Source organism: Pyrgilauda ruficollis, unplaced genomic scaffold, assembly GCF_017590135.1.
Source record: "Pyrgilauda ruficollis isolate IOZ18807 unplaced genomic scaffold, ASM1759013v1 scaffold92, whole genome shotgun sequence".
Lineage (NCBI taxonomy): Eukaryota > Metazoa > Chordata > Aves > Passeriformes > Passeridae > Pyrgilauda > Pyrgilauda ruficollis.
Genome location: NW_024531266.1, coordinates 987,993 through 1,276,350, shown reverse-complemented (window position 1 = coordinate 1,276,350; position 288,358 = coordinate 987,993). Strand labels below are relative to the sequence as shown.

Genomic DNA, 288,358 nt, shown 5'->3' with positions numbered 1-288,358 from the left:
GCCTTTCTTTCGTACTACTGCAAACTGCACCTAAGGGGTCATATTGAAGCACACTACAGATATTTTGCATTTCTATATTAAGATAGCAATTTAAATTTATTTTATTTAGGAAGAAAGCTGACATTTGATCCAGAGGACTATTAATCAAATCAGATGGTGTCTTAGCAAGCTATTCAAGTGGGATGCTTATGCTCTCTTTCAATTTAAACTACAGAATAGATTAAAACAAATTAATTACATCCTCAGAAAGTATTTTCTTTTTGCTAGTAGATTTGTACATCAATATAAATAGCTCATAAAGAAGCTTAGAGTTAATTCAATCTTATAAAAAGAACTGCTTCTTAAACCCAATCTATTTTCTGAAACAATAGCTGAAACAATATCCAGTTACAGCCTAATTTTCAGAGACACCAATTAACCTACTGCACCCCAGAAACCCTTGTGCTTATTTTCTCTTTCCTTCAGGAATGTCATCTTTTCCAGGATTAATCTTTGGGTTTCCTCTGGAGAGTGATTTGATACCACATATCTGACACTGCAGAACTGCTGAGGTGGAAGCACCACAATAAACTAGAGGAAATAAAGAAGGATTTAAGGAAAAACAATTTGTATAGTTCTCATGATCAAGGTGAGTGGTTAGATAGTAGTTACAGTACAACCTAAGTTGCAGAGGCAATACATAACCTATGCTTATATTTCTTGGGACATGGTCTCCATAAAACCTTTCAGAACTAAAATATTGAAAAAATCGGTAAAGATGTCATAATACTTTATAATAAACTTGATTTTCTTAAAAGCGTGAAAAAATAAAACCACAAAAAAAATTTTTACATTTTTATTTGAAATTAAATGTTTGAAAATTATTATTTTACACTGGTCACATGTATTAATGTGATATATAATAATATAAAATATATGATATGTATTAATTGTACAATATATATTAATTATATAATAATAGATAATAATATATAATGGAATATACCTTGCACACTTATGTTATCTTTTTTAGCTGGAGATATGTATTCAAATAAGTATACTTTTTTAAAAAAAAGAAAAGCATCTTCTCTTTTAATTTCTTTCTAAAAATAAATTTTCCAAAATGAAAAGACCATAATCACTATCTGAAATATACACAAGTTTACCTATGTGCTTTGATCAGCAAAAGTCAGACCTCCACTGTAATTTTGATAAGTGTAGATCAACTTTACAGAACAGGAGAAAAGCAGGAAGAGTGATCAGAGACCAATGCAGATCCTGTATCAAAGATTAGTCCCTTCTTCAGATGAGTTATCCTGGGCTATTCAAAGCTTACATAAGCCTCTTTTACAATGTTTTTATGTATCTGAAGACAGGAAGCAATCAGTTCATGGTCGCAGAAGGACAAAAAGTAATAATGGATTTTAGTTAAAAATATTCAGGCTAGATATTAGAAATGCTTCTTTCAAGATGGACTTCAGGCACAGACTGCCTGTGGATGTCATAGAATATCCATAATTTCTTAAATACCACAGATAATTTGCAGGTATTGAGAGAGAATTATAAATTAGTGCTGGTGTTGGGTATGGGACTATAAGACAATTTTCTAGGATCTCTTTTAGTCAATAATTGAAAATTAGGTTTACTTTATATTCTGATGGCATATTATGTTTGAGGTCATATTATGTTCAAAATTTGTTTAAGGGACAAATTCTAAGGTCTAAATAGTAAATTTTTGATAGCATTTTGTTTAACATATCTGTCCCCTGTTAGTGTCTGATTATATAATTAGCTAAATAAATAATGTTATAAACAACAATTAATATATAATAATGCAGTTTAATAAGTTATGCTAATCAGATATGAGACTAAATGCACTTTAAAAGCTTATGGGCCATTTTGATAGAAATTCTGCTTTAAACTGGATTATAAAAGATGCAATATCACCAAAGCCCTCAACCAATGGCATTAATCCCAGATTACACTATATTATTTAGCAACACATTTTATTCAGAAGAAGTAAAGAACCACATTTTCTGTTTGCTTTTTGGTGCACAGAGTAAGTTTAAGATGCAAAGTTAACTTGCCAAGACCTTCTGAAGAAATTTGAAAGGTCACACGAAACCTGTTAGAAAAAAAATCCGTCTTTGAAGTTAGATTCATTTTATCATTCAGTGTCAATTGAAAAATCTCCTTCTGGGAAGGCTGCTTTCTATAATTGATGAAGTTCTTAATGTGACAGATGTTGACACATAATCACAACCATGAGTGATTACGTGCCATTTAATATACCACAATATATTGGTGTCAATGATTGAATAAATCAGATTGCTAATCCAAGACACAATATGCAAATTTCCTTTACAAGGACACCACTGCTAAAACTATTGAGAAGGCTCTGTCCAGTGTCTAGCATTTTGTATTTATGGTAGGTAACGAGAAAAATGTTTTATGTCTTCTCTCTCCGGCAACAAAAGAAGCCACTTCACTGTTGCAGAAGTCCTTCTTTACCTTGGATCCTTCTGGAAAACTGTATTTTGATTGAAATTCCATATTTATTTCCTACATTCTTTTTTACTTGAAAGCTTATAATGCAGTAATTTGCTGTAGCTCCTTTAATTTAGTGGAAACATTGATATAATTATTTTAAGCCCTTCCAACACTCTCTGTATTGGACACCTGTTTATTCAGCTTTCAAAGTTTCCTTTTTGTGTTTTAAGCTATGTCATGCAAGAAACAGAGAACATGAAAATCAAGACCTTACAACAAGGGACCTCCTCATTAAAAGAGCTGTGCAACTGCTGTTTATTCTGCAGACCTCAGTGAAGCCACAACATCTATTAGCAGGCAGACCCATAGACCTTTATCCTGGGGCAAAGCTGCTTCTGGAATAAGAGGGAAAACCCTGGTTGCAATATTGAGCAACACTACAGGAGGTCTGTTATCTTCTGGGAACATGGAGCCAGGTCTTGAGAGAGTAGCTTGGATTGGGCTGCCCATCCCAGAACACTTACTCTCACCACCTTCTTGAATAAGGAGTGGGAACAGGTCTGTGTAACAATTGAAGCTGTTTGTGCCAGCTGAACCCTTAAAAAAGTATGACCACACAGCTGCACTAAGTAATTGAGCTCTTTTGCTTCTGATGGTTTTGTTATGATTGTTTTGTTACGATTTATATCTGCTAAGACTCTCCAAAATCGTTCGAATCACAGAGTTGCATAGCTGTACAGAGAAGATTGAGTAGGCAGTGATGATTATGCTTATGGTTATTGTTTTGTCACATGAAACTGCAAAAGCATTTCATGAATAAGTCATGGTGAATTATGTTTAAATTATAGGCTGTGACTCACTGATTTTCACATTGTTTTATCCTTCCAGCATTCTATAAGAACCTAAGAGATAAGAAAAAGCCTGCTCTGTCAGGCCTGGAAAATTAGAAAAGAGCTATTCATGTACAACCAGCCCATCAGAAAGGCTAAGAATAAGGAGCAGATCACCCTAACCAAGGAAAGAAATTTTTTTGCATCTTTGATGTGTCACAACTTGGGGGAGCTACATGCTGGAAAATCTACACAAAGCCTTCTTGAGTAAGTGATAGAACAATTCTATAAATGGCATCCCAACATCTGAAGCTGTATTTTTTTTGGTTGGTCTTGACTTTTTTTCCATCAGTAGAATAAGCCAAGCTAAATCAATCATCTCTCTGAAGGAAGAAACAAGAGTTTTGTTTAAATAAAATAAAGTCTTCCTAGCCACAGTATTTAACCCTTTATAAATTCCTGGCCTGGCTTTTTTTTTTTTTTTTTTTTTTTTTTTTTTTTTCTGTCTGAAGTAAATAGTCTTCAGCATTGCTCTTTGCACAACACAACTCGTGCCAGTATTAGCTGGTGTCCCTGTAGCTCCACATTAGCTTGCAGCACTAAGACACTGAGAACATGCAGAAAGTGGCCCTGCTGTGGAAAGCCCCAGTTAGAACTAACACAGGTTTGGGCAGTGACTTCTCCCACTGCCTCTGGCTGTCTGGTGATAAATGTAGCTCATATGGCAGCATGTGTTTCTGTGTGACACACTGCTAACTGAAAGATCAATTTCATGGGGTGAAAAAAAATGTGCATAGAAAACTATCTATATACCTATTCATGTTAGATAGTATTTTTATCTCTATATAGGTAAATATAAACAGAAAATACATAGATATATTGATACATAAATATAGTGGTATCCACATATAAAGTAGATTATCAGTAGATATGTAGTAGAATAAACAAATGAATCTATTAGATATTTATTTTTCTATATAGATATCTATAATTATATCTAGACATATATATTTAAATATACATGTGTATTCTATAGATATATACACACATCTATGTAAAATATTTAAAAATCTAGAACTAAACATATGCAGAGAATATATATCTATACCTACAAAAACATAGGTATACTATAGATTTAGAAAAATATATTTGAGATACATAATACTGATTTTGGCAAACAAAGGCTTCATTATGAACTGTGACAATTCAAAACACCTATATTCAATAAAGAAAAACACAACATACTTTGGATTTTAATAGACTATTTCATCTCAATGGGAAGCTTGTTCCTAATATTTAACAAGACATTAAGACTTTTAATTTAAAAATACAGCAAGTTCCAAATTACTAGATAATATATTGTATTACTCTTCCAAGATCTGGCTTCACTGAGCATTCTAAAATCAACAGAATCATCCTGGATTTATGCTAGTGTTTTTTGCTAGGTTTTATTAATCTAGTGATAGTTACTACACATTGCTGAAAAAATCTAAGATATTTGGTAAGCCAGAGGAATGTTTCAACAGTAGATTTCAGACACAGAACAATTCAACAACCACTAAAAATCTTAAGGGATACAATACTTCAGTACCAGAAAACTGGTAGAAATTCTCAGTGTGATAATCTGTTGCATCAGCCTAGAATCTCAGCCTACTGCTCACTGTGAACTTACAGAGATACTAAAAGCCTTTGTTTTAAAGAAGATCTGTAATTTTCTCACTTCTTTTCCTCAACTTCAATTCTCACTGTTTAAACAGCTAAAGGCTAGTAGCAGGCCACCACGGTATGAGGTAGTTTTGTTTACTGAGCTCCAAACCATCACATGACCTTGTGGTCTGAAAGGGATGACCAGGCTCCAGGAACCAGGAAGAAGAAATAGCTCACTGAAGGGCACACACATAACCATGGTCAGTCTCCTGGGAGGACAAGAGGTTTGGCTTACAGGGACTACCCTGTCTGCACAGGGCTTAAATCTGTTTTGCAGAATGCTAAGTAATCTTCCTACCTGTTATGCCCCTGCAGGCAGAGCTTTCCTTTCAAGCTTTTCCAAGACTAAGTAAGCATCTATCCTTCTCTATCCTTTTCAGACCTGGAGTGTTCCTCTTACTACTTTGCCTCTGAAGCCTGACTGTTTGCTCCCTGCAGTCTCCCACCTCTGCACTGCAGTTACCTGCCAAGCTCCCTTACTCCATGAGTAAGCTCAGCTGCTCTCCAGACAGGAACAGTGTCTCCTACACACATTTTTTTGGGAAGACTTTTTTGCGGAAGGTGGAGATGAGAGACGACACACATTGGGGTTTCCCACAGCAGAGAGAGTTTACTGTTGTGCACAGCTCTTTACATAGGCTACTCAAAAGACTCTGCATTAGAACCTGATTGGCAATAATTGGTTACCACTCAGCTCATTGATCAATAACTACCTGCTTACGTTCATTTTAGGTATTGGCTCTCTGTAGCCAAACCCCTCCTCCTCTTATGAAGCATGCAGTCCATCTGCATCCTGTCTTAAGACTTCAGTTTATGACTCAACATGCATAAACATCACTTAAACAATAAAAATAAAGTACTATTATTCTATAAGAACAGAAAGGAAAAAAACCCAACCAAACACATGGGCTTTACAACATTAAAGACCTGACTGTGCCTTCACTATCCATGGAGAAGACTGTAAGCAGTGAATGGGCAGAGGGATAAACATATTGGGCAAATATGCAATGCTTTTATCAAAACAAAAATGTGTGTGGATGTAAGTCCTTAAATGGCTTTCACTTAAGGCAATTAAGTCAAATTACTGACTTCTTGAGTCTTTCAAGATTTGAGGACTTTCTGAAAGGGTTTTTGCAATCCAGGAATTCACAGGCATAAGGTAGCATTTCACTACCTAGAAACTGATATCATGTCAGAGATGCTCTGCCAGGATTATCTGCTCATTTCAAAATAGCATTAAAAAAATACAAAAGATAAAGCAAATCCTGTTGAGATAACAAATAAAAGGCTTATCAAAAGTCTTAGAAGTGTATGAAGAGGAAATACTTACATGATCTTTTCGGAAGCACCCCCAGTCCGTGTAAGACTGCTGCTGTGGGCTAGGACCTTAGGCTGAACAAAAATAGAACACACTTTTTTCAAAAGAATACTGGAATGTAAGTTATATATCTCTATATCCAAGCATCCTGGATCAATTCCCATATTTTCAGTGGCTGTGTTGCCATCTTCAGCAGCTAAGGTTCAGAGGGATTTAGGACATACTTTAATGTATTCAATAATCCTGCTCTAGAATTTTTTCTTTCTGAGGCTAAGTAGTCTAGAGAAATTGATGAATACATAAGTAAAAATACAAAGTATTTCATGTTACTCCTCAACAAGATCTATAATTTGCCCTGGACATTCCAAGACCTGTACTGTAATTAATGTATCAAGTTTTTCTGAAGTACTGCAGTTAAATTACCTCTTCTTTATGATGAGTGGCTATCATCCCTAATTAGAACAAAATAAGAGCACAGAAAATAAAAGAAACTTAGTAGAAAAATATTTAAGTTCTCCAGCTTCATAATAAAAACCTCCAGATAAAAAAATGTCTGAAATGGAGAATTATGTTTTATTACAGATACATTTAGCAAAGAAAGTAATTATGCAAAAAAACAAACAAAAGAGAAAAAAATATTTCTTGTTCTGTATATGCATGTAGAAGGTTAGCAAGATAAGAGCACAAGACCTCCTCAGAAAGAAAAAATGTCTCAAGATGCATTATATGACTGTGAAAAAACAGATGGCATTGTAAATGTCAGTTAGAGTCAGGTGTCCTAATTATCTGTATGGTTTATACTTGAAATTTGTGAGTAAAGTCACATCATTGTGCCCATGCTTCAAATTCCATATATTAAGCCAGCCTTTCCAGGATCAAATTATTTCCACAGAAAACATTTTTCTTTCAGAAAATGTATGAATCTAGAGTAGGACATGGTTTATGGGCTTTAGGCTGCCAGTCAAAGATGATTTTGGCTATTATCATATACCATCTTGATAGTCAGTGACTTAAAACAAATAAAAACCCCAACAACAAATCCACAAATGAAACAGCCTGACAGAATAAGAAAAAATTCAAACAACAATAAATATTTTTCACAGCTATGAAGGTGCAATACTTCCAAGTCTCATCAAAAGAAGGAGGAAGCATAAGCATAAGCATAAACCATCATCAGAGAATGGCTTCAAGAGTAAAGAATGTGTTTCGTACAAAGAGAGAACAGGGCTTTTCATTTTGCAGGAAGCTATCAAGAAGGACAATGCTAAAACTCCATATGATCATGAAGAACTAGAAGGCACCAAACTGATTAGCTAGGAGGCCAAGATACCCTGAAACATTCCCTTTCACACAGATTTTATGTTATGAAATCATTTAGTGCGGTGTGGTTAGTACAACAGACTCAATCCTAGGTCATATTATTTGCTTGAAAATGTTTGAATTTGTGTTTGGATAATCTACACAGCTGTTTTAACTTCAGTCAAGAGAACAACTTGACTTTTTGCAAAACTGGATAATAACACAAATAGCAGCATTGTAGAAAACTGTGTCAAAACCCCCGTTTCATCCTTTGGGTCTTGATACCTGGAATCGAGATATACATATAACAGTTTATGGAAATATTTTTTAATAAAATTTCATCAGAAGAAAAGCTCCATGAATCTAGATATATTTAAATTCTTCCCTGTCAAATTTTTAAATTGACAAGGAAGGGTTTGCAACTATTCTAAGTAAACAATTTGACATTAGGAAGCACAAGCTTTATGGATTAACAAGGTGTCAATTTCTTTGGTTTTTTCTTATATTTGAATAGGCTTTTATATACATCTTGAAAACACTAGTCCATTTTATCACACTCAACACACCTCAAATACAACAAAAATCATTGGCAATAGATCAAATTAAATAATTTCTCAAGCCACATAACTCCTAGGAACAATTTTCTCTGATCCTACTGACTAATGAAAAATGACCATTAGATCAATATAAAGCCTCTTTATCTGAGATAGGACAAGCTAAAAACTGAGTTTACCAGAATTCAGAACAAAAAAAATAGATTTTTTTTCTCAAATAATTTAAAATGTGAGAATAATGCTTCGATAACATCTACATAGAGCAACTCCTATTTCAAAACAAGAACTTAAAAGCTGATCAGCTGGCCCGCAAATGTTTCACCCATCCTATTGTGGATACTCTTCTAATCATGTAATGATTCTCATAACTGGAGCACTATGTGACAAGTAGTAATCTGAATTGATTATGGACTGGATCTCAAGAGTATTTTGAATGTTTCCAGCCTGAATATTATAAAAGTATAGGGAGAAACATAACATTTAATGTTATAGACTTAGAGGAGCCTACCTTACTCTAGTATTAATTTCACGTATTTCCTTCAGACCAAAATATTTCTCTTAAATACCCTTAAAGTATAATACATGAGCAAACAGAAGTATCATGGATGCAATGAACTTTTTTCTTGAGATCTTGGTTACCACTTAGTTTATTCAAAATTACAATTAAGTTTACTACTTTACAGCTAAAGACTGTTTTTTGTACATACGCAAAATCCTTGCAGTGGTATTAGTTTTTATGATAAGTGAGAGTTTTAAATGAGAAGTGGGAGCTATTAAGAAACATTAAATGCTGATGGCAGTGCAAAGAGTCTGAGAAGATTTTCTCATCAAGTATTTTTCTCAGGTCTTATCTGTGACCTCTTGCAGTGCAGAGGCTGCAAGAGGACTGAACACACTGTTTAGGGAATTAACAGACAAAATCTGACTTTCAGAGATCTTAAATGCAAGATCATATCTGCAAACATCTATTCATAAAGGCAAAAAAGCTTCAGTGAGGTTTCACCACAATCAGCAAATGCAAATGTGAAGCAGGCATTACTGAGATTTACTCTGACAAGCAATAGAATATGGCCTCAAATCAACTTTGTAGGACAACTCCAGGAAACTGCAGTGGTCTTCTCTGAATCCACTGCAAAATCAAGTGTGACAGGAAACAACTGAGAAGGAAGCTTAAAAAGCAATTACATGATCTGATTTGACTCTGAAAAATGCAGAGAAGTTCAATTCAGATAATTCTGCTATTTTTGTGGCTACAAATATTTTCTGCTACTACAGCAATCAATACAAGAATGAGAAAGACCAACAAGGTGAATCTTAGGAAAAAAAATACGAGGTTGAAAAAATGCCTTCTCACAGTTACTCATCTATATCTGTGTTTTCCAATTTAAAATATTATTTAGATGGGCTTTGCAAGGAACTACAATATTATCTGTAGCCAATAACATATATATAAAAACACATATAAGTTAATGTTACTATGCTGACAAATGTGAAATTCAGACCTCACTTTTAATGCAGTCTCTAGTTGCAAATGATATTTAATTTTAGGAGCCCAATTTCAATGTATTACTTTCTTCTACAAAGTCTGTGTGTGTACTGAGATTTGTTAGACTGTTAGGGGAAAAAAGTCTGTCAAAAGCATTTTGAAAAAAAAGTAGTTTCTTGTACTGACTGAAAATAATTTCACTGAGAACTGCTAGAAAGTATTATGAGTCAGGGATTTAAAGTTTGCTAGTCTAAAACTTTAAGTAACATTTTTTGAAGATATACAAAGCAGGAAATGTCAAAATTATGAAAAACATAAAGGTGAACATTAATGTGAACACAAGTTAAGAATTTAAAAATTCAAACTCCTGCTTTAGTTTACAAGAGTTGTGGCCAGGAAGTCTCTAAAAATGAAGGTCAATACTTCTAGTCAAGAATAGAGTATGAGTAGTGCATTGTTATGGCCTCAGAAATCAAAATATTCCTGATTTGTTGACCATTCCATATAAGTTTCAGGCTGGGGAGAGTCTGAGCCGATTATTCATACAGGAGTGTTAAACCATTCATCTCTTATAATCTAGCTTTTAGCATTTGACTGTATTGAATCACATAACTAAAGACTGTGTAATAAGCAAAATTCTCCAAATGACCAGAGAACTGAGTAATTCCAGACTTGCTTACATCCAAAGCCCCGTGTATCTTACGAACTTTTGTGCTTACCCAGTTATAATATATAATTTATAAAACTAGGAACCAACACACATTGGAGAATCATTTAAAATCATTACTCAAGTAATGCAGACAAGTCAGAACCTCTAAAATTTACTTAAGTAAAATATTGTGGGTTAAAATCTATTTTTACTGCTACAGCTAATATTGAACCATTAAGCATCTGAAAGCTTCATAATCATGCTACATACTCTATATTTCATTTATGTAGCTTTAATAGTTAAGTTTCCATTTCATATATCACATACTCAATGAAAACTGTGGAGAAAGTTTGGTCTAACTGGAAGCATGAATATTCTGGATCATGACAAAGGAAGGCTCTCTCACATGTAGGACATGAAGGACCTCAAATACCAATCAAATTATCTATTATGAGAAGAATACCCAAGCTACTAGAAAATGGTATGTTTTCATCTTATAAATTACTGACATCCATAATTTGAATTACTCATTTTTAAAGCATTTCTTCTCAGAATTAAAATTATACACTTCATTCTGCATGAAATAAATTTTGTTTTGGAGGGTTTGTTTTAAATCATTATGTTCAAGATTTGTGAAAAAAATTTCACAGGTGTCAAATTAAATTGACTTCACAGCTCTCTTCTGTCCTGTCAGCAAGCATTCCTCATGACTCAGGCTGAATCTGTAAAGCTGATCAAACTGCTTTAATTTCTAAGAATCTTATTACATGGAAATGGACTATCCCTTTTTCATAAAAAAGTTACCCCAACTCACAACTTTCTTCCTTTTAGATAGCATTGCAAAGAGCCTGCACTATATTGAGCAAATATCGGCAAGAATCAGGGGACTTGTTGACCACAGGCCCATGGAAGCCAACATATGATTCCCTTTCGAGAATATTTAAACCTGAAATTAATATAGATTACAGACTGATGACTGTTTCGAGCCTACAGCTGATCTCAGAGATCCACTAGAGACACATAATCATTTAACTGGGAATATATCCATCCTGAAACATGCTGTACTGAGCTCTCAATATAAAACACTCTAATTATTTTTAAAAAAACTGGAATGGGCAAAGATGTGTTCTGGAGTCTTGCTCTAGAGACACCAATCAGGAATGCACTGGTACGGCATTTTAAGACTATCCTGTAATTTTAGGAGAAAACTAACAAAACTCCCAAGCCACGGTGACATCTGGCAACTCCAGGGAATACAGGAAAACCTGGATCTTCAAAGCTAATGGATTTCTTTCTGTAACTGCCACCTTTTGGAGCATGCTCACTCATGGTTTCAATAGCAGCTCTAATGAACCCTTGCTTTTAATTTCTGCCACTTTTGCACTCTGATCATATCCAGCATGCCCCATGCCCTCAGTCATAGCCCAGACAGACCTGCTGCCTACAGAGGTTGCAAGTGTCATAAGCTACCCCCCATCAGCAAGTCTGAGATGTTGTCACATATAGCAGGATATCCAGCCTTCACAGAAAAGGAATTACAGCCAGGAACAGTTGTTGCTGAAGGAAACACAGCTTTTACTGTCTTTCCTTCTCCCCATCTTTGTGTTCTGCATCAGACATGACAAGTAATAAAGCCCATCTTGTTTTACAGATTACAGATCCTGAAGTGTTACATTTTCCAGCAGGATTTCTCAACATTACCAAAGCCACATGAAGCGGGCTATGAATCTATGTAATCTATGGCAATATTTTAAAAGTCTGAAATTCACTGCTTTTGAAGAAGAGACTTCAAAGCCCAGGCAAATTGAATACATCCAAATACCCACTGTGCTGAGTTTGAATATATACTGAAAAGCACCACGTTTTTAAAGTGATCAAATGTGAGATGCCTTTCCCTTTTCTAGTCAGCTATAGTAGACACTTGCAATAGTCCAGAGGGAAATGACAAGATATTCTTATCCAACTTGGCATTTTTACCTTCCTGTTCCTTAAGCCTAGTCATTTGTTGCTGCTTCATCTTTACCTTCTTTACAGTACAAGACTCCAATTGTTTTAGCAGTACCAGTAAAGAGGGTCTCGGTGGGATTCAGAACTCCTTGTCCTTTTACAACAAGTTGCAAATGCATAGAGCACTTCTATTCAGAAATCAGAGAACAGAATAAAATTATAACAGTGTTGTAATGACATTTGCTTATGTTTATAACTCTCCAAACAATATCTAACAAATAAAGCTGAACTTATTTTTGCTACAGTAGTAACACTCTTAAGCTCACCCTTTGATCCCTCTTTTGCAATTCATTGTTCTTTCTCACAGACCAGAAGTCTGACTATGTTTCCTCATCCACTCCATTCTGGGATTTGCACAGGAATTGGCCTATATTACTCTTCTCAGATAATTCACGAAGTTCATGATTTGATTTGATTTAACAATTTCTCTCTTAGCGAGAGAAATATTTTAATTTAAATTTTAAAAATCTTGTATGTTTTACTGATAAAAGGAAAAGATATCAGGAAAAAACCTCATACAGGTTTATCAGGAAAAAACCTGTAGAATACATCTTTTTTCAGATTGCAGATCTGGTAGTAACCACTGCTGATTTACTTTGGAAATTTGTCTTCAGGATAATTTAAGAGATTAAACCATTAAAGTAAATAAAACCACCACCATCACCACCAACCACCACCCAAAAACCCCAACCAATGAGCCAGACAAAAAACTCTCAACCAACATGGAAGAACATAGATGCAAGCCAACCCAATGCATTCGAGTTATGGCAAGCTTGCTGCCTAGACAGACAAATCTGTTCATGAGCAATGCCTATGATTAAAAGTCCTTTATTTGCTCTGCATCAAAATTTTTCTAACACCCAGAACCTGCTAAAGTAATTGGAAACTATGCAGATTACACACTAAAACAACAACTGAGTTTTGAGATAACAAGATACTGCTTCAGTTTGTACAGCAGCAATATTTTGGCTTTGTTTTATCAGTACCCATGCTACTATGGGCAGGAGCCTAGAGGACCTTCCAGGGTTACATGTTCTAGAAAATGAGCAGTGTCTTCTCATAAAGACCATTAAGATTTTCAATACATTATTTCAACCAGTTAGGACTACCTTGATTTCCTCCACTTCATCCCAAATCTCCAAGTTAATATTTCTTATCATACATAACCAAACAGGTCTTTATTAAAAACCAAACCACCTACTGTTCATCTCAGATGGACTTAGGCAGGTTCTACTTCACTAAGATTGTTCTCCAGCCCCAAATTACAGTTCATCCTCTCACAGGCATTTACTCATCCTGAGTGCAAGATAATACACTATGATTCTGTCTTGTTTTGTTTTATCGGTGTTTGTGCAATGTGTGGTATACGCAGTGAGAGTGTCAGTTCTTTCCAGAAGGATCAGATTCCCTCTTGGTGCACTATAAGGGTCCGCAGTGAGTCTGCAGCTGACAGGATTTTGAAATTAAATGCTTATTGCAGGAGAAAGCAATAAGCCAGCAGTGTTGACTTCATTATAGTTTTCACATATTTGGAAAGATCTTAAAGATGTGGCCTCATGTGCAGCCAGATAGCTCATTGCTTTGAGGTCGCATTTTCATCCTATACTGCACTTACACACATTTAATTCCCCAAAATACTCTTGAAAATCAGTCAGTGCAAAATGAACAAAGTATAAACATTTTCAGTGGGAAATTTTGCTCTGATTTTCAGCTGTGCTTTCTTGTAACTGGAAATGTAAGCTCTAGGCACCCAGTGCATCCTTTTCAAGTTTTCCTCTTGTTTAAGCATTCTTTGCCTGAATGAGAGAGTTCTTGGATCTTATGAGACCCAGTTTAAACTATGCACAGATTTCATATTGTGATTTTATAATAAATCATTGTCGTGAAAGGAAACTGTAATCATAGCTGATCATTACTTTCATTATTGTAGCTGCAGAAGTTACAGGCTTTTAGAAAAACATGGCATCTTAATTTCACTTTTAGGACTTTCACCAGAGTACAAACATAAATTCTAACTAAAATTTAAATAATTCCATTTGGGGTCTTTGAATACATGAAAATTTCACTCTACTAGCACTTTGTTGAAGTATGTGCCAAAGGTAATACACAAAAAAATCCCAATCAAAACCTGATAAAACAAACAATAACATTTTAGAGTTCATTCAAGCAAAACCTATAAAAGAAACCTATTTTAGAAAAATCAAGTAAAGGTCTTAGAGCTGGATGTATGTTCAAATGGCTAAATGCCATAATAGTTTGTGGTTTTGTAGTCTGCAAATAGCAACAACCATTTCTTCAATCACTGATTTCTACGCTGTTATATATATTTAACTCACTGAGGTCATTCATCTGCCTTCCAAGGACTGAGTATTTTTATGCTTCATGAACAGCATTTACTTCATACTTTCCCTGAGGTGATTCTTCTCTACACATTCAGACAGTGAGTTGCATACACAGCTGTACCCCACACCACTTTACAAGTATCTTTTCATTACAATTAGTATCAGCTGCCATGGGTTTCACACCAATTCACCAGAGCACACTAAAAATAGCACCCTCAGCACTCAGCAATATGAAATGTTGAGTTGCCTTCATTTCTCTAAATTTCTTTAAATAGCATTCAGAGCAGTCACTTTCTTTTAACTTTGGCCTCAATTTTACACCTTAATCCCCTTTGCTCAGGAACATACCATTAGCTACAGTACACTCTGAAAATATTCCTCATCATATGTTAGCTTACCTAATACATGATTGCTGTGAATAAAACAAATACAATACCAACCTGTAATGAAAGCCAAAATTTAAGAAATAATATTTCTCTATTTTTAGCTGTAGTTACATAAGTCTAATTAGTTTTAGTTCTATGAGACAAAGGAATCTCTATATGGTGTTGCAGATATCCCTTTGAACAACAATCTTGTCAATGCAGTCAACTTTAAAAGTAACAATGCATCTTTCCACACTTATAATGTCTCTTTTTTTCTTTCTGCAATTCTCATTGGATGTGAAATTATATACAACTCCTTAGGATTTTGGTTTATTGTAAATTATACATTTTCCTGAAACTATTTTAAAGAAACTTGCAAAGATGTCAATGTCTTCCTTGATAATGCCAGATGAGGTAAAAGAGGATGATGGGCACAAACTGTTGCTTGGAAGGCTCAGCTTGGGTACCAGAAAAACAAGTTTTTCATGAGGATGGTAGCCTAGAAGTTAGAAAAGTGTACTCCCGAGATTTCTGTAATTTCTGTCCCTTGGAGATTGTCAAATCTCCCATGGGCAAGGCTTTGAGCAAGGTGATCCAGCTCTGAAGATAGTCCTGCTTGGACACCTAAGGTTCAATATCCCCACATGTCATTTTCAACCAAATTTTATGTTATTTTACGAATCTCTATATAGACAAAAATGCTGCATTTTTGATTTCCATTAGCAAGTGTCAAACAGATACTGTGGTCTGGTTAACACCTCAAACCAATCCTTTTGGCTTAAATTGCAAGTGCTTCTCAGTGCATGGACCAGAAGGTTCAAAAAGTTGTGAAGAACATATTACTTCTATAATGCAAAAGAAATGGAGATTTGCAATTCAATGTGAAGAGTATGAAGGCCATGTCTGGAGGCCTGCAACCAAGACGGACAACCTGTTGAGAGTTGTATGGGAGGTATAGGGGGTGCTTTTTGTATAGATTATCTGCCTTGGTTAGCATGATTGACTGTTTCTCTGCCTGAAATCCAGGTCACAAGACGTTTCATTGACTAGATATGCTGGGGATAATACTGATTTTACTTTGGACCATGAGCAGCACTCATCTGTATAGTAGCAAAAGAAGAATTTCTCTTGCTTTCTACAAGATGTAAATGGACTTCCTTGAAACTACTTTAAAAAGCCTGTTGTCATAGTGTAAGGGGGAGAGATATGCAAAAGCTCTGCCAAGTTTTGGTACTCAGTTTGATGCTGTTGCTCATTTGAAAACAGCATCAAAAAGAAGTTGCACTAAATAATGTGTTTTGCCAGAAGCCATCGAACTGTCACTTTAAGCCACTGTTACTTTAAACCACTGAATCCAGAAACAAATTTAGCAAGATTATTACTTCTGTCTCTTGCCTTTACAGGCAAGGTTGATGCTCCTTTAGTAACACCTCTGTGGAGGCTCATCCAGGATTTTCCTTCAAATACAGTTCTTATGCTAAAAAAAGTGAAAAGGAGATTTTTTAAATGTTTCCCCCCCTCACCATGATATTTAAGTAATCTGAGGAGCTTTTAAACTCCTTCATTACAGCAAGAATTGTCTACATCCACATGTTCACTTTGGAAAGAGAGGGAGGTTTTACCTTTTTTTCTCCTCACTGTTTCTCTAAGCCAAACACTGCATACATCACAAGAATAAAACATTCTCTCCCTCATTTCTTATGTGCTGTTTAGAAGTTATCTTATACAGGAATCCAATAGGTTGATTTTATTTATACAGTATTTCTATAGCAGCTGATTTAAAGAACTATACTGTGAAGCAGTTCCTTATCTACTGTTTGTCTCTTTAAAATTTTTTTCTATGAAAAAGTTATAATTAGTATATTGAACTCTATTAAGAATTTAAATTCTGCTTTCCATGGATTTATGAGTTTACAATCTGGGCAGAGTTTGTACTCTGTACTGGTCACCAGCTTGATGTAGTTCTAAATATAATTTTGAAGCAGGCCAGCATTTTGGAAAAAGGAAAACCACCAGAGGCTAAGCTATTCTCTCCCACAGTAGTTGTGGGACTCCACCACATGTCATTCTGTAGGTCGTATTTACTAAGCATAGGATTAGGTGATAACTATATATTGTGATTTTAACTTAAGTGGTTTTTTTATTCACATGGTAACAGGTTTACATTATAACTTATCTTCTTAGTAGAGGTGGACCATTACAGTCTCACAGCAGAGCAAAAGCTGTTAAACTGTATTGGGGTACTTCCAACTGTCTCACTTACCTCACTCACATTGCAACAAGGTCTGCAAGCCTTAGAAAAAGCCTTCAGAAAAAGGTGGATTTGGAAGGAAGCTTTCATGTGGATTCTGAGTAATCACCATGCAAAACAGACTACTATACCTCCTTGATATAAAAATCCAGAAAAGTAACACTCTGAGCCAGCAGAGAGAAATGTTCAAAATCAAAGTATTTATCCATTGAAAAGGATACTTAGCTATAAATTTGAAGTGGGGACTTTGCCTCTCCTTTCCTTTGCTGTCTACACAATAGAGATGTAGTGTAAGCTGGTTACCTAGAACCTCTTCAGTCACTGGAAAAGTGCATACAGAGAGTAATTCTACCTGCTTGGAATGTGAACCAGAACATCTCTAAGAGAGCCTACACAAACCAGAGATCCATTTCAAGGGTAAAAGAAGTGAAGAAAATTCCATGAAGTGAAAATGAAAAAGAAAATGAGGAAGATTGGAGATGATGGTAAAGATCAGAGTTGTGCTTTGCAGGTGCTCTCTTAAGAGGAGATTTCACAGGCACATTGATTTGTTAAGCTGTATAGACAGCTGGCAAGTACAACCCCATGAATAATTATGAATACAATAATTTGCAAGTGCAACATGTGATCCATGGAAAGAATTAGTTTTTCAAAGTCAGATGTCTTAAGATAGCCTTGTACAACCTGCTGCAAGCAAGTAGAAGTGAACCAACCTCAAAGCAGTCATGGAAGGGCAGTTAATGTGGTGCCAAGCTGGCTTGGCAGAAGGCATAACTTGAAAGGTAAAATGAGCCAAATACAAGTTGAATTAAGGGCATTCTGACCACAGCCTTGCTGACCTACATCCCAACTACAGCAAAACATAAAACTCTGGGGCAAGAATTGCCAAGAGAACAGGTGAAAAAAACCCCACCAAATCAGAGTTGAAGAGTTGGTTCAAGCTATCTTGACTCAGGACCTGGAGGAGGAGTATTTCAGCATATGCTTTTATTTTTCTCCAAAGATGTAAAGATAATTCTAGAAGCATCAAACTAGACTTCCCATTTGTATTTATCCTTTTACCAATATATAGTTTCCATGTACATGCAATAATTATGTGACTTTTCCTTTTGGAATTTTTAAAATCTGTTCATTAACTTTTGTTCATGTCTTTTGTAGTGAGGTTTTAAGTACACAATTACTTTTCTAACAAAGCAAAAAAGATACTTTTCTACCAACAATACAGGCACCTCAAGGAATTAAGTACACAAAATAATCTGTCCATTTTGTTATTAATAAGAAACACCTTCAGTAAGCAAACAAACAAAAAGTGCTAAATTAGCCCTCAAGTTCACACTAGGTTGTTTTTTTCCTTTTTTTTTTTTTGTTAGACATTAAGATATTATATTTGAGTCACTAATAAATATTTGTGACTTGGTACGATTTTCTAAATTCACAGAAAAATTAAGATTTTCTTACAAGTCAGTTAAGAAGTAGGAGTCTAATTCAGCTGCCTTGAAATAAAATGCAAAGATTTACTATTAAGAAATTTAATTGCACTCCCAAGAATCAGTATAAAAACATAGTAACATTACTTTGGAAAGTGTCTAGCAGCTGCCTTCAATATCCTTGGGTTTGCCAGAATTTTTAATGATATTGCAAACAGCTGCTCCTCTGGTACATAGCATGCCTGTCATCTGTCTATCAAATTGTTTCATTTAACCATAAACAAGGAACAGTTTGGTTTCAAAAATGGGATATCCAGCAGTCAGTAAAAGAGGACTCATGAAGACTCTTCTCTGTAAAGAATTCATTATTTCTGGCTCCTTTGTTTGTAAATTTCTTTCCTGCAACAAATGTGTTTTGTGTTTACATCTGAAGTTACCTGTTCTCCATTGCAATTTGCAGCTGAAAATCATTGAGACCAAGCATTACTTAAAGGTGGGGCTTTGGGCTGGTGTAGGAGGAAATCTCTCTCAAATCACGACTGATAGTCAGTTACTTGCTAAGGTATCATCAGAGGGCAGTGCTGATTAAGGAAAGGGTTCTGAGCTTCACTGATCAATACCCAATTTACCATGATGGTACTATTTTCCTTGCCATTACTCTTTTAAGGGGTGGGGCTCTAACAGTCTCCCTGTTGACAGCATGGCAAGGTAATACATCTGCTAAATAAGTGTATCACCAGGGACATAGTTTTTAAAAGGTTATGTGTGTGCCATGGCAATGGCAAGCTAGAGTATGACCCAGTGATAGGTTTATTAGATAGCTAAAACCACTCAGAAAATAATTTTTTGAATAATTAAAGGCTTACTAAAGAAAGTAATTTTATGAAAAGTTAATAAAGAAATCAGCTCAGTGTGCAGCAGAAGCATAAAAGCAAACAAAATGTAATCAAGGAAGGAATAAAAAATAGAACAGAAAACATTGTTATGGTATATATATATATGATATAAATCTGCATAGCACCCGCAAACAGTGCCTGTGGATTGGTTCTTCTGTCTGAAGAATATTACAATAGAACAGAAAAACTAAGACAGAGAGGAAAAAAGGATGATCAAAAAAAAGAAAAATTTTCTTAAAAGGACTGACTAAACTAAATAGGTCTCCATGACCTATACTAACAAGAAGAAGGAAAGATAACATGAGAGGTCTACCAACTCATCACTGGCAAAAGTAGAGAACAAAACAAGATCATTAGGGGAGTGAGTATCTCAAAAGGAAAGGCTGAGAGAGCTCAGCCTGTTCAGCCTTGAGAACAGACAGCTGAGAGGGGACCTCATCAGTGTCTATAAATAGGTAGTGCTGAGCAATAGGACAAGAGGCAACAGGCAGAAAGTGATGGACAGGAAGTTCCACTTGAATGTAAGGAAGAACTTTATTGTGCAGTGACTGAGCACTGGAACAGTTTGTCCAGTAAGGTTTGGAGTTTTCCTCATGGTAGATATTCAAGAACTGTCTGGACACAATCCTGTGCCGTGTGCTTTGGGATGAGCATTGAGGTTGGACAAGATGACCAGTGTGGTCCCTTCCAACCTTACCCATTCTGTGACTCTGTGAATTCAGCTTGACTCAGTGAGAGCACTGCACAGACATCCCACCTGGCCACCATCATCACAGTGCTTGATTGGAGACTCTGAACAAGAATCCCAGTGGTCACCTAAGTGTAGAAATACAACACACCAGAAAGGAAAATACCATAAAATATAAAACAAGGATTGTACTGGGGGCATGATCTTATGGTAGGCTGTATCTCTATGCATGGTATAAATGGTTTACATCTTCTGCCAATTTCTGCCTCAGCAAAAAATAATCCCATCAGGCTTAACACCTTTCATCTTCATTAAGATGGTGTACTTCAGGAAAAGGTTGCCTCCAACTATAATTTAATGCATTTCTTAAGAGATGTCTGCTATTTGATACTATTCACTTTTACTTTTTGGCATTTCAATATATATATCAGGTTCAAACAAAAATGTTTTAATTATTTAAAGATATGATCATAAATGTGATGGGAAGACATTGATCTGAAACTCAAAAATTAAATACAACATATTACTTCAGGTAATTAATGTGCCTTTGCCAATTTTATGAGTTGTATTTTCAGGTTTTTTCATTTATATTGTTGTAACAGTCAGCATGGTAGGTACACTGAAACAGAGATGAGGGTCTAATAAATATAAAATAAATCTCTGTAGATCATTACTGATGTAAGAACAGGATGATAACAATCAATCACTTGCACCTGTTTCCTCCACTCAAAAAGAAAAAATCAGGTAGAAAAGATTTGTATTTTAACTTCACTTATTTTAACTAGTTTCATTAGGCAAGAATGTCTGGGACAATTACACCAGAGTATGAGGAATTTCTAGCCTTATGTTTCAAGGCAGAATAGAAATGAGGAGATGTACTTGAGGAAATAGAAATGGCTTGAAAGTTATAGACGTACTGAAGATACAAACATCTTGCTCTACTTTCACAAAGTACAAGAACTTAAAACTTACAATAATTTTACATAATTAGTAATTCAATTGAATGGCAAAATATACTACTAATAGTAAATGATGCATGTTTAAATGCATGAATCCCAGATGCATATCTATACTATGATTTAGATTTACAGATCAAGATATCAATATCAATACATTTAAATTAAGTTCCCAGCATCTAGAAGACAAAATAAATAGTCTTAAACTTTATCAAATATCCCCATTTGGACACTGACTTCTAAGTCATATTTGCAACTTTGAATTTTTTTGTATTTCACTGATTTATACTTATTCCCATGAGGTCCTCGTAAGGTCCACAGTCAACAACTTCATACTGACAGCACAATGAAATTGTGCTAGTATTAAAGGCAGAACTTGTTGGTATTTTCAGAGGATAATGCACTCCCACAGACTGCCCCATGACTACAGAGGAAAGGATCGTGGGAACTACTGACTGTCACAAACCTCTCAGTTTCCTTTTCCAGCTGCAAAAATGTGTTCCCACAATTTGGTTTCCTATCAAATGGACTGACATATAGATCAATCAGATTGATATCTCTATTTGTGCACATCAAGAGTACATAAAAATAGAGAAGACAGTTTTCAACTGCATGAGCTTCCCTCTCAGGGGAAAAAAATGAAAGGATAAGCATGTAAGAGATGGTAATCAATTTCCTTAATGCATTACTTGAAGGCACTCAAGTTTAAGTGGTAAGAATAGCAAGAGTGCATGAAGTCTGGATTAGCAGAGCAGGGTATCAAAGCTAAAAATTTGTAGGGATATTACTGTCTCACTAACACCTTCCCATAAGAATATTAATTTCTCTGAAGTTGCCATTTTGTGCTAAAGTAGTAAAAAAGTCTCTGTTGGTTTGTTCTTCCATAAGTTAATTTGGTTTTTCATGCATTATTTCATTAATAGCATTTGCTTGATTCAGTGAAGTTTTGGGTAACTTCTATACAAACAATCAAACATTCTCCTCAGTTCTAATGTTCAATGCTCAAGACCTTAATTTGCTTATTATCTTAGTGTACCATAATAGTTCCTGTGATTTGGATATGTTTTTATCCACAAATTGTGAAATGTTGACTTGTCAGATGCTATTCCTGCATGTGTTTCAAGATATTTTTCACTGTTAATTAACGATCTTTTAAGAATAATAATGTCACGCACAATACGTTCCAAGCACAGAAGGCAGACAAGATTTTCCCTTTAGAAATTAGTATAAGCAAGTTCACAAATTATAAAAATCTGTGTGGTAGAAAGGGAAGAGACATTATAACATAAATACTCAGCTCATGATATTATGCTGCATTTGAAGACTAATTATTCAATTAAAATAGGCTGGCATTTACATATCTCACATACAGCTTCTAGTACAGAGAAAAGTGGCAGAAGGTGAACATACAGATTAATTCTCTAGTGTTTTCAAGATTGGAGCCTGGTCCTGAAAAAAAAATCAGGAAATATTATGTTCTTTTCTCATTTATGTAATGTTGTACTTCTCATGTTTTTTTTTTTTTTTAATTATTTTTTGAGTATCAGAAAGAGATCCACCACGAAATTATTTACTGCAAGCACTGTAACTGCAATAGTCAGTACAAGCAGAAATACTTTGGTTTTTATTAGTTTTTAAGTTACTTTTTAAAATTTATTATTTATTGAGCCTGAAAAACTACATTCAGTTTTCTTGCTTTTATAGAGGTACCAAACTGAACCTGCCTATGACAGTTTTAAATTGTATCTTTTAATCTGCATTTATAGCTTTCTGGACAAAAATCTTCGGACAAAAAAAAAAAAAAAAAAACCAAAAAAACCGCCCCAAAAGCACAAAAAGAGGAAAAGAAAACAGAACAAACTGGGGTGGGGGGTGGGAATGGGCCCTAAACAAACCCAAGTTGAGCTGAAACAGAATTTAGCTAACCATAGCTAAATAGGCCCAAACCTTAACTCAAAGACACACTGAAAGTTGTCATGTAATCACTTTCTCATGCCAAAGGTGGAAATTAAAGGGACATTCAGAAGGAAGCACGGTACTAGAAGTAGTGCACAATAGAAGTAATTTATTGCTTTATCTCAAAGACTCATTTCAACTAAGCTAAATCCTGTATGTTTAGTATTCATAAAGTTGACAACAAAAGCAAAGTGGAATTTTGTGTATCCACAGTAACAATTGAGGCATTATTCCTGTGCTAAAATGATCAGTTGTGTGAGACAGGCCTGTTTATGCAACATTACATATTAATACTAGGAATTTACTTGATGCTAGGAAAACTTCTTGAACATCTAGCCATTGCATATCAAGACTACTGAACACCTAAGTTTCAAGCATATAATGAAAATGTTATTATGCCCACATCTGGATCTTTATGATCTAAAATAATTTTACATTGAACAAGGACATTTCTGTTTATTTATAAATCACTAGCACTTTTTCCTGCTGCATCTGGATACTCAGTTTCCACTGTAACAATGTAAATGGCAAGCACACTTCGATAAAACATCCCAGTCCTTCTCCTGACATATTCTTTGTTTTCAACATGAATGATGGAACAAGGAGGTCTCAGTGCCCTGAGGTGGAGGATCATTGCTGTGAGAATGATCAACTCCCAACTGACACTGAAATTATGCAGAATCAGCTGCTGCAGCTGAATCCCTACAAATCTATGGGACTTGATGGGATGCATCCAAGAAGCCTCAAAGAACTGGCTGATGTCATTGCAAAACTTCTCTCATCTGATTTTTGAAAGTAACTGTTGACTCCCCCAAGGGTAGAGAGGCCCTGCAGAGAAACCTCAACAAATTAGAGGAGTGGGGAATCACCAACTTATGAAATTCAACAAAGGTAATGGCTGGATTCTGCGCTGCGGATGGGGCAGCCCTGGATGTACAGACAGACTGGGGAATGAGAGGCTGGACAGCAGTGCCATGGAAAGGGCCCTGGGTTTCTGGTCCATGGCAAGCTGAACATGAGCCAGCAGTGCCCTGGCAGCCAGGAGGGCCAAGCGTGTCCTGGGGGCATCAGGGACAGCATGGCCAGCCAGGCAAGGGAGGGGATTGTCCTGCTCTGCTCTGCACTGGGGCGGCCTCACCTCGAGTGCTGGGGGCACTTCTGGGTGCCACAGTATAAAAAAGGTATAAAGCTGTTAAGAGAGTGTACAAAGGAGGGCAACAAAGATGGTAAAGGGCCTTGAGAGGAAGCTGTATGAGAGCAGCTGAAGTAATTTGATCTTTTTAGCCTGGAGGAGATTAAGGGGAGACTTCGAGGAAGTTACAACTTCCTTGGGAGGGGAAGAGGAGGGACAGCACCGATCTCTTCTCTGTGGTGACCACTGACAGGACCCAAGGGAATGGCCTGGAGTTGTGTCAGGGGAGATTTACTTTAGGTATCAGGAAAAGTTTCTTCCCCCAGAGGGTGGCTGGGCACTAGAACAGGTCCTCCAGGGCAGTGGTCATAGCACCAGTCTGACAGAGCTCAATAAGTGTTTGTACAACACTCAGGCACAGGGTGTGACTCTTGGGGATGGTTCTTTGAAGGACTAGGAGTTGGATTTGATGATCCTCGTGGGTCCCCAGCAACTCAGCTTATTCTGTGATTCTTTGAGTCAGTGAATACCTGCCAAGCATTTCTGAGAAGAAAAAAAGAAAGGTGGGTGATCAAGCAGCTCCAAGCAATTAAAAGTGTCACTGATTTCAATACTTCTAATTGCTTTCATGACCCTGGAGTCATTTGCGCATCAAACTCTTCCAGTTTCCATGAGCGGTTGAAGGGCAGGTGAGGACTGGAGATGGAGGGCAAAATATAATTGCTATATTTGAAGGCAATTTCCATTAAGCAAGTGGAAACAGACAGATTGCCTATAGTTATTTGCATTTAAACAGACCAATATATTAAATTTTTTGTGATATATCTTGCAATAAAGAAGCATTCCCACCTCCTTATCTTCAAGTCCTATCAACTACAGTAAAAATAAAAGTAGTGCTTTTGTAAATATTATCAAATTCAAATGATTTGTTAGCCCTTGATTTTGAAGCATACCTTCGTGTCAATGCTCATAAGTGAGACACTTCCCATTCCTAACCACTGGGAGGTAGCAGCTGTACTATGCATTCATTATTTAGTGGTCTCTAGAAATGTACTTGGTACATCATCTAGTGTTCTAATATATCCCTGTTGATTCATGCTGCTTAGGAATGTTTCTGTTCCCTTTAGATTTACTTAGTTTTGTTAAAAATGGTACATCAGATGCAGTACAATTACAAAAAGACCTGCAAAAAAAAAAATAAATTCTTAGATGTGGTGGTCAATATTCCTACAAGAAAGCTTTGAATAGGTACTCTGAAAATGTTAGTAAACAGTTGCTTTTGAAATTTATTTACAACTTTTTTTTTTTTTTTTTGCAAAACGATTCAGTGGTTTAGATTCAACATAATTTTATTTCTGCAATGTAGTAGCTGCTTTCTTTTCTTGCTCTTGTTTTGTATGAACATCATTTTTCAGATGGGAAAGAATTCCTGGACAATGCAGATCTTGTAATTTTCCCTGGTGAAATGTATAAAAACAATTAAAAATATTCCCCAATTCAAATGGTATCCTGATAAAATATTTTTATTCCTATTTTGGTTTTCTAGACAATAAAAAAAAAACCTGAGACTGCTGTAACATTAAATAATTGTGTCTACTGGATGACTAAACACCTTAATCAGAGAAATCAGCCTAAACATATCACAAGAAAGGGCTACTGTACACATTTCAACACTTCTTTGTTGTTGTGCAAATGCCATGAGAATAGCTCTTTCTTTCATGTTGTTTATTAGAATGTAAAAAAAGCCCACTTGCACAAATGAATTATGGATAAGAATGGAAAAAATGTGTCATACCAAAAATGTAGCTGGATTTTGTTGTTCCTTCAATAAAATCCTGTGAGCAGCTCCATTAACTTAATTTACTCTATTTGGTAAGCATGGCAAGATGAACAAAAGATGCTACAACCAGACAGTATTTTAGGGTTATACCTGAGCTGGTAATGCCCAAGACTTGAATTACACTTTAATGTATGGGAGGAAGGGGGAGTTACAAAAAATGAAAGTGCAAATGTCCTTCAATATGCTAATTTTTAATAACTTAAAACAGCAACATAGTCTGTTTTTATAAATTCTCCCTTCCCTTTACATCTGTAATTAGTTTCCATAATCAGTGTGTTTATTAAATAAATCTAAAGTTAATCACATGGTATATGTTACTATCCCTAACTCATTCACAGTATCTATTGCTTCCTAAACAAAACAAGGCTAGGGTAAAGTGAAAGAAGGAGAATTTTCGAAGGACATTTCCTCTAGCTCAATTTTTATTAATATTCTATGATTTCAAACTGAGCTTAAACCAAAGCGGGTTCTACTTTAAAAAAGAACTTTGAAGATCTGTTGTCCTCATTCTTCTAAGCCTTTAGTGTGCTTCACATTAGACTCTGAAATACCACTCACACTGTCAATAGTATAAGTGATACCATGATATGAAACTATAATTTTATTGTCTATAATTTTGACTTAAAATAATGATTCTTAGTTAAAATCTCTCTAGGTGTATGTTAATATTCAGTAATAAAGACCACAGTTCTCTGGACTCTCTCCAGCACCTCAATGTCACCTCACTGTCTGCAGTGAGAGGCCCTTGAGCTGTGGCCTCACCAGTGCCCAGCACAGGGGACAATCCCTGCCCTGGCCCTGCTGGCCACACCATTGCTGATCCAGGCCAGGATGCCATTGGCCTTCTTGGCCACCTGGGCACAGCCTGGCTCGTGTTCAGCTGCTGTCACCAGCACCCCCTTCCCAGCCACTCTGTCCCAGCCTGTGGCACTGCCTGTGGCTGTTGTGACCCAAGGGCAGGACCCAGCACTTGGCCTTGTAGAACCTCACCCCACTGGGCTCAGTCCATCGATGCAGCCTGTGCAGATCCCTCTGCAGAGCCTTCCTGCCCTCCAGCAGATCAACAATGATGCCCAACTTGGAGGTGATTCATGGATTTGCTAATAGTAAATTCAATACCCATATCTACATCATTGATAAAGATATTAAACAGAACTGGCCCCAGCACAGACCCCTGAGGGACACCACTGGTGACTGGACCCACCTGGATGCAGCACTGTTCACCACCACCCTCTGGGCCTGGCCATGCAGCCAGCTCTGAACCCAGCAAAGAGTGCTCCGTCCAAGCCGTGGGCTGCCAGCTTTTCCAGGAGTGTGCTGTGGGAGACAGTGTCAAAGGCCTTGCTGAAGTCCAGATAGACTGCATCCACAGGCTTTCCTGCATCCACCAGCTGGGTCACCTGATCCCCCAGCTGCCCTGCATGTGCTGTGTGATTGCACTCAAGATGATCTGTTTCATAACCTTTCCCAGCACTGAGGTCAAGTGGTTCCCTGGATCCTAATTCTGGCCCTTTTTGTGGATGGATGTCACATTGGCCAACCTTCAGTCACTTGGGACCTCCTAGGTTAGCCAGGACTCATGACAAATTACAGACAGTGGCTTGGCAAGTTATTGTGCCAGCTCCCTCATTACCCTAGGATAAATCCTGTCTGGTCCCATAGGCTTGTGAGCATCTAAGGAGTACAGAAGGTCACTAGCTTCCTTCTGGATTATAGGGGGTCCATTCTGTTCCCTGTCCTGTCTACCAGCTCAAGAGGCCAATTGTCCTAAGGATCATTACAGTTGAAGACTGATGAAAAGAAGGATTTAAGTATCTCAGCCTTTTTCTTCATCTTTAGTATATATTTCTCCCCACATCCAACAAAAAATGAAGAGTTTCCTTGCCCCTCCTTTTGTTATTAATGTATTTACAAAAACACGTATAATCTTTTACAGAAGTGGCCAGATTAAGTTCTAAGCTTTTACCTCTCTAAATTTCTTTCTGCATGGCCAAGTGGCATCCTGAAACACTTTCTGTATTGGCTGCCTCTTTTTCCAAAGGTGATACACCCTTGTTTTTTACCTGTGTTCCTGTGCAGGGTCCATGCTCAGCCAGGCTGGTCTTCCTCACTGGCTCATTTTTCGGCACTTAGGAACAGCCTGCTCCTGCATCATCAAGATTTTATTCTTGAAATATATCCAGCTTTCATGGGCCCGTTTGTTTTTAAAGGCTTCTTCCCAAGGTAGTTTCTGAGTGAGTGTCCTGAATAGGCCTCTAACCCAGGTATCTGCCACACTGGCCCTCTCCCTGATCCTCCCCCAGAAGGCCACAACCATATCATCACTATCCTCAAGCTCTATACTGTCAAAAGTCTCCCCAATATATCGAATCCCCAGCACCTCTCCTCCCTTGCCTGCCCCTTCTGAAGAGCAAGTAGCCACCCATTGCAGCACTCCAGTCATGCGAGTTACCCCACCATGTTCCAGTGATGGTGACCATGTCATAATTCTCCTGTTGCACAATGGCTTCCAGCTCCTCCTGTTTGTTTCCCACACTTTGTGCATTAATGTACATGCACTTCAGCTGGGCTGATGATTTCACCCCGACTCTGGCATGCTATCCCTGGGACTGGTCTCATCTGCTTCCCCCTTCAAACACAATTTAAATTGCTCTCAAGCAGCCCTGCCAACTCATGGGCTAGAATCCTTTTTCCTTTGTTAGATAAGTGACCCCATCTTCTCTCCAGCAGGCCTCGTGCCATATACACTGCCCCATGATCAAAACCCTTAAAATTCATCTTGTGGCACCAGCCTTTAAGCCACTTATTGGTCATGTGAGTTTTCCTGTTCCCTTCGGGGTTCATCCCTGCTATTGAAGGAATTGAGGAGAATACCACCTGTGCTCCTGTCCCTTCTAACAGATGACCCAGTGCCTTGAAGTCCTTTTTGATTACCCTGGTGCTTCACTTATTAACCTCTTCACTGCTGCTCTAGACAACCAGCACTGAGTAATAATCAGTGGGCCAGATTGGTCCGGAGAATCTCCTGGTAATATCCCTTACCCAGGCCCCAGGAAGGCAGCAGACATCCCTGTGGGATTGGTCTAGTTGGCATGCAGGGACCTTTGTGCCCCTCAGAAGTAAGTCATCCACTACAACTACCTTTCTTTCTATTTTAATAGAAATAGAATTTCTTTTTGAAATTGTGTTCTGTCTGGTTGACTGTGTTGATCTGGTGGACTCTACAGATACACCTCCTTCTTCACTGTCAACTGCCTGATCCTCAAGATACAGGGCTTCATACCTGTTCTGTAAGGGCACCTGGGAAGGAGAGAGAGGCTGGGAGGGGATTCTTCTACCTCCCTTAGCAGGGACCCATTTCCATTCTCTGCCATCTTTTAGGTCTCCTTTTTCCTTTGTGATGTTCCTCCAATACCTGCTGATATTCCATCCAATAAGCTTGTCTCAGGGATGGAAGAGTTTGACTCCAGCATTCTACTTCCCTTTTGCATTCCATGGTACTCCTCAGCCTGTCCACCTCCTCTTTAAGCTCTGACAACAGAAAGAGCAGATCATCAATCTACTCACACTGCCCGCAGCTGTCTTTTCCTCTGTCCTCTAACAGTTCCTGGTACTAACACCAGGCTCAGGCACACCCTACAGACAGAGACCAGAAAGCTACGTCCTTCTTGGGGAGCTTTGTCTGGGTTGCCACGCTCCTACGAGAATGGCTTTCAAGTGTGGGCAGTTCAAGCTGGGATTTAGAAAAAAACCAAACACCCCACTCAGGACCTGGGAGAGTGGTTGTGCTTTTCCTGCTTCTCCTGCCTGTGTGAACAGCCATGCACACTGCCATGTCACATTCTTCTGACACACCAAGTCCTACTTGCCAGCTCCTGCTCCTTATGCTCCTGGGAGCCATTTAAATCTCCCATACTGCTCCAGGAAATGTCACTTCCGCGCCTGATTGGCTGCAGAGTCTGGTCAGATCTTAAAAATACAGATTTGTCAAATAGATTTTAGAAGTTCTTCTTGAATTCTACTCAGCTCAAGAGCTTCAACAGAGTGTATTCATTCTTGGAAAACAATTGCGTTTCATCTTCCATCAATGAATTTTGTTTCTAGGTATGACTGGTCAGCAAATGAGGTCGTGACCACTTTTTATAATAACATGAAATCTGAGTCAAATTATTTTTTTAGTCTGATGAGGTGTTTAACTCTACTAGATCTACTCCCTGCCTGCAAAGGAGGATAGCAGCTCCTATTTTCCAAAAAAGTTATTTAAGATTTATTAAGCCGGAAATGAGGAAGCTGGAAGTCTCTGATTTGAGTAATTCCTAAGGGAGAAAAAGACATCTGTGTTCCATTATCATTCACAGAATTAGGTTCTTATTTCATCCACTGACCTTCTAGTATTATACTTCAAGAAGACCAGGCTAATTTTCCATTGAAGTGAAGAAACTAGAGTGGAAGCTCAAGCCTTTCTTTTAATTAATTTCATCTCCATATTCTCAACTGTTTTATTACTAGCTTTCCTGTGGATTTTTACAACTCAATTGATTTCATACCTAGGAAATTCAAAAAGCTTTCTGGACAGTAGTCCAAAATCTGCACAGAAATCACTTCCTCATCAAAGATCTCATCACAGTCATCCTCAGCGAGGTAGTTATGAGGAAAAAAACTTTACTTAGGGAATGAAAAAGGAAGAGACCTTAATTTGGGAAAAAGGAAAATCTGTTGGTGAACATCCGTGATGGTGAATTCAACCCCTTCTCAAGAGGCATTTCTGGTGAAATGCAGATGACACTGCAATTTTCTAATGTTTTAAATATTGCAATTTTTAAAATTGTGCAATCAATCTTGAATATCTCTGAGGTAAGAAGAGTGCACACTTCATTCAAAAATAGTATAGCTATAAATTATCTTTTTTTGTCCTAAGATTTTAGAAAGGTGCTGCTGTTCATTTCCTGTGAATTTTACAATTTGCTTAGATTTAGAAAGTAGTTACGACAAAAAGCCTTTGAAAACAACCATCAGCATTATTTCTTGATGGTGTAATCTTCAAATAGGAAATACTGGCAAGAGAAGACAAAGCAAGTAAATGAGTAATCACTGTTATGTGGTGGACATTTCTCACAGAGTTTTAGTGCTTAATTTGATTTATAATGTACTTTTTGTTTGGATCTGTGAGACACCAAACCCACTTACTTTGATCTATTGATTTTTCAAACAATATGTTACATTATTTAGCCTAATACACTGTGTTTGAGAGAATGTGTCTCTCAGTTGTCTATAGAATGTGACATGCTAATTTGAAATGTTTTCTGGCAGTTGATAAAACAGACTAGAAGATGTTAAAGAACACCAGGTAGTGTTTTATTCATTTTAGAATCGCAATGCCAACTGGCACATCAGCTTCCATTTATCCTCCAGGAAATGCTTTGCCAGAGAGGCCTGGAAAAAGCTAAATGATTTATTCAGGCTATGAGAGACCTCAGCCACACAGCCCCGGTCAGTCCCTTTAGGAGTTCATTCTCGAGGCAATGCCCTCAGCTACATCCAGTTTCATTATACCAAAGAACACGCAAAAAGCTGTGAACATACATAAGGCTATGGACCCTGTACAACGAGGCCTTCACTGTTCCTATAATAATCATTCATATTCTGCTATCACTGATGTGAGGACAAGGCACCCACTGAACTGTGATTTGAGACATTGGATAGGACAGAAGAAAGATTTTAGGGGATTTTCTTCATATTTTGGCACAGTTCCACTCAAGCAGAATTGAAAGTTGTAGGACAGAAAGTTGTTTTTTCATCGCAGAAGACTTCTATGTGGCAGCCTTAAAAGGAAGACCTATTAATGCTATTACAACTGAATGATGCAAATGTTATTATTATCCACACCCCAAAAAATTCAGCAACCCTTAAATTATCTCCTGTAAAACAAAGAAATGAAAACACTCCTTTCAATTTTATTAGTAAAGACTGAAACTTAAAGATTTCAGTGCTTCTCTACAGAGTTTTTGAGGGGATTATTCTGCCTAGATTGAATTTAATTTGCATGGAAGATTACTAGCTCAAATATTTTCATCTTCATTGTTTATTTATAGAATTTAGCACATAGAATTTACTAGCCATTTGAGTTTGACTCTCTACTTTTCAAAATTTAAGTGAGACACTTCCCTCAGAGAAGAAATTGAAAATATAGAATTGAAATGACATGAAAGTGTCAGAATTAGATTCTGCGGCTATATGTATTAAAATAGACCATTAATTCTATTCATTTTTAAATTTTAGAAAAAAAAGAACATTGCATGTTTAATATTACAAGCAGTGAAAGAGAAACTCTGGATTTGTGGTTGATACACTTATCATAATATTAAAATCGTGCTCCTTAGTACATAATCATATGAAGTTTTCAGATTAGCCAGTGAGGTGTGCCAAGTTAGTTGAGAATAGTGAAAATTTAAAATCTCAGCAGTGAATTGATTGCTATAAACAGCTTTGGCAGATTATTAGCTGCTGTTGATAAGGTTACCTGAATACCTGTTGATAAGGTAAACTCCATGAGTAGCCCTGTTCTGAAAAGGAAAAGAGCAGTCCTCATTTTCAATATTTCCTCATATTTCTATCAATGCTCTTAAAAGTTAAGTATTAATTTATATTAAAACCACGATTTAGCACACTCTGAATGAAATTATGGAATTTTGGAAGGAATTTTGGAAGGAATTTTAGAAAGCAGAAGACTGAAGAAAAGTCTATACAATGGGGTATAGAGAGATGGGCTACTATGATAAACAGGCAAAGCACTGTGTATTTATCTGAAATAAAACTCAGACTAAACTCAGAAAACTAGCTCTTTTGTACTGGAAAACAGTTCTGTGGAAATTGGAATATTTTTCTGCCCATCATTGCACCTCCGAGGCTTTAGAAAACACTAATTTGTAGAACAGGAATGGCAAGATGAATCTTCTGATAAAGAATTCCCTGGCATTGAATGTCCTGCTTAGATTTCAGTGTATCCTAATGTGATTGTAATTTTCTGAAAAAGGGTTCCTGGTTTGATTTTTTTTTTGGTTGAATAAAAATTCTTACAATGCAACTTTTTAATATAAAGTCACCCTAGGACATCTTTCTAAGATTGATCCTGTGGGGAAAGCTACACCAAAGTGCCTGTACTCAGAAGGCTGACTCAAATCCAAGATACATAGGGATGAGTGCAAACCTTTAAGACTAATATTTGGATCTCAGCTCCCCAGTTAATATCAAATCCTGAAAATGTGCATGATCTCTGTGAAATCTACACAACTACATAAGCATAATTATTTTGCTGAATCACACAGAAATATTGTACGTAGGCAAATTAAGTATGGGATAGTCACCTAAAAGTTTCAGGAAAGTGCCTACCAGTGCAGACAGATTAGGCTTTAATCATTTATTATGTTGCAAAAATTAGTTTTAAAATAACATGGTTAAAATGGGCTCTATTGCTTATTCTAAATGTTACAGAAATAATCCTGCAAGCTCTGCAGTGTTACATGCTCCTGCTAGACGCCAGTATAGTATCTTTAAAAGTATGACCACAGGCAGTGACCTCCCTGTGAGGTTGGAATTGATTATCTTGTACAAGCAGGGTAAATAATCTTGAGCAGTATGAGATTTTTAAAAATTTTTTGTCACAGAATGCTTTGTTTGATTTATGACTGAAAGTGAGGTGACCTGCATGACTGCACTCTCTTTCAATGCCTCAAAAAAAAATAGCTTTTTATCTCAATGACCATGGATCAAGGCATCATATGATAAAAGCTGAAGAACATTTACAGTATAAAAAGCACTATCAAACAGGTCAGCGGTCAAACAGCTGCCTTGATGCCCACTGCACCCCACAAAGGTGATTTACTTCTGGTGTCTTTGTTCTGTTAGACACTCAGGGTCAGGGAACCACACAGATTTTCTTAGGAAAGATTATCAGACCTATGTAGAATTTAGATCTAGTCTATCTGACATAACTGAAGTAGTGGGATCTCACTTAAACAGCTGAAATAAATGAAATTGATCAAAACAGAATTCTTAAAGATGGGCAAAAATGTTGCCAGGTTATTTTCTGTCCTTAGATGACATGCAGACCTGCTCCAACTTTTAAAGTCATCCATGTCTTTGCTTTTTTTCCAGGGATCACAGGATCATGTGAGTAATACAGAACAATGTCATCTCTCAGTGCTCACAGTACACAGTCTGCATGACTTCTACATTAATAACATGCATCCTTAAGGATTATCAACTGCCTGTTTATCCATATTCACAACTTAAAATGATGAGTTTCTGCTGTTTTTTGAGATACTATCAGTTCACTCAGCATTTCTATATATGTAGTCCTAAATCTCTATCATATTTCAAAGTAAAAGCAGCATACATGACTCCCTGTAACCATCAATATCCAAGTCTCTATGCAAAGTGAATGGACCTACATTTTTTAAGACAGTCTATTTTAAAGGCACAATTATAGAAATCCTTCAGTAATTAAAAGCAGAATTTCTAATCTGTTAGATTGTTTCCATAAAGTAAATTTCAAACAGTGTCTATATCATGTGAGCTCTAAAAGTCAGAGGAAAAGTGTAATGATACTTTTTTTCCCTTTGAAAGACTTTTTCCACAGTTCTGTGGGTATTACTAGAATTCCACCATTGCTTTTATATATTCTCTTAGAGCCTCCTTATAAAAGCATATGTTGCATGTTTTTCCTCCTGTTTCCATGTGGTAGGCAAAGATATTCCATGACTCAAACAGCATTAGCAACTGAATAACTCTTTGAGTGTACTGAGAAAAATGGAGAGATGTTAACAGCCACATTTCACAACAGCAGGAAAAATGCTTGTGTAGCATTCACTGTCATAGCTGAGCATATGCTCTCCATGGTTCTTTAGTCATCTGCTTGGAGTGGGCTGCACTGCTGAGGAAAAGACAATCTGTCTCTCTGCTAATGAAAAAGTATCTCTACAAAGTAGAGTTGATTAGTATAAGGGTAAACTCTTCAGTGACTGAGAAACATGGGGAAAAAATGCATGATCATTGTAAATAAGTATTACCTTTTCTGCTCGTACAGCTCAGATATTTATAGCATATGAAACACAAATACTGTGAAGATTTTAGTCCTTGAATGTTTGAACACAGAAAACAAGAAATTTAAGGTATTTTAACTAAACACATCTGGAAAATTTAGTAAATTGTAAATTTAATTTGTCAAGTATAATAGCATCTCCTTTCAAAGTATGCCTGTAGATCAGTACAGGAGTGCACAAACCCCTTTTAAAAGAGATAGCAGAAGCATTGAAAGAGGTCTAAAACCACTAGTGCATAAGCTAATCAGCTCTCATTTCTCACCCGATTACCTTGACTCACATAGGGCTTCATGCTGCTGCTACCAGATTGCTTGATATAAACAAGCCCAACTGTGTGGATAGCTTGACTCTCTCTGTACTTCTCTGCTGGCTGCAGGGCAGGCATATTCCTTATATAGATCTGAAGCAGCAGGTGGCTGAGAAAATAAAAGTGAAGGTCCAACTTAGCACTGCTATCGTGTTCTTTCTTACTTTTTCTCTCACCAGAAAGCACACTGCTGGCCTTTTACCAGACAACAGTAGTGACAACATAATCATGTTACTAATGCTAACACCTCTTTCTTTTAATAAGATAGTCTAACAGTGAAATCCATTTGAATTTCTGAAAAAAGGGGGAAGAAATTTTGCCAGTTGCACAAACCCACAGATTTAAAATTTTATATTTTGCCTGTGCCAGGAATTTGCCTTAGGCTGAATTTTAACAGATGGACAAAACAGGAGAGTTGGTTTTTTATTTTTAAAGGGTTAGACAAAACAAAATATATTTCTCTTATATCAAGTAAGGGTAGTTTTTTTAATATCCAGACTATTTAATATCACAATATCCAAGATTTTAAGAAAAAAAAATCACATTTGCTGAAGTGCTCCTTGGCAAGAAAGAAGCCCAGGTCTTTCTTCCAAGTGCCCATGCAAAATCTTTTAGTTAAAGAGTCCAGTGTCAGGAATGGAACCCACTAGTTCTGATGCCAGGAAATATTTTTTAAGTCCATTAGCAAAATGCCTGTCCTCTTTGTCTAGCACCAGTTCTAAAGATGACAATGAGTAGGTGGGGTTGGGCTCTTCTCCCAGGAAACCAGTGACAGAATAAGAGAACATAGCCTAAAGCTGTGCCATGAGTAGGCTTAGATTGGACATTAGGAAATATTTCTAGACAGAAATTGTTGTCATGCATGGAAACAGGCTGCCAAGGGAAGTGGTAGAGTCACCATCTCTGGAGGTATTTAACAAATGTGTAGACATAGCAGTCAGGAACGTGGCCTAGTGGGACTTGCCAATGTAAGTCCCACTAACAATTGGAGTAAATGATCTTAAATGCTTTTCCAGCCTAAATGATTCTATGATTCCAAGTCTATGTTAGAGTTCCCTCCCCTCTGTTCACTGAAGAGATTTGATGATATACTATCTCTTAGACATACACATGAAGGTAAGTAGAGGAAAAGATACAGATGAGAGGCATAGAAAGGAAAAGATATTTTATGGGAAATAGTAGTAAAGAATATGCATGACTACAAAATAAATTACTTTGTCAGTCTTGATTTTTAAAATTAGGAAAGCCTGATGCCTCCCATTGTCCTGTGGTTTTTCTTAGCAGGATGTGTGCCATAGTTTTCAAAATACAGAGAAAAAGTCCAGAGAACATAACTCCATCACTCCTTAACAAATCCTCACTGACAAATTCCTAGTAGAAAATTTACACGGTTTTAAGATATTATCTCATGTGTACTTTGATCATAGGCAATTTTGGAAACATACACGTATACATACACCATACAAAACTCATGTCTACACTAACCACATCTCACAATGCACAATAAACAAAGATTATAAATCATGGAATAGCATATTTTAAAGCATTTTAAACTGTTTATTGTGACTTTCAGAAACCACAGTTCTGGCAACTTGAAAGCCTCTTTTTCATGCAAGCATGGATAAGTACTTCAGTGATACATGGATTAAAAACTTCTATTAAGTTTATCAAACTTAGAAGAATCACACTCAAACCATAAAATATAAATTATCTCATGGTATTCACTTGAGTGTTTCAATGCATAGAAGGATGCATTTCAAACATCTAATAATTTTTAGATGGAGAATTTTTAGACAGGGGGATGCACATTTTCATGTTAAATAGAAAGTGCTCCAATACAGCAATATTAGCAGTAAAGAACTAGAAGAATATTCCACAGTAAGAGTGAAGTTAGTGAATAGCCCGTATGAATGAAGATAGGTTACAAAGCTATCCAGGCTGGAAATACAGAATTCAAGAATAAAATCTATGAAAACACTAACTTACTGAACATTAACTGGTAAGTGATTCTTCACACAAGTGACATTCAGAGAATTTACTAAAAGATCACTTGAAAAATGGCAAAAGTGGTTGGATTATCATCTGATCAGAAATATTTAACATCATCAGTTTTGTAATTACACCAGAGTAAAATCCTCTTCTTTTGATGTACACAAAATAAGAATGGCATTAGAAGAATCTATCATGGTCGCTGATAGAGAGGCTGTACTTCTCAAAGGCAAGAAAAAAAGGTGAGACAAAATCTTCCCAAGTTTAGGACATTACAGGTCGTCACAAGTCATTAATTCCCTTTGCAACTTGCCATCTATTGTATAAAAACAATATTCAAGTGTTTCAGAAAAGTTTTAGATACAGAGCTTTCCTGATCTCTTTTTTATTGCTACCACTACCTGTTTCCGGTTGTATTACAGTCTTCTGCTTAACAGATTTGACTTTTCAGCTTGCCATATTACAAATTCTGAAATTCCAAGCTTTCTTACAAAAGGAATCGAGATAACTTTCTAACATCTAATATCAACATCATCTACTACCTGTTGAGCATTACTGTCAGAGAAGCTGTTGTGCTTTTGAATGCCATTACAAACAAGTGAGATAGGAGAACTCCATCAATAAAGCACCAGTTTTCTCTGGTTATCTGTGATTGGTCCACATGACATGTACTTTCAAACAAGCTTTGAAAGTTTGAGGATATTCTTTGCCTCAAATTTATGCTCCTTTTATATCAAGTAGTATCTTGCTGTTACAACCACTTTGAAAGATTGTATTTTTTCCAGACTGCTATTATTTCTCTGAAGACATTTACAACTTTCAGCCTTTCTATAATATCTTGCTTCCATTGATGCTTAAATTTATCTGATTTTTAAGATCCAGAATTCTTCACGTTTCAAGTTTTGAAGACAAATATGGATACTTTCTTATTTTCTTTCTCTTGCATCACATTATTTTCAAATAGATATTGTCTGCCCTCTCATTTCGCTACAACCACAAAAAAAAAAAAAAAAAACCCAAAAAACAACTGTGTCTTCTGAGTTTTGCTAAAATTACATGCTTTACAAAGACTGACCATATGCTGTTTTTTTTTTTTCTGGTTAACCTTTTGAGTCCAGTTCTTCCATCAGTCACAAAACTGAAAAATAACTCTTAGAAACATAAAATAATCTCCACTGTTCTATGTGTCAAACCCCTTCTCCTGTCTCTGTGAATGCGTAGGTACAAAGCTGAATGGTTGCATGGCAATTCCATCTGTAAGTGTTTGTGTTTATCCAGCTTTGATGCAAAGTAGTTTTTAGCAGTAATTGTAACAAAACTGAAAGTCACATGGAAGAATACAGTCATTTTAAAATATGAATTATTAGAGAAAAAAAATATATTAAAAGGCGATAGGAAATAAATATTGAAAGTGCCTTTGTTAACTGAGGTTTTAGGTATGCTTACCTTATATTACTGCTGAGGACACCTACTATGGATATACTTTCAAAAAAGTTAAAGCTTGTATGCATAGTCCCCCATTTTATTTTAAAATAAAGTCTTCATATCTTTTTCTGATACCACTTAGAGGGAATGTTTGCAATCCCTTAATTCTCTCCAGTTCTCACTGCTGGTTCAGCAATACTTTAGTTTCAAGAACATTGATAATTACTGCCAGCATTAAAGTTGAAAGTCCTCTGAGATGGCTTGGATGTTACTGGTTAAGGCCTCCTTATGTTTCATGTTCCTAATGCTTCCATTGTCACAGCCCTAGGGAGTGAACAACTTCAGTCGATGAAAGTTGGGTTTTTTCCTAGTCAGTCTTTTTCAGAAGACATGAACTTGCCACAGACACACAAGATCCCTTACTTGTAAGGCTGCCACAGGCATGGAACAGACATCTGACAATTCATTTACAGATCACCACAATGACTATCCATGTCCCCTCTCCACTACATCTACCAGGCACACAGGCATCTCTCAGCACCTGCCATAGTCCCATTTCCCATCAGAAATCTAAATATCTAATTTAAGGAAGTGTATCTAAGGTCATGTGTATTTTCACCCAGCAGCGGCCTAGAGAGAAACCCCACTTTTTATTTTCCATTCTTTTTGCTAATGATTTGTTATTGTATTCATATGTCTTTAATAAAAGGACACTAAGCTTATAACAGGAATGTCTCCATTATGGCAGTTACTATTTCCTCATGTATTGGTATCACAACTTGAAAGGGGAAAAATAATCTGAGAGGTGGAACTTCTTTATAATCACAAATTAATCTACATTCTAAGTAGAAGAAGGCAGACTATGGCAACCTTATGCTTTCAAACTTAAGCAGCTAGTGTCTCGTCTTCTGTAGCAGCTTTTGCCTCCAAGTATTTATGGCAATTCAGGATGTTACATTTGTTCAGCTGTGCATGCTGTACTGTTTGCCTCTGCCAGCTGTGACAGCTTATTCCCCTCCCCTGCAACAGAGATTTCTTTAGCTGCAAGAAAGCTGCCCATGTGAACTGAGGAACGAAAGTCTGACAGCAAAAACTGGGGCAGTCCTTCCGGAGTCGTGTGTTCAATGTCACCATCTAGACATTATCTCTGAGGCAGTGCAATCCACAGGGAATAGTGCTGTGTGTTCTTCTCATTATACATGCTAGTAATTGAAATGTGCCTACTGCCAGCACAGCTAGCTAGAAGTGATAAAAAGTACCTCTGAACAATCAGAACATTTGTAGGTACCTTAAAGACAGTGAGATACAGCTCTGGATTACTGATTGTACAATCTCTGGACTCCTCTGGACCTCTTTTTATTCAGTGGTAAAACTGAATGTTTAGATCGACAGATCGACAGAGTTATACCTTCACACTGCTCTTCCAAAAGCATTTATTAAAATACAAACAATTTTCCATAGTTAGAATTTAAAAAAAAAATCCTGGCAAGTTGCAAAAAACAGTGTAGTTTTAAAGAATTGTTTCAAAAGTCTTCAGCTGCAGTTCTTTATCATTGCTGGTTTAATAGGTGAAATTCCTTGGTAATAACTTGAGAGCTACCTATAATTTAGAAACAACTGGAACACTGAAGCAGTACGCTCAACATAATGAATATCAAAGACAGGTATTAGTCCTGCAAGACATGGCTCTGTGTAAGGAACTGAATAGATGATGCAACTCAGGCATGCTGCTTGTTGATAGTATCCATATTCATTAAAATATGATTGTGAGGGGAGGGATCTTAAGTACTTAAACTAAGTCAAGGAACACAGGACAGCAACTTGCAGGATTTAATCTGACAACTATTCAAACTTTAACTAATGAACTAAATCACCAAGATGGCACTTTCCAGCTATCTCTAAAAGCATCCTATCAGTATTGATGATGTGAGCAAAGTTAGGATGAAAAGATGAAAAAGATGGTTGAGTTCTGAAAAATCAGGGCCATGGGAGGACAATAGTTTAAAAGGTAGTGTATGATCTGTCACAGAATCATACAATAGTTTGGTTTGAAAGGGACCTTAAGGATCAGCTGGTTCCAGTCCCCCTGCCATAGGCAGGAATACCTTTCACTGGATCAGGTTGTTCAGAGCCCCATCCAGCCTGGCCTTGAGAAATTCCCAGGGATGGGGCATCCACAGCTTCTCTGGAAGCTGTGGAATCTGTTCCAGTGCCTCACAACTCTCAAAGTAAAGGCTTTTTTCCTAATGTCTAATCTAAACTTATTTTCTTCCAGCTTGAAGCCATTTTCCCTCATCCTGTCACTACTGATGGGGAGGGTGTGGTGGAGCCCTCTGCCCTCAGCAGAGAAGGATCTCTGTTCCTGAGCCCCAGGCCCCAGGAGAGTAAATACGGGGGGGACAGGCGTCCCAATGGTGAGAGGCGGCCACTTCTTGGAACTGCACAAGGCATTCTTAAAAGGACCTGAGAAGCAGTTTGGATCCATGGACAGTGGTGACAGCACTCAACATGGAAGGACGATGGTCACCATGGCAGATTCTCTTTGGGCGGCTGCCACGTGTGACACGGAAGCACAGGAGGTTCCACTGTGTTTCCTGGGGCGGCCCATGGTGCAAGAGGGACACTCCTCTCTCCTGTAAAACTCCCTTACATGCTCCTGTAAAAACTCCCTTTCCATCTTTCTTGTAAACTCCCTTTAGTTACTGGAAGGTGGCAATTAGGTCATTCTGTTTAATGCTGACATTCACACGTTATTGAAATATACAAGTTTTAAAAAGCACTTTATTTGTCTCTAGAAGTTCCAGAAGGAAGACATTTTTAAATCACAGGGACTTGCTTTTGTGGATTGATTATGCAATTATGTAGGAACACTGTGTGCAACAGGAGAAAAAAGCTATTGTTAATGTCAAGTTACACTCCAGACCAATTAATGGTATTTACATTTTTATAGAAACTATATTTCTCTCGTATTACAGAGAAGGGATAAAAGCCTGCAAATACTTGAGCCTAGTGTAGTATATAGCACTCTGAATAGTAACATGTGACCTTTCACACCTGTAAGCACTAATTTTAGAAATGTTCACAAGATTAGGCATTGTATGAAACAAGTACTGTGATTTATAAAAAAAACTACTTAGAAATGTCTACCTGTTTGTAGTGTCAAATCATAGTTCTTCAAACCAATACAGTCATAAGGTAGTTATTGTTAAGAATATGATTTTAAATAAAATTTATTTGGGGTGCATTTGCATTCAAACTACAAGAAAAAGTATTTTTAACATTGCAAAAATTTGAAGTGCCTTATCATAGCCACTTACTCAGACAGCTGAACATTTGTCAGGGAAAGCAATTTCTTAATAATTTCTAAAGCACTTCAGGTACCCAACAATTCAGACATTAGCAAAGACTAATAAACAATAATACACCCACAACTAAAAAAAAAATCAAATTTGAATTTGTTTTTCACTTTTTACTTTTCTTTTGTGGCAATGATATCTCCATAGGGTTGAATAAAGATCTGGCAGCTTATTAAACAGATAATAAACACTGACATTAAAATATTTTTCTTCAAAAAAGATAAGGCACTCAAAGCACACAAATATTCTATTAAATTTAGAAAGTGATTAGCATAAATAAAAGACACTTCAGAGAGCTGGTAAAAACCAGTAGGAATATTTTGTGATTTAATTTTACCCTCCTGTTCCAGAACTGTATCAGTTCTGAAGCACTGAGATGCTGCAGCAGGACTTCCAACACTCAGCACCCGGCCAGAACAGAAATCACCAAGATCATATTTACATATTTATCAGTACTCACTGGGGACATTCAAACTGTACGACAGAGTTAAAAAAAAAAAAAAACAAAAAACAAACAAACAAAACAAAACCAACTCAAGTAACTGTATGGACAGCTGCCATGTAACATTCATGGTTGAAGTTCCAATTGCTTTGTGCTATGTTTTCTTCAAAGGATGCTAATGGTTGAAAAAGTAAGATTCTTCTTGCTTCATAAACACTAGCTAATATTAATATAAAATCTATTGGAAAGCATTTATTGCCAATAAGTATGTGTGAGTAAATAGGCATGGAAAGTAACGTAAGTAGGGTAGGATCAAATCAAAATAATTTAATTGCAAACCTCAAGCAAACAGGCATGGAAAACAGCACATATTATGAATCTGGATCAATCCTCAATTAAGCTAGCAGACATGGTTATATAACTGTAAATATAACTATTATTTTCCTTTCTTGCTAACCCTGGTTTGCCATTTGACTTGACAGTGACCTTCTGTTGAGAAACAATCTTAAAAATATCTCACAGGGCACAAAATCTTAACTTGAGAGACAACAGCTTTGTTCTGCATCTTACTGGGTCGTCTCATAGAAGTCTTGTTTCTTGTCTGTGCCCCAGTTTCTTCACTGAACAAATACATATGCCTCTGTACACAGGCTGCTATTTTATTTTTTTTTATTCCTACAGACAAACTGTTCAGTGTATGTTCAAGTTATATCAAAATGAAAAAATAAGGTGAAGGAGGAATGTATTTACTACAGGTATAAAAAAATTATTATATTTGGCAGAAGAGAAGAAAATTAGTTTTCTTTATATTAATCTTAGTATACATTAGTATTAGAGTTATATAAGGCACTGAAACTAATGATGTTACAGTACTTTGATGAAGTAGAGTAAGTAATACAAATAATTTAATATACACAAGTAAAACAGCTTACTAAATTTTTAGTAGTGATCGATTAATCTAGGACATAGTGAAGAGATGCAAAATCAATTTTTTGCCCCTATTGTTCTGCTAGCACTGATTTCTTGTAAATTTCATGTATAAATTTCATTTTTCTGTGTATTTCTCCTGGCATGGCCACAAAATCAGAATAAAACTTGACAGAGAACAAGCTATGCCTTCAGCTAAAATGACCTTTCAACCATTTTCATCCCTGGTGCAGTCTTCAGGACTATTCCCACACACCATGCTCTGTTATTTCTTCTCATGTGAACCAAAATTCTCTCATCTAAGCTAACATGATGGGCCTCAGGAGATTTCAATTTTTGGGCTGAAAACAACATTCAATTATTTGGAAGAATCCATTCTCCCAAAGAAAAACTACAAATTATGAAAATGTTTTCTCATCCTATCAACTCAGGATTGCTATTAAAAATTGCAAGATGTTGAGGTCAATTATTAAGGTCAATTAGGCCATACTTAGGTCAAATATCACTCAGACATGTACAAATAAGTATACATTTCTTCTATACAGAAAAAAAAAATTATAAAAATCTGAAGTTTGATCATGAGAAGCAGAAAATATCAAAATCTCAATTTTACCAAGAGACATATACCTCTGTGGTTTATACATACGCTGTGTTTGAAAAGCATGCATAAAATCCTATGTTACATGTAATGCAGGTTATTTTCTTTCTTTAAGAACTTCTCCCAAGTTGTAGGGCATTTTGATGGAACAAACCCCTCTCATATCTATATAATGCCACCAAGGGAAATAGAACATTTCCAGATTCTTCTGTTGTAAAAAGAGGGGAAGGTAGGCAGGGTTGGTCATTTTGGTAGGTCTGCGGTCCATACCAAGTAAGGATAAACACTGGCAAATGAGACACAAAATACAAGTGAAAGCAAGTTTCATGAAAGAAGAAATTGAATGTTCTTGCAGTGCACAATTTTCCCCATCCATAAATTAAGGACCATCACCATTAATCCAGTGCTCATTTCTTCTCCAATTAAAAAACGTACATCAGAATCTGCTTACTGCAGCTGTAAATGTCTCCATTTCACTGTTCTGATTTACTCCCCTACAGGTCTATTTTTGTCCTGTACATGACTAGCTGTTGCTGTCCTAGGTTATGCTGGGAGAGACCATTCAGGTCAAGGACTGAATGCAAAAGTCCTGTGGATTAAGTAGTGAAGAAGTAGCAGAAATCCTAAGGTTGCACTGCCCATGATGTGGTACACTGTCTGAATTTGTGGAAAAGCACTTTGTGAATTAGACTTTTCATCCCTTGCCTTTTCGGGTTCTGTCAAATATGATGTGAGTTAATTCTTTAAGAAAGCTGCCAAACAGTAGTAGTTTCTTACTTTCAAATTATCGTATAGTGACAGACATTGGATGAGGGAAGAAGGAGGACATAATTTGGGGATAATTTGTCTATCAGCAGCTGTGTATGAGCCACTAGCAGCTGTGCACACACTCTTCACTGTTTCAGGATAAAATCCTACAGAAAAGTGTCACTTCAGATGGGGAAGATTTATGTGTGTCAGTCCTCAACCAATTACTCTACAAGCATATTCATTCCTATCCTGGTCACAGCCCAACCTTCAGCAATCCATCCTAGCACATCTGTATTTGCCATCTTCTTCCACACTGGCATGATGTTAACATCTTCCACACTAAAGTCATTAACATCAATGGAACCTTGTGAGTTTGAGTTCCCTAGGCATAAACATTCTGCTAGAGCTGCAATTGTTGAGGAAAACCCTCAGATCCCACTTTGAAATACAGCCCCTCAATGCACCAGATTGACACTGTGCAAATGGTGGAGTGCAGATTTGCACATCTGTTTTTCTCCTAAATTTAAGCATCTGTTGTGTAAAGGACAAAGGAAAATGCTATTGAAAATACCAGAGTCAAGCTTGTGAGGCTTTACTAATGCTTTCCTACTCTACTTTTCATGTGCAAAATGAAAAATGTGTTGAGAATGGGTGAAAAACCTATGTCAAACCTATTCTAAATGGAAGACCAGGACCTACATGTACATGCTGTAATATATGTTTTTGCAGGAGGACATAATGCTAGAGCTCCTCTAGTAATACCTACAGATATGATTTTCCATCATTCTGTAACTCAGAAAACCTCACATCTTTTAGGGTAAGTATCAGCATCTTTCATTTATCACAACAGAGACCAAGCTCCTCCTCGTTCATGGTTTATAAACAGCTTCTTATTATTTGCTCTCTCAGCTCCTGCCTCACTGCACAGCTCCCGAATTACAACCTGCAATCATTAGGACAATGTCTGTAGAGATACTGAAGGCAATATATACCCTATTTCCTTTGAGTGTATGTAGAGTACTGGAAGCTAGAAATACCCACTGTTTCCTTTATGTCTGACAGCTTTTTCCGGCTTTTTAGGGGCTTCTAAATTGTAATTTATGTACTTAAATGTCAAGTGGAGCAAACTAAATGTGGACTCCAGTTTCCTACTGACATGCAAACAAAGGCCAAATCACCTCTTGGAATACGTGAAAAGGTTGTCTCCGCACTCGGGAGCACCTGCCATTTTACGCCTTTCAGGGAGAAAAGGCAGGTGCCCACGGCAGCACAGCCCTCCCGAAGGGAACGGCATCCCTGGGTGATCCAGCCGTGCTCGCAGCATCTCTAACGTCGCGTGGCCCGTTTTCAGTCCGCTCAAGGCTAAAGGACAAGGAAGAGCCGCTTGGCGGGAGTGCCTAAGCGGACCGATGTGCTTCGTCAGTGAAAAAGAATGCCGCTCAGCAGCCGGCCTTCCCGGCTCGCTCACACTCCACCGATGTTCCCCTATGCCGGACACGCACTGCACTCTGAGCAGGACGAACCCACAACGCCTCCGCCACTTCCAGTGCCGCCCCTCGACCCCATGGCCAGGCAGACCCCGGCCTCTTGCCCTCTCCACGAGGAGCAACATAGGCTTCCCAAGGGACAGGCGAGCCCGTGAAAACGCCTCACTGCATCACTTTCCAGCCACTGTTTCTCGCTCGGGTTGCACAGGCACGCTACCACCCCACGCCTTGCCCCTTGCTCTGCCCAGGGTGAAACATCCACCTACGCGTGTTCCTGTGCTGCTGCGGAGGCGCGGGCCCGGCGCTCGGCGGGCCCCGTCCCCTGTCCCCGGCCCGCGCTCGGCCCCGGCCCCTCCCTCAGGCGCTGCCCGCTGGCCGCGCGCCCCTCCAGGACTCCGGGCTCAATGTCAGGCGGAGCGGGGCGGCCGGCAGGGGGCGGGCGAGGGGCGGCGGTGCCCGCCCTGCGCGGAGCGCGCTCCGAGCCAGCGGCGCTGGTGATGCCGGGCGGCACGGCGGCGCGGAGCTCAGCCCAGCCCAGCCCAGCCCAGCCCAGCCCAGCCCAGCCCTGCCCAGCCTTGCCCAGCCCAGGGCGGCACAGCCCAGCCGCGCCGCTGAAGGGCACCGGCGGCGGCGAGGCTTCCCTGCGCTCTACCTTGGCTGGGGTGCGCCCGCCCCGCAGCATGGAGGCTGGGAAGCGCAGCTCCTCCGCCGGCAGCCGGGACGATGGCAGCGCTAACTCCTTCCCAGCCAAGCCGGCGGCCTCGGCGGAGAAAGCCCAGAGCAGCCCCGGCAGCGGCGGCGTGAAGGAGCATGGCAACTCGGTGTGCTTCAAAGTGGACGGCGGCGGGGGCGAGGAGCCCGTGGTGGGCTTCGAGGATGCCGAGGGACCCCGGCGGCAGTACGGCTTCATGCAGCGGCAGTTCACCTCCATGCTGCAGCCGGGGGTCAACAAATTCTCCCTCCGCATGTTCGGCAGCCAGAAGGCGGTGGAGAAGGAGCAGGAAAGGGTTAAAACTGCGGGGTTCTGGATCATCCACCCCTACAGCGACTTCAGGTTAGCGCGGGGCTCACGGTGGGCGGGAGAGGGGTGGCCCCGGCGCCTCGCACCTCGCCCGGCGCAAACTTCGGCGGGCGCCGGACCGGGCGGCGGGGCCGGGGCTGCCGCGGGCTCGGGCCGGCGCTCTCCAGCGTGCTGCACCCGGGACGGCCCCGCAGGCCCCACGCCGGCCGGGGCGCCGGCCGCAGCCCCCGAGGCAGGATGCTGGGCTCTGTGGCTCTCCATCCCGCCGTCCCGGTCTGTCTGCGCCGCGGGGTCGCGGGCCGTCGGGCACGACTCTGCCCCGGGGGGATGAGAGCTCACCCGGGGGGTTCCTCAGCTGCATCAGCATCGCTAAAAGCGCGGTGTCTGCACACGCCTGCCTTCCCTGAGCACCCGGTGTGTAAACACTTGTTCCAGAGGTTGCGAGAATGAAGTCCGTCTCTGTCAGAGTTACAGTAAAATAAGTTTATCCAGGTGATGTGTGGAAAACTGTTTTCATAGGGAGACAGGTAAATGTGGTGGCAGGTTAGCATTGCTTTCGCAGTGAGATGCATGGATGCAGGACTGGAATATTCATACAGAAAGCAGTACAAATAAATGCCCCAGAAGTTATAGTTCCCTTAAGAATATATATTTAAAGTGTAAGATTATTTCATTTTGTACTCTATGCCAGCTGGCTGTATGCCTTTATAAATGTAACACTCTCTGTGATATTTTCTGAGGAACTATCAATGTCATTAAGTGTATTTAATCAACAGCTTGAATTGAACAACCTGCGTCTATATGATAAGTGAATTGCACCGGAGACTGCATTTAAAAAAAGAAAATTCAGAATGTTCAATAGTTACATGGATCTTCTAAGAAAAAACTGGGTTAAACAGAACATTCTTTCAGTGAGAACAGGAAGAAATGCTTTCAAAGTCCAAGTTTCTGTGGGACTGTTTGAGTGAGGTGTTTCACAATGAGCTGTGCTAGCACCTTGCAGCTAAGCCCGAGAGCAGTACAGCTACAGGAGTGGAGGAGCACAGCACAGTCAGTTATGACTTGAAATCTTGCTTCAAATCCCTACTGGTTTTCCTGGTTCCCTGAACTCAATAAACTGCACTTGTTCTTTTCCTGGGGTACCTTTTCCAGCTCAGCTGCATTAACAGGTGCATTAAGCGGGGAAAGAGAGCCAAGCACCTACCCACTCCCTTTCTACCAGCTAGAGAGGGAGCTAGCAGGTCACATCTGGTGCTGTGGTAGCACGCATAGGGGATTGGGGGGGGCTGTCTGATAGCCTCTTCCTTCTCTGTGTGTGTGCATTGAGTAACTTTATTCACGTGAGGATTCTGTTGAAATGAATGAGGTTATTCTAGCGAATAATTTTCCTTGTTCTGTTGTAGGCTTGGTTTCTGGGTGAGGTGCACACCCGAACAGTGCATTGGGCAATAGGAGCTTATTTGTCATATTTTGCAGCTTGTAACTTTTTAAGCTGTTCTTTGAAATAGGTGATAAGCATGTTCATTCTGTTTCGTTACCGAAATATCTTCTAATTCTGTCCTAATTCTTTGAGTGGGAAGGTTTAGAGATTGTAGCGTATGTTTCCCATTTTTTTTCAGTCGGAGTAAACAACACTGCATCCTTTTCAGGCCTGTTGTTTGCATATTCTTAAATTAACTGGTATTTTCAGGTGTTTTTATAAAAGTTTTTATTTTGTTAGAGTAAGTGTTTGGTTTTTAAATAAAGTTCATAGTCTTTCATTAGTATTGGGATGGTGTGGCAGGCTCCAGACCCAATTTTTTAGTCCGTAGGACTGTTTCAGTGAGAAATATGAGATGTGCGTGTTTTTTCTCCTGAAACAATTGCAGCTGTGTAGTGGTACCACTCTTTTTGGGTGGCAGTGCAAAATGTGTGAAGAAGTTGTACTATACTGTATATTCACCTTATTTGGAAATTACAACAGCACTTTTAAGTGCCATCTAACAGTGGCTCTGTACCAGAAGGAAGTCAGGTGTAAGGATGGAGTTGCTTTGATTTATTTTTGCATGTTATTTGTAGCAATGTATTGCTTGTTTGTAGACAAGCCTTAATGCATTCAAAGAGACACAGGTATTCCTGTGCCGCTGTGTAGATGTTCTTTCCATCAGAGGAAAGAATGAAATTTTCTACCAAAATAACAAGAAAAAAGTAAAAAGCTGAGTATTTTATGGTATCCAAATGAGGAGATGTATTAGGCATTTGTAAATGCAGCTCTTATTAGGGTATTTGTGGCGCCTATGAAAATAGACATCTCAGTAAACTTTAAATGTAGACACACTTAGGAAAATACTGGGTTAACCATGTAAAATGTGGGAAAATTCTGGTATAGGCTTCTGCCCACTCTTTTATTTTTTTTCCTGGTTCTGCATGCTTGTATGCATTTCTTGGGATAGTTTGATGTATTTGATTTTATTTCTTGATTTAATTCTCATTTTTTTTGTAAAACAGTATATTCATCTACAGCAAATGGTATTTTGTTATGATGTTTGGAGGAGTGGGAAGCATCTTGGTGCCTTCATGCCCCTTTTTTTGGTATGAACAGAACATGGAAGCTGTCTCTAAACTCCATGCTCTGTAAATTGGTTACTTGCAGCCTTGTGGGGCTTTTTCTCTAGTTTTATGGCTCTCCATCTTGCATGTGTTTCAGGAAGAATTGTCTCTTCTTTGGGCAGATACACCCTTGGAGGATTAAATTCAATAAGTGTTACATAATTTTTCCACAAGGGGACCATTTTGATTCTGGTTGTCTTCTCCCAGACTTCTGAGGTTAATGTATAATTTGAAAACTGTTATATAAACCCTGCACCTAATGCACATCAAACCCAGCACAAGGCCTGTGTTTATCACTTTGCAGCTGTGACTACTGTATCTCTAAAGCTGGATAACAATTCTGTCTAATTTTGTAAGTAACAAAAGTGAATTTATCAGTCAGAGTTTGCTGAAGTCCTGTGTGTGTTCTGTGACATACTGAGTGCCTCCAGCTGTCCATTCTCATATGTGGAAGAATGAGCCTTCAGGAGAGCTTCACTGGTCCAGCCCTGTGGCCTTGCAGCCACTGGATGAGAGCAGGACAAAGCTGACAGGAGATGGGATGAACTGCACATGGTTCTGCTGCTGCCACACACGTCATTTATTTCCTAGGAGATTAGTGGTGGACATGGGCTTTGGATGACTTTTATTTGTTACAGTCTTTTGGTATTAATTGAATTGTACGTGACTGATTTTTAGATGATTAATTACTCCATGTCTTTGGCATGTAAGGAGTTTCTTTAATGTTCAGAGGGCTGGCTTGCACTTGCCTCGGCTGCTCATCCAGCCCTGTAGCATCTCCCTCCCTCCCTCCCTCCCTCCCCACAGAGAAACTCACACTGTCAAGGAAATCTTGGGTTTATTACCACATTGGCTAGGGCATCTGCAGTCAGCAATCTATAAAGAAAACAGAGTTGCTACTGAGTTGCAGAAATAGCAATGTATGAGACAGACTGAGTGGAAATAATGCGTGTTTGCGTACATGTAGCCTTCACACTCTGGTGGTTACAGTCAGCTTGATGCTTGGGAGCAGCCTTTGTCTGGAAGTGAGGACAAAAAATTTAACTGGCTTCAAGATGAAGTAAGACTGTGATGTGGCATTGTCTGTCAGAGCAGCAGGTAAAGAGGTGCAGTGCAGGCAGTGCTGAAGGTCTTTTTCCCCTGTGTAAATAATGCAAAGTATAAATTAATTTACAACACTAGGCAAAAAAACCCTAAAACATTGGCATTTTATTTCTCTGGATAAGTTTTTATTTAGCCATTTATTTTAATGGTAACAGTAAAGTAAACACAGAATTATTTCTAAAACTTGAACAGAAAATGTAAGAGTGTAGTGAATAGTAAAGGTTTGCCAGATTTTTTTTTTAGCTTGTGTGCTTTTCCGGTTTCAAAACCTTCTTGTATACACATTTAAGGCATCATGTGAATGTTTGAGGTTTATCATGGAATTCTTTATAAATATTGAAGGCCTTATTGGTAATACCTTGTAAGTAATTTAATGCCAGGTTTCAACGGGTTTTAATCAGGGTGAAAGACACAATATTTGCATGTGTATGTCTGGGTAGTTACAGAAGAATTTGTTTCTGTTGCTGTTAAAAAACGTTCTGTTATATTATGCATTTTTATGCTACCCATCCATGTTGTCATACACATGTACCACTTCAATTTTCAAGGAAGTGTGTGCCAAACTCAGTCACAATTGCCATGGTTTAGTGTGCCTCATGGTTTTTTAAATTATACTTTTTAAAAAAAATTGAACTTATATTTGCATTATGAATTGATTTTCTTTTTCATTTTCACCTATCTTTTGGACATGTCTTTGACCACCAGCAGTCACCCTAACATGATAGACTGTACATGTTATATGTGCAGCTCACAATCAGGTCTCTAAAATTCATGCATGCATTGTTTTAAAACCTGCCTTTTGGGACCGGTCTTCACTCTACGTGTTATACCTATCTTAAGTTGTGTTTTAAGAAGCTTAGGATAAGCACTTTGTGCTTCTCTTTTGTCACATGTTTTTAATGTCTCTCTTGAAGCTAATGAGATTTATGTTTTTGTGAGCTGTTACATACTTAGGTTTAAATAGAGCAGTAGAGTTGGAAGGTAATGCTATATGCAATGAAAACAAAATGTATTGTATAAGTCTTAAATGTAATTGATAGAGGTATATGTATTCAAAATTAAAGAATAAATCATGTCAATATTGGTCTATATTAAATAGTTCAGATACAAATTTGCATAGGTTTTAATGGATGCATTATGTCACTGGTAGTGTAAGAACATGAAATGGCCATAGTTTTGTATTCTCAACGTAGTAATTTCTTGTTGCTCAGGATTTTTCATGAAATTGCAGAATTGACACTTCTGAATTCACTAATAAAATCATAATCATGGATTTATAATTGTACTATATATGGTACATTCTTTGTGCAAACAATTAAAAAAAATTATGTTTTTGTGAATGAAGCACAGATTTAGCTGGGGCTATCTTTCTTGTGTCATTTTCAAATACTATTGTTGTGACCATAATTTTTAATTCTACTAAAGAAAAGCTTTGTACAGACAAACTATTTGTATTGCTAGATGTTCAGTCCTTACATTTGACTAAACATGGAGAACCATTAGTATTAAAAAGATTACTAATAGTACTTGGGTTTTATTTGCTGCATTCCAACAATTTTTGCCCTTTACTTCTGTAAATGTCCTGAAAAATAAAGTGACAGAATTGTAGCATTAACCTAAATAATGCATTTATTATGTTTGAAAATTCTCTCTGACATCAAGTTATGTATTGCCTTCATAATAGTTCCCCAGGTAGAATGCAGCTCTCATAAAGGCAGGCTGAAGAGAAATACAGTAATGGCTCTCAAATGCATAAATGGATGTTACAGAGAGGAAGGAAATTACATCGAAGTAATGGAGTGAAATTGCAGCAACAAGTATCTAAATTGGATGTTTAGGAGGTAGGACCAAAACTAAGCAACAAAATATTCTATTGGAAATGTGAAATAAAGGCCAGAAATGCATTATGCTGTTTTTCATCTCTAGTTCCTATTATTCTGTGTTTGAATAATTTTTCATCAGTGGTTATCATGGATTTATCTGTTATGAACTCTAGTTGACTAAAGCTATCTACTGGCTTTTCCTTTTGTACCACTTGTAAGAAGGGATGTGTGAGAGAAAACAGGGATGGAGAGGTGCATTTCGTGCTTTTGGACTCATGAGGGCCATGTACTCTTGTCTGCTTTGAGATTTTCTTCAAGAGCTACTAAAGCTGGGCAGTGGAGTCCACCCAAGGTTGGTGCAGCAGCCACCCACCTTCCAGACCTCTAGGGCATGTGAGGAGCCGTATGCCCTTGTTTGTTCAAGCAAAGTGATTAATTGTATTAATAAGACATCCTTCTGTCTCTGGATATGTAGAATACTATGGCATAGTTTGAGCTCACTTATATGTTGAACATTTGCCAGTTTTCATTATGTTCATTTTAGTCCTGGAATAACAGTCCATTCACTGCATTTTCTTTCACACTCTTACTGTGTTACTTACTTGAACATTGAATAAAGTTTAGGGGAGAGAAAGAACTGAACAAGTTTAGGGGAGAGAAAGAACTGAACAAGTGTAACTCAATTCCTCTGAGTTACTTTTAATTTAACTTGGGACATTTTGAAGATCACTGGCAGCACCTATGAATTGCACAAAAGTACATTTTTTTCTGCAAGATGCTTACTTTTACAATGTTCACTTTCTACACAATCTATGTAAAGGCAAGTATGTTCATCATGATTTTGAGATAAGTTTAGAAAGGAACCACAACAAAATAAAATAAACCCAAATGTTACAGAATTCTCGTAAATAATTCTGTAACATGTAAGTCAAAGATGATGTTTTGGGAATGTTATATGTATGTCTTTAAAATTTAACCCAGGACGGTATATGTATTCAAAATTAAAGAATAAATCATGTCAATATTGGTCTATATTAAATAGTTCAGATACAAATTTGCATAGGTTTTAATGGATGCATTATGTCACTGGTAGTGTAAGAACATGAAATGGCCATAGTTTTGTATTCTCAACGTAGTAATTTCTTGTTGCTCAGGATTTTTCATGAAATTGCAGAATTGACACTTCTGAATTCACTAATAAAATCATAATCATGGATTTATAATTGTACTATATATGGTACATTCTTTGTGCAAACAATTAAAAAAAATTATGTTTTTGTGAATGAAGCACAGATTTAGCTGGGGCTATCTTTCTTGTGTCATTTTCAAATACTATTGTTGTGACCATAATTTTTAATTCTACTAAAGAAAAGCTTTGTACAGACAAACTATTTGTATTGCTAGATGTTCAGTCCTTACATTTGACTAAACATGGAGAACCATTAGTATTAAAAAGATTACTAATAGTACTTGGGTTTTATTTGCTGCATTCCAACAATTTTTGCCCTTTACTTCTGTAAATGTCCTGAAAAATAAAGTGACAGAATTGTAGCATTAACCTAAATAATGCATTTATTATGTTTGAAAATTCTCTCTGACATCAAGTTATGTATTGCCTTCATAATAGTTCCCCAGGTAGAATGCAGCTCTCATAAAGGCAGGCTGAAGAGAAATACAGTAATGGCTCTCAAATGCATAAATGGATGTTACAGAGAGGAAGGAAATTACATCGAAGTAATGGAGTGAAATTGCAGCAACAAGTATCTAAATTGGATGTTTAGGAGGTAGGACCAAAACTAAGCAACAAAATATTCTATTGGAAATGTGAAATAAAGGCCAGAAATGCATTATGCTGTTTTTCATCTCTAGTTCCTATTATTCTGTGTTTGAATAATTTTTCATCAGTGGTTATCATGGATTTATCTGTTATGAACTCTAGTTGACTAAAGCTATCTACTGGCTTTTCCTTTTGTACCACTTGTAAGAAGGGATGTGTGAGAGAAAACAGGGATGGAGAGGTGCATTTCGTGCTTTTGGACTCATGAGGGCCATGTACTCTTGTCTGCTTTGAGATTTTCTTCAAGAGCTACTAAAGCTGGGCAGTGGAGTCCACCCAAGGTTGGTGCAGCAGCCACCCACCTTCCAGACCTCTAGGGCATGTGAGGAGCCGTATGCCCTTGTTTGTTCAAGCAAAGTGATTAATTGTATTAATAAGACATCCTTCTGTCTCTGGATATGTAGAATACTATGGCATAGTTTGAGCTCACTTATATGTTGAACATTTGCCAGTTTTCATTATGTTCATTTTAGTCCTGGAATAACAGTCCATTCACTGCATTTTCTTTCACACTCTTACTGTGTTACTTACTTGAACATTGAATAAAGTTTAGGGGAGAGAAAGAACTGAACAAGTTTAGGGGAGAGAAAGAACTGAACAAGTGTAACTCAATTCCTCTGAGTTACTTTTAATTTAACTTGGGACATTTTGAAGATCACTGGCAGCACCTATGAATTGCACAAAAGTACATTTTTTTCTGCAAGATGCTTACTTTTACAATGTTCACTTTCTACACAATCTATGTAAAGGCAAGTATGTTCATCATGATTTTGAGATAAGTTTAGAAAGGAACCACAACAAAATAAAATAAACCCAAATGTTACAGAATTCTCGTAAATAATTCTGTAACATGTAAGTCAAAGATGATGTTTTGGGAATGTTATATGTATGTCTTTAAAATTTAACCCAGGACAGTCAATAACATGAGACTTCCTCTTCAGTTTTCTGTTTTTTTTTTTTTTTTTCTTTTTTTGCTTTGCTTTGACTGCAATGAGAAAAAAGTGCTTGATAAATGTGATCTATACCCATATCTCTGTATACACATATCCAAAATTAGGTCTCATTGTCGTGCTTGGGCCTGTGGGGAAAATGCACTGATTCTGGTATTCCAATTGATTGTTTTAGCACATTAACAAATTTTTAAATGTGTCCTCTGACTCCGTTTGGTAGCACATCAAAATAAGTGATGCTTGTAATTGAGTCAGTAAAAGTTTTTTCTTCATCCTAGGTTTCTCATACTTGGATATATGAAGGGAACTGTGAATTGGAATGCTGTGTAAAAGCATTGATACAAAGGTCTAGATTTATGATTTGATTGGGTGTTTGGTGACTACAACAGCTAATTGAAAGGTGCATAGGATTTGATAATTTGCTTTAGGTTTTCTTGTGTGTGTGTGTGTGTGTGTGTGTGTGTGTGGTTTATATAATGAAGTCAGAATTTGAGTGGCTCAGTTTCTGATTGTTCAGCCCGAAGTAGAAGAAATAGAGATGTATGAATGCAGAGGTCACCTAAAAAGTACGAATATTTAGTGCTGCATTTTTGCCTACCTGTCTAAGATCTGTGGCACTGTAATATTTAAGTAAACTTTGTCAGATTTTTTGAGAATTTCAACTTGAAGCTATGAGAAGCAAAAAACTATTTTTAGAGATGAGTGTGTGTAGAATATGAAAAATTGAAAAGAAATTTACTTAATTTGGTGATAAACAAGAAGTATCCATTCTCACCTTTGCTTTCACTCAACAGCATGAAGAACTGTTTTCTATGTCAATATGCATTTTTTTTGAGAGGAAACTTTTAACCTACTTTGCAATGTTTAATTTTTAACCTGACAGTACAGTTCTCGTTAATTGCTTGATAGTCCTTTAGCTGTCTATTTCCTGATTCTTTCCCAGAGGCATGATTTAATTTTAAAAATCATAGTGTATTCAGCTCTAATTATTGGAGAGCTTGTTCTAGACACACAGTAAGGTATGTTAATAACCAAAAACTATATCAGCTGGAGTCAATGTCAGTACTACCTCAAGGACATTGTCATTTAGCTTCTATAAAATCTGTACTAATATCTTTTAATCTGATGACAGATTCAGGCAAACTGCACGGTATTTTTCAATAATCTTATTGCCTTGTAGTGCAATGCAATTGGAATAAATCTGGAATAAACTTATGTTCGGAAAATGTTCATTTAATTACAAAAGAGATGCATACTGTTTCCATTTCATATTTGAAAAAACCCAAAGCTAACCCAAAGCCATTTTCATTTTTGCCAGGGAAGTACCCAAAATTTAAGTTACATTATATAGCTAAGAATAGGATTTTCTTTTTATGTGATTATCTTTGATGTTTTTTATGTGTATATATTATCTAATTAAGCATGTCATTTAATAAATATTTTGATATACTATTGGAATTTAGTATGCTACTGTTATTAAGTTGCTGTCTTTAAAAATGTCATATTTATTAAAAATTCATATTAAGATATTCTGTTTTCAGCTGAAAAAGCAGGGATTGCTTTATGTTCACAGTCGCAGCTGTGTTGGTTCTGGTGTTTTTAATTTTTAAAATTTTTTTGAATGAGTTTATTTTTTAAAATGACTTCAAAATAAGCAATATACATACTTTTTTTTTTTTTTTTTAAATTTGGGGAGATTTTAAAAAGTTTTTAATATTGGGGAGGGGTTTAAGTGATAGTACTCTTTTTCATCCAATTTTGCCTGAAAATCACTGAATCTTACTAAAGCTCCAGTATATAAAGATCCCCATAGAAATAAATTGTGCTCTCACAGTATCAAAATTCTATACATGTTGTACCGTGGTTGCCTCCATTTTTTTTGCCCTCTTATATCAGCAGACTAAGGTGTGGAAATACTGATATTTCCTCAGCTGGTTGCATTGCATCTTACACTAATTTACCAGATCCTCCACGAAGCACCTCTCTTCATGGCATGAACTGCAGCAATAGACAGTGTGGTGATTAAATGATTTGACCTTAATGCAGATATGTGGATTGCAGTAAATTTATAGTAATACATGATGAGACCCCAATAATAAATAATTGATCTGTCTTTTCCTAGGGAAAAGATATGGATTTTCTGTGGAAAATACACAGAATTTTATAGGATATGTAGTGCTCTCCAGCTCTACCCAGGAGATGGAATAAAAGCATGGCTGCAAAGCCATAGAGATGCAATCAGGCTTTCACACGGTTAGTTAGAGGTTTTCCATCAGGCTCTTAAGTGATTTACGTCTAGTTGTTCATTCCAGGAGGACTTATTATTTAGGTCTGGCAGAGAAATTGCTATGAAACCTGTGGCAGGTGCTACTACTCCCTAAGCATCTTGTTACTGTCAGGCAGTAGATGCTTGCAAGCCTCTGGGTTCCCCAAACACATCCAGGGCTACAGGATCTTTGGAATAGCTGCATATGGGCTTGTTTGCACTTGATTTTTCAGTGAAGGTAAGAGCCAAGCTTGTCTGTCACTCTGGTTCCTTGCCTTTAGTGCCAGACAAGCCCAGTGGTAACAAAAAGAATTGCTTTTCCAGCTTGGGATTAGTCTTGTAGATTGAAACTTGGAAACAAAACAAAAGAAGCAAAATAAATCAAGTATACACCTCAAACTTCAGTCGTTAGTTGGGTACCTGTCTCACGTACCCACTTTACCAAGTGCTCCTAAGAGCTGTTTTTCAGAGCTGTGCATGCAGTGTTCATGGAAGCTCTTATCTAGATGGCTGCCTAAGTACGGAATCCTGCCTTTTCTTTTATTTATAATGTTTCTCGTGATCTAATTTTCAGTCAGTGAAATCATGCTATAGGGAACTTGCATTCAAAAGTTCCTAGGAGCACATGGATTAGTCCCTGAAAGAGTATTTTTTGGAAACAACTTCCTTTTTCCCCTCATTCTGTCTTCTCTTTGTCCTCCTACATCTCTTTCTGAAGATATAATGCATTCCTTTAAATAAATGGAAACATTGCGCTGATTTTATATTTTTTAAATTTGTTTGTTCTGCTGTGTAGTTTTCCATTCTTACTCAGTCTGTTAGCTAGAAGATACTGAGCTGTTTGTTCAAACTAGCAGGGAGGAGTTAGTTTAGGTATTTTCACAGCCTCTTGCAGTTTGTAAAATGCCTTGTAGTAATTAAAAAAAAATTCATGTATATTTTGCATTTCCTTTGACTTGGACAGGTTGGCAGCTTTCTGTTGAGAATTGCAGCGTGATGCAGTTGAACATACTGTTACCATACACTGTTACACAGGCACTTCGCCGAAATTGTCCCTTCAGCTTGTATATTGCCAGCATGGGAATTGAAGTCTTGCATACATCTACCACATTAAAGATATAATTATCAGAAGCACAGTTTTGTAATGCAAAGGGAGTGTGGTACCAAGAGTAAGCACTGCCAGATGGTAGGCAATTTATCAGAGTGTTTAAAAAGGGTCAGAATTGAAAATGTCTGAAATCCAATGGTTTATTAAGCAGTAGACGTTGAATGTGTGGGAAAAGTGAGAGATGAGTAACCTAAGCATGAGGTGCCCACATGACCAAACAGACTTTTAATTGCATGCATTCTGCCAGTACTTGTTTTTGCTAAATTAAATGGGGTTTTGAAATTTGGAACAGAATATTAAATCCAGTGATACACTGCTGAGTGTTGAAAAGTTCAGTAGGATTTGTACATGTTCTTACTGTTTATTATTGGAGTAATGAATTTATTATGATGGTTCGTCTTTCTGTAATGGAAAAAGAAGTACAAAAACAATTTCAAGGTTTTTGTGTTGAAAATCATTAAATCCAGTACGTAATAATTTTATTATTTCATATAAATATTATTTAGATAGATGTGAACTAAGTACAACATAAATTGTGACTGAATCCAATTAAATGTCTCTGGTTTTACATTGCTATTTAAAGGCACTAACTATGAGTTTAAAATTTCTTGTTTAACCTTAAACTATTCTCTATTCTTGTTTCCTAAAGTTAGATTTTCTGCAGTGTGCCCTTGTGTTGTGCTCTATTGTTCACAAGCACGCTAATTTTCTTTTGTCAAGAGATGATTCTCATTAAGACAGGTCTGAGGAATACTCCGTCAGTATTATACAAGCAGTCAGTGTTATTCAGCAATTTCCACCACCATCCCCCTCATTCCCCAGGACTGTGTGAGCACTGCTTGATGTGACTATGGCTGTTTCTGTAATTTCTAAGCTGCAGCCAACTTCTACATTCTCCACAAGCTAGACCAAATTTATCTTTCTGTGGAATGGATGGGAGAGCTGCAGTGAACTTCCACTCCCACACTCGTTCCTCATAGCATGACAGAGTTCAGATTTGCTTCAGGGAAGGAGAGCTAGCTGTGTAGCCTGGGAATGCAGGTACCATGAATCTGCCTAAAATGGTGGCAGATGTTCCTGCTGGGGCTGCTGACTCGTGATTCCGTGAAGTGTCACTGAATAGCAATTCGTCTGTGTTGAATGTGCATGCTGATTTTGTGCCACTGGCAAAATGAGCAAATGGAATATGGTATTTAACTTGGTTTCGTCTTTCCAGTACAAATTTTTCCATTTCTGGAATGGCTTTGAAAGTGTCAGTTTTACCCAGTGCTCTGCACAATGTGCAAATCTATAGGATGTTAGATGAAGGTCTGAAATGGAAGTCAGGAGCACATCTATCTTTGAATTTCAGGAGCTAGATACTTGTAAGCATCTGGACTCCATGCCTGAGCATCTTTCAGAATTCCTGTCATAAGGAGCCCAAAATGGTAAACCTGGTTTTTAAAAAACATTGCTCATGGGTGCCGTGTGTTTTGCAGATCTAGCGTGTCAGAATAATGCAAATATGTTTCAGCTTCCATTTTTGCTGTGTTATATATTTTTATTTGCAATTTACAGATCAATGTATATTCTAAGATTATGAGGAAAAGCTCTGTTAATTTTTCACTCTCAAATGCTTGCTGTTCTCCACCAATAAATTATTAATATCTATTTGGCAGTTCTAATTATTACACATTTTTAGTTTAAACACATTTGAGTAGTTCATAACTCACTGTCCTCAGAAAAATGAAACATAAATATTTGGCTAAATTAGATTTTGTCTTTCTGAGGAATATTGGCTTGTGGCTAAAACCTCTTAGGAGATCTCCAAAGTAAAATGTTTTCATTTGCTGAAAAGGAGAAACCTATTTATTATATTTAGGCAACTGCATTTTGAGTGAATAGGGATGAAAGATAAGGATGGACATCTGGTGTTTTATTCACCACAGAAAGGGCAACTCATTCTGTTTTGCTGTGTCAAAACAAGAGTCATCTATCAGTGTGGAAGTAAAGAGCTTCCTTGGTATTCTTGTGGTTGTTTATAGTTCAGGTCATGGGTCCCTGACCAAAGTTTCTTTGAGTGCTTATTTTAGGGCTGCTTATCAGTGGCTACAATTATAGGCAACTTTACTTGGGCGCAAACACTTCCCCCTGCAACCCCTAACCTGCAGTGGGTGTCTAATGTCAAGACCAGCCCATTGTTAAGGAATACAGACTGTTTTGTTAGAACCCAAAGACTGGAGAAAGAATTTTTGCATGAAGAGACTTCAAAGTCATCTGTCAAAGTCACTCTACCAAAATATAAAGTGGAGAAGCAGATTATTAAATAATTCCCTTTTATATTTTTTCTGATAAATATTTATAGGTGAGGCATATAACAAAGCCTGTAGTTAAGTTTGAATAAATTTTCAAATCTTAATATCTTTAGCAATCTTTCATTTTTCAGTCTGCAAACTGACATGTTATTCTGATGCCTAAAGTGACTTGCTCTCTTACAAAAATGAATAATGGCAGCGTGGAGGAAAAACTTTTATCTAGTGTATGTATTTTGTATAACAACTCCACTTTAGATGATTCTGTCTCAATGAAGATAGAACAGAATTTTAAATTAATCTAGGTATTGGTAAAATGTATCTTCCAGTGGCTTAATAACCATTTCATAGGACTAATTTAAAGCAAAACACTTAACAAATGTATTTCAAGTGAATAATCTGCTGTAATTCAATAAACACTTTCTACACATAGTTTGTAAATTTTAAACATACTGGTTTTAGGATCTCAATCATGTGTGCCATTATTGCATATATCTGTGATAAAATGTAATAAACCCTTACGTTTGTTTGCAAGCAAGCAATGGAAATTATCTTCTGTACTGCTGGCAAAGGTGTGCTGGAAGGAGAAAAAGCATCAGTTCACGTAAAGGCATCTCCTGGTGCTTGATATTGTGGGCTGTCTCCTGTTTTGCAAATCACAAAACCATTCAAATACTAAGTTCACATATGCTGGTTTGGGATTTTTGGAAGGAATTTGGTTGTTTCATTTTATAAGGATAGCTGAAGTAATGTCATTGAAAAAAACCCCTCTTTGTTTCCTTATATTGAATTAAACTGCAAAAGGGCCATTCAGCAGTTGCATTCTATTACACTGACCAATGTTCATAAACGTCAGAGACGGATTTTACATCCCCAGAAATTTGGTTTGTATAGCAGACCTCCACCCTTGGCTGAGCTGCTTGCAGCAGCAGCACATGAGGCTGTGCTCAGCCCAGCTTGCATGGAGCTTTCTGGGGCGTTGGAGGGTGAACAGCACCAAAAGTCAGGGAGGGAGCAGAGGCAGAGCTGACAAGGTCTTGGTTACTTAGGCTGGTATCTAGAGCATCTCTGAGCGTAATGTATGCTCTTTCTTGTTTACTTTGCTTGCTCTTCTGGATTTTCCTTTTTGTTTTACACAAGTGAATATCAGGTCTATCTGATCACTGCTCTGTCTAGCTGCGTAATGCGCTGATTTGTTTTGGCAATGCAGGCAGAGCGCTATGCTGTCAAAAGGATGGTAACACTGGGATGTGCAGTATGCAAATTGGGAAGTCTTAAAAAAATGGTAAAATTAACATTGTATCTGCTTAAATACTGTGGAGGTCAAATGGTTAGCAGAGAGATTGCATACAAGCTGAGTAATTAGAAAAGTGGAGTGCATCCCCCTGTAAAAAAGTGTTAATCAGCATACATGGGGAAAGGTATAATCAAGCTTGTGAAAGATTACTCCTTTCATTTCTTACCTGTTGTGCACACTGTATTTTCAGTTAGTTGATGTTTTAGATAAATCGATATTAGTTCAGTTAATAAAATTATTAAAATAACAATTCCATAATCTTAAAATTTTCAGTGTATTTGAGTGCGTACCTAAATGTTTCCTTTATCTGCTTAGGAATTAAAATTGTTCAGCATGGATGTTGAAACTGCAGAATAATTTTCTTCCTCTGCTAGAGAGGATTTGAACCTGTGCATTGACTTTGCATAGCTCCTCTGGTATGGACACTTCCAATAACAATATCACCTCTCAGATTTGTTCTGCTTTGGTGGAATGAGGAACTGAGAACGCCTCTCCTGTCTCGTCATTGCCTTCCTTGGGAACAAGATTTTGTTCCTGCTCTAGTTTATATTTGTTTAGGGAGAGAGAACATGTCAGCAGCATACCTCACTTCAGGAGGCGCCGTATGGCTTGGGGAAAGTGAACTCCCTGAGGTGTGGGAGATCCTGAGCTCAGCTGCCTACAGATGAGGAAATCCAAAGGTTGTTCACAGGTGTTGATGAAAGCTCTAGGTATTCACTTGTTTTTCGAAAGGAGGATGCATGTGACATGACCCTAATTACTTACCATGTTACTCTGCCATGAATCTGATTTTTCTCCTTCCTTTGCTTCTCTAAAAATTGTCTGAAATACATTTGAATATTTTTCATCAAAGTATAAGTTAATAAATGATAATATAAATTTGATTTGAACATGCATACATCATTTTCTGATGGTATTTTCAGAAGAAACAAGTTATTATTATATTTTTAACAGATATAAATTAGATTTATTACCATTTGAAGCAAATTTTTTACTGCAGTGTGATACTCATGGATTATAATAAAAGAACTTACTGATTCTTAAGTGTACTGTCATTGATTTTAAAGGGTTGAAATTTCAGTACTTATTTTTATATTCAAGGAAACATAGGCTTTGTAGCCAAAAGTCAGCTATAAATAGTTGTAAAGGGGAATAATAATTAAACTTGATATATATGTCTTGATTACCCAGTCTTGCATTAGAGTCTTGCACATCTGTGTAGATACATAAGATGACTGTAAATATTCAGTCATTTATAATTGTTTTCATTTATGATGTGGGAGTACATCAGCTTGTTTCATGTCTATCTATAGTTCTTCCACACTTTTTCACATCTCTAATTTTTCCCTTCATGAAATTTGAAGACTGGCTCTTTTTTTTCCGTCGGTTTGAAAATAGTGCCCATTCTTGCCTTCAATGCACTTTGTCAAGAAATGATACACCAAGTCCTGCTTTGAAGCTGCTCTTGCAAATGCACTGTATCATTTTACAGCTACACAAAAAGCCAGTTTTACCTCTGATTACTAGAATAAAATTGTGATATGTGTATATGTGTCAAATCTAAGTTCATGGTTCTAGCCTTATTTTTTTTTGTTTTGTTTTTGTTGTGTTGGGGTTTTTTTTGTTTTGTTTTTGTGTTTGTTTTTTAAAATTAGATGTATTTATGTAAAAAAATTGACTTATCCCACCTCATTTGGTGGTCATGGCCAGTGTCCTCAACAAACCCTGTGCCTGAGATCTATCAATAGCTACTGAATTACGTTTTCCCTGCCATCTCTTTCTCTGAAGTAGAGAAAATAGAATTTTCCCTGTCAGCAGAAACTTAAAGATTATACATGATTATCGTATATGTCTGATAATTGAGATATTTAATTGTTTAAAGAAAAATCTATTAAAGGATAATATTAGTTGATACTGATTAGCTTTCTAATTTTTGGAAGGTCATTAGGAAGTTACCTTCCTTTTCACTTGATTCTTTGTTGAGAAGAATTACAGAAGGCTTCTTCCAATTTAAGCCTCTGAATTTTTAGTATGGAGGCATCCTAAATGTCATATTTCTAAATGGCACTCTTAAAATTACTGTCACTACAAAATTCTTAATTAATGCAAGTGTTCCAACATGAGATAGATACAAGATTATTTTGCAGCTGAAATATTTTTAGATCTGTCTCTTTCAAACCTTTTTTCATGCCTTTAAAGTGGTCATTTCTAATTTGAGAATGTGAATGCGTATTTTTCAGTGATCCACTACAGAAATTTGCTGACAGTTAGATAACCAGTATGTGGCACTTTTCAGTTGGTTTAAGGGCTGATAATATCAAACAAATCTGTTAACAGCCCCTACACAAAATGTTGCCTGATTCTAAGAGCAGTGGTCTAATAGCTTGTGTGAGGGGGTGGATTGGAGGAAGCTGTAGTGCTTGTGCTGTGACATGTTGGTGCAGAGGCAATCTTGATGATGTGATATATATCCATTCGATCAGATAAGCAAAGACAGACTCAACACTTGCTATGAAAAAACATATTTGTGAGCCCTGACTCTTCATCAGCGCCTTTTTCCAGCATGGTAGCTACCTGGACAGGGGCAGTACCCACATTTTTTTAGTGAGGAGTAGGGCTGAAGAATCTTAGAATCATAGAATGGCCGGGCTTGGAAGGGACCTTGAAGCTCATGTTGTTGCAACCACCCTGCCATGGGTGGGGATGCAACCCACTAGATCACATTGCTCAGAAAGGAGGAGTTGCGTGAAAACGAGGGAGTGAAAGCATTATCAGTGATCCACTGTTCTTGCCCAAGGTTAAGTGGAAGTCAGGCTTTAATTCTTTCTACTGTAGTTCAGTAAGTTTCTGTGGAGGAAAAGCAACTGCAAATATCAGTGATATTCAAGCAGTTGTGTTAGAAGATTATTGGCTAAAAACTAAGAGTCTAATTTTTAAATAATATTGCTATATTATATAAATTTCTCTTTGTCCTCTCTGTCCTCTCCTCTTGTATGCAGTAAGTGCAGTTACTTCTCCTTACTGTACCTTTATTTCTCAGAAGTCTGAGACTGAATTTGTTAATGCATGTAAAATATTATGAAAACTTCAGGTGGAAGCTGCTGAATGCATAGCAAGAAGCAATTATCTTTTGATGAAATCTCCACTGGTTAAATTGAAAATATACTGAAAAGGTACATACATACATACCTACTTATATATATATATATATATAAATAAATATATGTAAGTGTAAGTTAACTAGTTTTGTAGTATCCTTCCATGGTCAGTACTGTGATTTTGTTTTCTAGTATTCAAAGCACTCAAGCTTTAAACCTAGCCAAACTATGCAGCCAAAGACTTTTCAAAGCAGTAAATTGCTGTTCATTGGCTTCCTTGGGCTCTGATCAGGTCCCCTGAGAACTGCATTTATCTAATCATCTGCCTTGTGCATAGAATCACAACTGAGCAACAAATTGCAAATTGCCACTGCTAAGTGTGTTTAAAGAGATAAAAATAATGAAATCTTTTTGAAATTGTGGAAGTTTGTAATTTTAGATACATTCTGTATTATATAGAAAGGAAGACTCAGTATCACTTTAGTAATATCTTTTTGAAGTAGGAAATTGTATCAAAATTAAAAAAAAAAAGCCATCAGGGGACATACATTGGATATCTAAGTATATATGGCTAACCTTCAAGTAATGGACTCCAGTATTATTCTGAAATCAAATTAAGATTTTTGGTGGTCTGAAAACTTCATTATTAGGTTATTTTTTAAATTACTTTTAGTCTCCATCAGAATGAAACCATTAAGCTGGAATATTCCCAAGTCCAGCACTGCTTGTATTTCAGCCAGGGAAACACAGTTTTCAGAACATCAGTCTGTGCCTCGTCCCAGACTGACCAGTGTGAGACAGGTAGAGAAAGCCTTTCTGCTGCTCTAGCAGGTTACCTTGCTAAGACAATGAATGGGCATTAAGGTAGTGATATTAATTGAAAAAGAACAGCAAACACTGATGCAATTTTCATCTGAGAAAGTGTTACTTAATCATATTTCTGCCCTTCAGCATCACCACTGGGTGTGTAGGACACACTGTTAGAATTCTACTATAGTGTGTGCTTTGCAATCAAGAGAGATGAGCCATAAAAGAGATTTTATTTCAGCCTTGCAACATTTCCTTGTTTGTGTTTACTTAATATAAGCTTAAAATTGTCAAGGTGGAAATAGAGTAGCCTAAAAATCTAAACTGACAATTTCAGGAAAACAGTTTATTCTTTAAAAGAAAAACAAAATACCAACCCTGGAGTTTTGTCTTCCTAAAGCTTTGCAAAATGAGTTACATGCAGATGAGGAAAGTTTTATCCACGCAGAAGGATGACACAACTGTAGAAGTGACCTGTTTGCTCATGCAAAACAGGCCATCAAAAAATAGTGGCACTCCACTAGTAATTGTAATGCCTTTGTATTAATATAGTCAGGGAGATAGATTACAGTAAATTCTAGGTTTGGAAATATTAAAAAAAAAATGCTGCTGACCCAAAATCACTGTAGCAATCAAGTATGGATTGGCAACATTTAAACAGAGTTTTCTCTATGGAGGATGTTGAATGCGGTATTTCTTCCTAAAATAGACTGAATTTAGTATTTAATTTGTATGCCTTTTTCCCAGAAGCAGCTTGTTTTCCTCTAGGTGTGTGTATTTGTAAGAGAGAAACAGATGGGCAGAATGAAAATGGATACCTGGGCGGAAGGGGATATCCTCATTTTAACGTTGTAAAAAAAAAATAGTGAAATCTTTTCAGAATTATCTGTGTTTGGCAGATGTTTTCAGGCATCCAGCTTTGTTCCCTCTTAGTAGAATAATAGAGTTGCACAACCAGAGAAAGATAACATGTCCAATGAGAATGAAATTCTGATATGAATAATACCAAGTTTAGTGTTTGCTACCATACAGTGCAACAAAATTAAAAATTACTGTTATTTCTGCTAAGATTGTTTTGTTTTATACAGGACATTGATTTCTCTGTTAGGTGAATCAGTGATCTATGAAAGCAAAGGAAATAAAGCTGTGTTTGAAGGTGAAATTAAAAAACAATAATACAAAACAAAGCAAAAATGAAAGTCAGTGTTCATTTCACTGAGCATCTGCTAGTCAATCATAATGTTTAGCTAAAGAAGAAGCAAGTTTGCTAGGAAAGCTTGTGAAATTTTTTTACAGTTCCTGATTCTCTGAATGTGTATAGTGAAATTGTGTTGCATCTGAGATCAGAAAACCTAATCTGTGATGCATCAGGTTTTCCTTCAGAGGTATTTTACAAGCAGTCTGAGTTAGTATCTTTTTCAGTGGCCTTCCAGTTTGTAATGTGGATGAGTATTTATTTTCAGTGTTTGTACTGAATTTCCTGAAGTTTTACTGATACAATTTACTCCTTTTTAATAAAAGATTAGAATTTTTGCAGTCTTTCTTGAAACTGAGAAAATGTAAACTAAAGCAAAGCCCTGACTGCCCTGCAGCCTGCATTCACACCCCTCAATGCCTGAGAGGCGCCGCTCGCTCTGCTGTGCGGTTTGTGAGACCACTGACAACTTCTGCTGGTGCAGTCTGGGTGTGCCGTAAGGATAATCATACCTCCAACTACGCTCATTCAAGGAAATTGAGGCTCTGCTGTTGATGGGCAGAAAAAGGAAATAATAAGGCAAGCAAATCTGAATTTGTATGTACAGCAAATTATGCAGCGAATTAATTTGGAGATGAAATTTCCTTCCTTAAGACTCTGTTTTCTCTGTGTTAGGGATATGAGGTGGAAAATAAAATGCCTGTTAGAATTCATAGCGTCTTACATTATTAAGCCTAGTACAAACAGTGATTAATTATTACTAAGTAACTCTTTCTTGCTGCTTGGGTAGGCACTCATTTTGAACAGGCTGTTCATCCTATCCAGGACAGCCTGTGGGAGTGAAGAGAACACCAACACTTAAGCACCATATTCCAGAGTTGAAAAAACACTGCTATTACTGTAATTAAAAAAAATATAGTAAATAAATTATAAGTGAAAAGATCACCAAAAGAGATCTATTAATTAATTTTGAGAATTCCAAAGTAGCAATTACTATGTTGTTGGGTTTTTTTTATAATATTTCTCTATAAAATAAATTTTTAAAATTTTGTAAAAATGTGCCTAAGGATTGGGGTTTATATTTTAATACTTGAAGATTTTATTTTTTTGCCTAGAGGTATTGTACCTCTGAGACATTTAGAAGCATTTAAATGCTTCAGGAATAGTTCAGTGCACCCTCTGTTAATGGCATCTGGTAGTAGCTTCACTGAGTTAGCTTCAGCTGAGCAATAAGCTCTTTGCTTTGGGGCCAAGATCAGTTTTGCTTCTCATTTTGAGCTTTGGAAGATCTCATTACCCCCAAACTCCTGCTTTTTTTCCTGATTCTCAAAAATTTTGAGTCATAAGTCTACCTTTTCCTTGCTCTTCACCAACATTTTATAATAACCTTACATAAATGTGGAACTCGAGATTGTAAATTGTAGATTCAAAACCATCCTCACTGGGGGAGGGGAAGTAGGAAAAAAAATTTGAAAGTAGTTTGAAACAAAGGACTATCTCAGTGTGTCAGTGGCAGCTCCTTGCACTGTCTTGTGAGGCTTTACAGCTTCCTCTTTGTTACATGAATAGTAGGATGTTCTGAACCGTAGGCGAGGAGCTCATTGTATTACTTTCTCTGCACAGGTCAAGGAAGGGCAATACAGGCAGTTGCATCTAGTTTTTCTCACCTGAAATAAAACATGGCCAACAGAATAGCATTTGGAAACATATTCCTTAAAGAAAATGTCCGAGTCATTTCTAAATGAAAAATTATGAGGGTTGTTCCTACTAACTAATCAGTTTGTATTATATTGTGGGCTAAAATACAAAAATCCTTAGCAGTCAGTAATATTTTAGCCCTGATGCTACCACTTTTGCTGACATTCAGCATCAGCAGATCCAGTGTGTTTTGCATAATCTCAGTATGCGATGATCCTTTAAACTGCGGATTACCATAGGTTAAAAACACCTGGTCCTGTCTTATCTGCTGTGTTGGCTGGGTGGCTGGTTGTTGTGTGGCTTTGGTTAGCCTTTGTTGCATAACTGTGCTAGAGATATGTAAAGGTCAATCTGAAGTTAGCAATGCCTTACTTGGGAGCGAGCCACAGATACAAGGACACCTCTCGTAATTATTTCCTGTTTGTTTTCCACTAGTTTTAAGGATTCCTCAAAGATGTTTATTCTCCCGGAGCGCTTTTGTGAAGTACTTCGGTTGATAGCATTTTAAAGGTGTTTGTGGTAATTTTACTTGTAGATCACAGTGGCAGTGATGTACTGAATTTAGTGATTCCTTGTGGTAATTCCAGATTGCTGAAAAGGAATACTTTTCACACTGTGAAAAATATTACAGGAATTAAAAAAAACAGGAGAAATTGGGAAATTTTTACCAGATATTGTGAATACTATCATATGCTGAACAAAAATACATACGGCCTGAATAAAACTGAACATTTTTAGCAGTTAGTGTTCACATTTATTGCAAGACTGAAAATGTGTAAGACACAAATCACATCGTGGTACACAGGGAATAATTTTCATAATCTGTTTCATAGAGTTTCTGAGTACCAGTTAGAGGTACATTGCCAACTGCTCTCTTCTCTCAAATGATAGTTAAATCTAGTCTCTCCTGGTGTCTCTCAGAATAAATAATTTTGAAACTGGGAATTCTCATGCTGTTCTCAATCCTATGCTGCTTTTCCTTTACTGTGTTTTACAATTACAGATAATAATTGATATTCTCTGATGAGCACTCTGTAAACTTAAGAGTATTTGCTTCCAAGGCAGACATGAAAAAAAGGGAATTTATAAAAGCTAGATCTTTGTGATTGCTCAGCCTGGAGAAAGAAAGGTTTCGGTGTGATGTAAGTGTGTCCTTTTGGTACCTGAAGGGAGTCTACAAGAAAGATGGATAGAGACTATTTTTAAGGGCATGTAGTGACAGGACAAAGTGGAATGGCTTCAGACTGAAAGAGGTTTAGATTAGATGTTCAAAAAAGATTTTTATTGTGAAGTTGGTGAGGCTCTTGCACAGTTTGCCCAGAGAAGCTGTGTGGATGCCCCATCCCTGGAAATGGATCCTCAGGCAGGGTGGAGCTCTGAGGAGCCTGGTCTAGTGGAAGATGTCCCTGCCTATAGCACAGGAGTTGGAAGTGGATGATCTTTAATGTCCCTTTGACCCCAAACCAATCTATGATTTTATGATCATTTGGTAATACAAGAAGCAATCTCTGAAATCTAACCTACTCTATATTCTCTGTGCAAGTGTAGCAAAAACTAGGCTTGTGATTCTGAAATATTTTGTGGCCAGTTAAACTATTAGTTTTGCTGGTTGCCATGAACCTTTACCAGGATGAGGGTGTGTTGCATGTCAGGAGGCTGGTATTAGTGTGATGGAAGTGTCCTGGAAGTCAGTGTTGAAGTGTTGTGCTGGTGGTGTGTCCCCTGCCCCAGGCCCCATTGTGACAGAGGGACAGAGCAGAGGGATAGTTGTGGAGCTACTGCTGCCTCTAGTCTAGAAACTATGATGAGTCCATGGGTACCTGTTGTTGGTTGGTTTCTGTACTTCTCCAAATCAATTTTAGTTGGCCAGATCATGTTCTTGAACAGAGTAAGAGATTATGCATTGGTTTCAGGCTTTTTTTGAGTATCTGTTTCAGTTCTTTTACTGCTTAAGAATAGCTTTCTTTAACTATTTAACATTTAGGATTTATCATAATTTGCTTAAAATCTGCTATATATGGCTATCCCCTGGAAATCTTCCATCAGGATAGATATTCTATGTAATGAGTGCATTTGCTCAGCATTTCCATCACAGATACTAGAGTTAGGAGTCCGTCCTTCTACCATACTGTATCAAACATGGTTAGTATTCTAACAGTGTTAGAGGGGAGCCTTTAGATCCTTCCACAGCAGAAATGGTGAAATGCAGTACCCCTTTCTATTACTATGCAAATTGCAGCTATTTTTTCTAACATGTCTTAGCTAGCTCTGAAAGAATATAGACTGTGAGGTTGTAAAAATGCATGAAAATTCAACTAAGTGGATGAAGGTTTTTATGTTATCTAATTATTGTTTCTATTTTTTTCTTTGGTCCTTTTTTCCTCTTCCTGTAATTTTATTCCAGCACTGTAATGGTATCAGTACATTTGAAAAGAGATACTGACATTTAATATATCTATTAAGTATTTGGCTTTCTATTTGGACATAAATTTTAGGAAAACTGTTGCATTGATAAAGCACTTCTGGTTGGCACAAGGCATGGCTTTTATCTATATAAAAGCTCAAAGAGGTTTTGACAGAAGTCTGAATAAGTCTGCTCAGTGCCACACATGCCTGCCTTTCAGTGTGTGGTACACCATGGACTGATAGGCCATAGTACTGCCTATATATTTTTGAGAAGGAAGGCACATAATGAAGTGTGTTAATTATGGTCTCTTTACTGACTATGAATATGCTGAATGAGTTAAAGCAACAAGAATTTATTTAGTAATAACAAAATCTGGTGGTGAAGTCCGTGGCATGATGGAGACCATTTTGTAATATTTTACCACATTACATCAACCATTCATCAACCATTCTCTTTCTTCCTTTTTTCCTAGGTTTTACTGGGACTTAATAATGCTCATAATGATGGTTGGAAACCTTGTCATTATACCAGTGGGAATCACATTCTTCACAGAACAAACAACAACACCATGGATTATTTTCAATGTGGCATCAGACACTGTTTTTCTATTGGACTTGATAATGAATTTTAGAACTGGGACTGTAAATGAAGACAGCTCTGAAATAATACTGGACCCTAAAATCATTAAGATGAATTACTTAAAAAGCTGGTTTGTGGTTGACTTCATCTCATCAATACCAGTGGATTATATCTTTCTCATTGTAGAAAAAGGAATGGATTCTGAGGTTTACAAGACAGCAAGAGCGCTTCGTATTGTGAGATTTACAAAAATCCTCAGCCTGTTACGTTTATTGCGCCTTTCAAGACTGATTAGATACATACACCAGTGGGAAGAGGTAAGATTTACGTGGTTATAACACTATTCACTAAGATCTTATTGCTACCCAACACTAGTCAATCTCTGTGAAGAGCTGCACCAGAACAAGAATGTAATACAGGATTACTTTTCCTGACTACCTGGTGTAATTGCAAACACATGCTAGAGGCAAGGCCTTTTTGGGCAAAATCAGCACAGAGTAACCATCTTCTCTCTGCTAATGGCAGAGATCATAATGTGTTTGATGTTGGTACAATTCGCATGGATGGACTCCTCATGATCTTACAAAATGTCCAAAATACCAGATTAAGGCACTAGAAAGGAATGCTATACATTTTGACAAGCTCCTAAACCTGCACTAGAGTTTGATGACTATCACTTAAATTTAATGCTCTTGTAGTCACAGAGAACTTAAACTTGTTTATTTTTTCTATTTTGGAAGAAATTAAAACCATCTACCATTGAGTAGATTTCCCCAGCATGTTCATTGTTTGAAGGCTGTATGTAGGCTGAATATCATAAATACTGGCCTTCTTTACAAAAAAAGGACAGTTCAAATTTTGAGTCACTGCCTTCTAAACTGTCAACTCCATTGTTTCCAGGGATGATGTTATGCAGCCTTTCAGTTTGGCATAGTGACTTTTCCAAGAAATTACGGCATTCCCCACTTTGGCATACTCATGGCCAGGAAATGTTCAATGCATTGGCATGTACCACCATTTTGTTTCTTGCCTGTTCTCATTTCTGTAGTTCTGAATATCATCATGTGTTTTAGACAAAAGTGCTAAAGCCATAGGAAAAAATAACTGCTGTTTTCTAAACCTTTCTTGCAGTAAGCATAAGGAGAATTATTTTGTAGAGCATTATCGTGGAAGTAGTATTAAAATTGATTTCCATAAATTCCTTTACCAATGTGATAAAGACTTATTTAATTAAATGAATATTGAAGGATGATTTGATACTATTTTTGGTGTTTTTTCTGCTGGTTATCTCTAGTATAATATGCACTTTCTGGTTGAAGAGGAACCTAAAAGCAGAGCCATCTCAAATAAAGTCAGATTATAATTTAAAATGGCATGATGCTTTATGATGCTAAATATCAAAAGTCTAAAAAATTTATAGTAGTTTCTCAAAAAGCCCCTAAAATAGGTCATTATTTTTTATTACTCTGGTAAAGCTACTTCTTTTTTCCTCTCTGTAAAGCACTGAAAAGATGTTTTTGCACAGAAATAGAACACTGTAGTTTTTGTACTCAATTCAACTAAGGCAAATGATTAAGCATATTTTGCAGTTCTACCATAAAGCTGTGCTTTTGTCTCCTCTGTACTTCACAGAGAGACAACCTTCTGAAATGAATTCAATGACATTACTTTCTGCCAGCTTGAGTTAGTGACTTGTCACTGTAAAGGCCTACTAGGCAGAGAAATAAATTCCTTTCCCCCCCTGTTTCTGTCAGTTGTCAAACAGAAATCAGGTAATCTAAATGAAAATAGTTGAATTGGCCACTAAGTGGGATTAAAAGTGACCAGAGTATGTGGTCTAAATCAGTAGTAGCTGCTGTTTGGTCTGTTTAGCTAATGGCTTCTTGATTGCAATTTCACCTTTAATTCCACTAGTAAAATTTGTGAAATACGTTCACAGGAAGGTAAAAGAGGATCTAAATGTAGAGATTTTTGTTGGTTTTTTTTTTTCCTTCTTTTTTGGGGTTACTAATGAAGCAGCAAAAAGTTCATTGGCTGATTTTGAAAAAAAATTATCACATGCAAGAACAGAGGGAAATATATAGTCTGAATCAAGCTTTGATAAATTCCAAAATGAAATGTGTGAAAGAAAAAAGGTAGGGTATTTTTTTTTGGTTTGTTTGTTTGTTTGTTTGTTTGTTTGTTTTTTGTTTAGCATTTTAAAGGGAGCAGAAATGCAAAAGGTCATGGATTTTCATATATGGCTTTCTGGAAAATGTGTGTTTCAATATCTTAATGTTTTAAAAGAAAGAGACAAAACAACTGGTTAGGGATGACATTTGCTGAATTGCTGGGAAGCAATAACTGGATCATCCCATGGGATAGTCAGCGAGACTGCTGCTGGTTTTAATGTCCTCTGTATGTGTGTGTTTGCACATGGACAACAAGGAGCAACTGTTAACTAATTTTTATGGCACAGAACTGGAGCCCGTTTGTGTGTGGTTGAAAGGATTTAATAGTTTTTGTGTGTGAGCTGACATGTTGGTTTTAAATGTGGTGCAGATAAATCTGAAATATATGTATTTGGTTCCAGAATAATAACCATTATGTCAAAAATATTGAGAGGACAGCCAGAAAACTCAATCTTCATAATGTGCCAAGAAAATACTTGGATAACTGTTATTCATGGATAACTGATGTACGAACAACCCAAGTTGTATGATAAGGCAGTTTTCCCTGTATTTCTACATCCTCAAATAAAAAAGGCAGGCTGACATTGTTTGAGCTTTTCTTCACATATGTGAAGATCTTTTCTTCATATCACATGCATGGAATTCAGGTGTCCTGCACCTTAAGATGAGCAAAAATTTAAATGATTCTTACATGAAACTGGTGAAACATCGTTACTTTTCTTTATTTATTTCCACATCATTTAAGTCAATTAAATTAAGATCAAGCTGCCAGACGCCACCTAAAGTAATATTGATGTGAATAATGTATGCATTGCAGAAGCTTTCTCCTCATTAAGTGTTATGGAACAGCTATAGCCTGTGGTGGAATATATATGAAAACTGATTGATATATTCATATCGGTCTGATGTTAATTACTTACCCAAATGAATGGCTCAGTGGAAATGGGAAGAAACACTTCAAGAAAGGGACAGGAGATGTGTGGGCAGGAAATAATTTACTGAATATGCAAATTCACACTTCCCTGAAACTGCTTTTTAGCTACAAATTCTAATATATTACAGTCCTTAAGACTCAGATATTGACAACAGATCATGTATTTACTTAAATAAATTACATGCAAGAAAAAAAATGATATTTAAATTGGTGACTACAGAAATTATAATTTTGCAGTAATTTCTGACAGGGGGCTTGTTTTGGATTTTTTTTTTTAAATTTACATTGCTAAAAGTACTGAACAGGAGGACCTGGACCTAATTCTTATTTCCTTAAAGTTTTATGAGACTACTATACTTCTGACTTTTTAATGTTTTTTTACATAGGCTTACATGAAACTAGTAGATTGTTCTTAGTTAAAAATGCTCATAGATCAGTGAACAATTAAAATAAAAGATACAAACAATTAAAATAGATACATTGTTCCATGACAAATGATATGCCACTTTGCTTTACATTTGCCTATGATACTAGTTTACAGGTTCTTTGAAATAACAATATTTTTCAAAAGCTACATAAACCCCAGACTTCAATAGCTTTGCTTACAGCTATTCTAAGCACAGACAAGACCTAGTAAATCTACGAGTAAGTAGAAGTGATTCTTCCAAAAATGTCCCCTAAGTCTTTTTTGTTCTGGGATGTCTGATTATGTAGAACTAGAACCATTTTTAAAGAGAATCAATGCTTTTTGCAAGTTATATAATGAAGGTTATCTTCTGAAAAAAATCACATGGCAAAATGTGCAAAAATTGTGAATTGCAGCCATGTCTTATTTGGTTTAACTTGTACTGAAATCTGGTTTTCAATTTGCCAGACCTTTTTGTGTTTCATGAACCTACGTAAATATTGATGTCCACTATAGTTGTTGACAAAGCTCTGGTATTTAACGAAACACACTCCTGAGCATATTGCAGATTTGCTGGTTTATTTATGATAATCACAGTCATGCAGGTTCAGAAGAGTGCATAAATAAAAGCTTGCTGGAATGCTAAGACTTACTAAAGTGATCAAAAATTAAGCGTGTGAGGGCTTTGCTGAATCCTGTGTTGAAGATTTCATCAGCTGCTCCCATGCTACCACCCTGATTCTCAGAGACCACCACTAGGTGTCCTCTCCTTGTTGTTGCCAATGGTACAAAAACACACATTATGCATCCCTGTGATGAGCCATTATTTCCTAAATAAAATTATTATAAAAGAAGACTTGCCCAGACTACAGAAGAAAGCTCCTACTCCAGTAGCCTGCTGTTTCTATGGTGGGTACACAAATGACTTTTTTCCCTTACAAGAAAACCTGGCAACTTTTTCTTTCACCTCAAGCCAGATGAGAATTCAAGGCTTTTTCCTCTCCTCTTGATCACTGACTTTTTGTGTGTGGTAGGAGAGATGATGAGTTAGGTGGATACTTGGTAGTGTTGATTAAGAACACTTATCTTTACTGACTGGATTATTAATTTATTTTTGTTTTATTTTAACAGGACTCTCTCTATGAGGCATGGGGTTTTCCTATCTGTGATGATGTTTTACAGTTTAACTTTTTTTTAATTAATAGCCTTGTGGAAATGGAAGGTGATATATTTTGCTTTCTTTTTATTCTGTTTTAATGCCTGTTGTCCAAGGAGATATTTTAAAGTACATTTTCTAGGCCCTACATTGTAGTGTCAGTTAGTTACTGCAAATAAGCACACCAGTGCAGGTTGAGTGGCAATTTTGAAGTAGATTAGCTGAAAGTAGGACACTTTTTTATTGCCTTTTGGAGATACATGAACCAGATACTTGGTTCATGGTTGTCTGTCTTTTAAGCAGTGAGGGGAGGATATTTGTTAAGTAACTTGAGGGGAAAGAAGACAAAGGAATGTTCACCTTCTTTGACTGGCACAAAGTCTGTGAATCTGCAATGAAGCCTCTGTATTGATGTCTTCTGCCTTCCTACCATCAAGAAGATGAAAGTAGGAGGTAGAAGAAATCCCCAGTTCTGGAGGAAGGGAAACGGAAGCACAAGCATTTCTGGTTTTCTTTGTTTTGTTTTTCCTTTTTGGAATGTTATGCTTGGAAAATGCGTCATGTATAAATTAGTGAATTTGTGTCCTTCCACATGAAGCCCATGACTGGGGCCATGTCCAGGTTTGCTTGAGGGTTCCTCTTTGCTCTGCAGTCTTCCCTATGAGATCATGATGACCAGCTGTGGTCAGTAAGTCCTTGGCATGTGCTGACCAGCTCCATCTCTATTTAATCTACAGGGGGAAAAGAACCCAAACATGCTGTTTGGTTGCATTTTGAATGGAAAAATCTAGGAGTGCTGCTTGCTCGGCATCGCTGTAGTAGACAAGCTCTCCAGCTTTATCAAAGCAGAGGGCTGCTCAGCCCTGTTCCACTGAGGGAATGTGTTGTGCTAGCTGTCAGTTCATTCCTGGTATTCCTCCATAATTCGATTGGGATATTGGCTTGTGGATATTCTGTCTCTGTGACAGCAAGGTCTTTTAGACCTTGAAGAGACAGAACCTGGACTACTAGCCCTTTTTTTTCCACTTCAAAATTAGAGAGTGTAAAGGCTTTTCTTTTTTTGAGACTGTTGAGGCTATGTCTTGATAATGTAGGTCTGATTTGCTAAATAGAGTTTGCATATGTGGATAGAACTGAAGGTAAGTTACATAAATAAGGAGATAAGATACCTAAATTCTAACATAAAGTGTTATACATCACTCTCATGAATATATGTAAGCCACAGTGCTTTTAATTTTTTTCTTCTTTGACATGTAACTTACAAGGCTATTGTCTGTGTTTTGCTGAACAGAGAACCTAATACAATCTTTACAAAACAGGTAGTGTTCCAATTGGGAAATTATGATGGATCTCATTTCATGTAAACCTTTTTGTTTGCGTGAAATTATGCATATTTTAACATTAAGTGGATAAAATGTGTTCATTTGTGTAATATTTTGTAAGGAAAAAATCAAGTTAAATTATTTGTTTGAGAAATATATGTACCACTGCAGATAAAGCATACATCCATAAGCATTGCTGACAAAAACTTAAGGGTTTTTTTTTTTTCACTCTTTTGAATTCTGTGCAACTGTAGGGAAATACAAATAATGGATAGAGAAAATTAAAAGGCATTATTATCCATGGTGTCCTAATAATAGAATACTAACTGTTGTAAAAGAACAGCACATTTGTAGAGAAGGCAATTACTGAAATGCAAGCAAGACACTGAGTATTCTGGTTTTTAATTTCCTACTTTATGGTCTAGGCATAATCACTTTCGTAGAAAGAATAATCCATTCCCCTAGATAGTAAATAGGAAGTGTAATGAGTGTAAAGTTTCTTGCTTCATCGTTCTACCCCCTTTTTAAGACTGTGCAAACTGAGCTGCCTTTCTTCTGTGCTTACGCCAGGAGAGTAATTGTGTGGTGGTGATGCTTTCCCTGGGAGATAAACCAGGGAAATGTAGAACATAGCCCGAGATAAATTTCCCTGAACTGGATGATAATGTTTTCTTCTTTGTGTAAGTGTTTGCCTGGCTTCTATGGTAATGTTCTTGAGGGACTTGGCTGTAGACCCAAGAAGGTGGCTTCACCCTTGCAGTAACATTTATAGATAATGCCAGTCAATCAGTTTTGAAAATTATCAGAGCAATGTCAGCATGTCTTTGACACTTAAGTATAGCACAGGTTTTTAGCAGATTATTTTTTTTTAAGTCTAACTCATTGTTCACTATTTTAAAGCCATTCTGGCAATAATGCTGGTTTTTTTTGCACTTGCTAGAGTTTGCACACACTATCTGTGGCTGCAGATTTATTAATAAAAAAGCCTTGTTCTTCCATCTTCAGCTTTTAGCTGAAGCAGAAAACCCACTTAGCTTTACAGGGTAATGGCCTGCTGGATACACCCCGTTTCAGGCAAGGGGGGAGGTCAGGAATGTTCAGTCCTCTTGCAAGACAGAGCTGCTGGCTGCTCCCCACGGCATCCTGCTCCCTCCCTGAAGCTGAAGAGCTGTCAGAGGAGGTGACGACAGCCAAAGAGCTTTTTGGGCAGCGCACGGTCTGGATCACGGTTCACCATTCGGACACTGTGATACTGCAGGGTGCTTCCCACAGTGACTGCATGGATTACAAGCTCCCTCGATTCCTACAGTGGTGAGACAGAAAGGGAACACGTGAATGGGATTTTTCAGTTCTTTTTCAATTTATTTTTAAAAAGTCAAAAATTGTACAAATTTCACAAGAATGACAATTATAGTTTTGTTCCTTGCAGGCTAAACACAATTCATTCAGGTACCTCTGCATTTTCAATTTGTATTAATAGTGACCAGTACAGAATTGCTGTTTAACTTAAATTATTTAGCAGCAGTAATTGAACTAAAAGATATTCCCACCTTGTCACTAATGCCATGTAGAATCCTTTCATTCTTTTCATAATACCTATGGATCTTTGCGAGTAAAGAAGTCAGTCATTCTCTTTATGCAGCTGCTATGGAAGAAATAGTTAGGGATATTTTATGGTCATTTTATCCTGCCGTAAAAATAACTGGTTTTAAAATAAATTTTTGTAACACACATTTGAAGGCAGGATGCTAGTCCATTTGGTAAAATATGGCCAGCTAACAGCTGAAATGGGAGACATATGTCCCACTGTAATAATTCTTAATACCGTATATATTGATATGTCTATTAAAGAAAGCCATAAGATGTCCTTACAGTGCATCATTACTATCTGAAAGCTGAAAAATAAATTACACAGCAAAAAATTAATTAGAAAACTGTATTTGTAGAAAGTGGATATAAAAAATTTTAACATTTTCCTAACATTTGCCTACAAAGAGGCATTTTAATTTTTAAATTAAGTAATCATTTATTAAAGAGCAAAAAGATAATTCATTAGATTTCAATTTAATATAATTCTATGTATATATTCTATTTAATATATTCTACTTTGAGAAGAAGATTGTTAGTTGAAATGAACAGCTTTTTAAAAAAAATTCACAAGCCCACCACTGTATTCTCTTGGTCTACTATGTGCAGAACATTGTGCAGGTGAAATTTGTGGTATTTTGTAGGAGAGGTCTGGTTATCTCTGAAAGGTCTGAGAGGTAGAAAATGGAGATATATGTAGAACTTGTGTTGGACTGTGCTGATCAGACCATCCATACACTGTTGCTTTTATTTGTTTATTCTCCGAGTGAGTCATGTCCCTGAGCTCATATGGACATTCTGTTGAACAAATCAGGACTGAAATGATACAGAATTCTCTCCATGTCAATAGGTCAAGGATCACGTGCATGTTGACCAAATTTGACAACCTTCTAATACAGTAAAATACCTGTGACATTACTCTTTTAAGTAGGTGTCTGTTGTCCATCAAGGACAATGGAATGTATTTTAAGAGGTAACTAGGAAGAAGGGTCTGTTTTGAAAGGGTAAAATGGCCTGAATTTACTATTTAGAGAGTAAGATGCAAGTGCATAAACCTATTTAGAGAAGGTTAAGGAGCTGAGATGGCAATGTAGAGCCATTTGGCTCTACCATTTGCCTATTATATTAAATTAGTTATTTCTAACCTGAATCTCATGGAATTTATTCCAAATAACAGGTATTATCCCGTATGTGTATGACTAAAATGTAGTTGTGACCTGGAAAAAACAGGGAGATCACCTAATTCAGAGATTGTCAGAGCTCCTTGCTTCCCAGCAGAAATGAAGTTTGTGGTTGAGCTGTTAATCTCTCCTCACTCGACTGCACTGGAAAGATGCTCTATTTCTCACCATTTTCTCCTTTCTTAAACCAGGCAGGTGTTTTGCTGTGATCTTTCCATGTATTTAAGCTCATAGCATTTTGTTTGTTACTTTTTTAACTTCTTAAAACACATTCTTTTTCCCCATCCTCTCAGAACCAATGGGCTTAACTTTACATCTGCTTAACTTAGTACAGTGTCTTCTAGTTGCACTTCCTTTCTTTCCAGAGAATGTTCCAACTTGTTATTGACCTGGCAGAAGCTGCTGCCATGTGGTGTATTTGGTGTCATTTCTGTCTTGGGGTTTGTGACAAAATGGTATGCAATACCTGCAATCCTGCTTTGAATCCAAGTGGATCGTTGCAGGTGAGCAGCTGTGGAAGTGGAGCCCTGTGTACGCATGAGGGGAACCCATCTCTAAAAAAATGGAAAGTGTCTGAAGGCTGATTATGGTATAACTGCTGTAATCTTTGCCAGAACCATGGACCTTGTTCAATTGAATTGCTTGTAGAACAGAGGAAAGATGTGACTATTAACCCTCCCCCACTCCAACAACAACAAAAAAAACCAACCAAAAACCAACCAAACCCCTCACACCAAACAAAAACAAAATAGAGAAAACCCTAAGAAACAGCACAAATCCAGAGCAGGAGAGAGCAATGGTAGTTCAGATAAATGTGTATGTACATATTTCTGTGAAAATATCTCCAAGGATGAAGGTTCCTAGCCTTCACTGCACCTTTCAATAGGAACAATTCACTCTGTACCTCTGAAAAGAAAATGAATCTATCTAAAATTTTTATCTCTCTGGATTAATTCTCCATGTATCATGTACTCAGTTTACCTTAAGTGACTGCCAGTATTCAAAGATTCATGACAAACAGGCAGTCCTTTATCTCAACTAAAAACTGTAAGTTTCACTGTTGAGTTGATACATCTGTTCATACTGTAAAGATAGTGGCATACAAAATTTATGGCCAAAACTTGAACTTGGGAAGCAAATATTGCTGTGCATAATTTAAAATGGATGTCTTTTCAAGAGTACCTTCCTGCGGGATTTCCAAAGGAAATTATTGAAAACCATATAGTAGTTTTCATCGAAATGATCGATTTTTCCTTTAACTAAAGACATGAATTATGTCTTCATCTGCCTGAAAAATAGCTAGGCGTTCCACATGAGAATTGTTTCCTAGCTGGGGAAATATAATGTCAGATATGTTTTAAAAAGGAAATGGAAAAAAAAGTGAATCTGAAATGTAGTTTCAACAGGCAAGAGGTAACTCCTAGAACTCTGCCTTGTTTTGATTACTCAGAAGTTTTAAAATACTGAACGCAAACAAGTAAGTTGAATTTTTCTTGGAAGGACTTTCAGATTAATTAAACAAAGCACTGTTTTATCTCCAGTGTCAGTCACATGAACACTTTTTTCCCGATCACTTACTCATTTTGCCCAGAGCAAAATCAGCCTCTACTGCAAAGGTGATTTTTTTCCTTTTCCCTATGTGTCAATTTTGATAACTTAAAACACAGCTTAGCCCGCTTTGAATATCTCTTTATGTTTCTAATAACACTTGCATATCACAAATATGTATATTTTATAGTCTATTACAAATAATTTGTAAAACTCAGTCTTTTTCGGGGCATTTTAGATGGGTGTAGTATTTGCAGGGCACAAGAAATGAGGGTGTCAGAGGTTTGTGTGATTAGAATGAATATCAACACTGTAACCTTTTTCATTGAAGTAAATAATTGAAGAGGTATCTTATTTTAAAAATAATTGCAATACAAATTCCAGTAGACCTTCATGTGCTTTCTTTCTTTTCATTTTGCTTTCCCATTGTTACTCCTAAGGGAGATGTCTATGGGTACCATTACACTTTCTGTAAAGTGAACATGGTTCCAAAAAAACAGCTGAAGACCTGAAGTCTGTGACTAAATTGTAATTTTAAAACTACACAAGTCTGTATTAACCTAGTTAGAGCAAAGAATTTAAAACTGTTGTAACAGTATATCAGGGCCTTATTTATTATAGACACAATATTTTTATTTAAGCTCTCAGCCTCAAATAGTGAATCGGTTTCTTTCTCATAGATTTGAACAGACAGTGAAAGGAATATGGTCAGTTCAATATTTAGTTTGTGAATTCAGCATTGAAATATGAAAGAAAGCATATATAATTAAAGTTTTGATTTCTTTGTGAATTATTTGAGTACAGAACTCTTTCTCTCCTCATTTAAAAAGGTCACATGAGTCATGATCATGTTCCCATGGATTTCTTTTCTCTTCCTTTAAACATTTGGGTTTTTTTGTTGTTGTTTTCCTCGTTGTTGTTTTTTTTCCTGATGTGATAAATATCATAATGGTCTCTAGAAGTAGTGATTATCAGCTTATTTAGAATTAGAAAATTTAGCCCAATGGTGGATTTTCATCTGAGTAGTGCAAAAAAATTCCCCACCAATTAAAAACCAGTAAATTCTTGCTGAGTCATAACAGAGGTATGGCTTGGGATATTTAAAGTTGGAGTTGCAGGGCTATTATATCTACTTAAGGAGTCTTCCTTTATTTCATCTTTTTTGATCTTTTGACCTAAGGTTCTTGAAGCAGCAATGCACTTCTATCTTTGTACTCCAGTGCTAAATATACATCAAAATTTTAATACTGTATTAACCCTTATGCATCTTACATTTGGGAAGATGAGAGGAAGGGAAAAGAAAAAAATCTGGTAAGAGAGAGCAAACCTTCTCATGCCCATTTTTCCTTTATAACTGGTCCTTCTTTTTACCTGCTGCTGTCTAGAAAACCAGTATCAAAACACTCACCTGTCATACCTTCTGTGAATATCATCTTTTATTTTAAGCTGTGTGAAAATTTGCAAGTGATATGATTGGTGGTATCACAGACCTGATCGAATTTCTTCAGTGCTCTGATACCCACTTTGTCACTGGGAACTGAATACTCCATTTGTTTCTTTCCTGACTCTTTTTTTGTCATTGCAAGTACTCAGCAGAATCAGTGTGGTGAGAAAAAAACAAGACTGGTGGCATCTCATAAGAAAATATCTGAGTGTCTAAAAGAGAAAGTATATTCAGTGTAATTTCTACTCAGTCTGTTGAATAGTGCTTTTATTAATTTTATGTGTAAATATTTTTGTTTGACTATATTTTTATATTTGTTATTATGGAAGAAATGGCAGATTTGTACAGAAATCTTATTTATGTCTGGGCAGTTTGGGCAGTTTAGTACGTAGTGTTATTATCATGCAATAATTTAATAATTAGTAGTGATTAGTAAAAATGAATATTCTTGCTGCTTATGAAGTCTGGTCAATTGCCTTGTTCTAGTTCTTGAGTGTTCATGAGTCTTTAGTTGTCTGGACTCCTCAGGGCAGTTTGGGACATTTATAGGAGCAGGTTTCCAGCTACCTAGAGGACATCAGTAGGGTCAGATACACACAGACCCCATCAGGCAGGAGTAAGCAGCAGCAGAGGTGGGCTGCTCTGTCAGTACACTTGGGACCAAAGTGTTTCAAGGGCATTTGCATGTATTTAACTTTTGGCATGTGTAGTATTCAGCAGGGTAGGGAGATAAAATTTCAGGGCCTGACATTTTTCTTTTCACTGAATGACTTATACTTCAAAATATGATTATGAATGCTGATATATAAACCTATTAAATATTTTTCGGCATTTTCACATTTCAATTCTTTTACATGGATGAAGTTTATCCAACTGTATTTTTAAATTGAGCTACAGATGTACTTGAGTGACCTCCAGCTGAAAAATTTGCTCTCAGACATTTGCCCCACAATATCTTTTCAGTCCCACACCTCTTTCTTTATGTTGTTGTCTTGGGAAGACACAGGCAGTGGGTCTGAGTGTTAGAGCCTGCTACTGGATTAGTAGCTCTGTGTCCCTCAAGTCTAACTGAAGATGGAAAACATGAGATGTTTTAGTGACAGTTTTTACTTAGGCTAGTACAAATAAGCATACCAAGAAGACTTATGCTTCAGGTTTTTTCTTACACTTGGAAATGAGAGAAAACTGGTTTTCTAATCTAGACTTGTATTTGCTGAGTTAAATGAGGGGTTTTGCAAGCCATTCAAGATGAAATTCTACAGGATGTAGAATTTTTCCACTCATGAAGTTTTTTCCTTATTACAAATTTTCCTCTGTCATAGCAGTGCTTTAATTTTTGAAAGGAAACACACCCAAGGACGTCCCCTGTATCATCTGCTAATGTCTTGAAGAAGATAATCCCTTCCTTCCTTGATCTGAAGAGCTTCAGGCAAGGTTGGCGTGGGATGAAGTTGGCACTGGCACACTGCCCTACCTGACCTGATTTGATTCCTTGTGCCAGACTAAGCACCTAATGGAGCGGGTGGGAGCACTCATACTGATGGAGAAGCAGCAGGGCTGCATGTGGGCTGTGTGGAATGACTTTTCCATGACATGGAGAAAGGGCAGCCCTGACATTTCCCATTGACTAGCTTTCAGCAGATATGCATTCCCTGTTATGTCTCTTAGCAGCACCATCTGAAGTGTCCATGTCTTTCCAAAGATTGGGCAGACAGCGCAAACACCCATTAATCACTGGAAAGCAAACACTTCAAAATCAGGACTTTATTAGGCTTGGCTATTAGAGCTACTCTCAAGCTCCTGGCTAGTGATAGCATTGAATTTACTTGTCTACAAGAGAAATAAGGTGCATAACCTGGTGAGAATGGAAAGGTGGAGCTCCTTTAGTTTTGCCTTTTAATATTTTGAATTCAGTGATCCCACCTCTGAGTTCAGCTGAGCTGAATTCAGTGAGGTGGCACCAGTGAAAATGTGAAAATTTTCTGTTTTACTGGTGGAAGCTCTGGAGTCTCCTTAAGACTAGGTTTGGTGACCCATTTAATTCACTTGAAGGTGGAAAAATAGATAGGTCTGCTGAAAAGATCTTTTAAATGTGGAACAGGAGAATAGTTCTGACCTTTTAAAGATGTTATTTTAAAACTGCTGTTCATTTTAGGTGTAGAAACATGTTTTATGACTGTGCAAGAGCTTTGCAGGAATACTGCTAGCATTCAGTTACCTTAAATGGTATTCTCAGACTATTTCTAGAGTAGCAGGGAAAGACTGATTCTAACTCTTCACAATGTATCCCATTGCAGATCAAGTATTTATACATGAAAAACAGTTATGCATTCTGTGTTATGCTTTTTGAAAGAATTCTCATAGATTTGTTGAGTACTGGGAGAAGTGTTCAGCTCACAAGTGTGGATAAAAACCACTATGTTGGTAGAACAAAATCAATTATAGTTACTTGTAAAGGGATAGAGGTAATTCAGAAGCATCAGATGCTTTGACCCATTACTAGAGTCTCAATATTCTACTTACTATGACTATTTTAGAAAAAAATATTCAAATGAAAAAAGGGAATTTTATGAGCTTTTTATCCTTAACTGCTCATTGTGAAGTTTTACTACAATGCATAAAAAAGGCATGTTTCTGTAGCAGCTTGGTGACTTAATCTACTCACTGGTTGAAAGTGTGGTGAGATAAACTGTTGGTAGCTGAAAAGGTGATAAAAGGTGGTCTAACACTGGCATAGATCTGCTGCACTTTTATCTAATCAGTATAAGAAGAAACAGTTAGCCAAAATGGCTCAGGAAAATGGAGCATGGCATTAAAAAGGCTAGAGCAAAAAATATCTGCATGCCATTCAGAAAAATGCCTGACATGACATTTCTTTTATTTTATACTATTCTACAAAATGTGTTTCTACCCTGAATAACATCTTTGTAATTCACAGTACTGTCTTTGCTGCATGTAACGATATTGTACTCTAGCTTTTTGTCATGCTAAGTGCACCAGCATCAATAAAGACTGCTATTCTACCTGTTGTAAGTTAATACTTCTTTAAAAATTTACAATTTCTTCAACTGAAATCCAGTTTCAAAACCAGCATTGTGATTGTGCACATCTCCTGTCACGTGGGGTGTTTTTGCCTGTTCCATGAACCATCAACAACTTCTAACGATTTTTTTCCCCAAATAACATCTATTCAGAGTTCTTAATTTGCCACATTTTTCCATCATTCCTTGAAGGAGTAGAGTATGAGTTATGTGTGGAATTCCAAATCTGAGATTTCTAAAATTAGTAGGCAGCTGAAGATTCCCCTTTTGCTTGTTTGCTATGGTGTCCTTGGCATATAAAAATGCAATGTGGGGTACAAGGTTATATTGTCCTGTCTCAGCTAATTTCTAGACAGTAGCACTTTTTAAATTGGGAACCAGTTGGACTTTGGCATTCTCAGGGTAATACAGATTGGTTTATAACGTAGGTGTAGATGACAGCAATTCAGAATGATATTAAATATATGCTAGTGCTTACATTTTATTGTTGTCAGTGATTTCCCTGATGCTATAGCACCATTCTTAACAAAGTGTTACAAATTCACTTTGTTCTATGCCTTTTTAGGTGTGCCATTGATAAGAGGTTGTGAGACTCAGCAGTCGCCAAAAAGGATCACTAAAATGTTCTTTCTCTTTGTAGTGCAGATTCGCTATCACAGGTCCTGATCCACCAGTATTCAGATGTCTTTATCCTTTTATCCTGTTTATTTCTGTAAGATCAATGGGGTTACAGCAACCTCTGTACCTACCAGGGTGCAGACATTTTAAGAACTTGAATAGGCTCTTAGAGACAAACTCTTCTTGATGCTCTGCTGCTCTTGCTCCCTTGTGCCCGCATCAAGCCCAGTGTTAAATGTACCCCACATTTATATTGCTTTGAGACTGCTGCAGTTCTTAGGCAAGTAGATTTGTCCCCTGTTGCCTTTGTTTGCAGATGTTAGGGAGCTGCTGTGTGCCTCATATCATCTTTCTATTCTGTTTCTGTGGCACTATCTAATGCCAGCCAAGTCAATATTGTTTCATAAGTCTTAGTTCTGAAGCTCCTTAAAACTGTTTTGATTTTTTTTTTCTTTCAAAGAAGGTGGGATGTAGCATGAATTCTTTTATTCATAGATGAGGTTTCTTATTATTTGTTAAAGACTTTTAAAGAAATGCAAGTTTTAACGAAGTTGTGAAACGTTCAGTTCTGCTGGGGAACATCACTGCTTTCTACAGTCTTCCTTTCGGAGAGTTTTACAGACTTCAAGGTTTCAAAGCTGAAACATGGCATACTTTGAAGATGGTTGGAAGGCTTGAATCTGAATAAATCAAACTCTAAATAGAAGACAGGCTTCAAGTACTTTTAACAATCTGTATTTCTGGAGTGACATATCACCTGCCATGTACTATTTCATAAAGAGCTATCTCAGAGTTTCAAAAAGCTAAACTTTTATTGGACTGAGTAATTCTTCTTTTTTCATAATTTCTCAAATTAATTGATCCTCTGTATTCAATATACAATTATGGGGAATCTCATGAATAAGTGTCTAGGGAGGGAGGGGATGCTGGGAAACTCCCAGAGGGTCTGTATACTGGAAATTTCCTTGGAGATGCTACATGATTAGAGTTTTTCTTTTCAATTCTGTGATTGATATAAAAATATCAAAAATAATGATATCAACTCAACAATGGTTACAAGGCCAGCAAGCTTCAGTTCTTGGAAAAACTTACTTAAAATTAATAATATTTTTTTTTGTCTGTTGTCAATTTTTTGTTCCATGTATGTAACTTGCTTAGGCTTGGATGTTATTGTGTCCACACATTTATTTTCTTTGTGAGAAGGTGGTAGTGAGGCAACCAATGAAGGGAAAATTCCACTGTTAGATGATTAAATATGCCTTATCCATTAGTAGGGATTTTCTTTTCTGGTTCTGCTATTTTTATGCACTGTAGATAATTCCAGTAACAGCAGTAGCAATGTCTGACCTTGTGTTATAACACACCCAAGTGGCATGCCAATCTTGCCTTCATTTTGGCAGTGATAAATTAAGGCTCTAGGATAATTAGAGCTGGCATTTTCTGCAAATTGTGAGCTTTCACAGCCAATGCCAATTCATGTTGCCAAAAATAATAATAATAATTTTTAAAAATGAAAGAGTGATGCTACCAATGACAGCTCTTTAGCACCGAAAAAACGCAGATCTGAATATTTTTCATCGATGTGAGGGGGAAAAGGGAAAGAGAGAGAAAGAGATGCCAAAAAGAATAATGTTCAGTAAATGAGATAACTCATCTTGAGCACAGAAAAATCAGATAAAGTCCTGGATACAGTGCTGTACCCCCTACTGAGTGGTCCAAATTATCAGATGACTATGTACTCCCTTTTTGATCTATTGAAGTGGTTTCAATTTTGTTCTTAGGAAATAATTAATCTATTTCTTATCTCAGATAAGTGGTTTCTCCTCGAGGCTCCAGAGGAGAAATGCCTCCATATTTGTTTTTTATTACATTGCAGAAATGTCTTGGACCTGTTAACAGTGCACATGGAAATGTTTGTGTTTTGTTTGAAGCTGTAGAGGCTTTCAGGATGAGGACAACTTTCTGGCTCATTACTAAAGATAGGCAGATGCTATGTCTGCATATAAAATTTTCCAAAATTTCAGTATCAAATTGAAAGTAATATGTTTATTAATTCTTCTGCCTTTCTTTTTTTTAATTTTATAGACATTGAAAATTAACTTTCCTCTATTTGCCTTCCTAAGCCTTGACAGTTGTCACATTGCTCTAAGGTGTTTATAGCCACTGGTGACAGAATTGCTTTTAAAATGTCAGTGATGGCAGCTCATGGAAAAGTTATTATTAACAGCTGCTCTTTGCTGAGAAAATGGTCAATGCCAATACACTGTAGTAATTCTATTTCTGTCTATTATTACTGGGCTCTGTAAAGTGCTCATGATTGTTGATATGTGTTGTATGGAATGTTTGATTATCCCACACTCCTCATCCCGTATAAGAAGCAATGTTATTTTGTTAGCTCAAAGCTAATTTTTTCTCATTTACATGCTCAAAGGTGAATTTCTTAGTTTGGAAAAATAAAATAGTGAAATCTATTTATGCATCCATACATGTAAAAGACATGTATGCATGTTAGATTCAGAGTGCAATCTAATAATGAGGAAAGATGATTTAGGAAGAAGTTATGACATTTTATAGTGATTGTTTCCTTAATGCAGATTTATGATTATTTATTATTTCAGTACACTCTAAATGAAGGTTTTAGGGTTTTTTAATCATTTAGAGGATGATGACAGACATCTCAGAGAGGGAAGGAGCACAATTCAGGATGCGACTTTAAGAAATAACAGCTATGGTTGTGTGACAGTCTCTTCTTGAGCATTTCTCTTTCGTGAATGATTTTGTGATTTTGAAATCTTTCTTGCTTCAATAAAGAACGAAACACAATAATGTCAAGTTTTCAAAAGGGAAGAAACAAAACCAATATTCTTTAATTAAGGTAAACTATTTTAGTGTGGCAAAATCAAAACATTTGATTTCACCTTTATTTTTCGTTTACAGTATTATATATACAGTTGTTACAATTTTGGTTTTAATTGAGAGATGAGATATTTCAATATTGTCAAATCCTTAACTTCTTCCTTGCTCCTCCTTCTCCAAAAAATGTCGGAAGTGGTGTTCTTTCATTTTGAAAGAAATGTATTTCCCAATCTGAAATAGATATATTTTTAAAATCAGATATACTACTGAGTTACATAAAATCGTGGCAGATTTTTGTGCAAACTAAGAGTGGCGACCATGCATTTGCTGAAATAGAATGACTCATTTTCAGGAACAGATAAAGCCATTACACTGCCTGGAACACTCTTGATGCTGTCTGGCTTTTACTTTTCAATTACAGCATACATTATTTAGCAGTTTTGCTCTTCTTAAGGTCTTCATGCCTTCTCTGCTTTTTCAAGTCTAAAAAGCTATCATATAAAAATTATCATGCAGATAATATTTGAGGAAAACTTGTGATATGTAATATTTATGCTGTTAATTGTGCCAAGGATTTTTTTTTTCAAAACTGGATTCAAAGTCATTCCAAATGCTGTGCCCCCAAGTGTATACATTTGCCTTGAGCCAGATGTGGTTGGGTAAACAATATAAAACATAGAGGCCAGAGAAGTGTAGGGTTTTGCTATTCAACATGGTCCGTACCATGGTTACTCATATGTCCTGTGGGACAGTCTGAAACAGGGTCCTCCTCTGTCATCATGGAGCATCTAATTTCATAAACAATTATATAGAAGCTAGTGATATTGTTGTCAAAGCTAGTACCACTAATAGTCACTTCTTAAATCGTGGTGTGATTTTTTTTGGGGGTTGTCCTGTGCAGAGCCAGGAGTTGGGACTGATGGTCATTTCCAGCTCTTGGTATTCTATGATCTGTAATTCTAAATCTGTGAGACATTCATTCCTGGTGGCATTAGGCTACTTTGAGAAGACCTACCAGAGTAGTTTTCAGAGAATCAGCAGAAGAGGTATATAGCATTTAAAAAAAATACTGTTTCAAGTAGAAAGTCAGAATAAAACTGTATGGGCTGTCACAAAACCTTACATACCTTGATGTTTTATTATTACTTTCAAAGAACCTAAGGAAAAGGCAGCAGCCTTTATAAATTAATTCAGCAGTTTAAACTTTATATGATCTTCATAACCATACTGAATTTTATTTCATGTGAAGTGACAATGTCACTTCCACCAGGGGATGATTGTGTGGTATTTCTGGAGCATGTTGGAGCATGTTCTTTAGTCAGTTTTTAGTTTTGACTTGATGGCAAATAACTGAAAATAACATAAAGTTGAAAAACTAAATAGAGTAATTTAGTTAAGGCTAAATAATGTATTTAGTAATACACCATGCTTCAAATTCAGTCGATTTCTGCTTTCTTGTGTTTTGCTTGACATTGGCTGTCATCATCTTGGTATTATTTTACTTTGTCCTTCAGCATTTGAGTATGCTTTGTTTGCATGGGGGTCACACTACTGTGTAGGTGAAGTATGGTAGTATGGGAATTGAATGGTCTGGGAAAAGAAAAAACAAAAACTTTAGGAAATAAATAGTGCTTCAGACATAAATAATCAGAGGTGTTCCACAAGATCCAGGTCAGGTAAATGCTGTAGGTGTAGGTAATCCTACCTTCAGACAGTCTGATCTCTTGGAGTGCTTCCAGACCATGCTTCCAGGGACATACTGAGAATTATGTCCTCAACCAGAGTTTTCCTTTTATCTCTTTTAACTCACTTTGCTTGTTTGCTTTTAATGCAAGGCTGGTTTTGAGTCTTCATGCTCTTATTGTTTTAATTTCTTTGTTTCAATATTATTGCAGGAATAAGAGTTTTAGTGGTTTTATGCATTTCTGGTTTTTCCTCCTATTTTCTTCTCTCCTCTCTACTACCTCATTCATTTTCACTGTGATGTCCATTGCAGTGGAAGATAAGAGCTACTGCTGGCTCATTCCTTGGCTGCCTTTTACAATGAGGCTGTGGGTGGAAGTATATGATCTTTTGCTTAAGACTGCTAAGAGTCAGTAAGAGAGGATAAGCCTATTGGACTGCATCTAGAAAGAATTTTTTGTAAATGCACCAGTTTGTTTCTGGTTGTAAGATTTTATTTTTAAGTTCCATCTTCATTTAACTTTGAGATCCATTCACTTCTCTGTTAAGCTACAAAACTAGTCCTGAACACAGTAAAAAAAATAAAATCTCTTCATGAAGATAGCAGTATGATAAGTTTGGGTAAAATATGCTATCATGATTTCTTCACAGTAAGCAGTTTTTTAGGCACCTAATATTACAAGTTGAAATTTTGCCACATCTGTTACTTGAGTTGTGAGCTTCATCATTCATCAGTTTTCCAATAAATGAAGTAAATCAATCTTGTGGAGGAGCAAGTGAAATGGATATGAATAAACTGAACATACTCATCAGTATTTTCATAGAAGTAACAAAAAAAGTTACTTTAGCTCAATAAGAGACACTGGAGAAAATAAAATCTAGATTTAGTATTGTCTATTTCTAATAGTTGAACAAAATCTAAGACCCTGATGATGAATTCTAGTCTAATAATGGTTTTAAACACAGTATCACAAGACTGCAAGATGAAAAAAGCCAATATCCCAAGCAGGACATTAAAGTTGCTAGTGCAGGCAAAAAATACTTGCTTTTTGTATTATAGACAATAATGCAATCTCTGCCCTTGTCTCCACTAGGCAGGACAAAGACATTCACTTCTTGCACAATCTATTAGACAGGTTCTTAAGAAATCTTGCATCAAGTGGTCTTCTGTATTCATTAATTGCACTATAGTCCTGCCTGAAAGTAGTTTATTTGATGTTGAAGTGATCCCTCTCCCCCCTTCTCTTTCCTTTCTATTTCTTTCTCTCTCTCTACCTACCTCACAATTGCAGTTAAATAAAATCCGTATAGTTTATTCCAGCATGTGGCCTTGTTTGCACCTTAATTCCTGTGGAGGCATGTCTCGCTAATCGGATAACACGGAGTCACGTTGCTCCAGGTGCAGCAGCAGCCTGCCCAGGGTTGTTACCTGCTAGAGAGGCAAGTCAAGGGTAGCCCTATTCATCTGTCCAGTTCACTCTAAAGAGGTTCTTCAGTACACTCAAAGTATTTCCCTAATACACTTCTATTTTTAAATAGTATTACAAGCTAGACTGAATTAACTGGCCTAATAAAAATTACTAATTACAAGCAAGTCTAAGTAAACCAAGCATAATTATAAAGCAGTACAGAACAATTAGCAGAAAACATATCCCAGTGTCCCCGCAGCTGAAATACATGCTTCCTAATAATTTTACTTGTAGAGGCAATGGAATGGCACTGATAAGGTTTACAGTCTCAGAGAAAATAGGGAAATGATGTACTAATTGTATGCACATTTGTAATAAGTTAAAAGAAAAGCAAGGTTAGGTTCTGGCAACAGCTTTGAAAGAGTAGTGCCAATAATTTACCCTGTGTCAGAGTTACTTTTTTTACCAATATTTCTGACACTATCATGTCATAAAAATGTAGACTTCTGTTTTTCTTGACTAACAGCAAAAGAAACATAAGGAGTAGGACTGCAACTGTTCATTTATTTTTAAGCCAGGAACTGCTGTGATTTTCTTAGAAGGCAGAGGAAAAGAAGAACGTAGGTTTCGCTCTGTAGGCAAAAGTTTTGTTAAATAACCATGTCTAACACATATCTAATCTATGGAACATCTGAATGTACAAAATTAAGCTTTTGTTGTTTTGTGTAACTGTTCAAATAGTATAGGCTCCATCCAGAATGCATAAGTACCTAAATTTTATCTTAGAATACAGCTTAACACTTTCAATTTTTGTAATGTGTGCACTTTTATGTATGCTTTTATTAATAAAAATTTCAAAATACATGTGAACTCACATTATTTTTTTTAATTTTGCACTTACCGCATGAGCAACAAATACATGACTGAAATGTATACTGTTCTATGCTGAGAAAGGAAACACAGTTTTATGCTTTTGAGAGTAGGCATAGGTAATTTTCTAAACAATGCTGACTTTGTAATTAAAAAAGATCCAGAATAAGCTTCGTCATATCAAGGGAGAAAGCTGCACAAGATGTAGAGAGAACCCTGTGGGGTGTCCATCTGCTTTCCTCTGTTTGAGACACGCCAAAACTCCTCTTCCAGCCATACTTAGGGATTTACTCTGTCTTAGTAGTAAGAGGATAGATTTTGAAGCTATAAAACTCTGCAATAGTTTTCGTGCCTACTGTTGTGTTGTTACAGCGTAGACTGTTATTACCTCAGATGCATTTTATTAGAAGCCCTCTCTTCATGTGGAATAATTCATGGGTTCTTTATTGCTTCCTCAACTAAATATAGCTTTTTCTAGAAATACTAATTTCCCCATCTATAAATGAGTCCAGAAATGCTAGGTTCCTTATTTAATGGCTGACTGGGCTTGGTTGCACTGCAGTGCAAATTTGGAGTTAGCGAGATCCACAACTAGACAAAATGGGACCTGCTGCTATTTGGTCTTGTTACAGTGTAAGCATGTCTGCTTGCTTAAAGATTCTGACACACAGATTAGTCAATTTTTCCTCTAGATTAGCTTTAAACAGTCAAAATTAGTCAAAACTAATTTTCCACGTTCACTATTTATGTGGCATTTTTCCAAATTTATTGACTAGAAACTGTTTTCTGGATTATATTGGAAAAAAAAATCATCTGCTGGAAAAGAAAGTAGAGCTGTTATTCAAATTTCAGCTGATTTTTACTGAATAAATGTGTCACGTGCTCTTGTGTTTCCTGGCCAGAAAAAAATCAGTCATATTTCTGGTACAAGTACTCCCAGCTATAAATAACAATTCTGTTTTCTAGTGTTCTCTAGTATGAATTTAAAATGCCCTGTTCTGGCAAATTATTCCTGCAATGCAAAGAGATGGCTGTGAATAGAAGTGCAATGCATTTGGCAGAAAAGCAAGGTTAATACTCCCTGAAATTATTTGTCAGTATTCACCTTCTTAAAGGCATAATGTTCTTGCAGACATTGATCTGTACTTGTCTTCTTAGTCCCTGTGATACCACTTTAATGTAGTCACTTGACCAGCCTTTTCAGAATCACTTCAGTGTTTGAATTCATGAATAAAATCATAAAAACTGGTTGCAAATCCCTTACAGTGATGCCCCCTTCCCCATTTTTCCTTTGAGGAGGATATTTGGGGGATTCTGTCATAATCTGTACTTCTCTTACTGCAGCATCATACCCTGGACACATGCTGTGGTGCTGAGGAGGCTGTTGCGAGGATTTCTTGAGGTAGTTGGGGGAAGATGAAGGCCATCTGTATGTAGAAGGCTACTGGCACTACTGGAGAGCACCCAGGTTTTCAGGAACAGGGCAATTCCCATCTTTTATTCGGTTTTGACTCCAGTACCCTGATGGTTTTTCTTTTTTCTGATTTCTTTATGGAGGTTGAAACATGAGTCTCCACACACTCTGCTAAACTTCATTGTTTTTGCTGACATCATTCTGGTTCACTTCTGATTCAAAAAGTTCAGACTGGCTGTTGTATCTGCTTTACCTAAATTTTTAATTTTGAATTCTTCTAGAACAGGGGCTGTTTGCTTTGTCTGTCTGTAATATGCCAGCAACGTTGTGTAGTGGAGTTCAGCTAGATTTTGCAGCGACTATTATAATATAATTAATAACTGCTATTAATAACTTGATCTGCATTTCAATAGCACACCCACTAAGATATCACTGTAACCTCCAAGGTCATTACTATTTTTTTTCTATTTGTCTTAGTGCCTTGAGACCCAGCACGAGATCAAAATTGTATGGACACATGCAATAAAATTCATTTGAAGAAATGTAGATGTTTACTTCTGGAAAACCATCAGCTTCCTATAAAATTATCATAGTAAAATGATTGAGATTTTGTTGTTTGTCCCTTGTCAAAATCAGTACTTTCATCTACTGTTCTGTTTGTTTGTTTGTTTGCTTTTGGGTTTTTTTTTTTTTTTTTTTTTTTTTTTTCTTGTAGGAATAACTTCTATCTGCCTTTCATAAGGACATTCATTTTAATTCAGTTATTTCTGAAAGAAAACTAATGAAAGTTGCTATATGAAATGAAAAATGTAACTAGTGTAATTACTGAGTGTTTAAGGTAAAAATATTAATTTTCAAACCAATTTTTTCATTGAGACTCTCATTTTTACTTTTATTCCTGTGTTGCTAATAGCAGTCCAATATTTTGTTTTGCAAAACTAACTCTTCTGATTATGAGTAACAGCGGACAATGGGTATTAGAAACCAACTCTTTTTGCATCCTGAACACTCTGTCTCCAATTTAGACAAAAATATCTAAGATGCAAGAAAGCTTCAGGTTATACCACAGTAATCTTTGTTTTGGTCTCTATTTCTTTATTAATAAAGTAAAACACATTATAGACATTTTTTTACCAGAGCTGAGCAATAGGCTGTTTGTTTCATTGGCAGGAAGGGACTTGGGGCACTGCTTGGCAGTTGGCTGAACAGGAGCCAGGTGTGCCAAGGAGGCCGGAGGCATGCTGGCAGTGCGGCCAGCAGGGCTGGGGAAGTGATCATCCCCTGTACTCAGCATTGTGGCGTGCTCCTAGAGTACTGCGCTTGCTTTTGGCTTGCTCACTTCCAGAAGGAGTTTGATGTGATGGACTGCGTCCAGAGTAGGGCCGTGGGACTGGGGAAGGGCCTAGAAAACTCCCTGCTCCCTCATTCTTACAGCTGAGGGAGCTGGGAGTGTTTAGTCTCAAGTGGAGTCTTGGGGGGAACTTCATCAGTCTCAACAACTGCCTGAAGGGAGGGTGTAGTGGGTTGGGCGGCAGACTTTTCTACTGTGCCTACAGTGAGAGGAAAAGAGGAAATGACCTTAAGATGAGGCAGGGGAGATTCAGATCAATCGGAAAAAAAAAAAGAAAAAAAAGTACTTTCACCATTCAGCTGGCCAGTCATTAGAATAGGCAACCCAGGGAGGGGGTGGAGTGACCATCCCTGGAGGTGTTCAAGAGGCTTCTGGCTCTGGGTGATGTGGTTTAGCAGTTTAGGGTTACGGGGCAGTGCTGGGCAGATGGGTGGGCTGGATGGTCGTGAAGGTCTTTTTTTAAACCTTGATGATTCTGTGATTTTATGACTACCATCACCCAAGATCTGTGCAATAGCTAGCTCAGCATTCATCATCTTGGATATAAAGCTAAGGAATTTTTTAACCTTGTATGTCACATAAGGTGAAATAGAAATGATACTCTTATTTTCTAGCTCATTTCAATGTATTTTTGCAGTTCTTCTAAGGTCCTTGTTTTTATTGCCCTAATGTCCTAACTATCATCAGCAAATATTCGTACCCCCTTTCCAAACTGTTCATCAGGGGGACAAGCCCAGTGCCAGCAGAGGTGGTGGCCTCTCTCCACTGTCAGAACTGAGCATTTCTCACAAGAAGGTGGTGGTGCTGGTGGTGGGCACCCCCTCTTGAGACCAGGACTGTGCTTAAAGTTATGCACATGAATTATTTCAATTCAGCTTCAAGACACTGAAGCAAAAGCTGAGCATGCATGTTAAGTACTGGGTTATTTAGATGTTAGATTTGGGCTTGGTCCTGCAAGAACCTGTGTTCTGTTACAATTAAGACCATGTAGCACTTTGCACAACATAGCTAAATGTTTAAAATTGGTGTAAATAGTTTTCTTTTTCATACCTGTACACTTTTTTTCCTGTTTAAAAATACTAAACATGAAATCTGCAGACATAATCTGTGGTAGAATTTAGCAAGCACATGTTGTTTTGCATAGGCTGGTCTTGAGTATTGCTTAATTTTGATCTTATCTGTTCAGAGCACATTTAGATTTAGCCAGTAGCAGTTAGAATTAAGTCACTGTTTATCTTCTTTCAACATTGCCTCAGGGTTTATGAAGAACATAATACTATAGTTACATATGCCTTAATGTTTTAGAGGACAAGCCATTAATGGCATGCTTACAAAAGTGCAACCAATATTTTTACAGGACAAGTAAAGAGATTTGTTTAATCTGCCCTATTTTTAAAGTGATATTGCCATGTGACATAGGGTATTACTGATAGAGAACTAGATAAACATATTAGTGTAATTAACCTTCTTGGAAAGAGGGAGCTTCTGAAACTTAAAAATAATGTTCTAAAAAATAGTCACTGTTGAATTATCTGAGGGATGAAGACTAATGATATCATGATAATTTCTTTTAAGAATATTGGTATTATTTCATTTGGAGAAAAGTGAATTGAAGTAGAATGAAATCAAGGGAGCTGAGTTAGTCTTTTTAAACTAAGACTGAATCTGGAACATCTTTTTCTCTCCTATACTTATTAGCTCTGTTACAAAGCAATAGGCTTAAAACAACTAAGTATCAGAATTATATCTTAGACTTCTTAGTGAAAGGACAATATTGTGCAGTTCTTTAATTTGTGATCTCATGCATGTGACATTTCTTCTTTTTTTATTTACTGAAATAATATAGCTCTTTACAGCATTTTTGATTCAAGAAAACCTTCATGTGAAGTGGTTGACATTTCCAAAGGACTTCCTTTGATAACATCATGCTGACAAGCTAACAGGTCTTGGTTTAGTATTTTGATGTATGATTGCAAAGTATTTAAATACACTTGCTTTTCTGCTTAACTCTATGCTTTCATTTATTTTACCTTCTTCAAAGACTGAAATTGCTTCAATTCTCTTGCTACTTTTCAAACTGTTCCAGTGTCAGCTTTCCCCAAACTGATTGATTTGCAACAATGTTGTTTTTGATACCCTTTAAAAAAAAAAATATATATATATATATATCTAATAAAACATATAGATATCTTTCTACATATCAGTGTGTTTATTTCTAATGTATGAAAATATAAGTTTTTCAGTAATTAGACCAAAGAATTTTCCTGTGGTATTTTGAGCAGGCTGTATTTTGCAGGACAGGTACCAGTAAGGATTTAAAGGATTCAGCACATGCTCCAGTTCCTTTGAAAATTGCTCAGGTGCTCCAGAGATTTTCCAGCTTTACTGTCTCATTCATATACATCTCCATCAAGACTAGATAAACTCCTGATGAGAACTGAACTTGAAACTTGCAAATGTGATCACACTGCTGTTTGTCTGGGTGTGAGTGCCATTCTTTTCTTAAAACTGTTTTCGTAAGACTGGCTGAGTGGAAAGTAGCCCTCCAGTGAAAAGGAAAAAAAGCTCAACATGAGGTAGCATATGACACTTTGAGATATGACTTAAAAAAAAAAAAAAAAAGTGTTTATTAATTCAGTTTTGGAGGGTTGTTTGGTAATATTTTTTTAAGATGAAAAATAATACCATGACATTATCTGAAGCTTGAGGAGATGCTCTAGATAGAATAGAGATAAAATACAATGTTGTGGACTATTGATAAGCCAGAATAACCTTTTTTAACCTGTCATCACAGCAAGACAGCTATGTAATTTTTGAAACACATTAATATTAATTGCTAAAATTGCTTATAATTAGTGCAGATATCCTGGGGATTTTTAGTATTGGAAACACCTGGTGAAATGTGTCATCATGAACCTGAAAGTTACCCAGAGTATACACAAACACACTTTTTTCTTACCAGAGATTTAAATGGAGGATAAAGACTCAAAAGGAGTCAATTAAAAAAAAAACAAAAACAGAAGAAGAAGAAAAGGTAAGTCTTCCTGCCCAAGTCACATGGCTAGGGATTCTGTTCATATTTTGCTTTGCATATGCAAAGAAATTCAGATAGATGAATAAAAATTTTAACCATTGTTGGTCTCAATCTGTCAAATAAATGACACCAAAAGCAATATGACTACAAGAGTGTAATTGAAATCATTTTAGTTTTGGCTAAATTACTTACAATAATAACAAACATGAGGAAGATCCTGTCTAGGAGATCATGTATTTCTCAGCAATGTTAAGGATGTCACAGGCTTAGACTTAAAGGACATTCAAGATGGTGTTTACAGTTGATTCTTTTTAGCAAAAAGTTGGTATTAGACTCAGGCTTGACAGAGAAATATTTAAGATATTTGACCTAACATAGTACACTCTTTTATGTCTACTTCAACATGGAGAAAATAAATGCAGAAAGTAAACATTACTTCAGGCATATTTGGATGTAATTTTGCCATCCTTTGCTCAAAATAATAGTTTCAGAACTTTTTGTCAGAGTAAAAGGAGGATGTGGTTGTGGTTTTTTTTAGGTATGGTCAAGAGTAGTGATTTAATACTTACAGTCCAAACTTAAAATTAAGATAGTTTTGTACCCAGTCCAATTCAAGGTGTCACTGTAAATGTATGGCAAACCATTGCTCTCTGGCAGTTTGCCTCTGAACATGATCTTGGAGACACACAGCAAGCTCCAGAGGGTCATTTTCCTGCTGGGTCTCCCAGCAGCTGGTACATTCTGAATAGTTAACACAGAAGTGTTTCACAAATGTAAAAGTAAAGGATGCCAGGAATAAAAAATGAACTCTCAGTGTGTTTGTTGCAGCAAACAAACCCGAAAACAATAAACCCTTAGCCATTCTGCTGAGCCTCTTGCTCATCAGGTTCTGCACCCAGCCCACAGCTGAGGACCTCAGCTGGCAGTCATAGCTTCAAGAAGAGTGTTGTCTGCAAAAGGGGTTAATTGAGCACAAATGTTAGCTCTGTTTTACTCTTGGAACTTGCTTCATTGGCTCATAGAAGTAAATATTTGCTCTCCAAATTTATTGATCTTTGCTTCACTTCTCTCCAAAATTATCTTCCTTTTCAGTTGGGTCTGGTCATAAGCTATGGTTCCACCTCTAATGTTGCCAATGTTGATATAGTTCTGATCTTTCAACTACTGAATCTGTTAATTTTGAAGTGTGGTGCTCTTCTGTTGACAGAGGGTTTATGCATTGCAAGACGTACTTAAGCTTCTCCCTCAGATGTTTAATCTTGCCATTTAGAAGACACGGGTGAATGCAGTGATATGTGGGCATTGTTAGGAAAAGGCCACGCTAGGCACTGCCTGCTTGGGAGCAGCTCTGTGGGATGGCTGTGAGGTGCACAGGTGAGCTGCACAGGAGCCACCCTGGGGCTGGCAGCAGTGAAAGCCTGCAGCTTCTGGTGTGCGGGGACTAGGGCACAGCTAGGAGATGGAGGGAAGCGATCCTTCTCCTCTGTTTGACACCACATCTGGGATGCTTTGAGACCCGATCTAGGGTGCTGGGCCTAACCTTGGGTTCCCCAGTGACAGACAAGACAGATTTCATACTGGAGCAGAGAGCAGAGGATGGCCATGAAGGTGCTTGAAGGTCTGGGGTAGAAGAAGTGAAAGAAGCAGCTGAGGCACCATTTAAGGCTTATTTAAGGCTTTGCAGGACCTGATTTCTGTCTACAACTGCCTAACTTCTGTCAGTCTTTGGGAAGATGGAGTTAGGCTTTTCTCAGGTGTCAAATAAGAGGACATTTAGTGGAGTTGAATTGCAGTAACAAGCTTAGACTGCCTGTAATAGAATCATAGTATCCCCTAGGCTGGAAAAGATCAAGTCCATCACTAAACCATAAACTTGTCTTTATGTGCAAGCTCAATTTTGGAAAAATTCTGCTTTCTCCAGGGAAAGAGAATACATTGTGTTCAAAGGTACAGGACACATGACACATGCTTGCACAAAGTGTGGTATTCTGAGACCAAAAAAAGGAAAACTAGATGCCTTTGTATTTGCATCCAAAGATTACAAAATACCAATACTTACACTGTAGAGAGATTCATATCAGGAAGATTCATGGCAGAATGAAGGTACTTCTCAGAAGTTAGTGATTTATCTCAGATAAATCTGTCTTTTCACCATGAGACTGGTGAAATACTGGAGCAGGGTTCCAGATTGTGAGCTTGCAGTATCTCAGTTCTTGGAGATATTCAGAATTTCACTGAATGTGGATCTAAGCAAGGTGACCTTTTTTTGAAGAAATAGTTGGACCAGAAGGCCTCTAGAAGTACTTTCCAACTGATGTGATTTTATGAACTTTATTTTATGAACTTTGTTTTTCATGCATCTGCTTTTAGAATATTCTCAGAAATTCACTTATTTAGTGTCTTAAAATCCAGTTAAGTTTGTGTCCTGGCAAAAGACTTGCTTATGCATCTTTGTCCAATTTAATTTTTTCTCCTGTCAGACTAATAGCAATCTATCTTCACTAATGCAACAGACAACATTACGGTAGATGATGAAATTTGGACTTCTTGTCCCTACCTAGAAAATTCACAAAGCAATATTATTTGTTCAATTTCTTACGTCTTTTCGTGTGACATAAGCATCATTTTTATACCGTGTTGGCCATCACAACTGTGTATGCAGTTGTGTGGTTTTGGACAGAATTCAATGTTGGATTCCAGAGTCTTTTCTCTTCTATTCCTTTGGATTCTTTGAAATGTTATTTATGTCAGAACACTGCCCACACATCACAAGTCTCCACTCCCCCCGTCTTTCAAAAATATGCTGGACGTGTTCACCTTTTAACTGATCATAAAGTCCTTTATGTTCCCATTCCTTTTGCATTCTCTTTAAAGGAGTGGATTGATCATATTTTATATTTTATGCTGAGTGCAGTGTATTTCAAATGTCCCTTTAGCTCTTTCTCTATACAGCTTTATTTTGGTCTCTCTTCCTGAGTGAATTTAAAATTATGATAAGCATTATTATGATCAGAAGTGGTTACTGGCAAATGTTTTTCTGTATGTCTCATGTTTTGCTGATTTCTGTTGCAGTTGCAGTTTCAAAAAAGAAACTGTTTTGATAATTTTCTGAAGTTAGTGTTGAAAATGGATGCAGCTTGAAATGGCTGACCAACCCAGTGTCCATCACATCACCTACTCTCCTGTAGGACTCTTGAGATGCAGAGTCTAGTTTCTTTGTCATTTCAGGTACAAGACAGGTAACACTAGGATAATTAAATGTGTCCTCAGTATGTGAAAGCATGAGACAAGGACAGTGTGTTAAAAACAAAGTATATTTAAATAGAGCTATAAGGGAAGGTTAATGAAAACTCTTACTTTGGTTTGCAGTTCAGCTCAGAACCAACTTGTCCAACTGAATGACCTGTTATTGGACCCTTAATATTCCAGACTTGTCTACTCTGTCTGGTTTTATTTTCTTCTCTATGTTTGTTATGATACTTCTTGTTGTTGTTCTTCTTCTATGTGAGGTGTAATAGCAATATAAAATCAAAGTATTCCTTTCAGACCTCAGCATTTTCTATTAAATATTCATTGTTTCTGGCCACACCAAATCTAGTCATTGTTTATGGCCACACCAAATCTTTAGCTTTTAATACATTTTCCTCACTTGTGTTCATAAGAGGGTTGTACCAGTTCTGCATTCTTGTACCTGTTCACATCTAATGAATGATAAATTTTCATGTTCTCTTTATGTTCATGTTGTAGAAATGTTGGTTTTAGTAGTCTAAAAGAACTTAATTTTGTTTCTTGAAGTTTAATTCTGTCATGTTACAAAGTAGTGTTCCTTGAGATAAGTGATAGTTAGTGTTAGTAACACTGTTAGTATTTCAACAGGCTTCAAAAAAAAACCCTCTAAATACATCACGTCCATAAGCAAAGGTCTTTACCACCTGACTATATTTTATTTTTCCACCTTTCAGAATTCTATTTGAAGGTGTTAATATCATGACAGAAAGTAAGCTTCAAACTCAGGTAAAAGTTAGTAATAAGCAGTCAGTGCATTAGAGGAGATTTTTTTTCCTCTGACCAGGGTAAAAAATTTATTTGTGTAAGATTCATGTTGCACTAATGGATATACAACTACAAATAACTAGTTACTTGAGACCAGAACATGTGTAGCAAAGAAAAGGGTATATGGCATATGATATGTTCTTCTTTGCATATCCAGTGCTTGGATGCTTTCATTGTGTTTCATTTTAAACTATGGCAAAGAGATAACCATTGTAAAGTGATACTTGTAGGATATTTCCACAACAGCAATTTAGCATTGGTATTCAGAACAGTCTGTACTGCCCTGAGCTTTTCCACAAGTAGGACTTTGTTACCGTGGTGATGCCACAGCAATGCTTTTGACTAAAACCAGAACTGATTAAACTGCATTATATTACCATTCATATTTTACCACCGTTGTGCAATATATTACTTGAATTTCAGCTGTCACAGATCTTGTTATGTAAGGGGACAAGTTCTTTATCAAGGTTGGTTGCAGAAAAAGGAAACCAATGTGTTTGTGTCTTTCTTTGCTCTTCAATTTTTGCTCATTTGGTATATTTTGAACTAATGCTTTTCTAAAATAATATTCCAACTTTGTGGTTCAGATCTGCTCTTCAAACAGATGTGCAGTTGTCACGTTTATTGACAGTATGTCTGCCCTCTGTCCCTCATCCCTTGTCCTTTATTTCTCTACTGCCTAGCCTTACCCAAGTCACAGCAAGAGGAATTAGTGTGTGTTCACTGAGTGCACAGAAGTGCAAACCCACTGCCTGTCCTTTCCATAGCAGGACACTCCTCATCAGGAAAGGACCATCATTCCATCACTACCTCCTTGGATCAGCCTAGGGATCAGCATTTCTTACTTGTGGTGACATGGGGCTTTAGGGAAGGAAAGATCTGCAGAGTTTAGGTTTTCTCTAGAAAAATACAGACCTGCTTAGGCTATCTTAGAATTTTTACACAGGTTTTATTTTTTGAGACCATTTCTAACCACTTTAAACAAGATAGAAATTAAGCTTAATTATGGTAGCAGCCATGAGATACTGGTTTACTGATGTAGTAAATTGGAGAATAAAATAATGAAAAATTATCTCTAATCAAGATGATAATATTTTAATGGTTGATTAATGTGAATAATATGGTTTTAAAAATTGATTTTGAATGTTACTTCATTTTCATTCTTCACACAATAATGCTTTGAGGATAAATAAGCATTAATTGTTTCAGAGACCTTATATCTACTGCATTTTCTGTTAATACTCAGCTGTATTCTTTCATGTTTTTTATTGCACTTCACCATTTCAGAATTTTTCATTTATACATTGCATGCTTTTCTAAAATGAATTCCCTATTTTTTGTTATTGTGTAAAACCTTTTTGAAAACTCCTGACATTACTTTGACCATTTCAAATGAAATTTATTGGAAATATGCAATAACCCTTTCAGCTGACAGTTGAAGGGAATATCTAAGCATCAAGGCAGTGCAGTTCTGAGAATGGGGCTGCATTTAGAGAACCCTCTTTTCATACCTGTAATAGATACGTTCCTATACTATAATCACTCAAATATGTTCAATACTTTCTTCTCTGAGTGTGAAAAGCTCTGTTTATTTCGTAATGAAAACATAAAACACGGAATAATTGTGCTAAGAAATTGAGAATTATGACAGTCTTGTGGAGAAAATATTAATTATTAAAGTTGTTCTTTCCATTTTGATGTCATGAGAAAAAAAAGAAAACGTGTTAGCTCACATGAGTTAAGCTTTGAGAAAGATTTTAGGGTTGTCCTCTAATTTTGATGTTCCCACAAGTAACTGAATCCAAGAAAATTATCAGAATTCCACATTTTCTCCTGGAAAGAAGAACAGCTATGTTTTCAACCTATGGGCTTTAACTTTTGAGTATTAGGGTGAGATAGGATTGGGTGCTCAGCCTCACTTAGGTACAGAAATTGTATGTTTGGTTAAGGACTAATGCCACATGAAATAACAAATAGAAATACCTGCCTTTAGCAGGATTTTTTAAAATAATGAAATTCCACTTCCCTTATCTGCTGTCCTAGGGAATAAATAACAGAGGACATAATTGTTCAGGACTGTTTTCCTTGCCTCTGGTGTGTAGCAGCTTTAGAGATTTCTAAAGAATATCTTGCTCCTGTTATTTTCCTCTGCACTTGAGGGGTACCTGAGACAGGACACCATGAAGCTGATGCAGCTCAGCAATGTGTTTGTATGAGATCAAAATATCCCTTTGAATATTCAGGAATGTTCCCAGGTGAGCTCTTACACAGGGCAAAACACTCATGGATCTATATGTTCTTCCAGTTTTTGTTGCTTATTCAGCTTGAAGGATCAGTCAATAAATTAGTATAATTTTTTCCCTTCCTTGCATCTCACTTCTTCTACACATCACAGAGTACAGAACTTCTGTAAAATATTGCTCAGGGGAAGGAGGGCTACTCTGTTGAGTGTAGCTAAAGGCTGCAACTTTAGCTGCAGCTAAAGGCTGAAGCAGTAGACTGTGTTATCATATTGCTATTAAGAGTCCGAATCATGGTTTCAGAATCTTAAAACATCTACATACTTCCTTAAGATGTGGGAATCACCATTTAAATATCAAATTTGTACTATTATATGTATTGGTACATTTTTATAATATAATTATCTAGTGGTTTACATTCTGACTGACTGACTGCTGTTTTAGACTTATGTTGTTTACCTGAATTCTGAAAATCGAATAACCAACGTAATTTATTCCACAAAGACAAAATAGCCCAGATACAGTACAAAAAGATTAAACATCTTTCTTAATTTTCTGATGATTTTATGATCTCTAAGCTTGCATTTAAAGTAAAATTTCATGTAAAATGTCTCCTAACTGCAATGCAAAAAATAAAAGCTGAACAGTTAATTTGAGTGGACTGAGAAGCAAACTGTATTGTTGACTGAAGGTTAGTAAGAGCAGAAAATCGTTGGCTGCCCTTGATGGTAGAGCTCCTGCTACTTCCTTTTTATTTTAATATTTTTATGTCTAGATCAGATATAGAATAAACAAGTTTGGGAAATTAGAATAATTGAGGTGTGGAATGATCCCTCCTCAGTCTCTGAGACTATACACAGGAGACAAATCAACTTGCAGACTGAATGGCACATTCAGAGGGAATATAGATGTGACTGTGCTGCTGGTAGTCTTGACCAATAGCCTAGTGGGGCTGGAGATCCCACCTGGAATCAAGCAGATGTTACTTAAGGTCTGATGAGGGTCATGTTGATGACTGTCACTTCTCAAATCAGTATTTTCCTAGCCTACCAAAGGATTGGACACGAAGTACAATGTTATCAGTTCTGCCTAATGGTCAGTTGGATTTAATTTTATTGTGTGGTTTAGCATTGCTGGATATATATTTATAGCATAGGAAAACTGTTACTTCTATTAATAAAAAAAATTAGTATGCAAGGTCTTTTAGACTTCATCTGGATTTTTATGGCATCATTGACACAAAAGTATGAAGAGCTGTGTCTCCCTGTACAAAGTTGGGTGTGGCTAGGATTGGTTTTTTTTTTTTTTTTTTTTTTTTTTTTTTTTTTTTTTTAATGCAGTAATTCAGCTTAATTAACTTTTTGTTTTGTGAATGCTTATGGCAGGACTGAGCATATGTCAAAATGTCATGAAATTTTTTCTTCATCCTCTCTTATATTTGAAATTGTTCCAGAATTGCAAAGCATAAAATTTTCACACTTTCTTGATGCTTATACACTGTTTTTGAGCCACAAGTAAGAGCAATATATTGTGTTATTGAAATCCTCAGAGTTGATGCAAAAGTGATCCAGATCTTAGGTTAGGCAGTATAAAAAGGTATGTATTTAGGATATCTGAGTCTTAAAAAGCTTGAAAAGCTTAAAAATGTATATGAAAGCTGCTTGAAATTAAGGATAAAAGGTGGTAAGCAAAGTGATTCTGAACTAGGGATAGGAAAAGCTATTAGGAAATAATGAGTAAACAGTAGAATGACTGTTGAAGTGCCTTTTTATTCTGCTTTATTATTTGTACATGATCTAACATTTGTGCTAATTAGGAGATCACATTTCTGCGAAATGGAGGTGTCTCTGGTTAGGATAATACCTTTCACCATCCTCTGTCCCCATATTGCCACAAAATACCTCAAGCCCATTGATAATTACTTCTTTCCGATACAGAGTATTAATTTAAGCTCTTCTTATAAAAAGCTTTAAAAAGCATCCTCTTTTGAAAATACATCATAAATAAGTAAGATAGGATTGGAAGACTAGCTGATCCTTGCTGATCCGATACAGATGTTGAAATATGTGAAAGCAGAGCTGACTTAAAACACTTTGTTATAAAACACGCACTAATTTGTTAGTTGCATCCTTGCCAGCTGCCCTTTATGATCTTCTGTTTTTGTCTTTTGCTCATCATCCTTAGTGCCTCCTTGACACCAGCACTCACAGGTTCTGATAAAAATCCTAGTTTTTAATTCATATTAATGTTTCTCAAGTTTATTTGTTGCAAGATAAATGCTTTACTTCTCTTCAGGTTTCTGAACTGCCTGTCCTGACTGCACAGAGCCAGCTTCTCCCCAGCAGCCTTCAGAGCCTTGTCTCCAGCCCTACTTTCTCGTGCTGTTTCCTGTGGCTGGCATGACACGTTTCTATCATAGAAAACAGCATGCAATTTCAGGTTTTTTTGGTGGGCAGGCACAGCTGTGCTCATAAATGCATTTCAGCCATATGCCAATGCCTGGTTCTTTATGGTTCGAATGCTACGTTTTTCACAAGTAGAGCTGCCTTTTAAATAAAAACATCCTCTAGTTATGGCTTCTTTTTTATTTTTTTTAATTTGACTGTGAAGGATGCCATATAAAACTTAAAAATTCTGCAACCACAAAATGTCATTGGTTATTAAGAATCTTGTCCCCCAACTCTCTCCAGCTTGAGGACTGATTACTGTTTTGTAAAAGGCAACAACCCTCTCTGATTTTTGAAAGCTTTACATGCTAGGTCATCTGACAGGTTTAAGCTTATCAGTTCCAATATTTAAAAATTGCTGAAAAATTGCTTGTTTTCATATATTTGTATTTACAATGGTGAAAAAATGATCTCTCTTTTTCATATAATTTCTCAGGTAATTTGACAGAGCATGGATATGCATGTGCATGACACAGAAAAGGTCATACTTGGATAGCTTCACCTAATTACTTGCCTCACTGAGAATTTTGTTTCATTTTTTATCAGGTTGTCTAGCTGTATTATAATATGCTGCTTAAAATGGAAAGCAGTACATGTATTTTGTTTTTAGGAACATCCACCTCAACAAACAAAGCTAATTTTTACCACTGCTCCCTTCCTTAACTAGAACCATTTTAAAATGAGAAGAAAATATTCTAGGATATTATGTTTTTTGCCTTTACTGCTAAGTGTGGTAGAATTGAGCTATGATTGCAGTAGGTCATAACTCCTCTGAAGTTGTTATGGTAGGTAAATGTAGTCGTTTTTATATACTGGCATCTGCTAAAGAGTAAACTTGAAGAGGACTTCTATTGCACATACCACTAAAGTGTCAATCCCTGCATCTGAGAGAGTAGGAGCAGACAAAAGTGATGACTTACTAAGACAGAACTGAGATTGTTCTATTAGAAACTCCTCCGTGGTCCCTCATTTTTAACAGAAAGCGTGTTCAAAATCAAAAGAATTAAAATACTTTGACAGTTACAGTATTGTATGCATACGTTGTACAGAGTATTACTTGTGACTCTTTAAAACTGTTCTTCCAGAAGACGGAGGAGAGCAGTTTTCAGGTGAAGTGATACAAAACCCCTGCATCTTTCACCTCACTGAGGAAATTCTACAGTTCTTCAGTATGATGTGAAGGGCTCATGTCACTGCTTCAGAATTCTTTCAGTGCTAACAATGCAAATTTGGAAGACCTAACTGAGGATATTTTAGCAAGCAGTCCAGCATAGATCAAAGATCATTCAGGAGTGTAGTGGAAATGGGCAGTGTTGCAGCAGTTGTAGTATTTTGCAATGGCTAGAAAAATTACTTGAGATAAAAGCAAATAAAATGTAGCATGAATTGGAAGATAAACTGATTTAAACTTTAATGAAATTTAACTTTGTATGAGAATCCTGATGGAAAAAAATACAAGATATGCCCAGCTTGCATTTAGGCTGACCCTCAAATATATTTGGGAAATGAGCAGCACAAACTGGGACAGTCAGATACTATACAAGTTACTTTTTTTGATAGGATCATGTCTAAAAGAAGAAAGTTTTTATGCTGTGCATTATATCTTGATACAATCATTTAATTTGCACTGGGAGCTCCAGTGTCTAATATTCAGCTGTCTTTAGATATGCTATTTATATACTATTTCCTTCCCTTGTATTCTCAGTAGTGACTGTAGGCTGGACTGCTCTTTGATCAATGTCTCGGCCAGGGGAGAAAGCAGGAATGGTACTCAGAGCCATAATGTAGAAGTTATTGAATAGTTTATTTTAAATAGGGGATGAAATGAAAGCAGTTTTAAAGGTACCCTAGTTCCCATATATCCATACCTTTTTCTGCACTGTCCTTTATTTTCCAAAGACAGCCTAATAGTATCTTTAAGTGAACCTGTCCCGTGTTTATTCGATACCAGACCGTCGTTTATTTCTTCTCTTTTGTTCTTTTCCCCAGACTAAATATGTTTCATTTTTCTTTTTTTTAAAATCAGGTTGGCTTTTTTATCTTTACTACTCCTCAGGATTTTGAGAACGCTCATGAATTTTTTCCTTATGTATTTTGCAGCATACCGTGCATGTACTGATCTTATGCACCTGAAAAATAACAAACAAATTTGATTCCTTTTTAGATTGTCATTCAGTCTTGAAGACTGCTGTTTTCTGACATGTACAAAGCTTATCAGTATAATTTCATTAGAAATTGCTAAATTTTTTTTAAGTTGAAATATTGTTTTTGATTTAAATTTTAATGGTTACTTTAGATTTTTTTTGTCCAGTGTTAGGGATATATGCATACACATGCTCACAAGGAAAAAAAAAATTGTGCTAATCAACTGTTTACTTGAAACTCACTCTGTTTAAAAATCTCTATAAAGACTTTAAAGTAGGGTTATTGAATTCTTGAATATTTCTTCCTCAGTGCTGACAGAATATAATTAACTATCTAAACATCAAGCACTATGAATCGCTTTACATATTTTGGGTATGGTTTTTTTTGGTTGGTTGGTTGGTTGGTTGGTTTTTTTTAGGTTTTTTGTTTGTTTCTGTTTTTTTTTAAAGTGAGATAGTTACAATCTAAACTGAAAAATGTTGACATTTTACTCCTCATTTGAATGGCCTTGTTTCATGTCTCACTTCAAATTTAATTTTGTATTCCTATCCTGAATTCTGGTCATCTTGGATTCAGTGGATATTCTGCTAATTACGGATGAAGTCATGATGCAACCTCTTTTTTCCTCAGCTAGTCTTCAGAAACCCCCAATCTCACAAAGCTACAAAATGATCTATTGTTAATTAATTTTTATATTTATTTACACAATGTTAACATAAATGCAGTTGCTGGATGCATGCAGCTGTATAAAGATTTTTATGACTAGGCATTAATTGAAATACATTTATCAATTGATACATGGATTTTCATTTTAAGCACTGTTTATTGAAACATCTTGAACAGACAGTGCTTGGAAAAAATGCCAATTTAATGCCAAAATCCATTGTCTACCAATAATATAATGAGTCAAAAATAATATTCATACTTCCTCCTGATGCCAGGTATTTGTTTGGATTTATTTTGTGAGATCTGTCAAAATTAGATAATACAAAGAAATTTTGACAGCATAATGTGTTTCATAGTTGAGACTGCCAGGATTTAAGGCTCTGATCCTGTCAGGCTGAGACATGTACAGCTTAAGTGTGCAGTTGGCTTTGTTTAGGTCCAACCTTTTTAGTTACAAAATGGAAAATAAGAGCAGCAGCTTACTGCTGAAAATGTGAAGTTGTCCACAAATGAAACATACGCTTCCTGGTGGATTTAATGGAGTGTAATATGCAAACAAATGTACTAATTTAACAGTTAAAACTAAACATGAAGAATAAAATCACAGCTCCACAGACGTTGCAAGTCACTCTGATAATGATTTTCAGTGAGGTCAGAATATAATTCAAGATGGAAAAGGCGAGTTAAAAAAGCAGCATTTGACAACATAAATTTACAGATTAAGAACTTACTCAAACAAGAGGAAGGAAAGTTTATATCCTGTATTACTCAGAACCTCAAAGATAAGAAATCAACATACAAAATATACTGAAATAGCTCAAATATTTTCTGACTGAAAAACACCATCACCACCTACCATATTTGCTCATTTTATTCTTGTGTGAATCATCTATAGTTTTTAGCTTTATTCTCTAGAAGGTAGAGAAGTGAAGGAGAGATCTTGGTACTCAAGTCACAAGCGGGAAAGTGAACCCAGCGTTTTCTCCTGTTCTGCCTGGAAGAGCAGTTGCGTGGTGTCATGGCGTTTCTTGTCATTCTCATCCTTTCATAGTTTGCTAACATAAATTATACAAAAATTGGAAATTATGCATGCCCTGAAGAAATAAAATGGAATAATCCTTGTCACTCAAATTCAAATCCTTACTTTATACTACCTAAAAATATGAAGCTTCGAAGCAACAGGGTTTGAGATGGATTTTTTTGATCCAGCTGACCAATTTAAATCATGTTTTAAGCTAGCATTCAAGATTCTCAAGCTGTAAGATGACATATCTGGAATTTTTTCTGAGTTCAGTAGATATGTGGCAATAACATATTGGTTTGGTGATTTACAGGAAGGTAATTGAGAGGCATTTCCAAAACCTTAAGTGTTATCAAATAATTACCTTTAAAGAGAATTATAGGGGTCAAAAATTACTAGTGTACCCTTTCTCTTACTTGAATGCTTTAGTGAGAATAAAATCACTCAATATTATGATGGTAAAGACTGTTCATAATTCTGTTTCATAACAGAATTATATATAATTTCAGTTGTTGTTGAAATACATTCCAAAACAGATTATTATTAGAAAATGCTGAATTTGTGCTGGTGAGGTATCATGACAGACAACTTCTGGCTGAAATTTGCTGTAGGCATGTTATGATAGGCATCTTTTGCCTAAGAGTTTGATTTTCATTTGGGGTTTTAGTTTGTTTGGTTTTAACTTTTTGTCTTCTATATTTAATGTATAGACCCCCAGCTGTTGAATTTGAGCTTCTTGTGTACTGTCTTCCTCCTGCCTCAAACAAACAAAATTCTGAGGAGTCTAAGCTTTTTTTAGGTTTTTCAAATGCAAATACTTCAAGATCAGGAATTTCCTGATCACTTCTTCAATCCAGAGTGAGCCACACTATTTTTATCTCAAAGGACACAAAAAATGGGCTGTCAGTGTAGCCACTTCGATAAGAAGTTTGAAAAATGCAAAGGCCTCTTAACAACTCCACAAGTTATTTTGGCTAACTCTGAAACAAAGTGCTGGTAGAGGACAATGAAGTTAGCCAAATGAGGCTGTTACTGACAGAATTTGAAAAATGAGAGTGAAAGAAATCTATACCAAAACTGAACAAAAAACCTGGTTGTTAAAAGGGAAAAGGGAAGGGTAAGGGCAACAGAAGATTGTGTCTCAGGGGTTTGGTTTGTAATTCATGTTCCTGAGGTTGTGGAATTCCTTATCAGACAAATTTTCACTGTTGTGTATTACTGTTTATGATTTTGTTTGTGATCACAGCAGTAACACTTAGCTACACCAGAAAATAATGAAATAATGTCACGGATTGACAAACTGGAAAACTCCTTAGGTCTATCTGACTTTGAAATATGCAAATCAAAACTAGAAAAAGAAGATAAAGACAAATATTTCTGAAGACTGAACAGCATCATAAATTTTGCTGAAAACTACAAAAAAAAAAAAAAGCAATTCCATGAGCTGGCTGTAACTGGATTTTCTCACTTCAAGGATACATGGCTTGACTGTGCTGCCTCCTGTCACTGTGACATACAAGCCAACTTCTGTACGAAGGGGTAAAGCACAAAGAAGAAAAGAAGAAAAAAGCAAAAAAAAAGAGGCAAAGATTATAATTTTAGCCCAATGTCTGTAGAGCATTGAAGAGCAGAAGAGATGCAGTTGGTAGAACAGAAGAAAGCTCCAGACCTTTTTCCTGACACAGGGGCCAGAAGTGTGGTTTTATGTCTGGCTAAGCTGTGTGCTGACCTGTACACTATAATAAAGCCTTTTCAGACCTGGGATTTTGGGTCAGCCTGCCTCCTGGAGAAGGTGAGCAATACAGACAATAAAACCATGGAAAATTAAAGGACACTGAAAGTTTTAAACCTGAATTTCAGTCCAAAGCATCTGTTCACTGCCAAAAGGATCTGACTACTTAAGAAATCTGAAGTTTCTTTTTTTATGCAGTACAGTTACTTTTGTTTGTGTAAAGTTAGCATAATAATGTAAACATAATTTTTTTCACTACTTTGTTCACAGAAAGGCAGACAGTATGTCAAAGTCAGCTTATAAAGCAAGTCATTTTTCCTTTAATACAAGATTATGTATCTAAAACCATTTTTTTTTTTTTTTTTTTTCCCTGTACTCACTGGTAACAATTTGGATGAACATATTCTCAAAGTGCTTGCATTTATCAGTATATGGAAATATAGAGGATTTTTTCCAGTATATACCGTTGAAAAAGGAATTCCTCCTAAAATCAGTTAAGGTTCTGAAATGGTGAATTAATTGAACTATGCTCTATATAGTTTGTGCATAAAGAGAAATATTTTTGTTTACAAATACTTGGGACCAGCTCAGGTACTTTAAGGATGATACCAAGGAAGGGGAGTGATTTCTGTATCTGTGCTTTGTTCTTTCTGCTGTAAACTGTTAAAAGGCAAATCAAGATGAACGATGCTATGGAGTACTGTTTGCATTAAATTCTGGTCTTGAAATGAAAAAGTTGCACATCAGAGTTAACAGAGGCAAATAGGAAAAATATTGGCTTCTCCTTCTGCCTCTTTCTGGAAAGTAAAATAGCAGTAAAAAACCATGTTGAACCTGTGTTTCTTTCCATGAATGATTATGGGGTTTGTGGGGTAAAGAAAGTACTTGTTAGGAATACAGAATTCCTTGCCTACCACTGAAGTTCTGCCTTGTAGCTGAAGAAAGGGGATGATGTGGACATCATCCCTGGTTTTAAAGTTGTCATAAATCCAAAAAGGATTTGTTCTTAGGAGACTCCTCTTAGTGCTAGTGTTCTGAATGATCTCTAGGTGCGAGACATAAAGCACTGGTGTGAGACATAAGACTCTTGCTTGAGCTAGTAGACTTTTCCTGCAGAGAGACAGACAAGTTTTATCAGTGAGGAGTCAAGCAAAATTGAATGTTCTGCGAACAATTTGAGAGCAGATCCAGAGAAAAGTAGCTAACTGGGTCATGACATAATGGAGTTCTAGGGAAATGCCTGAAGTCATAGGCTGTTTTCTTAGTAAACTGCTGTAAATGCCTACCGCGTCAGCATCCATGACAGACGAACATACTAAGAGGAATGTGTAACTGTAACTGCAAGTATTCTGTGCACTTTGAAAAGACTGGAGTAAGGGAGAGTTAGCTGATTTTTTTTTTTTTTTTGCTTCCTTACAGAACTAATGAACCGTTCAGTGGAGAGGTTGTTACAAAACACTTGGAAGCTTTTTGATGCTTAGGACATAGCCATATGGAGAAGTAAAGTGGAAAGATCAATTACTGCTGCAGACTCTTTCATTACTAGTTTGTCATCAGATACAATAGTCTGTTCTTTTTCAGTCAGGAAAGAGAAAATTGAGTATTCCTCCTGTTCCTCTAAGGTCAACACAAAAAGAGACTATAATTCTGTTTTAGAATAAATCTTTATTTGTTCACTGCTGTTTCTGCTTACCGTTTTGTTATACAATATGGAGGGAAAACAGAAAGAAAGCAGCAGCATATTTTCAAGTGTGAGTACAGAAGAATGTGTTACAAAAAGACTGGTGACACAGCTACAGTTATAAACTACTGAACAGAACTAAAATTGCATTGAAAAAATATTGCACGTAAAATTGAACAGACAGGACAGCTGAATATATTAATGTAAGGAAAGCAGCATCCTGATTTTAGAAGCAGCAACAAAATATTACATCTGGTTATCTTGTGTAAAAGTGAGAACATTCAGGGCAATAATAACTGGCTCATATTTCACTATCTCTGTTTTAGAGAAATGGCATCGAAGGCTGAGTTTATAAATCCTTTTATAAATTATGAAAGTGTCTCATGAAAGCCAATATCACTGCATGGCTCAAATTACAAAAATATTGCCAGGAGTTGAAAATTTAGGAGTTGTGTCCCTCAGAGATCACAGTACTTTGCTTGAGAAAAAAAAAAAGGTTGTGTTTAGATTTTTTTGATCAGTCTAAGACTGGAATTCTTCAAGGTTTTTCTAATCTCTATAGAAATTGTGACACTAAAAATGAGACACTTCCTGGGTATCCTGTTAGGATATAAGAGTTAAAAAGTCAGGAACTTTTAGATAGTTAAGGTTCACTTAACAGTGAACACTTAACTGTTAACAGTGATTTTTTTTGATTTGTAATGCAAAGGCTCTTCAAGAATAGGTATGCAGAACCAGGCCCTTAACTAGCTTAACTTCACTAGTCTTCTCTTTATCATATCCACTGACAGGCAGTAAGCTGCTGTAGTACCATGTTTTTATTATTAATATATTTAAATTTAAACTTTGAATTAAAAAGGTCTGTATTCTTCTAGAAACAGAGGTGATAGTATGGACTTTTGGAATGGTTTAGGTTGGAAGGTCATCTGGTTCCAATCCCCTGCCTTGAGCAGGAACACCTTCAACTAGACTAGGTTGCTCAAAGCCCCATTCAGGCTTGCCTTGGACACTTCCAGGGATGGGACATCCACAACTACTCTGGGCAGCTTGTTCCATACCTCACCGCCCTCCCAACAAAGAATTTATCCCTAGTATCTAGTCTAAATCTCTCCTCTTCAGTATGAAGCCCTAATCCAGTAAGGGCTTAAGTAACCCCTTATCCAGTTACTACATGGGTTTTTAAAAGGTACTTCTTCAGCTTTCTTTTAGGCCTGATCTAGGCACTGGGAGGTTCTGTAAGCTGTCCCAGGAGCCTTCTCTTCTCCATGCTGAGCACCCCAACTCTCTCAGCCTGTTTCCATAGCAAGGTGCTCCAGCCCTCTGTTCATCTTCATAGCCCTCTTCTGGATTTTCTTCAGCAGGTCTGTGTCCTTCTTGTGCTGAGGACTCAGAGCTGGATGCAGTGCTCCAGGTGCCATCCCAGGAGGGCAGAGCAGACAGGATCCATCAAAGCCAGGTTGGCTTCCTGGGATTGAAGTGCCCACTGCCAGCTTATATTGAGCTTGTCATCAACCAACCATACCCTTCAATCTCTCATGGGGAGCACTGGCTGTCCGCAGCTGCAGTGGTTCTGTTGTCTGCAAGGTTTCAGATTTCAGAAAGAAGAGAGGAATTGTGCCACAGCTGGATGTAATGGACACGTCAGGTTTAATGATTTGACTTTGCAGGCTGAGAATGTGGTAGATTTTGTGAGGGTTATTTGTAGAATCTAGTCTCACTGACGCAGAGTTGGGACAGTTTTGGACTTACTTTCCTTGGCAAGCAAGTTTTCTTTTGCATAGGAAGACTGCTAAGACTGTGAGCCTCAGGAGTGACTAATTAAATTGAGGAGGAAGTGTCAAAGAAAGGGGAATTAAACTCATAATGAATGTCTCCTTATTTGATTTGGTAATCACTTTTTTTCCCTTGCAGTCTGCCTTCTAGCAACATCACCTTCTTTATGGTTTTATACACTGTCACTTGACTAGTATCAGATTTGGGAAAAAGCATAGGGGAAAGACAAATTAGCAACTCTCCACATCAAATATTGGCTGCTTTGTGATTTGTTTTCCATTTGAAATCTACAAGACAAACAGCTGTTAGCAAGCTTTTCAGCATAAGCCCGAAGAGACTTTTGTTACAGCTTAAATCTGCAGTGGCCAACTTTCCTAATAATCTTTGAGTTACTGAATGAAAATATAATTGTTACTAGTGTACATTGTGGCAGAGAATTATGCCATCAGAGGAAAAGGAGTGTCCTTTAGCAATCAGGCTTCATGTTTCCTCACTTTGAAAGTACAAGTATAAATTTTGATATTATTTTAACAAAAAAGAGTTAGGAGGCCTTGTTGCACTTTTAAGGAGGGAGGTTTCAGTTTCTTGTTTTATTGGGAAAAAAAAAATTATATCTGAAGCCTTGCAGGAAAGACATATTTTATTACTGTCTGTTACAGGCGGCTGAGGGTACAAAGCATTAAACTCAAACACCTTGACTAACCAAGTTCAACACCAAAATCTAGATCTTTAGTCTTGCAATGTCAGTAGCAGTTCCACGTAATGTTCCAAAGATTATCACCTGTTGAACTGAGTAGATAGCTTTGAGTTACTGTTCACAGCTATGGTTGGGAATGGCAGTTCATAAACTCGGGAGCAGCACCTTGCCTTTGTATTCTCTGTCAAACTTTTACTTTGGTTGGGATCCATCTCACCTGGGTTGATGTTGGCTGGACTGCAATTCCATGCAAAGAATGAAGGGTCCATAGCAGTAAAATTTTTTAATTAGATTTTTTTTTTTTCCCCTGAGGACCTGCTCTATACTACTGTAATCAAAATACCAAATTGAAATTGATCAGGAAAACAAAATGTATTCTATCTCATTTTTAGGGAAAAAAAATGTTCCACATATTTGATGCTGCAGAGATTCATAATGCAGTAAGCTAACAATCCCAGGTTCTAGAATTAGTTAGTGACTTTTAGTGTGTTTATCAGATTGCCCAGAAAGGCAATGGCCTTTTCATCCTTGAAGATACAAAAAACCTGACAGAAAAACAGCCCTGAGCAACTTCATGTAGGTGACTCAGCTTTTGAGCAAGGGGTGAGCTCGGTGATGTCCAGAGGTGCCATCCCACCTCAGCAGTTCTCTGGTTAATTCAGAACCAAAGAAAGCATTCTCAGAGCTTTTCAGAAGTTAGAATAACTTGTTTGAAACCAGAAAGTCCTGTGTGAAAAAGCTCAAATCCAGAATTTGATGTTGTTCAGAGCAGTGAATTATGGAAGTTGGAAACCATTCAGTAACTGTGCAGGTTGCACTTATTATCATTTAGCTATATTTTCCATATGCAAATGAGATATTCAGAATTTAGATCTGTCTGAGACTGGCATTCCAAAATGCTCTAGCTATACTGAACAGGACTACACATTGAAGTTAGATTGTTTTCAAATATAAAAAAACCTGCTCAAGGACACTCTCCTGCTTGTCCAAAAAATGTATAGATCCATATTTATTCAAGCCTGAATTGATCAGAAACCACCCAGATGAAAAGAAGATACAAAATCAGTGATACACACACTAGTGTTTCTCATAAGTACGGAAATAAAAACCCCAAAGGCACTGAATAATACCTGTCAAGTCAGGTAGCCCTTTTCTAGTTTAGAAAGGGCTAAACAAACCAAGTTTAATAGGCCTAAACATGCTGACTACAAACTGCAAATTAAGAAGAAGAAGAAAACTAATATAACTCAGAAATTAACAGCTTCTTGGAAGAATCTGCACATTGTCCAATTCCCTTTCATATATTTATCAGAAACTTGAATGAAAACATAAAACCTTCACTTGTAAAACTTCATTGTGACATAAACTGATCAGTCATTTTCATCCAGCATTAACAGAATTAACAGTCCTTACAACAGACAAAAAGCACAGAGGCTATACCTCTACATTATGGAAGGACTTTTTTTTCAAAAGCTGTAGCTCAGACAGTAGTTCAGAGGATAAATATGCTTTGTCAGAAAAGCTGAAGTGTCTGTCTTGACCTCTTTTATCTGAATTCACCCCTTTTGTTGACTAGTGTGGGTGTTTGTCAGGTCTACTCTGTGAAGCAGATCAGGGAGAAGATCTAAGCTCAAAATCAAAACAGACTTTTTATTGTCATTTTTGAAACCCTGTCATTGCCCCAGTTCATTTTGTGGCAGTGCCTACTAGTTGTCTTGAAAGAAAAACAAATCAGAAGGAACACGTAATTTTTGTAAAAAAGCCCTCTACTTACACTGTACAGCCCAGTACCGGAAAGGAAGGGAAGACTCCTTGAGTGTTGAGAAGTCTTTGATTAATAGTGCAGTTATTTTTTGCAGTTGTGTATTTCTTCCCTTCAAGTTTTTTGCTTAAATAAAAACCCATTATGTTTGGGGTTCAGTGCATTCATGGTATCTCTTTCTGATGTATTTTTTTTTCTTATCCTGGTCAGAAAACATTCACATCAAAAGAAGATATAAAGCCAATGATACATGTATAATAATGCTAAATATGTATATGATAGAAAAAAAAGGCCAGGCATTGAATAAAAATTTCAGATAGCTGGGAACTGATAAGAGGGCCTAAAGAAATCAGTTTTTATAGATGGGTATCTTGTTGGTATCAGCCTCAGTTGTAGATAGTTGCATCATCTGTAATTTTTTTTCTTATCTCATTATTTATGAACCACATTTCTTTCAGAACATCAGGATCAGCATCTTGTTTAATTATTACATTTTTTGTCCTTAGACGTGGAAGATTAGAATAATGTGATCAAGACTTTCTCTCTGTATATATGCAATAACACAGAAATTATTTATAAGTAGAACAATCATAAAGGCAGCAATTTGTGCAAGTCGAAAGTGCAACAGAGCCTCAAAATAGAAACATGATGCCACAGCCCTTTTCTAAGAGTATGTGAAAGTGCTGTCAATTAGGTCTAACAAGGAAATATTTGTAACTAAATGTAGGTAAGAAAGAAAAACAGAATTTACATGAGCTATATGTTGTCCATAAAAAATCCTAACTCCCCACCATCTCCCAAGAGCTGTTAGCCTGAATGGATTATGGATTCACTGTTTTGTCTCGAGCTTCTAAAAGATACTATTTTTTTTTCTTCTTTTTGGTGACACAATGCCAGGATATATATGTTTTGTACTCTTCTGGAAAGGTTTCTGTATGTTCATGGACGTTACTTTGCTCTGGTGGAAGCCTGGTGGAGCTGTCTCAGCAGTTTGTATTTCAGTCTCGCCTCAAAGTGGAACCAGGCTACAGCTTCCCCAACACTCTTACTGCTTAAATTTTTTACACTTCAGCTTTTTGTGCTTATGTACAGCATGTTCTGCCTCTCAGTGAAATCTCTTTCCCTATAACAGAGAGAAAGTATCCATGGCACACTTTAACTTAGAATAAGAAATTACAGCATTACAAGCAGCAGTAGGGTCTCAGGTTGCAGAATCTCCCTTGTCCTTTTTAGAAGTGCCCATTACAGCATGAATTCAGTGAACAGGAGCAGATCAATTTACCATCACAGATGCCTGTTTTTCTCTCCCATTCATTCACAATGAAGCTGCACCCAGCTTTTAGACACTTCTTTAATGTGTCATTGAGGTATAATACCTTTCTATGTTCTTAACGTAAACTTTCAAATCAATGTTCTAAGGTCAGAAGACAACTTTTTTCTGTTGCTGCTTCTCTGTCACCTTAGTGATGTGCATCCCAGAACACTCCCATGAAAGAACTGTAGCATCCGTGCTAGCTGCCAGCTTGAAACAAAACAGTCTCATTCCTGAACCCTGTTCTTTTCCTCAATTTATAAGGCTTGTTTATTGCAAAGTCATTAAAATTATGTGAGTTCATGGTAAGGAAAACAATTGTTACAAAAAAAAAAAATCACATATAAATATATAACTGTCAAAAAGAGAATGCACCTAAATATGAGTGCCTTATAGTCAGGAAGAAAGATTTGGTGCAAGCACGTCTCTGAAGTGGAGGGAGAGCAGTGATGAAGGATACTTATCAGAGTCTGTGAAGAGCAAAGGAGAGAATGCAGAATGCTCCATTGCTAGAGCTTAGAGGTGGCCCCTTAGGAGCTAAAGGCAGTAGTTGGCAATTTTTGTGCTGAGAGGGTTTGTATTTACAAACCTACATGTTAAAGTGCTTGCTGTGAGCTCATCACTGGCAGCTATTTTCATACCCATCTCACCTATCCTGATTGCAAGGCTATCAAATTGCAGAGTCATGTTGGGATTAGATTTGCTGAGGACAGTGATGCAGAAGTTTCTGAGCTGGCTTTTCCTCTGCATCCCATGAATGTCCCATGCTCCCTTGGCAGTCACCCCCTCAGTCAAAAGCAGTGGTGGTGTTGACTCAGCTGGGTGGTTTTCATCCTGGACACTGGGGCTGAAACTCTTCTGTGGGCAGCCCTGGGAGCAGCCTGATATTATTGCAGTTATTTGGATTTTCCACCACTCCTCTCCTTCCTCCTCCCCATTCAGCCCTTCTCTCTCTCTGTTGCTTTGAGGTTGTGCAGCTTTTATCAGGTATCCTGACAAGGATGTATGAGGTTGGGTGCAGTGTCACAAACCTGTGTTGCTTCCATATGTAGGCTTCTGTATTTGCATAGCACAGCTCAGCATTCTGTGAATCCATTGGGCCTGAGTCAAGGCTGCTGTGGAGATCTTTGTCCCTTGTGCATTTATTGAGGTTTGTAAAAGAGCACCTTTAAAGAAACAGAAACTTAAAGGAGAGCAGTTTCATTTTTATGGTTTTTAAGGACAATCTGACATTTTCTGTGAAATGATAATGACAAATGTTGCTCTTTTTGCTTCTCTGTCCCTAAAATTGCATACAAAATTCATTTATGTGTGGTCTCTTAATATCCAGCAAATACAATGTTTAAAAATTAAGTTTGTGCCTCTTGTTTTTGCCATTTATACCTGTTTTTTTCTTGAAGCTGTCTAGTTCTGTCAGATAAAGGAGCAAATGCCTTCCAGCTCAGCAAAGTGCATTTGCAACCTGCTGTCATTAAGCAGCTAAAGCTGAAATATCATGGGGACTTCGCTGTCCCAGTCCCTGTCACTATTCTCTTATTCTGCAGCTACAAAGAGCATGTTGTTACATAACTAACATAATTTTTAGTGTCACAGCAGGCAGCTAGTGAAATGGAAACTGAGAACTGGGTTATTTTAGTTGGGAAAGAAAATGAATATATGAGATTATTCAGATCTACTTTATTTACAAATAGAAAGATTTTTTGAAGAGCTCTGAAGAATAGCTGTTCAGCAGCAAAATTCTCACCAACTCCATTTAGGCAACAAGAAGTGTCACAGCTCAGATGCCTCTTTTTAAACTCTAGCGCTGTTGTTAGTTCATTTAGAGATTACAATGTTTATCTAAAAACTCTATGGTAGAACGTTTTACTGTTGTTTTTAAACTGGGTGCTCAAAGTGGTTCTGGTATTTTCACATGCCTGGGCCTAAATAGAAGTGGCCTGATTTGCAGAGGTGTGATCAATTCTAGGTCCTATTGAAATCAATGGGAACTGATGAGTGCTCAGTTCTTTTGAAAACCAGGCCATTTATATATAGGTGCCTAAATATGGCACCCAATTTTGAAAAACCTGGCTCTAAGACCATATACCATCTTCCTCCTTTTGATATCTGGGTCCCTGCTATAAGAAAGGGTAGGAAGGGTAATGAAGAAACAATTGTAATGAAAGGAAGCCAGAAATATTTCTGAGTACTTATTACCCATAACTATAAAAATATTTTTTTAAATAATTTAAGGCAAGTGTCCCTTAGAGTAGAATTTCCTCTTCTGTATTTACTCTGTTTTGTACCAAGAAGACAAAGCAAAACAAATAGCTACTCCTGTGCATATGCAAATGTAATTACTGTCTGGGAATGAAAGTTGTAACAAAATAAAGTTCAGGTAGAAGATAAAGACACAAAAAAAACCCCACCCTTGATGCCACAAAAAAAAGATATTAGTTTTATTCTTTTCATTCTCATTTCCAACAGAAAAATATATGCTGAAATGCATAAGTGAACAAATATTCACTCACCGACTCTCCTACTTTCTACAATATCATGAAAGCAACTTTCCTTAGAATATATTTCCATTTTCCACCATTTTTTTACAGAACATATAGCAGTTTTACATTTTTTACTCAGTGTGCTGCAAAGCAGAAAAGAATTATGATCTGTTATCACAATAAAAGCTCAGCCAGATAATATGGTTAGAGGCTTTTGCAAAGCTCACAGCATACAGAGGAACTCATTTCAGCAGTGCCATTAGCATCCTCCCAAGGAAAATATTCAGAGCCTTCAGAACAGATTTTATTTGTGGTTACACAACTGTATGAAAACTCATATAATTGATTCCAGAAACCAAATACAAGCTGAAGCATTAGAGGTGATTATTTTTCATGTTGTGGTCATAAGATTACATGAAGACAACATTTGGGGCCAAAGTTGGGTTCGCAAGCCCTCAGGTTCTTAATTTGTGAGCTTTTTGGAGCAATCATGAGAGTTAGTGACTTATATTGTTCAGGTTGTAAACTGGGTAATGGTGGCATTTCCAATCTGTTTTCCTATAGCCTTGTTCTGTGTTGATCCTCCTACATTTAATAAGGTGTAATCTCTGAACTTCTTTTGGGGTGAGGATTTCTCCTTATGGATCTGCTAGTATCTAATATTGTTTGAGCTTTGTGGCCTTATTTTTGGATGAGGAAGAGAGATAGGAGCTAAAAGGTGATCTCTCTTCTCTTTCCAGCTAACTTATTTTCCTGAGTATGGTAAAACCTAGCCTATGTTTTCTTCTGTTGGGTGTTTAGAAATGTGGTGATAAAGGGGAACTGTGAGATTCAGAGAGGAAAATACTTTTTGTTATTTTTGTTGTTGTTGTTCAGAAAAAGCCAAGGTGAAATTTGATTATTTAGTATCACATAATTCTAGAGCTGATGTTTTGAGAAAAAATGCTGAAACCAGATGGGAGTTTAGGGCAAGGATGGAAAAATGATGCCTTTCTTTTTAATTTTTAGCAGGTGGCAAATTTTGAGACTGAGTTGCAAATCTTTTCTGAGCATAATTGGTACTTTCACTTTAAAGTTAACCAATAGGTCAGGTTAATGTGGGTTTACCTGTAAAAGTGATGTTGGATCATTTAATCAATTTCTCTGAAGTGCACTCAGATTTCAAACAAAACAAAACAACCCTTTGAAGTCGGGTGTAAAAGCTAGCAGTGAGGTCCACCTTAGTTTAAGCTGATGAGTACTTTACTTTTGTCAGTGAGTGTCATATTCATCAATGTAAATGCATTTTAACCATGGCATCCCTCCTTTGACTGATATAAATTTGTGACCTTCAAAGAAGTAACGGGAAATTCACTAGTTTGGAAGGAATTGAAGACATGGTTTATTGTACTTCAATATACTTTGGAGCTCAGAAATATTCAGGCACTATTTTAGGTATATCTAGTGGGTTACATGTTTTAATGGGCAAAATACAGAATAATTTCTGGAGAAAGTAAAGCCAAGAGGGATAGTTACAATGTAAATTATGAATAATTAAACAATTAGGTGATCATATAACCTCCCTGAACTGTATTCAAAGACCTCAACATCTCCAAAGACTCTGGTGTTCCCAGTACCTCAGGGTATTTGTGGAAGTTGGTGGGTTCTTACCCAATAATCTGAGAAAGAATGTTAACACTTTGCTGGTTTGAGGTTCATTTGCCTCGCCTTCTTCCCAGAACTTGTGGAGATCAGCTGCTCCTTTCCTTGCCCAGAGCAGCAAGTGGCCTTTTCATTTCTGTGACGAGAGGCACTGATCTTGGTACAGACCCACTAAGCAGATCTCCTCGGGGGCGGAATGCTGCTGCATAAGCCCTGCTCTGGAGGGAGCATCCCAATGGACACTAGCCTGGGAAGGCAACAGTGGGCAGCCTGCGAAATAAAAGGACATGGAATCAGAAGAGAGACATAGGAAATTTTGTACTTTTCATGTGATCTCACTTGCTGCAATACACTTTCGGATGTTAGCCATATAAAAGCAAAGTTAAAATACAGACAACCCAAACAGTTTTTTGTGGGGTTAGCTGGGAGGAGAGGAAGTATCTGTGCAGTTGAGAGACCCTGGCAGTTTGGATTAATCTTAGGACTTGTAACCATTTTTAGATTTAGTAGTTGTTAATGAGGATTTATTGTCATTTCACAAAATGCTTCCAGACCACATGGATACTTGGTTCCTTTGGCTTTCCTGCAGAAAATCTGTTCTCTGTGCTTAGCCTTCCTAAGCCTCTCTGTTGCTGTTGTCGTCAGCAGTATTACTGGTCCCCGAATGCAATTAGTTTCTGTGTCACATTGACAGCTTTATGTGTTTCTGGTATGTATTACCTGGAGAAACAGGTTTTCTACACAGATATGATTGTTTTATTAAGAACTACAAGGTCTCGTAATGACAGAACCACATGCCCAAAAGGTTGTGTCCCTTTCCAGCTGTCTGTTAGGCTGCAAGCCTTATAATTCTTGTATCATCATATATTGTACATATACGTATACATATATGTATACATATACAAGTGCATACACAGCCACACTGATCAAAACAGGCAGAAAACATGGTACTCACACAAAAACAGGCAGCCCATTCCCATGTTCTCATGTTTGTACTCTGCAAAACAGAGATGTGTATAAATAAATATCTGCATATGGATCCCATCAGCAGCTGGGATATGGACACTCAGGAATTTTTGAGGAATTCCCAGCAGTAGTGGGAGAAGCTGCCTCGTTGGCTTTTTGGGAATCTGCAGGAATAAGATGTATTTGTCTAGCTCATTCACTTAACCTGGTGGTCACTAAAATGTTGCTTACTTTCTTTGCTTTACTGTTACTTTACTGTTACTTAAAGATAACTTTTTCACAAATACACAAATGTCAGCAAAATGTGCCTGCGTGTGTCCTCATTGTCACGGTGTCCTCTGCAGATTTACCAAGGATGCTAATGAATGGGTGTCAGGAGGAATCTTCTTATCCTCTGCTCTAATAACTGAAAAGAGGAAGCAGGAGGTTGTGTAACTGAACTGAAAAATGTCAAATAGCCACATGGAAAGAAGCCCCTTGGAATATTCAATAATAAAAATGTAAATATATTCAAAATTGGGTTTTAGTAAATAATACCTTTAATGAATTATTGTAATATTATTAATGGTTTTTTTCTGAGAAATTAGACTCCATTAGTCAGTACCTTAATGCCAGGCATGAATAAATTACTGTCAAGTTATAGTAAAAAATTATCTCTTCCATACAGAAAGACAATAGCAGTGTAATCATTCTGGTATCTTAACATGAGCTGACTGAGAGTTCAGATTAATGAGACATTGAAAAATAATAATTTTCAACTTTTGGAGAGGACTTAGAGGAAGGCTGAACATAAAAAATCAGAAAGTCATTGTGTAAGTGAAAGTAATGGTAAAATTAACTTTAATGTAATCTTGGATACCAAATAAGGAATCGCAAAATTTAGTATGTTAAGTATTTTCATTTTCCTGATAATCTTAATTTCTCTATATTGAAATGCAGATTCTCCTATCTCAGAAGTAAACTTTACCCTGTAACTACAACTTCTGCTGCAGAAAATGTTAGAGAGTCTAAAAAGTACAGCAGATGTATAGGAATGTCTTATCCAATCCCCTCTCAGATTGGTTTGCTCTGTCGTGTCAGATGCATGTGAGTTTGTTTAAAAGGCATTAGCCATTAGTCTGCTTCATAGCATCACAGTTAGGAAAGGTAGGAAGTAAGTCCAACACTAATTTTGTGCGTCTCCCTGCCTGAGGAGCATTTCCTGTTGTCTGGCAGTTGTAGTGCATTGTGTGGGCAGGCACAGGCGTGCACATGTACCCTGTGTTGTGAGCCCTGTGTGTCAGCAGAGCTGCTCCCATAGCTGGAGCGCACGCTGTGAGCACCAGTTACCTGAGGCTGCTCTGTGGAGCTCTCTGCTGCTCTCCCTGCCCTGCTCTGTCTGCTCGTGACTTGGATGGGGATAATTAGGGGCATTTTCTTGCTGTTGCCTATTTCCTTGCATAAAGATAAGAGAAGTTCTGTATTTGTCTCTGTGCTCTACTCTAAAGATGTTGTTTGCCCTGTCAAAGAGTGAAGATTCTGGATCAGTTTATTCTGAGCAATGTATTGAAGTGGGGCTCGTGATAATTCAGATTATAATGGCGTACTGTGTCTGTGAAACAGACCGTTTGATGTCTTGTTTTCCATATTACCAAAGGAGTGAATGAAGTACATGATGAGAACTTAGTGAGGTAATTTAGGTACCTTTTTGTGTTCTGTGCAAAGTGGTATGTTTCCAAGTGCACGCTAAAACCCGTTTGAAAGATTTATGCTGGGGTTACAGTTGAGAAATATTCCTTTCTTTCTAGCAGTGTCTTGCAGCTGGATTTTGAATTGCTTGGATTCTACTAATCGGCTTTGCTGGTAGACCTGCTGAGAAAGCATTGCAATTGTCCATGTGAAGTGCAAGAAAGAAATGTGGGGATAAGACTTATGAATAATTTTTGGACACAGGCAGCATGAATTGGTGAGGAAAACTTCATAGGTAGTGACAGGCTAATTTAACTGTAGCAATAATGAACTAAAAACCCAAACAAGTCAATTATTTTTCCTTTCACTTTTATTCTGAGATTTGTACTTTGTTAACTTTCTTAGAACTGAATAGGAGGATTCAGTGCCGTTTTCCACCATCTGATCCCAAGGGTCAATGTGTGAATTCAACTGATTTGTATTTTTTTTCTGAAAACCTGCCAGTCTGCATAAATAGGCTCCCCTCTCTATGTTCACGTACGTGTGTATGAGGTTGATCCATTCAAACCCTTAGATGACCTATGAGTCCAAATTCACATGTTAAAGCTGCAGTTAGATACTTTATTTTAAATCAGTTGATCCCAAAGCATTTGCCCAGGCTGTGAAAATGAAACAGAATTGCAGTTCACGTCGTATTTCAGATTTGTCTTTGAAGGGACGTGGGGGTGAAATGCCGTTGTGTGCTCCGGTTTCCTCTCCACCTGAGATGGGGTGAACTGGTCACCCAGAGAGGAGCTGGACTCTAGTGCCTGGGACTGTGCACAGGGGACTCTGTAACTGGCCAAGAGTGTACAAAGTACTTGTTCTGCCTTGCAGCTGGCCAGGGACAGCCTGAATCTCTGTGAGATGTAGAGAAGCAATACTTGGCTGAAACTGAGAGCTAGAGCTGTTATTTTGAACAGAGAGCACTAGAACTGTTACAGCTAAATTCCTGAAATAGCAAAATAGGTATTTAGCCACATATCAAACATCAAGTATCTTTGCTTGCTGTGCATTGTGTCCCAGGAGGTTTTTAGGTACCTCAGGAGGAGTCTAGGTACACAGTAGTCTAGATCTGACGTCTTGGATGGTGTTCAAGTGTGATGCTGCATGCTCACTAACTCTTCATGAGCTCTGCAGGAAGAATTAAGAAAACCTATTTTTACCTCTGTCCTCTGATACTCCCTTTCCCAATCAGAATGTATACTGATATTGGTGAATGCCCCTGCCTACTTTTACCAGTCTTTGAGGTCTTATTTGAGTGAATTTTCTTGAATCCTCAGATATTTTACCCCATCCTGCCTTATTGAACTGGTTTTACTATGCTCTTTTTGCATTGCCTTCTTTTGTTCTCAGTTTGGTCTGTGTGTGGTTCCCCTTGAGAGACATAAAAGTTCATCTAAGTGAGCTCACCAAGCTTATAACAAAGCTTAATGGGTTTTCTTTCTGTTTTTATGCAGAGGAATAAATTCCAATTTGAGTTTCTCATGTGATCAGTATTGTGTGATCTCAGAGTACATGTGATGAAGAACTAAACAAAGAAATGCGTAAGATGTCTCAAACAAGCATCAGAAAGGAAGGGGAATTGGCTAAAAGCACTACTTTAGAACCCCTTTCTTAGTTTGCATTCTACAGAGCAGAAGAAGGGGCAGACAGTGTATTAAGCTGATCTGTCACAGAACACAGATTTAAGTGGGACCCTTGTAAAAGTTTCTCTGAAGAATGAAAAATATAGATTGGGAATGTGATGGAGATAAATTTGCCTTAGTTGTCCTTGACTCATAAAAATTCAACTTTGGGTAAATGAAGGCAGTAATTTAAAAGGGGAAAAAACCAATAACCTCTAGCCACTTGTTAAAGTAAGAACAAGAAAGTCAATAATCTGTATATCAAGGAGAGGTTCTCATTTGTTTTGTATTTTTAGGCCTTCTTGTAATGCAGAAAGGTCATCCCAAAAAACACTTAGTTATTGGACCTTATTTCACATTTTATAATTTCCCTTTATCACTTAGAGTAATTTTAATTGTCCATAACTCTTCTCCTTCCATGCAGCAGAACAGTAGCCTCAGAGAACATAGAAGAGAGGAGGGGTTATTTCCAAGTAGATGACTAGAGCATTGCACTAGAAAATCAAATTAGATTGCAATGAAATGCAACTATAAAAATGCTATTACTTTGGTGAATTTTATGCAAAAACCCTCATGGAATGATGCAGTAGGATTTGCAGGATCTACATGCAAGTGCAATAAGTTCAGAGAAAAGATTGTAATTGAGGAGGCTCTCTGGTCTGCAGGATGATGAAAAGCAGACTCTTCAAATAAAATAGAGTGATTTTAAACCAGAATCATTCTACAGTTAAACATGTGAAAAGATAACTTGCTAGTGATGCCAGCCTTACTATACAACATTAGAATGATGGACAGACTCCTGTTTGCTTGGGGTTTTTTTTGGTGGTTTTTTTTTTTTTTTTTTTTTCCATTGCATCAAGGCAACTGGTAATATGTTTAAAATAAGGTACTTGCTAAGTGCTTTCCTGGATTGGGACCATGGAATACAAATAATTTTGCAGGATTGATCTCTCATATAGTCTATGAAAATCCCATATTTCTAGGGACTAATCCCATATCCTTTATTTTTTCCTTTCTCTCTTTTTATCACTATTGGGATTAATAGAGTTTTATTGTGTTATTGTCATTGTATCCCCTATCACCCAAGTGTTTACAAATTGAGTATGAAGATTCCACAGCCCATATTTGCATTGACGTTAGTACTTTTAGAGTTTAATCCTTTCTCTTGTGCTACTGTTGCTAGTTCTGCAGATTTCCAAGGGAAATGCTGGACAATTTCTTTGGAAAAATCCATTATAATACAGTGTTTCTGAACAGTGCTTTCTAAATAATCCGTATAATTTCACAGATTCTTCAAACCTCGCAGACATTCTGGTAACATCTTTAAATTACTTGAGTGTGGAGATGAGTGGGTGGGCTTGATAGAGGAGAAAGCTGTGAAAAAAACCCTGCTATGTGGAACAGAGAGTGTTTGTTAAATGACTTGTCTGGCTTTCTTATAGTTTGCACTGGAAAGACTCTACCACTTCTGCAGTTATGTGGGGTTCTTTAGGCTGTATCCAGCATGGCAGAATTATTACTATGACAGTGTCAATCAATAATCTCGAAAGTCACACAGACTGAAAGTTGATCAAAAAATCAATTCAAAATAATAAAACCAGTTCTTCTTGCTGCTGTTGTATTTGTGAAAATAATGTCAGAATATTTCATAGGGGAGGAGGCAGATTGGATTGAGAGCAGTGCTCCTCTCTTTGGGGTCTGATTAAAGAGGCAGGGCAGGGAGAGAGACAAATAACTCTTGCTTTCCAGTGATGCCAACCTTCCCACATGACGTTAAAATTATGGACAAAGCGCTGCTTGGCTGGTTGTTTTTTTCTCCCCTAAGTCAAAGCACTTGCTGATACCCTTAAAATGAAGTACTTCCTAAGTGCTTTCCTGGGTTAGGCAGAAAATGCTTATGCTGCATCACCTGTAAATGCATATTTGTTATTGAACAAGATAATGTATAAAGTTCTTGTTTGGTCAGGTGCTGGGGAGGTCCATAGCATGTAGGTGGAAGGCAGTGAAAAACTTCTATTGCTGAGACAGCCTGATTGAAATGTTTTCATGATTGTAGTCAGTTGGTCATCTGTATTTGCCATGTAAAATAGAAAGGATTAGTTCTCTGCCAATATATTTTATATTTGCTGTAGTATTTTCTATTAAAAAAAAATCTTACTGACAAATATAGCAGCCCATATCTGTAATCAGTGTGCTGCATTAAAGGCTTGTTTTGGAAGCAGTGCATTTTTTATCAATGAACTGTGTCTGAAAGTAGCCTAATGGTGGTAGATTAATCCATTTTTCTATCAATAATCTCTCAGAAATAACCAATATATTCCTTATTGACACAAGCTATCAAGCAAAGGGGAAAACAAAACAAAGGAAAACAAATCAATGCAAGAAATAAAACTAAAGTTAGTAAATAGATGCTGACCTGACAGTGGGCTTCATGCTGCTGCTGAGCAATTCTCTCCCTGGCCCAGATCATGCTGAACTGGAGGAAATAAAATGCAAACTTAAGCATCTGAAATGGAGTTTCACACATCTGAGACAGCCAATGAATATGATTTTTAGTTTTCCACTGTTTTGATAATGTGGGAGTTTTGAGTCAGGAGAAGGGGCTTTTTTTCCCTTATTTATTTCTTACTAGTAAAAGGATTATTTATTTTGCAGTTTTCTGTGAGAGTTGTTTATTTCATGGCTACTGACTGATACTGAGAAAAAAAACTAACTTCATGATGTTTTTAGAATTAGCATATGCCCTGTTGTCAGGCCACCAAAACAAAATTTCTTATACTTCCTTTACTGCATATTTTTCTTCCTAGGAATGCAACTATGAAGAACCAGTCGAATCCAAAATATTTGAGCTGTCAAAAATTCAAATTCATAAGCTTATGAATACCCCTAGGTGGCACTACATGCTTTTTTTGCTAAAAAATAATCAAACACTTTATATGTAAATAAAAGGAAAATCATAATAGCTTAGTATGCATGATATGAATACATTCCGTATTTTCTCCAATAAATGTGGCTAACAAGCTCTTTTTTTAAACAATTGTCATGGTTTAACCCCAGATGGCAACTAATTACCACAGAGCTGCTCTCTCACTTCTCCTTCCCCCTTTTCTCATCAGTGGGATGGGGAGGAGATAAAGGAAAGAAAAGAAAATGGAACTCATGTGTTAACATAAGAACAGTTTAATAACTGAAACAAAGTAGGAGATTATAATAATAACAACAACTAAAATAACAATAGCAACAACAATAATCAAAATAATTGTAATGCTAGTACTACTAATAATTGTAATAAAAAGGAGAGTGAGATAAAACCCAAGAAAGGCTAGTGATGCAGAACAAATTTCTAACCACTCACTGACAGATGCCAAATCCTGTCCTTGAGCCCTTATTGTCTTCTTTGAGGTAATTCCCAGTATTTGTGTGCTGGCCTTGTTGTTCTGTGCATGGAACATCCCTTTGGCCAGGTGGGATCAGCTCTCCTGGCCCTGCTCCCCCCGCCTCAGGGGCACCTGATCAGTGCAGAGCACAGGACACTGGATGTCCTGGATTCAGGGTGAGCACTGCTGAGCAACATCCCAAACATCTCTGTGCCACCAGCATGATTCTCACACTGAATGCAAAGCATGGTACCAGCTAGTAAGAGAACAATCATTCTGTCCCATCTGAAACCAGTAAATAACCCATGGAATAAATTTTTTCTTGTCTGAGGATTGAGTGATATTGTACTCAAGTTTTTTTTCAGAATTTTGTGAAAAATATGTACAAGGACTTGAATACAGATCTTTACATTCTCTGATGCTTTTTTTTTTTTTTTTTTTTTTTTTTTGGGAATAAAACTTCCACTAAAATATGTTTGTATTTTTATTTAGATTTTAACATGTTTGAATACTTCCTTGGTAAAGCCTGCCAACAGGGACAGAGGGACAAACAGGAGTATACTGGGTCTGAGTGACTGACCTGTTTCATAAGACTAAAGGCTCTCTTGTGTGTGTGAATTAATCCATTTTGTTGACCAGTAAGTGTTGTAGCATGCTAAGTATTATGTCCTTCTTTTTCATCTGTTGGCTGCAAAGTCTGGAGACAACTGTCCCGTGGGTTTGTGTGAAGACAGAAGACCCCCCCCACAAGACAGGGTCAGCTTTTCATGTGGTACAAACACAGGGCAATACAGGACTGGGGCAGAGCTGCATGAGTACCCAGGCTTGGCTCATCACTCTCATTTTGGTTGCATATGGTTTGGTTGTCAAAAGAGTCAGTCAAAAGAGCAGAGGAGCTACAGCTGTTGCCTCCTACCTTCTTCCTTCCCCAAACCAGGAAGAAAAGCCCTGGCATTCAGCAGTTGGGGTGACTTCTGTGCCAGTGCTGAAGTATCGCTGGGGATGATGGCTTCAGTCCTGTTGTTAGCTGTTTCTGTGACATCTGATGTAGAAGAACTGATGTAACCAAAGCTGAAAAACACAAAAGAACATTAAACTGTGTCCTAAATTAATATTAGTCACAAGGCAATTTTACAAGTAATGAAGTGTTGCCTAGAAGCCTACTGGATTAAAATGAAATAGACTGTGTGTTGGAGAATAACAACATGATAGCGTTGTACAGTCATAGAATTTCGAATTGGAAAGGACCCACAAGGATCATAGGGTACAACTCCCTTTTGATCACATGACTATTGAAAATAAACCACAGGATCAAGAGCACCCTTCGGATATTCCTTGAACTCTGAGAGGCTTGGTGCTGTAGGAAGCCTGCTCCAGGGACTGACCATCTTCTCAGTAATGAGCGTTTTCCTAATGTCAAACCTGAACTTCCCCAGTGCAGCCTCTCTCCACTTCCTTGTGTCCTGGCACTGGTCACCAGGGAGAGACCAGCACTTCCCTTCTCTGCCTGCCAGGAGGAAAGTGTATCTTGCTGCCATGTGCCCCCTCAGCCGTCTCTCCTCCAAGCTGAGCAAGCCAAGTCACCTCAGACACTCAGTGTTGCCCTTGAGACTCTTCACCTTCTTGATCTTTCTTTTCTGGACACACTCTAATAATTTGATACTGTTCTTCTATTGAGACACCCAAAACTGCAGATAGTACTTGAGATCCACACCAGTGCAGTGTAGAGTGGGACCATGCTCAGACATCCTGGGTTTTGTTAGATGTATTAAAGTGCATGGTATTTTTTCTGCATCCTAAGCCAGGATTAGCCATATTTAGGTGATGTTGCTTAGCAGGACAGGTTTTTTACCTTTTTTAAGTTGGTGTAAAATAAGTATATAGGAATAGCAAGGAAACTGTATGGATTGTGCATGTTCCCTCTCTTTGATTTTAGTGCTTGGTGACTTGCCTAGAGATTATATTTATGTATCCAGATTTAACATAGAGTGATGATTCTTTCCAGTCAGCTTCCTTCTAAATAGTGTTTGAGGCTACAAAACATATAAAGCAGTATCAGAGTGTTTTCTCATAGGTCATCAGAGAAAGATTACAAGAGTAGTAAATGCCCACATGACATTCTTCAGTTGGTTTTCATATGAGTCCTGTGTAAACTTCAAAAATATGCAAAATCTACAAATTACTACATTTCAGTAAAGAGCATGTACATCAGCAAGGCCAATTTTACTGCTACAGCTAGAAAAAAATAAAAAAAAAAACTTAATACAGACTGTTACAACATTGCTGTTTGTTGATAACCAAGACATACTGCCAGGAGTATAGACACACAAATAAAATGAACTTACATACGATTTTATGTGGAGACATGTAAGGAAATGTTAATGGATCCTTTTGCTAATTCAGTCATAAAATCAAAATATGCAATATCTGGTAAATCAGGGATTAATACTTGAAATAAACTAAAATCTGTATGAACAACAGCTCTTCTGTTTTGGCTGTCCTTGCCAAACAGCTGTCTCTCCCTCTTGGAGTCATGGCTCCCCAAACCTTTCTCCTCTTGTGGCTGGGACAGACTGCCATTGAATTTAATTCAGCCACAAAAGGACAGAGAAAATCAAGTGAAATGATGCATCCACTGAAGACAATACCAAACTCCTCCTGACTTTTGGGAAAAAGGGTTCCCCTGGGGTACCTGAATGTATGAACATCCCTGAAAAGAACATTCTTGAGAAAAGATATTTTTGGAATCAAAGAAGAGATGGAGCAGGAAATTGCATGTTGAGTGTGACATTGTTAGGAACTGCCTTTACAAGCAGAAATTATACTTTTGGTAGTGAAACACTGTTGAGGGACGTAGCCAGGGTAGATGATTATGCTGTGTTAGTACATTATATGCATTGTTAGAAAACAAATTGTGCACTGTTTTCCCATTTTAACAGTTGTGCTTTAATGAAGAAAAAAGAACTAACAGTACACTAATGGAATAACATCCTGCTTGTAGCTAAGGGGGAAATACTGAGAGAGCAGATAATTGTTTTAGAATTGTGCTCCTTCAGAAAGGAGGAATCAATAATCACTGAAGTGGGAAGAGAAGACCAGTTGAAAGGAAAAATAAAAAGTTTGAAAGGAAGATGTTGGAGAAGCCTGGCTGTGATTTAGTGAGGATTTAGTCTGTGATTACATAATCTTTTCAGTCTTTTGAACATAATGATGTACTTTCATTATTTGTTTTGTTTTGACTTTCAGAGATAATGTTTGTTTTATTGTTACCATGGTGCAATGAACTCCTTAGTTTTTGGAAAAAAAAAGTAATTAATTATTTAGGGTTTCTTAACATGAATAATATTTATCATTGTTTCTCCTCATATAAAGAATCTGACTACTCCCACTCCATAATCCAAGGGGTGTGAAAGGGATGAGCATTATTTTTTGAAGATATATGTGAGAAATATATGATCTCCATGTGCTGGGTGCACAAGAAATAGGGTATGAACCCCAGAAGAGTCCTCTGTCTTCTGTCACATTTTGTCCAGATTGCCAGCAGAGAGCCAAGGGTGAGCCATAGCATCCATGTCTCCTGCTTCTCAACAATGAGCTGTTCTACAGCTCATGTTGTAAAGAAGTACAAATGAGCAGAATAAGTGCAGGTATTGTGGAGAGCACAGTTTGAATATTTAAAATGAAACATGTTTAAAAAGTAAGACAACTTCTTCATTTATTTTTAATGTGTTTATTCAGAAATAGAAGTCAGATGGTAGCCAGTCAAACCACAAAGGATTTCCAAGAATGATCATGACTGTGGGTTGGGATTTTTTTTTTTCAATTTTATTTAGCAATGGCATTTTAATGTCTAGAAAACATGTGGGTGACCCAGGAATGAATATTATTTTGTTTTTCAGGTCATCAGAGGAGAAGGAGCTGTATTTGTCAGGTTGATTTATAAAAAAAAAGTTGTTGTTTATAGCTGCTTCTGGGGCTGGGAATATTAGAGCAAGTTCCATGCAGGTGGACTCACCAAGTGACAGGGTCATTTAAGCAGGAGATAAATTGTCCAGAGTAATTTCAAAATTGTACTTCAGGGAATACAGCCTGGTAAAGAATTGAGTAAGTGCTACTCCACATCCAGTAGTCTCTCAGAAAGCTCCCTGCAGCCTTATTGTTTATAGAGCATCTCTACAGCACAGGAACTGTGTAGACAAATAGTTTTTGTAGCTCTGTAAAACCACGCCTTCTCCCGCTCTGTTTCCTTCCTAGAGTGATGCTACACACATGCATATCCCACAGGCACACAGCAGTTATGCGGTTGGAAAAGTATTAGGAGGTAAAACATTATCTGTCTTATGGGATGGGGTTGCTTGGAAACTCCTTTTTTTTTTTTTTTTTTTTCACCACCTCATTAGAAATAAGAGGGGCTAATAAATAAGAGGGTCTGCCACCATCCCCACAAAATACTTCAGGACACCCTCTCTTTATGAAGGGTTCAGCTTGATCATGGCACGTGAGCAAACCTAGTCAACTGGAAATGTTGTAATCAACAACAGTGTCAGGAGAGCGCAGCCCCGCTGGCATCAGGCCAGTGCTCTCCTGACATTCACCACTTCTGTTGCTCTGGGATCAGTGCTGCTTTTTCCATCCTTGTCAACCACATGTGATGTGCTGTCACCTGGTGCTCCTGATGGCACTGCCTGAACAGTGCACAATCTTAGCCCCTTTCCATGCATGATGGGTTGGTTTTTACCATGTGTTGGTTCTCCTCCCTCCTGCCACCTCTTGTGTTCTCCACTGTTCTCTTCCTGGGATATTAGCTGTACCACAGCCTTTGGAAACACTTGAAGCATCTAGTGCTGGTGCTGCCAAATGCAATGATATAAATACCTCTCCATCCCACTGCCACTCTGCAATTGCGTAAATACTGTTCTTGCTATTCGGTCTCTGTCACAGCGCAGTCACAGAAATGTAATCTGCAGCACAGGGAGCGCACAGGATAAATGGCTCCAGGATTTAGTCTTCTGGAAACAAAGGGTTCCTGTAATATAGGATTAAGTTAGTAAAAGGAAGGTGATTAAAATATCATTGAAAACTTGCAAACTCTTGTATTTTTATTGTAGGCCTTAAAATAATGCTTTTCTTTCTCTGTCCCATTTCCCGGACTTGAGTGATTTTGCTAATATCTCAGACTTACTACTATTTTCTTTTTATTTTTCAATAACTATTTTTAGCCATCAATTTCTGAGGGAAGTTTGATAGGCATGCAAATATGAACAACCCAAAGGATATTTTTAAGTGAATCACAGGTTTTGCAGGGCAACCTAAATCACAGTAATACTGGCTCAGAGTTGGCAATATTGCTACAATGTGATAGTTGAACTGCTGACCTTTCATGGTAGCCATTGGGTACAGTCATTCTAAAAAAAGATGGAAGAGTTTCCAACTTATTCTGGACTTGAGACTATTTTATTAATATTTTTTGATATAATACTCATGTTCTCTATTGGAGTATATAAAAGAAAAAAGAGGGTATGGCACAGGGACGGGGTATAGAAAAAGTAGAATGTGGAATAGGTGAACTGAAATTGTACTGCAGGGATTCTCTGGAAAACAAGAATAAGAGAAAGCACAGAAATTAAGGGGAAAGTCTTATCTGCTTACTGAAGGTAAGTTTCCCTCCAGATGTTTAGTAACAGAAGAGTCTGCCTTTCAAAATACAGTACTAATTTGGACTTGTTTATAATTGGCCAAAGGAAAGTAAGGATACTCTTTTCTTAAAAATAATTATGCTCTATTTTTTTAGAAATCTTTCTTTTTATTTAAATATAAGCAACATAGAGAAACCAGAAAAGGAAAACATCAGGATGCTTGGAGCTGTACAACAGGACTAGACAGAAACAGACTGATGGAAAAGGAAAAAGTTGATTGCAGCCTGTATTTTAGACAAATGTATTCAATTAGGAACAAGAATGTTCTTGGAACAGCAATGTAAATGGAATCAAAGATTCCAAAGAAATATCTCAAGGAAATGTTCCAAAGTTTTCTTTCTGTTTGAGGAAGAGTTAAAAAAGTTGGGAGTTGGGGCACATGGGATAATTCAAAAAAGAAGAGCGTGTTTGCTTCAGGTTCTTAGTCTGCAGTTTTGCTTCACCACATCTTTTCCATTGGCTGCCACATTTCCACGTATGAGATGTGCTGTTGCTCATGGGCCAGTTTGATTGCAGCTGCACTTTGGAGACAGAGAGAAAGCAGAAGGAGGAGGCTGTGCGAGGCTTAGCATGCTAATCCCCCTAAGAAACCAAAAAGTGAAATGCATTTGGTTCAAAAGAGGTGGGAAATGAGAGGTGTTTTTGCTTTGTGCTGTGCTCAGTGTTGCAGTGTTTCAGCTCAGCATTGAACCATGGCCTGTGATGTCAGGGAAGAGCTAACACAAGCACTAACCTGCACCAGCCGTCCTGATGTGAGGGTGCTTTAATTGCTGGTGTGCTTGTAACAGGTTGGAACTGGAGGTGGGGGTCAGAGGGTTAAAGACTGCATGAATTGCTCTTGAAAACAGACAAAATTCTGTCTCTTTTATAAATAACAAGCTGTAAGAAAGCAGCCTAAATTACTGAGTCTTCAGCATTGTGGTCTGGGTAGGATATTCACCAGAAAGAGCTTGCTGTTGTTTGCTGGACCTGTAAGTTTTGCAGAACACAGGATGGAGCATGTAGTTCTGTGGAACAGCACACAGCTGATTTTCTGATGTCCCTGTGGATCCACTGCAAAAGGCTGCAGACAACCCCACAGACAATCCCTGCCGTAGATCAGTGCAAGAGTGCAAGGAATGAGTGCATAGAAGGCTGTTCCTGTCACCAAGTGCAGGCTGGACTTAAATATTGGTCTGAACGAGGTCTGGCAATTAGATCTAAAAATGATCTGCAGAAATGTTGATACATGAAATCAAAATAGTTGAGGGCAGAAGTTTTCCTGGGAGAAGCAGTGGTATATGTGGTTTACTACAACATGAATGACCAGCTTAAAGCCATTAATTGTGCAAAAGGTGTTTATTTGTGTAGTGTTCAACAGCAGATTTCTCAAGACTGGGTAGTCTCATAAAATATGACTGGAATGATGAAATGTTGAGACCAAATCTCTGGAGAGGGACCTCAGGGAGAGGGACCAAATCTCAGAGAGGGACCTGGTGTGACTCCAGTGTCAGCAAGAGATCTGGTAGGGAACCAGAGTCAGCTTTTGGACAGTGCAGTCTAGTGGATCTATCTTTTTCCATTATTTCCATTAGGCATTGTGTTTAATGAGGTTAACTAGTTAAAAAAAAAAAAAAGTTACCAAATGTAGACTTTGAAAGACTGTATTATAGTAAACACTGTGAGAGAAACTTACACATTAGCCTTGCTGTACACTTACATTTTCTTTTTTTAAAAACACTTTTATTTTACAAAATACCTCAGCTTAATAAAACAACCATGTTAAAATTTTAATTATTTAATATTAATTTTTTTATCAAAAAACAACGGAAAAAATCTAGACACAGTAGCCCTTCATCAGCCTTTCATTGTTAAAATTGCTAGCACTAAAATGTAAAATCTAAGTTGATTCTGTATTGAATGCAGAAAAATTTTAGCCATCAGACACGTGTCAATTTAAAATAGATAGAGAATACATAAAAATCAAAATCCCAAATAAGACCATGAAAGAACACTTGTTTCTTCTTAATGTATTTCCTCTTTTCTAATACTACCTATATGTCTTTTTTGTCTTTTGGGTTTTTTTTTCTCAAACTTTCACTTTTTTAACGTGGCAGGCTATCTATAGCAAATTTGAGTATTAAGGGCTGTGAGCAAATCATGTTCTTGTGTATGCAAGCATACTCTCTCTTTTCCTAATAATGATAGCCATGTATTTATCAGTTGTTGAACACAGAAAAATAGAATAATTCAGCCTATGAATAATTCAGCTCAAGGTAATTTTATGTACTAAACCAAATAAACATACAATTTTCGAAGAGAGACTATCATATGCAAATTTCCAAAGCAACTTTTTAATATGTGGGTGGGTTTTTTTGTTTTGTTTTGTTTTGTTTTTTTTGTTGTTTTTGTTTTGTTTGTTTGTTTTTGTTTGTTGGGTTGGTTTTGTTTGGTTCTTTGGCTGCATGTTGCTCTTTATCATGCAACGGAATTCTTAAATTCTACTGGTGATTTTTGAGGCAAGTTATTAAGATTATGATTCTGGTGTGTTCTTTGCACCTGCCCAGCAATCTTTTTAATTAAACCTTTAAAACTAAAAGATGTCCTCTGTGTGATTTTGAGTGGCAGTAAGATTTTAACTGTAGGCTTCATTTGCACAATGATCTTCACTTCCTACAAAAAAGGCTCTCTATAATTTCATTCAATTAGCCATATAATTTTTAGAATAATTTGTCAATACTGTGAAACATTGACTTAGACCACAAATCACTGATTCCTTACTGGAAGAATTATTTATTCACATATGTACTTTTGCATGTTATTTCCTGGATTTTTATGCCTGTGAGTTACTATGATATAAGAGTAAATGTATTTGCTATTGTAAGATTTTCATCAGAGCAAATGAATTTCATGTGTTTAGGACCTTAAGCGTTCAACTGTTGAACAGCTCCAAATTTCATGCAATATTGTGCACTAATCAACTACCTTGAACACTGATAGTGTTGAGGTTTTTTGTAACTATTGGCTAGTGAACTCTTCAATTAAATTACTAGCAAAAGCAAAATTCAGATTCCAATACAGTATGGAATTTTACATATTTTATTTATTTATTTTAAATCTATTCTTAATAACCCAAACCTATAAACATTAAAACAATTGTGCCTCATAAAGCACCATTTCTTGGGCTTTTTAAAAGGAAGGTATTGCATGCTATTAAAAGAAAGCATTTAAAACCAGTTTCATCTCAGAACTTTTATTCCACAGGAAATTTAACATAATTACTTTAATTTTCAATTCCTTGCCCATTATTTCCATGTTTGGAAGATTAATCTCATCAGCTTCAGAAAGACATCAGCTTAAATTCCCCAGAAGAAATATTCTGCATTATTTCTATTGTTTTCAATGAGATCATTACACTGCCATATTATAATTAGGAGAATTGATTTGAAGCTCAGCTATGTGGCAATGTGAGCTGGGGAGAAGGCATCACGTAAAAAGAACTGTGCTTAATGAACCATCCACTTAAATCTCAAAGTGATACTTTGAGAAGAACTTAGGATCACGCAAGAGAAAACTTTCTTTGGCTTTTCTACACTCACTTTCCTTTGCTTCCCAAACTCTCATCTGCTGAGACCTGTGACGTACAGATCTAGTGAAAAATATTGTTTTACAACAATAGTTTCAGATACAACTTTTCTAAATGTAAAAAATTCCAAGTTTCTGTGTACATCCAATCTTTTGGTACCTCATGTACTATGAAAAAGTATCTGATTTCATTTTGTATTCACAGAGATGGGAAGATAAAAAATATTTCTGTTTTAAAAAATTTGAAAAAGAAGGTCAGGAAAATACTGGGATTGAAAGAAGTTGGTTACATGTGTCCCATTTGTACCATGATGATTGTAAAATATTTATAAATGCATAGAAAACATTGTAGCTTCTTTGTGTTTTGATCCAGAGGCCTGTGGACTGGATCACTTTCCACCTATTTCAGTGTGAGGTACAGTCAGGTCACTGCTCTGTTCTCTCTCCTAAATACCTGTCTCTTAGGAAAAGACCTAGTGTGCTGATGGTAGAGAGTAATTGCCACCAAAGTTATGCCTTAAAAATGAAAATAAAAATGGGTTCAGGGTTTGAGAGACTTGAATGATCAAAAATGTTTTAGAATAATTTTATCAGGTGTGCATTTTTTGTGAAGAATGTGGTACTTCCTAAGGTTCTCCCTGCTTTGTCTTGGAATTTAGATATATTTTATTGTAGATGTCTTGGTAAATGTAAGTCTGGTGTTTATTGCTTGTTTCAGATTCACTAATGATGAAAACTTACACACTTGTCTAAGTGTGATAAGATTGGGGAATATAGACTTCAGATCTGATAGTAATATCTAAAAATGCAGTCAGGTATCTGATATTTGAAAAGGGTAGGAAGTGATATTTTTTAGGATTCACATTGCTTGTTCAACTGCCTTTTTAGCATAGTAGGAATCCCTGCCTTGGCAAAGACAGAAGGGAATAACTTATTTCCCTTCTCTTGTTGCTGCCAAAGTACATCCTCACATTAATAAAAGAAACAGTTCCTCTTACTCAGCTAGTAAGAAAAATATAAAATAATATTTTGGGCCATTTACAGACTGGCTAGATCTCCTAGCTGCCTTCTTTTTAAGATATAAATAATTATGAAAGAAAATAAATGTCCCTTCTAGCTCAGCTCCATGCTCAGAGGTCTCCAGCTTGAGTTCAGTGCTGTCAGTAGAAATATTTGACCCATCAAGAAGCTTGAGCTGAAGTTCAGGTGATGCTGATGCTTGAAATAATGCTGGAGTGGGAACATACCTACACTGCTAGATTCCAGAGCTATCAGTCTCTATGTTCATGTACAGTTCCAGTGTTGTTTGCCATATGGTCACACTCACTTTGGTGCTGTGACTTAAGAAGAGTTACAGCTGAACTTTGTCACAGAGGCAGGCTGTTTGTATTCTGTGTTTATGTCTTTCTGACAGCTGTGAAATGTTGTTGGTTTGTTTTTACTTTGCTTCACTTCAGATAAATGCTTAGTCTAATAAGGTACTTTGTGTCATCAATGTAAGTGATGAATGAGACCTCTACCTCTGTGGAAACAAGTGAGAATTAGCACTGGTGATTTTATTTCAGAATTCTGAATCCTTTGTCATTAGCTTGCTTTTTTCTTAGTAGAGATAAAGTGACTGCTCCTCTCTATTTAGATGTCAAGACAGGTCCCACACATTTATCACATGAGGATAACAAAACCACACATTCTGAGAGTGAAGTCATGCCCTCTGTGTGAGGGTTAATACTTTGTATAGCATTGGCCAATTTACAGTATTTATATATGGTATTTGCAGAACTTATAGATGGTAAATAAATATTGCACAACTCAAATACGGTAAAGAAATATTGCTTCCTTGTTATATGTGACCTTTTCAAGTCTTGCCTAAATATTCCTTCAGCAAAGTAGTTCTATTAATGCTTTCAGGTTTAACCTGTCACATTTCTGTTTTGTTGTTCTGTTCTTTTTGATCAGCAGAAGCTGGCTTCTTTTTGTACATTTCCTTGAATTGGAATAAATGGGACTCCTATTATAAAACCTAATGTCAGAATGACTCCATCTAGAAAGTAACAAATTTTAAAGGTCACATAAAATAGGCCATTCTCAGCTCTTTTTTTATGAATATGTTTGATTAAAAATAGTTTGCTCTGTTTATTAAATCACTGGTGTTTTCCCTTCAGGGCTAACTAAAGCAGAAGCAGATCTTTGCATTTGTTGTCAGCTTAAGGTCACAAATACAATTGGATTAGATAATGCTATATACCTTTTCCCACTACTGAATTATCAGTGATGAATTATTTATCATAAAATTAAGAACACATATCAGGAGTCAGTTGAGCATAAAATGTTACCCTGAGGGCATAGCCAGGCATTTCAATCAATGCATGTTTACATTGCTTGTGCAGATGTATTTCCAGTGTAGAATGTGATAACCTGCAATTCTCAAAGAAACTGGCTTTGGTAGGAGTTGAATCAGACCCATGGTATCCCAAGTGATATTTATGAAGAACATCTTTTGAAGTTGATTTGTCAAATATGAAATAGATAAAGAAAAAAACCCATGGTTGCCTTTCATGGTTTAAAGAAGATCAAGAGATGGATGCTCAAAAAGAGGCATTGTGCTCTCCCTTTTATATTATTTTATTTCTGGGGAAACTTTGTTGCAACTACCAAAAAAGTTTAAAAGTAAACATTCAGCTCAGATAGGAGAATTTAGATCCTAATGGTTATAATCTCTGTTTAGTGAGGGATAAAACTAATAATTTTGGGCTGACCCAGAGACTGAATTAAAAAAAAAAAACAAGCCCTTGTCACTTCCATAGCTGTTATTTTGCCCTGCAGTCTAGCTTGGAGTTTCACTGTAAGTACAGCTTTCAGCATGCCTTCCAGAGCTGCCCATGAGCAGCTCTCCTTTTTTCCCCACCGTGGCTGTTTAACATTCCAGACTGCACACAACTCACCTGGTGCAAGTGCCATTTCGTATTGCCCAAGGCAGGTTGCAGATCTCCATTTGAAGACTAAACCTGAGATAGCTTTGTGATGCTAAACACCTTTAGTACTTCTGAGAAGTAGAAGAGGTGTCTGCATGAACTCAATGAGATGAAATTTGAATAAATTTTTCTAGGAAATTCCAAAGTTTTTCCTTCATTTAATCAGAATTAAATTCTGATGATTTATAAAAATTAATTTTTATATAAACGGAACCTATAATTCAAAGACAGTGGAGTAACTATCCCCGAAAGTGTTCAAGAAATGACCGGATATGGCACTTAGTGCCATGGACTAGTTGGCAGAGTAGTGTTCAGTCAAAAGTTAGACTTGCTGATCTTGGAGGTCTTTTCCATCTTTTTCATCTTTCTCATGGTTCTATGATCGTGTGATTCTGAACTGAACTGAACTAAAAATCACAACTGAACAAATGTTACATACCAATGACCAGAAAGCAGAAGAGCTAACCTGTGCATTCTGCAACAGCAGTTCAACAGCTTTTGTATTCACTTGGTTCAACTACACATGTGCTATTAATTTAATATGACAGCCCTAAAATGCAATTAAGCACATGGGCTGGTAAGACTGGAAAGTTTTTTACATCTCAGGCTCAGAAATCAAAGTTAGCAGGACCAATTTGATATATACACTCCATTATAAATGTGAGGAAGGAATAGTCTGCTTTCTGCTTCTTATGTGGGAATAAAAAGAGTCATTAATAAAGTGTGAGTGAAAACTGAGATAAAATATGTGAAGTCTGACTTCTTTAGCAATTTCTTATTCTCTGTGAGCAATATTGTACCAAAATACTGGAAACTGTTAATCTGTGGTTCCATTTCAGCCATTGTCAGAGGTGTTGGCAGTTATTCAGAAAAAAATTTAAGGTTTCCAGGCTATTGATAAAAGCTTGTAAAATTAATAAAGGAAGAAATTATGAGTTCTTAGAAGTGAGTTCACGGCCTAGATTTTTTTTAATTTTCAAATATATGGAAACTGAAAAATACAGTACTATAGCCAAACACATACAGACAAACATAACAAAAACTGAAACAAAGTTGAGTAATAATTAAAAAGGAGAAATATTTATGACATTTTTCCTATTATATGAAACAAAACTGTGGGAAGAGTTAGTTCTCAGGAGGATTTTGATTTTTTCTCCTGAGCAGTAGTCTTAAGTAATTCTAGTAATTTTTTTAGAAATGTGTTGTCCAAAGTTTATTCTTTCTGGCTAATCTAAATATTTAGGTATGAAATTAGGAATCTAAATAAAGTGGCCAGATTTTCAAATATATTTTGCGGTTGTAATTTGCTATTATTTGCATGGTAAATGTTTAATGACAACCAAGCATTTATATTTAACTACATGAGTGAGGGGCTTAGGAGCTTAGCTTCAGTTGTGTGCCAATGTTTGAATTATTTTTGTTATGAATAGTATCTTGTTAAAAAACTTGTTGAAATAGAGAGATTTGAGCACACATCTGTTCTGCAAAATCAAGGTAAACTGATTTGTGATCTTCTTGCTTTTCTTTCTGTCCCACAGGAGGACCAGTTGATGGGCAAGCCACCATTCCCTCAAATGAATGGCTTTAGTTTCCTGTCCTCCTGTTTATGTCTGAGAAAATTATACATATCTCCTAGGAGTTTTAATGAGATTTAGCTCATTAATACAGGAATTGTAATTTGTGATTACCAAAAAAAAAAAGCTATAAAAATATGGGTTCTTTTACTCCTCCTGTTTCATGGTATCACAATCAATTCCTGAATGGAAGAACATTAAACATACAGTATATGACTTCAGTCCACAGGGCATTTTGGCTATAGTCTAAAAAAATTGACACATCCCACTCCTCCCACCCCCTAGTATAAGTACATCAACACAATGCTACAGGCAAATATTACTGTTGACATTGAACAATGTATGCTTGCAATATTTAATTTTTTTTTCCAACCAAACACACATTTCTGTAAGTTCCTTTTCGAAGAAAAACTATTAGATACTATTTGTTGGAGAGTGGGTATGCAAAGATTTTTTAACATGTTCTTCCAACACTTGCTTAGGATTTTTCTGTTGGAGTAATGTTTTTGAACACAGAGGCATCTCAGTTATTTGGATAGACTGCACAAATATTAGACTTTAAAGCTGAAAGATAAGTGATAAAAGAATGGTATGTTTGAAATGCTGATAAAATGTTACCACGTTAAGCAGTCTAGATAATATCCTGGATATGTTCAAGCATTTTTAACATTGAACACATGAGCTTCACAGAAGCTGCTTCTGGAGCCAAGTTTCAGAGATGATGGAAGTTTGCAGTGTTGTACACAGACTGTTGGGAGTCATTTCCTTCGATGGATTTTGTTTCATACAAAATTTCCAACCTTTTAACCTTCTCGCAGTATGTGACCATTTTAGCAGAGGCAAACTAATAATGTAAAGACTTTGAAGAAAACAGTGACAAGATAAAATAGTCCTTGAGGAGCCCAAACCCAGCAGCACAGTTCCTAAGCCCATAGTTGCAGAGTCAGGATGAGGATTTGGGAGCCTTGGGTATATGCGATTGCTGATTTTTGGGCTCCGGAGAGTTTTGACAATCAGGTCTTTCCCTGGGTCTCTTACAGTAAAACCTAATGGTAAACTTGAGGGGAAAAGTTTGGACATTTTTCATGTGATCAGGAATTATCTGCTCTTTGCAGTTGTAGTATAGGAGCCATGTTGACAAAGCACAACCTAGATGAGAGCTGGTGTTCCGAACCAGTAGTAATTCTCCCTATTTTTTCCAGTTCTTCAAAATAAAATAATTTCAGTGCACACATCCACTGTTTTGGTTCGTAACAGCTACTGAAACTGAAGCTATGGAAATGGCTAACATAAATACCTTGCTTAGCAAGAAAAATGCATAGTAGTGACTCTTTATTTCCATTTACAGAATCTCCTAAATATCAGTGTTATCTTCTCACTTTTGACAGCAGCTAGATGGTATTTGGATAGGATTTATGTTACCAGCCTCTATTTCCAATGACTGTTGAACTGAAATTTGGAATGCATACTCTTTAAATCCTCTAGACTGAAAAGCATGTTTTGTACATAGTGTTAATGCCTGAAGTACGTTTCTGATATGCAGGTTTTGCATTTTGAGACTCAGAATATTAACTGCCATTTTCAAACAACGACCAACTCCCATGAACAGAAATTTAAAAGACACCACAATGTGCTCTCCATATTTGTACTTGCATCATTGCAATGTGGATTCTTTACCTCTACTTTTAGTTTAGATACGTAAAATTTAGAACACAAACTTTCCCTCTTTTATGTGTGATTTTTTTTTTAATTTAAAAATGCAAAATTTCATGTACCAATATGCCCATATATCTCTAGCCATCTGATGTTTTCAGTCCTAAATCCTCTGGTTTCTATGTCTAGCCACACTACTAAATAGTATTTTATACTTAAAATTCCATGAAACACCAACTGCACATTCTATAACTTCTAAATATAACCCCCGCATTGTGATAATTATGGGTATTACAATTTTATATATTTATCTTTAGTCGATTGAATTGTGTAAGAAGTATGCAGTATGTCTGTATTTATAGATTGGAAGTACATTAAAAACAATATATCAGAGAAGTGCTAAATGCATTTTTTCTTACTATATCAGCAGCTAACTGCTGTTGCTCATGCAAATTCTATCTAGGAAAGGTGCTCATGACAAATCTGAAAATGTCTCTGTTGTTTTTGAGAATTTTATGTCTGATTTACTGTAAGACTTTTCAAATATAAATGGTTTGTGTATTAAGAATGGAGGAATACATTGAAATCCAACTTACTGTATTAGTTTGATATGAATTTATCTACTACAGTAGCCTATGTAATAGCCATGGAATTATCAGCATTTTAGGAAAATGCTAATTATTAAGAGCTATCAATTTTTGTCATTTTTGTCTGGTGAGCTCATATATACAAATTGGATTAAAAGTATAGAAATAGAAGCCAAAAAATGTAACACTTACTTGTATTGTTTCATCAGACAGATTTTTTGTGCATTTGAGAAGGCAATGAATGCGAAAATGAATCTTCTGAAGGGGTCATTAAATCTCCCACAACTTTTGGGTACTTAAATACCAAACTCATAGGCGAGTAATGATATCACTAGCTTTACCAGGTATTTTTTAATTTGTGAGTCTTGCTTCAGTTGAAAGGAGTAGGAGGATTTTAGAAAACACTTTAGTGGGTGACTTCTATCCAATATATGCCTTTTCCAGGAGCTTACATAACATTGGCATGCAGCCAAGAATCAGGTGTGTCAGTATGGTTCTCTGCTAAAATTAATGTGCTCAAATTAATGATCCTGCCTTAGAAACCTCACCTTTTTTAGACATTCAGGATGACACTTCTTTTCCTTTAACCTGTCTGATGAGAATTAAATGAGTTTAATTTCTGATTTGCAACATGTACATCACCTGTAATTTTTGTCTGCAGATTTTCCACATGACATACGATCTGGCCAGTGCAGTGGTGAGAATCTTTAATCTGATTGGAATGATGCTCCTGCTGTGCCACTGGGATGGTTGTCTACAGTTTTTAGTACCATTACTTCAGGATTTCCCACCAGATTGCTGGGTGTCCCTAAACGGTATGGTTGTAAGTATTGTTCATTTTTCATTGTGCTTTCTAAACATTATTTTTCCAAACAGTTAGCTTCAGAATTTAGTGTAAAAACACATGCCTAGTAATATGCTGCCCTGCAATTTATTCAAGGTTGAATTGGTATTTTGTTGGCTCACTTGGTAATGAACCAAAGTTTGTTTTGTAGTCCTCATGGTCAATAAAATAATATTGACTCATTGTCAGTAAATGAGCCAGAAAATACTTTAAGTTTTAAAGTCATCCTAGTTTATTAACCTGTATTCCCTAAAAAAAGCCACCAAGAGAAATATGGAAACACTCAGTTCACCAGTGCTTTCAGTTCAGGCCATAGTTTCAGAATGCTGCTGAAGGTAGATTGTTGGCCTTAGTTTCATGCAATGTTATCCTCAGTTTGTAAACTTCTAAGTCATGTAATGATCCATTGTTCCCAACACACAGATCAAGATTTTTATAAGTAAAATAGGATAAATAGACTCAGTTGTATGATAGTTTTCTGTGGGGGAACAGAATGTTCAAGGACAGAATGTGACTGTGTGTTATTTATAAGGACAGATAATGACTTTCTATTTAAAGGACAATGGCTGTGAAAAATACTTTTTTCTTTCTTTTTTTTTTTTAATTAAGTCAGATAATGTGGCACTATATAGAACATTTTTATAGGAAATACAGTGAAATTGTTGGAATGGGTCTATAGCCAAAACAAAAAACCCCAAGCAGCTCTCTCATTGGTGATCTGAAAATATGTGTCTCTCCAGTTTTTGTAATCTTAGGATCCATAAACCATCACCTTTTTTATAGATGGGCATCTTGTTCACTGTCACATATTCCTGCTGTAGAACCATACCAGTATTTGTACCTTTATGAACATGATTCTGCACATTAATGTGGGAGCTCCTTGACTAAGCCTGTCAGTCATACAGACAAGTATTTGCAGTCATCAGGCAACATCTTCAATAATAACCAGCACGTTTGCTGACACCTCATCGTGCCTGCCTTTCTAAAAAAATACTGACATATCTTCAAAAATGGGATTGCTACAATAAAAGTAGGTCACCACAGTGCTGACTGGCACATCTTTCCATTCTGCTGTATTCTGTGTTCTGCTTTCTAACATCTCCATTCATGTTTACAAAGCATAAATTTTCTACCAGCTTTTTAAAGATCTGGATGAAAATCATGCTAGCAAATGAAAGGAAGCCTTGGATTACACTTAATTGAAATATTTAACTTTTAGAAAACACTAAACTATTAAATTCTCTCTGCTCCTTAAGAGCTACATTCAGTCTTAAGAAAGCTGTACACACTGTGCACATGCTCAGACCCTTCTTTCTGCCTACCCACATCCAGGGGTGTTTTTTATGGAAACAATATTCTCTCTCTACTGTTCACATAAACTTGGAAAGATCCTTTCTGAAAGTTGCAGCATTAATTTCTTTTTTTTATCAGCAACTTAATTTGTTTATGTTGCATGGACATGGGGCAGAAATTTGCATATAAAGTTCACAGCACAGGCATTCTTATAGAGCAGAGGCAAGAGGACGGGAGGTGGGCTGCCAGCCTGGAATCAGGAGCATATTTAAGACCACTCTTAGGGAAAGCATATAGACCTTTCTGAATGTGTCCTGACATTTTCTAGTTGTTTTCCAGGCTCTGGGAATGAATTCTTTAACGCTAAAAAAAGACAGTGAAGCTGTCAGGGGGTATCAGGCCTCTAAAATGATAACGGAAACAGGAGGAGGTTGGTGATGACGATGATGATGATGATGATGGTTATCTACTTTTCTGGTGTATTCAGAATCTAACTGACAGGCAACTTGTTTGAAAGGGTTTCACATTGCTGATACTGCAAGAGCTTTGGCAAGAAGGAAACTTTATTCTCCCGTTATACTGTAGCATATACAAATTTAATATACTCTGAATTTGAACTTTTGATACTGTAATGACTGCACCTGGTAGGGGGGTTTGGATGCAAAGTAAAATTTTAAACTTATTAATTGTGATCACTGGCTTGAAGACTTATTCCAAAACTTATTCCAGTTTTTCCAAGATTTAAGTCAGTGGTAAGTCAAAGCTTTTGCAGATAATCTGTTAATAAAGGAAGTAAGGAAGTTGGAAGCATGACATGGTGTCTCCTCAACTGACACAGCCCAGCCTGCTCTTCCAGTCCATAGTTCCATTCTGTCTTGCACATTTGTTCCTTCAGGCTGCAGACTGAAAGAACTTTTAAAAACCTTGTCTTGAAAGCTGTTTCTTCTGTCTGAACTGATACATGAAGGTATCCAAATGCCTAAGGCATGCTCATGGTTTTAATTTATAAATACTGTTAAGGAAAGTAATGTAGATTAAATTTAATGTCACAGAGGAATAAGAAAACGAATCCAGGTTGCAGGTTGCTTAGTACCTCTTTGAACAATGTGACTGAATGCAATTAAAACAAAACAAATTAGTTGGATTTTTGTCTTTGAAAAGTTATAGAAACCTCATAATGCAACACGAAGGAGACTATAAAACAGAAAGTCCTCTCTGTAAAAGGGTCACCCCTGGTTAACACTGTACCAACCTACAACCTAAGTAGCTTAGCAAAATTGTTCAAAGCCCATTGCTATACTCTCTCCATGATAATCATTATGACCCCATATTGTATCTGTACTATCAGTTTGAACCTCTTGGCACTTCCTAACCTAGGCCCTCATCTTGGAATTAAATGACTGCCAGAGCTGACATCTTCCAGAATGTCTGTGTACAGGCCATTAAAAATAAGAACACTGGTAGATACAATGTGAAAGTAGGTAGCAGCTGTTTCCCCCGCCATGCCCCCTCACTTTAAGTCACGTTCCAGCCCATCCATTACAGATAAAATAAGTGTAAATTACTTGTAGGAGGAAATATAGCTCTTTGATGCCATTTTAGTTTTTTTCAACAGTAGGATTTTTTAATTCCTGAAGAAGATCTTTTCTGAAGAAGTTTCTCAGACTTTCTTAATGATGCTGCCTAATTTCTCCTTAGTTCAGAAAGCCCATTATCTGCAGCTCCCTGTGTGATTTATCCTCAGCTTTCTGATCTGCATTGCTTTAGACTAGTGTACTTCCATAATGAGTCATAGACTAAACATTTTTGTCATGCCTCAGAGTTTGAGCCAGTAGTTCCTTAGAAAATTAAGAGTAAAACTTTCAGATACACATAAAACACTAGGTGCACACAAAACCAGAAAAGCACAGTGGTCCTCTGCTGCAGTCAGTTTATGCAAACCAAGGTTCTGCATTCAGTTTCAGGTGCAGCAATTGTAAAACCAGTGTGTGGGTCCCAGCTGATAAACTCACCTAGGCTTGTCTTGTATGGGGAGGATTTGTAGGCAAGTAAGATGAGAGATGACACTTTTGTCACTGATGCCATCTGGCTATCTAAATATCATAGCCTGTAATAAAGCATACCTTGCAGCAGATCATTACTAACAATGTCTGAAGATTCCCAACCTATATGTTCCTATCTGTAGTTGCAATAATTAGTTGTTTGGTTAGGAAAACATATGGTCCCTTAAACAAGGTATTTACCTGGGCTTTACAGGTCTTTTTATTTATAATGTTCCCTTTGTGAGATAAAAGTGTAGTGGAGAGGTACAGAATTTAACTTGAATTGTGAGTTTTTTAAAAGCCAAAAGAGATTGTAAAGCTTTTGGAATGCTTTACTTTTCTGGCATTTCCCCTGGCAGTCAGCCAATGTTTGCTCAGCAAGAGCCCTTCAGGTACTCTGATTTATTTTGCTTTGTCTTTTCCTTTCTGTCCTTGCAGTTGGGTTGTTTACTGCTCTTGGGGTGTTCTAGGATGGATTTAGTAACCTGGGATTTTGCATTGTATTGATGCCCATTTGTGTCTCATAATTTCCTCAGATTAGAACAGAAATTGCACCACCTTCATCTCTATGATATCAGCATTGCTAGTAAAAGAATTTGGGAATTTCTGCTGCAGAATCTGGAAGTCTCTCTCATTATAAAATGAATTACTTAAATTAATATTTGATAGGGAAATTCAGAAAGGCAGGAGATGATTAGGAATTACAATGCCCTAAGAACTATGCTAACATATATGTAATCTATAAAAAAGCTATTTAGTACACTACCCAAAACTATAATTTTAATTATCAACATTTCTTACTAATGAGCACCATTTTCAATTACACAATCACTTTTTTTTTCAGTAAGATCTCTGCTTTACTTATTGGAGCTCAAGAATTTCATGATAGTAATTTTGATACGTTATTCTTCATTGGGTTTTGTCCTTTTTGATAAATACATCAGCTTAGCACCTTCTTCCCTATAGTTTGCAATTAGGGAAGCTAATTTTCTCATGAGATTTTTCTGCATTTGATTATTATGTGATAATCATCATTTGGAGCTTCACAAATGTTTCTAAGTACATTTTTATTATTATAAAATATTATAGAGCCACATTTACAGCATTAGATTCCTATGATTTCTTTTGCAATGCTGAGCAATAAATGTGTATGTAAATCAAATCCCACAGTCTTACATTGGGTGCTTAAAAAGTATGGACCATATGGGAATCATCTGATTCCTAGAGGCACTGAGGATCTGATGCAGTATACTACTATTCTAATGTATTTTTTACTCATATATTTACATTAATGTGTGTCCATTTAGTTAGTGCAGTGCATCTTGGAATAGATAAAAGTGTGCAATTACGAATCAGAGGTGGACTGGCATCAAAATTAGTGGAATTGCTCAAGTCAGATACTCTGTTTACAACACAATTTGGAAACACAGTAATATTGGTAACAACAATATGTAACTGACATTCTTAGGACTATGACACACATATTTTTAAATCTACAGTGAGTAATTATATTGCTGTGTGCAGCTGTTCAGAATTCAGTTGCTGGTCTCTCCTGCCCTCAGCACTGACCTAGTCTCTGAGGTCAGTCTGCTTCCTCCTGCATTAAGATGATGAAGTAATGACCTGTTGCACTGGTCTGGCATGAAGTGATAGGCCTAAAAATATATTAGCTCAGGAAAATATATCAATTTGTGTGATTTTTCAGTAAAAGAAACTGCAGAGGAAAAAAATCTGTGGAAGTGCAGTGCTAAATGACAAAATAGGTTTAATGCAGATTGAGGACTTGAATTAACTGCAATACCGAAGTTTTTTGCCAAGCTAGTGGGGACTAGAGAAATAGGGTATCTGAGGACACTGTTGATTTAATTCAGTGTGTCGTGATCAATGAAGAGGAAAACAAATCAGGTTCTCATTTTTACCACCACTGCTGAGGATCTAGAATGCCCACATAATTTTTCACTTATGCTTTATTCTGTTCTCTGACAGGTTAGCAGTTAGTCTGCTTTTGTAGGCCTAGAATGGGAAGTAGTAATAATTTTAATAATTTTTCTTTCCAAACTCGTTTCCTTCCAACCTCTTTGGTGTAATATTCTATACATTTTTTGATGTCTCATAAACTTTGGGCTGTATTTTTGACATTAGATTTCTGATGTGCTTAGATAAAAACAGTTATTAGATTTCCCCAGCATTACAGTTATTGAGATTTCTTTTTTTCCTGTATATTATTTCTACCATTGATGTCTTCTCAGGTTATAAAGGTTGCTTTTATTGTCTTAACACCATGAGCTAATTCAGATGTAAAACCATAAGAACTGAAAAATAAAGGTGCAAAAGCAATTACAGGGAGGTTTAAAAATTTTTAGAAGTTTAATAGGGAAAGTTATACTTCAGTATCTGGATTATAACTTCCTCAAAAGGGAAAACAGTCATTCAGAGAAGGTGCTCCCAGCTGTAATCACAGAACTCCACCAACTCTGAAAACTGTTCAGCATTGCAAACTCAGCTGTTGTCATAAGCCCTGCCACTTTACCTTACTTTCACTAAAATGCTTAAAACTAATGCTGCAGTATTGATGGAATTATTTAATGCTGCTGGTGATAGTTATTTCAGTAGATATTGGGGCTTAATGGAAGGATCTCAATTAGGACAGGTTTGTAAGTGTTGGTTGTAGCGCTATGTTGCGGATGTAATAATAGGTGCTAAAGAGGATGACTTCTGTAATGAATTAGTTGGCTGCCTTGCATGCTTCTTTCAGATAGGAAGCTGGTCTTCCTTATATAGGATGAGAATAGTGAAACAATCATTTACAGGGAGCATGAAAAAGCAAGTTGATACACTTAAAAGATTCTAACTTATTTCCATGCTTCTTCTGCGTTTTTGAAAGAGCTAGTAGAAATATGTCAAGGAGCAGATGCAAGGAAGGACCTGCTTCTTTGTCATCAAAATTTGGTTTCCGTGTTTCTCTCTCAAGAATCAACACAACTCATAAGTGCTTATGCTGTAGTATATTGTGAAGGGATTTCTGGTAACTGTAAACTACAAAATATTTTATGTAAGCCTTACACTGGAAAGAATAGAAGAAATTGCACATAATATTGTAAAGCCTATTGTTGTGTTTGATAGACATTCAAGGGAAAAATAACAGACTTCATAAAGTGTGCCATAAGCCATTTCTTTAATAAAAAATGTAAACTAAAGTAAAAACATAAATTGGACCTATCATGTTCTAGGACCTTGTATCCCAGATTCACCCTGGAGTAAATATTCAGGAGGTGTTATAAGCACCACATGGCCAAAAGCAGATTCTCTGTTGTAGAAGAGAGTGTTCCCTTTGTTCTGGGGGGAGCTGGATCAGTCTGCTTTGCTCTGTAAATTTAAAATGTTTATCTGCATGTAGTGGTACTCTGGATTGAACTGGAAAGTAAATGTGAAAAAATAACTTTGAAATAGATCTCCCTGGGTGGCCTTTTCTCTTGTGATTGGAGTATCCAAAAACTGAACTCTTGGAATATTTATGCCCAACCAGATTTCCCAGAATAAATGCAGTGTAGATATATCCAGATGAATACCATTCCTATACATCTGTTCTTCAGCAAATCTTCCCCTTTTTCATTGCAAAACTTAATGAAAATGCACAGCCTAATTCATGATCCATATGATTTAAGACTGTACAAAAATGTGGTTTGCACAAGGTGCATATTTCTTGTCAAGGGGTCATTGTTACAATCAGATTTTCTCAAGACCACTGATTTTACTGCTTTTACCTGATGGGTTTTTCCATATCAAATTTGAATTTTCTACACATGGCTATTCAACATTCTAATATTTAAAGTGCATCTGAAGAGAAGTCTCTTCTGGAATGCAATTAGACATGAAAAAATGGCCATCTGAAATTGCACATTTAGAATGCTTATGTTTCACATTGGAAAAAAATCAAAGCAAGATACTTTGTTCTGGTTCACATAATTGTAAACCAAGTCACTCTGATATGTGAGAAACTTGAAACATAGATCTGTGTCTACCAGACCTATGTCAATAGTCTGTAGGATCTGTAATCTGGATTCCCAAAATCCCAAATGAAGAAAAGAGGAGTTTATAATATTTCTTTTTAAAATCTGGTTATTCATGAACTTCTCTCTCCAAGGAAATGTTTATATTTCGTATTTTCATTTAAATTTGAATTTGAATGAAGCTAAAAGCTTCCCTTTAAAACCGGAAGTCTCAATTTACATACACTTCTGGTTACCAAAACATGAGAAAAGCAGGAAATATATGACATTATATTTTCTTCCATTTGTTTTAGCCTACTAATTTTTCTTCATGTCTGAAATGGTTTGCCCATACTGTTTATACATATAAACCAGGGATGTACACAGTTTATTTGGGTATTTTGTGTCTTTTAAAAATACAGGATAATTTTCTTTAAGATTGCTCTCATCCATCTCTTTCCTGCTCTTCCTGCTTTCTGCACGATCTACTCATTTGAGCAGACTCAACCTGAGCTAATTCAAATAGACACCTAAAACTTTCAGAAAATTGAATCTAATAGAAATGACGGACAAGATTTCGTATAGGAAAATCTTTCTATTTTCTGAAATATACAGCATCTTATTTAATAGGTCTATTTATTAATGTTGTTGCTAATGAGTAATTTTTTAATATCTTTTAGATGTGTGTACAGATGTTTACATATTAATTGTAAAAGCAAGGAATGAATACTTTTAGTATCAATAGCTTAAACTAGTGAATGCCCTTTATATATATTTTGCTTTCTTTCTGCTCCCTGGATTTTTATATTTGTTCATTTATGCTTTAGCAGATCTTATTGACAACATAAGGAAAAGAACCAAGCCCTGTGGTGAAACTTTCTCTGGCCATGTGCCATATTTAATAATTTGCACTGGGTTTCTTTTCCTCATGTGAGGGAGAAGCAATATTATCATTAAAAAATTATTAGTATTTCTCAAAATAATCTCACATAAATAATGTACTAATCTATCTAATTTAGCTGCAAAAGTAAAACCATTTCCCCCCAAATTAAAACAAAAATTATTGACATTAACTTAATTCTTCCTCTTTGTTTTGAATCACTGGTGTTTATTACAAAATGTTCATGACAGTCTCCTGTGAAGTGGATTGGAGCAGAGAGAGATATACACTATGAGGCCTTGTTTAATAAGACAATATTCCCTCTATTTTGGGGTACTGGTAACATGAGACAGTTGCTTTGAAACGATCTCAGAAAGCCAGCAGTTGGCATTTGAATGATATAAGAAAACAATGCCCATATTGTTCATGAATGACTCATGTTCCCTTTCTAATCCGTCACATTTATCATTTTAGTTACTGTGTTTGATCTTTTATATTCAGAAGATGATAAAGTTAGCTTGCAACTGAGGGTAGCACTTTGACAATAGTACATACAGTCAAAGCAGGATTGTCTACATTGGTATAGATAGGGAGAGAATTAACATGACTGGTTTTGAACAACTGTCTACTTGGTAGTGATGTTTTCAAGTGGAGTGCACTCAGACTGCTAGTTCAGTTTTACAAAGAGTAATTGGGTACTGCTCAGGAATAAAGGCAGTGTGCCACTCATTTGTCACTCTCTGCTCATCTCTAATAGTAAAAGACTTAAAAATTTTCTGCTAGATACAAATAGAAATGTTATGGCAAACCTAAACTCAGCTAAATGTTGCTAGAACTATGTTGACAGAATTAGAGGGATTTTCCTGTCTATTTTAATAGCTTTTTCCAGGTGTTCAGAAATTAAGTTTATCATCCTTGATAAAAGCCTTTGTTGGGATCAAAAAAAAACCTAACATTTGTGTGATAAGAAAATGCAAGAGCTCACCTTGGAAATGTACACTCAAGAGCAATGGGTAGGCAAGCTACATTTCCAGTAAGTAAGGACAGACTTGACTCTGGAATTTGTTGGACCTATGCAGATGTCTCTATGTGAGCTGTCATAGCCCATGCCATTCACCTGTGTGCGGCCTGTCCTGTACCACCATCTCTCTATATGAAACACAGATGCAATACAGAATATTTGAAAGTGCTTTACCTTCTTGTTACTCTCAAACACTGAGTGTCATGGCTTTACTCTTGCAGCAAGACCATCCTGCTGCTACATACACTTTAGTGCATATAAAACTTGAGATGAATGAATTAATTTCTGAGTTGTATGAATAAGCAAGGATGAGGTTCCCTTACGTTTTTCCATTCTGTATCTTGACAAAGAAGCTGTTTATGGAAACATGTAAGTGCTGAGAGGAAATGCCTTTAGATTTAATGGTATATTGCTCCTCAGTGAACGTGTTTTGCAGATCAATAAAATATACTAAACTTAAGCTACTCTTGTTGAATTTTGGTGAAGGAAACCCTCCCACACACACAGGGTGACATGGGGAGCAGAAAGAAGGAATGTGACAGTTTAAATAGAAGTAGAACATCTGAGGTAGAAGTTGGGTTTTTTCTAACCATGAGCCGGTGCACTCAACCATTGCAACATGATTTGAGGAAACATAAAGTTGGCATGTGTACAGATAAATAAAAGATGAAGGGTTTCCAGGCTTTGGAAACGCTTCTTGTTTTTACTCTTTTGCTTTTAAAATCTTTCAGACTTGGTACAAGAAAGTGCTCACTGTTTACCCACACAGTAAATACATAGACATCTGCCCAGAGACTATCTAAAACATATTCTAAAACCTTTTCTCATTAATAATGTTAAAGGCAAAAAAATGCCATTTAAATGCCATATTCACTTATAGCGGTAACACTGAATGCAAAATCTGAATTAGAAACTAAATATGGTATCAATTAAAAACACACCCAAATGCAGTATAATGTATGCTTCTAATCAATAATGACTCTCAATTTTATTTTAAAAGATAGTAAAAAAAAAAATCATGGTACTTTTACTGTTTTGAAGAATGAAAGCCGCCTTTATGTATATCCTCTGATGACCTTCCTTCCATTGAGTGACCTTGCTCCTTTTCACAGTTTTGACTGTAAAGGTTGAATTTGAAAAACACTTTAGTATATTTCATTTTTTTAACACAAATTTTGGGATTTTTGATGTAAATTTCAGAAGGAAGAAATAGCCATGTGATCTGAAATTAAATTCCGAGATTAGAGTCAAGAGCATTTGAAACCTAATCTAAAGGAAACAAAAACTTCACTTTCTAATGTTTGCAAGGGAGTTACAAACTGTTTTTACCTGTAACTCAGCATAAACTTGTCTGCCCTGTGAGCTTGGAGGATGCAAATCATGGTTGCTGTAAAAACAAATGATTGTTGTTTGTCACTGTTCAGAACGAGTGCCATAAAGGTGCGGAGTGCTGTGGTTTGCTAGATTTATTACAAAATTCAAACATTGCTGTGGTACTGGTTTCAAGATGAGCTTAACTCAGCTTGTCTGAAGTGAGTGGTTCTATTACTTTGTTCTGACAAACTAATTAAAAAAAAAAAAACTGAAAAAGGTTGTTCTTTTGATTCTACTTAACATTAAATAGATATACTGCAGATTATCAGATTTTTAAAGTCAATCTTGAAATGTAGCAGGTTCCCATTGACATGAAGGTTCTAGCTAAGAAAGGTTTCCAACCATTTACATGTTAGATAAAGCAATTTTTGGGTAAATATATGCTATTTTCCTTGGAATCTGAGTCCTTTTAGATGTTTCCAGTTTAACATCCTTCCCAACCTTTTACAAGCAAGGTAAATGTCATACTTTCAATAAATGGATTTACAAATATGTGCCCTGAATCCAAGAACTCTTTCTCTCACTGTGTGTTCACTGCTGTATAACTTTATGCATATAAGTAAATAATTATGATGTTTGCATTATAAGCATTCCTCTGTCCTCATTTGGAATCTTTTTTTGTCTTTCACCTGCTCCTATCTGTGGTTTATGATACCATCTCACTGTAGCATGCTTATATTAAATCCAGTGTGCTGGAACAGAATTCATCGAGTCAAATCTGCAGCACATCTTGCAGAGCCCCTCTGACTTTTGTCAGACTTGTAAGGGCAAGCTCATGTCCTGATCTGACTGCAAAGTTCAATTGCAACAGAAAAAACACGGATCATAAAATAAAACCAGAGCTTGAGAGAAGAGACTGTTCTAGGGAATTTTATTTTCTCCACCAGATTGGAGCTAGGAAGAAATGGGGTTTCAAGTCTATCCATGAAAACAGAGGTATGCCCAGTAGGGAAGCTCAGGAAGATAATGGATGCAGCTTTAGCTGAATAGGATCCTGGGCAGCTTATAGAGAGAGAAATTCTCCCCTGGAGGTGATAAAGAACACCTGCATTAACATTCTACTCTGAATCACCATCTGCAGAAGTCAGATTTTTACTGACTGTGTAGGGAGCCTAGGGAGACCTGCCAACTATCAAAGTGAAGTACCTGAAGTCAGCTGAAGTGAAATTTTGGGATGCCTTTCTCTCTTAGTGCTGGTTCTCACAAACAAATCTCGGGACAAATGACACCGGTCATTGCAAACATCCATGTGTAAACAATAAAAAAGTGCAATGCACTTTTCCTGTTCATTGTCCATCTCTGAGGATTGTGGTGTTCCTGCTGTGCCTCTCTCCCTCAAGCATCAGAGCTAGACATCCCATGTCTGGCCTCTCCCCAGGGTTTGTCCTCTGGCCTGGGCTGTCTGCCTCAGCCTTCCCTCTTTCTGTCAGAGCATTTTATCCTCAGTATCTACACTGAAGAACTGGGGTTCCCATGAACTACTCACCGGGTGGATGTTTTAGTTAATTTTTGCAGGATTATTTTGCAGGTCTTCCTGTAATCCATGCATCTAGTTTAACTCTTAATTGCAGCAAGAGACCTTCTTACTTTTTATGTTGTAGCTCTGAAAGTTTCCCATGGGATGTCCAAGCATTTCTAAATAGTTATATGGCATTACCATTGTTCTGTGGATGAAACACTTGTTTCATAAATACTTGCTATGGAACTGTGAGAGGGCAAGTTGGCTAAAGAAAAGTTAAGCCTTCCACTAAACTAGATTGCTTAAAGCCCTGTTCAGCCTGGCCTTGATCACTTCAAGGGTTGTGGGGACATCCACAACTTCTCTGGGCAACCTTTTCCAGTGTCTCACCATCCTCACAGTAACAAATTTCTTTATATATATATATCTAGTATCTAATCTAAAACCACTGTCTTTCAGTTTAAATCCATTTCTCCTTGTCTTACCACTACGCACCTTTGTAAAAAAAAAAAAGTTGCTCTCCCTCTTTTCCATAAGCCCTCTCTAAGTACTGGCAACCTGCTAAAAGGTCTTCCCAGATGTGCTCCGGGCTGAACAATTCCAACTCTCTCAGCCTTCCTCCCTTTGATCATCTTTGTAGGCCTCCTCTGGACTTGCTTAAACAGGTAGAAAGTTGGATAGGGAAAAAACAGTAATATAAAGACAAACTGAATGTGTCCCAGTTAATGGTTGAGCTGTTGGGAGTTCATTCAGGTGGGACCAGCAGAGTGTCTCCTTGCAGTTTCCCTGTTCCCTTTCCAAGGATGGCAAGGGAAGATGCCCAGGAAAGATTAAACCACAGCAAGCATGGGGTGATATTTCCTTCAGTTTTCAGAAATTTGCCACTGAGGTTCTGAGCTGGTATCCAGCTGTTTAGCAACTATCATTGTGTGTTTCTTCTAGTAGTCTGCTCAGTCATTTTTTGCATGATGATGCAAAAATGTTCATATTTGTCCAGAAGCACAGGCATGGTGACTCTGACATGCTGTCACATACTGTCAGTGTCAAGCTGACCTTGATGGCTGTCCTTGACGCTGCACCCCACACTGTACCTGAGGAAGCCCAGAGCGACCAAGTGGGCATGGGCAGACCACTGTACAAGGGTAACCCTGTCTTTACAGCTGGAACAGGGACCTGTGTGCTCCACACCTCTTGGGTGAATGCTACAGGATCACTCAAGTGCTCTGTTAACTCCCTCAAGGACAATAAAAGAGGAGCATTTCCCCTTCCTTTCCCTCAGAGTCTGAAGTTCATACCTCCAAGGTCACGATATTCTTCTATGATTTAGATTAACCTCCCTCTGCTGGAGGAGGGAAATGAAATTTTTTTTAGTCATTAAGTCGGTCTTTTATTTTTAAATGCCTAGACATCATTTTGTGGGTGGTGTTTAGGCTGCTAAATAATTTTTTCTTTATATTATATTACCTTGAAAATCTTGCAGACTCTAGTAAGCACCTACAGTTTTAAGGCATCTGAGTTTAAGAAAAGGTCATCAGGAAACTCTGATGTATTCTCAGAAAAAAAAGCATCTGACCTAGATTCAGCCTACTTGCTTTGACACTGAGGTTTGTTCTTTTCATAGAGCCAAAATAGGTTTTCAGCTGCAGAACTATTTTGCTTCCTGCTGTCACTGCCTAATAAAATAATGCACAGCTTTTTGTGGGATGTAGTATTTGATGAAGGATTGTGATTTACCAAAAGTGCAGATCAGTCTCTTGAGGGCTCAGATATTTAGTAAGGTAATTTTCTGAAGAACTGTAAACTAACCAGATGCAGCCCAGAGTCTCAAAGGCATCAGGTTAGGAAATTGCTTGAAAAACTGACAAGAAAAGTACCAGCTAAGTGAAAAAAAAATGCTTAAAACCAGCATTGATCCTCTGCCTTAAAAAATTCATTACTTAAATAAAACATGGTAAAAAATTATAGTCTTAGGCTAAGCAGAACAATACTTGAATTAGCCTATATGGGACCAAGCACCACTTTACCAGAGAAAAAAACCTGGTTTTTAAATCACTGGATTCAGTAACTCACAAATCCCAATCCCCCTCCCAAAGCTGATTCTCTGTGTCAAAATAGCATTGGTTCACCTTGATTCATTTTTAAGCAGATTAAATCATATTCAGACTCTTTGTGAGTGGATCACTTTAGACCATTTTAATCTACTGTAATCCACTATTTTTTTTTTCTCTAAGGACAGATTCTTAAAAATATTTACAAGGGAAATGAATTTAACTAGAGTATGCCTATACATAGAACAAGGAGGAAGGTGTGTCTTGGAAAATGTTTGAACATTTTGAAATATTTGTAGTGAGAAACCACTGGGATACTATTATTTTGTGCATATCTGTCTATGTACTTCCCAAATAATGTATCAAGTTTGCCTAGATATTTCCTAATTATAGCTTTTTCTGCCACTTGTGAAGTTTGTTGTTTCTTGCCTTTTTTAATGTGGCTTTAAAATCCCTGTGATTCAAAGAGAATAGTGACAACACTCAGAAAGCTCACTCAGAAACTTCCAAAACCATATAATTTCCATCTGTCATCTTATTTGGGAGTGGATGCTTCACATAATTTGCTGTCTAGTCTGAGTTGTTTACATAGTAGAGAGGTTGAGTTCCTTCTACCAAGTTTCCTTTCAAAAATTGGTTGCAAATATTGTCTATGATGGTGTAGATTCCTCCTAACAGTTTTCAGTGAAGCAGTACACTGTGGAGTCACGAGTCAGGTTTATGTCACTTCACTCCTTCCACTCTTCCCAGAACTGCTCTATATTAAGCCCACATTATCATCTGCCTATTCTTGACTATCTAGATAGCTACTGTTAAAAACACAAAGCTTTTCTTGGTGATTGCATTGTAAAACCATTTCATAAATTATTTGATTCAATACTTGAGTCTTGTTAAGTAAACTGTTTTACATTACATCCAGCTCCTTTCACCAAATGAAAGGCACAGAACAAAGAGATACGTTGTCTTTAATGCACATTGAATTCTTACCTCTCCTGAACAGAGCTATTTCATGAACCAAGTTGCTCATCAAAAATGCTTCCTTGCAGGATTTATGTATTCTCTTGTTAGATATGCCATTGTATTGGGTTTTTCTTCTTTTCCTGTAAGAAACGATTTTTTAAGATGCATTGTTTGCCCAGAAGAAACCTGTAGATACACTTGTAATCACTTACTGTGACCACACAATACTTACTGTGATTAGAACATATTTTCCCATTTGTAGGCAGTGTATATCTTTTCCAGTCAGTCCCTTGTAAACAATGGCACTTAAGTTTATTTCGGGATAAAAAATCAGAGTGGTTTGAACATAATCAAAATCTGAGTGCATCATGAAAAATGAAAACAAAAGCCAACTGCCTCGATCAGATTTTTAATTTATTTGATAAGTTTCAGTAAGGAACTTTGTTCACTGAATACGTATTAGCAGATAAATGTTCTATATTTTCTGCATCAGGAACAATAATCAAAATAAAAGGAAAGATCTGCCATGCTACATTGTCTTTGTTTGATGGCTAGTGCCAAAGATGTAGCACCAAAAAAAGGTAACTAAACTGTTTCAGTGCTAAATGTTTGTAAAAACTATTTTTTTAAATATATGATATAATAGTGAAGTTGATTTCAAATCAGGGGAGAAGGAATGCTCTCCAGAAGCAGTAATTTTTGGTAAAGATGATACCTTCTGATCAGTTTGAAAACAGATGTATAAAAAGGAAATCATTACTGGTTGGCAAAGAGCTCCCTGACACCCCTCTTATAGAAGCAGTTCACATCCTGTGAGGGTTCTTTAAGGAACTGAAACACAAATCCTTTAAAAATGCCTGTCTGCTTCCCTGCACTCTGGTTTTCTTTTCCAGAAGATGGGAAAGAGATGAAGTACCAGGTACAATTTGGAAGAATTCTTTCACAAGTATTCATCCCTAAGTTTGTTGCCGACTGACAAGGGGGTTGTACTGTTACTATAGATTAAATAGGCCCAGGTCTGGTTTTTCTCCTGGAAGTCAGTTGCTTCCACAACCTGCTTCCATGCAACTGGATTTCCTAGTTACCAAACCAAAGAGGCCTCAGGTCAACCTCTGCTAACTCCCAGGAGCTGTTCTGGAGGATATTGATTGGCTGGAGCCAAACCCACAGTTTTTTGAAAAAGTATTTTATATATAGTCAAATTCCATAATAGGGGAATGTTTTCTAGCACTGTTAAATTTTCTTGTTGGAAAAATATAGTTTGTACTTTTCATATTTTTCACTTTAAACTTTATAAAAGCTTTCTAACCTCTTTGTAAGCTGAAATTCCCTTAAAATCGTTATTAAAATAATTCTTTGCAATGGAATGTTATTTATTCAGTCATCTGGGTTCAGTTAAGGGAGCACAATGGCCAGAGAAAAGGATGAGTCATACTGGGATGATTCACAGGCAAAAGAACAGAAGAAGTATTTTTCACATAAGATTTAATTTATTATTTTGTAACTTTATAGCTGCAGCTGTAAAAACTCACTACTGTATCTCTTAACTATGCACAGATACAAAGAATGAAGAACAATACCAAGCAGTGTATAGGGAATCCTCCCCTATAAAATTGTGAGCATGTCTTCTCATCCCTTTGAATGCAATAGACCTATTTGTTGGAACATAATACCTCAAATATATGTGAAAGACCGGGCTGTGTGCATAAACCAAATATCTGCCTTTCTTCTGCTGTTTATGAATTTTCATGCTTATTCTGCAATGAAAATTATTCATCCTTGCCTTAGAAAGGTGATCACAAGTAGACACTCTGGCTACTTGCTTGTAATGGGGGAGTGTATTAGCAGATAAATGTTCAATATTTTCTGCATCAGGAAAAATAATCAAAATAAAAAGAAAGATTTGCCATGCTACATTGTTTTTGTTTGATGGCTAGTGCCAAAAACATAGCATCAAAAAATGAACAAGCTGTAATGACAGCAAAGTCATGTAACTACTCTGAACAGAGTAAATATATAATATTTAGTCATTGCTCCTCCAAACTTCTTTTCCTGTGGAATGCAATGCCAAACAATTTCTAATTTTTTTCCTGCTAGTACTGCTCTTGAAAGTATATGCTGAGTCACTTACACCATCTGCTATCTGTGCACGTATCAGCTGAGAGAAATGCTCAGAAGTTTCTGAAGACATCTGCTTATTTCACTGAGCTTACCGATTCAGGGTTTTTCTGTTTTAAATCATACATACTTGGACACTTCCTAAAATAGGCTCTTCTTCCCTGCACTTCATAAGAATTTTAGAACACTGAGATTTTTAGTCTTCCAAGTCTGATCCCACCTTGCCTTTGTTTACTAGTTTTAGAAAACAAGATATTCATGGTAGTAAGAGCTGTGATAAGAACTAGAGGTTTTACGTGGTAGTGCATTCACATTGCTTGAGCTTTGAAACAGTAAATATTGGACATTTTTCACCTTGGCCTATTTGGTTACTCATTGTCAATTCAAACAACTTCTTGAAAAGCTGAAGTGCTGAGATGATATTTTGCTCCAATTTCCTGTCTGAGATTTTAACTAATGCATAATTCTAAGGTACTGTATGATACCAGAGGCAGAAAATTATGCAGCTTCCTGATGGAAAAGCATGTAAACTATAAATCTGTATATGTGTAGATAGCTAGATAGATATATAGAGATATATAGATACATATGGATTACTGAGGAAATGGTAGATTCAATGCAGAGACCCAGTTCTATTGTCATGTTACCTGTATGCAGCTAGTTGACAGAGGGAAAGAATCACATGGCCTTTTTTCTAGCTATGTCAGACATACCTGCTATAAATTTTGCCAACATGCATCTATAGCCTTTTATTAGCATGTGTTTTTGATTAGTTAGATTATAAGTAACTGTTCTGTTTAAGAAGTCTTCTAGAAACAGTTGAAATAATGACTTGCAAAGAAGTATACAGCTAACTTATATAACCATATATGGCTATAAAATATAGTTTATAAATACAGTTTAATTGAATTCCTATTGGAAAAGACTAATTTTTACAGTAAATTTGACCAGCAGTAGCTCATGTCCCGCAGAATTTAGGCAAATGTTTCCTCAGGGCCACTCCTGTGTTATAGTATCTGCCACCATGCAGGCAAAGATACTTCATGCTTTCTTCAACCTCTTAAACCCTAACTTTACATACATTTTGTGCAATGGCTTCCCATGACAATGCTAAAAACAGAGGGCTTACTTATGGACTGTCTAGCTGCCTCCATGGTCATTAATAAATTTATAGTGCCCAATTCTGATGGGCTCTGGGGTAAGACTAGTTTAGGAGCTACCTACAGTGTCCATAGAATAATTACTTTTTGAGTTTCAGCCCTGGACAAGCTCATGCCAGCAGCCCAGAAGGAAGGGTTCCTCACCTAGAGCAGCTCCAAAGCACAGCTGCTGTTGCTTGCAGAGTGCTGTGGGGCCAGTGTTAGACCATTTCTAAAAGTGAAACCACGGGAACCAACTTCTAGAGCTTGGAAATGCTTTCTGATACTTTTTAGTTTACTGGGATAGAGACTAACTGTCTATGTCCTGTCAAGATCTTCCTTCAGATACTACTTACTTTCAAAAGAACCTGAAGACAATGGTGAGCATAAAAGAGAGGGGTGTGAGTGATGAGACAAGCTCTATCAGAGAGGGACAGCTACTTCCCTACTTCTGCTTCAGTTTTGAAGGGAGAATGAGGATGAGTTCAAAATCTTTGTAGAAACCATTCCATTTGATAATTAAGCCAGTCTTCGCTCCATGATTGCAAAGCATGCCGTTGCAAACTGACAGACCCATTTCTGTGACACCTGCAGTAATTGTGACGTGAAAGAAAAAAGGGACTGAGGCAAAAATGAGGAAACCATTACTGTCTGTGCAATAGTCTCCTTGGTACGAGATTTCCAAATCAATTTATATCTCAGTTGCAAGGATATGGCTGTGGGAAGATAAGCTGTGCCTGAGGGAATGACTTCAATATGGGAGTGAAATTGATTTGTCTTATGACAACAAAATTTTCTGATGAAAACCTCCATAGATTATATAGTAAAATAGAAACACTTTTTTAATCCCCTTAGAAAAGTAATTTGCCTTTTATTGTTGTCCCTTAGAAAGTGCCATGTGATTTATTTCTTTTGAGGTGAAGAGTTAATATTACAAAAAGATATTTGGAGCAGCCTTATGTGAAATTATGGGACAAACCATAACATCCTTTGGTGAAGGAAAAGGCTCAGACACAGATTTTTAAGGATCAGAAGTGTTCTGGAATTAATGTATTCTTCAGGACAGCTGGGAAGCTAATGTATATGGTTACAGAACTAATTAAAAATGATCAGCGACCATTCCTGTCACAAATGTGAGGACTTCTTAATGTCATCATGCTAGATTATGTAATCAATCCTTAGATAAACAGCTTTGGTATTTCTCAAAATTACAGTCTTTAATAGTTTTTCCAAATTAATGTCATTTAATTTAAAACTTTTTAAACTGATTACTGCTAATCTGGAAACAGTGATCAACCCATTGTCAACTAAGAAATTAAATGCCCTTTTTATTAATTGATAGGCTATTTCTTCAGCTTGTTTTTTGTTGTTGTTGTTGTTGGGGTTTTTTAATCTATACCTTAAAAATAGAATATGGCCATTTGGAAAACATTTAATCTGTAATTTTTTAATGTAAATATTAGTATTTAAGATTGTATTAAAGAAAAGATGCATGTATAAAACCAGGATTTTCTGTTTCATAGAATGGCCTTTTATTAATTCAGGGATATTATCTGTGAATGTGTTACGCAAAATTTCCTTATCCAGGTGCAAAATTACACCTTACTAAAAAAAAAAATACTACTGTAGGTCAGCAGACAAATAGTCACACCTCACTTTTGAAGAGCAAAGAGCAGCGTGTTGGAACAAGTTTGTGGAAAATTCCAACCCCTTACAATGAAACAAAGTTACTGTTATTCCTGCCAAACCCTTAGATTATACAAGACTAATAGGAAAATAATTAAATAATTATTATTTCATTTAGTAACATTAGTTGTAACATACATGATGTATAGGATTTGATACTAGAATCAATGTTCTTTTTAAGTGGTTTATATATGGAATAAGTCATTGAACAACACAAGTAACTGCACTGAAATCTGCACCCTTCACAATGGTATTTGCTGACCAGTATTTTTAAAAAATGTCCCCATGTAAACTAAAAAGACCAATTTTTGCACCTGATTTTATAAAAAGCCCATCATTATTAAAGAAAAGAAACAAGAACACATTGGAAAATTATTTTTGGCAACAAAATCCTCAGGCAAATCCAAGCTGAATTCAGATGCTTTGTCAGTCTTTATTTTTTATTCTCCTTTTGCTGAAGCCTTTCTAACTGTCTGGGGACCTGCTGCTAAGGACCATCCATTCACAAATGCCTGAATTCTGCCTAGCCTATAGCATGGTCTATAATAAGCTACACAGTAAAAACTGGTGGTGTTTGTATTAAAAAATGGCCATTTGAGATGGCCATGACCTCCACTCCGGATTCAGGTGCACTTGTGACTGGCTGAGGTGTTGGATCACACTTTGGTGCATATATATCTATATATATGTCTATATAAACATATGTATCTAAAAGGCTACATTTACTTCTTTTGTTGCAAATTTTCAGTTATTTATCTTCTGTCATTACAGCTCTCTTATTCTCCTACTTATTCACTATTGGTAGTACTTCTTTAGTAGTATTCAATTTATTTTTCACTCATCCTGTTACCCTGTTAGTGGGAAGCATTCTTTCTATTTTGTTGCTTATTGCTATTCCTCACTTCCATTTTCTTATTCTTCCTTACAACAATGGTGTTTTACTTAAAACTGTGATTCACTGACCTGGAAAGTCAAGAAATAAAATCCATTAGTGTTCAGATTAACTCAGAGACTTTGGTGTAAAAATATCATTTTGTAGAAGGTATTTTAATTGGGATTTATCACACCAAGGATATGATAGAAAATATTCATAGGCAGGATCAAGAATAGCTTTTATTTTTACTTAATAGTTATAATAGTTATACTAAATATTTAGGAGAAAGATCCACTTTATGGAGCCCTACAAGAACTGAAGATTTGATCTTTCAGCTTCGTGACTGCTGTGGCTTTAATTACACGACTTGTAGCCTAGAAAGACCCTGGATATATTTCATCCAGTATGCAGTTTATTGTTTTCCCAATGTTATCTATATAGAGCACAACTGCTAAAGAATTTGACAGAGGTCTCTAAAAATTTCCTCCTTAGTTGTTTCTGCACAAGGAGTTTGATGCCAGCTGGAGGGAAGGGTCTTCAAAATAAACGGCGCCTTAATTTTTTTAAGTTGCTTTCCTGAGAAATAGGGAATTTGCATTAGAATATCTGCAGTGACCCCAACAGCAAGATGTTTCTGTGCTCAAACTGAATAGTTGAATCCTGAACTGGAGATTTTTTGGGGAAGTTTCTTCAAGTCATTAATTTATTGAATATTTTTAAAGGTCTGAAACAATAGGAAACTTACTTCCTTATTAGTCACTGAAACCTACCTGGCTTCCAGCCATCTAAGATATTTTTTCTTTTTTCTTTTTTTTTTTCTTTTTTAGGTGTAGAAACACAAAACCTATTCATTAGCTGGTTTTGTGACACAAAATTTTAACTTGTGGAAAAGCAACAGCTCACAAATCTGAAAAGATTTGACTTACAACATGAAACAAGGGTTAAGTAAAGATAAACCATTGATTTTTAAATTATTACATTAGTGAATAAGTACTAAATATGTCATCCACAATACAACAATTGGCAGCTTATCTTCTGTTACCAGTTATTTAGGCTAATAGGAGGTCTAGAAAAAGCATTTTAATAGATGTGAAGCACAAGGGTAGTTAGTAACCTTGGCATTCAAATGGCAAGAGAGCAAGCTTGCAGCTCTTTGAGAAATTAGAGCATTTGAGTACAGCTTGTGTTGGTAGAAGACAGACACAAATATTTTTATGTCATACATAAACTTTATATATAAATGCTTACTGCTGATATGGAAATCTATGTTAACAAATTTGTTACTTTTGGTCCTGTATATTAAACACTATACTATATAACTGACTAATCTTTCTCCTGTCATTCTAGTTTCTCCTTCTTTGCTTCATTTTTGAATTTGTTCTCAGTTATTTTTGTGGTAAATACTGTGTTTTCTCATGTGTGCTGTGTGCCTGCAAGCACTCTTTGTCTCCTTGTTCGTGTTTCATTCTTTTGGCTTGGAAAACAGAAAAATCTGACAACGAGTCCCAGGGCTTTTTGGAGTGTGTTAAGGTGTCTGCTTTTTGCTGGGACTAGCCCCTTTGACTGTCTTTATGTAAAGCTGAAGGGAGGATGCTGCCCACATCTTTGCAATTTTAAAATCTTATGAGCAAGAAGTCATGTCCTTCTTATCTACCAGAGAGACTGGGAGGGGGTAGCAGCGCATCAGAAATGCAGGACCTAGGCATCACCTTTTTTTTTTGAGCTGACTTTCACAGACTGTGACTATGAACATAGGTTTGGTATGATGCAGAATAAACAGACCTCTTTTCAATTGAGATGATTCCAGTATAAACACAATATTACAAACACACAAAAAAATCAGATTAAGCAAACATTACAATAAATAATACTCTTTTTTTCTGTCCTTGAAAAGTGAAAGGAATCTAGTAAGGTAAATATGGTTGTGTGTTAAAATTGGCAATTCCAAAAAGAAAGAATTAGGGCTATAGGAATATGTACATGCATATTAAAACAAAATATCACCTTATTGTGCTTGATAAGTCTGAGTACTCAGCTTTTTCTAATCCCTCTGCCATGGGTTGTAGAATAAAATTGACCTCTAGTCTCCTTGTAATTAGGATAGCACCCACATTTAAGAGTATAATAATGTGTTTAAAATAGTCAATTTTATTTCATTTCACTGTGATAAGTATTATCTGTCAGAATCTCTGACACTTTGTCTAACAGTTAATTTAGAAGAAATATCTCTTCTCAAACATAGAGGATACATTACCCGACTAGTCTTTCAGAGGCAGCAATCTATGATCCCACTAAACAGGTACAAATGCAATTTTCTTTCCAGCTGCTCGCAGGCTCAGTCACTTGTCTCTTTTCCTGCAGAACGATTCCTGGGGAAAGCAGTACTCATATGCACTCTTCAAAGCCATGAGCCACATGCTCTGCATTGGTTACGGAGCCCGCGCCCCCGTCAGCATGTCCGACCTCTGGATAACGATGCTGAGTATGATTGTGGGGGCTACTTGTTATGCCATGTTTGTTGGTCATGCCACTGCCCTCATCCAGTCCCTGGATTCATCGCGACGACAATACCAAGAAAAGGTAACTCGTTTTCTCATAACTCCTTAGGCTGTGAAATGGATTAATGGTGTGTTTTAACTCTTTGCATGAAATGGTCTAGTAGCACGTGAAGTCTGTGGCAGATGTCATTGAACACAGAGGAGTTCAGAACACTCCATGAGCTCAGTATATTTTTGCAGGAACCCACTTTGCTTAGAGAGCAGCTGGTTCTTGATATTCAAGTTCCTTTATACTCTTCTGTGAAAACTATTCCTTGATTCAGTCTAGCTTTGTATCCCTTTGCTACATTCTGTAGGTATTTAGTCTAGGTAACTTGAACCAGCACCTTGACATTGGTAGCTTGGGCATGTCTACAATTCCCTGTCATTCCTTTGGAGTGCGGTTCAGGGATCACCTTGAACATGTCAAAAGAATGGCCTTTAAATGAGGACCAGACCAAATCAATTCGTTTTGTCTGTAACTTCCTCAGGGAAGTGCTCAGAAGAGGTCTTCATTTGCTTAGTAACAGTATTGTTTACATGTGAATCCATGACCTGTAAGGTCCTCTCCAAGGTCAAAAAGGAAGTGGTGAAAAGCCGAAGGTGGAAAAGTAGAGAAAGGTTAGTGGAAGAGTGTTCTTTATGAAGCAGGAAGTAAAAGTTTTATTCAGTGAAAAATTGGAGTTAAAAAGACATTAATGGGTAAGGAAGTAAAAGTTTTCTTCTGTGTAAGATTGGAATTAAAAAGACATTAATGGGTACAGGATTGGATCTTTGTGAAGTAAGTACTAATTAAAACTGTCAGTTGTGTAATAAAAATCAGAGACAGGTGTGGATCAAGGCATGAAACTGGAAGATATAGCTGGCAATGATGGCATAAGGAAGAAAGGATCAGAATGAACCTCAGTAAGGGACAAAAAAAGAATGTGCAGAATTACTGAGGTGCTTAAAAGATGGCAAAATTCATTACTATAGTAAATGGGGAACTGGCAGAGCCATACCAGGGTAGAGGTCAGCTCACCAAAGTAGTGAAATCAAAGTTCACATCAGCAATAAGAAAAACAGCCTGAGCAATAGTATTTGGCATGTGTCCATAACAAGGTTCAGAAAGGCAAACTGGGCAGAAATCACGATATGATGTAACTAACACAAACCTGAGGGAGAAAACTGGCAGAGACTGAATAGCTGAGAGGATGACCCTCTCTGCTGAGAGGAAGGGGAATGACCTGAATTTGCTGAGCAAGAAAGAGGGAAAAAAAAAGAGTAGGATGGACTGGGGGATTTTCTTTACAAAGAAGCAAAGAGGGAGGAAATGAGAATGTGTGGGTGAAGAAGGGTTTATATAAAGTTTTGTTAAGCTCAAATTGCATCCAGATCATGGGTTCAATATGTGAGAGACAGAAAGAGGTAAGATAAACTCTAAGTTCAGTGACAGAAAAATTAGCTTGTGGCTGCCAAACAGCTGTTCAAAACAAGTTTGCCAGCAAGAAATTTCACACACTGTACTGTCATAAAATATAAGTGAGAATAAGAGGTTTAGAAAGAGAGTGGAGATGATCATTAAAACCAAATGAATTCTGTCAGTGACCTTGTGAACCATCTCAGTATAATGTCAAAGGGCTAATCCTGGTAAGTTACCTAACTCAACTGGCTCATTTGGTCTGTTCTGTGAACAAGAAGGAAAGTAATTCTATCCAAATGGGACATTTCTAGAAAGCTGTGGGACAGAAATCTCATAACCATGGACATGAAGTATGACTGCAGTTGCATTACAGGCTACGGACAACATACATACACACATATACACAGATTTAAGAAATCGGAAGAAATGTCACTGTTCACCTGAAATCTCATGTAAGTCATTATCCTCAGATCTTGCTGGCTGCAGCAGTATATCACAATATTTTGAGCATCAGAAATATAGTACATGTCTAAAAATATCCATGTGTTTTAAACTGTGCTGAGTAAAGCCAGTGTCATTTGCACTTGTTTTGCAAATTAAAACCCAGTAGCAGTCAAGCAGTATTGCATTTCTCATCTTTTTGCAAAAGAGAAAACAAAACTTTTTGTTTATTCATTCGTTCTCTGATTTTATGCACACGCACAATTGTTTATTTATTTTTTCTCTCATTTTATGTGCACACTTTGTTAAATATTAGCATAGAAATATCCAGCATTTCTCAGCTCCTGCAATTTTCAATACATTCATTTTTCCTTTTTTTTTCTTCTTACTTGTTTCCTGACTTCTGAGGTAAAGAATAGCGTGGCATTGGCACCAGAAATTGCCTGTTTCTATGCTTTAGAAAAAATGTTTCTTATTTTCTGGAATCTATTCTTATGCTGGTTATTAAGGGCTAAAAAGATGTCTTGAATAATGAATTTTTTTCTACTGATTTCTGAGACCCCAGACCCTGATATATATTATCAGGAATAACAGCTGTACAGACTTGTCTGTACATTCTTAACCATTTCTTTTTCATAGTTTCATAATATTTCAAAATGAATTTTTGATATAGCATAAGAATTATAAGTCATTACTACAAATTCTTAAAGAGTATTCTATATTTGTCTTTACTTTGCAAACTACATACTTGGGCATTCAAGACCATTTTGTGGTACCCGTTTTGTTACGATATTGTCTAAAATACAGGCAGATAAAAATTTTTTGTATTTCATGTATCTGGCACTTGAGAGAAAGGTAGATTAAATTCCAGCTACAGATTGCAGAGTTTTAATATATTCCATTCTCTATTTTTGCATAGTGTATTGCTTTTTTTTTTCTTCTGAAATTAAAAAATCAGAGGGAGACTTCTCTGATTTTTTTTCAGGCTTAAGGGCCAGGATGAACTTCTTCTTTTAGACATATATATCTTGGGTTGTATATTTATTGGCTCCATTTATTTCCTTGTAAGAATTATGTGAAATAATGAAATTAATATGAATTGCTAGGCAACACAGAATGATAGTGGAGGTAAGAAAGAGGTTGTTATTTGATTCTTCTCCGAATAACATAATAAATGGATCTGTGGAATGCAACCAATTAAAGGAAATTTCTGGTCCTTCTCCCACTGAAAGCAGCCAGAAATAAAGTGTTTGCTGAAATCTCTCTCATTTAGGTCCTTCCAAAGCTCATGGCATGCAAAACTAGAACAAACATAGTTCAAAATGGAAGAACTACACACAGGAAGATAAGAACAATATTTCATTAAGCCAAATGTCAAACTCTGTCAAAGAATTTGATCTGTGCCAAGTGCCGCATGCTGAGAGAAATCAAAATATGTTAAGGAAGCAAATATTGCTCCACAGGTTTACTCTAACAGGCCAAAACCAAAATGTATCAGAGAAAATTATAAGCCATCAGATGCAGGAGATGGACAGTAAACTTGTACACTGAGAAGTGGTACAAAAAAGAATGCAGTGATTCATTCTGTTCACTCTGCTAAAGTTCAGTCCTTTTTCCTCTGAAGTAGTGGAACTGTTCTCACAGGGAAAAAAAAGTCTCTGAGATTTAATACATACATCAGATCCTGGTATCAATTAGTGAAGGGCTTGTATAAAAAAGGAGAGAGATGTCCAATTCAGGTATACTTAATCCATATTCCCTTTACAGTAATAAAGTTTGATGGACCATTCTGCCTTAGAAAAGCACTGAATAAATCAACAAATCAATGTCATCTTTGCACTCTCTCCTTCCTGACTTTGGTGTAAGTCAAAGAGGAATGCAGTAATAACTAAGAGCAATATTCTAAGTGACAACACCTTTGACATTTTGTAATGTCTAGAAAGTCAGCACATCTCAAAGATTTTTGACTTTTCAAAGACATTTATTTGGAAGAACCAGAAACGCATATGCTGAAGTTGTTAACAATCTAGTGTGAAACAAAGAAGGCAAAATGAACAGTCATTTGACAAGGAGATGAAGATCATAAGTTAAATTTTTCTTTCTTTAGATGTTGGCAGTTCCTAGTAGGAAGATGTTTGCCTAATGCTGTGAGTGTCAAAGAATTTTCCTGATTGAAGATAGGTTAATATTTTCTCTGTTACATCCTGTCATAGGCAAAAAATATCGAGGAACAACAAGCTATTAGAGGCAAGATTTGTAGTGGCATACAGATTGTCTCAACCATGTTAAATTGGTTTGATAAAATACCAGGTATTAGCTGGGGATGTTATGATTTAATTTTATTTTAGTTTTTCTTATGCTGTCATTTTATATATTTTGTTTATTGTCTAATAGAACTCAAACCACACAAGGTGTTGAAAAAAGAAAAAATAATCAGACCATTTTTGCCAATTGCAAGTAATATGAGAGACATGAAAATGTTTAATTCAATCATATACCTATAAGAAATGGAAAAAAATTACAACTGTCTCCAATGTCCCAATAGACATCTTCTAACCCCATATATTGCTTTTATTTTATCTCTTAATTTATGACCGTTTAGTATGTCTTCAGTTAAATCAGTCTAGTTCAAAAGAAGAAAAGAATTTAAATGTACTTTTTTACAGAAAAAAAGTAATAACTATATATAAAGTTAATTTAAAAGTAATCAGTAAGTTGTAAGTAGTAAGCAATTACACAATTATATGATATTGTGCATTTTTATATAGATAGCATTGGGATTTGGAGCTCAGATTGACAATTTTTCATTTCTTAAGCATCAGAAGAAACTTTTAAAAAGGAATAACAGAATGAGGGCAGCAGGGCAGCTTTGGATTTTGCAGCTTGAGGCCTTGCCCCAGCTTTCCAGGTGTGTCCCTCACGCTGCAGTTTGGATATCTGAATTGCCCTCGCAGTCCATGGGGGGATACCCGACATGCTTTCCAAGAGGTAGCAGCACCTTGGGTGCTTTGGGGGAGCTGTGGATGGAACATGTTCCCACTTCCCTGCCCCTCCAGGAGGCTGTGTACTCCCTCACCTTGGGCAGTGACACAGCTGAGGTCCTCCCTTCCAAAACTAGGGGCCACCTCTTTGAGCTTCCCTCTCTGAGCTGTTGTTACAGGGTGCAGTGGTGGGGCTCTGCCAGAGTAAATCAAGACTTGGTAGCCACTCATCCAGCCAATGACAACTCTATTTTCCTAAAGAGGAACGGGAGACATGGCTTCCATGTTTTCTTGAGTTTCAAGCAGGTACCAAGTTCTTGGTGTGTTCATTAGAACTACTTCAGTTCTTAGGAAGTATTTCTGGAAAATTTTTGATGTTTGTAACTATGGCATCTGTAAGTATCAGGGATTTGTGTATATCCACATGTGTCTGGGAAAAGGCTCTTCTGGTCATGGTGGAAATTCATAGGAAAGGAGCTGCTGTAGCAAACTCAAGACCACATCACTATTTAGCTAGGCTAACACCAGCTTGTGGTGTATATATTATTAAACTAAACACAAATATCCATGCTGGACTTGTGTCAGATGAAATAGAGTGAAACTGATGAAGTTTCCAATGCCTACATATTATATGCCATTCATAAAATTGTTGAAAATTTAGTTTTATGGATTTTTTTTTCTTAAATTGAACAGATGTTCAAACGGCAAGTTGCAGAACCTGAATTTTAGACACACAGCTGAATTTGCAATAGTGGAGTTCTAGAATGTTATTCCTGGATCTGGTCTCATCTGAGTAGTAAAGTACTCATTAAGTACTGATTTCTGAGTTCCGTAGCTTTTCATGTTTACACATGGTTTTTAAAAATGGAAGTCTTGATTTTCTGATGCTGATAGTAGTTTTTAGAAAGTCTGGCAATACTCTAACACAAAAATGTTCTGTGACTCTTTACTTAAAAATAGCCTGTTTTCATTTATAAAGCATAATTTTAGCAATAAGTCATGCCATGTCACTGCTGAAGAAGGTGAGCCACTTGGAAGATAAATCTTGGATTTTCTGTGCTGTACAATGTACTTGCCACATCAAGGGAATTATTTATTTTGGAAAATGAAGGGTGGTTTCATTTATCCTGGAATCAGACCTACTTGGAAACCAACAAACAAAAACCACCCCCCCCCAAAGGAAAAAAAAAAACAAAAAAAAAGACCAAAAAACCAAAATAAAACCAAACAAAACAGGAAAATAAAGCAAATCATTTTCACAGCTTCTACTTTTGCAGGTTGTTAGAAAATTCTCATCAGCTTTCACAGACATATATCCTATTCAGCTTGGCTACAGTGAAATATTTTAAAGAGTAAAGAATATTTGAAGTGTTTTATCAAGGGATCAAGTACAAGAGTTGCTAACAGTTTTGTACAATGTCAGGACCTCAGGAGTAAGTATTCATTTTATCAAAAGCCATGTAGTCATTGCAGTATTGTGAACAAGAAAATTCATTATTCCCTAAATATTTAGGCATGGCTGAGAGTCATTGCACACCACAGTATTGGTGGATTGTTTCTGGTAGTTATAATTCCCAGATTTGTGATTTTATTTGGAAGTCCAAGGTGTCTTATGGTTAGAAAAGGGTTTGTAAGTGTTGCCATAAGGATTATTTCTGAGTCATCTTATGCTGTTTTCGCATACATCAGGTCACAGACTGCTAAATGGACAAATGTAGTACTCCTGGCTTCTGTAAGCCTTATTGGTCCTTGCAGAAAGCAATGAGATTTAGTAGAACAAAGCAAGCTATTAAAAGATATTTGGTATCACTATTCTGAAAGGGAAAACATTCTGGAAGGGGAAAAACAGCTGAATCTTAGAAAAATCTTTTCAGATACTTTATTTCACAGGATGCATCCTGTTATTTGATAGAACATGCACATAATAGAACTTGTAGGTACATTAATCCTTTTATTTATATGCATCTTTTAACTTGATGCATAATTCAGGCCACCATGAAATCAACTGACATATAAATGAATATGTCAGTTCTCAGCCATGAGAACTAGTGTGGGCTGTGCAGGCAGAAGCTTATTCACTGAGCATGAAAATATTTGTTGTGTCATGTTAAGGCCTTCACTGCCATCACTTGCTCTCTCTTTCTCATCTTTATCAGTTTTCTGTTTATAATGATTACCTGGATTTTTGCTGCACATACTTGTGATATTGACATTGGTCTTCACAATTTTTGAAACAGGAAAGAATGATAGATAGCATTGCAAAAAGTTAGGAAAAGAATATATTCCCTCTCCCAGTCAAAAATCAGAAATTACTCACCTGTAATAATGCAACATTAAAAAAAATAAACTTTTTTTTTTTTTCTCTACAACTGAATATTGATGTTTAGATTGAGGGCAAGACTTTGGAGAGAAATATAAATTAGTCAGAACATTCTCACTGGACTGCTCTCCTCTTTTGTCCTGATGCTTCATTATTGTGTTTCAGCTTCTCATTACAGCCATTCTTGCTGGGGTAATCGGGCTGGTGATTTTTGCCTTTCATCTCTGAAAAGGTGATTGGTCCCTCCCGGCAGCAGGTACTGTGCGAGCCAAGTGCTCTCCACCCGGCTGCATCATACCTGTGCCAAACTGTAATAGACTCCCACTGCTTCTAAAATGACAGATGGGACTGTCTTTGATTTATTGCTGTGTTGTGGATAATTTACCTATAAAGCGTTCTGCTGTCTTGCATTATGGATTAGGTTTCTAGCAGTTTTCCATATGAAACTGCAGAGCAAGCTCATTACAATTGCAACCGTGTTCATGATGACTATATAAAATTAGCTGTGAAGGCATGAAGTTATTCTAGAGTCAGATTTTACACACAACCTGCTTTCTTCCCACAGTAATTACCATAGATTCCCATATTAAATAGACCTAAAAAAAAAAAAAAAGACAAACAAAAAACAAGGAACTAAGTTTTGGGCTTCAAACTTTCTGTTCAAACACAGCAAAAGTTACAAATTTGGCAAGAGAAAACTGTGATTCACACCAGATAGCTATAGCAGGTAGCAATTTTCCAAGTTGCACTAGAATTACTGTGCTTATGTCCTGTAGATGGATAGAAGGAAATAACAGTCAATATTATCTAATAATACTAGGAGTGAGAATATAATCCTTTCTGTGAAAGATTATGGGTTTTTTTCCTTTACCTTGTTAGGGAAGAAGGGAAGAAATAAAGATTGATTATTTTTATATTGACTTGTACATGCTAGTTCTTTCCCAACCTCACCCTGTTTCTCAATATGCGAGTAATTAATGCATGTATACTTTGAGAACATAATAATTTGTATAAATAAGACATTCAATAATTATAAATGCTTTGGAGTGCAGAGGATAACAGAATGACCAAAATATTTTCCCTTCAAATGAGTATTTTAAAAATCCCTTTTGTATTGTTTTGTGTGATAAATTAACAGTTTAATCCAAGTGGTTACTAACCTTGAAAAAATATTGTAACACTAATTCAAAAAAATGTATTAGAAAGGACAAGCAGTAATAAATGTAGAGTAAAATGCTTTGACTCCATTTGTTTTCCTAAAATACACTAGACCTACCTTTTACATCTTCTGCTACCAAAAGAAAAAAATTTAAAAACCTTCAGAAATCATTTTCCTAAATGCTAGTTACCTAAGCATAATAAAAGGGCTTTTAAAATAAAAATTCACAATGCTGTGTTTTCAAAGGTTGGGGTTAGGAACCTGTAATTTTCAGGTAAGTATCTATACAATCTCCTTTTAGACAAAATATTTGTTGGTGAGATGCCATTTACTATGGGCAGCGCTGGATGCCTGCTTCAGGCAAAGCTTAACTTCAGAATTTGATGTATATGTAAAAGTAATTTTATAAAGTTTTGAGGAAAACACTGAGAAGTTTTTAAAGTGAGAAGTGAAGGCTTTGGGTGTTTCTTGTTATACATATGAAGGAGCTGGTAACTAGAATTTATGGAGTTAATTCCCTTATGTAGGATAACTTCCAATCCCTTTTAATTTTTCAACATTTTTTTAAGGCATAGGCCTTTGTTTCCCCTGATTTTGTAGGGAATGTAAGCAAGAGAGGTGGGTGATCACCTGGCTGAAGAGTCCATCTGTCTTTGTTGCTGCTTTATTCCTGCACAGCGATAGATGTTGTTCAGCCCATTTGGGCATCATCAGGCAGCACCAGAGGATGGACATGGCCCCACCTCAGCCTGGAGTACCACTGACACCAGAGGCAACCAAAAAGGCTGACAAAGGAAAACTGAGGCAGAGAGCCTCAGAAGATGACTGTAACAGAAGGCCACTGTAACAGAGATAGTGGAAAGGCATCTCAGGCTTTTTCCTATGGTTTTTCCAAGGAAAAACTAGTTTGAAATGGCAGGAGCCAAAGAATATGTGAGGAAGTGAGGATGAAGGGACTGCACCAGGGGGTAGAGGATGTTGACTTGTTTTAGATAAGAGCTGTGATCAACAGAGGAGCTTGTATTGAGGGAGTTGTTGATGGCTAAGCAAGAACCTCTCATTGGGCAATACATGATGTCATCCGAAAGAATTTAGGAAGTCATTTGACACACACTCTGAATTTTTGGCAAAGAGATAGAGATGAGCCTTCTATTTCCGCCTGCATATCCCCTCACTTTGAACAGCAGCTTCTATGTGTGGACAGTGCAAATAAAAGAGAACTGAAGTGAGGATGGTCAATGGAATTATTACCTTGACTACTATATCACATTACCCAGTTCAGCCAGGCGGGAAGTTTTGGGTTGCGTGAACAGAGACAAGATAGCATCTGATAATCCCTGCTTCATCAGCTGCAGCTGTAAGGCAGTGAACAGTATTTACTCTTCAAGCAGTGTTGCTAGCAAAAAATCTGAAATCTAGTATAAAAAGGGAAAAAAGAGATTTAAAAATCTGATGAACTATATTGGTCCATTGATTTCAAAACAAAGCTATAACAGTCAGAGAGTAACTCTGCATGAAAAATGATAGCACAATAAAACCAACAGTATATGTAACTCAGGAAATTAAAAGATACTTTTTTATTGCTGAAAGATTGTGGTTTAGATTTGTTTGCAAAATATTTAAAAAACAGGCTCTTGCTCTGCAAAAGTTTATTATTTAAGATAGTAGAGAACAGTATAACCTTGCAAAATAGTACCAAAACCAGAAATTATTTGGAACTATATAAACCTTAGCTCTTCCTTGTTTTTATCTCAGTTTTATTTTCTTTCATATATTCTCAGTCTACCAGCCCCCAGTCCCCATGTCTGTTTCTAAGGTAGTCTCTGCATCTGGCAGAGACCATTTGTCCTCTTCTTCCTCAAAACCCTCCACAAAGCCAGTCTATTTTGTGTGGTTTGGAGAAGGCAGGACACTCATCTAAAACTTGCACGGTTTAGATGCTTTCCATGGCAGGAAAAGAAAGGTTTCATTTTCCAAACTATTCAGTATCAATTAATGTCAAGAAAGTTAGAGCTTCCTGGGGAGGGTCCAGTGATGTAACTGCATAGAATAATGTGAAAAAGGAGAAGAAAGGGGGAAAAGTGAATAATGAAAGCACTGTGCTGTGGCATATCCATTAATATTAGGTGTAAGCCCTATTGCATGTGGCTTTTAAACTTGTAGTACAGTTCTGAGCACAGGATGGATCAATCAGGCAGGCTGAGAAAATGAGCTATCTCTGTCTGCAGCAGCTGAAGGCAACTCCTCAGACTGTTAGCCTGGAATTCTGCGACGCACCAGGGCTAAAGGCAGAAAATTGCTCAAAATAAAGTTTTACATTGTAACTTACATTATCCGCTATTTCAAACATACTCTTCCTGGGTGGCAGAGACAGCTTCTGTTTCAGCCATCAATTTGTGCTGTGAAAAACAGAAGGAAGTGCCAGCTTATACTTGAAGTGGTTGCTGCCTTAAAATTGTTAGGTTACCACCTAATTGTTAGGTAGTTATTATCTACAGTGAGGTTCTTATGTAACACTGAAGTTTTAGTGGAAGCAACATTTTGTTTCTGTAGTTCTCAGGAATTAGCGTTGCAGACCCTTGTGCTATATTTGATTATGATTGCTCAAAATTTCACAGCTTCAAAATATACTGATTTATTGGGAAGACATTCTGAATTCTTCCAGGTCTTTCTCAGATTCAGTTTAAAAACAAAATACAAATGAAAAGGTTTTTCATGCCTCAGCATCTCGTTGCCTGTGTTTTTCAGATAGCCCAGGTGTAGCTTTCTCTATTGGGGGTGCACTGCTGTTCTCTTTGCAAGGTTTCCCTTGTGGTCTAGATCAAATATCTCTGGAAGAATGAAAAGGTGATCTTTTATTTATCTATTTCATGCTTTAAAAATGAAAAAAAAAAAAAAAAAAAAAAAAAAAAAGCCCCTTTCAAAACCAATTTTTTTTTAACAAAACCAAGCATTTTGCATTGCCTGCCAGGAAGAGCCCTCCTTGGCAGGGCTATGCAGGTTCCTCCTCAGTTTCAGCAGGGGTCCTGCACTGCAGCCTTTCCATGAGACACCGTTGTCAGTGCTGCTAGTGGTGTTTGGGGGACTAGCTCTGAATAAAAGTGAATTATCCATTGGGCCTGAAAAACAGTATACATGGCAGACTATCATACTCACAGCCAGTGGCACTAGAGCGCAAATTGCTTCTCTTGCTCTGGAAATAAAGGATCAACTCTAAGGTAAATTTCAGGTGCTGAGTGGAGTGGTTCTAAGGCACTTAAGATGGGAAGAAATAAATCTGCACTTCATGAACCATATTTCTTTAAGTGGAAGAAACTATGAGGAATCCTTAGGACTTTAGAATTGTTTGTAGAATTGTTTAAGAACCCTTTATTAGCCTTTGATAGTTTTTCCATAGCATCTTAGAGGTGTTTTGCCCATTTCTTCTAAGCACTTTCTATTTCTCCTTCTTGTTCTGAAAAAAGGTGGAAAAGAAAATAAAGGTTATTTCACAGAAGCTCCATTCTTTTTCTTTAACAGTTACAGCTCTGTGACTTCACTTTTGAATGAGCCCAGCTATGCTGAATATACTGAATTGACTTCCCTAATGTTTCTGCAGAAATGTTCAGCACAGAAACACAGTATCAATATTAATTTGAGAGTTAAATCTCCATCAAGATGTGGGAAGCAATCTACTGTTACTAAGAACTTTTTGCATTGCTTTGGAGAATAAAAAGTAAGACCTACTCTTTGTGTAAGATTTGATGCATTTGGATGGTCAATGCATTGAGTTACGCCTTCATATTACAGGAATCATTTGTCTATTTCTTTGAAGAAAGCTATAAATTGCCTTAAAATTTTTTCTTTGCAGAATGTTTCATTGGCTTTTCCATTCCTAATAGAGCCTGTAGTTCTCATATATACCTCATTTTTATTCTAATTAAAAAATTATCTTTAAGTCAATAAAAATTGAAGGGGTTTTTTTCTGTACCTAGTGAATAAGTTCCATAATTCTGGAATGTAAGAGAATACATCCTGTTGCTCAGTCATTCCTCTGGAACCGTCAAGTCTATAATGATGCTCTTCAGGAAAGTACAAAAGGTTGTTTGGAATATTACTTTCCTGCCATGGCTGTCGTTTATCAGAGAAGCATTCAGATCCCATAAATTTATTTCTCTAAGGATGTCTCTGAAGTGTGTATGCTTCAAGACTATAAAAAAGTAAGGTAAGAAAAAGAAGATTATGGGTAGTTTAGAAAAAGAAATGAAACAAAACAGCTGTGAACATGAAGATGAAGAGCAGTTTGTCAAGACTGCTGCAGTTATTGGTGAAGAATGCATGAATATTGTGTGATACTGTGTGTTAAACTCAGTCTTTTAGGTGGTGCTGGAGACCTGAACAGTTTGAAAAAGAGTCTTAGATTATCTAAAAAAATAAGGTATGATCTTCAAGTCTTATTTGTAGATGGAAGGGCTCTTTTTGTCATGCTAGAGTATCTAGCTCTATGCTCAAATAAAATATACAAGGTTTCACACAGAAGATATTAAATAATAGTTCATAAAGTAATAATAGTATTAATTAGGTTACCTGTTCAGAGCAGAGATTGTCTGGCCTCCATTAAGCCCCTATGTGTCTGAAAAAAATCTTAGTTCTGCATTTGTCTGGCACTGACTCAGGTGTTTACGTGTGAAATGCCTGCAGGGAGGTGGATGAGTTGCAGCCAATGGCCCTGTGCAGGCTTTTCTTCCTCATGAGTAGCATCTGCATGGGATGACTCTTTGTGCTTCCCACCACCTTAATTCTATGTAAGTGATTATGCATTCTTGGAAAAGCAAGGTGAAATGTGATCATCTACATCAATATTTTTATCCTTACAAAGGATATCTTTACAAAGAGAATTGTCTGTCTTTATCTTGATACACGTGTAATAGACAAGCAGAAAAGACACTGGGAGATGCCCTGCCCAGCCTAGAAAAACCATTTCCCCATCATTAAGACATTGCTGTGAAGTGAGGGAAGACCAGTTTTGGGTCTCTGATCAGAAGTCAAGAAAAGCAATACATCCTTTAACAGAGCAGCTTTACTTACTGAAGAATCTCTTTGTTTCTCCCTTTAGCTTTGAACGGACCTTCCCATGTAAGATAAACTTACTGGCCTGCAAGTATCTTGACATGGAACTGAAAAATGGGAAACTGGGTGCATTTAAAAAGAAAGTTCTTTTTGATGAATTGGCATTTTTCAGTAATTAATATGAAAGGAACTGGGAAGCCACAATTAGGTTTTATCAGAGATAAAATTACCAGGATCAGCAGCTGTATTGTGCCAGTGTCCCTGTCTTGTGTGTGCTGGTGCTGCTAGTACTAGCATAGCTGTTGGCACAACACCAAGCAGATGTAACAATTACACTGTTAATAAAACTTGCTTTCTTCTTCTTTTCATTGCAACTGTTAAACAGTAGATACAAAGTTACATAATTTCAACCTAATTACACATTTTTCTATATTTCTTTTCTAAATTGCTACTTCAGTTTACTTCTTGAAATAACTGGATTTCCTGTGGGTGAGATGCTAACAACTAAGACAACTAAGCATGCCAATTTAGCTACAGGCATTGTGGGACACAGAATTTATCATTATGCAGTGTTTCTGTGCAGCAGGATCAGTGGGTTGAGGTGAAGCCCATGCCAGAGGAAACCACTGCTTCTGATAAACAAAATTAACACACATCCCTAAAAAACTTACATCGAAAAGGAGATAGGTGATTGACAAGTGCGTGTTTGGTGCCCAGGCCCAGATGTCCCCATCGTGGATCCTGGAGCTGCACAAAATGCTGCTCGTGACCAGAACTGAAGTGAAGAAGTGACCCAGCAGAGATGAGCTGATCCTTTTTGCTTCCCTAGACTGCTTGTCTGGGGAATAACTCCTTTTGTCTCCTGCTCCTCCCCTCTAGGCACTTATTTTAATGTATATTCTTTCTTACTGGCTAAGTAAATTCAAAAAAGGGGAAGGAAAAAAAAAAGAAAAAAAAGAAACTCAAGTTTTTTAAAAGATAAGGAAAATTATTGTACAAGATGACAGAATAGGTATTAAATTTCACTTCAAAACTGACAACTCTAAGGAGACTATTACAGCATATCTGATATTTTTAAATAAGTTGTCATCTTTACAGTATCTTTCTCTATAAGAAAGAAAATCATCTTGCCTTAGACTTGAATACAGTTTCACCAAGAGTAGCACAGAGGAGAGATGTTTTTCTTCTCATGCCTTGGGGCTCTGATTGTTGTTTCATTAAATCAGAGTCCTGTCATTGCCTCTGTGAAGAGAGGAACTGATCCCAGTTTTCATGCTGCTTCACTCCCCTTTTTAAAGCAGTAAAAAGCAAAATTTTGGAAGATAAAGAACAGTCTAAGAAAACAAATCCTATTCAGAAATCTCCCTATAACTTAATTAATTTCTCAATTACACTAATTGAAAGGAACAATAATAAGAGATTGTGTATTTTGTGGCAATTGAAAGGAAATGTTTAATTACTGCTTGTAAGTAAAATGACAGTTTAAAGCATTCTTGTAAGCAACAGTACTCTTTGGGGGGTAATTAGTGAAAAATAGATGGTAAACAGATGATAGCTTTTAGGCTAAACAAATCACTTCAGTTCCATCTCATGATAAGGAATTATAAAAATGAGCTTACCATTAACATGCCATTCAGTAGGAATACTTAAATTTTATTTTGATTCATGTTTGATTATAAACTGTTTTTTCTTTATGTGCAAATATCTATATGTTTAGTAAAGTAGCAGTAAAGGAAGCAGATTGTAGAAATATTTCTTGAGCCCTAATAAATTCAGCTTTCAGTGACTGTGGGATGGACAGGTGAGCTTATTACTTTGCCACTACCAAAATAAGACAACCAAATTTTTGACTGCCGTGTGCAGTGCTTGGTGTCTTTTCTGAACACAGACAGATCTCTGGTCATCTAAGAGCCATCTGGGCTTACTCATTTTTGAGTTATCATCACAGGTAATCATCCTGTGAGTTAAAGTTAGTGCTAACTTTGGGTCTGACCAAGTATGTGGTTAGAGAGTGTTCTTTGGTGCCTTGGTGGTCAGGTAAAAAATTCAGCTGGCTTATGAATAGTCATTGTATGGCAGAGGACCATGCATAAACCAGAGGTGTCTCTGAAATGGAAATAGCTTGTTTTTCCAGTGTGGTTGGGGAAACATGCAAGAGAGGGACAGAAATTGGAGTCTTGTCCCCATTTGAAGCATGGAGATATTTCAACATGCATTCCTAATAATACCAGTCAAAGAAAGGATGAAAAGGAGTATAGAAAGGATGAACTTTACAAACACTGGAATTTGAATAAGGACTTAGAGTAACCCTTGCAAAGGGCACAGCCATGTTTCCTGATTCCTGGTTGAATTTTGACTGGAGAGCAGAGCCCCTAGGGCCGAGTGCCTGAAAACTGGCTGAAGCCCTCTAACACATAGGAAGCAGTAGCCTAAAGAGAATATTTTTAATACTAGGGCAGAATGAACAAAGACACTCCTGTACAGGTGAAAAAACTGTTTCATGGAAGAGAATGAGCACTCCAAATAGGAAATGCATATTAGCAGCTACTGAAGATCATGCTTTTTAAATGGCAGGTGAATTTGAAGAGACGTTGAGCTTAAACACTTGAGGAATATTTATCCAGAATTCCTTCTAGCTTAGGAAGGTGTTCTTGGCCTTTCTCTCTTTTCTGTCCCCCAGTAATCTAAAAATCATTCAGATTTTTACCCAAGGGCAGTAGGTCCTTGTGTTTACATAAAGTGAGGTCCTGGCAGTAATAAGGAATCCTCATTAGTGAGGCAGGATTCCCTTATGGTATAAGAGAGATGATCAGTGATTATGCTCTCCACTTACTTCTGGCTGCTGGTAGCTGAGCTCCAGGGCTAGAGTCATCGGCACAGCTGACAGAGAGCAGCAGACCCAGTCTGTTACTGGTGGTCTTTAGCTGCTAGTCAAGGCGCACAAACTAGTTTGGACTTTGAGGCTGACAATGGAGTCAGATGACAGATGACAGGCTTATTAAATAGCATGGTTTGCAGTTTCAGACAGAGAGGAAGCATGTAACCCTCCTGCAGTGGCTGCATGCCCTGCTCAGATTCCCACAGTCAAACACTGGCTGGAAATATAGGAGCCCATCTTTTTTGAGCAGGAATATCAGTTTTACATCATTTACACCACTTTGTGTAAAGGAGTAATGCTTGTAGCTGATGACATGTTAAGGAGTTAAAGAGAAAATTACCAGGTTCTCACAATAAATGTGACAAGAAAAATTGAAAATTTATTAAGTAGCCATTAATAAACATTAGCTATACAATTCTCATTCCTTTCCCATTAACCTACAATTTAATGTCTTTTAAAACTATTTTAACATAGAACCCACTTATGATGTTACATTGGAAGTTCCTGCAATTGGAGAAAATGATAGCCTAGTGTCTGTGATTGTCTAATATTATTCAAATTCTTCCTGGGAGAAGCCTCAGAGATTTTTTTTTTCTAGCAATTATTTTTATTTATACAGATTAGATTATTTGTTTATCAAACTGAAGCAATATCATGTGATATTCAGACATCCAACTGCACACTCAGCTAGGGAATAGGCACTATTGAAAACTGGGTTGAGATTTTAAAAGATTTAAGCAATCTAGTGTCTAACTTTTCAAATGATTGAGTGAAAAAGAAAATTAATTCACTATTTTTTATGAGAGAGAAAGATACCACAGAAAGAGGGATATGTGCTGTATGAAATGACACATTCTTTTTGGGAGTAATAATGTAATTTTTATGTACCATTTAAATAGCATTGCATAACAGAATAGAATTTAATTGAAGCCATTTATAAAGTGTTTTAGCAAAATAGCTGTTCTTAAAGTGCACATTTTGTTTCAAAATAGTATCTTTAAATGGAAATTATTTCATTCTGGGTTCTTTGTACAGTATTTTGCAAATTTTACTCCTGTATTCTTAATAAGTATATTTTGCTTAAAGACTGTTTTTAAAAAGTGATATTACTTCTTTTTCATATGAAAAACTGTTCTCCTTTATAATTTTTCAGTAGTCACTCATTGCACTTGCAGTTATCCTTCTGTGGAGAAAAAAATTTCAACAAATGAAATCTAGATAAAATACTTAAAAGTTAATTGCCTGTGAATTTTTGATCAGATGAAATGTGTTTATTTTAAAAATTTCTTCCTCAATGTAATTTGAGTAAAAAGTTAACACTCAGCTGAATGCCAAATGTAAGTGCAGTAGACATCACTGTCAATTGCAAACTAGAATATTTTTATATGCTTAATGTTTAACTAACAATTGAAGCTTCCTGAATAGTTATTCATTTGTGGAATTCCCTGATTGTTTGCTTTCCAAGTCCACCATGCATTTGAATAATTTTGAGAGAGAGGAAGAAAACCTCTCATGCCTTTAATATGACAAAGCTTCTCCCCTTCTGCAATTTGCACATGTGTGATCATCATCCAGTTCAGTCCCTGTCCATACAGCTCGTGCTGTCTCCAGGGATGAGCATCAGTGCTGCTTGAGAGGGAGCCAGATATTTTGCACTTTCCACAAAGCAAAATTTTCCGTGAAAACCATTAGCTTTTATACATTCCAAGAAAGTTATTTTTCCATTAAAAACAAACAAACAAACAAACAAACAAAAAATAAACAAACAGCCTGCAACAAAACCCCAACATAATATTATTTTACCTTACAACATTTTGCCTTTTGTGTTGGGTATCTTCAATATTACACTGCATTTGGCTATACAGTTGTTGCAAATGCCATGCTTCCTCTTCTGTATCATGGGATCCCTGTTGAACGTTCCCTCTTTTCCTCAAAATTCGTCTGGTACTTCCTGCAGAGAAGTGAGGGGCCTAAAACTCCATGAACATGCAAATTGTTAAACTGAGTGTTTATATGCTTTGAAACAATTTCCTGGGCCTCTTCCCCCATCTTCCCCCCAGTCCTTCTGAAAATCAGAAAGATTTTCTTCCTTTTCTTCACTGGAAAGTAAATAAAAATCTGTAATCAGAAAATAAAAACTTGAGCTCAGCAAAGTGAAGGACAAGAGGTGAGTCAAAGCTCCTCAGTCCCTTCAGTTTGTTTCAAGGCCTTACAGCACAACAGCAGAGGGAAAAAGGACTTTGATATCAATAATTTCTGAGGTGTAAAGCCAATGAGCTGTCATAAGAATTAAAAAATACTGGAAAATAGTTTTTTAATGTTTTAAACTGTGTTTATAGAAATAAGCTAGCACTAAAAAACTATTTGAATGCTCTAAAAGTATTTGGATTGTCTATTTTATTCTATGCTTGCTTGAAAACCTATTAAGATCAGATGGTTTTTGAAATGCTTGGTAACTGTCAGTCACCTGAATCCTGGGTTTAATCAGATATAAAAACTTTTTATGTACATTTATTTATTAGGATGTACAGGATGTTTCTGGCGTCTCTTCTGTGTAGATATTTACCATGTAGATCATAACATGTTACCTACACAAAAGTGATTTGCTTTAGGTTGTATAGATCCCATTCTTCTCTCACAAGCAAATCTGGTGAAGGACAGCAATTTTCTTTGCTATCACATGTGCTACTGCCAGTCCACACCCCAGTTTAGTTATTTTGGCCCAATTGCAAGTTTTTGAGACACCAAGCTGAGTGAGAGGACATAATCTCAACCTTCCCCAAGGGAGTTTCAGGTTGGACTTCAGGAGAAATTTCTTCATAGAAGAGATGATTAAACATTGGAATGGGCTGGTGCCCAAGGAGGTGGTGGAGTCACTGTCCTTGGAGGTGTTTAAGGATGTGGCACTCAGTGCCATGGTGTGGTTGACATTATGGTGTTCAGTCACAGGTTGGACTTGATGGTCTTTTCCAACCTAATTGATTTGTGATTGTGTGGTAGAAAAATACCTAAAGGCATGATATTGCCATTAGGCTTGTGCTAAACAATGGTTTGGAAGGTATAAAGGTTGGTTGGGGTGGTATAAATCTTCAGATGCTAATAATACACAAAGATCTAAATAGAATGAACTGAGTTTTAAGAGGTGAAGTAATGGTAATAAGATGAAATTCAGAAACTCAAAATCTAGGGACTCAGGTACTAGTACAAGCTGCTGTTAGAAACTGGGAGATGAAGAGCCCAGCAACTGTAAGTGGCAAGGAGGAAATGAGAAATCTGAGTGCTGAAGCTGCTCATAAAATGGCTGCAAATAACATTTTCAATGTGTCTTGGTTTTGCAGTAGATGGGAAAGAAATCAGTCTGAACTACAAATTGGTGATACTTCCACTAAAATATTATGTACTATTCTAGTAATTGCAGTTGGATAAAAATGAACTCAAATAGAACGGATGAAAGTGAAGAGGGCCTGTTCTGAACAAAAATGCTGTGAACAAAAATGCTGTGATCTGAACAAAAAGCAGAATCAACTACCTGCATGAGGCTGGGAAGAGACACAATTCACTATAAACACTCCAGAGAGATATACCAAGAGACAGAATCTTTTGAAACTACTAAATAATTTTGTACTAACATTAGTTGATTTAAACTGCATCTGGATATATTTAGACTAAAATTTAAAATAAGGTTCAGAAATATATATAAGACCACTGAGCTTCTTGAAACAGTATGTTTGTTACTTAGAAAAGCTTTATCTTGATCAAATTTCCCCTCTTATCTTTCTACTCCTTCTCAGTGAGTTAAATCTTCTGCATATTTTAATGCTGTGTAGATTCTTCTTTCATACATGATATGCAAGTATTTTCAAACCATTTTAAGAGTACTGATGGATTTGTTGCATCTAAATTGTGTGACAGAACTTCCTTGATTCTGTAGAAGGATTTCACAGTCCTTCTTGTTTTTGCTTTCTTTTACATTTGCAATCAGTATATAGGAATTTTTTTTTCCCACATTTCTTTGAACTTTCTATTTTTAAAGATATAGCTTTGACTGGCTATAAATCTCAATAAAATGCTAATTATAGTTGCTCATTTTTTTGGGGGAAACTTTCTTAGAAGTGAGACTCTATGTTGGATGGTTAAAAACTTCTGGGAATTGTGGAATGCTTTTCACTTCTTCATAGATTTTAAAAGAAAAGGATGGTAATATTCATCTTTGCCTGTTATTCTATATATTACTAATTTGGAAACACTGTGAGACATGCCAGTGATAAGCAGTGCATTCCTACTAGTTTTTTTTTTTTCTTTTTCCCTAAAAGTCTCATGTGTAAGCATAAATCTTGTTAAAGAAAATAGCTTGCTAGTGCAGGAGAGAGCCCCCATTCAAATAACAGCACTAATGAAAGGCAACAGTGGAAATTGCTGCCCAAGCAATTTCCTTGTAGTTTGAATTTTCTCTATTTCAAGGTCATTCTGGTATAAAAATCTTCTGCAGCTTGCTGGCAATATACATCAGAATGAATGTATTTCTTTTATTAGCAAGGATTATTAGCTATTAGTGTTACTTAAGCACATTTGTGTGTGAATAAGATTGTGTAGAGGGAGCAGCCTCTGTCCTAGGGGCCATAGTGATGATGTCTGATTCTAACCCACAATGTATGGGTAAATTTATTCATATCAGATCAGAAACCAATGTCAGGCATGCAAATTTAAATCACACATCTAAAGGATGTGGGTGAAGAATTGTTACTGCGGAGGGGCAAAATGGCTGTGCTGGGGTTAAATCACTCTAATACATTCAATGTTAAATAGTCCCATGCAAAATTACTTTCCTCGTATTTTTAGAATGTATGTTGTACACATGGCCTCATCTAATCTTTTGCCACTTTGCAAAGCAAAAGCTAATTTCAATTCCAGAAGACAGAACAGTCTTCAATTATCTAAGTTAAAGAATAGGTGCTGCAGTTCACAAGGAGGGCATGTACATTATACATTTGCTTAATTGTTCTACAGAGGTGCCAATCCTAATTAGGACTTCATTGGCTTTTTCATTGGAAACAGTTTAGATTCCCTAATTAAGCATGAAATAACTAATAAAATAAATTAAGACTGTTTACATCTGTGAATCAAGTTTCTGCCAAGTTTTAACTCACTTTTCAGCCTGAGAAGGGATTTATCCTTCTCTGCCTCAGTGCCTTATCGTTTTCAGCTGAGACAAGGATGGAGGCTCTGAGGGGCAAAAATCTTGTCCTGGAGAATTTGTCCATTTGCACTTTAGACAATTTGGAGAACTTGTCCATTTTGTGGGTCTTAGATTATTATGTAGTTTAGTACACTACAACTATGAGTATGTTGATTTGGGACTTCATTTTCTGAAAACCATGCTATCCAAAAATGCTTCTGAAAAAGGGAAGAAAAAAAAAAAAAAAGGCAAGTCCCAGAATATAGGACAGAGGACTAGTAAAAACAAAGAAACCAAATGTACAGGGTAAATGAAGTGAGATCTTCTTGGTCTCCTGGACCCTGGTATCTTTTTCTTCCCTCTTCCCTTTCTGTATCCTGATCCCACACCTATTTTTCTAGTTTACCTCTCTTCTCTTCATCCTTCCTGAGGAATGTTTTCTATTTCACTTTCTCCACAGGTTTTAACTTCATAAGAATACACAACATTAATATGTTGCTTAGCAATGCATCATAGCCAGTTTATAAAATTTCACAACTTCAGCTCTCCCTGAATGCAGTGCTACAGACTAAACACTGTGTACAGCTTTCCTGTCTACTGCATGAGCTAAAAATTGTGTCGGTGTATTTTTGCAACTCCTGTACAGCTGGGAAGTTAGGAAACATATGAGAAGTATGAGGGTTTGCTCCTATAACTTACATTTCATGTGGATATTAGCATTGCTGCTAAAGGTAGTCTCTGTAATTTACAGATACGCTGTCATGTGAGTAATATTACATTAATTAATATTTGTGTGAGGGTTTTCTGATATGTGAAAAAAATGTTACCTTTATAATATATGTAGAGCTTAAGTGGACGCATGATTGAATTTGTATTTTGTAGGTACTTTTAGATAGCAAAAATTTGAGGATTTTTTCTAATTCTCCCTTTTTTTTTTATCCTGACAGTACAAACAAGTGGAACAGTACATGTCGTTCCACAAGTTACCTGCCGAAATGCGCCAGAAGATCCATGATTACTATGAGCATCGCTACCAAGGCAAGATCTTTGATGAAGAAAATATTTTGAATGAGCTCAATGATCCTCTCAGGGAGGTAAGATTAAAGTATTTTAATAGCTCTTCATGCTAGGAAAAAATTTCTTTGCTGTTTCTGTGTTGAAATGCTCTTTACCTTCTATAGCATTTAATCTTCTTTACCATAGTCAATGGATGACCAGGATAATTAAATTTATAGTAGGTTGACACAAAGAAATAATATCTACACTCTATTCAGGACCAGTCTGTCAATCACTGCCACACAAGGATGTCAAAGGATAAAATCCTGCCAAACAGTAAAACCACACCCTTATTGTTGACTGAAATTCATGTTTTTCTGCCTCATTTTAAAACAGAGATCATCTGGACTAAAATGATCTTGGGTGAAATTCTTTTTCTACTCTCCCTACTTGTTAGCCATACAATTACAGTTGTAAATACAGTTAAAACCACTGAAAGCCATCACAAAGGGAAAACTGCTTTGTTTCATCTAAAGAAGCTTCGTTGGTAAAGGTGATCTTCACTTGAGATTAGAAAGATGGAATATTATATATAAAACCCATTTAAAAAATCTCTTTTGTTGAAACTGTAGTCTGTTTTCCAATTTTAAGGGTTATGCTTTGCTATGTGAGGTGATGTGATGTGCAGAAGCAGTTGGAGTTTTCATTGCTGGTACCTTGCTGGACAAGGTAGCATCTTGCAATAGCAGAAGTAGCTGCTTAATGGGAATATAAATCAGATGGTCTTCTGTTGGGCTGTGCTCATGCCTGACCTGTTCAAGGATGTTGGCTGATATCCTCTCTTGAAAGAAGACAAAAAAACCCCAGAGGAGAGACAAGTTGAAAAACTCAGAGGGAAGAGAGCATAAACAGGGAAAAGAGAAAAGAAAAAAGTAAGGGTGGAACAGTCTGGTATGTGACGAGTCCTGTGTAATTTTCAGTGCTACCAAGTAACACCTTCTAATATCCTCTGCTTTTGTAGGAGTGGTGCTGATTATGTGTCCATATATCTGTATATATATGGCTGTGTATAATATATATATAACATCCAACATAGCACAGCATGGCATCTGTACTTTTGGAAAGATAGATAGATAGATAGATAGATAGATAGATAGATAGATAGATAGATAGATAGATGAAGGTTGGTCAGGGTTATTTTCAAGTTTTGAGGTATAAAGAGAGAATAGAGGTCTGTGGTGGGTTTTCTGTACTACTGAATCCTGCACTTTGCTGCGATAGAGAAAACATGTCATGCAATCCATTGCCAAAATCAATCAAGTTCCATATTTAAAATAGTCATAGAGAAACAAAGCCTTGCCAAGTCACAGTTTATCTGCATCTCTGTTGTGAAAGTGTCATAGTAGCGTCCCTCCTACAAACTGCCAAGTGGTTATGGTGAGTGCTGCCCAAAATTGTTGTGTTTTGCTAGATACCTAAAGTCAAAATCAGGCCAAAGCATGATTGTTCTAACAATTTAATAACCCTTGACTAAGTTCCAGATCCTTGACCTACTTAATTCCCTCACATAGGTGTAGTCATATTTTGAGTTTGTGTTTCGGAATGCAGGTAGAGGGCCCTGGCTTCTGCATTGCCACTGCCTGTTTACACTGTGGTTCCCCTCAGCAGCTTTTGAAATGCCAAGAGGAGAACGTACTGCAAGAATCTGCCTTGTGGGTCAGGAAAAGTGTGGGAACTATCCTTAGACTACAGTGAGAGTAAGAACATGAATCTTGGCCAGCATGGAGCTTGTGTTTTGTTAAGAGAACAGAACCATGTACATACACTGACAGCAGAAACAATTTCATCTTTTTCCACGTCTAAGGAAAGCATTTCTCCAAAAGTAAAGCCTGATTCCCTTCCATTGCAAAATACTATTTTACTACCAGCAATTTGCAATTGCGGCACCCTGATTACTTGTTTTCAGCTTTTCCTGCCTCCCTTTTGGTTTCCTTCCTTCCACCCTCCCTCCCCTAGCCCTGTCCCCTTCCCCCTCTTTTTTCCTAACAGCTTAGAAGCAGAAAGGCAAATTTGGTCAACCATAACAAACAAAAAGCACTTCTGGTGAGAGATCAAGCATGTAAAATTTCAAAAATTAATGAGCCCCTAAAAACATGAAAGAATAATAGAATTTCATGGGAGGAGTGGTTATGGTTATGCTGTACTTAACAGGTCTTCTTTGTTCTCTCTATTATATAACAAAAAATTAGCTACAATCAGGTTTCACATTGCCCTGCTGACAACACAGTAGAGTTCCAGAGAAAGGTCAAAAAAAGAAAGAGAAAAAATAATAACTGGCCACTGGCAGTGCCAGAACAGGTTTCTCAATGAATCTCTCCAAATTTTCATGTCAGCTTATCAACTGTGGCCTGAAAACATCACTTAGTTATTTTGCTTAGTTAATAGTTTCAAATTCTGTTTTAGCTACCACTTCAGTATGTGCAGCTTAGTAGTGCAGGTGGTGTCTTTTTGATGCAAACAATGGATAATAAATTGGAGGCTTTTAAAGGTGGAACACAGTTGTACATATATTGGATGGGCTTTACCACCTTACATGCCATTAACTGCACAAAGCTATAATAGGTAATACCACAAATACCCTGTCTGCATCACTGAAAACAAAATATTTAGTGCATTTCTTAAGTTTTTAATTAAACCTACATTTGATTATACTTGGAATTTGGAGTAAACATTCAGAGTCTCCATAGGACATACTTAGCTTGATGAAAGTAGCTTCTGATGAAGATATTAATGTGAAACCATTATTTCCTTGCTTGCATTAAGCAGAACAAAAGAAACTATACTAACAGCTGAGTAATTATAGCATCGTAAAATGTTAAGAAAAAATTGTAGGGTTTTCACTATTTCTTGTTCTCAACCATTCAAATTTACTGTCTGGGCTAAAATTTTCCACAGCTATGCTTTCTTTAAGAGTGATGACCTTCTTTTTGGTTCACGTTTTAAAATTTTGGGTTTTTTTTAGCAAGAAAGTAATTATGCATGATATAAATATTATCATTCAACCATTAAAAATAACTAAAGTACGTAGAATCAGCAGCAAAATTCTGGTGTAAAAATAATTCTTACATGATAAATGCTAGCAATAAAGCTGTAGAACCATAGAATCATAGAATATGCTGAGTTGGAAGGGACCCATCAGGGGCATCAAGTCCAACCCTGGCCCTGCACAGCACCACCCCCAGGAGTCACATCCTGTGCCTGAGTTGTTCAAACACTCCTTGAGCTCTGTCAGGATGGTGCTGTGACCACTGCCCTGGGGAGCTGTTCCAGTGCCCAAACACCCTCTGGGTGAAAAATCTTTTTTAGGAGCCAACCTTTTTGTAACCCTCCCCTGACTCAGCTTCAGGCCTTTCCCTCGGGTCCTGTCGCTGGTCACCACAGAGCAGAGATCAGTGCCTGCCCCTCCTCTTCCCCTCAGAAGGAACTTGTGAGCACAATGGGGTCCCCCCTCAGTCTCCCCCTGGCTGAACAGACCAGCTACTCCTATTCAGCTTCACCTCAAGGCCCTTCATCCTTGTTACCCTCCTCGAATAGTTCAATGTCAATTTATGCTCTAGCACCCGAAACAGCACACAGGATCCAGGTGAGGTCACACCAGTGCAGAGCAGGACAATCATCTGCAATTGATAGCAGAGTTAAGATTTTCTTTGTAAAAGAGGATGGATGTTCATTTTAATGAGCTTCTGAACATTATGTATGGAACATTCACAGTAGATTGGATGATTAAAATAATGAAAATCTGAGAAAATATTTGATGCATGTGTGTGACTGCTTAGCTTGGTTGGATAATAGAAATAGAGTCATGCTTATTGTGGGGAATTAACTAAGGCTTCATTAAAAAAAAGGGGAAAAGGAATCCTGAACCTTTTTAAACTGTACAATGCTCTGCCTAAGTGCTTCAAAGCTGAGTAAAGCAACTGGTGGCTGACCTGTATCCTTCCAGGATAATCTAGTATTAACAAAGAGATTGCATTTGATGACTGGGAACTAAGTCTACATTTATGAGACTGAAAAGTTCTATATTCTCCCCTCTTTAGTTAATTGCACAATTTGGGTGTATTAATCCACTAGTAATGCAATTAACTGGATACTCTCAGCTCTACTCACTCAAACTGAATTAACCATAAACGGCAATATGTTATGTGCTTGTAAGAATACATGCTCTCTGACAAAATTAAAGGATAAGGGTTTCTTTTCGTTAAATTCAGAAATGTCACTTGAATGCAAAGCATATCCCCTTTTCCACAGACAGACTTATCTGATAATAAGTGTCCAGTCTTCTCTTGAGATTATCTCTGGATAATCAAGAGACTCCTGGCAGTTACAATTTTGGTAGACATGAAAGATTTTAAATTACTTCTTAGATGCCATGCAGTGTTGGACTCATCCAACCTATCTGTCTCTTCACAGAAGTTCTGCAACAAGTCTAAGATAATCATCAGGCTCCCTCTGCACACACCACCCACACGCACATGCTCTCACGGTAAAGAAAACATAGCTGCCTAGCTTAGAAAAAAACTGCATTTTCTAACAGCAGTTGACATGTGAAATAAATTCTGTCTTTAATAGCATTTGCAATTAACTGTCGCTCTCCCTCATTTCTTGAGGTAGTGATTAGACACAGTTAGCATGTTGTCCTTATATAAATATCATCTCTAGCTCTTCAGCAGGCAGAGCTATTAAACTTCACATTTTTTAACGTGTCATTCTTACCATCTACAAAGCTTGAATATCCTTTGGCCTCAGGAGGCCTTAATCCCAAAAGTGGTCTTTGTAACTGTCATGACATGAAATGGAGACTGTCCAGACAAGAAGCTGAAAAAAAACCAAATGCACCTAAGAGAAATATATTCCAAAAGAACACCTGAATTATAAAAGCTGAAGTACATATACATTGCTAGTTCCATGTTGTAACTGAGTATAAGTCAAAGTGACTCAGCTCTGGCCTTTGTTTAAGCCATCAGTCTCGCCAGCAGTGGCTGTGGGTGCATGGCCATGAAAGAGCAAGAACAGGGAAAGTAAGGTGTGTCCTTAATGACTCTCCTAGACTCTCAGTATTTTCAGGTCGAGGGATACTCTGAGACTGATGTGATTTGAGTACTGGATAATCTTTAATACACATCTCTTCCAACTACTTATTTGCATTCTTTATTCTAAGTACTCTCTGCAACTACACCATCCTTTGTCAAAGAGCACAGACCTGACCTCTTCTGCATGAGAAACCACCACCTTCTTTTGGGACTGAAAAGAGCTCCAAGTGTTTTTTTATTTTTGATAGACATTAATTCTTGCAGCAAAAATTATATAGTACAGTCAATTTTTACTGACTCTTTGCATGCCATTTACGATTATTTTTTTATCCTAACTTATAGGATAACATCCTTAAACTGTATTTTTCTGATGTTAATTGTTTCTTGCATGGAAGCTAGATCATTCTTCTTGCCATTTTCATTATTTTTTTCCCTTGGGTCTACTATAGCCTTTTAGAGGTGAAAGCACCAGGTCTGCAGCAAGAATACTGGTGCTGTAATAACACAAGTAATTCCTAATGTTGGTTTGCTTTTTAATCATTGCCAAGCATTGAGTTTACTTTTTCTTTTAAATTGTAATGGTAAAAACTAACTCTGAGTGATAATGAATACATTATTTCATGCATTTATTTAGGTATATCACTTAATATTGGTCCCCACCAGTAACTTCCAACCAGACCATAAGAAGCTTCTTGTAGTTTCTTTTTAACAAGCTTCCCCACCTTAACATGGTGCTGTTTCTGGAACTGAGCAGACCTTTGTGATGTCCTTGACCTTTGTTGTTCCCGTAGGGATAGTGAATGTAGTACATTATGGTACCTCTGACAGCCTCATGAGTCAGGTGTAAGGTTCCGAGAAGCATCTCAGTGCTGCATTAGGAGTGGCATTTTGTGACAGTTCTTGTAAGAAAAGTACTCTCACAATAAAGTGAAGGAAAGCTTCCATTGCTGGATTTATAATTTATATTGATTGTATCTGAGTGAAAATTTGACCCAAACCGGATGATTTGGTACTTGTAAACAAATTAGGTATTTTTGTATTGAAATATTTCATGTGTTTAAAGTCAGTTTTAAAATTAGCAGTTTGGTAACCTTGATGTTCTTTCTTAATTGTTGACCTTCTCCTTTTCCCTATTAAAATTAAGCTATTTTTAATATCTTTATTTAGTAATTATGTTTAGAAATCACTAAGCAATGTAGTCTTATTTAGACTATACTATAGTGCACAAGAGATGAAGCGTCTCCAGAGTAATAATATAAGGCCAAAATGGGGTATGATTAGATTACAGAATGCTTTGATCCTTTTTAATAGTGTAGTCATTATGATTAAGGGGTATGGACTTTCAAATATTAAAATAATGGTAGAAAATATTTTTTTATCAAAACACAATAATGTATCATAGAAATGTTTGAATTTGGAGATTTTGATTCCATTACAGCTTATGTCCATAAATTTATCTCATAAAAGACAGGTAACTAGTTCACTGCAATCTACTGTATTTTTCTGCATTTTAATAGGCAGTGACCCTTAGTATGAAGCTTAAAGAGAGGAACTAAGAAAATGTATCTTTATTATAGATGTAGTCACATTGGAAGACACTTAAATATCTCCTTATCTTTAAGTAGTGAATTAAAGAGGGTTTTTTGTTTGTTTGTTTGTTTGTTTGTTTGTTTTTCTCAGAGGCACAGATAAGGTATAGCTGTAGTTCATATTCTGGAGTACTGAATCATGAGTGAATTATGCAGCATGTCAGTCTTGCAGAATAAATGCTCATATACCACAGCATGATTTATGTGGCTAATGCTGAAAAAGAAAATGAGTGGTTTTCAAATATGTGTAAATTATGTCTAAATTGCAGTCCAAGTATACAAGGCTGAAAGAAAAGTTCTTAGATGGAACTATAATGAAGTTTTTAAAATTGGAAATAATAGCGAATGGCCATTTTAATGTGGAAATGGGCAGACAATCACCAGGTGATTGAATTATTGTGTTTTAAGATGATTTTCCTCAGCAGGTGTGACATGGTAACAAATGGTGTGCACATTCAAGGCTGTTTCCCAGGGACCTAAGACAATGTGGTTTGATTTGCTGAGCTCTGGGGAGTGTTTGCCCTTTGATGTATGCACATTCACAGTGTACATGCTGCGGTGAAATTGTCAACCACTTCCACTGCTGTTCCCCATGTTCAGGAAACTTTGATCACAGTCCTATCTGTGTTTGACATGCTTTATTAGCAAATCCATCCTGAGCTGAGACATGCTTTGACAAGTCCCAGATCTAACTGCTTCCAGTAGTTCACATAATAATACCCTGGTACTTCTCAGTTACGATTTTTAATAGTCATATGATTTTGAATAGGCACCTACAAGACTCCTTTGTTGTAATTGTTTAACAAATTGTTTAATAAATATTTCAGACATGACAGTTCTTTCATGAGCTCTGCAAATATACTAATCCAAATAAATGCCCAATTCTTAGTGCAGCAGTTTTCTTTCACATAAAGCAAGGCAAATTGTTTGATAAAAGTTCCAAACTATTTAGATGCAAACCGAGTGCTGTGAGAGAGCTAAAATCCTGTTACAGAAAAGTAAATCCAGTCTGTGTGTGCTTCTGTTGGAAGTGCTGTTCAGGCATCTGAAGAGCAGAATCAGAAAGGTTTTTGTGGGCACCAGGTCCAGTGCAATGACTAAGTTTACCCACTGCCTTATTCTGCCCAAGATCGTGCTTCCAAGTGTCTGTCATGTCTCAGTTTTTAACAGACCAAAGAATTGTTCAGCTGCTTGATACCGAGGTGGTGCTTGGGGCAGTGGATGGAAAGAGTCAAGCACTTTTTTTAATCTCCTTGTAGTTTCTGGTGAAAGCCAAGACAAATTGCTCTCAATTGGTGCATACCACAACATATTCATTTCTATCAGATCTGAATATGCTATTGCAATTAGAGATAGCATTGCTGATTTTTAGGAGGTTCCAGAATAGTAATAGTAACATACTTCAGATAACTCCTGAGTTAGGTCTTCTTATCTAAACACATTCTTTTAATACTAAGCTTGCTTTGGCTTGGCAGGTGTCCTTTTTGGTAGGATGTTGAAAATTTTGGTTTATTTAGCTAAAACCAAACAATCTTTGTCTCTAATCCCTGAATTGTGACTATGAATCTATTACAGAAAACAGCAGAATTTAAAACATGTTCATCTGAACTCTTTAGAGAATAACTGAGAATAAATGAAAAATAAGTAAATTAAAATTCTTGATGCAGAGCTGGAAATGACATTGTTTCTCTTTAGTCAAGATTAGGAGATCTGGCACCCTGGTACTCCAGGGTTCTCCATTTCTTCTTCATCGACTTCTGCAATAAAAAGTCATGTCATTCCATAATGAAAACATGGAAAGGGTAAGGGGGAAAGCAGAGGGCAGGATGCATCTGGGACTCCAGTAGAAAACATATTTCAAACAAGACAGGGGTGCACAGTACAGACATACCCACATACATCCCTTTCCTGTAAATCTCATTAATGGAGGTGGGTGAAAGTGAACATCTTTTCCTTGAGTTTCCATTGTGGAATTTAAATTCAGAAAGGAGGCTAAAGGCTTTTGAAGCACATTTGTTTGGAACCAGCAAAAATGCTGTGGGGGGCATTAAATACAAAAGGTTCTGTGTTGAGGGGGCACCCTTGTAATGTGCCGCTGTCCATGAAAGTCAGCACAAACAAAGATCAGAGTTGTGACTCACCTCCAGCAAGAGGAAATAAATATGCCATGAACTGTTTGATGCAGAAGTAAATGCATGTGCCTATTTTTATGCACTCAGTTGCACATTATGGTAGTAACAGCATACAGAAGGGTACACAGCACTTCCCATGCATAAATCTGTAGTTGCCTTTTAAAAGCATGTGATCCCAAAGGCAAAGACAAGGGGAGTGAAAAACAACAGAGCGCCAGATCTGTTCTGAAGGCACACTTAGGAACTTAATTTCCTGTTGATTTACCAATGATTTAGGAAGGTTAACCTAGTTAAAGCTGTGGGAGATAATCCAACTTAAATTTTGCACCTCAAGGTCATGCTAAATCATTGTTTTACCTCCATCCTAGTGCTACTTGAGCAAAAAAAGTTGTACATTACTTTGAAACCTGCATAAAACTCTGCCTAATCTGTACTTTTGTATTGTAACTGTTATCTAGAAGATGCAATAAGCAAATCTTAAAATCTTTTCTCCAGGAAGTTTACTGTGAGTAAGTCAAATTTGAAATACTAAATTTTTTTTGGTACATGAAAAATGTCGACTCTCCATTACAGCTCCAAAATAATATTTTGAAAATCTAATCTCTTTTGATGAATAATTTTTTATGTAAGGGATTAAATGGAAATGGAAATTGAATTTAAAATTTTGAAATTATTATAAATAGACAGATAGTGAAATATAGCCTAGATATGGATGCACAAGGTGTTGAATTACATTTGGTTCATTTAAAGACAAATGTCTAACACTGAAAGAACTTAATATGTGATACGTCTAGTGATTAATGGGAGTCTCAGAGATGAGTCAAATTAAAAGCTGAAGCAAAATGTGGTGTCTGACACAGTGAGTACAGGTACAGACTTCCTGGTAGCTCCTGGACTGAGTTCAAGGCAATATTTTTATCTGTCCCCACCGCCTCTTTTACAATACCTTTTCACAGTGCTGGCTCAGTAGTAGCACTGGATCCTAAGCCAGACTTGGTAGTAGTAGAGCAGACAGGCAAGGAGTTCCCTGAAAAGGATTTTCATCTCCTAGCTTGTTCTGTGGAGTCTATGTTAGTTTTCTTCTCAATAAATCCATTTTTCTTTTCCCTCACTTGTGAAAAGCAAAAGAATTCCATGCTTGGTTGAAGGATGCAGATGAGGTACCCTAAAACATGAACAGTTGCAAGTTTATGAACTGATCATTGCAAGTTTGTGCACTCAGTGAAGCAATGGGATGATTGCTACATGACTAAAATATTCTGTAGATAAAATAAACACCTGTGTAGTAAATATATAAATTTAAAGTAAACCACATTCTTTGTAATTAGCAGTTTTCACTTTAGCCTGTATGGCCATCATTAGATTACTGTGCAACTGAGAACTAATTTTTTGTAATCTCATTAATATACCTTACATGTATTAAAAAATTAAGTTTATTTCATAGTGAGGATTTTTTCTTTTACTAAATTGAAAATCAGGAAGCAACAATATATCTGTGTCTATTAAAAAAGTAAGGAAACAGCAGAATTATTGAGAAACATTTGAAAAATTAGCATTATGCTATGGCAATTGTAAGAGATTATTTGGGAAATGCAGGTAATGCAGATATCCACAGTCCCTAAAACAAGAATCCAGAAACTAATTGCCACACATTGAATAAACACTTGTGTATTTATGAAAATACAAGCTTTCACCAAGAGCAGAAAGTCTCCCACCTTGCAGAGTTGGAAATAAAATAGTTCATGCTTTTTAACACCTGGCAGAAAACAGATTCACAACTTAAAGGAAGAGAAATGCTGTCAGTATTGTGTGTGGACAGCTTAATTTATATAAGACATTGAAGGGAATTAAGAGGCAAAGACATCTGTAGAGAAGCAGAAATGGAGTGTGTGTAGCTTGCTTTGTCATTCTCTAACACCAGATACGTTCTTCATAATATTGATACTTAAAGCAATGGGACAAACTTAGAATGTGAGAAAGAGGTTAATACCCTTCCTGAGCCATTATTTAAAGTTCGTGGCTGGCCTATTTTTAGGCCACCATGTGAGAAGATGTTCGCTGAAAATAGATACAGATCATGTGTCCTTGCAGAATATAGAACATCAGGACATTTCATTTCCAAAGAACATAATTGGGACTTGGAGCAGAATCTTCTTTCCTCTCACCTCTTTGCTTGGAGATTATAACTTGGGTTATACAAGCACAGACTCCTACATGTTGTATCAACCTCTAAATAAGATAACTAAATCTAATTTGAAATATAGCTCTAATGGGACACATTAATTAGTTACTTTTTTTTTTTTTTTTTTGAAATTTAATGTACAAGGCATAGAGGTATATCCAGTACACATATAAATACATGTGTGGGAGAACATATATATGCATATGTGTATATATGTATATACGTGTCTCTGTGTGTGTGTGTGTGTGTGTGTGTGTGTATATATACATATGTATATACACATATGTATATACATATTTTTATATATATATATATATATACATACATATATATATACACACACACAGATACATACATACATATACATACACACCTGTATACTTATATTCTGACACATACATACAACCACATGTCCAAGATGTCTGTGTGAGAAGAATGCTGTGTAAAACTCTGTTGATATCTCTGAAAAGTACTAAGTGCATATATTGCATTAGGTACTTTGATATGGTCTCTCTTCTTCTGCTGTTGCCATATATCTCAGCACTTATTTCTTGTGCCACCAGACTATATTTATAATGTATTATCTTAAAATGAACTGTAGTTACAATGGGTTTAGGGGTCCTCCTGTGATATAAAATCAATGTAGATAAATTTATTCATGAAAGTAGACATTAAGATATAGTCTAAAGATAATTTGAAGAACTTTCTGAGTAAATTATAGGAATATATTTCTTATGGAAATAAACCTCAGCCTGTTTTTCGTTCACTAAGTGAGCAATTAAATTATATATATAATTTAATTAAATGCTACTAATTGTTAAATAAATTTTAAACTTTGGGCAAGCAGATGAACTGAAATTGTTTTGAAGAAGAATATTAAAATTATGCAAAGAACTGCATCCCACAGCTGCCTGGGCTCATTCACAGATGCTAATGGCAGATCTTGAGTGCCCTGCTGTCATCCGACCCCTTTGCTTTTAGTACATGTCCAGTCCCGGAGTGGAAGCAGAAGCACAAGTATTTAAGGCCTCAGTGATGGCATTCAGAGAGCAAAACAGAGCAATAGCAGTAAATGTAGACAGCAGAAGGCTCTAGGTGTCTCCCTTGGTTTCTTGTTTATTATTTACGTAGATGCTTCTTCTCCATGTGCTATAGAGTAAGAGTTTTCAGAAAGTAAAAAATGCTGAGAATGTCCTGGTGCATCCTTGATGTGTCAAGTCTTGGCTGTGATTTGGCTCCTAGTTGTAAAGTGATCCTGTTACTCCGATGCTGTGCCATTATTTAGTGTGTGTGTGCCTACACACTAAACACTGGATGTTTAAAGTATGATGCATTACTTTTACTCTAGCTGTTATTACTAATACACATTGACTTGTCTACTCCTGCCAGATTGCCGTCTCTTTGCTCCACACGATCTGCTATTGTGGCTGTTCTGCTGTCACCATTTGCCCTCCTCAAATTTTTTCCACTCTTTACAACTCCTTAGCCATTTATTCATCTCTTTTCCCTGCAGCTACCAATATTAGCCAAAGTGGTACTCTCAAGCAAATTCTGTCTTGAGGGCTGTCTGGCTGACACTCTACTAAATTATTCCCAGAAAAATCATCTCTGTTTTTATGACCTGCTGTTAACTTTTCTGGAGCCAGCTCTCTATGTCTCACCCTTACAAATGAGCATCATCCTCGTGTTTCGTTGTAAACCAAGGCTCTAAAATCAGCACTTTCAGTATTTTTCTAGTTCTGCCATGCTTGAGCTCTGGTGCAGTGGCCTGAATGTGGGTCATGGGCTTCTTACACCTGTATTGCAAGCTGCTACTCATAACATAAGATCACTGAGCCTTTGGACCTGATTCCACTCCAGCATCCTTGCTAGTAGTTTCCTTTAGAAGGCAAATTCAAATGGTATTACAATTAGCTTGCCCCAGTTCACATTGCAAAGCAGTGACGAAGGCTGAGTTCAGAATTAGAAGGGGATTGTGCATCGTCCTTATCTTTCTTTTTATATCCTTCTGTTATATATAGATGTATACCTCTATAGCTGGCATTGTAAATATTCTAGCACATATACGTAAAGGCATTCAGGGTCTGTCACACATTTACCTAAAAAATCTAAATAATTCTCATTCATTATAAAATCTCTTTTTCCCCACTTTGAAATGTGGAATATGCATGGTCTAAGAATGTCTAAAGTTTGTGTGTTAGGTAGAGTTAAGAGTTTGATACTTCTTGCACATAATATAAAGTAGGCCTTCACTGAGTAATTACCAATCAAATTAGATGCAAACAGAAATGTACTTAAAAACACTAAACATAATTTCAGTGTGGGTATTTCAAGTTCACCTAACTGGGATTTATCCAGTATAATCAGTAATATTTAATTTAAGCCACTTAATAAATTTATAGAGAGAGCCTTTGAACCAATGGGCTTTTAATTCATTCTAAGAAGAGTAAGTGTTAACCTAGCAATTAAAAGATAACAGTATTTCTCATCCAGAGCTGCTCAAGAGCTGTAAAATAACTCAGTGAACAAATCACCACTGATTTTTAAATAACTGTTTTCCCGGTTGTTGTTGCTACTGTGTCAACTAAACCATACAGGTGTAGATAAAGAACATTCTCTTGGGAACTGCATTCTTGCTCAGTTTTGGCCATTTGGGTTGCAGTACATGGGGGACAGAAGAAGGGAGGAGAGGACAAAGAGGGAGAGTTGGAATGGCAGAAGGAATTACTTGCCTGTTTCAGAGCACACAATAAACTTTCCATGGATGCATTCACAGCTTCCGTTTCTGATCTTGATGATACAAGAGCAAACCAGAAATGACACAAAACATTTGTATCCAAACCATAGCTTTCCATTTCTTCTAAGGCGTGTTTATATTTTCCCACCACCTAGTTCTTTGCTTCAAACTTTGTTTTAGCCCCCATTCACCCCTGATAGCTTCAAACACAGATTTCTTCCTCCCTGCTTTCATCCACAAGTTATTCTATGCATGGCCTTCCCTTTTTCAAGTGAGAGAAACTCTTCAAGCTGCCCTGCATTCTAACTGTATAACAATAAAGCACCCCAATCAGTATATTTTACCTAACAATTCACACAAATGGAACTCAGGCTGCCTTTGTGAAACTCCACTGTGTCCTCTTTTTCTTTCTCTCAAGCACAATTATTCTACCTTGCTATCAGGTGAATCAAGCACTGTCTTGAGAACAGCAGCACTCTTTCCAGCACTATTCTAAAATAAATCCCTTTTTCTTGTGGTGATCAGGTGAAATATTACTGACTTTGGTGGATACTAAAGGTAGTCTTCATTGAGCAAAGCTGTAAATAGCAATTGAACTAGTTTTTTTTTGGAGCATATAGTATTAAAAAGTAGCAGCTGCCACGCAGATGACATAGAAGGTTAACCACATGTTGATTGGTGATGACAAGTGGAGTTTCAGTACAAAGGCATGGTAGTGGAAATGGTTTCCAGAACCATTAAACCAGATCACCAGCTGGAGGAGGTGACTGGGGGCTCCAAAGACAGGGAGAAGCAGCGCTGCAGTAGAGACTAACCTGTGAGCAAGCAAACTGGACAGAGTTTTGTGATTATTAGCAAAACTTTCTCCTCTTTCTTAATCACTGAAAGTGATGTTTAGAAAAACATGAAAGTTGCTTCATTCATTTGTGAAGCAAACATGAAGTCTAACTCATGCCACTTTTCCATGCACTAATACAAAAGATGGATAATCATATAGATACCAACAGGATATCGGTGCTGATAGGATGTTTTCAACTTCACATCTCTTAGTATTCATTCTCTGCTACAGTGTTCAAGTACATGTGTTTAAATCTGTATTCTCATTGAGATAATGGGCAACTTCAATATTTAAAATTACTGCTAAACAAAGATTTCAGCCTTAATTAGCCCCCCCAAGATATCATTTTTTAAATATTGTAGAGGATTAACAAGTATAACATTCCAGTGTACACACATACAAATGTGAATGAAGATATTTATTTACTGAAATAGTGATTGTTAAATACTTTTGCAAATTGCAGTTTATTTATTCAGTTAATAAGACAGAACAGTCTCTACAGCAAATGCTGTTATGGTACAGCACGAATTCCACATTACCTTCTGTAATAAACTGTGGGTGTTTTTTCCAAAAAGCATACATAGAGAAAATTTGTTCAGCAGAATAGTACAAAGGGTAAAACCTTCAAGAAGTAGAGATGGGTCAAATGGACCAAACTTTAAGTACTTATCTCAATTATCAGGACTTCTCAGGCTTTTGAAATTAGACTGCCTATCTCTCTTTTACAGACTGCCTTAAAATATTGGTTGTATTGCTGCTCCCATGTTAAAGCCTCTTGTCCTTTTTCCAGCTGGAAAACAAACTTAAGCAGCATTTAACATATCATCAGAACATTGAAGAAGATGAAAGCTAAATTCCTTTTAAAAATAGTTAAATTGATAAGCAGTTGGATGAATGAAAGAGTGGATAAATAGTGTCTTTCTTCTTTCTTTTTCTATTTTCTAAATATAATGGACAATCCAAAGAGGAGGTTGAGATGCACCAGACTGCTTTCTCTTAAGCTCCATTAAATCAATTAACAAGCTGGGAAGAAGATGGATATTTTTCAGCAGAGTGCCTTTATTGGGAGTTTGGTTGAACCATATTGCCTCAAAAGGATTATTCTGTCTGCATTTGAATTTAATGCAATAATAATACTGAAGCATAAAAAATGCATACAAAGGGTTCAACAGAAAATTCTAATCAAGATGGGAATGACAGAAAAGTATGCAGAAGGCCAACATTTAATCAACTAAGCCAAGAAAATAGAATTGGTCAAATCTTTATCCCTTCTGATTGCAAATGCATAAAAAAGATTGCTTTCTGTTATAAGACAGCAATACCAGCTACCATATGCCCTGTTTAGGGTTGACTTGTCTTAATCTGAGTTGAAAAGAGCTAGACAGAAAAAATCTCCCTGCTTTAACTCAGTCCTATCAGTCCTGGTAGAACCAGAATTTAATTCATTGTTTTTCTGCAAAGCCTCTGTATTCCTTCCTTCCTTATGTCCAAGTTTATCTCATAACAGGATGGCAAGTTTTCTGCATGTGGATATGCTTTATCCAGGTATATACTGGGAGTTTTGAGAACTGGAGGGCTTTGAAAATGTAAATAGACAGGCTAGTCACTGGGTTTCGAGGCAATTGAGATCCATGGAGTCTCTTTGCCTTAGAGGTCAGAGGTTTTTATCAGGTTTTGTGCTTTGTCTGTATGTCAGATAAGTTGGCTACCTCAAACCAGAGCTTTCTTGGGCTTTAAAATATATTACCATAGGGGCTACACAGGCTCCTAAAACAGACACAAGGAATATCCAGCTATATTGACAAAATGACAAAATACCAAGTCCTGAAGGGAAAAGAATAGTGTTTATTGACACAATTCTAGACATACTTTGGAAGAGCTACCATGTTTTAAGTAAAATTTAAGCAGAGTCTCTATGTTGAAACTTATCAATGTAATTGAAAAATGGAAAGTTGAGGTAATCCCATTCAAAGAGAAAAAATTTACATAGTTGTTGTTACTAACATGAAAGGCCTCTGAGCAAAATTTAATTCATACACTTTGTAGAGATGATAAAACAGCATGTGTCGAAGCAATTTGAACAACTTCAGGTGCACCAGAAATGAAGAATATTGCATCCCATTGCCACATGTAGATTTTCTGGCATTTAACAAGTTGTTAGATAATGATGTAGTCATTCCCTCAGTGGGATACTAATCCTAGTCCTCCTGACTGCCTGCTGTCATAAAACCTGTGAGAACTTAGTGTCAGTGAGATGTCTCCTTTCTGCCAAACTCAAGTATAATTGACCAATGGGTTAAAAAATTACAGGAAATCATGAACACATACAGAATATAGCTCATTACAACTGGGTTTAAATTTATCTAACCTGCTCAAACTAACCCAAATCCCTAAATATAATGCCTTTTCCTGTGGTCCTCTCTTAATGATGGGTCAGTAATTTTTCATTTGCAAGTTATTTCTAAGGGAAAAAATAGTTTTCTCAGTAAAGTGACTTCTTCCTTTCAATGATCAGGAAAATTAGACTGATTTAATTTCACATCCTTTTAAAGCAAAATGTAAAGGAACACTCAGGAAAAAAAAAAAAAAAAGGTGTTCTGTTAAATTTATACACTAGATTTTTGCAATAGTGTGTAGAAGTCTCCTAATAAGGCTAAGCTAAGCCATTTTTCCAAATGGCCTACACATAAGAAAAACATAATTTGTTGATAGAAATAGTACTTTTTATTAGCTCAGCTGGATTACTGAGAAAAAGTAAAGAACTTTTCAGGCAAACAGATCTTTGAAGAACTTCTCCTTTCTTATGGCAACAGGATTTTCCAGTCAGTCTAACTAAAAGCATTACAATGCATCTAAAAATCTTCTGGAAAAGAGGTCCTAAAAACTTTTAGAGATGCCATCAGAGTACTCCAGTCACAGCTGGGACAGCCTTGTGACTGCTTCTGTAACATCTTGAGGTGCTTCAGAGAAGCCATCAAGAAATATCGAACCCACATAGAAATGATAATATCTGATGCTTTAACATCAGTTTGAAAAAAAATCCAGAAAGGTCAAGATGAGTAATAAATCCAATATACTACAAAGGAGCAGAAGCCAGTGTAATTACCTAACCAATCTCTTATATAAAGCAGACCATTGCATCTCTTAATTCTTGTGTAAGAGACCAGCAACTGGAATAGATCAACACTTGCTCCATCTAGGTCTGATTCATTCTTGCTCTTTAACCATTTCAGCTATATAATGCATTCCTAATCCCTTCTTCAAGCTTCATTTCATATTGTCTTTCTGATCCTTTCCTCAGGCTTCATTTGGCATTTTCTTCAAGTGGACGTGAGACAAAATCTCATTTAATGAAGATATAATATTGAGCACCATAGTCTGGTTCCAGTCTAGCTCCAAAGAATTAAAAGAAAAATAAGAGTGAAAGATTTTTCTCTATACAAAATGTCAACTCTTAATTTGTCAGTTTGTTCTTTTGTTACCTCTCTTTTAAAACACAGAACTTTTTCTCCTAGTACTTTCTCAGTTATATAAAACACTTCCATAATCTTTACTGTTTCTTTCTCCCCAGGATGATATTTAAAGTAATACACAAGAACCTGAAATTGCAGAATTGCCTGTGATTAAGATTCAGGGAAATGTATTTTACTTGCTCTGAGTGATCTCATATTTAAATAAAAGAACACTTTAAAGAAAAACAAAGCACTTAAAAATGACACATTTCTTTCTCCCTCGGTAATTTTCCACCTTCTAACATCTTAAATAAGGGAAGTTTGTACTTTAGCGCAAACTTTCACAGAAAACTAATCAACAAAATGAATGCATTACTAGGAATAACAGCTGAAATTACCTCAGCAGGGTGGTTTTGTAGCTATGTTGGTACCTTCATTAGGCAACTCAGGCTGAGCAGGATAATGTGTGTGCATACATGGGTATATCCAGATATAGATTACATAATGTGAGAGAAAAGTGGGCAGAAGATTGAGCCATAAGAGGACGCAAGATTTCATGGGTGAAAATCCTCTTTCAAGGGTATGTTTTCTTGGGATTCCCAAGATGCGATGAATTCCCTTCTGGGTGGGTAGGACTGGGTCTGCACAAAGGAGTCACCCAGGTTGAATTCTCCTCTCTATACAGATTAAGATATGTTAGGGATAACTTATCTTTTTTTTCCAATTTCCCTTTTGTTTACTGCATCTGCCCTACTTTTCAGCTTTCACTCCAGACACCTATTCTCCAGGTTTTGTGTTCCTGTGTTCTCACTTTTCAGCAATTTCCATTTCTCAACCTGTTTTTAAAGTCAAGATTCTTGCCTTCTTTTTTTTCTGTTTATTTTTTTCTAGGTCTTAGTGTTCCTTCTTTGTGTTTCCTCCCATTCTCTCTTTCGTAGTAATACTCCACCTAAGTCTATTTTACTCTTTCTTCCTAATCTTGACTGGAGCTGAACTTTCTACTCTCCCAGCCTTTTCTGCACTTCCCCACCAGCTTCTATATAATTTCCAGTCAATTTTTGCTTTCTTTAGTAATTTCCTTTCTCTTCCTCCTGGGCATGCAAGACAAGCTATTCACTTTCAGAAGCAGAAAACAAGCAGCAAGCCTACTGAAAAGTCCCTGAGCAAGACAACACAAGTAATAGCTGTTGCCAGCATCAGTGGAGACGGCAGCAAGGCAGTCTCATGGGGAGCAGAGAATGTAGTCTGGGGCTCCTCGTGGGATGCCACCACACTGCTAGCAGTGGGAGAAGCAAATGACTTTCCTTTGGGAGGGAGGTGATGGCTGGAGCCTTACTAATAAATGTAGAGTTTAAACAAGAAGGAAAACAAGCTTGTCCTCATGCTTTAGAAAGACAGACAGTTGGAATCTCATTATGATACTTATTGCCTCATAAAAAATATACTTAGAGGGCATCATTACCCCTCTTGACCTTCTGACTCAGCAGTATTCACAGATTTGAATTTGTTCAAATTTACTTTTCTAAGTCCCACTAGATTTATTTGGAAAGGATGTGATTGCTCAGTGAAAGGCATTGTTTCTTCATTCTTTTCACTCCCAATGCACTTGCCTCTCAGTTGCTTCAGTAAGAAATGTCTTCCCTTCAGAGGGGGATTCCCATGTCTTTCCCAGATGCAGGGGATTCCGAGAACCCACTATGGTTTTGTTGCTTATGGTTTTGTTGTTTATGGTGTGAAATTACTTTAACTTCCCCAACATGTCTACAAGCAGGATATTACATTGTGGGACAGTGAGAGGAAAAGAATTTGTATGATCTCTGGATAATTATATCTGAGCTTCATGCTCAGGGTTGTCTGATATGAGATATATGAGACAGCAGATGCATGGGAAGTTGAAAGTGCCACTTCCAGCAGGAATGCAGTCATGGGAATGAGAGCACTGGTAGGTGGAATGTCTCCTTTACATCAATCTTGAAGTATTCGTTTAAGAAATACTAGGGGTACTCCACAGACAATAAAGGCATATTTAGTTTTGCAAAGCAGTTAAGTGACTCCTGGCTGTTTTTTTCTTTTATTTTGCTTTTATTTGCTGCATTTATATACAGATGATTGTATTTGTTCTTCCTGTCATGTTGGGTTTGCTACTTCAGTAGATGTTGCCTGACTGAGCCATTCTCCATGTGCAATACTAATTAGTCTTAGTTTTTCAATACAATGTTAAATCTGTAATGGCAACTGACCATGTTAATTTCCCAAGACAATGTAAGGTCTGCAAGAATGAGCTTGAACATATGTCATAAATTGTTCATAAGGTTTTGTTTTGTTTTTATTTATTTAAAGCAAGTGCAGCATTTACAGCTTTCTTTGGAACTAATCTTTTCATGCAGATGAGCTCATAGTGTGCTCTGTAAATATGAATGCAGTTTCTCCTTGGTAGGAGAAATCCTTAAGGCCCTAGGAAAATAGTAGTGGTTTCTGCATATAGGGACCTACTTTATACGCATCTCTTTAAAGGGCAGAAAGGTATGTTTCTGTGTTTATAAAAGTAATTTGAAACTGTGCAGGAAATTTTTCTGTTGATATCAACTATCTAACTGTAATATATGTTTATAGTAGCACTAGATATGTTCAAAACAGAAAGATGGTGTAATATTTGGAAACACAGGCCTTGCATAATTTCATCACTTAATATAGTTATTGCAACAGCCAATCTCGTTGTCAAGCAGTGTAATTCCTATTTAATTTTTACCTTTCTGTCATATTGTCCTCTTAAGATCTAATGGGAATAATAAATAACATGTGAAAAGTCACCAGAGGAAGACAGCCTTTAACCTTAGAAATACAAGTCAGACTGCACTTTTGTTTCAATCACTTCACAAGAAACAGATGAAAATATGTTATAAAGTAAGCACAGAGACACAGAAGAGTCCAATATGAGCATAAAGAAATTCTTTATTAAGAAAGCAGAATGTCTTTTTTTCAAAGCCCATCATATTGAACATATTTACTGACCATTATTACCATGATGTTTCCTTCCCATTTAGGAGATTGTCAACTTCAACTGTCGGAAGCTGGTGGCTACAATGCCTCTTTTTGCTAATGCAGACCCAAATTTTGTGACTGCCATGCTAAGCAAACTGAGATTTGAGGTGTTCCAGCCTGGAGATTATATTATCCGAGAAGGGGCCGTGGGTAAGAAGATGTATTTCATTCAACATGGTGTTGCTGGTGTCATCACCAAGTCCAACAAGGAGCTGAAGCTGACAGATGGCTCTTACTTTGGAGGTGAGTAGGAAAAAATGAATGATAACACTGGAGTGAATACACTAAAAGAAAACACATACAGATAACAGATGAAAAGAGACTTTTGAATAAGTTAACTAAGAGTCGCTTGCCTAGACAATTCAAACCGCAGTGAAGAGTGTGCAAAATATTTCTGAACAAAACATTCAGAGTCTGCCTGATGTTGTGAGGACAGCTGTTAAATGCAAAATGACCTTCCAGAATTTTGAAGTTATTTTAAATTAAAATTGCTGTTATTTAACAGAAAATATTTAAATAAAAATATAATAATTTGCATAGTAATTTTATAGCTTTTTAAAGGCAAAATTGACAGGATTAATCTTTAAAGAAGAATAAAATTTTTTAATCATAAATCTGAAGGTAAAAATCATAGAATTGCAAAATTAGCAATGAACAGAAAAACATTATTTGCATGGGATATTTTGTAATTGATTAATATTTCAACATGTTGTTAATGCTTTTTCACTGAATTTTAGCACACATCAGTGTTTATCCTGACAATGTATACTATGAAAAACTGGACTTCGTATCTGACTAGGTACCTCTTTAACAGATGTATATTAATAAAAATCAGGCATTAATTGTAATCCTAATTAAATTGACCTGATAATACTAATGAAAAATAGTTACTTGCTTAGGTGAAGGCATCTGAATATGTGTATCTTGATGAAAGCAATTGCTTTTCTTACATATAATAATTGATGATACAAAATACTTGTTCCCTGTGACTGTAAATTATCTTTGTGCAATAGAATAGGTGTCTGCTTCCACAAGCAGCAGAAAGGCTGGTTTTCAGAAGCTGCTTGAATATTTGTGTGTGTACCACTGCTGCTCATGAGAGTTACAGTTAGCTGGTCATTGTATTAATTTGCTGTTGAATTCCATTAATGATCCCATAACTGACTTGAACACCTTTCAGAAAATGCTCAATTGAAAGCCTAATCAGTGCAATTTAGTTGGTATAGAGAAGGGGGAAGATAAGAAAAGTGAATTGGGCTCAGCATTTCAACTGGGCTATAGAGTTACTTAACTAATCCCATTTAAGAATAATACGCTAAAGCAACTCCTACTGATCTGGCCAGAAGACCTTGTCACTTCGAAGTAGCCTCTTCAAGGTGATTTGTATCACCAGTATTTGTAGAAGCACTTTGGTAAAGAGGTCTTGTGCTTATCCCACAGGATTAAACTGTAGATGCTGAAGACAGGAGATTAAGTAGAAAGAAAAGGTAAATGCTGAGGATGAAGAAACGGAGCAACCTTGGTCTTGGTCTCCTCTATGCTTAGCAGTGCCCTAGTTTATGAAAATGTGTTTGCAAGAGCCTCTGTGCTGAATCTGGCCATAATACTCCTCTGAACCAGCAGAGGATCAGAGGAGTTTGCACATTAAAGTATTTTACATAACTGTCAGCCTGTTGTTGCAGTGCAAACAACTATTTAGCTCATCCTATTCAACAGCTACCCTTCTTAACAGGACTGCAGACAAAAAAATAAACTACTTGCAATATCCAGGCACTGCAGGAACTTACTACACTGCATACCAAAGCACTTTTGCTCATCCAAACTGCAGCTGGGATGAGACAGGTGTTGCAAAAATGGGTGGTAATGCATCCAAAGCCTGCTGGGGCAAAGAGAAGGTAATAGCTGCTGCAGTAGCATGGAGGAGTGAGGAGAAGTGAAAAAGACAATTGTACAGGGAGAGAGAACCTGAGAGGAAAGGCCCCAAGATCCAGACTGATGTGGCTCAGACCTGTTGTAGCAAAACACCATGTATTGTGAATTTCCAAAAGTGTATTCCAAAAGCTGGGGAGAAGAAAGACCTATATGGATCAGAGGAGCTGTGGATGCCCTATCCACAGTCAGGTTCGAGGCCAGTCTGGATTGGGCCCTGAGCAACCTGATGAATGGCATCCATGGCCAGGGCATTGGAGCTAGATGATCCTTAAGGTCTCTTATAACTCAAACCATTCTGTGATTTTATAATTCTATGATTGCAGCTGAAAAGCTGCAAATCAGATATGTGTGAATTGAAAAGGTTTGGATTCTTAAAGCAGAAAATAAAAAAATGTTCTAAAATTGTCATCTCTCTGGAGAATACCCACTTTCCCTGAAGTGTGTATCAGAATCTGAGTAAAGCTTCCCGACCAAAGCCGACACAAGAAATATTGCATAGTGATGAAATAATAAACTGGAAGGTCAAAGCTGCATTAAAATCCTAAGACTAATAACGCCTTTTTTGCTTAAAGGACGCATGATAAATCTGAAGCTGACCCTGTGTTTAAAATGCTACTTGTAACAACCTATCTGTATAGCTCCCCGGTCTGACACAATATATCCATGTCAACACCTGAGCTCCCAAAAGCAATTAAAGGGCACACAGATGACAGGGTGCCATGCCTAAATGGATAATTTTTTAATTTTAAAGTAACTTATGTTTTGAAAGTTTCTTTTCCCAGCTCAGAGATGCTAACTTCTGTCTGTCAGGTATGTCCCAGAGCTGAGTTACCTGGGGACCTTGGCTCTGGAGAGATTTGCAGGCTTACCTCCAGAATAGTGGAGGGTTTCACCAGCTAGTGGAGGGTTTCACCAGCATGCTGCCTTGGATTTGGAAAACCAAACTCTTAATATGTAAAACATTTCTGTGCTAGCAATACTATATCAGGAAAACAATTCAGGTCAAAAAACTTACCAGTAAAAAACAACAGTGCTTAAGTTGTGGGAAAACTGGAGATTAGTGTGCAAGCCAAGATTTAAGAGGAACCAAAGCAGAATCACGAGTATTTGAAAGTGACTTGAATGGAGACTGTTGAGAGAATGAAAGCCTGGAAAACCAAAAATTGCAGTAAAAAAGAGGAAATATCTTGAGGTTTGAGGACTGATGTTGAACATTTAAATTTTCTTGCCTAATCTTTGCTTTTAATTAAAAACAGGCTTAAATCTGGTCTAATAGGAAACCAAATAAACCTTCCAATTGGTTGGTAATTCTTCTCAAAAAGAATATGCCAGGATAACCACCAGTGGAATAGATGAATCAGACTACACCTCTGCTGTACACTTTCTGTTCATTTTTGAGAGACTGTCCTGATTTAGGGCAAGTTTGGGAGAAAACCTCCAAAAGGGGCCCCAGGAAAGCAAACCTACATGGTCCCTCCCCCTGATCGATTTGGGAAACATTTCCTTGAAGAGAAGTGGAAAAAAACCTGTTTATTTAACAGGCCAAGCACTCCCCAGCACTCAAAATGAACAACACCAGCTGACAAAACTCACCCACTGCTCTGAAGAGACGAGAAATTCAGAAGGTCTCTCCTGGGGGGTCGCTCTGTTGTCAGTCCCCCCGGCGCTGGGAAAGGCCGCTGCCCAGAGCAGGCCCCGCTGGCCGCAGCTGCGAGCTCCCGGTGCTCCGGGACCCGCTCCGGAGCAGCTTTGAATGGTTCCAGGAAAAGGGAAAGAAAAGCAGTGCAGGGGACTTCTCTGCCTCAGCCAGCTAAACTAACTAAAAAGCAAAGGAGGGCCTGTTCTGCCCCATCAACATGTGCCCAGACAGCACAGTGGAGTTCTGTGTTCCAGCAGACTGTGGAGGAGTGAGTCCAGTTCTTGGTAATAAACTCTGTGCTTCTGCTTCTCCCCGCCTTCGCTCTCAGAGCCAGTCTTGAAGGCACAGAATACAACATCCAGCATAAACGACTGGGGATACAAGCATCATAACATCACCCTAGGACAAGGATATATAAACTGGTGACAATAGAAAGATCTGGGCTTGACTACTGGCTGCTTCCTTCCTCATCTGTGCTCATTGGTTTCTCCTTTGGGGAGGGAAGGAGTAAATACAACAATGTAACCACAAAGATTTGTGGTTTATTCCCTGGTATTTCTGTGGGAAGACCCTTCTGTCCCTTGACCTTCGTGTTTGTCCATAAATGTAATCTTGAACTTTGCATGCAGGAGCAGTTTTTAGCCCAGCAGTGTGTAGGATTCTCATTTTCATCCCAATTAAGTGTGTCTTTTTCAGACTGCTGGTTGAGGGACATTATCATCCTACGTATCTCCTCCAAGTGCTAGTAGGAATTTTAAAGCAGTTTCTGATACTATCCTTTTCAATAGGCCATATTCCTCCTACCATATTCATGGTATGCTCATGTGAATTTTTATAAAAGGGACAGGAATTAGACAAGAATACATGAAACTACTTTTCACTATACTGTGCATATAGTCATTTCTACTTCAGTCAAATTATGTAAGCCACAGTTAACAGTGAAGAATCATGGGATTTTAATACTCTATAGTGGCTTTTATTGGATTTATTTTAATTGAACTATAACTTGTTTTTTTAAAATATCAGTGGATTTTTTAATGTCCTCCTTAATTTTTTGCTCTTTGTTTGGTAATAGTTCCCCATTATTAGAAGTTTTGCTCCTAGTTCCCCATTTTTAGAAATGGGATTGCTGCCGCTATCAACATAGCAGTAGATGCATCTTTTCCTTCTAAAAGTACAAAATAAACTTCTGACACTGACAGAGTTTTCAAATGGCAGGAAATAAGGTTGCCCTCAATAGAAATTACCATAGAATTATAGAAACATAAAATGGCTTGGGTTAAAAGGGATGCTTAACGTCATCTACTTCTGCTCCCCCCACCATGGTCAGGGACACCCTTCACTAGACCAAGCTACTAAGACCCCCATCCGAGTGTTCATCCACACTTCCAGGGACAGGGCACCCACACCCTCTCTGGGCAAGCTGTGCCAGTGCCTGACTTACTCTCACAGTAAAGAATTTTTTCTTAGTGTCTAATGTAAATCTATTCTGTTTCAGTTTGAAGCCATTTCCCCGTGTTCTTGTGGTGACATGCTCTTGTAAAAAGTCTCTCTCTGTTTTTCTTGGAGACTCCCTTTAGGTACCAGAGGATCTCAATTAGGTCACCTCTAAGCCTTCTCTTTTCCAGGCTGAAAAAAGTCCAATTCTGTCAGCCTTGCCTTATAGGAGAGGTGCTCCAGCCTTCTGATCATCTTGGCCTCCTCTGGATTTGTTCCAATAGGTCCAAGCCCTTCCTGTCTTGGAGACCCCAGCTCTGGATGCAGTGCTCCAGGTGGGTCTCAGCAGAGCAGAGCAGAGGGGCAGAATCCCCTCCCTGCCCTGCTGCCCACGGGGCTCTGGATGCAGCCCAGGACACGTTTGGCTCTCTGGGCTGGCAGTGCCATGGCCGGGGCATGTGCAGCCTCTCACCCACAGCACCCCCAAGCCCTCCTGGGCAGGGCTGCTCTGGGGCTGTTCATGCCCAGCCTGGGCTGGTACCAGGGGTTGTTCCTATCCTGGTGCAGCACCAGCACTTGGCCTTATTAAATCTCATAAGTTTCCCAAGGGCAACTTCCCGAGCTTCTCCAGGTCCCTCTGGATGGCCTCCCATCCTTCAGAAGTGTCAACTGCACTGCTCAGTTTGGATTCATTGCAAATTTGCTGAGAGTGCTCTCAATTCCCTAATTTATTTCATTAATGAAGACACTACACAAGACTAGTCCCAGTATGGATCTCTGAGGATCCACTTGTCACTGATGTCCATCAGGACTCTGAGCCATTGACTAGTGCCCTCTGGATGTGACCATGCAAACAATTCTTTAACCAAGGAATTATGATCTCCTTCTAGCTGCCTGTAGGGATAGTGACATGTGAATGAAGGTCAGGAGAGAATGAATGGATGGTATGGACTATGTTAACACATAGGACAAAACTGTAGGGAAGAGCATGGGGAGCAATATAGATGTCAACAGAGACAGCTCTGTGGGTAGGACTCAGGTTGTGAGTGGTGCAAATAAATGGGAGACAGAGCAGCTGACAGTGTAGGGGAACATGTTTGCAGTAAGCTGAGTTGAAAACTTGAGACTGACACACTTGAACTCAGCTTCCTGGGATGGAGAATAAAAATCAGGAGGCAGGTGAAAAAAGTAAGCAACTGTATTTTGAAGATGTTGTGATTATGAAGTGATTTAATTTTCTTGTCATCTTGTCCCTAGTCCTGAATATCTACAGTTTACATTACTGAAAATACAAAGTACCCAGCAGTGAATAATGACAGCTCCCCCATTTTTGCTTTCTCTGTCTTAGTGCACATTTGTCTTTCTCTTTAATATCTTCGTAGTTCAAACTCATTTATGACATAATCCTAGTAATAAATGGTAGGAAGGAAATTGCCAGGTTTCAATCCTATTGAACCTTTTTCTCTCACTACCAAGTGACTGGATTAGAAATTGCTCTTCTTGTCACAGGAGGAATTACTGAAAAGATTGTGTATTAATTCTTCATGTATACATACAAAATTGGCAAAATGCAAAGATTTTGACATCTTTTGAGATGAAGCACAAGAATATGAGTCGTTTGCTTGTAGAAAAGATTAGTTCATCTATTACTGAGTCTTTACAGAGCCAAATTATTAACATATCTAATGAGCCTAATACTGATGCAATTTACCTATACCAATACATATGGATAGAAACTGATGTACTATCACTGCTGTGTGAATATTCTGATTTTTTTTGGTGGTAAATTGTTTCAGAAACACTCCATAGTAATATTATATAAATTGGTATTCAAAATCTCTGATAATTAATCAGACATTAATTATCAAACATGCAGTGTAATAAACTAAAGAGATGTTTGCTTTAATCCAATATAGCCTTTCCAATTATCTCTTTCCTCTTACTCAGATGTGTGAGTCTTAAGGCTACTTCAGTCATGACAGTAAGATCAGGCCCTGCAACTTCTCCTTCCCTTCCGGAAAGGCCTTCTGCTCCCTGATACCTTGTGACCCTCCACTTCTTTGCACATCCCTCATCCCAAACTCAGTCAGATGGTGTTCCCATGTACTCAGCTACAAGCTGCAGGCTCCTGGTTGGAGAGCCAAGTGGAAAAGCAGTTTTCAACCATTGATAACTTGCCTGAGATTGTTACCCCTGCAAACATAAAAGTTTTAAGCTCTCCCAAAGCTAGTGCAGAGGACTTTGATGAGTAGGAGTGGTTTCATGAGGTCCTGTACCCCAGGACCAGCTGCCAGCCCTGTCAAAATCAGAATCAGAGGAGTGACTCGGGACAGGCAGTCCTGGTTTAGATAAGCACTTGCTGAGCTGCCTCCATGAACTGGTGTGTTAGAGTGGGGCTGACATGCCTACGGAGTGGAGAAGAAAGGAATAAATCCCACACTGCCCAACCAGCACAGCTCAGCACAGCTTACTCAAAGGTGGATTTCTGGGAACACATTCAGAACTCTGCTGTTGCTTCATTTGCTTACTCACTCTGGACAGAGGCCTGATTGTTCACTGTGGTCTCATCCTGCTCTTTTCTGTAGTCACTGGCAAAATTCCTCTCATCCACAAAGGACACAAGATAAGACTGGTCTCCCTGCTATCTTTTCCTTTCTCCCATCTGTTTTCCCACCTGTGTTTACACAGGCTTTCCTTCATGCAGCAGCCCAGACATATGTTCCTGGAAATTTAACCCCTTTTTTTCCTGTTTTTAACAGATATTATGTTAGAGCTGAAGGAATGCTGATATTGCTAGGGAAATCCAAACTTAGTGTTTAGGAAGTGCAGATATATTTTTATTAATTAGGTGTGGGGGCACCATGGAGGTTTTGTTAGTTGAAGGAGTTTCCCAATTCCATTAGATAAGTCTGCAGTAATTCACACTGCCCAATTTTTGATGTATCCATTGCAGATCCCGCTCGCCATTGTTTTTTCCCCTACTGAAAATCCCAATGGTATCATGCCACTTGGAATCAGTAGATAAATCAGTTTTTAAACTAATGGAAACTCATACTGCTATTTTTTTTCCTATTAACTTCCAGGTATACTGAACATGAAGAAATGAATGTTATTTAAAAAAAAATAAATTATGAGGTGTATATATGAGAGTTAACTGTGTGTGAATATGAAACTGTATTGGCCTATCTCTTGCATTGTAATAGGAGACAAATACATGTTTTATTTTACTTACTCAAAGGCAGATATCACTATCTGTGCTTCATGTCATCATTCATCTAGCAAATCTATCTAGAAACCAGATTCTCATTGCTGTCTTCCTAGATGATGTCCCAGAGACATATTATAGCATCTTTTCTTTTTTGGTTTATTTTTTGTAACATGTAGTTAATGGAATACTTTCAATTTTAAATGTTTTATTTTGCTTAAATTTTTTAATGCAGTTTTAACATTTACCCTTCTGCACTTAAAATCCTAATAAATTCTATTTTGCATTTGCTTCAGCTTGTAGAAGGCCAATTAGACAGAACTTCTTTGACCTACCTATTATTTATGGAGCTTTTCCCCCTCTCGGAACAGTGACTGTCAGTATGTTTTAGACCAGTGCAGTGGAAAATAATACCATGGGAAATGTTGAGTCACTTTAGATTATATTTTCCCACTTATTTTTTTCTGGTTACACTCTAGGTGCTTCCTTTTGATAGAATACTTTAAAAGATTTGCAGTATAATACTGATTATAAATAGAAAAAAATCTGTTAAAGTGCTTTACATATGGACACTATGATATGATATAATTTTACATTTTGCAAAAAATACTGCATATGGCTATTCCTTATTCAAGGCAGTGGTGGATTAAGTCTTTCAATATTCATACTATAATCCAGATAGGTAATTATAAGTAGCCCCACTGAGGTGTGATTATTCGTATTCTTAATAGCAGGGACATAATTAAATGCTTTAAGGGAGCAGGATCTCCACATCTCCATGCCAACTCGTTTGTAAAACATTTTTCAGCAGAACAGTATAGAACATTTTTCTAAAAATATTGTCTGCAAGAGGGTCTAAAAATTAAATATCTTTTTGGCACAGACTAATCTGCCATTTTGAGGCTACATAATATGCAATAGTCCTCATAATATTGCATAATTTCTTGTTGACAATAAATTTTTGTGTTGTTCTTTTGACACCATATTTTATATGGAAAATAATAATCATTCAGAAGGACTTCTTGCTATTCAAACTCAATAATTTTTTTAAAGTGCAAGAGAATTTTTAGGAAGATAGAATAAAAATAACTTACTCTTTTATGTTAAAAGGTAGAAGCTGATTTGGGTTTAGGAGTTTTAATAGTTAGCAAATATAAATATAAATGTAACAGTATTCATAATAATAACACAATAATTCTTGCAATCTAAAAGCATAAATACACTATAATTATAATTCTGCTAATTCATTAACAGTATACATTTTTAATTTAAACTTTATATAACTAGACACAAGTAAAATAGGACATAGCAGGCCTTGGAAATCGAATGTGTTTAACACAGATAAAGCAGAAGAAGATTTTCCAAGCACCTTCAATTTCACACAGTAGAATTTTAACTAAATATTTGAGTTTAGATTAAATATTTAATCTAAATACTTAATTCAGAACTGACAGTCTCTGATAATTTTTTTAATAATTTAATGAAAAAAAGTACAATATTTTTATAGTCAATTTTAATTCAAGTTGAACAGTTTAAATTGTAACTGTTATTGTTTGCCAAACTCAAGATTACAAGAGCATACCACTGAATATATAAGGAATTAAGTGGTTTTTTTCAATAAGCAGTAAGCATCCCTTGGAATAAAAGTAGGAGTAAATGAATTACATAAAATCACTTTTGGCCTTTGATACGGTGAATATGAATAAATTTGTACTTAGGCATTTTATCTTAGAATCTTAGCTTAATTATTAATTTTTAGAGCATATGAAATTATTACCAGTAAAGTTGTGAGCTTTTACAAGACAATAGACTATCTTAATCACTCTTTGTAGAAAGAACACTTTAATAAATCAGAAGAAAAAGCATATGGATGCTCTGTTATAAGTAGCATTGAAGACAAAATATGCACTTTCATTTCTATTTTATAATATTACCCTAAGCTTCTGTTCTGTCTTAGAGACCTATCTTAGAAGAATTTGATAGAACATGGGAAAATAGTCAGGATGTAAGAAATGTTCATAAGTCTAGATGTGGCACTCAGTGCCAGGGTCTGGTGTTCAGTTAAAGGTCAGACTTGATGCTCTTAGAGGTCTTTTCCAACCTCAGTGATTCTGTTTCTGTTACTGGCTTTGTCTGTGCTAGTAATGAAAACTTGGCCACAGCTATTTTCAGTACCTGCACATGGAAAAAAGCAAAGAGAGGTCAGGATGAAAAATAAAAAGTTCCTGCTCAGATAACTTGCCACTTTTTATTAAGATAAGAAACTGTTTTCTTCTAGCTAAGTGGCATAAAAGACACATTTGGAGCTAGGTAAAGAAAGGAGCATACTCTCAGGGTTGTTGGCAAGCCCTAAATAAACATTAATTTTTTTTTAAATAAGTATTTGTCTATACATTTTGTCAAAGTTTGGGTCAATTAAATGTAGGCACTTCTTTTCAAATGAACATTTTTTCCCCAAGTAAATTTTTCCTATTTTGCTATTGTTACGTTAAATTAAATAAAATACTGTTAATTAAACTATAAACATACAGAGACCTCAGGTGTCGGTCTTCAGAGACAGAAATTTCAAATTACTACAAACAGGCAATAAAAATGTTGGCTAAAATAATGTATGTGGTTTTTGTTTGGGGAATTTCAGGGGCTTTTTGTTATTTGTTTGGTTGGATTTTTTAATAGGATGGCTAATAAGGGCAACAGCTATCACAAATTACAAATAGATATATTTAAAATAAGTTCAGGTAAATAGTTTAAAAAGTGATAAAAGACTGGAGATGGGATATTACAGAAGTTGCTTTTCATTCCAATCAGCCATTTTCAGTCCCTCTTCAAAACAATAACCTCTCAGTGATGTATCCAGGCTGCTTTACAAACCCTCTCTCCAACTGATGAACCCAAATATCTGAAAGCAACTCAACAGACAATTATTGCTGTCATATTTCAAATGAAGTGGTCATGCAGGCTGTATCTCCTAACTTAAACTGACTTGTCTGCAATTCCATATTTAGTGTAAACATGGTGGCAAAAGCAGTAGGTTTTGCATAGCTTCCTTTTGGACAGTCCAGATGACAAATCTGACTGTAAAAGGCAGAAATTGCCTCCATTTTCTGTTCTCTTTAAGCTCTCTCCCTTGCTGCAGAAATGTTCTTCTTGAGCAGTGGACTACATTTTAGGATTTCTTAAATGCAGGACTGAATTTTTTAGAACACAGATTACTGAAATTAATTTAATTGCATCAAACTACATTCTGAGTAATTCTGGTGGTAGTTGTTTTAGTAACTACAAAAAAAAAAAAAAGCATCATATGACTGGGTTTTCCATTGTGTACGCTGGCAATAATATACTGAAAGATAAAAAGAACATATTAAAAATGAGGAAAAAATATATATAAATGTGTTTCACGTTTTCCAGAGTTTAATAAAGAAAAGGAAACAAAAGTGCAGATGCTTATGTTAAAGTAACATGTTATCATATGAAACAGCTTCTCCTTGTTTTCTGTATTGGAGATGCTTAAGTCAACATGGAACTGGAAAATCACTCAATTTCTAAAAGAATGGGATGCCTATAAGCTTACTGATTTTTTTTTTTTAACTTGCTTAAAGTTCATATAGTCATCTCCTAAAGAGAAAAATAACCCAACCATACTCATACTATGTGTTGTAAAGCTGGGAATTGAGTGAGATAAGCTGAATATCCCTTGCCGTGACTGGCACAGCAAGTAAGTACCCATTAGATAGTTTCTGCTCAGTGGACAACTTCAGCTGCTTGAAAGAAGTAAAGAACTATCAATCTTTGTAGCATGCCAAGGAGTTGCTGCTATGAAGAACTGACAGAAAATAAGGATAGCCATGGTGGTTTGGGAGCCTTACTCTGAAGTCTTACGAGAGAGCACTTGGACATTTAAGTTTTGTCTATGGTAGTTTAGTAATTCATTGCTCTCTATAAAACAAACTATATTCTAATCCACTGCCCTGTTCTTAAAAAACATTCCGAAGTCTGTTAGACTCACTGACCCAAGCTTTTGAATTGCTTTGACTTTCCATCTTTGTACTGCTGCTGGAAGTAATCAGCCTGAACAGCTGACAGCATGCACAGCAACCACGACATGAACAAGTTTCCTGTTGAGGATCTGAAGCAGTAGTCAGCTGTCCTCAGCTGGAAGGACCTCTCACTTAATCCTGTAATGTTTAATCTAACAGATGATGGGAAATCACACAGCTTTGCAAGGGAACAGAAATGCATAAAAACTGCTAGTTGTTTTTAATTGCTTATAATACAGACACTATATAGCTGAAATACTGTTGAATTCATTAATTCATTACTACACAAATTTAATTTCTTCACCTAGTAGAGTGAACTTGTGTCCTTGCAAGACAAAGATGCGCATACAATAATTCATTGTATGAATTTTCTGTTTATACAATGTAACATCCTAAGCTAAGAAATCTGGTCCACGGAGACACGACTGGTTTGGTGTCCTTCAGTGAAGTTGCTAACTACTGCACTCATAACTAACCTTTAGCAACACAGTTTACTCTTTGTGGGCACATTCTTTCTGTAGATTTTCTCTAGTCAGATGTTAAGGTAACATATGAGGTAGAGTAATTACATCTGGAATATAATTTATATGTAAAATGAACAGATGGTGAATGGACAAGTATAACCTCTCACAGAAACTGTACTGCTTATCAGAGTAAAAAAGGAATTTTCCTATATAAAAATTTTCTGTATAAACTGGAAACCAGAAATTATTGCTAGGATTGCCAGTAGATACAAAGCCATCCAGCAAAGACTAAAGAAGAGATCAGTGTCATACATGCTACTAGTGGTTAATCTCCCCCACATCCATGTACACGGATGTGGGGGACATCAATACATAATGCATTATATATACATCCCCACATCCTTATTTTCTCAAAGAAAAAGGTGTTTAGGCAGCATGTAGCAACAGGGGAGGGCTAAAAATTATCACCTACAGTGGCATATCAGTACAGTCCATAAGAACAATGAACCTGGTCTCAGCTGGGATCAAAACTTGATTCTTATGAAAGGCCTATTAAGCCTATTCTTTAAAATTCATCCTGTGGGCTATGTCACTCACCTTACCTCATCCAAATTTTCCTGAAATCAGCCTTCCTTATTGCTGTCTTTCAAATATGTAGAATTTCCCATGCAAAGTGTTCTGTCACATTAATGCAACAGTAAAAAACAACCTATGCATTCATTCGCTGTTTTATGAAAAACTGATACAGGCAAACTCCTTTAGAAATTCATAGTGTTCCAAAAATTGAACCTGATCCAGCTGTTACTGAAATCCTTCCATAGAATCACAGAACCACTTAGACTGAAAAGAGCTTTGAGTCATTGAGTACAACTGTTAACCCAGCACCAAAAACTCCATCACTCAGGCACATCCCACACAGATGTGCAACTGATATGTTGATGATCAATTTTGACTATTACAACTTTCAGAACAAGGTTAGCTTTAAACTTCTATCACTGCACATTTTTGTTAGAGTCTTCACAGCAGAAAGTACACTGTATTTGAGCCTATTTCCATATTCTTCTGAGGGCTGACTTTTTACGTGGGGAAGACCTGATCCTAGCAGACGATGAATTATGATTTTCACAAATGAATTAATTAAATTTGCATTAAACATGGACTGTAAGAACAAATCAATGTTTTTAGCATCCCTCTGTATTTTCAAACAGTCACTTTTCTTTAGGGCAGTGACGGACATTTGTTTCACAATGTTCTAGGTAACAGTTGTCCCCAGAGATTACATAATTAAAGTAAAATTTGCATTCAGAATTGCATTACATGTTCGTTGTAGCCTAATACATAAATTTTAATTGGAATTTAAGACATTCTTTTGTTTGAAAAGGAAAGATAGTAATATTTGGCACACTGAAAGTGTCAGCATGAAGGCAATGCACCATGACAAATGCACATAGTAATATTAGTGAGTAATATGCTGCTGACACTTTATTTTTATGCTAATACAGCACCTTGTTTATCCAAGTTGTTTAAAAATAGTCTATGCCTTTTGTGTTCCACTACACACTCCTATACTATTATTGTATTTCCTAGTCTATTTAAATCAATTGAACATCAAGGAGAGCGTAATTGTTAAGGGCACCTGGTGTACTTGATGCCACTACGGCTCATTTTAAATATGTCATGGCTATTTTCATTACTTTGTTATTTTCATGAAAAACAAACACTTTGGTTTATTTACATGAACACAAGTGTTTAATGAGAACTCATTTCAATATTCTGTGTTCCTCCTCTTTGGTCCCAGTAAGAAAGATTTCATATACTATTTCTTATGCTTGAGGGTCTGTCCAAACAAATAGCTGATAGATTAACACATACAATTAGCAAACACTTTAGTCTTAAGAACAGACTACAAATGATGCTATTGATAATACTGATATTACAAGGCAATATAGATAATGTATCAGTGACTATAACGCAGTCCTAATCAGTCAAGAAATATCACTGGAAATGCAGTATGTGGGTATCCATTCACAGTATTTTTTGTGTAAGGAAACTTTAGTCCAGACCATTCCACTGGAGTTGAGAACACAAAGCTGTTTTTGCTTACTGAGGAGGCAGGCTCCACAGCAGCACTCCCTGACCATTTTCTGGGCACTGGGACATTTGTCATATCTTTTCTGACTCGTTGTTTATTATATTATCTAACTAGAAGAATTACAGATATTAAAAGCCTTCCAGACTCATAGTCTTCAAGCAGAAGTTGTGGGTAGACAGAGTCTGCACATCATAGTTTTCATTGATTTTTTCCCTTCACCTTGACAAAAAATAATAGATGAAAGAAGATGAAGAAAAAAAGGAACTATTTGCTGCAGTAATATCCATGAATTCTACAGTCCCATTGTCCTGATGAAGCCTAACATTGTCTCTTATGGTTTCTTCCCATTTTTCTTTAAGTAATCTACAATACAGTAGTCAAGATTATTAATGATGAAAACTGTACTTTCTCTAATTTTTTCTGCACTCTTCAGGATGATGGGGATTTAGGAGATGCTGGTTTTCTGGGGGGCATTTCATGCTTTTTATACTCAAGTATTTGTTGAGAGTAGCAGAAGACACCTATTTATGTGTCTTTATTGTTTGTAGCAATTTTAGTTGAAGAGAGCCGAAAACCAAGAGGTGATCATTAGTCACACAGACTTTCCAGATAGTTTTCTCTAAATTCAACCATGTATTGTATCACTTTATTTGTGAGACCTAAAGAATATCTTAGGAAATAGAACAGGTATTGTCTGCATTTAACTGCTACCTTTGGGCAAAATGTCCTTCTCTTGTAACTAAAATGCAGTGGGTTCAATGTAAGGAGAAGAGGTCAGGCTAAGCTAGGAGTGAGAAAAGGAAAGGTCTGACTTCTGTTATACCTGGCTGGTTCTTTACAGTAAACTGCCATTATTTCATGGGCATCAAGTTTTGTGAGGGACTTTAGGTCAAGTCTCTTACCAGTATTCTCTATAATTCTCACTTTACTCTCCCAATAGTCTCTATAAATTCTCCCCAAAGCTGCTGGGGTTAAAGTACATTCTGTGCTAGTACTGGCCCAATATTAATTTACTTTGATTTATCCACTGTAATTTAAGTATCTTATCCCCTAAGCCTTCAGGGTCAGATAGCATGTGGAAATTCCTCAAGAAGTATGAGACAAAAAAATCAAGGTCCTTTTTATTCTAGATCAATAAAAAATATATTTCTTAAAGACATACAAGAAAAAAAAAAAACAAATCAAGAACTAGGTTGGTGTTTTGTAGAACTGAAGTCTGCAAAATTATTTATTAGTTGGTTTTCCACACTTGAAAATGATAGTTTGATTAAAATGGAGCATGTAATTGACAAAAAAGCAAGGTAGGAGACAGTTTCCTACTTTTTTATTTAAATATGAAGTATGAACTTGCAGCCCTTGACTGCTGGAACTGAGTAGGGAAACTGTCTCTCACCCTGCTTGAGCTCAAGAGTTCTTGGAATTTCTAAGTGTGTTCTTAGTCTCCAGTTTGAAAATGGGATGAACTCAAATACTACTTTTTGCAAATGACTTTCTAATTTTCTGTATTTTCATCTAAATAATGTAAATAAATATTTTGGCCCATGTGTTTTGCTGATACAAGCCTCAGACACCGACTTTGGCCTCTATGCAGTCACCCTGATACTGTGGGTTGAAGAATTAGAAATCAAAAGTTTGGGACTTTTTCTTGGGACTCTGCACATAGCTTCAGTTTCCACTGTTCCAGAAAAATGAATTCCTGTTGGGGGCACTTGCAGAGAAAGGCTACTAGACTAATCATATGAATTCCACTTTTTAATCTAATGAGAAAAAAGGTCAAAAGTTCTATGTTTTCTCTCCCCAAAATACCTAGAACATAAACATCAGGGAAACAGAAGGCATGTTCATGCTTCAAGTTTTTGGTGTTTTTTTCACAGAACAGGTCTTATATTCAAATATCATTATATCATGTATTGCATTATTTTAGTAAATCTAGTGAATGATTAAAGGGATTGGTCCTCTATGGCAGCTATATATTTAAAAGAAAATCAATAGAATCACTTGGGTTAATTCAGCACTTCGGTTAATCAAAGTCATCAAGCTGTGTTTGACAGCTGATGGATCATTTCTTAGAACTTAAAGCACTATTTTAAAAAGGCTTCATAAAATCAGGAGGTCATACCAAGAAAACCTATAGGCAGGGCTCTTAAAGGACATTAATTTTTTTTTCAGAGTAGCAAAAATAGAATCACATACCTTCAGAATTGTCCCTGCAACCTTATGTAAGCAGAAATAGAAAAATTGCTGCTGAGTACTAAATTATTACTTGTTAGCACAGAGTCAATTTCTAACTTTAAAGTTTCACATGGTTCAGTAACTTCTTTGTTTTCAGTGTGTGCTGAATTTTTCTCTCCCCAGAGATCTGCCTTTTAACCAAGGGCCGTCGAACTGCCAGTGTACGAGCAGACACCTACTGTCGCCTGTACTCCCTATCAGTGGACAACTTCAACGAGGTCCTGGAAGAGTACCCCATGATGAGAAGGGCCTTCGAAACCGTGGCAATTGATAGACTTGACAGGATAGGTATTTATTCCATTTTTTTGCATATGATTAGTTCTTATAATCCTTCTTAAAATCCATTTTCTTTCCCTTGAGCTGCATGATAAAATAGCCCTCTTTAAAAGTTTTTTTTCTGTTATGCTGCAGTAAATGTTTTCTTGATCTATAAATAACACATGTGTGCAGACAAGAATTTTGCAATCTCACTTTTAAATAATAAAACCCACCAAGTTTTAGAAAGGTCTTGTACTCCTTTGAGGATTATTTTTCATACTTTAATTATCATTAGTATTATTTATTAATCCTGTAGGTTTCTTTTGCTGCCTTCAGCACTTGATAGGATTTATGCTGTGTCACGAGCAGTAGATGACATTTTCCTAAATAAATTGCTTACGGATGACATCTATAACGCTGGGAAGAGCTGAAGCCTCTCAGCACTCACAAACCCATTGTTTGTTGAAGTGAATTAATCCTTTGCAGCAGGGCTCTCATTTTCCTCACAACATGGGCTCTGCTAGCCTTGATGGCTGCACACTGGCACTGCTCAGATCTGCCTGCAATCAGAAAAACTGTCCAATAATATGGAAGTGAAAGGCAGAAGGGTATGGCAGATTATCAAAACATGAGGTGTAAACTTGCTCTTCCAGTGTTTGGGACCTCCCAGCTGGACATACTAGGCAAAGCATAAAGTCTTAGGTCAGGAGAATTGCACTTTGGTCATCATTACTGGCACTCATTTTAAAATACAGCTGTAAAAAAAAAAAAAAAATCACTTATCCTGTTTGGTGGTGTTTCCTCACTTCATAAGAAAATTTCAGTCTGAGGATTTCTCCACATCAACACAATGCATTGAACTCCTACAGTTTGTCTTGCAAGACTCTCTGGAAATGCAGTGCAACTCTAAGTAATATGTGCTTGAAAAATTTTAGCACTAAAGCTCCAGTCTGTTCTTGGAGTAGCAATCCCATTTGAAGTGCAGTTTTATAAAAAAGAAAAAAAGGAAAAAAAAAGAGCAATTGAGTGCCATTGTGTTCCCAAGCATCTGATGACTCAGACAGAATAGCGTCTACATCTTACAGACACTGTGAGCCATCAAGCAGACATCAGGTCACAGTGCACAGCAGTCTCCACTGTGCAAGCTGGTGTCACATTATCCACGAGTTTATATTAGTTCACAGTTAAAAACACTGGTTACTACTCATGTCTAGTAACTAGTTCCCAGAAATGTGCTAGATGGCAGGTGTACTTTTAAAATACGTAACTGTAATTCAGTTTTGCAAGGAGAAGGATGATGTAGGTGCAGAGCACGATGACTTTTTCTGACAGTTGTTCAGGAAATTACGGTTCTTACATGTAATTGTAGTAATAACAGTAAACTGCAAGTGAAGGGGCAGAGAAAGGCCAGGTGTGGGAGCGCGGCGGTGCTCCGACGGCCCGCGCTGCGGGCGGGCCGCATGCAGAGCACAGCCGCATGCGGAGCACAGCCGCATGCAGAGCACAGCCGCATGCACAGCACAGCCGCATGCGGAGCACAGCCGCGGGGAGCTGCAGCAGTGCCAGCGGGGCACAGCCCCCTCCTGCCCGGGGCTGGCGGCCGAACGATGCCCGCTCAGCCACCCGCTGCCTGCTGCGGCTTTTACAACAGACCGTCCTCAGCGGTGGGTGCTGAAACACAAAGCCAGAGCGGGGCTCTCCCCCCGCACCCCGGGCTCACTAACTCTTCTGCTTTTCTGTGAAGGGAAGAAGAACTCGATCCTGCTGCAGAAGTTCCAGAAGGACCTCAACACCGGCGTCTTCAACAACCAGGAGAATGAGATCTTGAAGCAGATCGTGAAGCACGACAGGGAGATGGTGCAGACCATCGCCCCGGTGAGCCTGCAGCAGATGCCAGCCCTCAACTCCAGCACCTCGGCCTCGTCGTCGCGCGGCAGGACGCAGTCCCCGCCCGTGTACACCAGCAGCAGCCTCTCGCACACCAACCTGCACTCGCCCTCGCCCAGCACGCAGCCGCCCCAGCAGGCTGTCATCCTGTCGCCCTGCTCCTACACCACGGCCGTCTGCAGCCCGCCGGTACAGAGCCCGCTGGCCGGCCGAACTTTCCAGTACGCCTCGCCGACCGCCTCGCAGCTCTCCCTCATGCAGCAGCAGCAGCAGCAGCAGCAGCAGCAGCAGCAGCAGCCACCGCAGGCGGCGCAGCAGCCGCCGGGAGCCGCGCAGAAGAACGAGGTGCACAAGAGCACCCAGGCCCTCCACAACACCAACCTGACGCGGGAGGTGCGGCCGCTCTCCGCCTCGCAGCCCTCCTTGCCCCACGAGATCTCCACACTGATCGCCAGGCCTCACCCCACCGTGGGGGAGTCCCTCGCCTCCCTCCCGCAGCCCGCCCCGGGCCCCGGCGTGCCCCCGGCCGGCCGGGCCACCGTGCCCCAGCGGGTCTCGCTGTTCCGGCAGATGTCCTCGGGAGCCATCCCCCCGAACCGCGGGGCCGCGCCGCCCGCGGCCCCGCTGCAAAGGGATTCTTCCACAGTCTTAAGCACAGAGCCCGAGGGAGACAAACCGCGGTTCGCCTCAAATTTATGATCCCTGGTGACTGTGAGCAATAGACTTGCAACAAACCGAGCACCATCCCCCGAACTGTTTTAGCCTGTTTCCTAATGTGCCCCAGCAGTCTACTACCAGAAAAATAATTTAGACAGCTTTGCCCTATGTAACGAATGTAAAAGTTTTATATATATATATATCTAAATATATATATATAAAGGCAATTAAAAAACTTGTTTGAGTTCACGTCTTCCTTTTTGCAACCATTGCAGAAGATTAAAATTAGCGCTAATATTACTTATTTTTGATGTGTTGACTTTAAAATCAGCCTAGCAGATTTCTCTGTTTATGAGATGGGCTGTTTTCATGGGGAAATTGTCAACACAACAACAAACTTCAAACAAGTATATTTAAAAAATGAAAAAAAAGGAAAGAAAACCATCAATTTAACTAATACATAGCACTGACTGATTGATATTCTGAAACCTTTGTTACATCATTTATTGCGTATACGTTGTTAATTTCTTGTGAAGAATTCAGTTGTTATTTCACATTGCATTTCATATGTTAGCACCATCCATCAGAATTTAGATTGGAAGAGAATTATATTGCAAACACCTGCAGTGTAAAGGGAGGCACTAGCGCTCCTCTGGATAGGTTGTAACCTCATGGCATGTCAACCCTTCTGTTGTCTAAGAGAATTGGGTGGACTTTGATCTTCACACTGCTAAAGACTTTTCAAAGACTAAATATTTCCATTGTAAATAACTTTTTAGACCCAAGCAAAAATAGATGCTGTGTGGTGTACCATTGCAAGGTCTTCGTTTAGGAATTTAGGTTCCGCTTTTCACTTCAAAATTTACAGTTTTAAAATTTGTTAAAGCTAAGTGCAACACAAATGTTAAATTGTAATGCAATGGCTTAAAACCTACAGTGTTACTTTTACATGCAATGTTTTATGCAAAATTGTACGCTTGATCCTGCAAATCGCTTGTACTTCACCAATACCATCACTTTTCTTCTTGCCCTCAATAGCATCTGAGAATATTCCATGCATGCTTTGAAAAAAAAGACAATAAAAATAGGTTTGGTCAGTAGGAAAAGGCTTTACGGTATCTTAGAAAATAATAACCATTCATTAATTGTGTCTACCTTAAAATTCCTATAATGCTGACTTTGAATCTCTGGTTTAAGTCTAGAAGTGAGATTTTTCATTTAAAGGATTATTTGTAAACCACAGCTTGATTTAGACTTTCAGGTGCTTTCTGTGTCTTCACTGTAGTTTTGTAGTTGACTGTGGTGTTAATTTACAAAAATAAATATAATATAGCATCAAGTCTGTCTGGAAATGCACGATTTGCTCTGTGTATATTGTAATTAAATGGTTAGTATATCCTAAGGCATGTAGTGTCAAACATAGCCCATAGGTATGAGATTTATTATTTTTTATGTCTTCAAAACAGAAAGGAAATGGTGACAGAAAGCAGGGTTAAAGCATACTGTTTTGTGAACATTTTGTTTTGTTTGCTCAAACCTTCGCATTATCTTATCCACAAAAAAAAAAAAGAAAAAAAAAATTCGTAATTGTTTGTGCCTGATTTGTCACATTAAATAGAGATTGAAACTAAATGTGTCATAATTTAACTCACTGAAAAATCAGCATTATGGATATGATACAAGCATATATTCTGTTCCTTAAAACCCAGCTGACTCTGTTAAGGAAATGGATGCAAAGGAGTTCTCCTCTTCCCATCAATGCTGAGTTTAACGATGCATGGAAAAATTAAATAACATCACAAACTACGTAATGCAGTGAATCCAGATGTACTTGAGAGCCAAGTAAATTCTCTAAAGCTAACAGAGCTTGAACCCGTGCTGCCTGTTATATCTTTTACTAAAGTGGTACATCAAATAAAATTTTTTAAAATCTTCCATTTTTTTTGCTGACTCACATTCACCAGTAAAGATTGATGTAATTAACCCACTAACATGCTGCTGCCATTAATTTAAGTGACCTGGAGTGGAAATGGGGAAATGATTGTTTAAAAAAGTGTCTCAAACATTATGGATACGCTGCAAGACCATTTATTTATGAGTACAATACCCCTTATATTATTTTAATGCTAACAAATTCTGTCAGTTAATTAAGATCATATACTGATCTTGAAAACTGTTTAAGGTTTACATTTAATAGGAGAAATGGGGTTAGTAGCAAAATATTTTTATATATATTTTTATTTTATTTTAAGCACTATGAAGAAATATTAATTCACATGGTCTTTCAGTGAAACCATAAAAATAATTTTTAATGACTTTGTAATAGAGTGGACAATATCTAGGATTTGTATGTTAATTAAAAAAATGGTACAGGGTATAAAATTATATACGTATATATATATATGTATGTATGAATGTATATATACTTAGATTAAGAAACAAATGACTCACATTCCTGTAATATAAAGGTCCATTGCTAGTTTCAGAAGTGACCTATTTTCTCTGTACATAAGTAGGCCCATAAGTATGAAATCTCACATCTGTACAAGATGAAATGTATTAATGAAAAAGGTTGGATCTTACTGCTGCTGGGAAGACTATAGATCTGGTTCTTACAATAACTGTATGATCAGGGATGAGTTAGAGTTTTTTTTTGTCTTTGCTCAAAGCCATAAATAAACAAATATAAAAGATTATTAATAAATTGAAGAAAATATATAAAAAAAATAAAACCATGATTTTTTTTTTCCTTCCATTACCTGTGTAACTGAGCTAAGTTTTGCTTTAGTGTAAAAGAAGAACTGTTTGCTTATCTCTTTTCTTTATTCTGTGCCCAAAAGTGATATGCACTGAGTATGGGGAGGTGGAAAAAAAACTGTCTGAGTAATTCTGTGCATTCCTGAAATAAGAAGGCTTAGAAATTCAAGGATACTACGTGATTTACACAAGCAGTTCCTAAACTGTGTTTCCTCTGCAGATTAGAGAAATTTATTTTCCCAAAAAACTCTCATGTAAGCTATTACCATTTATCAGAAATATATCATAACTACCAATATTTGAAAGCTAAGCTTGTTTTTTATATATTAAATATCCCGGGGGAGAATTGCAAATAGTTGTTAGTGTAACTTAAGGAAAATGTATTCTATCATATTTTCACTTTATTTTACTGTGTGTACCAATCCCAGATGAGGTACCTGTGAACCTGTGTATAGGAGTTGAGATTTCAAGGCACCATTGACATGGAAGTAATGTTCATTAATCACATTTTAGGTCATTGTAAATTAAAAAGCACAGTCAATAGCACGTTGTGTGTTTTACATTACCTTCATTAGGATCAATAGAATCCTAAATTGATAAATTGATTTTAAGCAAACATGGGTAGTTGTATTTTTGATTTGCACTGTAAAGTGTATTCTGAATTCCATTCACTAGTATTTCTTCCTTTTTTTTTTTTTTTTTTACTTTGCATTGCTAAGATATAGCCTTATTCCAATGGTAGGCAATGAAGTGATTTTCAAAAATACCAGCATTGAACCAGAAGAATTTTGTTAAGCAGCACAATCCGGTTCTCCTGTCTGCATTTGACTACTTCACAGAGTATACATTGCTGTCTGGTCCAGTCTTATTATTTCATACATTTTTGTGTCCAGACCAAACAAAACAAAGGGTTGTTTTTAAGTGGTATTTCATATCACCACACATGATATTGATGTGTATTTACACGCTAATTTATATATTTTTAGAATCTCCTAATTTCTAATATCTCCATCTACCTCAGCCTACTTCATACCTTACCTTGGACTGGAACCAAAGTAAATTTTATTCTGAATAGCAAACTTTTATGCCTTGGTGCATGTCATTGAGAGGTAAACTTAATAGTTCTGTTTTCAGAATCAGAATTCTCACACTGACTTCAGTATTTCTATACAGGTGCATTCTTTTCTACTGTATAAGTGGCATTGTTCAGTGAAGAAAAAAGCATTTTATTTGAAAAACAAGATGATAAACTTTTAAGTTAATCTGAAATTCAACTGCTCTGAGAATACTCAGTGACAGTAATTTCTGCTGTTCAAAAGTCCTCTGTTCACAAAAAAAATTGCTACACTATAGGAACAGAAAATGTTTCTTTACAAATCATAGGTCTGAGCTACAAGCATTATTGGAACACTGTTAGAATTGGGTATGCAAATTTATTTCATTAGTGGTTTGGCCTTCCTTTTTTTTTTTTTTTTTTTTTTTTTTTTAATCAAGGAACTGTAAGAGCATTAATATTGCCCTAGAATATGTCCTAATAGAAATACATGCTGTCAATTTTGAATTTATGGATTTTTCCCCAGCAATCAGTACCCAGTACTCACACCCTGAGCCCTGTGAATCATCTTCTTGATCATCTTAACATCACAAAATCTGCAGTGTTCTGTGGGTAGTACATTGAGTACGACCACTATTCATGCTTAAACACCTTTTTTTCAGAAAGCCAGATATGTGCGGTCTGTTTCCTGTTTTGTCACTGCAGTGTAGAGGTTTTAAGTAGAGATCTGGTTTTGAAGTTTAAAAAGTTCCTGTGTATCAGAGGACAATAACTGCAGATCTCAGTTTTCATGTGGGCAGTTAGGGATTTTGGGTTCCTAGACCAGGTTGTTCTTGAATTTTATTTCTCTGCAAAGTGAACATTAATAATGGGTTTGCTGTGTTTGTTACACCAAATGTGCAGTCTGTGTTTTTGAGGAGAGGCCTGCAGTCTTATATGGCATTTAATTATTTTTAAGTGCTGGAAGATTTACATCCAATTATATTCATTCCTCTACTTCATCTAAGAGGCAATGTGAGCAGTAACTCTTGCCTGGTCATTGTCCACTGCAACAGGAAATCTGGATAAAGTGAGAAGATGGACAGCAGTATTACTTGTGGTCTTACAAAGAACCAGAAATATTCCCAAATATGAGCCAGACTGATCAATTCACATCTGAACCGTCTATGATAAAGTAGATTATATTGCAATTGCAGACTTTGCTTCTTATAAAATCTGCTAGTCAATACCCATTTTGTCTGTAATGTGTCTTCATCTTCTGCAAAGTCATCTTTGCAACAGAAATATGTACCAATATTTGTAGACAGTGCATCTCAACTGTATTTCAGTTTAGCTGATACCTGCATGTTAAATATCAAAAAAAATTAAGAAATCTGGGATTTTTAAAAAGAAAAAAAAAACAATCAAAAACAATGCCAAAAAATAACCAGACATGATAAAGGAAACACATGAGTATGTTTTACCAATTGGTTTTGTGCTGATGCCCTCCATCAGGAAGGACTCAAGTACTTTTACTGATGCACTTGGACCTTTGATGTTGTATCACAGATAATCACGCTCTTGGCAGAAATGGTGAATGCCATGGAAAGATTCTAGAGAATGGTTTTGACATCTCCTTTGTTTTCTCCAGTAGCAAGAAGTTGTTCATCAGATCCACCAGACAAATAAGAATACAGATGGTGTAGTTCAAGGCTGTTGCTTTTGCTCATGTCTTTTTTGCAAGACCAAAAGATGTGGACACAATTCAGAGCTGCTGGTGAAAACCTTGACTGGATTAATGCACATAGAGAAATTATAGAGGTTAGGTTAATCCTAGTACATAACATCAGAAAACAAGCTTTTAGACAATGAAAAAAAATTCATTTTTTCACCACTGCATACATGGCTTAAGGTGGTGTGTGTCCCTAAACACTGTGTAATCTGTCTGTGGGTTAGATTAAAGATAACCTCTGAGCCAGAAAGTGAGAAACTGTGTCTTTATGCTTTTAATCTCCTATGTTGTTTGTACACATTTTAATGTCCCAGCATAAGAAATCCAAACACAAAAACAGCAACGAAAAGAGGACATTACAAATCCCTAAGGTTTTGATCCTCTATAAATAAGCATTCCAACTGGTTTTCCATTTTCTGTGAGAGCTGCATTAATCATAATGAAAGTATCTCACATATGTCATCTAGATTTGGAGTTTGGGAAGATGAATACTATATATCTGTTGTTTTCTTGCTCAGTTCTATGGCAATGAAGTGTTCTGTGAGAGGAGTCATGTTTTAACGGGTCTTCCGTCATTGTTTTAACAGCTTGCTAAGACAAAGAAAGTTGGCATTGTTAATAAGTGGCAAAAACTGACATATCTGGGGTAAACTTCCATAGTGTAAGCAGTGTTATTACAGCAGCCAACACTTAGCACAGAGCACCATATGTCATGGTCCTGGTTACACTAGCTTTTTCAAGTCCATGATTTTTAATGAGGTCACATATTTATTGCTGCACTCTGCTTGGGTCACTTTTTGCTCTCTTATCCTGTCCCTAGTCCTGTGCAAGACAGACATGCAAATATCTGGAACATACAAAAATTGTTCTAGAACAGTTTTTTCATCACTTCAGCTGTGATAGGTGAAAAAATTCATTACATCAAGTGGAATGATTGTTCTCTTAAGTTTTTTTTTTCCTTTTTTCTCATGTGTTTGGAGAAGGTTCTCAGTAGTAATGTGAAATACTGATGTCATTGCCCAAGCGCAATGAAAAGAGCAAAAGTGACAATAACAATGAGTAGATGAAAGGCAAAGAGAATTGCCAGAGGCAGAAACAAATTATTTCCTTGAAATAAGGCATTTGTGTTGAGATTCCCTGAAGGACCTGAAAAGGATAGGGGAGCAAAGAGGACAACATGTCATGTCCTATTTAAGGCTGCCAAGCGGCTCTGTCATGAGGGTAGCAATAAAGCAGGAGGAGCAGCAGAAATCAATCTCTCTTGTTTCTGCCACAAATACCAGACTTCTTTTAGGTAATTTACTTTGTTTATTTTGCGTACTGAAAGTTGGTAGACCCACTTTGCTGGTTCCTTTTGTTGATATCAGAGATGGGCCTGCTAGAATAAGGATGTAAGAGAGATGATCAAGAACATCACAAAATGGGTGGGTATTCTGTGATTTTATGTTCACTAATATCGTAAATCCTTGTAGCACCTTTTCTACATAGGAAAATGCTGTAGTATTTTTTTTCTTGTTACAATAGCATTACACTGTGTGTCTAACAATTACTTTTATAATTATTGGAAAATGTGCACAAGATTTGTCAGTATTGCTAATTGAACTTTATCATAGGCTGAAACAAGTTTAATGTGAATCAGCCCAAATAACTGAGATGAAAACCCCCAAAAATACTACTGGTCGGGGCTTGGTGGAGGCTGGGACACGGCATAAGTAGCATATGAGATTTCCAATTAAGTTGTCCTCTAAAAGCTTATTCTAACTTAGATCCTACACATCACCCCATCTTCCTTTTTTTTTTTTTTTTTTTTTTTTTTTTTTTTTTTTTTTTTTTGTAAGTCATTTGTTGGCTTCTGGGAGTGAAGCCAGAACATCACTGTAGTGATGGTGAAAGTCAACAAATCATGACAGTGCCCCAGAAAACTGTGATAAAACTCTTTGGCAGCCAGAGACTATAATCAAGAAAGGCTACTTGTTTGCATCATAGTATGTCCTGCAAATGTTAAAGAGAGCCATTCATTATTTTGAAATCCATCAAGAATAAAATAACTAGAATATGATTGAATTCTATCTATTTATACATTAATTTTTAACACTTGGGGAAAAGCAAGCTCATCACAGATAATAACATCAAGTCTAGGATAAATAACAGCCTACACCCTACAACATCCTACAACACCCTGCACCCTACACCCTAATACCCTACAACAAATGAGTTTTGGGAGGAAAAGAGATGTCACTTATTTGACCATTAACATCTAAGAACACTCATACAAGCTGCATTTTTTGATAGAACATCGTAGCTCAATAGGCCTCATGTAAATTGAAATTTTATTGGTACTAGCACTTTGATTATATGGCCTTACAGCAAAATTATGGAAAGCTATTCAGTAATGTATAAATATAGAAATAAATCAAACCAAATTGAATAGAACAAAGCTGAAACAGTTATCTGCATCTATCTAAATCTTGTGCATGGGTTTTTATGCAGATAGCAGTACAACCCAACCTTCTATACCATGAATCCAAAGACTGCACCTTGGATATTAAGTTGTTTACAGCCATCTGTAGTCTCCAGCCACTGCTAAGTGCATGTGGTACCATCAATGGCTGATGGGGTGTTTTCTCAGCCAGCAGAAGAATGTTGTAGTCAAAACTATTCCTTTTAAACTTTCAGTGCAGGGAAATTTAGCTGAAAATATTTCCTAATCTTAAACTGTTAACCAGTTATAAAAATACAAAATATAATACTTCAGACATTTTATTTTAGATTTTTTTTTCAACCCCTCATTTAGATAATATATTAGATTTATACTGTATACTAAGATTAAGGTTACGTCATTAGGAATAAATTTTGATTGTTACCTTAATTTCTTATATTTTATGTTGACATTAGAGAGTAGTGTTGGTGTACAAGAAAGAAACCCTAATGCAATAGAACTGAACAGAGGAATTTCTTTAAGAGCCAGAGTGAAGAAATCTCACACTGTACAAAGCACTATGAACAAATTTTTCAGCTCTGTTCTCCATGTCTCATGGCAGTACCAGCCCTTCAGCTTCGGTGCATCTCTTCAGTTCGGTTATTTATTTAGCAGTTCATTCACTAACCTTTTTTTTCTAGTCTTCCCTAGTCCGGCTTGAATTTTTATTCTTTTTTTTTTTTGTTGGGGAAACAGACCATTTTCCACCATTGGCTGTGTTTTAAGGCAGTTCAAATGACGTGTACAAACATTTGCATGGGATGGGTGCACAGTCGAGCTGACAAGTGAATAATTAGCAACATCCCTCTGGGACCACTGTTAGGGCCAATAACTTTATAGCTCTGATGGTGGGACAAAGTGCACTTTCTACAAATTTACCAACACTCCTCAGTTGAGAGAGGGCAGGGTGGACAAGAAGTTAATATGGCAAATGACAAGGGCATCCAGTGCGTCCTCAGCAGGCTGGACAAATGGGCTGACATCTCATGAAGGTCAAAAAGCAAATGGAAAGTCTTGCAACTGGTATGGAATAATGCTATTCAGCATTACAGTCTGAGGAATGTTTATGTAGAAAACAGTTTTGCAGAAGAGCTGGGGACATGACAAGATGATCTTGAGCTAAGGTTGTGGTCTGGCAGCAAAGGCAGCACTTGACATGCTTGGCTGCATTAGCAAGACAGCAGCCAGCAGACTGAGGGAAGTGATCTTTTCCCTCAATGCAGCACTTATGGGACTAAACCAGGAGTATTGTGTCCAGTTCATGGCTCCCCAATGCGAGAAAACCATTGAACATTGGAGCAAGTCCAGGAAAGGATACACAAGATATCCAGGGTGATGGACAAGGAGAGCTTGTTTAGCCTAAAGATGAAGAGGGTGGGCCTTGGGGAAGCTTTATTCCTGTCTGTGAATACCTGACCAGAGGATACAGATGTGCTGCAGACACATCTGCAGACTCTTCTTGCTGATGCAACCAGTAGGTTGAAAGGTGATGAACATAAGTTGGAACAGATGAAGTTCCAGATAGATGTAAAGGAGAAATGTTTTTTGCTAATAGGGCACACAGTTACTGGAAAACAAGCTGAGTGAGGCTGTCGCTTCACCATCCTTGTGAGTGTGCCAGACTAAGCTGAGCACTGCCCCAAGGAACCTGATCTAACTAGACAGGTCTTGAACGGGTTTGTACTGGAGAGACTCCAGAGATTACTTCCAACTGAAATTTTTCTATGATTTTGTAATGTGATTGTAATGTGTCCACCACTCCTACCCTCTCAGCACCAGCCAGTTTGTCTGGACAAGCTTGCATCCCTATGCCACAAAATCAAAGCCACTGCTACTTCGTTGTTAATATGAAGACCTTTTTTGGCTTGGGCATTGTAGAGCAGCCCTTGTACAAGATGCCTTAGGAAAAGTGGAGTTCCCTGGAATCACTCCTCAAATTAAAAACAAGAGGGAAAGAGAACACAAAGGAGTGAAATGTCCCAGGTAATACAGTGTCCTTCCTCCTGGAAAATTCTTAAGTAAAGCTGCCAGTTTTTTCCTCAGGAAGTCTTATTTCTGCATGCACTCAAACCTCTTCTGTTCACTCAGCTGACAAGTATTTTTACTATCTCTCACACTTAACACTGTGGTGCCAGCAGGCTAGGCTGCATTCTCTTCTGTCTGTTGCTATAAACTGGAACAAAAACTGTCAGGAAACTTGTAGTTATACGTCCAAAACTCAGTCTTCATTTGTGGCAGAGGTGCAACAGGTGATAGAAGCATCTTGCTTATGCTTCTGTGTGGATTATAGCCCAGCATCCTCATCTGTAATACAGAAACCAGGGTATATTTGTTTTGTATGTATTGTCTCCACACACAGGCTGAGCATAGCCTTGCATGTTTGTTCTGTATTGAAACAAATTAAATATTCTATTTAACTACAAGTCAAACCGATTTTGTGTGTGTGCAGTGATTTTAAGAACCAATAATACTGCAAAAAAATTGAAATAGGAATAACTCATACCTGTAAAAGCTGGTATGTGAGAAGACAGCCATTCACGTATTTCTTTCCAGACATGTTAGGATTGTATGACAGCCATTGCTGCCATTCAAGAAGTCATTTCAGTTAGGGTTCAAAAAGATTGTTATCAACTTTGTTTCATTTCTGATTGAAAATTTCTGCTTGAAATCTGAGCAGTACCGGACCTCTCTGGCTTTGTTGGCTGAGTGACATTCTAAAGGTTTCTACAAACCAAAGCTGCATGCTCAGCTTGTTTTATTATTTCAAGTGACAGATTCCAGGCATTTTGAAACATCCCCTTCCCATTCTCTGACCCGGTATCTAGAAGTAAGCTAAGAGCTCCAGAGAAGAGTTACTGTTCAATGCAGTCTAAGACTGCTCTTAATAGTATCTTATTTAATTTGGATTTTAGATGTTAGCATGAAGTAGTGGTATACTGCATATTGCTGCAAGTTAATTATTATTATTATTTATGGCAAAGTTGGGGTAAGCTCTCTATGTGTGTCAAATGGAGTTTTAGTCATTTTCAGGTACATGCTGCAAAATTCAAACCTTTGTGCTCAGTTAGTTACTGAGCAGATAACCATGGTAACCATATTTCCATTTTAACTCTGCTCATCAGTTAATCCAAGTAGCCAGGTGAGGTGGTCCACTACCATTGAGAGTCAGCTCTGAATCATTATGCTGTAAGAAAAGTTTTCAGCAAGCAGTATTAAAAGAAGCTTCTGCTTTCCTTTTGGCTTACCTATCACACTCAGAAATATGTATTCAAATAAATCATCTTCCTGAGGATGATGCATAAGCCAAAAGGAACACAGTAGAATATTCTTATCCCAAAGGAAGACTTCTGGCCATATTTCTGGAAGCAAAAAAAACCAAGTTGTGCTTTGAACAAATGTGATTTACAGCCTTTGAGATACATAAGATGCAGAACCCTAAACAGCTGAGTTTTTACAGTCACTTTTGCAAGAATCATGTTTGTTCCCAGTTTGTTACATCTTGGATTGAGTGGAACTTGTATTTATCATACAGCAATTTAAAAATTGCATTAAAAATTGCATTAAAAATTGCAAAGTGCTGCATTGCACTCTGTGGCACCCCATATTCCTGATTTTGTAGAATACACAGTGGTCCTTTATTCCTTCCAACAAAAAAATTAAGGAAGTCTGAAAGCTCAAATAGCAATTTATGTATCTGCCACTGCCACTCTCTTATTTAAAATTTCCATGCTTCCTTGGCCTCTCATCCTTGCATTCATTTCTGTCTCAATTATAAAAAATGTCCTCTTTTATTAATTTTAATTACTTTTTTTTTTATCCCTGCTTTTTTATCGACTTCTCTTAACAGTTAATGGTGACTTACTTTACTTAATGGTAGCCTTACGTCTAAAAGATATAAAGATAATTTACAAGTACTTCTAATTAATTAAAGTGTAACGTCAATCTGGCAATTTTGTTTATTGCCATGAACTTTACTGATGCTACTTAGCCTTAAATACATTGCCGAATGACTGGTGCTGAAACTGAGACATCTTAATAGCTCTGCTGGCCCGTGTGCAGATGAGCAGCGTCTATACCTAAATTCCAGAACAAAATCCAATTGTATTAACTGATGATGTACAGGAAGCAATTTTTCCTGTGACACAAGAGCTGTCTTGCAACTTTTGCTTCTTAGTTTCTATCGTGTGCAATTGGATGAAATTAAGTCCTATGAAACATACTGAAGTAGGGACTGAGACTGTTGACTGAAATGTAAATGTGGTTTCCCAGATAAGGGCTCTAAATGGGAAGGTACAGTTTCAATCTATACAGTCTGCAAAGTGCTCATCCAATGAATGAAATAAGCGACTCTGCTAACAGTAGAGTTTTGCTGATCAATGTTTTTGTCCAGGCGGGATCCTGCAGTTCAGGGACTCTGTGTATCTTTGTTGCAGCAGTGTCAGCAGAACACTGGAGTGCAAGCTCAAGAAACAAGTTGTTATAGGCAACTTTAGTGACTTTATTAGAATTCACAGAGTCAACCTTTTAAGCAAACTTTTCCTAAGCTAATCTGTGATCTGAAGATATACTTAGTCTGCTTCCAAAACAACTCAGGCTTTATTTCTCTTGGGCCTGGAATTCTTTGTTTTAAGAATCATATCCTGCTCTGTAAAGAAAGAAAAATGATTATATAAACCTGTCTTACGGTGTTTATGATAGTGGTTGTGTTCATTCTAGGTGAAGTAGAAGTCAGGCCACGTTAATTACGTATCAGGCACAGTTCATATCAGTGACAGAATAGTTCTGTGTTGAAAAGGCACCGTCAGCAAAGACTTGTAAGTGAAATGGAAACTAAGAAGTTGGGTGTGATTAGCTCCAAAAAGATTGCTGTCCTTTCTCTTAATTGCAGTCTCTGTGAATTACAGATGGATTATATTTTCAAAGTTTTTTGTGGTTTCATTAACGTCTGGTTAGAGGAGCAAGTACAGGCATGGGTTTTAGTGATATGACAGAGAGCATTTAGATTTGGGGTTTCTGAAATTGAAAATACCTGTGCTTAAATGAAATACCTAAACTTATTTTCAGTTCTTAATCATTTTTTTCTCCTCAAAATAGTAACATAAGAACAAAGTTGATAAAAATATCTGTATAAATAAAACACATATCTTCTAATGTAATTTCCAATTTCCCTTACCCCAGGGAACTCAAGGAAGTGGCAAGAATTTTCTTTTATTTGTACCAGAGCCACTCCTTTTTCACAGCACATGTAGCTGCTGCTTTAGGGAGCTCACAATAGTGCCAAAACCGTTCACTGTGATTTCTGCCAAACATTTCCTTGTGTTGAGAAAATATTTTACTAGTTAATTATCCTAAAATTAATCAGGATTCTTTTCAGCAATGTAGAATCAGGTTGTCTTGAAATAAGTTTTTCTTAAAATGTGCAGTAAAGTATAAGGCATACTTTACACAGCCCTAGAAATTAAACATTTTTGAGATAGTTACAGTTTTTTGAACACTAAGAAGTTGAAAGTTATCTTCTTTACCCATCAGATTTATTTTCTCCTGAATCTCTTTACTGCTTAGCAAATGTATCCTTAAGTCATCCTATTGAAAGAACATTGTACAATATCACATATCTGATGATTAAAAAAAAATTACTCCATCATACTATTATTCTTTCCATATAGCCTGTATTTTGCAAACATCCTCTTTTACCTTGTGGGTAACACTTTTCCTGACTAGTCAACATAATTTCCTGGCTAGTTAACATAATTCCCTGGCTAGTCAACATGACAAAGATATTAGCAATTTCTGAACAACTTTTGGGATAACCTGGGAAACAAGGAAATTTCTTTATCCTGAATTTACACACAGGGAACAGAGAAACAGGACTAGAAATCATTGCCAAAGTCAAGAGTCAAACAAGCCTTGCTTTCAAGAGGGCCCAGATTTTACTCTGCCTCAGACAGTACATGCTGGTTACAGATTCAGTCTCTCTAGCCCATACGTGCATCTTGTACTGTCAGTCTCTCTAAACTGTATGGTCACCCATGTCCTCTGGACTCAGGCTGCTCTTCAAAACAGAGTATGTCCAAGTCATTTAGGTCCTGAATATTTTACTCTGTGTTGCAGTAGTGATACATGAAGCCCCAGAGACGCAAAATAAGAATCAAGTTGGATTCTTTAACAAAGAAGGAATTCCTCTGAGTAGAAAAGTAACAGCTTTGTAAGCCACTTGAAGTCACCAGGCTATAATATAACACACTAGAAGGGAAAATAACTCAGTGCATGTGCAAATAATTTCTGGCGCCTAACATGTCTGCAGAAATAATTTTCTTGGCTGTGCACACCTATTAAACTGAGGTTCAGGTAACTGGACAGGTTACTTAAGAAAACTCAAAGAGTTTGATATCAGTTGGGTACTGCTCATGCCCTGTATTTCATGGTGTGTGAATTGACAGATGCAGGTAGCCAGGGAGACCAGCAAACCACAAGCCACTATGCAGAGCAGGTTTTCATCATTACCTTCCTAGCAACATCAGGCAGCAGAGACACATGGGGCACAGGCTCCTTCAGGCTCAGGTCATCCTAGTGGGCAGAGACATGCAGGGACACAGGCTCTGCCATGCTCAGTTCACCCTCACAGGCAGTGTGGGGGGCCCCACTGCCTGCCCCAGTATAAGAAAGGGCTTTGCCACACACACTTCATCACGAGGCTGTGCTTTCATATTCTCTCTCTCCAGCAGAAGGCTCAAGCATGTCTGTGGGAGTCTCTGCACAGGAATTCTGCTGCTCAGAACAGGCAGGGCATGAATGTTAGGTGTAATAAGTGGAGTTTTCCCACACTAATATTCCTAGTATTCCCACCTGCAAGATGACTTTAAGTGAAATTATTCACTCATCACCAAATCTTCTGGTTCTAGCCCTTTCCTCCCAACACATGGTGTAATGCTTAGTGGAAAGAATATATTTTAATGTTCTCACAGAATATGTGGGCCTTGTTTTCCTTGAGGAAAACAAGCCTCCTCAGGCACGCTCAAAATTTAGACACTGGAGTCCAGTCAAAAACAGCTCAAAAGGCAGAAGAAGTAGAGAACTTGTAGGCAGTATTTTCTTTGATCTTGCTGAAAACCAAAATCCATTTTCAGAAATTCCTTGTTAACGAAATAATTTATCAGTCTTTGAAATTAAGACCTTGCAACATGAAAGGAAAGCATATGAGCAAAGCATACAGAAAAGTCTCCTTGCCTTTCAGCTGCTTGTGTCACTTCACACCAGTGCTCTGTTGTGTCACTTGTCAGCTGTGTGCCTCTGCCACGGTGTTAGGCTATCTACTGAGAGTGCAGATGAAATACTCCCTCCTAGGTTTAAACCAATATGGCAAAAATATCAACAGCATCCAGGCATATGTTGCTTCACTGCCTTGTCTTGGTTTTACAGCTCTTATTTTAGGTTGCACTCTGCAAGTATTTTAGGTAAAGAGTTAAGGTAAAATGATTCAACAAGTTCAACAAGAGAGTAAATAGTTGCTCTGAAAATGGTTACATAATTATTTCTAAAACCCTCCAATAACCAACAAACTTTTACCCTGAGTCAAAACCTTTTCCTAACTCAAATCTTCCTAGAGAATTAGTGCCAACTGAGTATGCCTTGATTTTATATCTAAATGGATCCCTTTTTTGATTTAAACAATTTAGGAGAATGTAAAGCACATAGTTAATGGAAGTTCTTATAAAAATTTTATGCAAACATCAATGCCCAGTCGTGTTTGCTACAGTCATCTTATTATGGTACAGTGTTACCAATCCTCACTAATTAACTGTGACTCTTCTGCTATTTCATAGTTTTCATAGCAGCCCTAAAACTAGAATAAAGAACATATCAGCATGTCAACTTCACTAAAAGAAAAATAAAGTGAATCTATCCAAGCTGAAAATATGTTCAGGATGTAAGATAAACAAGAAAAGGAGCAGATTTTCACTATTATTTAGCTCTAATGCATGATTTTTGAATGCTAAAGTTTGTCACTGTCAGTCTTCTTTGAATGCAGCAAAAGGAAAGCCTGTCAGGAAAGCCTGACAGATTGACACCCACTCGTTCCCTGGTGGCACTGCAACCTATGCAAGTATGGGTGGAAGGACAAAAGGCATCTTGTTTTTCACTTTGCCACCCGATATCTTCACTGGGGGCAGCAAGCCTGTCCCTAATATGGTGCATCCTAAGAATCATTGCAGTGGGCTATTTTGCAGTACTCCAGAGTGTTAATACTGCTTGATTAATTACACCCTGGTCATGGGATACAAAAGGTAGGTCAAATTTTTATACTCTCTTGGGCTCAATATTCAACCAATTGGTACTTTTACACTAATTTTATTAAATGTGAATTGTCATGCTGACAGAAGATTCAACATTCTTGATGGATGACACAAAACTCCTTAATGGCTTACTGTAACAAATCTGCAGCTGATAAGAATGCAAGTATCCCATTTTAAATTGAAGTAATTCTAACAGTCTAAGGAAACATTGTGAAAAGTAAAAATGGCTTTTAAAGACATTCAGTACATTAATTTGATTTGTATTTGCTTTTCAATGAGGCAAATTTGATCTTTAGTGCCACCAGGGATTTTAATAGAAATCTAGTTTTCAGTGCTGTTATACACACATTTGTATACATTATGAAACAATTAGAGTTTGTAAGCATGACTTCCTTGATTTTTTTAAGGAAAAAATCAATAACTTACAAGGCAATATTAAATACCTATTGATGGCTGTGTTCTCAACTTTTCATGCAAGGTAGACCAGGCTTCTGAATGCTGTGTTTTGTTGTGATATATGGGTCTCATCAGGTGTTTACTAAACTGGCAAGGCTCCCTCTCCACTAATTCAAAGAATTCTAAACTGAATCTAAAAAAGCAAAATGTGTTTCTTTACAACACAGAAAGAACAAGGACTTACATGACCTGAATTTTATGAGCTTTGGGAAAAGATTAGTTATGCATTTGGACTTAGACACATATATGTGCACACACACACACACACACACACGCACACACACACACACACATCTATGTATGCTATTTATATAGCTGCTACCTGTCAATTTCTCTAAACTCTTATCTTGCTTCCCCTCAGAAGCTACTTCATTATCCCTAGAGACAAATGAGGTAAAGATATTAAGAAAAAAGGTATTTGTTGCCTCACATATTTCAGACTAATTTTGTTACTGCATTTTCTTGGAGATAGAGCAAATTCTGTCTCTGCTGTCGATGTTTTAGGCTGTGCCTGCATTCGTATTTTGTTTCAGAGCAGTTGTGGTTTTCAAGCAATTTCCCTGATCATTCACCAGCCTGGTTATGATTGCAGAAGGGCTCAGTTACCTTTGCAGCCTTTGAGTTTGCAACCTTTTGGCCACAGCACCAGCTTTTCAGCCCATTGATTTGTTGATATCATAGCAAATTCCTTGTTGTTTGGCCCTCCAAAGGGTAGTGTGGGGACAGGGCTGAGTGGCCTCTTTTGCCTTATCAGTCTTTTGTCATGGAGTGTACTACATTTGGGCACACTGGGATGAGTACTCCTATTCTTTGGTCTTAAAAGTTAAATAGTTCTTGACTATCAAGGCATGTCTAGAATACAATCTAAAAGCAGAAAGGTTTGTGAGAACAAGTCACAGTCACAGAATATCAGACTACAGAAATGAAAACTTGCATTGAAAGATGGTTTGTTGTCACAAACCAGCTGCATTAATGAATGTGTATGAAGATGAATCACATAGCAGAAGATGTGATCAAAGGCTAGATTTTTGCCACTCTCCCTTATTCATTTCATACATTGACCCTCCTTGAACATGAGCTACCTCCTCCCTCCAGTACAGTGACAAATCCCATTTAACATCTTTATCAATGGCCTGGGTGATGAGACAGAGTTTTCAGCTAGTTTTCAGATGATTCAAAATTGGAAAGAGTACCTGATACAATAGTTGTTTCTACCACTAGTTGTTTCTGCCTCTATTCAAAATATTTGGGTCAACGCAAAACCCATTGAGTCAAACAAGAGGAAATGTGAAACCCTACACCCCTGGCATGAGTAAATGCTGACTTAAAAAGCTGCTTTGCAGAGAAGAATCTGGGGGACCTGGTAAATGATGAGATGGCCATTAGCCAGTTGTAGTCCTTTGTGTCAAAGAAGGCTAAAAACATCCTGGACTGCATTAGGACTGTTGGCAGCAGCTTGGGCAAGGTATCCAATCCCTCAGTACTGGTAAGACACAGCTGGAGTTACTTTCCCAGTACAATAAAGATGTGGGCATACTGGACAGTCTAACAAAGGGTCACTAAGATGATTGAGGTTGGGTTTAAAGCATCAGGAATACCACGAGAGACTGAGAGAGCTGAGAGGGTTTATCCCAGAGAAGGGAAATCTCAGGAGAAATCTTGTCAATCTGCAACTGCCTGATGATGGGAGGGAATAAAGATGAAGTCATACCCTTCTCAGTGGTATCCAGAGACAGGAAGAAAGAAGCACAAGTTGCATTTCTACTTGAAATTGTGAAGCTTGTTTTTCTTGTTTCTGTGTAGGTGATCAAACACTGGATCAGATTGCCCAAAAAGGAGTGTTGACTTTGTATCTTTGGGGGTATTCAAAACATTACTAGACATGGCTTTGAGCAATCTGCCCTACAGGACCCTGCTCTGAGAAAAGGGGAAAAGTTGGTCTTTATAGGTGCTGTCCACTTTCAGGTATTCTGTGAGTCTGTAATTTTGCTGTGGAAGAGGTACTTCAGGCTTCCTCTCCTAGCTGTGGGGCTGAGGCGACATCCTTCTATGTTCACCTGGGCTAATACTTTAGTGAGTACTTCATCAGGACCAGACACACTAAATCTATCTTCCCTTTCAGATTTTGCTCTGGTATTGCAACTATGAAAGAAAATACACCTCTGCCTGTACCTGACTTTCAATAAATTGTAATTTTTCATCAAATTTAAATTTCAAAATGTCCAGGTAGCAACCATTTTCTGACTCAGAGCATAACTTTTGAATTACATGCTGTGAAACACTTCTACCTCTGGATTACTTCTCTGTGTGTTTACATTCTTCCTGTGTTCTCATGAGATTTACAAATGCTTTTCTGCTCATCCATTTCTGAGGAGCTGAAGGGGAGTGCTGTGAGAGCTGCCTTCAGTTTGAGCAGATGACATGGTGGAGACAGACATCAGAGATGCTGTTCCTGCAGACACAGTAGGCTGTGGCCATTTAAAAGCAGCTGGTCACATTGCAAGTAACTGCCCTAATGCTGGAGCACAGGCTGATGCAGCATTCAAACCCTTAGGAGGCCTTTCTCTAAAGCATAATAGATTTTTCTTGATGGATTTTAAAAGCACTTTGTAGTAAATAAGTTATAGGATTACACTGACAAGCTGTGATCCTGCAAAGTGCCCCACTGTTCTCGGAAAGACAGACCAGCACCTCAGGGAGCCAGGAACTGTCACTGGTCACCAGAGAGAAGAGGCCACTGCCTGTCCCTCCACTTTGCCCCATGAGGAAGCCCCTCATAGACTGCAGTGAGATCTTGCCTCAATCTTCTCTTCCCCAGGCTCAACAGACCAAGTGAACTCAGCTTCTCCTCACAGTTTCCCCTTCAGACCCTTCACCATCCTTGTGGCCCTTGTTTGGATGCTCCCCAATAATTTAACATCTTTTTTATATTGTGGCACTTAACTGGGTTGAGAATTGACTGGCAGAGCTCAGGGGGTTGTGATCAGCAGTGCAGAGTGCAGTTGGAGGTCTGTAGTCAGCTGTGCTCCCCAGGGCTCAGTACTGGGTCCGTCTTGTTCAGCTTATTGATCAAGTGACCTGGATGAAGGGACAAGTTGATGAGAGGATGAGGTGACAGGCACAGGGCTGGGAGGAGTGGCTGATGCTCCAGGAGGCTGTGTGAAACCTGGACTGGCTGGAGAGTTGTGTGGAGAGGAACCTCAGGAAGTTCCACAAAGGCAAATTTGCAGGGTCCTGCTGCTGGGGAAGAATAAACCCATGCACCAGTACTGGTGAATGTACTGCATGGGACCTGGCCTGATGGAAAACCGCTCTGCAGAAAAGAACCTGAGAGTCCTGGTGTGCCCTTGTAGCCAGAAAGGCCAGTGGGTATCCTGGAATGCATTACAAAGAGTGTGACCAGCCAGTAAAGGGAAGTGATCCTGGCCCCTCTACTTTACCCTGGTGAGGTTGTGTCTGGAGAATTGTGTCCAGCCCCAGTTCAAGAAAGGCAGGGAGCTGGAGAGGATGTAGCAAAGGGCTAGGAAGATGATTGGAGGACTGCTGCATCTCTTGTATGAGGAAGACAGGCCTTTCAAACCCCTTCCCTTTGACCAGAAGGACTGATGAGCCCACTTCCAGGACTCTGTAATCCTTCTTGGTACTCTTCAGACTGCTCCTGTCTGTATCACTGCCACCCATGTAAAACAACAGCACGGAGTAATAAGTGGTCTTTAGGAGGCTTAGTAGTCTCCAGCTGGCACCCCTGACATGATCCCCCAATAAACAGCACATCTCTCTAGAGAGAACATCAAGTCAGCACATGGGTGCCTCTGCTTCTCCCAGAAGAGACTCCCCCGCCACTCTCACCTGTCGCCTTTTCCACACTGTGCTGGGTGTTATATGGCCATATCAGCCTGCTTTACTGGTGGTTGTACAGCAAGCAGACAAGGCTGCCCCAGCATGTCTCCTGATATGATATGTCTTCAGTCTGCAGAGCACTAAAATGGGTCTGTAAGGGCATCTCATGCAGTGCGTGAAGGATCCTCCTCCTGCTGGTCCTTGCATTGCAATCTTCTGTTCCTCTGTGTTATTGGTCTCCTCCCTTCTCTGCCTGATGGTGGAGGAGTTTTGGGCTGTCTGGCTGTGGACTGTGGGCACACTGCAGAGTGCATTCAGAGCCAGCTATCTAATTCCTTCTCAACTTCCCCAATGTTATGCCACTGTTGCTTCCAGAGGCCATTATATGCTCCCCTCACTAACATTTGGAGACACCAACTGACTGTACTTGGCAGACGGCTTCTAAAATTAAGTTACATTTATTTCAGACATTTTTAGGTTAAAAAATGGTTAATGCATTATTTTTTTCCTCAGAAATACATACATTTTAGGAGATTATTTGTGCCAAGACCACACTGTTTCTTTCAAGTCTGTTATCTTGCCTCAGGCAGTGCCATACTCTTAATTTTGCTAGCAGCATTCAGCTCTGAGGTGGAAGCTATTCCTGAGGGCAGTTTTGAAAAGCAGAACACCTTCCCCACAAGTTCAGTGGATGGAAATCTGCAGTAAAGGTGTCAGTAAGCTGTGTGTTTCCTCCATAGACACAATTTAGCCTGTTTACAGACCCAAGGCTGCACTTGGGCTATGTCATACATAGCAGTGCAATCTCGTGTTGTAGGATCATCACCACTGCTGCAGCACGGCTTGTAGCACTGCATGGCCACTGCAGTGGGGTCAGAGCCTGAACTTGCAGTGCCAGCAACTCCCTGCTAATTTACTCTCACCCTTGGTGAAGTCAAAAGAGCATCCTCTGTGAAAAATGGGGCACTGTGTGTCCCCAGAGAGCAGGAGTGTGCTGAGAAGCATCACTGAGGCAGTGCTATTTCACATCTGCTGTCCACTCATGACATCACATTTTTCTGATGTGTGATCACACATCTGTTATGTCTTGATGTCTTTATGTCTGTTTTCTGTGTTGGCACTTGCACTGCACAGGCACACAGCCTAGACTGTCCTGACTGTTTCTATCACCTGGTCCATTTCTGTATGTTCATGTCAGGATTCTGTATCATTTTACCCAAATAAATACTTCCTAATATTTTAGTTGCATATATTTTCACATGGCTTGACTCTGCCAAGTTTAAACAGGTGTGCCTCAGTAGCTTTATGAGTCCCAGGAAAGGGTCAAAAAAGGAACTTGGGATAGGCATTTCAATGTCTCTGTTTCTGTAATTCATATCTAAATGCATATATGATGCTGCTATAATGGAATTAATACCAATTAATTTGGTATTAATTATTTTTCTGTGTCAATAAATCTTTATTTATGACTGTCATATTAATAAGCAGCTTGGTAACTGTAAACCCACTGCATACTTAGCAGCATTTCCTAATAAACTCAGAATGCTGAACTCTGAATTATTGAAAAAAAATTAAGTAAAAAAAGTATTTTAAAAATAAAAAAGAAAATGCAAAAGGTCTTTCTTGTGTGGTGAAATAAATTTGTTTGAAAATCTAGCCAGGAATGCTCTTAAAATCTGATTCTTACTGTAAAAAGGGTTGTGGGATCTTATTCTACTATGATGAATTTATGTATTTAAGTTAGAACAATAAAGGATATATGTCTACACTGGGATCCTAAGTAAGATTTCTGTGACTTTGACACGTACTGGTTGTATAATATATTACAATTGCCTCCATTTTTTGCATTATAGGTTCATTTTTCACTGCAGTAACAATGACTCCTTGATATCAAAAAAATTGATTAGAGGTCAAGAAATTATTCTAGGTGTTGGCAATAGGTAGGCCTTTAGAATCCATTTAGATGTTTCCTGGGCAAAAATGAATTGTTAATGAAATTGTAAAATAAAATGTGGCTGCTTTAAAATTGTTGAAATTATAAATAAATAAATAAATAAATAAATACATAAAACAGAATGGCCTTCTTTAATAGTGAGATTGTAAAACTGGAGCAGACAACAGACAGGGAACTACTTTCAGGACACTGCTGGAGGGAGGCAGTGGGAAGGTAGTGAGTTACCAGCATTCCTGGTGGCTGAGATGCTGCTTCCCTTGAGCTTGATCTACAGTCAAAGGAAAATTTCCACTGATTTCAATAGACTGCACATCCGGTCCCCTTTTAACAAGCTATTGGGTTTTTTAATTTACCATATGTCTCTTAATAACCAGATCACTACTAATAAAGCTCAGAAATTATATTAGGAATTCAACCGTGAAATTAGATGCAACCAGCTAAGTCAGAAGTAGAGCAACACTTAACAAAATATTGGTAAAACTCAGAGAATCTTGTAATACCTTTATACACTGCCAAGAGCACAGGATCTTAATTTCTTTTTATTAAATGCCTCTTGTGGTAAACAATTAAACAGCACCAGCAATTCCTTTACTCCAGCTGGCATTGTGATGATGAGAATGCTTGGGCAACTGACATCTAATTTCAGTGCCATCCGACTGTAAATAAATTGTGAAGCCTTTCTACATATCTGGTAATAGACAGTCATCTCTATGTAGGCACATATGCAGATTGTGTGAACTTTGCCCCAATATAATATAGTTTCAGCCAGACAAGGATGAGTGTGGGGAAAAAAATAGTTTGTGAGAAGTTTGAAATTACATTTCACGGTTTCTTTTTGGGGCAGTAAAAACACTTAAATTTCTGAGTGTCAGAGTGAGAATAAAAAAGCGGATTCCCAGCATCAAGGCAGGGTTTTTTGCCTTTCCCTGCCCACATTTCACTCACACTTCCTTGAACAAGGATGACAGATTGAAAAGCTTTGTCATATACAGATGCAAAACTACAGGTACAAGTTAAAATTTTCTGTATTAATTTCAAATGTTCATTCAAAGTTGCCTATTAATTTTGCATGAGGATTTGCTGAAGCTTCCATTGCCTTTGTTCCTTCTTCAGTCATTAACATTCTGTATGTCAGTTAGAATTACAGGGTTTGAAACAAATGTTTGATTTCTATCACATGTGATTGTTACACAGCTACAACTCTCTAGGCTTTTCTGATCTCCAAGTACTTGCCTACTTACGAGATTCTGGTTGCTTGGGAATGACATTTCCCTGAAATGTAGATGTTAAATTTAAAATCCCAAATAAATAGAAGTTTGGGCAATGAAAGGTTATTTACAGGAGGTGAGGTGGTCACATTCAGACTTCGTGAAATACTTCAAGCACACTTTTTTTATATGCTTTATTCTTGTATACACTTGGAAACCATGCTGTGGATTGGCTGAGAAAATAGGATATTCATTGGCATTCACTTCATTAGCAACGCAAATCACTTTAAGTAGCATATTTTGGCAGTGTCCGTTGAAAAATGCTGCTCATTAGCTGAGAAGGAGGCAAGCACTCTAGGACACACTGCACACTATCAAATTTTCAGGCTGTCCTTCACAGTATTCACCTTGACAGGGCTCCCTGGTACAGCACATGGCGAGTTAGGTGCCCACAAAAAAGCTTGTGACTAAGCAGGGGAAGGCCTGACTCAGAAGCAAAATTTCAATGAGAACTGAGAGCCAAGGGAGCCAAAACTGTCCTTGGAGGAAGTGATGCTGAGCCCATGGCTCTTTCTAGGCCAGAGAGAAGCAATTTCCTCCATTGGGAATTCAGGGCCCAGAACCTCATCTGGTGCCTAAACAAAGCCAGGCCTTCCTTTCTGGCTGGGAGCTAGGGATTTTTGCCATTTTGATAAATGAATAAATAATCATCTGGAATTTAAAGGACTGAAACTCAAATACCCACTTAAACTGGGCAGTGATGTGACACATATGTTCTGAGTACCTCTATCACCAGAATATTACACAGGGAGACTTTTCTTTACACTTCCAGGTAAAAATGCTCCAATGTGTTTTTCTCACAGCCTGCTGGACATTTTCTAAGTAGGTGGTATTAAGAACAGCCTGAATTAAAATTTCAGTGCAATGGAAGCTTAGAATCTTCACATGTCCGAAGTGTGCAACCACATTGCAGGCCTTCCAGGGCTTTAGACTGAATTAGACACACAACATAGCTGTTTAGTCACAGTTCATATTAGATATGGATTTTTCCATCAGCAGGAATTCCTTCTTTTATAAGGTAGGTGAAGGAGCAGAGTAGGTATCTGCTTAATAGCTGATGGCCTCATGGTGTAATTTCCAGGGCTGCTGGAAATACCATCCAAGTCTGTGTAGGACCTGCACACCTCCTGTACTCCCCTAGGGCATCTAACTGCATCTTCTGTCACAGCTCAGAAGTCAAAATTAACTTTAACACATTCTTTTTCTTCTGCTTAAATCACTGCCAGTTGATTACATTTTATCCCTGTGCTTTTTTCATATGATCTCTGATCAACCATTGCCATTTATGTGTGGCGCAGCATCTCTTAGTGGATGCCAGACTCTTCAGTACTGAGATAGTTTTTTAGTTTTACATTTTGCATGTCCCATTTTCTGTGTCAAGAATACATTTTGTAGTAACGATGCTAGAAATCCTAGATTCAAAATTACAGTTGTCAAAAATCAGGCATATTTTCTGATTCCGAATCTTCAATTAAGCATATTAATGGAAAATAATTACTTCATCAGGCATTCAAAGATTTTACCCTCCTTGGCTATGTAAGACAATACTCTGTAATCAAGGCCTGCAGTCTGTGTTTTATTATCACATGCCTGAGCCAACCATTGCTTGTCACTTTCTATTTGTGACAATTTATACACTTCAATGATGAGTAAGGTGCATCCTTGCTGTTTGTTTGTTTTGTTGTCTTGTTGGTTTTTTTCTTTCATTTTTCATCTTACTAGTCCTTGGTAATTTCCTGATAATTTATGATTTTCTGTCTGCATTACCCCTTTATGTTTTTTGGTCAGGTGCTGTGTGTGCTGCATGAACAGGCTTTTCATAGAAGGTTTTAATAACTCTAAATATGCAGTGTTAAATTTTGATTGCTGTGTGTTATCACATTTTCAAAATTTGAGATCCCTGCTTCTCTAAAACCCAGCATTTTCTGAAAGATGTATCTATTTCCAGTTCAGGTACAGAATTTGTTTGTCTTCAGTGCTCTTTTGCTGAGTCCCTCAGGGTGAAAGCATTTCCTTCAATAGCCCTCATTTAACTAGTCATCAAAATAAAGCAAACTGCAGGGGAGAAGAAAGACACATTCCATTTCTGTCCTTGACTGATTTAGTCGTTTCTTTTCACTGTGTGACTAGCAAGTGTATGGCTATCTCATGAGTTTGCAATGCTTAGTTCATCAGTCTCTGCTTCCTAAAGTTTTTTGGGGACTGAAACCAGGGGTGGTGTTTTGGTAATAAAGCTCTAAATTCTTTGAGGACAAGTTCTTTAGAAAATGAAACAGTGATTTGACAGGCTCTGTGTTTCTTACTCCATTATGCATATGAGAAGTAGCTATTTATCTTCCAGGAGTATTTTCCAAGTCTTGAGAAAAAAATTAGCACTTATGATGGTTTATGGCATTAATTCTTTAATAACATGTTCTAATTCCCATATATTTTCTGCAGCCTCAATTTTTGTCTTATCATTCCTGCATAAACATATATCAGCTTTCCTCTCTCATACATCTGAACAGATGGCAAGTATTTACTAGAAAACTCAAATAATTAACAAAGCGTCACTTTTTTTTTTTTTATGATGAAGTTAATTTTGAATTTCCTTGCATTTTCCTTGTGTCTCTTTCCAGATTTTTTACTGATTTACTGCCAGTAGAACTGATGTGATCAAGGCCATCTAACAGAGCTTTAACTTTCTGACAGTTGGTGCCTGTTTTCAGTCTACATGAGATTAAAAGGACCACTGCAGGTTCTAAAACAGTTTTAAAGTTGACTGAGGAAGTAATGCCCACACAAGAAATAAAAGAGCTACACTTATATATTTTTATTCCTCAGTTGCAGTCTTAGGAACATAAATTTTTTGTTTACATTATTTTGAATTGAGTAAGAACTGTGTACCTTTAAGCAGGACAGCATCCAAATAATTCTAATTCTAACATTTGTTCTGGGAATATTAAAAAGGGTCATCATTCATATTTTCTTATATAGTAATATGTCAAGCCATGCAACTGTTAACAGTTAATGACAAAAGTAATTGGAATAGTGAAAGGAGCAAATGTTACTCCTGCCTTGAAAAGGGCAAGGAGGATCCTCCTGGGAACTTCAGGCAACTCAGTCTCACCTTGATACCTTGGGACAGTGATGGAGCAGCTAATCCTGCAAAAACCTGCCAGGCACAGGTAGGACAATAAAGTTTTCAGGAGTGATTAACAAGGAATCACAAATGGGACATCATGCTGGACCAATCCAATAACCTACACTGAAATGACTGACTTGGGGAAAGCAATGCCTTCTGCCTACCTGGATGTCCAGTGTACCAACACGGGGCAAACACATACATTTTCACAATGGTTTTTAACAATAAACTCTTAGCAATGGCTTCAACATTTATAAAACCAAGTTACAGTTCTTTAGAGTCACATTAAAAGTAAGAATTCAATTTGGATATTTTTTCCAGAGGAAAAAAGACACCTAAGTTTTCCATTCTATTTCTGAGCATGTGATGGTTCATATACAGTCCTAAAAAACCCGATAGGATTAGTAGTTTTCAGGAAAATTCTTAGTAAAGAAAATACCACTAACTTTATTTCAAACTATTCACCAGGATTTTAATTATTAATTGAATTAAATTGAATTAAAAATGCATCTCTGTCTCACCCAGCAAGAGGCTTAAGATAAAATTGAACTTGAAGTAGGGTCTAAGTGAAGTTAAAACATAATTTCAGCACCAGAAGCAAAATGCCTGAAAACTATCTGATAAGTTCTTTCCTTACCTGAATTAATGAAGAATTGTGGTATAGATATTGTGCAGTATTATTCATAGTTAACTTACTCTTCTTCTAAGAGAAGTGAAAAAAGGAAATGGGGAAACTGTGCTTCCACAATGTTTTTTGGAGTCTTTGCCATTAATAGTACTTTTCTTCTCAGGATTGTTTTTTACTGAACATAAACTATTGTTTGCAAGCTCTGCACTTTTCTTGTGTGTATTCTTTACATACAACATATATAGGACAAAGCAATCTATCACTCTGACAGAAATTAGAGAAGATACATTTTCTTCAATGTGTGAGATATTTTTTCTTTTGTTCATGTCCGTGTCTGTCAGCTAAACTACAATAAAGTCATGTACAAAGCAATCATGAAAATAGAAGGGTTGCATTCATTGTTAGGATTGTCCTGCCTATTGAAAGGTCTACTCCTGTTTAGGAATATACATAAGAACCCAAAAGTGCCTGTCCTAGTACAATCTAAAAATATAATTTTCTTTTAATGATTTGATGGTTTTAGTTATACAAATAATATTTCATATGTGCCTGCTTACGTAGTATTAAATGCAGTTAGAAGATTCCAAAACTTATTGGTATTGAAAAAATGTGGGTTTATACTTTAATTATATAAGATCTTATTTCTATCACATTTCATGCATGTCTCTTTATTTCTAAGTCTTTCCAGGTTATCTATTTCCAAACATTTATCTTTTGGTCATGTTTTTGTAGCATGTGTTTGTTTGTTTGTTTGTGTTTGCCTGTTTGTTTGTTTTGTTTGTTGTGTTTGGGGTTTTTCAGTTTCGGGTTTTTTGAGTTTTTTTTGGGGAGGCTGCAAATTCTTTTCACTTCTTTGAGTGTAATTTACCTTTGCATCTATTCAGGCAGGATAATTATTAGTGTTTGTGCATATCCCTGCATTGAAGAGCACAGAACTGGGAAAAATGCTCGTTGCAGAAGAACCTGTGCTTCCTTTGTTTTTTGGTGCACACAGGCACCCTGTAATGCTGGGCAAGGCAGCCAGAAACTGCGGAGTCCATCAGTGCAGGGTGGGTGCTGTGAGCCAGGGCTGGGGACCTGCTGTCTCCAGGCACACACGAGCCTCGAAGGAAACACAGCAGAACCTGGCAACTCTTGGGCTCATCAATACAGGGGGGATTTCACATGGAAGTGGGAGGAATGTGTGCCCACAAACCTTGCTTGCTAGCTAAATCAGCATAGAGGAGGGCTACTGGGATCATGGCTTTTTCCCTGTTTGTGCTCTGTTTTCTACATTTGTGTTTGTTTCCCCCTGTTTGCTCTCACTCTGTGTCCCATTGTGGGCAGAGGGAAGCAGCCTGGTGAATCCCTCCTTAGGAACATGTTTACAGCTCTGGTGGAAGTCATTTGGTGTCAGTGTTATTATAAGTACTAATGCCCTCTCCCCCCTGTTGTTTTTATTACATCTCTCCCTGCCAACAGCTTCGAGCAGCTTTAGGAATTTATCATATAAGAGAATTAGGATGAATGGGAGCCAAGCATGTGTCGGGGGGAGTGGAAAGGAGGGAAAAGGAAAGTTACTACAAAGGCTGATATAACCAGTAAAGATTTCCTCAATTTGTTCTCATTATTACAGAAATGAAATTTTTTAATGAGCAGAGGCTCTGTAGAAGAATGATGTCTAAATATCTACAACAAAACCTACTCTATGTCTTTATGTTTTGGTATTGCCAAATACTTTTCTAAAAGTCATACAAACTGTCTATGGTGAAGATATAAGCAGCTCAGCTGATCTTCAGCCTCTCTGAAGATGTCCCTATAACTTTGATTTAGCCACGCTTGGGTTTCTTTGCTTAAAATAGAAAAAAAAATTGATAATTTAATAACTGGTTGTTCTTATTTGGAAGTGCTCAGAAACAGGAACAATTTTAATGTGAGTGCTTAAAGACATTCAGGCTAAACCCTGAACATTTTTTTTCATGTCAGATGATCTGGCATATCTGGAAGATGTGCTAAAATAGTAATAGTATTGAGAGCTAGGTCTGGCTTGGTAATTACTTCTATTTCCCTCTAAGAATTTACAAGTTGTGTATCCTCCCCATCCCCTGCAGTGATGGGCATTAAAAAAAAGCTCCAGAAACATGTGGCAGCTTTCACAATACAATCCAGCCCTCAAATCTGCCACCCAAATAGTCTTTTCCTGAGCATCTGGTTCATCCTGAAGATTAACAAAATAGTAAAACTTGTTTGACTAAGTGACTCACTGGAATTTTACTAAAACAACTCCAATATTGAGCCTTTGCATTTTTCATCCCTCCAGCCTATGAAGTATTGAAATTGTTCATATATTTACAAAAAAGAGTAATTTTAAAAAGGCTATGGGGTAGTAAACAATTTTTTTATCCAAATCCTGCATACACCTGCCTTTGATATTGTACTAAGAGTCAGCAGAACAAAACCTGCAACACTGCAAATGTATTTTAGCATGCAGAACGACACATCTGGGACAGCACACACCACTGCAAAGTATCAAATGCTGTGAGACTCCTAAAAAGCAGTACTTGCAAAACTAGAAATAGAAATAGGCTGAGATCATTAAGAAGCAAATTTCTCCTAAAATAGTTATGCAAGTAGGGAAACATTACATTTTTTGCTCACTGGGCACTTATTCCTTCGTTTATTTTAATTTTTTTCAAGTACATTCATTAAGCTTTTGGTAATATTGCTGGGAATTGGTTGGTTTTTGTTTTGTCTCTGAATTGATAATTGCTCTTATTAGGGGGGAAAAAAATGAAATATGGTGCGCTTTTTTTTTTTTTTTTTTTTTTTTACATTTCTAAAATTAAATCAATCATTCGTAAATTTAACTGTGTCCTTTGACCTTGCAGCTATGACCCTTTCCTGGTGACACATACGACCCACAGGGAATGTTCAGTTATTAGGTGGCGAAATGTGGCATTGAAAAACATCAACCTTCTTACTAGAGATTGTTCTGTGTATTTAATCCATGCATAATCCAGCTAGGATTAGCACTTTTTCTAATTAATTTAAATTAAATGCACAGATGTAAGGAAAGATTCGTGCTGCTTAAACACATGGTAACACAGATATGTTCATAGACTCAGAAAAGCATACAGATTACTGATTACCTTCAATTTTAGAAGGTCATGATGCACTGTACTCTCCTGCTCTATGATTGTCCAGGTTAAGTGGGAATGAAAACTGGTGTGTTTTAATTTCCCCAAAGTGCCATGCAGGCAACACCAGTCCCCTGGCAGGTACAGCATTCTGCTGTGAAGAAAATCCTCCACAGAGACAAGACATGACCAGATACACATGCTTGTTTTTTGGAGAGTGCTCAGTATAGCCTTTGGGATTTAGCTGTGGTAACAGCAGCAGATTTGTTGATCCTGAAGTCTCTTCAGAGAGCTATGAGAATAAGTGTCCATTTGTGCCTCCCAAATTCTCTGGTAGCTACAGTGGGACTATTCAAATGAGAGAATGCATGCCTGACCCTCTCCCCATTTACAGAAATATTTTCAGCAAGCCACTAATAGCATATCATATACAAGTGAAGTCACCTAACCCACAAGTCTTACAAATAAAAAAATCCTGTCCTAAAATATGGCTCTGTATTACTATGAGGTTTACAAAAAAAATAGTTCCTCTATCCATAATCTGTGATCAGATTCTGCACATTCTCATGGAGGATTTGTCAGTTGTGCTTGGGGTATTCAGTGTGTGGTGGGTATATCAACACTGGCCGGCTCCACCGGGTCTGAGATTTACTAACCTGCTGCTTGCAGTGTACTTGAGCTCTAGATGGATTACTGCATTCACTTGGTTAACTGCCCCACTGAAAATTTTACAAAAACAAACATGAAATCCCTTGCAGTGGAGCTCAGTTTGTCCTTGTCCTTGTGAAGAGGCAAAGGGACTCAAGTGGACATGCTGAATTGAATGAACCATGTCAGTCCCACTGACGCAGATTTCCAGAGATATATAATGGCTCACCTCAGGTTATGTCCAGACCAAGAAATAGTTTATCCATTCATACCCAGACCAAGAAATAGTTTATCATGTCATGCATTTCCAAAACAACATTTTTCAGAAGGATTTTACATTGGGTGTATTTAACACAACTCTGCAGCTTTTGTAACAGACTACACTCAGAGAGATTGCTTTCTCAGTTGTTCAAAAGTCTTTGCTTTTTCTGTAGTGCCTTGTTCCTGATTTCATTCTCTGCTACTCAGATAAGACTTCACTGGTACATTTTCACCATGATTCTGCATTTGAGGCAAGCCTACAAGTAAGTTTATAAAGCAATAATGGATCTGCAACCAAGCAGTAATGGAAGACCCCGTTAGCTCCAGACTGCTAAAGTAATGGAGGAAACTCTCTTGTATTTCATTTGTCTTCACTGACAAATTCTGTGTTGTGTCACTTATACTAGAGCAAGCAAATGTTTTGAACCCTTAAAAATCTACTCTTTTTAGTACAGAGCTGCAGGTGTCTCGATCTGGTCTCTTTCTCCAAGACAAGATCAGCTATTCCTAAAGCAGACCCCAGAGATTTAAAAAACCATCTGGAGAGAGGGTTTCCCCAGCCTCTGTCTGCGAAGAGGTCAGTTTCCAGTGCTACCTAACTCACCCTGCTGTTTTGTAGTTTGCAACCTAAACTTTCCTTGATTAATTGTCCTAGTGACAATTAAACTACTGTCCTATTTGCAGAAAATGCCCATTATCTTCCTTAATTTCATTTTGACCTTTGTTTAATAATTTCTTTTCCTCCCAAATTACTCCAGCATTTTCTATCTTGTCTTGCAGGTAATCTGTAAAATCTTTTATTCTTCTTTTGTAGAAATATGGTCCCTGTGCAGCCAGTGTATAGTCAGTGTAAATAGACCATTTTGTATGTCCACATCAATATTTTCTCCTAATATATCTGAAGGACGAGTTATTGCTGTTCTCTTTGCAACCCTTGCTTGCTCTTTTTGCCCTTGAACAAACATTTTTCCTTAGCCAACAATTTCTAAAGGGTGTGGTCCATGGTGAATTTGGTATTAGTCACAACAGATGCAAAGTATGTGATAAAAGAGACTGAGCACACATTCACAACTCTAAGACCTTCTTGGGTCCAATCAAGTCAGTGCAGGTCAGACAGTTTTCTGCTCATACTGGGAGAGATGGAGGAACTAAAAAATATTGGTCATGTATTGATTCTACACTGCAGTTATTCAATAGCTAACCTATTACCCAGTTCAGAGAAATTTGGATATCACCTAAGCCTTTTGTTGCTTTTTAAATTTCTATGAAATTTCCAGATATTTTTTTATCTGACTCTCAGTGTAAGACTCCCATGTGATTGTCAGTGGGTTGACCCTGATAAAATAAAAATAGAAAAAAAAAAACCACCAAGAAGCCTTTTATATTTTTCTCAAAATCCTTAACACAATCAAGATTATAAAAGATTATAATAGATTATAATAGATCTTATCTGTTCTGTGTGTATAGATGAAAATATTACTAAGTAAACAGTGGTGAGAGTTTTTAATCATCTGTTCCACATTACTGGGCTGTGTTCCATGTCTTCTCTTTGTTTCCTCCCACTCAATAAAAGAGAATAAGGGTACCTGGCATTTGGTGAGGCTACACGTGCATGTGTACTTACCAGGTGCTGCATGGATTTAATGCTGTACCTTTGCCAGTAATTTGTAATTCTTATTGCAGTTGCATTCAGCAATTGATCCATCATCCTTTTGAGCAAACGGATGTACATCCTTGAGTCCTGGCCTTGACCATGAATGAACTGCAATTATACATCTCCTTGTGATTCTCACAAGCCAGCCTGGATGATATTCAGGCAGTTTCAAAACATGTTTTTCTTTGGAGCATTAAAAGTAATCTCTGATTAAGCTGTTTGTTTATCTATCATAATAAATTGGTGTGTATGAGACTGCTTTGGAAGCCTGTAGCCTTTCTATCACTGGAGGATTTTAAGGACAAGTTAGAGAAACATCTGTCAGGACTGGTTAGGAATAGTTGATGTAACCCAAAGATAAAATAGGTGACCTTCTCAGTCCATTTTTTCATCTTTTTTTTTTTTGTGATTTTATAACTGGTCACTGAAAATACAGTTGGAAAGTCAGCGACTTTATTCTTCAGTGTGAATTCTTCTTCCTAAACGAAACTAAAATGCCATTGTTCATTTGTTTGGGTTTTTCTGTAAAGGTAATTTGGAGTGTCAGGATATTTTTTTCAGCAGTTTTCAAGTGAGAACTTCACCTGCAATTTTTTTGGCACAGGCAACCTTTTCCAAGGTGTCATCCAGCCCTTATGAAATATGGTCACAGACAGTTTCTGCCTATTATTTCTTTGCAAAACATTGCAAGAAAAGGAGAGTGTTTCCTTTGCTGCTACCTTACTGTGCTGAATCGCTTCAATATTACAAATTAAAATAAAATTAAAAGAAGGAGAGCAATTAAAGAAATTGAAGTCTAGCTCAGGCTTAGTACTAAATCAGAAAGCAAATAACCTGAAGTAAAAATTACTGTTATCTTTGATACACCAAAAAGAGTTCATTTTTATGTGTGCAAACTTAAGTTGCTGTGTGCACACCAGCTTTAGGGTTATCTGAGATCAAAGCAATGTGTAACTTAAGAAGACTTCTGTCTTTTCTTCAAACCTAGGTCTTTATAAAAAAACATAGAACAAGGAAGAATATCCCTTGGTAAGGATTTCAGAACCAGAAAAATGTGCATTAAGTATTTGGCTGGGTACTATGTAGAAATTTTTAAATTAAGAGAAGCCTATTGCGTGTTTTATTCATACCACAACAATATTCAGGAGCATTCAGTAAGACAAAAATGCTCTGATCCATCCAACTGATGTGGAAAATACCTCGAGCTACCATTTATAAAGCAGTTCTTTACATAAGAACCTATAAGCACCTGGCATCTTGTTACTACAAACAAATTAAGTTTATGTGACTATAGCTGAGGATTTTAAAGAATGTTTTGCTCCTTTTGCTAAGTCCCTAGCTTATTTTTTTCCCTTTAACTGAACATTTTGAAAACAGCAATTGTTTTCAGTCTCTTGAAGTAAGAATTTTCTAGTGCATTTATGAATGTCACTCTTGGAATGGAGATAATGTCATACTGCTAAAAAGACTTACAACAAAAATTTCAAAACAAATCTCTGTCTCCTTTCTGTTCCTTTTCCCCTAATATTAGCCCAGTCCCCTTCCATGGCTTCTTTGACTACCTGAAATTGCACATTTCTTTTTGGGTCACTAGGGACTGGTGGGATATGGAGTGTTTCTGTTTTGTTTCATACTGTGGGGGGTTTTTTTCCTCTCTTCCCAGAATCTTTCAGATTCGTGATCTTCTGCAACTCAGGCTGACTCAGAGCAGACTCAGCTCTCCCCAGCACCAAACCGCTTCCCCCTGGGTTCTGCCCTTCTCCTGACATGCAGCCCTCTGGAGCAGCTGAACAGGCAGCCTTTTTTTTTTTTTTAACCAGGCATTTTCACTTCTATTCCCACTTATCTTCATCCTCAGATTTCAGAACAGAAGGTGAGAAAGGTGCTGATCCTTAAAGAACAATACAGGTTCTCCTTAAAGGTGAATAAGGAAGCATTTGCAGTGTGTGATTTCCAATTCAACAAGATATTTCTAGTTTAAAGAAAAACATAAATTCATTTTGCAGAAGTATTTTTAAAGGACCATTTGTTCTTCATAGCAATTATCATTTCCTATGACAAAATTATGATAAACTGTTGGAAATGTTACAGGTTTTGTAGTAAAAAGTGCATCAAATATCAGGTATGGAGTTAAAAATCAGAAGAAATCTCAACACTGGAAGTTTTTTGTGTCCTATTCTGACCAGATCAAATGGTCTTTCATTCCAGTGTTATCCAAAGAAATAGATTTAATAATCTGATTGAATTTCATACAATTTTGTCTTACTTTAGGTAATCTAATTCATGCCAATTAAAAATGTAACTCCTGATGGCCTTGATAGACTTTTGTCTAACAGAACTAAGAAATCTCTCTTAAATAAGAAAAGTAAGCATCTCCAGCATCTTGCTAAGATGCTTAAAATACAGAGGATGACTCACTGCTTGGACATGAATGGTTTTTTTTTCTCCTGTTCAGGCATGGAGCTTAAAGCAATTGCATAGATCTAGACATCTTTAGATGTTTTATGTTAGTTGAGAACAATCCTATTCTGGATGTTCCCTCCAAGCAAAGATACAGTTTCAGGTTTGACTTTTCTAGGTGAAATGCTAGTGTTCTTTACCTACTGGTGGCTGAAGTGGACGACTGAAAGACCAAGCAAACCTGCCATTTAACACAAAGGAGAAAACAAGCTCATAACAAAAATATTATTATTTTGTTTACAGAACCATGTTTTTCAGATAGGAAGAAAGTGTGGAAGTTTACTATGTGAAACAAAGGATGGAAAACATAGATAGGTGTTCTAGGTTCATGCATTTCCTCTCTAGCTTGCCTTGATTCATTTTATATGTGAAGCTGCCCCAAATTGAAGGAGACATCAAAACCAAAACAAGCCAGAAAACCAAAAAAAAAAGACCTTTGAACAAAATATAAGCTAATCACAGAAGCTATAATATTGTGCCACAGGATGCAGTAGGAGACATGAAACTTATGGATTCAAGTTTTGGGCAGGATAATCTAGCAATTAGGAAAAATATTCTGGGATCCTGGGATGACATCTTAATAACCTGTCAGTTTTGGTTGTTGGAATTTTTTAGCATTCATAGGTCAAGCACTTAGAGTTCAGCCCAGTGTGCTTGCTATTGATCTTGGAAAAATCTGGCCAATTAGCAAGAATCATTGTGGAAGCATATTTTAATACATTTTCAACATTAGTGTCCTTGCCCCTAGGCAGGGAAGCAGATATAAGAACCACCAGAGGCAAGGGTAGATCAAGGTCAGCATTTATAACTTCTTTAATGAATTCTGGACCTTGTACCCAGAAATCTTTAACTAAGAGGCAATCATAAATTAAGGGAGTTAAAATTGACCATAACTTCTGTCCAACAAAAAGGCTCTTTATAACTTGATTCATCTTAAGGGAAGACAGAAATTGTTACATAACAGCAGATTAAGATGTTAAAAGAAAATTTTCATGAACCAATTTTCCTATAGTCTAGCAATCTGATAACTTTGATTCCAGTCATCAGTCTAAAACTCCCCTTATAAATGGGCATAATTTACAGGCCATTGAGCTGTTATGTGAATAGAGAACTTTGACAAAACCATATGAGTCAAGTGTCGCAATTATTTTTTACTTTGTGGAAAAAAAAAAATGAAAAGAAAGCCAAACAAACTTTTCAGATGTATTCTTATTGATACTGAGAGAGTAACAAAAGGATATTTGAGGAGGTTTTCTGACTAAGGGAACACATTATTACAGGATTTGAGGCCGAACATTCAGAAAGATACAAAATCTGCCTTTGACAAAGTAATTAAATCTGGCAAGCCAGGGAATTTGCTTCATCCAGTCTGATGTTTATAGGGACGGATAGTGGCTCTGCAGTTTGGACATGAGAGAGAATGTAAAATGAGAAGGAAAAGAGACCTGGGGGAAAAAGCTTTGTACTGTTCAAACTCAGAATCAACAAAATCAGTACCAGAAGCTGTTCATGCTGTAGCATAAAATGCAAGATAAAATAATGCCCAGAAGCACCACAATATACAATAATTTGTCTACCACTGTTCTTGCTAAAATCATTTATTCAAACGGATAACTAGACTTTAAACCTTGGGCACTGACATAAATAAATTTCATGCCTTTGAAGGAGGTCAATATTAGCTAAGTAAGCAATATTAGATAAGTAAGAAATATTTATCCTTGTAGCTAAGAGAGGTTTAACCAAGAAAGAAAACCTGCCAAGGAATTTAATTCTTGCTTGTTTTCAGATGCAATTACACAATTTATAGATTGAATACAAACCTCGGTAAGTTGTTTTGGGTTTTTTTTTAATACATTTTCTGGAGCTTCTGGCAAATAGAAAGTGATATAAAGCCAAAGGATTGCATTTGTGGTGCATCACGTTTGCTCTCAGTGTTTTCTCTGCCTGCTGGGTAGGGCAGGCACAGAGCAAGAGGCCCCCTGAGCCACTGCTCAGAAATTTGGCCACGGGCCAGGAAGAGTTCCCAGCAAGATGTGGAGCAGTTGCACTGTCAAGTGCCAGTCAAGATGGAAAGGAGAGATCTCAACGGGTCCATAAGGAAAGCACAGATTTTTCTGAACTACCAGTGGGTCTGAAGGGAGGGACTTTTGTCTGCAAAAAATCCTGTCATTTTCATCTATTTAACCCTTGATGGTTTGTTTTTCCGGTTTAAGGAGTTAGTTATTCTAGAATGACTTGTGAAAAGTCTCTAGATTTATTGATTCAAAAGTCTTGTGAAGTTTGGGGGGGTATTCTCATAGAGAAAATTATGCAGGCAGCTCTGTCTGAGCAGAGTCCCAGCACAACATGCCAATCAGTTGAAAAAAACACAAACCAAACCTGCCTTTCCAATAGTATGGGGAAAGCTGATTGTGATTGCCCAAGCTGCTACTGAGAATGAGTATGTGACTCTGCATCCCAACTTTTCCTTTTTCTCTTTTCTGTCAAAAATTTATAAGACCTGCCAGCACCACTGCCACCTAATAAGAGTTCCACTGAGTACTTGCTAATATAAATGAAAATTGAGAAATGTTCTTATTTATTATCTAAATATGACACAGCTTTCTAAAGAGATTGTGATGGGCAAAAATGTCACAATCCCTGGTGATAATGAAAACAAAAATCTTTCTTTCCACATGGAGAAGAGAGACAAATAAAAAAGGGGACAACATCTAGTCTCTGTGCAATAACAACAGAAGAACACAGAGAGGCCTGAGTTGCCTTTTGACTGCCAAGGTAGAAGCCAGAAGCAGCTCCAGCACCTTGAGATAGTTGAGCCTCAGGAAATGCCATCACAAGAGCTGGTGGCCCACATGCTCCCAAATAGCTGATGTCATGCAAATAGCCTGTCATGCAGTGCCTTGCTGTGCAAGAGCAGGGGCACTTACTAAGTATGCCACTTCTCATACTCAAGAAGTTATTAACGGGTGCCCAATTTTAAATTTTGTACTTCACTATGGTTTTCATTAACTGGGAAAACCTTATAAATGAAAGAGCATATTTGGGAAATTTTGGTATGAGCTATTTGACACTGAGTTAATGAACAGCACAGAATAGACATCCCTTGTTTTTAAGAACCTCTGAAAGACGTTCTGATATTTGCATGTATCAGTGATATCTTATATGATATATATATGATATTATAGAATATATGGTTATATATATTATGTTTTATATTTTATATTTTATATATTATATTTTATATATATGACATTGTATTTTATATATATATATATCTAACTGACATTGTGGAAATGTAGATTCCACTCAGAACTATATTGAAGTAAATTCCCCAAGCATGTGCTGAAACAACTCTTGTCAGCACAGATGCACTTGTGACATAATTAGATAGGATACAGCAGTTTGCAGACTGAATAGAGCCTGGTCCAAGCTCTGGCCTCCAGTTATCCATTTTTCTTCATAGTCCAGATGAGGGAACAGATCAGAGACTGTTTTCATTAGTCAGTGCAGGTTGGCATGTTCTGTATAGCAGAAGATGTACTAGGACACACAATCTTAGGCTGGTCACATTACCTGATGAGTTTATCTGTCTTCTATCTACTATCCCCATGAGCACACAACCACGAGATTACTGCTAAAATTTTGATTTACCATTCTGAAAGTTCTGTAGCTCTCCAAATGGAGGTTGGTGCTGGATGCTGCCTGGTTGCAACCCTTGCCATCCAGGGTCTTTCTTTCCACAGACCTATAGCAACTAATTAATTTGGACTCATCTCATGCTCTTTTATCCACACATATTGACCCCATAAATCTCCCTGTCTCATCAGATTTATCCTATCATTTTTGTTATCATAATGAGTCAATGATGGCCACTTTAGATTGCATGTGTTAACTGCCAGAAAAATACTTAAGCAATTTTACTAATGAGCTTCTTGTTTTGAGGCCAGGGTAACTATGAGAGTGAAAGCTTCGCCAAAACATACTCTAAAGCTACAATATTACACAATGGTGATAAAGCATTTATAGAATTATTTTAAATTATGATGATGATCATCTACTTTGTTCAACACATTTATTAGAATTGCTGTTCAACTATTAACTAGCTGGATCTCTTGAACAGAAAGATAAAGATTAATTTAAACATTAAACTGTTGGAATGAGGCCAACTACTACTCTAATGACTGAGGAGAAAGCAAAATCCTATACCTTCTCAAACCATGGTAATGAGAAATACCTGAACCCACATGGTTATTAAGACCTAGAATAGGTGATTGTTTTTCAGCTCTTTTTTTATTTGTGCATCAATGAAGATACTTAATATTTATCTTTATTCATGACGTTCAGGGGCAATCATCTGGAAACAGTAATTTTTTCCTTGGGTTGTTCACTAAATTTTAAGTCATTAGAATGTAATGTAGATTTATATTTTCCCTCCAATTTCCTGCTCAGTACCGTCTACTAGGTAGCAGAGGATATAATTATTACTAAAGAGTGCTTGAATGGCTTCTGGTAATTGGAATTTCAGTAAACCTTGACAGGTCATCTAGCAATATTAAGGAGATATCTGAGTCATTGGTCTCTTGACAATCTGCTGACTTCTTTCAGATGACAAAGCCTCTAGATGAATTTGTGTGGTTTTTTCATGCAGTGGCAAGAATATCTTATTTGAAATGCTTAAGGTGCTTGCTATTTCATGCACCTATGACTGTTAATGCACATAGAAACCAAATAAATCCTGTGGGATGCTTCAAAATATTTGCTTATTTCCACCTTACATATCTTTTCTGGAGACTTTTCTTTTAAGGTGCAAAAGAAGCCTTTATACAAACATAGTTACCAAGACAAACAACTTTTCAAGGTTGCTATAAAAACAAGCACAACTCCATCCATATGTGACCTAAGGGATCCTAAGTGGGGATGTTATGTAGCTCCCTGTTAGTATGAACTAACATTCAGCCTGAACTCAGCTCTGTTAGACTCTTTTATGGCTCATGCCTTGCCGTGGTTGATGGTACCTCAGGCTCCCTTCCCTGGCTTGCTCCCCTGGTGCTGGCATAGCACATCCCCCTCCAGCCATTCTTCCACTTCACTGTTTGCTGATATACCCAGGCCCATGGGAAACTGGAACTAGAACAATGCTGTAGTTTTCTTATAGCAGGATCATTATTTCATGTATCAAGGTTAAAATTAGCGCTACTATTTTAACTCAGTTTAAATGTCGTAGTCTCCTCTTCATTTCGTGACCTACAAAAGAGGAAAGAAAAGGTCTCTGTGCCATTCATTCATAGCTAAAATTAATTCAAATTAGTATTTCTAATAATTATCATTCCTTTTTAGCTTTATCAAAAGTGCAATGGCAATTAGAAAAAGAAAAGATATTTGAAAAGAAAAAGCTTTAAACATTTATTTTAGTTTCCACATTGTGCTGCTGCAGTCAGAGAGTGCACCTCTATACTTTTTTCTTCCAGTCACTTAAGTCAATGATCCTGTGGATGTGGGCTAAGAAAATCCACATTGGTAAGTGTTTCAGAAGTCACACGGATCTCTCTTACTAGAGAAACCTCAAGTTTACCATATTATCTATTTTCTGATAATACTGTTTATATGCAGAGTTCTTGTATGTATCCCATTTATGCAGTATGTCAAAATGTGTCAAAGTTAGTAATGCGTAAATTCTAACACAAATATATAACAGTTCTCTATACTACAGAAATAACGAGGTAGATCTAGATATAGATATAGATGATACAGATAGATATAGATTAGGTAATATAGATATCCATAGATATTAATATAGAGATATGGATGATATAGATATATAGATATGGATACACACCAGTCCATATATGGACTGGTATATATGGATATGCATATATATGGATGGTATATATGGATAGATCTACATAGGATCTGTATCAAACACAGTAAGAAAGGATAATTTAATTTTTAATATTTTCTGTCAATGGAAGCATTTTGCTAAAATTCCTGCAATCTCAGCTTGACTACATATGGTTTAGCTTTTTGGGTTTTTCAGTTAAGCCAGTTATGTTTAAAGGTAATTGACTACTGCACATGAATTCTTGTTTTAGCATTATTCTGCGACTTATTTCAGCTGGTTGGCATAACAGTAGTATCTTGGTCAATAAAATATATAGGACTATTATAGCTTACAAACCAAATCTGTTCTACTTTGGAAGCATTTTTTTTCTTATTTTGTTGCACAGATAGCAAATGATTATTTATCACTGCATTTGGCAGTGTGGGGGAGAAAATCTTAAAATTTGATCTCTGTGTTCTAAGTGATTTGCTTTCCTCTTCCCTCTGATCAGTCCTTTGCTCTCCTAAGACAGCTTTACAGTAAGACTAGAAAGTATAACTAGCACCGGTATGAGTAGAGAGCAAACTGAAATGAAAAGAATTTAGAGAGGTTTGTTTGGCTTCAACTCAAAGGAATTCCTTGTGTACTTCAGCACTTACCTGAAGTGTCTGGCCTGTGCAGGATACAGCTAAATGAGCGACAGCAAGGCAGCTCCCATTCCTTGGTCCTAAACCTACCTCTACATTTGCCTTTCTGGAAATTGCAAAAATACAGGGCTCTAAACTAAAGTTCAACTTCGCTCTGATCCCATAGGACAGAGCAGCACCTGGCTGGCAGGAGTCTGTCAGGGAATAGGCGTGTTGAGCTGACAGTGACCTCCTGGGTTGTGGGGGTCCCTAACAACACATCTCTGGCTGCCCAGGGCTGCATGGCAGTAGGCAAGGAGCACTAATGTGAGGTTACTTGCTTGATTTAAAATCATGACTGCTCTCTGATGTATTTGTCCTAAATTTTTAATCCTCTAGTCAGGCAATGTCTCTTTTGGATGTAGGAGGTGAGCTGTGTCCCAGCATTGTTTGGCTTTTTCTTTGTGGGAAGTGCAAAGGAACTTTTATTCTTCGTTGTAAGCATCTTTAGTTGGAAGAACAATGGAAGCAGTGAGACCTGGCTGAGATACAAATATGCTATGGAACAAAAACTTCATTTATTATGTTTTAGATGCAATAGATAATTGCACAGGAAAGTTCCATAAAATGAGAAAAAATATTATAGTGAAGTCTTTGTGATGTTTTAATTTAAGAAGTTAAATGATCAAAGCAATTTAAAAGAAAATTCTGATAGTAAGCTTGAAAAAATATTTAAAAATTAATTTTGCATATTAATTAAATAAAAATACAGTGCGAAGATTCCAGCAGCAGTTTAAAAAAAATATGCATGCTTAAGAGAAAAACAATCTTCTTTGTGCTTTATGTATACATCAAAACACGTACTCAAGTAGTAGTTAAGTTTTTTTGTTGAAAGGAAAGTAGTTAAGTTTTTATTGTTCATAGGTTTCACCAGTTAGTTTTCTCCATTGGAAGTATTCCCTTGGATAACACTTATGGCACTTCAGGAAGCTGAATGGTAATCTTAGTATCTATGTTTTCTATTAATTATATGCAATAAAAGGTTTCATGACACTGATGTCAGAAAAATCACAGCAAGAGTTTTCTGACAGGAGATCTGTGATGTTTTGCACGGCTAGGTACAGCTGTACCTTGGCCCCTACCTCCCAGCCAGAATGGGCATGCAAAGAGCACAGCACCTTCCCCGCAATACCTTTATTCGCTTATCCTACTTCTGTGGTTTTGCTCCAAATAATGTCATGAGGCAAATGTGGTGAAATACAGGGGCTTTCTATCCTCTGGAAACCCTGCTTTGGGATGGGTCCTGGCAAAGCCAGGTGCCATTCCTGATGCAGTGGGAATGTGAGTGGCTTCATAGATGCTCCAAAGGCTTGTGGGATGGCTTTGGACACCCACCTTTGTACTGTGCTCTTCTGAGCCTCCAAACAGAGCAGCAGAAGGGCAACCTCACATGGTGACTTATTTGTAAAACAGGAACTGTCTGCTCACTTCCACCAACTTGCCCATCCTCATTACAAAGGATTTAATGAAAGACAGATTGTGCTCTTGTTCATAGTAAGGATTTAAGCCATTATGGCCATGGAACCACAGGTCTTGATGTCTTTGGATCAAGTCTTCAACCAGCTGATTAAAGCCAGATGCTGCAAATGTGTAAGAATTTAAGCACTGGGCCCCGGTAAATATTGTGAGCTATTCTCAGAAGGAAAAATTCTTGTTTCCAGAGCTATTTTTTAAGCCACATCCTTTCCTTAAGGATCCAAATCCGAACTATTTAGACTGAGTTGCTGCCAAGACTTAGTCCTTAAATTTCCTACCACACATAATACGCCCAACTGGAAATGAGCTAGGCTCTGGAAAGAGCTGGGACTGACCATTCATTCAGAAGCTTAAGTTATCAAAAATCAAATCTAGAGGGAAAATTAAAGGGAATATCTGCCTCTCTCAGCCAGGACATTACTCCTGCATGAGCTATATCAGCCTGAACTTTCACCATGTTTTCAGGCACAAATGACAGGATGATGTGGAGGATATATGTGCAGGCAAAGGACATGCATGTGTTTATCTCTTGATGGAATTTATGCCTATAACATGACATGTTTCAATCTGACTCCCATTTTATGACTTTTATGTGAGAATGTGAGGTTTAATATTTGATACAACACAAGCTAAATGATGAATGTTCATATTTCCTTTGGATCTTCATCAGGTCTTCAGTCCAGTTCACGCCATAACAGCACAAATGCAAATGTCAGCATCTCACAGAGGGAGAATGTAGTTCAGAGAAACAGTGGGAAGGTGCACCAATTAAATCTTGTACTGCTACTAAGGAGTTGTTCAAGAAATAGTCTTTAGAGTGTTGACAAGGGCTATATCTGGTCTGCGCTTGCACTTCATTTTCCAGTGCTCACTGATAGAAATACAGAATATAACTGTAACCTATATAAGAATCCAACATGAGAGGTTAGGTAGCACAGACATTTAGTTTCTACAGAAACATTCATAGCTGAGTTTGTCTGAATTCAAAGTGAAAATTAAGGTAAAACTAATGGAAATACCTAGACATATTCCCAAGTATCTGATATATGTGTCACTGCATGGTCTTCTCATACCAGAAAAATGGTAATTTTAATTATCTTTTTTTATCACTATGGGTCATCACCTCCTTGCTAGGTTTCATTTGACTGCTTATATTTAAATTAAATCCTGATGTATTGAAGTTACTTTGTGATGACTAATACCAGCTGTTGAAGCAGTGGTGGAGCAGCAAGAGAAGACAAGTTTTCTAGTCTTGAAAAATTCTTCATGCCGTAAACAGAAGTAATAAGGTACAAACCAAGAAGAGAATGAGAAAAATTCTCTTTAGTTTAGAATGTAATTTAATGATATTCATTTACTTGTTCAGAATTTAAGCAGAACTTTGCTTGTGGGCATGCAGCTGAGTTCTAGCAAAGCTGCAAGTGAGAGCACGGCCTTGTGGCCACAGACAGTGGATAACTGTGTCTCTCAGGGAGCACAGAAAAGGCTGTCCATGGCACCCTTAAAATTACAGTATTTGACTATACACCTGTAAATGACCCTACATATGCAGAGATGTTGTGTAGCTATGTGTTGTAGGACCCCAGATATATTGGCAAACTTCAGGAACCTATGTTATAACCACTTAAACCTACTTATAGCACTTTAATCCTAATTAAATAGCAGGCGTATGAAGTCATGGAGCAAGAAAATTTAAAGCATTTAATAAAATACTCCATTGATACATCATGAAACATTTTGTATTATAAATGTCTCTTCCGGATCTATCTCAAGAAAACTTTCTGAATCTGATTGTAGCTGATTATATTTTGTAAGTAATGAAGCAAGAATACTTCAACAGGTACCTGCAAAAAACAGTTTTCCATGAGCTTCATTGTTCACAATGGAAAAACTTTGCTGAATATAAATCTTAGCAGGCACATGGACAATGAAGCATTAAGGGCTTCTTTTTATCAGGTGATGTGTCTACAAACTATGACAGTTTCAAGCCAAGCCACTTTAGTACACTGCAGTAGATGTACTAATTAATAGCCATAACTCTCTTGAACGTTCAAATCAGTATTTTTTTAGTACAGGTTTCAGGCAAAGGCCAATTCAGGTTTCTTCTGTTCCCTACCCTGGCTCAGGAACATTCTCCCCATGCCTGGGACCACTCTCTGAACACAGACAGGATAGATGAGCATAAACACTGTGCCCAGAGAAATAAGAACCTTAAATCTTTAAAGAAGTTCTCACTTTTCTAGCGCCAAATTCACCATATTGTTAGACTACTTAGAACAGAAACAGAATACCTTATGTGATTAATCTGTGAAGTATGAAATGGGATCTTTAATGCACAATCCTGACTTTTCCAAAATATGTTAGAAAACTAACAGTACTCTGATATAAGATAAAGAGATGTAATTTGGGGGGGAAATAAGCCAATAAATCTGCTAGCTTTATTTTTCTTCCTCTCCCTTGCAACTTTTGAAAGAATAAACACCAGGTGTTCAGAAAGTGCTGACAGCTATCGAAGGATACATCCTTCTGGATGTGGTATGGTGAAATGCACAGAAGTGTATGACCGAAATAAAAGGATCCTTGCTGAGTGGAAAGATTCTGAAAGTTAGATTCTGCCTGGTCCAATGTCTTCAGCACAGCTATTGTGATTACTGTCAGCCTCTTACTAGCAATTAATGCTACTCATAATGTTTACAAATACAAACCACAAAGATTAAAAAAGAAAGATAAAACACCCATCTCAGATTCTACTATGGATCTAATAAAACATTTTTTCTATGGCCCTGCAGAAAATTTTGCATTTAAAAAACTGCACAACTCTGGGTCAGACCAGCTTTTGCTGTCCTACAGAAGTGTAGCACTCTTTTCCACAACAGTTTTGTTTTTCATAGGATTGAAGGAGAAATTATTTTCAGTGGGATTAATTAAATCAATATTAATATTTAGGGATTTCTTTTTTAGTAGGCTGATGGCATGAGCATCAAAATGAATGGAAAACAGATAGCAATCTATTCTATTGGTGCATGAGGTATCATGCAGAATTAACAGGAAAACTTTGAAGCCAGGGACCCTTTTCCTTTTTCTAACTCAGATAAAAGTACTTATGTTTAGTCATAAGGCATTGACATTTTCCTAGTTCAAATTTCATATAGTTTAGATCTCTGGATAATGCAGGCATATTTAAGACAAGGACATTAAGTGAGATGAAGTTTTGTCTGTCTATCTTACTTAGTTTAACATCAGCCAGGACTCAAAATATTATTTCCAGAAGGCTGAATACATGCCAGTATTACTGAGGTTGCTTGCCCAAGGGCAAGATGTATTTGGTATAAGAATCTCCACTCTTGCAATGAAAATTAGCTTGTACCTGGCAAAATAAGTGATTATTACTGTTATAAACATGTTATCTTCATGGAGAACACAGAGGAAGAAGGAGTCCTGGAAATCCTCCACAGATTAAAACAGATACAGGTGTTGGCTCTCACTTTCTTATTAATAAGACAATCCTTGCTATGTTGCAAGCAGATCTGAAAAAATGCCCTTAGCTGATTTGCTGTATTTCTAAGTACTCCATACCAATGGAATTTTGCCTTTCACTCAGATGTAATTGATAGAAATAATTTTAACTCTTGTTAGATTTTTTTCCTTTTGGCTGTGGCCTTATTCTGGCAAATTTGTCAAGTATAATAAGAGTTTAAACATTTAAGTAAAAATTCTGGTTGAAGTTGCTCTATGTTTGGCTCTAAAAAACCTGTGGTCTTGGAGAATTAATTGTCTATAGGATAACCAACAGAAAAACTGAGTAAGGCACCATATGCAGAAAAATCAGGGCTTATATACTGGTTGGTTTTTTTTTTTCCCCTTTAAGGAAGAAATAAAAATGGGTTTTATCTTGAACAGTTTTCCTTCCAACTAAACAAAAGTACAAATGTTACAATGTGTAATTAGGAAAAGCATGTTTCTCTTAAGAAATACAATTGTGACTTGCTCAAGCCCAGAGCTGCACAGAGCTTTAGCATTACAGGCAGTGTTAGAAGGGTCAGTCACATCTCTAAAATACTGCCTTTCAGTCCATCAGTTCTATTTTGTAAGAAGGCAGAGATATGCTGCAGTGAAATGTTTCTTTGTTTTACCTGCAAGCTCCTTAAGAGTTACCAATTGATATTTAGTAGAATTATTTTTAAAAATTTTCTTCTGCTTTTACAGTTTTAGTGACTAAGACACACAGATATTAGTGTCATTGTGCCACAAGGCTGTGCTTGTATGTTAGCTTACACAATGTTGTATCCCAGAAAGGAGACAACAGTCTGAATATTCAGGTCAAGAGACCTCATGCACACCAGGTAAATATTTTTTAATACATTTTTTAAAAACTAACAAAAGCTAGGAATACAAAGTCGTTTGGAGCACAGGTAAACATACAAGTAGTAAGAGGTAAACATGCAAGGAGCAAGATGGAGCATTTTCTTCCCTCAACTGCTTCAAAAATCCAGGAATCCTGAGTTTTTCTTTGCAAACTCACCTGTCTTGTAGATCTGCTTGTCTGGGAATTGTCTTGATGCAAAGATGGCATTTGCCCAGTGAATCTAGAACTCAGTCACTAAATTGTGGGATATGTGGTGTGTGTGCTGCTGCTTCCTGTTAATTTTGCTCTCAAGTCAAGTGATCTGGGGTAAAAACCTGATTTCTTTATGCAAACCTGTCACTGTCTCACAGCTTCATGCAGCTACAAATCATGTGCAAATGAATGACTCTGCAAACATCAAGAACTGTAAGATGCTGAGAACATGTATGTAAGTTTATTACCCATGTTTGGGAGCAATGTTGAAAGCATTTCTTGAAAACTCGACTGGGCCATCAAGCACACATGAAGGCTCTGTTGCTCCAAAATGTGGTAAACAGGGATGCAGATGAAGCATCAGGCTGCCTAGTGATGCTGTAGACTTAAATGGCAATACTTACATGAGCGACCACCCAGAAACCCCTTACAAGACTCTGACTGTACTCTTTGAGACCTCAACTTTCCTCAGTCTTCAAACATGATCAGGAAAAAAGTGTAACTCTTTAGGTCCTGATCTCAGAAAATGTATGCCTCTTCCTCCAACACCACAGGTTAAACACCACAGACTCCTGGAATTTCACTATTAGAGCTAATATACACTCAGAGGCTACCACCAAGAGGCATGCTGCTTAGTTTTGAAACTGAGTTGTCACAGTCCCCATCTTAAATCCCAGTCTTGATTGTGTCTTAAACAACCAGTAAAGCTCAAAAGTCAGCACAAAGCATTTAAATTTCTTGATTAAAGGAGGTCAACAACCTTGCTGAGCAAAACGCATAGAGTTATAAATATTTGTGTGCATATGTGTGTTCTTCCAAACAACCCATGAATCATTCAGTAATTACAAAAGGCCAGGCATAACCAGTGGCATATAAAAATGCAATATTTAGAATAATGATTTATTTAAAACCTCAAATTTGTTCAGAAGATATGTGGGATTTGTGAGTTGCCATGCTAATGGGAGGCTCTGGGAAACACACCAAAGGAGCTTACAGTCTAGATGGATAATTAGTGTCTTTCTCAGTGTGTCTGTGAAAAAATAGCAACATATTTGTGTGAAAAACAGAGATTTTTTTTTACCTTTTATTTAATGATCCAGATGAACTAGACGGGCAATTAGATGCCAAGTGAGGTAAGCCCTTGGCTTTGCAGAATAGAACAAAATTCCTAAAAGTTCTTGTAGTGATGAGTTCAGATTGATCAGAAATTGCCCCAGATTCTTCTATACTTCTCTGAGAGTAAAAAATCTTCTTGGCTTGTTTCCATGTGGTTTCAGTTTTCGATAATAACACGCCTCTCCATATTCACAAAAATCTCAAAGGGCAGTTTCAGCACGTCTGTAAGATTAAACAAAAAATGTCAACTAACATCTGTACCACTATGAACTCATAAATACAAGGATAATCAATATCCAGGTACTCAGAGTTATAAATGTCACTGCTCCAGACTCACAGCTCTCAGATTCCTAATGGGGGATCTTGCAAAGATCAAACTTTTCATGCTCCAAACAACTGGGATGATACTGCCTGTATTGCCAAGAATATGAAACAAACAGGCAATTCCAGTGTTGTTGTAAGAGGCTTTCATTGATTTGTCAATTTATTATTTGTAAATAAGCTGATGGTTAAAAAAATGAATAAACAACTCTAGGTACTTTTTCTTTAAAATAGTAATGAAATTTAAGCTGTTCCCAGAAGGAATACCTTCTGAAGCCTTTCTGTGATTGATTAGCAATTAGGAAGTATGCTAAACTGCATTGATAGGAATAAACTTGTAAAATTCCACACAGGTTTGGGTTTTTTGTTTTTTGTGTTTTGTTTTTTTTTTTTTTTTTTTTTTAACTTGTGGAATTGCCGAGATTGATTTACCATAGAGCACCAGGATGACCCTGTTGGTCAGTCAAGTGCAGTTTGTCACAGACAAAGAGAAGAGCTGGTAGAGGATTCATTTAATAAAGAATTAAAGGTGAAGGGTGTGATTAAGTGTAAATTAAGATAAAGTTTTTTGCAAAGAAGCCTAAATCTCTAAAGAGATAGAAAAACAGATTAATAAAGGCAACTGTGTAGATACAATGTACTGGAGATTTTATACATGGCAAGATAATATCACAACTACAAATTCTGCACATTTAATGAAAAAAAAAAACAGGTAACTTGCAGATCTTGGAAGGAAATTGTTAATAAAAACAAGAAACTAAGTGTAATATTTCTAACAGAATTTGTCAGTGATCAGAGGTCTCTGCCAGAAAATAGTTTTCTCATAATGCAGGAAAAAATATGGCACTAAAATTGTTTTAATTCTGCCTTTGAAATTCTGTGTTAAAAAGGCAATTACCATCAAGAGGATAAAGTAACCTCTTTAGTCTCAAATAACTGCAGGTCTCAAGTAAGCTAAACCTACAAGTAAATTCAAAGAAAAAATAAAATGCTTTCAGGAGAGCAAATGAACAAATATTAAAGCAACCAGTGAAGAAAAAGAACATTTTTCAAACCACAACAAAAAATACATTCAATAAAGAAGAAGT

The 288,358-nt window shown here is 37.1% G+C and overlaps 1 protein-coding gene across 1 annotated transcript; it reads left to right on the top strand.

Moving 5' to 3' along the window:
• The first annotated feature begins 47,234 nt into the window (after nucleotides 1-47,234).
• On the top strand, nucleotides 47,235-237,633 carry HCN1 (hyperpolarization activated cyclic nucleotide gated potassium channel 1). Its single transcript, XM_041489316.1, has 8 exons — nucleotides 47,235-47,608; nucleotides 72,518-72,941; nucleotides 150,685-150,846; nucleotides 174,112-174,330; nucleotides 196,641-196,787; nucleotides 217,754-217,994; nucleotides 234,913-235,077; nucleotides 236,792-237,633. Exons 1-8 carry the CDS (start codon nucleotides 47,235-47,237, stop codon nucleotides 237,631-237,633), a joined length of 2,574 nt encoding a protein of 857 aa, XP_041345250.1.
• Nucleotides 237,634-288,358: the final 50,725 nt, after the last annotated feature.

Excerpts from the sequence above, each read along its gene's own strand:
- HCN1 (XM_041489316.1), top strand. The coding sequence starts at position 47,235 with ATGGAGGCTGGGAAGCGCAGCTCCTCCGCCGGCAGCCGGGACGATGGC. Across the intron at positions 47,609-72,517 it reads CACCCCTACAGCGACTTCAG|GTTTTACTGGGACTTAATAA; the intron begins GTTAGCGCGGGG and ends CTTTTTTCCTAG. Across the intron at positions 235,078-236,791 it reads TGATAGACTTGACAGGATAG|GGAAGAAGAACTCGATCCTG; the intron begins GTATTTATTCCA and ends TTTTCTGTGAAG.